This window comes from Vulpes vulpes, chromosome 10, assembly GCF_048418805.1.
Source record: "Vulpes vulpes isolate BD-2025 chromosome 10, VulVul3, whole genome shotgun sequence".
NCBI classification, from domain to species: Eukaryota; Metazoa; Chordata; class Mammalia; order Carnivora; family Canidae; genus Vulpes; species Vulpes vulpes.
The window spans coordinates 12,465,214-12,753,571 of record NC_132789.1 but is presented as its reverse complement, the minus strand read 5'-3'; positions in this window follow the sequence as shown (position 1 = coordinate 12,753,571).

Sequence of the window (288,358 nt, the reverse complement as noted above, 5' to 3'; positions counted from 1 at the left end):
AAAAAAAAAAAAAAAGTGGAGGTTGTTCCCATCCCCTACAGCCAGTGCCACCTATATATTAATGAAGGCTGCAAGTCATTGCCAGCCCCATGTGGCCTCAGCATGAGAGGGGAATCTACTGACTTACTACTCTACAAAGTCCAGGGTAGATAGATCTTCACACGCAGCTGCGTCCAGAGATCAAAGCACAGTCAGCTTCTGTTTCTCTTACGGTCCCCATGGCGTCTTCAGAATTGGGTTCTTCTTAGGCAGGTTCACCCTCCTGGCCTTAAAGATGACCCCAAGGGACCTCCAAACTCACCTCCTACCAAAGGAAAGAAGACTCCTTGCTTCCTGATCAACGCAAGGCCCTGGCTTGACTCTGATTGGCTGGCTTGGGTCCTGAGCAGCCTGGTCCACTGGGCGGGGACGGGTGGGGAAGCTGCGCTCTTATTGTCCAGGTCTGGGTCACATGCCCATCAGGCCAGCTGGGGAGGGCCGGTGGAATCAACCCATCCAAATCACCTGGACTGAAAGAAGGAGCATAGAAATTAGCTGGGGTTACCTGGAAATGGAGTCGCATGTTGCCAAGACCTGTAGATGCTGATCACGGACATCCCAGAGGCTGTAACTTTTGGTTACACTCTGGTGTGTGCACTTGTGAACTTTTTCTTTATGTGGATATCTTTTTTAATTCCTATCTAATGTGTGTGCCTATCTACATATGATAATAATCTATGCATGTGTACATTTACACATATATTCCCCAAACGGGAAACTTGTCTTATTCATTGAACAAATGTATAGTTATATCATGGCCATCTTGGTACGTTTGGGCAAATTGTGTTAATTTAAATAAGATTTTTAAAACTCAAAGAATCTTTGAGCTCATTTGGCCAAAGTGCCTCCATTTAACAGATGGAGAAACTAAGGTCCCTAGGAGAAAGAATCTTGTTCAAGGGCATACAGTAAATGACTCTATTCTGCCCCTGAAGCCGCGTGACTGTCTTCCTCTTTAAGCTACTTTCTAGTGACTTCCATAAGCTCTGGGCAGTTGGGGTCCATAAGGGAGCCTCACACAAGAAGTATCGAGTGCAGGAGAGGAGAAAAGCTGAGTTTTTCTTTAAAGAGAGTTTTTTGAGTGTCTGTGCCTTGCCTTAGTGGACTTTTATTGCATACTGAGAGTTGGATCTAGCTGGTATTCTGGGGATGGTAAATATTGGGCAAGAGAGTCTTTGATGAGCCTGGAAGTAAATGATAATTACTGGTAAGCTCACGGTAAGAAAAAAATCTGTGTGTGTGTGTGTGTGTGTGTGTGTGTGTGTGTATCTCCAAACTGATTTAACTGTGGGGGATGAGTAATCAGGCACACAAGTCTATAAAGAGCTTCTTTAAAGAGTCTATAAAGAACTTCCCTAACTAGGAGTTCACTGCCCTGAATTTTATTAATGGAAGAAGGGCTCATTATACCATTAGTTGTATGTGGCCATTTAAATTAAAATTAATTAGAATTAAAAATTCACTTTCTCAGTTCCACTAGCCTCATTTCCAGTGATCAGCAGCCACATGTGGGAGGTGGAGACCATGGTAAACAGCACAGATATGGAGCTTTTTTCTCTGATCACAGAAAGGGCTGTGGGGCAGTGTTGCCGTAGGTCAGTATTTCGTAAAATAGCATCTGCCTCTCCACTTGCATCTGAACCATCTAGTAAGAGGGCGCTTGGTGAAAGGAAGATTCCTGGGCTCCACGCCAGGCAGATTGCACCAGAAGTTATTTGGAGGTGGGCTGGGAATCTGTATTTTGAAAAAATACATCTCCCTGATGTTTTGAATGTACATTTAAGTCTGAGAAGCACAAGAAAGACAGAAAAGGATAAAGACACTGGGGGTAACAAGAAGTAGGCTAAAAGTGCTTGACGGGACCCATTGCCTGTTACAGAATAATCAGGGATGACAGTCAATTGGTCTACAAGGCAATGGATGATTCATATCTGAGGTCATCACTCCATTGTCAGGGAAGCTTTCAAGGACACACTCATTATGAAAAGTTCCTTTGTAGGATCTGCTAGGTGGGCTCAGGGGAGATAGCATCATGAAGTTGCAAAGGAGGACCCAATCAATGGTGTATGCCCTTTCCCTCCAAAGTTTCCATGCAACCTGTCACTGTTGTGCATGCTTTTCTTTCCTCGTGTCTAACAATGAAAACTGCCTCACACTGAATCCCCAGGGTTGTATATAAATTTTGTATGTGCAGTTCCTTGGTGTCACTTTTATTTCCTTTTCAAGTTATAGCACGAAACACTACTTTATAAAATATTCTGTAGCAATGATCCCTTAGATGTTCTCCATGGGATTTGATCCGAAGGAGAAACCGTCTTTCTAGCGGTGTTGGGTTTATCCACCCATCAGCTCATTGCCCCTGCTCTACCCATTCTTCCTCCTCTCACACCATTCCTCTCCGGGGTGGTTGTTTGCTCCTCTCAGTTGCTGGAACTCATCCCATTCTTTGCACATTCTGTTCCCTCAGCCTGGAACAGTCTTCTCCCATCCATGGGAGAGGAGGCTTCTCATGGCCACTCTCATCATCTCGCAGGCGTCTCTGCAGATAACTTGTCTTCAGAGAAGTTTTCCCCACCAGCTCATCTAGGTAGGGTTTCCCCTACCTCCTTGTTTCCTGTCCCTGAGCCTGGCTCTCACTTTTGTTGCTTTGGGAATAAGAAAAAGGTGAATTTTAAGAGACACAGAGATCGATTTACAACAATGAAGGCAGAGAGGGAGGTAGAACAGCAAGTGGACAGAAGCAGAAAAGAGAGGAAGACAAAGCCAGGGAGAGAGCACAGAAACAGAATGAGCAACAGGGGGCACGAAGAGATGGAAAGTTAGAGAACCCCCCAACACCTACTAGAGAGGGCCAAAGGTGAATGTGGCACCCTGCTTGGTTTTCTGAAAGGTACTGCTCCTCTGAAAGTTCGACTTTTTATGATTTACAGGAAAATGAAATGTAAGTCCTCGCGACTGATGGACGAACTGGCTTCGCCTGGAGCTGGGCTTTCCGAGAGGGTAGCTGCTCAGCCCGGGAGGCTGCTCAGATCAAAGGGACGTGTGTCTTAAATGCAAATAAAACACCAGGCTAGATTTTGAAGATTTAGGGGTGGGGGGAAGAAACTGTAACATAGCTCATTGATAACTTTTACATTGATTACATGTTGAAAGTGATAGCATTGAGGGCATATTGAATTAAGTAAAATCAAAATTAACCTTCCTTCTTTCCTTCCTTCTCTCTCTCTTTCTTTCTCTCTCTTGCTTTCTTTTTTTTTAATGTGGCTACTAGAAAATTTAAAATAATGGATGTGGTCTGTGTTGCTTTTCTGTTGGCTAGTGCTATCCTAGATCCTCGCCCTGTTCAGGTCCCATGACTGTGGCTGGACATTTATGCACAAGACAGGGAAAAAGACAGAGCAAGTGTCCCTCTCTTCTCTCTGGAGTGAAGCCTCTATTCGTCCCCCTGTCCCTTCCCTACGTCTTCTGTGGTCGTAGGAGCCCCATCTGTGGCTCGTCTCAGTTTGCACATTAAGTGGCAGTGTGTACAAAGCCCCTTTGAGGCCACCCTTCCTGTCACCCAGCCCGGGGCCTTGGGCGTGCACTATTGAGGGCTGGGCAGCCTTTTCTTGGAAGCGCTGAGCTGCCTCTTGGAACAGCCACTCACCAGGTGATTCTTTGCGGCTCCCAGTTCCTAAGAACTTCTTTCGAAAGCAGAAATGTTTCAAGTGAGTTTGGACAGACGAGTGTATTTACTGGAACAAATATTTTGCTCTTTGTCATCCCTCGATTATATCTGGCTCCACTTTTCTCTCTGAACTGAGGCAAGAGAGAAAGAGTTCATTTAAAGCTTGAAAATATTCATCTCCTCTTTCATTCTGGCCCTGTCTTCCTCTCAACAGCAATGTTCGTGCTTGACTCAGAGCCTGCTTCTTCCACTTGTGCACACTTTCTCTCCTTGGTTTGTTTTCCAGAACAATTTCGCTTCCCTTTGGCCTGTGTTCGACTCTGGTTTCTATAAATCAGTCTATCTTATGATAATGATGATGATGATGATGATGATGATGATGATGATATGGCATGGGGAAGTACTTTCACATAACTTGATCATTTGATGGGTATATGGGATCTTTGAGGTGGGGTTGGGAAAAAGCTTTGTGTGCAGTCACCATAGAATGAATGCTACTCTGGAGTATATTCAGTGTGAAGAGCTTTTCCAACTTCATGTCACTTAATATGTCCCACAGCTTCATCAAGCAGATGCCATCCCCTCAGAACAAACTGAGGCTCAGAGCAATGAAATATCTCCCCCCCCCCAACTGTCTTGCAGCTAGCCAGTGATGGAGCACAGATTTGGGTCTAGGTCTCTGGACTCTAAAGTCTGTGCTTTTTGAACTTGGCCACAGCAACTTCTTGCAAGATACATCCATGAAGGCAAGAGATACAAAAGAAAAAATGAATTATTGGGACTTCATCAAGATAAGAAGCTTCTACACAGCAAAAGAAACAGTCAACAAAACTAAAATGCAAATGACCTCTCAGATAAAGGGCCAGTATCCAAGATCTATAAAGAACTTATTAAACTCAACAGCAAAGAAACAAACAATCCAATCATGAAATGGGCAAAAGACATGAACAGAAATCTCACAGAGGAAGACATAAACATGGCCAACAAGCACATGAGAACATGCTCCGCATCACTGGCCATCGGGGAAATACAAATCCAAACCACAATGAGATACCACCTCACACCAGAGAGAATGGGGAAAATTAACAAGGCAGGAAACAACAAATGTTGGAGAGGATGCAGAGAAAGGGGACCCTCTTGCACTGTTGGTGGGAATGTGAACTGGTGCAGCCACTCTGGAAAGCTGTGTGGAGGTTCCTCAAAGAGTTAAAAATAGATCTGCCCTACGACCCAGCAATTGCACTGCTGGGGATTTACCCCAAAGATAAAGATACAGATGCAGTGAAACTCCAGGACACCTGCACCCCGATGTTTCTAGCAGCAATGTCCACAATAGTAAAACTGTGGAAGGAGCCTTCGTGTCCATCGAAAGATGAATGGATAAAGAAGCTGTGGTCTATGTATACAATGGAGTATTACTCAGCCATTAGAAACGACAAATACCCCCTATTTGCTTCGATGTGGATGGACCTGGAGGGAATTTTGCTGAGTGAAATAAGTCAATCAGAAAAGGACAAACATTATATAGTCTCGTTCTTTTGGGGAATATAAAAATTAGTGAAAGGGAATAAAGGGAAATGAGAGAAAATGAGTGAAAATATCAGTGAGGGTGACAAAACATGAGAGATATCTAACTCTGGGAAATGAACAAGGGGTAGTGGAAGGGGAGGTGGGCGGGGGTTTGGGGTGACTGGGTGATGGGCATGAGGGGGGCACTTGGTGGGATGAGCACTGGGTGTTATGCTATATGTTGGCAAATTGAACTCCAATAAAAATTTTTTAAAAAAATAAAGTAAATAATTTAAATATGAAAAATAAATAAATAAAGTCTGTGCTTTTAACAATTCATACCAGGACCACAAGTAAGGACACGGTAGCACAAAGAGATTAAGACTTGTAATTGTTCAGGTTCAGGTGTTAGCAAACCCAACTGAAATTGGATTTCACACAAAAGGAAATGCAATGTAACTGAAAGCTTGACAATGTGGGGGAGGGGGTTCAGGCAAGTGTTGATCTAGGAGCTCAGTGTTTTTAAAGAATGTGATCTTACCGTTTTAAATTTCTCAGTCACTCAGCAAACACTCATTAGTACTGACTGCTAACCCAGCACTGTGCTAGATTCTGGATATGGATAAGATCTGGTCCCAGCCAGGGAGGCCTCGGCTCCTAAAGAGTCTGATAGTTAGAACAAAATCCCAATAGAGCTTGGTATCTGTTCTCTCTCTCTCTCTCCCTCCCTGTTTTAGATACTTTAACACTACATTACAGATACAGTTGAGTGTTCTGGTGAACCCCTCCATCCTTCCCTAATATGTAGAAGAGATATAAATGGACCTACTCTGGATGCACTGTGTTTAGAAGCTTGTAATCTTATTCATTAGGCCCCTACCAAGTGTTCAGGGTCCCTTCTGCGCTAATGTGGTGGTTTTTGAGGAATTCCATGTGGTTTTCTGTGGTCTATAGCAAAATTTTAAAACTAGTTTTTTAATTATTAACTTTTTTATTAGACTATAACGTACATGCAGAAGAAATGCACATATCATAAAGCAGGATTCAGCGAATTTTCACAAAACAATCCTTGGAAACAATACCCAGATCAAGAAATAGAACATTCCAGTCCCTTCCCTGGTCTTGACCATGCCAACAAGAATGGTGTGTCCTGCTTTCAACACCATAGATTACTTTCGCTTGTTTTCTACTGTATCCAAATAGAATCATATAGTGTGTACTCTACTGGGCATAGCATCTTGAATTCGATATTATGTTTGCAAGACTTCTGCTTTAGTTTTCATGGCAGTTTAATAGTTCATTTTATGACTATCCCATAATTCATTTAATTGATCTTGTATTGTTAGAAGTAATTAGGCTGTTTGTAACTTTTGCTTCAATGTTTTCTTTTTCTTTTTGTTTTATTTATTGGGAATCAATGCATTTGCCCAAAGCAATGATAGAGTATTGATTAGACTATATAGCTTGGAAGCTTGGAAGCAACAGAACCAACCCTGGCTTGCTCCAGGCAGTGGTGGGTTCATCAGAGATGCTCAGAGAACTGAAAAGAAAGCTGAGGAGTCAGGCCAGAAGACGTGGTGGGCAGTCATGCAATCCTACCAGGTAGTATCTGGCAATAAACAGCGACAATCCACCAAAGGGAAATTGGAGTGGGAAGAGGCTGGATGTTCAAAAACCAATGTCCCTTCTAGTGCACCTTTTAACTCTGCAGGAACCTAGGGTTGAAAGAGATGTTTTGGGGGAAGAAAGTTCCTCCCAGTAGCCTGGAAACACCATATGGACTGGCTTACCAATTTCTAAGACTGCCCCTGGGTTGTCTTACTGTGGCATATTCCAGGATGGAGATATTGGGTAGGCAGGATTTCTCAAATTTTCTTCTCCAGGAACTCCATGTGTATCACAGGAGTGTGACTGGAATCTCGGATGGGCCTGAGGGTACTGTTTTCTATTTGTCTTCAAAACCTTGGGCTTTATTTTTAAAATATGTGTGAGCTTTGCATTCCACTCCATGTGTATCCATGTTTGTACAGCATAAGAATAACTATGTCCTCTAAATTCTCAAACAAGTGGATACTATAGGACCCTGTTACTCAAAGTGTGGTATGTGCACCAGCAGCCTGAGCATCACTTAGGGCCTCTGAGAAGCTCAGAGTCTCAGCATTTTAACACAATCCCTAGTTGATTCACGCGCTTATGAAAGTTTGAGTAGCACCGCATTATGATTCATTCATTCATTCTTTCACTCAGCAAACATAGATAAGATGCCCATCAGATTTATCGCTCAGCTTAATGCTTGGAGGAAAGGATGATGGTGACAGAAATGATGATGATAAGTGAACACTTAAATAGCCAAGTGTTGGCATGCCTGGGTGGCACAGTCGGTTAAGCGTCCAACTCTTGGTTTCAGCTCAAATTGTGATCTCAGGTTGTGAGATCAAGCCCTGCGTTAGGCTCCCCACTCAGTGCAGAGTCTGCTTGAGATTCTTTCTCCCTCTCGCCCTTACCCTGCTTACACAGACTCTTTCTAAAATAAATAAATAAGTCTTAAAAAGTAGTAAGACGTTATTCTAAGCTCCTTATATGTGTTCGCTCATCTAACCATCATCATGAACAGTCCTAGGAGACAAATTCCACCATATTCTCCATTTTACAGATAAGGAAACTGAGGCAGGGAAAATTGGTTAACTTACCCAAGATGATGCATCAGAGCTTAGATTCAAACCCATGAAGCCCAGCTCTGGAGTTCTTGTCTTTCATCATTATGTTCTAGATAAGACAGGGATCTACCCTAGAAGACCATGGCCACTGCCATTGCAGGGTTACTTTTCCCTACAAAATTTCTAGGATCTTCTATCTAAAATACATATCCTATTCTAAGCTTCGCACATCTAATTGTTTTTCTTCAGTGATTTGTTGGGGACCCAGCTAGGCATTGCTCTGTGGATTCATTCTCTGAGGATGATGATAGCCCACCCTCAACCACTCACACCTCTGCTTTTCTACACAAGTTCCTTCTGCCTGAAGATCCCAGGTCTCCCTCTATCTCTGATCCCTTGATGGGACCTCTTGTGACTTTATGCTCATCCTCATTGCACTGTGTTTTTCTCTTTGGGTCCTCTCATTCTTCTCCTCTTGCCTGGCACTTACTACATCTTTTCAAATACCACCCAAGTCTGTAAACCTCTTGTTAACTTACATGCACATGCACACGTCCATGTTCACTCATATGTACATGCAGATGCATGTGCACCTCTAATTCATTCATAGCATCCTACTTACTCACATACTTACACTATTGACACACACACATAACACACATCCATCTATCCAATACACATTCACTGACATACCACTCATTCACATACACACTCAAACACGTATAGAAACACACAACCCTATACACTTTCCTTGATAAATTCACTCAAACACAGATTTGTACACTCACACACACCAGCAGATTCTCTATCATAGACACATATCGGGGCCTTGTTGGCTGCCATTCATAAAGAACTTTGCAATGATGTCAGAGAGGAAAAGTTCAAATGAAAATCAGATCCGGTAATTACAGGATTTTCTACACGCACATTTTTTTTTTCCAGGGCTGGACTTGAAAATGAAAGAGGCCCAGGAGATGAGAGCCTTTCCTGGGGGTTGGGAAGTAAGTAAAAAAACCACATTTAAGGGAGTGAGAAAAACTCCCTAAACTGTTCTTAAGAAATGCTTGATGAAGAAGAGAACTGGAGACATAACTTTGTTGTCAACCATTAGGTTTGATGTTTGCGTCGTCGAGTGGTGACATTTTGTGGGTTTTTCAAGGACAAAGCCAAAGTCTTTCCCTTTTAAGGCCCTGTTTCATCTAGGGCAAAACTCTGAATATCATCCAGATCAATTCCTTTTTGCAAACATCTCAAGTATCTAATATGTACTGAACATTGGATAAGCGACTTGGGGTACACAGATAACTAAGGGATGTCTACAATGGTAGGGGAAATAGGTAAGTATAAGCCAGATGAACTAGTTGCAAAGGGGTTGAAAACTAGCTGAAGCTAGTAAGGGTGTCTGGCTTCAAACACTGCTGGATCCAGGAACTCAGAGAGATAGTTATCACATAATCACACTAAAGGGGTGACACTCTCAGATGTGATCACTTGGGCTGCAGGATGGGGAATAGACTGGGACAAGAGTAGAAGCTGGAAGGCCAGTTTCAAAGGGAGGCCACTACAGTGGTCCAGGGAGAAACACATGGTGGCTTGAGCTAGGTGTGAAGCTAGAAATAAGTGAATGGATGTGGGAAACAGAGATGAGAAAAAGTGCAAACACTTGGTAGTGAAGGATGGCAGGTGCAGGGGTAAGGAATAGGGAGGTACCAAGAGTAATTTGTAAGTTCCTGACTACCCATCTGGCTAGCTGGCTGAGATAGATTATTTCTCTTACCTTAGCCAAGAGAGATGGGTATAAAAATTCTGAATTAGAAATCACAGTCTTTTCTTTTTCTTCACTGTTGTAATATAACTGACAAATAAAAATGTAATATATTTAAAGCATACAATGTGATGATTTGATACATGGACACATTGTGAAAGGATCCCCACTACTGAGTTAATAAGCACATTCATCACCTCATGTATTTGTCCCCCCCCTTTTTTTGTGGTGAGAACTCTTAAGTTCTACTCTCTTAGTAAATTTCAATTATACAACAGAGCATTATCAAATATAGTCACTGTGTCATATGTTAAATCCTCAGAACTGATTCATCTCATAACTGAAAGTTTGTAACTTTTTAGCCAGTGTCTCTATTTTCCCCACCCCAAACCCTGGCAACCACCATTTTATCCAATATGGGTTCAACTGTTTTTAATTAAAAAGATTTTTTTTTAGATTCTGCATATTAAGTGAGATCATGCAGTACTTGTCTTTGTCTGGATTCTTTCACTTAGCAGAATGCTTTCCAGGTTCATCCATGTGACTGTAAATGGCAGGATTTTCTTCTTTTCTAAGGCTGAATGATATTTTATTTTAGGTATACACCACATTTTATTTATCCATTCACCCATTGATGTGCATTTAGGTTGTTTTCATGTCTCGGCCATTGTGAATAATGTTGCAATGAACACAGGACATTGGATATCTCTTTGGGAGAGTGACTTCATTTTCTTCCTATATATATGCAGAAGCAGGATTGCTGGATTGTAGGGTGGTTCTATTTTTAATTTTTTGAAGAAACTCCATATTATTTTCCACAGTGGCTGCACCAGTTTGGTCTCCCACCAACAGCACCCCAAGGTCCTCTTTTTTCCACATCCTTACCAACTCGTGTTATTTTCTGTTTCTTGATAACAGCCATCCTAACAGGTGTGATGTGATATCTCATTGTGGTTTTGATTTTCATTTCCCTAATGATGAGTGATATGGAGTACCTTTTCATATATCTAATGGTCATTTGTATGTCTTCTTTGGGAAAAAAATTGTCTATTCCAGTCCATTTTGTAATTGGGTTTTTTATTGATTAACTAATTAGTTCTTATTTTTGCTACCAAGTTGTAGGAGTTCCTTGTATATTTTGGATATTATCCAATAAGTGGTTGGCAAATATTTTCTCCCATTATGTAAGTTGTTTTTTCATTTTGTTGGTTATTTCTAAGTGTCCATCCAACCAGGAAGTGTATAATCTCTACATCAGGGGGGCAGTTTTGTTTTATTTTTTCAGGAAATCCCCACAGGAGTCATGAGAGTCAAGGATGAGGGAAATTATGCTAACAGAGTGGTATTAGTCATAGTAGCAACGGTAACAGTGGGAGACATCATATAGCTGCTAGGAGCACAGGATCTACATACAGCCAGCCTACTTACTTGCATTCAAGTCTCAGTACAGTCTCTTACTAGGTAGTTGACCTTGGGCAAATGACTCTCCTCTCCTGTTGCTTTGCTTCCTCATCTTTAAAATGGGGTGGAGTTGCCAATCTCAGAGAATTGTCCCAAAGATTAAATGAGACAATACATGCAAAATGTCTAAACTCACATGTACATATAGTAAGCACTCAATAAAGATGAGTTATAGTCATTATTATCATGTACACCTTTCTCACAGATGATGTGGTGTGGTGATAGTGGAGGTCACCCTAGCTGCTCATTTTTCTTGACCTTGATATGAAAGACTTTTGCATTTCCCTGCCGCTTGGAATTAGGAATAACCATGGCCAAATGATTTACTTTGGCCACAACATGTAAGTAGAAATGATGTGTCACTTCTCAGTGGAAGTTTTATTTTATATATTATTATTTCTAAGTATGTATGTATGTATATATGTATGTATGTATGTATGTATTTATTTATTTATTTGAGAGAAAGAGTAAGTAGAAGAAGGGAGAGGGACAAGCAGACTCCGAACTGAGCAAGGAGCCCTATATGGGGCTTGATCCCACGACACTGAGATCATGACCTGACCCAGAATCAAGAGTTGGATGCTTAATCAACTGGGTCACCCAGGAACTCCTAGGTGGAAGTTTAAAGCCAGTATGCAATTTATCACATCTATCATCCTCTCTGACATGGTGACCTGCAAGATTCTGGATGCTGGCTACTTTGTCAGTCCGGTACCAGAGTGAGAACATAAGGAACAGAGTCCTCAGCTGACCTGTGATAAAAATATCCTGTGAATGGAAAATAAAGCTTGGCTGTTTTAAGGTCCTGAAACTGGGGCCTGTTTGTTACTGCAGCAAAATCCATCCTATCTTGACTGACACAATGATGGGCACTAGAAACTAAACCATAGGAACCTTTGTTCTTCAAATAAATATTTCAGAGGTTCATACCTCCATCACATTTTACAATGATCCTATTATATAGGTCCAAATAAAGATGAGGGGGTAAACTTCCCTAGCTTTTGGAAAGAAATTCTACTTAGCTTTGAAATACTCTGAAGTGGATTCTTACTGAAAAAAAAAAAAAAACTGGGCTTGATGGAAAGTGCACAGCTTTCATATATAATGAAAATGGAAGTGGGTATCACAGCATATGTGAAAAGGAAATCTATGAAAACCACAGAATGTTTTAAGAGGTTAAAGGTAAAAGCAAATGGGCTTATTATGTATCAGTTAAATAAACGTGGGCTTCTTGAACCAGAATGGGAGAAGATCTGGTCATCATCCAACTTTTCAGAGATATATTTAAAATATGACATTAGGTGCATGTGGAAGTTTTGCTTCTGTCACCATCCTAAACATAATGTCTAAGAGCAGAGACTTACTTAGAGACCAGACCGAGAAACAGAGTTTTAAATGTCTCAGAAAATTGAAATCAAACCCAGGATTCCAGGAGGGTTTGTGGATCTTAAAAAACTAGGGATTTAATCCTAATCACGATCTATGAGGTCTTTCTTCCCTCTCAATTTCAGAAATGTACTTAATGCTGCACATATTTACTACAGGCCTTGGAGATGATGTCTTTTGGGCATGAGACACTCCCAATCCTCTTTCTTGACAGAAAGTATTTTGGGGTGTGTGATTAACATAGGAATTAATTTCTAGGCTTTTGTGGCTTGGTTGCTGATGTCATCTGGTAACAGTGGAACAGATTCACAGTCTGCCGGGCATTCATGTAGGCTTGGCTGTGTTTTGCATGCCATGTCAGTGGGAATATGATTTCCTGGAGTACATGTATGCAGAGCCATGGTATTAAGTGACCATAATAGTAAAGAGCCCTGCTTTGGCAAGGGACACTTTGATTAATAAAGGCTTACATATCCTGTCTCTGTAACTAGATTCTTAGGGTAGAAGCCACGCAATTTTTGTGAGAAGGCAGATCTGAGTTTAAATCCTGTTTTTACCACTTCCTAGCGAGGTGAACTTTAACCTCATGAGTGTCAGCTTCCTCATATGCAAAGTGAAGAAGATGATGAAACCAATCTCCTGAGGTTTCTTGTCGGGATTCAAATCCCTTAGCTCAGTTTCTGATAAATAATAAGAGGACAATATAACATATATTTACATTCTGTATCCACCGTAGGGAGATGCAAAGAGCCTTGCAACACAAGTCCCAGCTTCAAACCCAAGTTTGGTCGCTGATTAGCTTGGAGGGGTCACTCCAGTCTTACCTTGGTGGTCTGTAAAAATGTGCTTTGTGACACCAGTCTTTCGTCTGTCCCTGCTTGGGTTTGTGGTATAATGTGATCATCTAGGTGATATCCTAAATATTTATCAATCCGTGTAGCATGGGGATGGAACAACTGGAACAGATGTTGGACAGATGCTGGCTCGAGCAAGTAGGATGGCCACTCTGAATATCTGCCCTGGGTGAAGGCATTCTGTAAAACATGAGACATGGCCCAGATGCAAAGGATCCATCCCCATTGTAGTTAATCCATGGGTAAAGTGAAGATGGACATGGTTTCTACAAATAATAGATATCTCGTAATATGGGCACCTCAGAAAGGGCTGAGTCAATCAAGACTCTCAGTGGAAAGCAACAGAATTCTGACTCAGTAGGATAAAGTGAAAAGGAACTTGTAAGCTTAACTTACTGGAAAAAAAAAATCAGTTGGTAGATTTGAATTTAGGTGTGGCTGCATCCAAAGGCTCAAATGATAGATTAGAAGCTTAGTTTTATACTATTTACTCTTCATTCCTTCTTCTCTTTGCATGGGCTCCAACCTTGGGTAGGTTTTCCCTTCATATTACCCTGACAAGATGGCACCAACACTGCCAGGTTCATATACTATTCTCCTAGCTTGAAGTACACCAGAAAGGGAGCTCCTCTTTTCCCAATAGACCCAAGACCTAGAATTACTTCCTTTACTGCCTATCAATTGTCACTTGCCCATCTCTGAACCAATCACTATCTATTGGGATGCATGGCTTTGCTTGGCAGTGTCTGCTTCACATGTGTACTGCAGAGGTGAGGGTCTTTAACCACATGGACTGGGGGGAGAGGTACATTCCCATTGAAGGGACAAGTGGATACCAATCAAGCTAAGCAACAGCTGTCCATTACCATGGTGTAATGCAAAGGAGGTAGGGAACTACAAGATTGTATTGTCCTTTTCAGTCTTGGCCATTCCCCGTTCATCATGCATCCATGGCCCTCAGATTAAAACAAAGACTGTTGTGTCTGAATTCCTTCCTCTAAGAATTCAGCTAGTCTACAAGGCTCTGCTTCCATTCATTAATACATGAGAACATGGATTTGTCATCCCACTTCCGTCTTGACCACAGAGGACAGCCTGGAGAAGACGCTTCAGGGTCGGGCATTGGTGGGATGTGGTGGCTGATGTCATATGGGTTTGACATGCTCTTTAAGACTGTATTTGCAAAGCTTTGGAATCATAAAGGAAAGGAAAAACCACAACGTGATCATCCAGGCATTTCTTTCTTGCCTCTTATTTTTCCTCAAAGCTGTGGTACTTCGAGGGAAATTTAATCCTTATGTTTCTGTTTAATTTGTAGTATACTTAGGTCATCAAAATGGAGCCTATAAAGAGCCATTTGATGTCCAGGAAGAATTATGAGCTTGTATATAAGCATCTTAAAATGTGTGTGTGCTCACGCATGTGTGTGTGAGTGAATGTGTGTATGTACGTTAGCGCTTGAGATTTACCCCTTCAAAGCTCTGTGTTCCATTAGGTACGAACTCATCAGAAAATCAAGTTCAAGCCTCAAAGGTAGATAGAAAGATGTATAGAGAGACTTTACTTCTTTTCTTTTTCAGAACTACATAAAGAATAATAGAAGCATTATGCATGCTTCCTTAGGCCAGACAATCAAAGGTTGGGTGTCACTTCCAATGACTATTTTGGGTAGAGTTTCTAGATTCATTGTCTGTATTTTCTCATCTCCCACTCTTAACTCTCTCCAGTCCAGCTTATATTCCCACTTTTCCACCCATGCCCATCTCCATACTGTCCTTGAACAACTCCATGACATTGCTGAGTAAAATGGGTATGCCCATCATACTTGACCATCCAATGGATAGTTTTCTTTCTCAGGTGATGTGACCTCTCAGAACATGAACAAATGCACTTCTCTCTTGATACAGTTCCTCATTTGGTTTGAATAATTTCATGATTTCCCACTAAACTCCTGATTTACCTGACCTCTCTGCCCACTGCTCCTCCATCACCCTTGCCTTATCCTCCTCCTCAACACTGCCTTTAGATATTGGAGGTCCTCTGGCCTCAGTCCCTATATTCTCTCCTGAGGTGACTTCATCCACTCCCGTGGATTCAAAGCCATCTCTGTATTAGTGGTTCCTAAATTTATATTTGTCTCCCAGGCAGCCGCTTTGAGATCCAGGGAATATAACCAGATGGCTCTACACATGTCCACATGGGTATCTCAAAGGCACAAGAGCCATAGCACATTTAGGATTGAAGTCATCACCTTCGATCCTGATCCTCTCAGTCAGTTTGTTCCTTGGTGTTCTTGCCTTCATGGAAGACACATTTTAGAATCTTATTCTTTTGTCTGTCTTTTATCGCCACCTTAGTCCTAATTACCACCATTTACCACCAGCACCATTACCACCATTTCATGTCCAGGGTGTCCCATTCTCATGCTTTCTCTTTAGGTATGGTGGTCTTTTAAAGCACTAATGACGGTCTTTTAAAGCACTAATGAGCACATGGGTGGCTCAGTGGTTGGTTGAGCCTTCAGCTCAGGGCATGGTCCTGGAGTGCCAGGATTGAGTCCCACATCAGGCTCCTCTCAAGGGCCCTACTTCTCCCTCTGCCTATGTCTCGGTCTCTCTCTCTCTCTGTGTCTCTCATGAACAAATGAATAAAATCTTAAAAAAAAAAAGTAAAGCACTAATGACATCTTGACATGCCGTCTCTCATGGAAGATCTGTCAATGGTTTCCCATTGTGCTTAGGACAAAAATGAAGATCCTTCACAGTGTTTACCCTGTCCCCTTTTTTTCCTGGGCTGCAGTCATTCTGGGTTCTTTTTCTTAAAATTGCCATCCTCTTCCTACAATGGGCATTTTGTACGTGCTGTTCCACCTGTCTAGAATCCTCCTCCCCTCCCCCCGCCATGTACTTAGGTAACTCCTAGTCATCATTCTGACCTTATTGTAAGGGTCACCACTCTGGGGAAATGTCCCTTTACCTTATGTCCTAGGGCAGATGACTCTGTTTTCTGTATCCATAAAATTGTGTTCCTTTCCCTTTGAACATTTATCTTGGCTTACAATTATATTTTAATATATATGTATGAAATATGTTATCTCATATAGTACACTTGTATTTGAGGTATTAGATCATATCTTGATTTACTATTACATATAGAGAACATATTTTCATATATAACATATATATGTTAATATTTCTCATTAGACTTCGAGAACAGAAATCATGCTTGTCTTAATAGTCATTATATTTTCAGTATAGCACATTTTGGGACACATAATAGGTATTTCAAATTAGTTGAGGTTCATCAGTCTGGTGGCTTTGAAAATGCACCACTCAGATCTCCTGCTATGGGACATATTGGCTGATGGCCCCAGTTACCTTCCCTCTGAATCCATCACCACATTTGCATAGAGATCATGCTTCCTCTGGACTGCCTCAGCCAGTAACAGCCCTTTCAAGGGAAAGTGATGAAAGTCTATTCCTGTGGAATGTGTGACTCCTCTAATAGGAGGTTTGAGGACTTGTAATTGGCCTGGCCAAAATATATTGGAAATGAGCTGCAGTCCAAGACTCTTCTTATCTCATTCTGCTCCCTTTGTTCTCTCTTTGTTTCCATGGGTGCGAGACCTGCATCATGGTCTGAAGAATCACTGATTTTTCCTGCTCCCTCTCCTTCCTTTTTCAGACATTTCCCTAGTAAATCTCTTGCAGGTCTACTCTTATTATAGTGTCTACATTTTTGGAGGACCCAAATGAACACAGCTCGTACCAAGGGTGATCCAAGAAAGCAAATGGTAAGACGAGGATTTGGATTGGTCCTCTCACAGCCTAGAAGACAAAGAGGACTCCCTCTCAAGAGGGATGTGAGTCACCGATAGTCCTTGATGCAAGGTGGCAGTCCAATTGCTGAAGATTTCACCTGTGGTGACCAATATACCAGTGGAGGAGACATCATTGGAGATTTGAAAGATATGGAGGGGCAATGCTTTCTACAACAGTGGAGTTGGGTGGTTACTGAGTTACACTGATGCTCTGAAAAGGAATAATGAGAATCTGACTGTCAGTAACAAACAGTTGAAGGCTAAGTGTGAGAGTCAAGGAGTCCTTTTGGTACCTTACAAGGAGGATTGTATTTCCTGCAGTGTTTGAGAAAACCTAACCAGATATCAGACTAAGATTCTGGTAGAGTAGCAGAGCCCCATAAAGGTTTCAGTGCTCAGCTGTGGCAAATCTTTTCCAATAATACCAGGGTCACCACTGGGAAGATCTAGGTTTCTGACATATGGGAGAGAGACATCGAGATGGATGTCCCTGAATATTTAGGCTCTCTAGACTTTGAATCCCCAGAGCTTGAAGAGTTGGCTGGCCCCTTTTTAGGAAGTGCCTGAAATTCCTCCAGGCTGGAAGATGCAGACATCTTGCCCTTGCATGATGTCTGCCACTGTCTCCTTCCCTAAACTTCTTCAAAATGGAGATGAAGCTGGGACCCTTATTTCACCTGCTCAGCTACTATGGGCAGGTCTCGGGGCTCAGAGGCCTGCGGGAATAGATGCCCCATCCCCACCTGAGCAGTGTTACTCACCTACCTCCTCTCCTGAATGACAGGTCAATAGTGAGGGTTCAGACCCAGCATAGCCTGGGGAGAATAATGAAGGAAGAACTCAAGCTTGGTTATGGGTAAGTAGGTGAGAAAACAAAGAACTGGAAAGATTAGGTGATGTGTCAAAATCATCAAAAGGTGTGTTAGAGTTGACTTTTACTTAAATATAATATAAATCACAAAGACAGCTCTTCCTTTTACCTGGTTAGTTGCAGTGCTAAAGAGTAACTCAGAGTATATAATACCAGCTGTCCTGGTCATCACTGTCATCATTACCAAGTCATGTTTGGCACTAGAATGCTAACTTACCTATTGAAAGAGCAGTCTGTATCAAGCCCTGTGATAAGCATTGGAACTGGCTTCATGCTTACAACAGCCCTGTGGGTTGTATGTGAATACTCTCTCCAGCTTCAGAAATGGAAATTGGGGATTAGAGACAAAGCATTTGCCCAACCCCACCGTGTTGACAGGCAGCAGAACGAAGATGAAACTGAAAGTCTGCCACTGGGGGTTGGAATTCTTGCCCGTGATGCTACTTCTATGAACAGACTGGAATTCTAATAAGCCCACAATATTTCAGATACTCTGTTTTTAAATTAAACCTAGCAGGAGAAAAATGACCGAATACTTTTCCCACTCCACAAATACAAACATAGCCAAGTACCTGTCAAACATTGGAAGTGTAGCCCGAACAGCCTCCCCAGCCCTCTGGTTTGAAGGGATGGGCCTGCCAATACTCCCATTGGTTTAGTTGGAGAAACTGAGTCTCAGGCCCCTTGAGGAGCCTGTGGGTGTTGTTGGGGCCATCACTCAGGCCTGAGGCGTCTCTGTCAGGGTTTTTATTGAGCAGAGCTGCCTGCCGCCATATGCATTTAAATAATGAACAAGGATCAATACCTGTCTCTGTTCTTGTCCACATTCCCTTGATGATGGCTCAAGAACAGGAGGCCAGATTCACCACGAAACTTCAGCCTGCAGTGGAAGCTCATTATAGCCTTGCTGGAGCTAAATTTTCCTCATTGAGAACCACGAGAGGCATTAAAAGGGATGATAGGAGAGGTCAGAGGGAATTCACCGGGATCTAAATCTTGAATGCCACTGAGCTAATGCGGCTAGTTTCCATAAACAGACATCCATCCATCAACAAATGTTTATTCAATAGTCAACATCAACCCAGCTATGAGGCAGGATAGCCCAGTAGTTAAAGCGTGCTCTGGATCTAGGCAGATCTGAGGTCAAATTCCATTTCTGCCATTTACTAGCTGTGGGAATTTGGGCAGGTCCTTTTGCTTCCATCTTTTCTCCTCTCTCTTCGTTCTTCACAAATTTATGTAGGTATAGCCCAGAAAAAGTAGTGTTTATAGTGCATTAATGTTCAGTGATTACATTATATATATGTAATATATATATCACATTTGTGTGTGTGCGTGTGTGTGTGTAACCACTATTCAGATCAGGAGATAGCACCCCACAATATTCCCTCATGCTGCTTCCAGATCTATTCTCCCACCAAGAGGCAATCATTACCCTGACTTCCATCTTCCATTGGTTAGTCCTTGAAATTCTCGTACACGGCACTACACAGAATAGACTCTTCTAGATGTGGTTCATTTCACTCAGTACAATATCTGTGAGCTTCATCTGTGTTGCTGTGCGTGTGTAGCAATAGTTTATCTCCTATTTCGACAGGCTATTCCATTGTATGAATATAGCACCACGTACTCATTCATTCTTCTGTTGATACGTGTTTGTAAATAAACATGTTAGGAACATTTCTGTGCTTTTCTCGTGACATGTGCTGTCACTTCTCCTGGGGACATAGTGAGGAGGGGAGTGGATAGGCCATTTTGCTTCTGTGTTTGGAGCTTCAGTTTCCTTATTTAATCTGCTTAGATTAAATGAGGTACGTGGCCTAACGTATATTAATCACTCCGTAATTGTAAGAATTATTCTCATTACGAGTTTTCATATGACAAGCTTGGAGAATCCTCTTTTGACCTAACTGCTTCTCAGAAACAGTGAGAATTCTTTGATCCAGGACCCAGAGTGACTGTGACGTTGGCTTGAGCAGCCAGGTGTTTGTGTGGGTTCTGCATGGAAAGTTGAGGTATGGCCCTCACTTCCCACCTGCCCAAGGCCACAGTGGCTTCCTCCCACCCATACTCACTAAGGGAGCACTTCTTCACCATTGACTTTATTTCATCAGACCACAGAGAGAGCCAATGCTTTGCTACCTCCCTTCAGCCAGCTCGGGCAACAGACCGTGGTCTCCAAAGATGAGTTCTTTTTGTAGCTTTGTTTTCTTTTTTGAAATCGCTGTCCTAAAACAATACCTAGATTAGCCAAGTGAGATTCTAAAAGAATCAAGACACTGATGCCAAAGGAATTTGGAGTGTCCTCTTGGCCTCAACAGCTAAGAACAGGGCACGTGAGAGTCCCCAGGACCTTCCCTCCCCGCCGGGCCATGGCCATGCCCTTGAGTCTACATGAGCAGAAACTCGGGCAGACCTAAACGGATTGTGGTTGGAGCCAGAAGACAGCCTCGGAGATGTAATAAATCAAGGACGATTGTAAAGGTGCTTTGTGTTCTAGGATGTTGAAACATCTCTCTCTGCCTAATGGAACCTTCCCCGAGGCGCTATTAACTGTAGGCATAGGTTAACATGAAGAACCACTCTCTGCCCCATCCCCTTTTTCTTCTGCAAATAATGGGATAATATTTCATCTCCAAAAATAGCCTGTTGGGCTTGGAACATGTTCCCTTTCCCTCCTAGGGCTCCACGGGATTATTGGATTATGAAGCAAAGGGTTTTTTCAGGCTTGTTGGCATGGCTACCTGGTGTCAGAGGACAGAATGCCAACGTTAGCTGAAGTGCATGGACTCTCTCAGCTTTAATAGTATCAGACACCAAAGTTCCAGGCACTGTGCTGGGTGCGTTTGTGGTCTCAACTTAACCTTACAATGACCTTATTATAAAACAAAGTCTCCCTTTCCCCTTTTCACTTTGACATAAAGAAACAAGTGGGTCATCACCCTAGACCATGCAGTAGGAAGAAGGTAGGTGAGAATTCCACAGGCCATGCCTTCAATCGGGAAAATACATCTTTGGCAAATGGTGGTTACCATGGCTGAAGTTTAAATTTGGGATTCCTGAGATTTCCCACTGACATCTACTTACTTTCCTAAAAGGAACTATATGGTGCCCCTTCCATCTAAGCCAATGTCTGACAAGATCGAAACTTGGTAGCTGTGGCCAAACTAACCTTCACCCAGCACTCCGCAAAATAAAATGGTGCTCCCCCAGCCTGCTTTGTGTGTTCCTTCCCAGATGAAGAGTTGACCTCTTCTCCTGAATTCCCACTTGATGGTAGAGATCTATTGCTTTGACCATCCTGCCTTCTGGACAGCCCTTCTCTGCTCCGTGCAGGAGCAGGAAATACGACAGCTTTTAGTACCAAAAAGGTATTTACACACTGTTTTAGTAATATTGTATCTATTTATAAAATGGACTTCTCCAAAAGCAAATTAAAGTAGGTTCCTCAGGTGACCCAAAATGAAAACCATTATTTCCATGTTTCGTTAAATCAAACTACAGAATGCAATTAAAAATATTTTACATTAAAATCTTGGCTTTGTATGTCTTTTAGAAGGTTAATACCTGGGGATGGAAATTACTAGTGATTTCTGGTTTTGTTTTTATTTCTCAAACCATTAGACCATGCAATACATATAAAAATAGAATTATAAACACATTTATGTCCAGAAGTCACTCTATTCCACAGTATATTAGAACACATTGACATTTTCCATATCATATTCTTTTATCTTAAAATTTTACGGTATATTAAGCTCATAAAAGACTTCAAAGACTCCTTCCCTATTCGGCCTGGCTATTTAGGGCATCTCTATCCCCTTGGATGTGGTGGATTGACTCAGGGCAAACATGTGAGTCCTTTGCTGAGATTGGGGGAATGCTGGGATGCAGTGGGTTTCCCTTCTTTAGAAATTATGAGCTTCTCTAGGAATAATCTAAGCCTGGTGTTGTTAAGAGCCATCTTTTGTTTTATGTCAATTAGACCCAGAAGAAATGGGAAAGCAATGGAGGAGGAAAGAAGATACGAGAGATGGAGACAGAGAGACAGAGATAGAAAAAGACAGAGAGGAATCTAAGGAAATATTCTAATAGAACTTTGGGTTCAGCTAGGCCTAAAGCTTCTCTCTTGGTTATCTGGGGCACCCACAGGGATGTGCCGCTCAAGTCTCTCCTCTGTGAGTATCAAGTTGGAAGCCTCAAACGTGTGCAACTTAGGATCCTTTGTCCTTCAGAAGTATCTACTCCTTCAGAGTAGATCTCCTGACTGCCTGACCCTGTCTTGGCTTCTGTTTTCTGTAGGAACAGGGCAAAACACACCACCCAGTACATTCCATTTTTGCTTAAGCTCATTTGAATTGGCTCTCTGTCATTTGCAACCCAAAGAATCCTATTACAGAAGTGGGATTGAGTATGTAAAGCTGCTTGGGAAGCCATAGGTCCTGCAGAGCTATTGGTTACACTTACTATTATTCTCGAGATGATTGTCTACGAGAGTTATATGACAAGAAGTTAAGAGTAACTCCTCTACAGGGGGGCTTGTGCCTCCCTAGGAAAGTCTAGAGGGTGGAAAAGCCATGGAGGGTAGTGAGATGGTGGATGGGGCTCAACACACAGTTCAGTATTTCCTGGGACCATCTAGACGGTTGATGTTTAAATCCAAGTCTCTCATCCTGTGTCCATCCTGGAGTTGAAATCCTAGTTTTTTTGGTAATTGGTGCTTGGATAGCTCTCAGGCACTGGTGGTGCTTGGAGAGCTCTCAGCCACTGGGAATTCTACTGGTCTAAAGGGGCAGCGTATCATTCTTCCCCAGCCCTGTATTTTTCCCCTATGTAATGTTCCTTAGCTTAAGGAATGCCCTACAGTGAATCCAGTAGTTTAGGACAAAAATCTGGGAATCATTCTTGGTTCCTTCCTCTCCTCCCTCCCTCCCCATTCCATCAATCGCAATTTCCCCTTTATGAAAAGACTCATTACCTTCTTTCCTGCCCCCTAAGTAAGGCACAGAGCGCATTAGCCTCTGCCTGCCCCGTGGAAGTTACTCCCAAACATTAACTGTTCATTTCCATTCCCATTACCCCCAAATCTGGCATCATCTAGACTTTCATAAGTCAATAATCAGCTTTTAAAAAATTACTAAGAGATTGTTTGTTTTAATGAAATTCAGAAGGTGGCTTATCCCCCCATGTTCTCTCAGGAAGAGACCCCCCTTCCTCTCTTACCCAGAACAAAAGGAACAACGCTTGGAGAGAAATCAACTTCACATGCCCGAGCACTGCTTCGTCAACCTTGGAAGGTCACAAACAATGTAATTCTAAAACTCACCAGGAGACTGGCATTGGGTCACCAACTGAGTCTTTTGCCAAATTAAGTAGGATTTTATTTTGTCTTATTTTATTTATTAAAAAGATTTAATTTGTTTATTCATGAGAGACAGAGAGAGGCAGAGACACAGGCAGAGGGAGAAGCAGGCTCCCTGCAGGGAGCCCGATGTGGGACTTGATCCCAGGACCCGGAGTTCACACCCTGAGCCAAAGGCAGATGGTCAACCACTGAGCCACCCAGGTGCCCCTTAAGTAGGATTTTCAACACCGCTGTCTGCAAGAGCTAGCTGCCTGCAAGCTGTAAATGTGCACCTTGGTCAAAATGGTGACTGTAAAGTTTCAGTCCTGAGGTCGAGTTGCTTTGGTAGAAAGATCCGTCCAGACTTTCAGCCCTCTTCTACCCCCATCACAGTCCAGCTTGGTGCCGCACGGGTCGCTTAACCTCTTGTGCCCTCTGTCCTTTCCCTTTTGCATCCTCCTTCCTGGCGGCTGTGTTTCCCTCCCTTTCTCTGCTTTTGGCATCAGAAAGGTTTCCTCCCACCCTCTCCTCTGATTGTCCAGGAAATAGAAGCCTGTCGTCCAGAGGCCAAGGATCAGTGGACCCGGGGCACCTGACACCCTTTTGCTGGCAGAAGAAGGAGAGGAAAGGCTGGCAAGCACTGGCCACCCAGGGCCCGTGCAAAAGAGGCAATCTTTTCAAAACAGTAGGTATAGAAAAAACAGGATCTTTAGAATAAAGGACAATCCTGGGTATTGACTCCATTCTCCTGAACAACTAGTGACATTTCCTTTCCTTTTCAGTTTGTCATCGGCTGGTGCAAGCCTAGGGGTCCTCTAGTTAGCTTCCTCCAGGTGATTTTTGCCTCTCTTTCCAGGCACCCCGAACCCCCAGCGAACAAAACCCTTCCAAAGCCACTGAATGACCTTCCTCTTTGTGGGAGGCAGGGAGGCAAGTGGCTCAGACTCGGTCTGTCTCCCCTTCTTGTTCCATCACTCATCTGTACTGGAGCTCCAGAGGAGCCCTTGGTCATAGGAGGATCCCCACCATGTGTATAGGAACCGTGTAGGGAAATGAGAAGTCCACTTCTCTGAGGGGTTTCCTGACCCAAAGACAGAACACAGATCTCAAAGATATGACAAGAAACAGGACTGAGTCACTTGAATCTGTTTGGACTTGTCAGCTCACCGGAGTTACACTGTGACTTCAGTCCTCCACTGCCCCCCCAAACCTCTTCTGCCACCTTCTTCCTGGGACAGCCGATCATGCCCTAATGCACAGCATCTTTTTACATTTTTTAATTTATTTTTTTACAATAAAAATGACATCTTCATTTTAAGCTCCCTGGACTTCTTCTTTTCTCTGGAAGGAGCTACTACCCTGCTGACTCTGAGATGGTGAGCTGCCACCTTGCATCTAGTAAAAGTGTTCGGTGTGTGTGTGGAGAGAATAAGGCTCTGCGGTGACCTGGGGTTTCATAACGTGATAATATACTTCTTGAGATCCTAATGGTGGTGGCCACTGTACGTGGATGATTGTAGTTCACCCCTATGACAAACATGAAGGCAGGCAGCATTAGCCATATGTTACAGGTAAGGACACTGAGGATCACAGAGGTTCAGGTTCGTTCCCAGGGGCACTCAGCTGATAAGTGGTAGAGCCAGGTCCAAACCCGTGGTCCAAGACCCATGTGCTTCCTGCAGACATCACGATGTGATTGCTCTTCCGAGCAATGTCTGTTACCTCTTCTTGTCTAACTTACATGTGGTTGGACTAAGACTCGGGCCCAGATGACGTAAAAGAAGGTGTACAGTGGAGGGGTGGGGAAACTTCTTACTTCGGTGGGGGGTTACATATGGGGTCACGCTTTGAGTTTCATCCCCATGACATTTGCTTATGGATCCAACCATCCTTCTTCTCAACTAAACTCTTCCTCGTCTCCAGAATTTAGAGTTTGTTCAGATAAGGCCTTCAGGGCTGCTGGTTGGTGATGGTGGTGGTAGTATCAGTTGTACCCACATTGTCCCCATTTCACAGATGAGAAAACTGAGGCACACGGGGTTTGCCCAGGTGGTGAGGGCAAGATGCAGGATTTGTATTTGAGATGCAGGGAAGATGCTGAATCTGTGTGCGTCAGCAAGGCTCGGAGTGATGAGAAGGCTGTAGAGAGAGCATTGGCGGTATCAGGGGTGCCGCTGGTGGGGGATTTTCCCTGCTTCCAAAGGTTGCCCTTGACCACGTGTCTGGGGGCGGTGGCGATTCTGGGGCCAACGCCATCACCCCAGCAGGGATGTTTATAGAGGGGGATGTCTCCTCCCCTCCCAGGAGGGTGTGCTCCTTACACCCTTTGGGCTCCAAGAACCCAGTTCCAAATGTATCAGCAACTTCAGAAAGAAAAACAAAAACAGCTCAAGCTCAGTCTCTTAGGAAACAACAACAAGAAAAAAAGGCAACAAGAAACCTCTCCCATCCATCTGTAACCAAATATATTTTGTGCTTGGTTTCCTTGGGCGGCCTTCTCTTAACAGCTTCTAATTCACAGAGACACAAAACATAAAACAATTTAAGGCATTGGCACACTCAACTCGGCAAGGCGGTTTATTCCCAGGGGAGCGTTTTTGGCAGGGGCCTTCCGACGTCGGCTTAGCTGGAGGCTGGGAGGCTCACGGGACGAAGGAAGGAAGGTGTTTTGCTTGTGCTGTTCCCCGCGTGCCAAGCTGAGAGGTATTTGAGCTAAGTGGCTGACCTGATCATTATCCAGTGGGTAATTACAGCCAGTTGTGGAGGAAGGGCCGTGCAGAGCCCCAAACGGCCTCCACGCCAGCTGGGAAGAGCCTCACCGGGGATGGATTTATGGCTGGTGGTGCAGAGTGGGACGTGGGCTTCGGCTTGGGCGTCGGGGAGGGCGGCAGCTTCTCCCTCCTTCTCTGCCTCTCTCTCTCTCTCCCTTTAATCTCGACTTCAGAAGGGAAGGAGTTGGTCATTAATTCATTTGGATTTGGAATCTGGGCTTTTTCATGTGAGAGAGGCAGGAACCACGAGGATTCTGTGTCAAGTATACGGTGTTCAGTTAATATTTACTGAGTGAAACGAGTGCATCCATAAACGAGTGTTAATATACTAGAAGCCAATATTTACTGAACGCTTCCGGTGTGCCAAAGCCCCATTAGAAATCCTTTGCTTGTATTGTGCAATGGATTCCCATTATTACCCAGGTTTTACAGATAAGGAAACCGAGGCAGAGAGGTGGGTGATTTACCTAAGGTCACACAGCTGGAGGGTCGGAGTGGGTTTTCAGGCCTACGAAGCCAACCACACGCTGTATTCTGGAGGGATGGATGGATGGATGGATGGATGGAAGCCCTACATCGGAATAATAGGTGACTTTGGTTGAAATTCAAGTCCGTTCCACCTGTTTTCAGTGGACAAGGGAAGCTTCTAAAGGAGCCTAGGTTTAAGCAGCGAGTTTGTGGCAAAACCAGGTTTTCTGACATATCTGCCAAAGCGCCTGCAACCTCTCCCTTGTGCCTTCAAAAAGCCTCTAAGCCTTAGACGACTGAATTTTCACCAGGCTTGGGTACCCAGAGGGAAGCAGAGACACAGACCTGACCCCAAGGAGGTGGCCAAGCATCCCTGTTGGCCCAGGACTGAGAAGTTTCCCAGAGCGTGCTTAAACTGGGAGGAGGGCACGTGGGCACCTGGGCCGAGTTGGCCCCCGCCGCATTTGTGTTACGAAAATTCTGACAAATATGTAATGCCTATCTGAGCCCGTGTAATGTAAAGCCTTTCAGGAATGCCACCCAATGCAGGGGGCGGGGGCTGGGCTCTGGCGTCAGACAGCCGTGGTGTGGGATCTTACCTGCGCCACCGCCTTAGCAGCAAGTTGCCTTGGGCACGTTACTGGCCTCTCTGAACCTCAGTGTCGTCTTCTATAAAGTAGGGATGACACTTAAATCTACTTCAGGGGGTTGTGGTGAGGTTGGAATGGGACAGTGAGATATAAGGTAAGCCACTCTGCAAGTGTGCTCTATACTGTCGAAGGTACCCTAAGGACACACAGAATTGGGCCCGTAACGGGCTCTCACCACGTAATTCTAGCTACAGGTCATGGCAGGCTCTAAAGCAACGCTCAGCTGGCTGCCAGCTCATCTTCCCTACCAGGCATGCTTTTCTGTGTCCCTCCCCAGGCTTGCAGACTCAAAGGCACACAGGGCCAGGCATGAACTGAACCCGCTACGCCCGGATTCTCCCCCTGTGGTGTCAGCACAACAACCCCATGGAGGAGTGATTGATGATTCTTATCCCCAGTTTTCAGATAAATAAACTGAGACCCAGGAAGGTAGAGAGAGACCTGCCCAAGGTCAGTCACGTAATAAGTGGGAGAGGCAAGATCTGAACCCGGGCAGCAGTCTGGCTCTGGGCCCTTGAGCACGAGACTGCTCGCCGTTTCCTGACTGCCTTGAATCCCATTAAACTCATTCCCTCTTATTTTGCATTTCAGTTTTTCCCCGCTGTTTTCCAGTTTTTACAATTTTATTTTACAGCTCCTGAAACAACACCGGGTGAATGTCCTTTGGGCTAAACCAGGGTTTCTCAACCTTGGCACCCTGGACATTTTGGGGTGGGCGAGGCTTTGTTGTGGTGGCTTGTATGGAGGCCCGGTGCTGTGCACTGAGGATGGTGAGCAGCATCCCTGGCTCCCACCCACTAGGTGCCAATAGCACCCTCTCCCCATGAGCTGTGACTACCCAATTTATCTCCAGACCTCACCAAAGGTCCCTTGGGTGGGAGGCGCAAAATTGCTCCCAACTGAGAACCATTGATCCACACCTTCGTATTTTGATGTGATCATCTCCTGGGTCCCAGTGTGTGTGCTATTATTTTTTTTTTTTAAGATTCTTGATACATAAGGCCAAACTGTCTTCCCCAAAGATGTGCCAGTTTATAAGACTGCCTGCCGTGCTCAAGAATGCTGTTCCTGATGTGTGTACCAATGACCAGTACTACCCAGTGCATTCTTAGGGAATCCCTGAGAAGTACTTACAGGTTTCTGGGTCTGCAAGAATGGAGAAGTGCTAGTAGATGACCCAGAGCCACCACTCCAAGTAGGGGAATCTGAGGCCAGAAGGGGCAGTGCCTTGCCGCAGGTCACACAGGGGATGAGCCGTCCAGCTGGGGTCCTTGAGCGTTGGTGAAGAGCACCTGGTACCCGTAAGCTGGCATCCTGGGCAATGGCCTCAATCATTCCAAATTAGATCGCTTCCTTGAGGCAAATGTTATTTCCAGGATTTTCCTCCCAGGTGGTGTGCGATTCCATAAAAAAATTTTTTTTATTGTGCTGGCTGTGGATAAAGGCAGTGCTTTGGTGGTGAGGCAGGGAGTGATGTATTCTGGGGAGTTGAGGAGCCGGTAAAAGTTTATGGGCTTGCAGCCTGCCACGGACCGGGTTTATTGTCCTTTGTAAATTCTCTGCCATTTTTCCCCTTTGAAGTCAGGAGCAATGGAGTCCGTGGCCTAATTGATACAGGATGGGAAGAGGCTGGGGATGCTCACAAGAGATAGGGCCGGCATGTTCCCGCAACTGCCCGCTGTTCGGTTCATGAGCTCCTCAGAGGGGATGATCTGTGGACCCAGCTCCACTTAGAATAAGCCCAAGTGCCTCCCGAGGACCTTCATGCCCCGGCCTGCACTAGCTCTTGGGCTTCGTCTCCCACCTCTCCTCTTGGGCTCAACATGCTGCAGCCATGAAGGCCATCTCTCCTTGCCTTGCCTGTATCTGTTGCCACAGGGCCTTTGCATCTGCTGTTTCCCTCTGCCTGGGACTCCCTTTCTCAAGTTCTTTTAACAGCTAACTCCTTTGATTTTGTAAGGCTTCTGCTCATCTACCACCACCTCCTTGCTTTAAGGAGAGTCTCCCCTGCTCTGGTCACAATTTATTGTATGGAGTTAATCCGTCTCCTTTTTTACACTCATTATGTGAAATGTCCTTATGTGTTTACTTGTGCATGACCTGGTCTCTCTACCGAGGACGGGGACCTTGCCTGTCTGGTTTGCAGACTTACTTCTGGTAGCTGGAACAATGAGCATAGAAAAACTACTCATTCAGGAGGGAGCACCTCCTGTAAGACTGGGAGAGACATGATCAAAGCAAGGAAATAACATATGGGCACATACAATACCCGCAAGGAAGCAAATACAGGTGGTGTTGGATGCGAGAGATGCTATGACCATTCTGCGGGGGGCCGTGGGGGCCCTGGGAGATTTTCCTGTAGGAGGTGGTGTTTGAACTGGACCTTCAAGAATGCAGAGAGTTTACATGAATGGGAAGGAGTGGGTGAAGCATTTCACTCAGTGGGAAAGGCTGAGGTTTGCTCTGGAGATGGACACACAACCGTCTGGTCAAGGAGACAGTAGCGGTAGATGACATGCAACATTACGTGTATGTGTGTGTGTGTTGGATGGATTTTGGGACTTGAGTCTCACGTGAGGATTTGCATGGTGCATGACATGGGGCTTAAGCCATGAGATATCTGGACTTAGATGCAGCTGAGGTTTAAATCTGGGTGCTTGGCCAAGTTACTTAGCCTTGCTGGGGCTCAACTTTCCTCATCTTGAAAATGGGGCTCCATCATATATAATACCGCATAGAGGTTCTATAAGGATTCAATGAGTAGTACACGTAAAATGCTTAGGAATGGGATGAATAGGGCCAAAAAATGTTAGTGATCATAATTAACGTCAATAATATCACCTAAATTAATAAGGCATTTTAACTGCCATTACTGTAAATACAGGTCTATTGGCTTCTCATTTCACAGATGGGAAAACTGAGGGCAAAAGTCACCAGTGGATTGCTCAATGTCCCAAATTTGTTCAACGGCAGGGATCTGAACCTCTCTGCCCCTCCCCTTCTCCCTGTCTCCATCTGGACTCTTGTGCCCACAGCTCCAGATCTTGCCTCTCATGGAGTTCTGTCCATAGTCATGGGACGGCCATCCCCAGGCAACATTTGACCACTTCACCTTGCTCAGACACTCCTCAGGTTGGAAGGTGACCTGTGACTTTTTTTTATCACTCTCGGCAATGCCCCAACCTCCTCCATTCTTTTAGGAGATTTTGGTAGTGACTTTGCATTCCTTTTGTGCTACTTTGTGGCCCAGCACTGGGCCCTTCCCATCCCTTGTAGGATGCAGATGCTGCTTGTCACTCCCCATGACCTGGATCCATTCGACCTTCCCAGCTCATCTCTTGCCACGCCCAAGATGCGACCCTCCATGCACTTCACCCCCTCTCACCTCTGCACCTTTGCTCACGCCCTGCTCAGGGACTAGGTAACCCCTCCCTGCTCTTTGCCTGGCCACTACCACTCTTGAAGACTCAGCCCCACGCAGGGCAGGGCTTACTTCTCTCCTCAGGCTTCCTCAGCACAGGGCTCATGCACTCCACTCATATCATGGAACCAAGAGTCTTTCTCTGAGCCCCGGGTGGGGACCAGACCTTATTTGTCTATTTTGGAATCCTCTATGCTTAGCCTTGTATCTGTTCCAGAGTAGGAACTCAGGTAGTTTGTAAACAAGTGAATGAATGAACACGTGAATAAATTGAGGATAATATCCCCAAACCCATTCAAAGACCATGAGCTTGGAAAAAAAATCAAGATCTGTGCCTAGCTCTGGGTTTGCTGAGCCTCAGCAGCACGTGGCACATTCACTCAAGGTGGACCTGGCTTCCAGGAGAGGCTAATAACAAAAGGACTCCCAAGATAACCCAGAACAAGGAGGTCCTCCAAAGGCTCCTTTGTTCTCTCTTGTGTGCATAGGAGGTGCCCCATCAATGTCTGTTGAGTGAGTTACTAAATGTAGGCATGGATGAGGGCAGCCATACGTTATAACTGTGGGGTCCCCGAGTCAAGAGACTGGTTTGTGGTCCATCTAGCGTGCCCAGCTTCAGGAAAGCGCTCGGTATGCAGGGGGCCCTTGGATTCCGGGAGTCAGGGAAACTTCCATCAGCCCCTGCACCCATCAACCCACACCCGTAGCCCGAGCATCATAGAGAACACAACTGCCCTTCATACTCCACAGTCGGGGTTTTCTCTGCCTTTGCAAAGTTCTTTTCACTCCTGTGGTCTGAAGCCAGTTCCTTAACATTGTGTAAACATGGTTTGGTGCGGTTTGAAAATGTATTTTAAAAATGTCACTAATTACCCCATGGCCTGTAACCACTCTTTCAGGGCCGTAATTGGCCTGTCATGTAAATACCTAATTAGGGGTCTTGGAAAATGGGGCGGATGGGAGGACCTGGCCTCCCGAGGCCCCCTGGCTGCTTCTCCCTCTCTGGGCCCCGGGGGAGACACTGGGGTCCCCTGCATCAGTGGCCGGAGGAGGAGGGAGGCACTCGGGCTGCAGCAGGGGCCGGTGCGCTGTGGCCCCCTGGCCGGGGCTGGGGCCGGCTCGCATCCGCACGCAGGGAATTCTCAAGCTACCAAGCTTAATGGGAACCAACTGCCCCAACCCCTCCTCCACCCTCCATGCCCAGGGAATGTGCTCATTTCAACTCAAATGACTCACAGATGTGTCTCTGGCTCCCCACTTTCCTTTTCTCCCCAAATAGCGCGGCTTGCAGTGGATCTGCCCTTACCGTAAGAACATCTACGTCTGAGTCGGGCAGACCAGGGGAGGCTGGCAAACTCGCAGGTGAACCCATTTCAAGGATTCAACACAACGTGCCCCACACACCACACGTTCTTCCTTCTTGACGCCTCAAAGGACAAGGGATGATGTTTTGTTTGCTCCGGATAAAAACAGCTTTTCATCCCAGACAAGATTTTGGGCACCAACTTTTATCTGCCTCCTTGGAGATTTCTTTTTTATGACTTCCCATCTGTGTGCAAAGGGCAGAAGTATATCGATTGCATCTGGTCAGACAGTAGCCATTATTTCAGAGATGTGGCAGGAAAATGAGCAATGTCCACGTCCCTTGAGCTTGTTCGGCTTCAAAGCTTTTCCCCGTAACCAGACCCCTGGCTGGATGGTGGGGTGATCTTCAGGAGCTTGGGGGTTGCCTAGGCCTGTGAAGGGCCGGGCGCCGCGGATCCCAGCCGTGCTGATGCGAGCAACAGATGCTCTGCGTCATCTCTTCGAGGTCATTCTCTGTGCACTTGAGATGATTTGCTGTTCCTTGTCCTTGTCTGTTCTTTGGGAGGCCAGAGCAGGGGCCTGGGTGACAGCAAGAAGTGGTCAGGTCCCAGATTAGAAGATGCTCCTTGGTTGTAAGGTAAGGGGGTGGGTACCAGTTACCAAGTGTCCACCAAGTGCCTACCAAGTGCCCATATAATGTGGAGGTTTACGGGGCGGGAAGGCGAGCAAGCATTAAATGACAGACCTGCCTCTACTGAGCTTCGCGAGCTTAGTCCAGCCTTTTGTCCTTCCCAGCCACAGTGTTCTTATCTAGAAAATGGGTATGGTAATGGACTAGCAAGGGAGTTGGTAGAGGGATGGAATGAGACCAGGGTCTAGTTCCAAGCAGAGCCCTCCACGAGTGGTCCTGATGACTTACTGGTCTGTCTTCTCATCTGTAAAATGGGGAAACAGCATCGACTTCATTGGATTGAGGGAAGTTTAAATAATTTATGTGTGTAAAGCACTTAGCACAGTGCCTGACAAACTCTTAGGGGTCAATATATTTCATCATTACTTTGGCAACTCATGGTTTACTATTACCTTCTTCTCACTTAAATATTTTCTCCATTAGCAGGCTTGGAAATTGTTGCACAGGGGAATTAAGTGACTTGCTCAAGGTGATGCAGCCAGGAAACAGCAGAGCCGGAACTGGACTCCAGGTACACGTGATTCTGAGTCAGCAGCCCCTGCTTGGCCCTGTCCTCCCGCCTGTGTTCACTCAGGAGGGGCTGAGGCTGTGGGCAAGCCATGGTCACAAGGAACCTTCCTGGGCCTCAGTCGCAAGAAAAGAGGCAAATGCCTAAGGAAAGAGCACAATTCCTGGAAATATTAAGCGTGTGAAGATTTTGTGTGGCCAGGAGGGTGATGGGGTGATGTATATACAAGGGCAGGGAGGAAGGAGACATGTGGGAAAAGGACACGTATTTTTGTTTATTGCACTGAAAAGAAGCCAAAATGATGAATTCATGCTTTTGATATTTTCATTTCTTTTGGTGGGCATTTCTTTTGCTTCCATGACGATAAAACAATTTATGAAGGTAAGTGACGTGTCAACGCTTTTCATCATAGTGCCAATAAAGAACACCTAGTGGATTATCTTTCCTTGGATGTCTTTAAAAGAGGCTTTTCTCATGGTGGGGCAATACTAGTTGTTCAGTAAATGATGACTCGATCGAGTGTGCTATTTTATAATCATCAAATTAGCACATAATTTTAACAAAAATTTGGAAATTGAGAAAAATAGAAGAGTTCTTTAGAAATGACTCACTCACAGTTCTCATTCCCAAACATAACTCTTAACATTTTAGTGTGTTTTCATTTGAGTGTTTTTCTTTAATAGTTTTTTAAAAAAAGCCCACATGACTTTAATGATACTATAAAGGTAATATTGCCTCCTGCCTTTTCCTGTAGTATGTTTAACATGGCCCTTTCTGTATCATTGTGTAGGTTTTTCTGAACCAATGTGTAGGAACTCATCGAAGGTGGGATGCACCGAAGCTGATAATTTCTCCAGGCCTGATACTTTCCCCAACAACGTGGCAATGAATGTCTTTTTTTTTTTTTTTTTTGCATGTTTTTTCCTTTCTTCCCTTCCCCTCTTTTTTTTTTTTCTTAATGCTTGGAATTCTCTTTGGATGAATTCTTAGAAGAAAAACACCAAGCTCAAGCTGTGAACATTTAAAGCCTGAATAGGTATTGCCAATTTCCCCCCCGGGGAGATTCCATGTGCCATCCTGAAGTCCCTCACATTTTTCAGTTTCATAACCATGGGGACAGCATAGAGACAGCATATAGTCATCTGTCACTCGTTGAGCAACATCCATTGACCGCTCACTTCGTGCAAGGTCTTGCTGGTGTTTCTCAAGGCTTCACCCTTGGGTCTTCCCAGCTCTGAGTCAGAAGTCACAATGAATCAAAGATGTGACCACCCTCACATGGTCAACTTTTCTCTGGGAACTGGCCCTCCAACTGTTTGTGGGAGTGCCCAGGGGTGGTCCAGCATTTTCAGGAAGGCCATCCTGATGTGTTAGAGCACCCAGCTTTTGTGGGACAAAAGCAGCAAATGCTCATTGTCTGAGCTCCTTGGAGCAAATACTTAAGTGTCCCAGTAAGCATTAAAGCACTCCACCTCCTCCCTACCACTTCTCTCGGACAAAGCTTTTATATGGAGCATGAGCACCCATAAATAACAGACCAACCTATAAATAAATACAGCTGGGAGCCTACAAAAGCCCTTGACAAATGCTGTTTATTTAATTTCTCAAGTGTGGTCCATTTGAGATCCAATTGGAAAGGCCCGCTAAGCTTTTAAAAGGCCAGCTTATGTGCTTAATCTAGATTCCCCTTTGAGGGGCCATCCTGCCATCTCCCCCACACCTGCTTAGCTCAATAAAGCAGCACGGCTATCTACAGGGGCAGGGATCTGGGACAAAGATGTGTTTTCCGGGTCCTCCCCAAAGAGGGGACTCAACTCTGGACAGGTCAAAGTCACTCTATCATTATTACTCTTGCTGTAATCTAGCCAGTCCGATCCTTCCTCATTATTCATTTACTAGGTGGGAAGGTCCTTAACTGCCTCCAGAGGAGTGAAAAAAACCAGTGGTAAGAGCAATGTTGAGCCAGTGTGGGCCTCTTGCTACGAAGTGTCTAAATCATTATTTTATAGGCAAGTAAACAGGGCGGCACATCTCAGAAGAACATGATGGGCATCCAGATGGCCACACTTGCCCATCTCCTTCCTGCCCCAGGACTTTTGTTCATGTTCTTCCTTCTGTGTGAGATGCCCTTCTCCTCATCCTCATCTGACTCACTTGATTCATCCTTCAATAAGCAGCGAGTATGCCACTTCTTCTGAGAAGCCTTCCCTGCCTTATATAGGTCTTCCCACCCAAAGAAACAGATGGCCAGTTTCCTTGTCATACATTTTTACAGCATTCTGTGCCTTTCTTATAATTCAGCCCACCATTTCAATTAAATTATTCATTGTACAGTGTTTGCTGATCACCTGTCTTGCTCACTCAACTATCATCTCCCACCTGCTACTCCCAAATCTGAGCCATCATCATGTTGCACCTGAGCAAATGCAGAAGGTTCCTTAGGGCTCTTGGCACTCCTTGGCCTCTGCCCCTCAAGTCTCTGCTTACTGCAGCAGCCAGAGGATCCTTTGAAAACATAAGCCACACTGTGTCCCTCCTCTGCTCAGAACCTCCCAGAGGCTTTTGTCTCACCCTTGCCATGGCCTGTCAGGCTCTACAAGATCTGGCTCCCATGACCTCTTTGACATCATTTCTGATCACTCTCCTCTTGCTCACTTTGTTTCAGCCACACTGGTCTCTCTGAGGTTCTAGAAGAGTTCAAGCACAGTCTGGCTCCTCTCAAAAAGTAGCTGTGGGGCTTTCTTCCTCATTGTCAAATTCCTACTCAAATAGCATCTTATCTAAGAGGCCTTCCTGGTCACTGGTCACTACACCCATCCTGGGGAACTGTTTGCTCCCATGTACCACACCTCACATGTCCTACATTTTGGTCTTTGGCAAAGCAAGAGGGCCAAGCTCATTGCTCTATCCTTACTGCTAGACCAGTCCCTGACACATAGTAGGCAGTCCATTAAAAGATTTAGCATAAATGAATGTCATATAACAATGAAGCTCCTCACACATGCTTGGACAACTGAATTCTTGAGACGGGCCTTTTTGATCTTGTACAGGATTTATTAGTAGATGTCTGTGCATCTTGTCTTTTTATTTTTCTGGGCAAAGCTTCTACAGTGAAGGTCTTAGAGATTTCTGGTGGAGTATGGCTAGGAGACAGGGAGGTGCTCCCCAGAAAACACCTAAGATGGGGAGAAGAATGGAATCATCTGGGAAAAATGGAGCCAATATGAGCAGTGCTCACATCTGTCTGGGCAAATAGCTGGGGATGCTGCTGCAGATCAACTCGTCATGAGGCTCTGTGGTACATGGGCTTGTCTGTCAGCTGCTGGAAGAAAAGTGTAGAGCAGAGCCAGCCAATGGTGAGCTCAGCTCAGATTGCACTAAAGTATTGAGTCTTAACCATCATCAGATTTCATCAGGGATTCTTTTATTACATTCTTTGAGGGGAGAGGCTTTGTTTGCCTACATGAAAAAGTTCCAGCTTGGTATTTATCCTAGGAGGCAGGACAGGGCAATAGAGAGAGTGTGACTCTGAATTCAGATGGCCCTTGCTACTTGACGGGATGAGCACTGGGTGTTATTCTGTATGTTGGCAAATTGAACACCAATAAAAAATAAATTTATTATTAAATTAATAAAAAACAGATGGCCCTTGGTTCGAATCCTGACTTTATCACTCAGTAGCTATTTCCATGACCTTTGTTGGGCAAGTCACTTTATCCCTTTGAGTTTTATTTTCCCCAAAAGACGTACTTCTGTCCAAGGATCCGCTTACCTCCTGGACTTCATCTGGAACTTCTCTCAGTTACTGTGCTCCAGCCACATCGGCTTCCTTTTTATTCCTTGAGGTTGTCCTGCCTCAGGACCTTTGCAGTTGTCCTTCTTCATGCTAGAATGTTCTGCTCCCAGTCCTGCACAGCTGATTCTTTATCATTATTGAGATCTCAGGTGAAGTGTCACCTCCTCAGAGAGGTCCTCCCTAGCCACTTCATCAAAAGTTGCCTCTGGACAACTAATAATAAGCTGTTATGTTTTCATTGTAGCTTTTAACACCATCTAAAAAGATTTTATATGTATTTACTCACTTATTTACTGTCTGTCTCTTACCGTGCACAAAAATTAAGTTCCACATGAATAGATACTTGCTTTTGTTTCACTGCTGTGTCTTTAGCACTTTGAACAGTGCCTGGCACACAGTAGGTACTCAACAAATATTTGCTGGAAGACTGCATGACTCGTTTATTATAAGGAAGAACTGGGTTGTGGAAGCATAATTGTAGAAACGACCGCAATTCTCTACCCTTCTTTATCCTTTGCAGTGATTTCACAGCTCCTTCTATCCAAAGGTGGAGTTACTTGCCTTACCCTTGAATCTAACTGGGCTTGGGACTTAAGACCCATAAATGCTGTAGATACAGCAGCATGCCTGCTGCAGGTCTAGGCTTCAAGAGGTCTTGTAGGCTTCCAGTTTAACTCTTGGAACACTGACCTCGCTATGAGTCATGCGGTCCAGTCACCCCTGTTACCCTAACAGCCAATCAAGAGCCAAGCTTGTAAGTGAGGTCAGTGATGGTAGCAGCCCCTAGCCAACCTACCAGCTGTGCACAGACAAAGGGGGAGAACCAGCAGAGATCAGGCAAACTTGGCCCAGATCAGCAGCTCCAACCAGCTAAGATATAGAGTCACAAAAAGCCACTGAGTTTCGGAGATGTTTGTTATGCAGCAATAGCTAGCTGATGCCTGGCACGCTGTAGATGCTCTATAAATGGTAGTTATTCATCGATGTGGGAGATATGCACTCCTTGGTACACAAGGGGGCCTTTTCTATTTGGGGAGTCATACGTTTACAGTAATATGTGTAACCTTATGTTGACCAGGAGGTGTGCATCCCCCTAGGCCCTGAGCAGCCTGTTCCTGCTATTAGCAAGTATCCCTCCAGTCTTGCACTTGGTCCCTTGACCTTAAGGTCAGAAGAGCGATTGAGGAGCCTTATACAGATCTGGCTCTTTGTTTGACCTGAATAATACATGCATTTTCCTGTTTCTATGATGTTTTTAGGCCTCTGATTTATGGCGATGAACATGCCCCTGTGTTTGCCCTGGCTTTTGTTAATGACCTATCATGAATTATCCACAGAAGAAATGTTAAAGGAGCTAATTAGGCATTAACCTTACATTATAGATCAACCACACAATTGGATCCTTCACAGCTATGATTTTGACAGCACAAAGCATTAAGTATTGATGGTCCCAGGAAGGGCCAAGAGGGTGAAGGGTGGTGGGGGGAGCAAAATCCAGGGCGAGAGGGCCACAGTGAATATGCTTCCATGCAAGCCTGCCGCTGGGAGGGGAAATCAGTGGCATGCAGTGAACTGCCTGGGGTTTGAACCCTAATGTATCTGCTTATTAACTGTGTGATCTCATAAAACAAGGAATGATAACAATTCTCTCACAGAGTTTTGAGGAGTAAGTGAGACACCATGTCATAAGGCCTGCCATATACTTAGCCCTCAAAAAATATTCTTTCCCATCCCTCTCCTTTTGGAAAATTTGTCTTTTAGAGCTCAGAACCAAAGATTAGTCACTCTACTTCCTGCGCCCCTTTGTGAAGACAAGCCATGTTTAATTCCTGGTAGAATCAAGTTAGCACCTGATCACAAGTGATGCACAGATTAGCAGAGTCAAGTTGGATAAAATCCTTTTAGTAAGTAGCTCGGTGACCCTGGACAATAATGACATTATGTATAGATAATATACATATTTATTATATAAAAATAATATATACAATATATATTTATTATAGGAAATAATATTATATATTTATTATATATAATATATTTATTATAGAAAAAATACATTTATTATATAAAATAATATATGTCTTTGTTATATACATATTTATTACATATGAACAATATATCATATGTTTATTACATATATATATATTTATTACATACAAACAATACATAGCATATTTTATGCATAAATAAAATAAAATATATATATTTATTACATATACATAATATAAAATATAAAATTATTACAGATAACTAATATATATTTGTCATATATATTTAGTATTATATAAATAATATATATTTATTATATATGATATAGATATTATTTTATAGCTTATAGAATATATTCTTCTCCAAGTCACTTACTTTTTCTGGGACACCGTTCCCAGTTATAAGATGCATATATATGGGTTGTGGCTGGTCTGCCTACATGCCCTTCTAAGGAAAACTATCCTGGCCTGAGTCTTCACACTGTAGGTGGCCACGTTGTGCATCACACGACCACGCTCCCTTCAGTCGCCCTACCATTACTGATTGGATGAAAACTGGGCACCTGACCAAGGACAGTCAATCAGTAAGCTTGCCCATGAGCAGGCTTGGGCCTGAATCAGCCAAGTTATGCCTTAGGAATTTGAACTAGTGGCACCAAGTGTGGGGAAGGGAGAGGGTGAGAGGGACCCTGGGGCACACGGAAGCCAGTTGGTGCAACCTAGTGAAGGACAGAAAGGTTACAAGGCTGAGGGCGATGAAGCAGATTGGGAGTGGGCATGGTGGGGGGCAGAATGGGGAGGGAGAGAGGGAGAAGGAGACAGGAGGAGGAGGAAGAGGAAGGAAGAGAGGGATAAAAGAGGAAGGGGATGGATGGGAGAGGTGACAGGAATTGAGAAACTGCTTTGGGTCCTAAGAGATTCTGCTTCCATTTCTTTTTTTTTTTTTTAAATAATAAATTTATTTTTTATTGGTGTTCAATTTGCCAACATACAGAATAACACCCAGTGCTCATCCCATCAAGTGCCCCCCTCAGTGCCCATCACCCATTCACCCCCACTCCCCCGCCCTCCTCCCCTTCCACCACCCCTAGTCATTTCCCAGAGTTAGGAGTCTTCATGTTCTGTCTCCCTTCCTGATATTTCCTACCCATTTCTTCTCCCTTCCCTTCTATTCCCTTTCACTATTATTTATATTCCCCAAATGAATTAGAACATGTAATGTTTGTCCTTCTCCGATTGACTTATTTCACTCAGCTTAATACCCTCCAGTTCCATCCAAGTCGAAGCAAATGGTGGGTCTTTGTCATTTCTAATGGCTGAGTAATATTCCATTGTAGCCATAAACCACATCTTCTTTATCCAGTCATCTTTCGATGGACACCGAGGCTCCTTCCACAGTTTGGCTATTGTGGACATTGCTGCTAGAAACATTGGGGTGCAGGTGTCCTGGCGTTTCATTGCATCTGTATGTTTGGGGTAAATCCCCAGCAGTGCAATTGCTGGGTCATAGGGCCGATCTATTTTTAACTCTTTGAGGATCCTCCACAGTTTTCCAGAGTGGCTGCACCAGTTCACATTCCCACCAACAGTGCAAGAGGGTTCCCTTTTCTCCGCATCCTCTCCAACATTTGTGGTTTCCTGCCTTGTTAATTTTCCCCATTCTCACTGGTGTGAGGTGGTATCTCATTGTGGTTTTGATTTGTATTTCCCTGATGGCAAGTGATGTAGAGCATTTTCTCATGTGCTTGTTGGCCATGTCCATGTCTTCCTCTGTGAGATTTCTGTTCATGTCTTTTGCCCATTTCATGATTGGATTGTTTCTTTGATGTTGAGTTTAATAAGTTCTTTATAGATCTTGGAAACTAGCCCTTTATCTGATACGTCATTTGCAAATATCTGCTCCCATTCTGTAGGTTGTCTTGTAGTTTTGTTGACTGTATCCTTTGCTGTGCAAAAGCTTCTTATCTTGATGAAGTCCCAATAGTTCATTTTTGCTTTTGTTTCTTCTGCCTTCATGGATGTATCTTGCAAGAAGTTACTGTGGCCGAGTTCCAAAAGGGTGTTGCCTGTGTTCTCCTCTAGGATTTTGATGGATTCTTGTCTCACATTTAGATCTTTCAGCCATTTTGAGTTTATCTTTGTGTGTGGTGTCAGAGAATGGTCTAGTTTCCTACTTCTGCATGTGGCTGTCCAATGTTCCCAGCACCATTTATTGAAGAGACTGTCTTTCTTCCAGTGGAGAGTCTTTCCTCCTTTATCGAATAGTAGTTGACCATAAAGTTGAGGATCCACTTCTGGATTCTCTATTCTGTTCCATTGATCTATGTGTCTGTTTTTGTGCCAGTACCACACTATTTTGATGACCACAGCTCTGCTTCCATTTCTAGCCGCTGTATATCCTCACCTTCTTTTCTGTTTTAAGCTGCTATGACAGGACTCAGTACAGCAATTTTCTAAGTCAGAGTATTGCACTTTCTGTGCTCTGCACTGTGTCTCTTTGGCATGCCCTGAAGACCAAGAGGGCACGTACAATTTCATTGAAAATAAGTGGATTGATCTACTTATTTTCCAACAGGACTGGGTCTTCTGACCCCCCAGTCCTGATGGAAGTTAACCATGAACTCATGCCTTTTGCTTGCTAGCCTCATGGAGGAGCAGTCCAGTATTGGACGGGAGCTGGGTGGATTGCCCCATGGTGAATGGTGGACTCCACAGATGTACGAAGCTCCCCACCCCCTTGAGAGTGGATGCCAGACCACATCACGTGGGGCCAGGTGTGCTTGTAAGATAAGCATCTACAAAGGCCCCTGGCCATTGCACCAGTGAAGATGATGCATGTTAACCATTTTTAAGGCTACCATTCAGTGGTATTATGTATGTTCACTTTTGTGCAGCCCTCACCAGCACCTATCTCTAGAAAGTTTTCATGGTCCAAGCTGGAACTCCGTGCCCATACCCCCTTCCCTGTCTATGATTTACTATAAGGAATTGGCTCACATAATCTTGGGAGCTGAGAGGTCTTGCAAACTGCTGTTGGCCAGTTGGAGGACAGGAGAACTGGCTGTGTGGTTCCACATAGGGGCCAAAGGCCTGAGGACCAGGAGGGCTGTGAGTTCTAGTCCGAGCAGGAGAAAGCTATCCCCACATAATGGTCAGATACAGAACCAACCTCCCTTTCCTCTGTCGTTTTGTTCTATGCAGGTCATGATGTTTTCAAGGTCCATCATACAAAATAACATGTCAGCAGGCTGAATCACATTCCATGGTATGGAGAGACCACATTTTGTTTATTCACTCATCTGTCGATGAACATTTGGGTTGTTTGCATTGTTCACTGCCCAGGCAGAAGAAATACTAAAGTCTGAAATCAGGGCCTGTTTTGGGGGAGGTCAGAGCATGCAGTGGCTTCAAGCTACCCGTTGCCTCCAGGAACGCCTCACTCTGTGGCTTCCTGCCGTGGAGAGCATGTTAGGGTCCAAAAAGCTGCGGCTGGAACTTCACCTTCTCCACTATCTTGACATTCAGATCCCAGTGTCTTCCAACTGGAAGGGCTGTCCTTGAAGCCATCTGAGCAGATCTGATCTTCCACTCTTGCTTCAGTCTTCCTCTCCTTTCTCTAGCATCCCCTTTCATTAGAGAGATTTCTCAGAGAAAATTGCTTCTTTTTTTTTCTTTTTTTGGAGGGTGGGGGGACTTGCTTCTGAAGGGGAGTCCCTCCCAGTAGATCAGAGGAGGACAAAATCCTGGGCTTTCATGCCTTCAACAAAGGTTGGGACTTCTCCAGATGGGAAGGCCTCTGCTTTCTGCATCCCAGGTGGGGGAATCTGAGCCCATTTAAATTTTCAAGGAGGAGAGTGTGGTCCCATCCGTGTGACTCACCTGACAAACACTTCCTGAGCACCTACCATGTGTGTCTTAGCGTTCTTGTGTCTGTGGGTGTAGCGATGTCCATTTGTTGCCCTCGTAGCACTCAGAGAGTTGAAGGAATGAGAGAGACAAGTCAAATGACTGACTCTTCAGCAGGGCTTGTGTTGTGATGGTGAGAGGCATGGGGTGTTATGCGAGCAGATAAAAGACACATGAAATGCAGGGAGGGCTTCCTGGAGGAAAGGGTGTGACCTACAAGAAATGTTCAAGGACACAAAAAATGTAGCCCAAGAAATAGAGAAGGCACGCCAGGTGGAAGAAACAGAAAGTGCAAAGGATCTGAAACAAAAACAGGGCTTTTTGGGAACTGCAGGCAATTCAGCATTGCTGGGGAGGGGAGTCGGTGAGGGACAGGGGATGTGGGAGACAGAGCTGAGAAGGTGAGCAGGGGTCAGGTAGGAAGGCTCCTCTAGGCTGTGTTAAGGAGTTTGGGTTTGATCTCAAGACCATGGGAGCTACGGAGAGACATTTGGCTGAAGAGGGAGTGACACAGTCAGATTTGCTTTTGGAAGGTTCCCCTCAGCTGCCACAGAGCGCAGCCTCTGCCTGGCTGGACTGGAGAACGGCGGAGGCTGGGACACCATCAGAAGCTAAAACCAGTCCCATATTCAGCAGCCTGTCATCAGCAACAGAGGTGGGCTCCATCAGCACATTGAACCTCTGCTAAACACCAACGGTGACCCAGCATGGTGCTGAGCCACCCACTTGGATGACAGGAATCAGCCCCAAGATGGCTGGGCCTGAGGAAGGGCCTCCCCCATGGAGACGTGATGACCAAGGAGGAGAGAAAATAGATTTGAAGATGTAGGCTCGGGGAGGGGGTGGTTCCCTGGAGAGGATGGGAGAGAAAGGTAGAAAGGTCAGCCGGGGCTTCAGCTTGGCATGAAGATTTATAACCTCCCGGCTCTGGCTCTGGCCCCCTCCCCATGCCCGCCCCCTTTCTCTTTCTGGCGGCATGTTCTAGAGACACACATTATCTCTATTAATACCAGCCATAAGGTCATTACTCAGGCACCAACTTTTCCTCCAGCATAAATATTTATACAGGACTGACCTGTGACTGCTGCGTTTTTGTTTTATTTGATTCCTGCCGCCTTTTGTGTCTTGCTAGTCTGTCGGCTAACGTGTTTAGCTCCTCTGTCTGGAAGCTTCGGAGCCAGCCAAGTCTCTGGGAATGGAAAAGGGGGGTGGTGGGTGGGGGGAGGCGAGAAGGAGGAGAAGGAGGAGGAGGAGGAGGAGGAGGCAGGCGGGTACCACTTGTCAGGGACACCAGCGAAAACCCAGCTGGGTGGATGTGAGGATGTCTTGGTGGGCTGTTTAGCCACAGGCTGGCAAAGCCCTAAAAGAAAGGGTTCTTTCCTCCCTCATTCCTGTGATAACCTCTGCATCCCCCCAAAACCCCAGGTCAGAAGCAGACTTCCCATGAAACCATCAAAGTGAATGCATCAAAACCCCTGCATCTGTAAGACCCTTTTCTCTGTTTCCCAGGGATCCCGATGGGGATCTAGCAAAATGTCCCGAGGGTCATGGATTCTTATAATATTTGCAACAGCCAGGCCTTTCCGTGGGCTTCCTCTTACAAGTCCGCCCAACTGAATGAGCTACAGGTTCCCCCAACCTAGACCTGCTTTCTGTTTGTGGTGATGACACGTGGTTCTTCTGCTGGGAGTAAATTCCTATGTAAATATTGTTTAAAAGAATCATAGTAATAGTAATATCAGCAACAACCATAATAGCAACTATTACTCTCAGAGTGGGTATTGCACGCCAGGCTCTCACTGAATTCTCACGATGACCTTGACACAGGCATTATTATCCCTAAGACATGGATGAAGAGTTGGGGGGCTTAGGGAGGTGAAATGTTTAGCCCAGTGTCCCACAGTTAGTAAGTGGGGGACCTACGAACTTGACTCCACTTTACTCTAACCCTCTTAAAGTGGGACTCATTGGAATAATATAGAGCATGCCTCCTAGGCACCAGGCATTGGATATTTATTTATTTCACACTGGATATCTAACTATCTTGCAAGGTGGGAGGGGACACTGGCTCCATCCTGCAAAGGAGAAAGCAGAGGCACAGGGAGGGAAGTGATGTTGCTAAATCTACAGCAGATACACTGCAAGACAAACTCCCACACCCGCTGTGGCTGACTCTTCCCCAGCTCCATCGTCACGACTCTGCTGCAAACAGTGGCTGGCCAGGAATGTCCCCTAACACAGAGTTCTGTTTGGTAGTTCAGTGAAGGGTGATGCTTTCTCCTCTTTCTTGTGTGCTGTTTTGACAATCTTATAAAGGAAATTTCATGCATTTCGTAAAGAAAAAATGGAGATTCCAGAGAATTCTTTCTTTCTCTCTGCGAGTGGACTGGCCATGAGGCCAACAGGACAGCCACGTGTCAGAGTGCGATGGGCACTGGTGAAATTGCAGTGTGAGATGTCTGGGCAAGAACAGAGGATGGGTCTCTCTGCTCCCAGATTTCCATCCACTTCAGCAGCCTGCCCTGTGGCCAAGACCTCATCCTTCAATGACTGCCAAGACCTGTTAAACCATGGCAACTTCTTTTAAGGCCAGAGATGTGTGGGTTCCACTCTTGATGAGCCCTCAGCACCTAGCATAGTTCATGGTACTGAGTAGGTGCTTAGTAAATATTCATTGTATAAATGAATGAGGGAATAAATGACCTTTCACCAAGGACCACCTCTCAGAAGCATGTGAATGTTGATGAAAGTCCCAAAAATCAGAAATGTCCTTAAAGACCTAAGGGGCCAGGGTACACTTCAAAGGATACTAATGCAGTGCACAGTGGGAGAGATCTGGGAATTTGGGTTTGGACAAATGGCTATCCCCCTCAATAACCAGCTGTGAGACTTTGGGAAGTCGTTCCTTCCCTCTGAGCCTGTGTCTTCCCATCTGGAGAAATTAGGGGCTATCTGTAAGGGTTCTCAGTGGGGAGGCTGGGTGATGCCATGAACGGCGAAACACTATAATTGGAACAATAGCCAGACTTCCTGGGCTCAGGTCACTGCTTCCTCAGGACCAGTTGTGTGATCAGACTGCAAGTGACTCAACCTTTCTCCATCTGGGGAATGGGAAAAGTCATGGTACCTAACTCACCGAGATTCTGCAAGGATTAAATTAGGTGACACATATCAAATGTAAAGATCTTAGAGCAATGCGGCAGGAAGTACATGAGCTAAATGCATGTTGTATATGATGATTACTTGCATCTATGAGTAGGGAGATATTGCATTCATATTGTGTCCATGAGAGTAATCATACTAGTGAGGTGTTTATAATATGTAAGGCATTATTTCTTTTGCTCCTTGCAAAATTCTGTAAGAAATTTATCTTTACTTTCATCTGTTGCATTTTGCAGATGCCGTAAAAGAACCTAAGCCACTTGACTAAAGTGGCATAGCATCTTCATAAGGGGGCAGATATCAACCTAAGTTTGACATCAAAGTCTGGTTACATATTCAGAATTCATCAAGGCAAGTAATTCAGTGGGTGAAGGAAACCTGGCCTAAGATAAGAGATAAGCAACTGCAGGTGTGTTGGTCAAGCATGATTTTAGCTGGGTTACATCGTCTTTTAAATTTATACAGGTTCTCAAACTTGGCCGCCATTTGAATCATGTAAGGATTTTTTTTTTTTAAATAGTAACGTGGAGCATCATCCCCAGAGAATGTAACATAATTGATGTAGGGATTGGCACCTGAGGGCAGGAATTTAATAAATTCCCCAGTTGATCCTAATGTGTAGCCAAGATTGAAAGACAATATTCAAGAGCATTGAGTGAGCCAAAAAATACCCTACAAAAAACAAAAAACATGCTAGGTGCCATATTCTGCTAAGGAATCACCAATCTGCAATTTTACATAAAGACACAATCTCTTTGCCTGAGATGAATCAACCCACCTAGCCATTCATCCACCCATCATCTACCCACCTACACACCTACCTACCCATTTACCCTCCTAGATAGCCATGCTCTCATTAATCTATCCTTCCATCTGTCAATCCATCCATCCACCAATCTCTCCATCCCCCTTCCATCCATCCATCCACCCATCTACCCCTCCATCCACCCATTCTCCAACTCCCCTTCCACCATCATCCATCCATCCATCCATCCATCCTTACAGTAATCCATTCATTCATCTGCCTATCTACCAACCCACCCATTCATCTACTTAGCCACCAACTCACCTATATGTTTGCCCATCTACCTGCTCACTCATCCATCTTTCCTCTATTTATCCTCCCTCCCTCCGTTTCTCCTTCCTTCCTCCCTCCCCTCCATTCCTTCCCTCTTTAATTCGGCCTCTTCTCGCCCCAGACCACAGCCTGGGCTGACCCTCAGAGCAGTTTTTCTTGCAGCGTAAATAGCCTCTTCCTCTCCTCTTCTAAATGTTTCTCTTCCACGACTAAGGTGCTAGTGAACTTCTTGGAGGTGCCTGGGCGGAAGTGAGCCAGAGAAAGAAAAGAAATCTGTTTCTGGTTTTCCCTGGATGACCTTTCTTTCCCGAGGAAGTCTCTTATAAACACTTTCAGCACGGCGGATGCCAAGACTTTTGAATGGCTCCTCCAAGTCGAAAGGCAATCTCAAGTGCATACCTGGTGTGCGATGATCTGGATCCAGAGGGAGATTTAAGTGAGGCACAGACCGTGCAACCCAGGGCCAGCCCCAGGGGCTTCCTCCTCTCCCATAGCTGACAGTGCAAGGGCAGGATCCCAAAGGCTGTTCCTGAGCTTCTGACATGACTTTCTCCTTCAAGAGTCTGTCCCCACCTGAACTTCTACAGCAGAGTTTGTTACCCTTGGCACTACTGCTACTTTGGCCCAGATAATTCTTTGTTGGGGGGACTGTCTTGAGCATTGTAGGATGTTTAGCAGCACCCCTGATCTGTCCCCTGTATACATCAGCAGCACCCTACCCTCCTTCTCAAGTTGTGACACCCAAAAATATCTTCAGACATGATCAGCTTTCTTTTGGAGGGAAAATTGCCCCTGGCTGAGATCCACTGTTTTAAACCAAGCTCATGGTCATTGGCAGGATGTCACCCCCTGGGACGTTCTCTTTCTTTGTGAATGATAATTAATTATAATAATAGTTTCCAAAATCATTAGACATGTTGTCCTTTCTGGTAATAACAGTAACAATGTAGTAATAATAGCAATGATGCTGTTGATGATACTAATGGCACTCACTGTGTGCTGGGCCTTGCATTTATATCAAACAGTGGTTCTCATCCATGTTGTAGATCATAATCACCCAGAGTTTTAAAATTCACAATGTCCATGGGCCACCTGGATAGCTCAGTCAGTTGAGTATCTGATTCTTGGTTTCTGCTCAGGTCATGATTTCACGGGTTGTGGGATCAAGCCCCTCATTGGGCTCGGTGCTCAGAGTCTGCTTGGGATTCTTTCTGTCTTCTTCTCTCTACTCCTCTGCCCCCTCCTCACTTTCTCTCTCTCTCTTAAATGAATAAATCTTAAAAAAAATAATAAAATAAAATGTACAGTGCCCTGGAACACCTTCAATTATATGAGGATCTCTGGGAGTGGGGGTGGTGGCATTAGTATTTTTAGGGCTCCTGAGGGGATTCCAAAGTATAGCCATGCTATAGAACCTCTAGTCCAGGTTTGCCTGAGACATTTACTGTTTACACCTGCTGTCCTAGAACAAATGTAACATTTACTTCTCAGTGTGCCCTGGTTTGGACAATAGATTATGCAGTCACCCATCCTGTATCTTAGAAATCTTACCAATTCTTACAGCTAGGTAGAGTCATTATCCCCAGATACACCTGTGGAGAGCTGAGACCCGTGGAGATGAAATTGTTGGCTCAAGGTTGCACAACTTGTAAATGGTGGAGTTAGGATTTGAACCCAAATCCAGTCCTACCTCAGAACTGGGCCTACTGAACCCTGTGCTCTACTGTCTCTTACACCAGCCTCCCTGGAGGGGTTCCTATGTATATTAAGCAGATGAGTCTTTATGAAGAGTTGGTCTGTGAGGAGGGCTATTTTTCCTGTATAATGACAACATTCTCATTTTTCAAGATCCTAAAGGGTCTTTGAGATAAGCATGTGCATATTTTTTCCTTCCTGGAATGTTCGTTTTTGTTGTTGGTTTTTGGCGTGTGAAAGCCACACACTTTTTTTCAATTGGTGGGAGCTTGGCTGTGCTGTGGTAACAATTCCCAAACCTTGGTGGGTTTAAAAACAAACCAAGAAAAAATAGTTTTATTTCTCTTTTATACAACCTGTCCATCTTGGATCAGCAGGTGGGGCTCTGCTTGTCATGGTCATTCTGTGTGGGACCCTGGCTGACAGAGCAGATGATCCCAGACACAACTGGTCTCACACTGGACATTTCAATGCTGCCGCTCAGGAGTGACACCTGCCACTGTGCTCACAACACGTTGGCCAGAACTGGTCATATGGCCTTACCAAAGCATAAGAGGCCAGAAAATAAAATCTTGCTATATGCACCTTGCAGTTAGAGAGCTAGGAACACAAGGTAGACAGCAGAGACGACAACCACCTACATGTTTATCGAAGAAAATTTGGAAAATGCAGAAAACCTCAAACAAGATTAAATGCCTGCTATAGATGGAATGTTTGTGTGCCCCCTAAAATTCCTATGTTGACACCTAACCCTCAAGGTGATGGCATTTGGAAGTGGAGCCTCTGGAAGGTGATTAAGTCACGAGGCTGGAGGCTTTGTGATGAGACTGGTGTCCTCATAAAAGACCCTTCAACAAGCTCCCTTGCCTGCTTCTGCCATGTGAGGGCACAGCAAGCAGATAGTCATCTATGAACCAGGAAGTGGGCTCTCGCCAGACACAGAATCTTCTGGCACCTTGATCTTGGTATTCCAGCTTCCAGAACTTTGAGAAATAAATATCTGTTGCATAAGCCGCCCAGTCCATGATATTTTGTTACAGCCACCTTAGATAACACCCAATTCCACCTCCCACAGGATAGTCACTATTACATTTTTAACATTTTGCTTTGGATCCTTTCTGTTTGTCTCTCTTTGGAGACATATACACATACACAGAGCGGAATTAAGATTATTCTGTACACGCCGCTTTTCTCATTTAGCGACATAATTCTCCTATAGTTTCTCTGATCCTGAAATAGTTTTCAATACATGATCTTCGGAATTGAAAAATATTCCATTGCAAGACTATCCCTAACTTGATTTAATTGGTTTTCCATTGTTGGATTTTAAGCCATTCCTGGTTTTCCTGTAATTGTGTAATGATCACTTTACACATAAATCTCTGTGTGTCTCTGATTATTTCCTCAGGTTAAAGTTTCAGGAGAGGAATTCATTACCTGATTAATAGAAATATTTTGGATAAATGTGATAAATTACTTCCATGAGGTTATACCAGCTTATGCTTCCACAAGTAGGCCATGAGAATGCCCTTCTCCCTGCCTCTCCCCAGTGTTAGCCAATACCATGTCTTTATACATTTTGCTAACCTTGAGAAGGAAATAAGTTCTGTCTCTATTTTCTTTGCATTTCTTTATTTGCTAGAGAGGCCAAACGTTTTTTTTTAAATATGCTTACTAGCTTTTTGTAGTTTTGCTTTTATAAATTGGTTATTGATGTACTTTTCTGATTTTTCCATTAGAGCGTCTACCTTTTTGATTAATTTACAAGACTTCATTATACATTAACCATTAAAAGTTAAGCCTTTGCTCTCATAACTTAGAAATATTTTCCTTCTATTTTGTCAGTTGTCACCCCCCTCCAGATGTTTTTATTTTTGTGGGTGATTCAATGGGTTTTGATTTCTTCATGAAGTCACATCCATTAATTTTCTGCATTATTGTTCCTGCCACTACCTTTATGCTTGTGAAGGTCTTCTCCATTCATTGATTGGAGACTTGTTCATATTTAGATTCTTCACATAACCTGTTTAATCTCTTTAGCTGCAGGTTAAGTGACCCTGCACAAGTCACTTAACCTCTCTGTGCCTCAGTTTCCTCCTCTCTAATTTGGGAATATAATAGTACCTGTTTGTAAGGTGAGTGACACAGTTGAGTCAATTCATATAATGCTTAGTGCTTGGTGCAAAGAAAGCCTATACATGTGCTGGCTTTCTATTAAGGGTATTATTATTTTTTCCCAGTAGTATAACCAAATAAGTAATCGAGTATCCTAACAACATTTGTCGAACCATCTGGCTTTCTGATTTGTTTATTGATTTGTCTATTTTTTTTTATATTAGTACTACAGTTTATATTTTTGTAGCTTTAAACTGCTCTTTAACATGTGATGGTATAAGCACTCACATGCCCAGCTCCTAGCTTGGCTTCAAATCCCTTGGCTATTTTTATCCTATTATTTATGTATTTTTGTGGGTAAGTATGGTTTTTACCACATTGACAAAAAATCCAAAGAATTGGTGAGGTTGAGAGCTGTTGATGAGTCCTTGCTCCACGGTGGCAGAAACAAAAGCTGGGAAAAACATCGATATATTTGTTTTGTTTTGTTTTGTTTTTTTTCATAAATTTATTTTTCATTGGTGTTCAATTTGCCAACATATAGAATAACACCCAGTGCTCATCCATCAAGTGCCCCCCTCAGTGCCCGTCACCCAGTCACCCCCACCCCCTGCCCACCTCCCTTTCTACCACCCCTAGTTCGTTTCCCAGAGTTAGGAGTCTCTCATGTTCTGTCTCCCTTTCTGATATTTCCCACTCATTTTTTCTCCTTTCCTCTTTATTCCCTTTCACTATTTTTTATATTCCCCAATGAATGAGACCATATAATGTTTGTCTTTTTCCTATTGACTTATTTCACTCAGCATAATACCCTCCAGTTCCATCCATGTTGAAGCAAATGGTGGGTATTTGTCGTTTCTAATGGCTGAGGAATATTCCATTGTATACATAGACCACAGCTTCTTTATCCAGTCATCTTTCAATGGCCACAGTTTAGCTATTGTGGCCATTGCTGCTAGAAACATCGGGGTGCAGGTGTCCCAGCGTTTCATCGCATCTGAATCTTTGGGGTAAATCCCCAGCAGTGCAATTACTGGGTCATAGGGCAGGTCTATTTTTAACTCTTTGAGGAACCTCCACACAGTTTTCCAGAGTGGCTGCACCAGTTCCCATTCCCACCAACAGTGCAAGAGGGTTCCCCTTTCTCCGCATCCTCTCCAGCATTTGTTGTTTCCTGTCTTGTTAATTTTCCCCATTCTCACTGGTGTGAGGTGGTATCTCATTGTGTGTTTTTTTTTTATTTTGATGAATTCCTAATACTTTATTTTTGCTTTTGTTTCCTTTGCCTCGGGAGACGTAAGTAGAAAGAATTTGCTACGGCTGCCATCAAAGAGGTTGCGTTCTCCTCTAGGATTTTTATGGCTTGGGTCTCACATTTAGAGCTTTGATACATTATTTATTTTTTTACGTATTTTTTTTTATAGTGCTGCTGCTTAAAAAAATTTTTTTTTGTAAATTTATTTTTTATTGGTGTTCAATTTGCCAACATATAGAAATGAGTGGGAAATATCAGAAAGGGAGACAGAACATGAGAGACTCCTAACTCTGGGAAACAAACTAGGGGTGGGGGAAGGAGAGGTGGGCGGGGGAGGGGGATGACTTGGGTGACGGGCACTGAGGGGGGCACTTGATGGGATGAACATCGATATTTTGGAAGAAGTCCTGCAAACTTTGGAGTTGTTCAGAACCCAGAGTGTAAAGATTGCCAGCAAATTTAAGAATGGCTTCTGGCCTCTCCTTGAGAATGAAAGATGCCAGGCAGTGAAGAAATTTATAAATGTCACCTGATCTAGATTCTTGAAGGACCAGCACATGCTCATATGATTTCCTTGCCACCAGTGGAGTTCAAACCCTCCCATTGTATGTGAGTCCCTGCCTCTGGAAGGATATGAAATGTAGCAGCTTGATCATACCTCCTCCTTGGCAGGAACTATTTTTGAATGAGAGGAGTCTGATGTGGGAAAAATTTGGTTTGAAGGCCAGCAGAGTGGGTTCTAGGCTTCGGTCTGGCCTTCACCTCTGGGCTAGCTTGGATAAACTGAGTTTAGACAGTTTAGTTTAGACAGTTTAGGTCTCTAGACCTCACTGTCTCCATCTGTGATATGGCGAGTTGGTTGATTCATGTGCAGTGAACTCTTCTGAGCCAGATAGTTCATGCCAGTGTGTGAAGTGGGTCCGGGTGGTAACATCCTGAGGAGAAATGATAACTGGGAGGACCAGTTAGAGGCCCTTGCCCCTCTAAAGGGTGCAGTCTTCACTCAGCTTCCACAAATTGTTGCCAGGCAGGAATGCTGGCCTGACGTTACCAGAGCTCCTTATTTTTCAAGAGAAGAGAGAAATAAAGAGTTTTATGTAAAAACCTGATTTTTGAATGTCTGCAATTAATTCAAATTTCTTACAAGCATGACATAGGCCAAACAAAGCAGTCCTGCGAGCCAATAGTGATCTCTAATCTAGTTCATCTGCAGGCTCTCTCTCTCTAGCCCCCAGTGCTGTGATTCTCTGCTTACAGGAATACCCATGGGTTCCAGAGCCCTGTCCTGGCAAGCCCAGGAGGGTAGACTGGGGAGGAGGGAGAGCCTCAGTATAGGACAAACCGGGGCTCACTACTTTGGAGTTAGACAAGATCCACTGGCAGAAGAAAACCCAAGGGGGTTGGTCCACAAGTATCTGATGGTTCATTTTTTCCTTTCTGGCTGAGCTGCTGGGTTTCAGGTAGCAGGCTTGATTTTTATGTGCAAAGCTTAAGCTCACTAGTCAGCCTTGGCTCCATGGTGCCCCATAAATCATAGGCTGTTCTTATTATAAATAAAATCCAGCCGATGCTAGAGGTGCTAAGGAAACATGGCATGGGAGAAAGCGAGACTTGAAAGTCACTGGAGACCTGTCTTGCACCCGTGAGCAAATGGTTTGAGAGTCCAGCATTTTCCATGGGAATGCAGGTTTATGTTTGTTTCCACCCATCATGTACTTAGGAGTGCTCACTATGTGCCAAGCACTGTGTGGACGCTGAGGATACAAGAGGGCATAGGACAGACACCTTCCTGCCATCCTGGAATTGAGTCTATGGGAAAGGAAGGTGGCTGGGAGATAAACAATCCCTCAAAGCATGAGAAAGACAGGAACAGAGCAGAGCTTGTGGGGGAAATCTGTGGGAGCAGTCAAAGAATTATCCCCATGAGGACTGATACTTAAGTTCTCACAAGAAGGACATGCAGAAAGCCAGCCATGCAAGGAGCCGGCACGCAAGAGCCAGAGCCCAGCCAAGGACAATGTATCCAGGATGGGAGTTCCAGTGTTGAAGAACCAGTGACGTGGCTAACCAACTTGTGTGTTCATATTCCCATCTGGAAAGTGAGAGGTTCTGTTCTGGACAGTCTCTTAGGCCCTTGGAGCTCGGCAAACACACAACTCTTTGGTGACACGCTGAGATTGAGTTGGACGAAGACATTTCCACAACACCTGTTTGACCTTTGTTAGTCCGAATAACAATTTAAAGAGCAATTGTGGAAGCAGTGGAGGGTGGAACAATACTTTCCACCTGCTGGTGTCATCTCAGGTGGTGCGGACACTGTCTGCTAAATGCGCCTCAAGAGTTGGCACCAGGTGAGAAGACTTCCTCTTCCTACTGGTGAGTTGAGAAGGGGCTGTACATGCCAAACACATGTACCCTTCAATTACACAACAAATGTTTATTAAGTCCCAAGCACTGGCTTAGACACTGGGGAGGCAGTTAAAGGGGGGGGGGGGGGTTCTAGGCTGATAGCTCACACGAATGATGGAGAAAATGAGGGTGGCAAGGAGTGAGATGATAGAATGAAATAGTGTGTGTATGCTTGAGAGAGACAGAGCAGGAGGGAGAGAGGGGGACAGGCAGAGACGGAGAGAGAAATGAGGAGAGAGAGAGAGAAGAGAGAGAAAGCAAACCAAGGATGATACCTGAGGTTGTGTTGCCACAAATGACCACCTTGAGAGGCTGATTTCTGTGGAGAGACCTGACATCAGTCATGTGAGCCCAAGGGAAGAGCATTCTAGGCATGGGGGAAGTAGCAGGTGCAAAGGCCCTGAGGTGGAAATGAGCTTGGCATGGTCAGGGAGGAAAGGCAGTGGAGTGTTGAAGCTTAGTGAGCAAGGGAGAAGTTGGCAAGGGGTCAGGGCCACAGTAGGGAGGGTCTTTTCTTTCTAAGCACAGAGACAACTTCCTGAGAGGTGTTAAGGAGGGGAGCGACATGCCCTGATTGATGTCTTACGAGACAATGTTGACTGCTGTGGGGAGTGAAGGGGCAGGAGCAGAAGCAGAGGGAGCCTGTTGAAGTCATCAGGGCAGGAGATGATGGTGGCTCGCTGGCAGTGGAGACGGGGTAAGGGGTCATGTCCAGGACATCCTTTGGGAATAAAGCTGACACAATCTGCTGATGGATTGGCTACGGGTAAGCGGGGAAGCTGGTGAATCAAATATTACCCCTATATGTCTGGCTATGTATTTGTATTTATTTATATACACATTACTTCTATTTAGTTCCCACAAATATAAATATATGTTTATCTATATACATATATAAACACATACATATGCATATACATAGGCAAATGTATATTTACATATATATTTACATTCATTCCCCATAAATATATACATTATTTCTATTGAATCCCCACAACCCAGCCCTAGAGGTGGATATTATCATCCCTATGGCTAGGGAAACTGAGGCATCTCTAAAGGTCAGAACTGGAGCTCAGTTCCAGGTCTGCTTGCCCTTAGAGGCAATTTGGAATCCTCTCTACTTGATTTCCTCTCTCCTCTTCCTGTTGCTCTGTTCCTTCCCCAGGGAACCGGCTTGCCACCCAGGATCCAGCCCTTTCCCCTTGCTTTGGGTGAGAGAGCTAGTTGATGCAGCTCAGTCGGGTAACCCCTGAAATGTCGGATCCTGTCAGCTCTCCTGAGGCAGAGATCAGCGGGGCAGAAAGTGCCTCTGGAACCCGCTCTGGGAAGTGTGTCTCACCAACCCTTTGAATGCTACCCGGGATCTCTGCACCCCCTGCCCCTCCGATGGCTTCTAGCTTTCCACTGGTGACAGCTTCGATGATCTCCTGTGACAGGGGGAATATGCAGCCACAGGGATGCAGCTCCATGCCCAGGAAATGTCACCTCCAATCCATGTCACACAGGAGAGCGAAGCAATTAAAGAGCCAGCCAATTCTTGCAGCTCTGGCTCCAGGCAAACTGTGGGGGTCAGAGAGGGAGATGGGGAAGAAGGCGAAGGAAGGGTCGGCAGCAGGGAGGGGGTGCAAGCAGGGCAAGTTAGGGGAAGGTGTCCACGATCTGGCACAGAGTGGGTACACAGTAAGTGTTTGTTGAGTGAATAAATGCAGGTTGGAGTAGATGCTGCGGTGTGCCACCCAGGTCCAGCCCTTCAGAACTACTGGGATCCTGGCTCTGGCTCTGGAGATAGTCCATGTGTCTGGCTCACAGCTGAGCCCCTCAGTAGGACCTGCCTTTGGCTGAAAAGAGCTTCTTGCCTACTCTCAGGGGGGCATCTCTACCCCCTGACTGAGCCACGTGGGTAGAGGAAAGGCCCAGTCCCATTGTATTGATTTGAAACAGCTCTGCAGAGCCATCCTGGCTCCCCAGCTCCCTGGAGGGCAACAATGAGACCTTTGTTGTAATGCATGGCAGCCCGCACTCCCCCTCTGTGCAATACTTGCCCCCACCCTGCCCTGGCAGGTGTTGTTCCTATGAGCAGGCCCCAGGGACCCCTCTGCGTGCCCATCTCTGCCTCGGAGAACCCCAATCTAAGTCAAATACCAATAAGAGATAACAATCATCAGTGCATGGCTGTTCAAGGTTCACTTCTCCCTTCCCAGGTTAAACCCTGGGCTTGCCTTTGTTATGGAGAATCTGGGTAATGGACAAAATGGGCTGGGGGAAAAGTTGGGAAAGAGTCACAGAGGCTTCTATGTCTCCAGAACAAAAATCTGGAGTTTAGGGAGTGGAAGAAGCCAGAAAACCTGTAAAGGTGGAGTTTCAGGGATTAATGTTTAAGAAGGGGAAAGAGAGAGAGGATATTTCCAGGGTATAGATAACCTCTGAATGGAGGGTCCTGAGACAGGTGGGGATGAGAATAGAATTTTGAAGATGTTTACTGAACATTTATAATGCACAATCGTCTCCTCTGTTGGAGTTTGATGAAGGAGTGAATAGAGATGCACAACACGTTTACCTGGTTTTCGGACTCCAGAGACTGGGCTCCATGGGAGACAGGCCTTCTCTGGGTTACCAGGACAGAATGGAAAGGGTGTTCATGGCAGTCAGAGAAAGAGCATATTTATGAATTAGCAGGAGGGATAGGAAAACAGAAGAGGAAACCCCCCCATGGCTTGGGAAAGAGTTGAACAGGAGCAAAGAAAAATAGGATGAAATCAGAGCAAGAAAGATAGGTTCATCCAGGATCAGGTAAGTCAACTGGATTCATAGCACTCAATATCCATCCTATCCTTGAAGTTGCTCTTCCTGCAGCCCTCTGTGAGCATAGGCTGCTCCTTAGACAGGGGTAGGCTCCTTATCAGTTGGAGGTGGTGTTTTAATTAGATATGGTATAGTGGCTACAACACAGAGCAATCTCCTAGCGACCCAAGAGAACCAAAAAGTTTTTGCTCTTAAGATGAGAACTAACGGGCATCCCGGGTGGCTCAGTGATTTATTGCCACCTTCGGCTCGGGGCCTGATCCTGGAGACCCAGGATCGAGTCCCACGTCAGGCTCCCTGTGTGGAGCCTGCTTCTCCCTTTGCCTATGTCTCTGCCTCTCTCAATCTCTCTCTCTCTCTCTCTCTCTCTCTCTCTCTCTGTGTCTCATGAATAAATAAATAAAATCTAAAAAAAAAAAAAAGATGAGAACTAAGCATAAGTAGTCCATTTGGTACGATTATCTCACAGTGATGGAGTCTCCGTCCCAAATTCCTTCTAGCTTATTTCTCTGTATTAACCTTTGGGAACCAATGTGACTATTCCAGTTCCTGCCATAAAATTTGCATTTTGTTCAATGGGGTGGGAGAAAGGGGACATGGAAGATGGAGTCATCCATTTAAGGATAAGATCCATTGCTCCTGTTGACTTCCTATTGGACAGAACTTAGTCACATGGTCATAGATTAGAGTCAAGGGAAATCGAAAAATAGTCTTAGGTGCCATGTGGCCAGTTAGACTTTATGGATTCTTTTACTCAAGGAAGAGTGGAGGGATGGTAATTGGGGGGTAACTGGCAGTCTCTGACACAGATGGGTATCCGATGGTGACCCAAGCATAGGCCAGCCAGGGCTGATGAAGTGGCTCATTACAGACTAAGTTTGGAGGGAAACACCAGGAAAGAGTGGACTCTTGAGGAAGAGGAATGGAGTAGGCAGATTCTGAGTGGGGAAGAGGCAGAGAATGGTCAGCTCTTGAGCTGTGAAATCCATCTCAGTTCTCAGTTCTGAATTTAAATGTTGTTATGCATCAGTTAGGAAGCTTTTGGCTGGGAAGAACAGAAAATTCAGATTGAAACAGACAATAATTAAAGTATATAGTATGTTGTGGGGGTCCAGAGGTAGGGTGGATTCAGGCATGGATTAGTTCAATGAACTAACTGTCCATGGACAGTTCAATGATGTCTCTAATGTCTCTACTGATGCAAAAACTTGGGGTCATTCTTCACTCTTTCATCTTCATCTGTGGCTTCATCCTTAGGCTGACTGGCTCTACTTGTTATCACAACACGGTAAACAACAGCTTTGAGTCAACAGGCTTCCTTGATCCTACCTGGTGGTAGTAGACATTGAGAGGGGAGAAACTGCTCTATGCTCAGGCACAAAATGCTCCTTCCAGTCAGTTAGATTGGACCAGTTTAGATAACATTCTCTCCCTGGATAATAGAAGATGCTTATTAACTTAGACTCAGCAGCTTCCATATCTGGAGATGGAGATGGAGTGGCTACTTGGCTAAAATCAGAGTTCTGTTAGGTTTCTGTTGGGAACTGTAAAGTTTCCATTCATCTTACAATAAACTCCCATCTCCTTAAGATGGCCTGAGAGTGCTTTATCCATAAAACTCAGAATGCTTAATTAATGCACCAGTAAAAGAGTCAAAGGCAAGATGCTCCAAAAGAGTTGAAGGCAGAAAGGGGAAAGAAAAGGATAGAAGGAAAGACATGGCCATACCTGCCAGTGAGCTTCCAAAATATTGAGGGAAGAAGCTGTTGCCAGAGACCTCCAAGGCCATTCAAGACAATTTGTGTGATGGAGAGAAGACACATGGGAAGCCACTTAAGAATACCTTAGGCAACTTACAAATTAGACATGAAGAGGGGCAGTTAGAGAACTACTACTCTGTGTGGCCAGAGAGACCATGAGTAGGGCAATAACACACCATATAGGGTAAGAGCATCCAGTTGATGCCCCAGTTGATGGCTACATTCAGGATGACATACAAGTGTCATCCTAAGAGCCAGTGTGATTTGCAGTGGCCCTTGGAGCAAACTTTGTGAAGGATCCAGAATTCTGATGAGTGACATCTTTGAACTACTTAGTCATATTCCAGAATTTTTTTTCTTAGCTTTACTCTCTGTCTTTGAAGAACTATTCCTTGGGAGTTTGGATGTCACTTCCCTTTTGTATGACTCTTTCCGGAGATGACCTGAGTATTTTCCTGGTCCTATTCTCTAAGAAGCACTGTGTCAAAAGGACAGAGGATGGTCTTTCTGAGTTAGGGTAATCCCAGGGTTTTAGGTAAGCTCAGGGTAAACATCAGGTTTCTCACTCAGTTTTGTTATGTGTGAAATAAAGAGAATAATGTCTACTTGAGATGTGTGATCCAAGGATCAGATTTAATAGATACAATGGATCCAGGATAGCACTTACTCTGCATTTTGGGGGAAATCTTGAAAAGTGTCTTGCCCTGGTTGCTCCAGTCCTCAAGATCACAGACTACCTTTTGTTCTTATGATTTCATTCATTCATCTCCTCATCCACAATGCCAACTTACAGTACAGCTTTGCTGGGGAATAAATTTGTCCTCATCTTGGACATTCAGATGCAAGTCCAAAGGCACTCTTCCTGCATGCTTGAGTTTAATTTTGCTCTTTGTTTGAGTTCCTTTCAGCCAGGTTCTGGGGACTTTATATGATTTTCTTTTATTTTTTTAAAGATATTTATTTATTTATTTATTTATTTATTTATTTATTTATTTATTTATTTATTTATTTATGAAAGTGAGAGAGAGAGCACAAGCAGAGGGGAGGAGTAGAAGGAGAGGGAGAAGGAGAAGCAGATGCCTCGCTAAGCAGAGAGCCCGATGTGGGGTTCCATCCCAGGACCCCGCAAATCATGACCTGATCTGAAGGCGGACACTTAACCGACTGAGCCACCCAGATGCACTATGATTTTCTTTTAAAGTGGTGCACATTTGGACATGATAAATGGAATCATGGTATTTCAAGGGCAGATCTAGGTGTTGACACTAAAAGTAACCCAAAGTGAAAGTGAAATTAAACTCAGGAGTGTCAAGAAGGGTGTCTTAGCATCTCCATCTGAATATTAGAATGAGGAGAATTAAAAAAAATTATTTTTATATCAAGCAATAGCTGTCAAAGAGTATATAGAAAGCAGAGAGAGAGAGGAAGGGGGTCATTTGAAATTCTCAGATTTTATGTCCTCATCTGGATTCTCCTGCTGAGAAGCAGGCTGGACACTCAGACCTGGAAACCCATGCCAGACATCTAAGTCCTAGAAGTCCACTTCTGATGGTATTTGGCAACATTGGGCCTCTTTGGGCCAAGGGTTTAGTGCCAAGAGTAATTGTGATTTACGCCCCTAACCCCTTTGGGTGCAAAATGGTTTTGATTAGATGCATACCATGTTTATTAAGCCTTGCACAAAGCAGGCTGGGGGCTTGACTGGTCTGCCATAAAAGGGAGGGAGATTTACACGGCTCCCTGCAGGATTCATTTAATCTCTTGGGGATTTACTGACCTTCAATTAGAACTGTTAAGTACTGTTTACACGGTCCCTAATTCATACAAGACCGATGTAAGTTTGAATTTTGCTTTCATTAAGGACCTATGAATCAAGGAAATAAAAATAAAAAGTCTTTGCCAAGCAAGATGTGATTTGGTTAAAAACAAAAACAAAAAAACTGAAAGCAAAAAGCCACTGGGAGTTGAAAGCCTTACTTTGCCATAATTTAGGAGTAACCTGATACTAAAAAGTTGATCTATTATTAGGATGGATTTAAAAAGAAAAAACAAACAAACAAACACCTGATCTGAGATTATTTGCATGAGGATTAGCTTTGCAGTTTTAAGATTCTTTCTTACAGAGAGTTGGGACAAGACAGATCCCTTGATTGTTTTTGGTTGTTCAAAAATCAGGATTCCCTTCTATTTACTAGAAGGAAGAGTGCAATTCATCCCATGTAGGAATCCATTGTACACACAGAAATTGCCTTTTAGCTATGTCTTTGAACTACAGAACATGGACTCCCATCGGGTTTATAGAGGATACCAGGGCTACACAAAACTATGAAACATCATCCCTGTATTATTTAAGGATTTGAGGGGAAAATATAGTATAAAAGATATTGGAAAAGAAGAAAAAAATATATTGGAAAAAAAAAAACATTACAGTGTTGGATGAGAAGTTCCAAATCCAAATGCCCACAGGGAATAAGCAGGTGGGAAAATGAGTTAAATAGCCTCGGTGGGCACTAGTTGAGGAGCCTATTTCCATCTAAAGACACCCATAGCTTGGCAACAGGCTCAGTAAATACTGTTGCATGAATTGCTAGATGTTCACTGTTTCTCCTGGTGTTGGGACTTCTTTCCAAGGAGAACCCTATACAGAACATTCAGAGCCACAGCCTCACCCTAGGAGAAGTGATTTTATTTTATTATTCTTAAAGATTTTTATTTATTTAAGTAATCTCTACAGTCCACTGTGGAGCTCGAACTCTTAACCCTGACATCAAGAGTCACATGCTCTTCTGACTGAGCCAACCAGGAGCTCCCAGGAGAAGTGATTTTAAATCCTTTGACACATTATAGGCATTGCTTCCAATTTCTGCTGGGGAAACAGAACCCTTAGGCTGTGATGGCCTACAGTTGTACAAAACAAATTCGACACTAGGATAGCACGATAATTGCCGTGATCACAGTCAACAATGATCTTGTCCACGTCCCCGAATGCTTCCGACTATCCTGTGTGCTGTTTGACAGATGGGGAAACTGAGGCTCAGCAAGGTGAAGTCATCTGCTCAAGAAGTAGCAAATGAAGTCTTCCACTCAATCTCAGAGCGCAGAGCCTATGTACTTGGCCCTCACATGATGTCACACAGAACCTAGGATGGAATTCTGGTGCTTCTCTTTATTATGTAATTTGGTCTTCATCTAGAGTAGAAACTGGGCATAGATCTCTACACCGCCATGTTGACTTCGATCCATTGGTGTCTTTTCCTGTGGAATATTCCCTGAAAGATGAGGAGCTTGGGGCCAGTAGTGGAGGAGGGGTCTGATGAATCACAATGACTTTTTCTTCCTCCCGAGACCTACTGGTGAAGCTGAGAAGTGAGATGCCTTTTCCCACTGTACAGAGAATAGAAGAATTTCAATGTCAGATGAAAGAATGAGTTGGATCATCACCCACTTTGGTGACCTGGTGATGAATTCAGCTCTTGCCTAGATAAATTGCAGAGGGTATTTGATGGAGGAACTCTCACACCTTTACCCTTAGTGGCTTAAAGTCTCTGTCTTAGGTTGGGTTTTTCCAGAAGTAACTACGATTTGAGGACAGATTGTTTAATTGGGAAGCGATTCCCAGGAAACCCTGGTAGGGAAATAAGGAAATGAGAAGAGTGTGTTAATAAGAAAGTTACAGCCCTGAGGTAGGGTTGCCAGATAAAAGACATCTAGTTACATATGAATGTCAGAAAAACAACTCATTTTTTAGTGTATGTATGTCCCATAGTACATGGAACATCCCTATACTATTATTCATTGCCTATCTAAAATTGAAAGCTAACTGGGCTCACTATATTTTTATTTCTTGTGTCCAGCAGCTTTACACTAGGAGCTTCTAGGAGATGATGTGGAGCACACTTCAGAGCTGTCCCACGTGAAAAGCAGGGAAGCACAGTTGTTTACCCTTTATCTTACATTTGTCATTGGTTGAGGTCTACTCCGGGTTCATCAGCTCCTTAGCACTTCTGGTCTGTTCTGTACAAAGCTGGACTCATTCCCTCAGGTAGAGAAAGCCCTAGACAGGAAGACACACCTAGGACTAGGGTGAGGGGAGCAAGGTGCCTAGGCTATAAAATTTCAGGAGCCCCTCATTCTGAGGGACGTGCAAAGACATAGTCAGCCTCATTTCCTGCCTGCTGGCCTGGCCCTGGCTTGCAGGAAGAGGTCTCTGGCAAGTGTGGAAACCCCAAGCAGTGAGGGGATGGGGGCAAAGCACCAAGAAATCTGCTCTAGTCTGTAAGGATGACAAGATAGAGGATGCTAGGTAGGAAATCTTGTTGTCTTCCCTGAGTTTTAAAGATTTTCCTTTAGCGTGAGGTCCTCCAAACTTACAAAGACCTGCCTGTTTTAGACATGAGAAAGAATTTACTCTGGCCACTGGGTACCTTGGTCCCTCTATGACTTGCTTATGTGTCCTTCTTTCATGTTCCCTTTTAATGGCCCAGTTACTGAGCACATCACATCTTTTGTGTAATAATCGTGTAATAATCATCTAATCCAGGAAGCTGGACTAGTAGCTTTCTGTGGCTGCCATTTTTTTTTTCTTGGAAGAGATGATACAGGTGATATCAGTCTGAACAGTCAGGAGAAGGAGATGAGGAAGGGGGGCTGACCCAACTTCGGTGAGCACAGACTCTCCCCATCTGCCCTGTATGGTTGTTGCAGTGTGGTGCGGGGAGGCGAGAAATACGACCTTTGCTCCACTTACATCTTTCTCCTACCCTTATGTTCACAGACTGATGTGTACTATCTTCTTGGTTCTGGATGCTATGCCTGGTGATTTTATCCACAGAGGTATATGTGGGGGCAGTCTGTTTTAGGCGACTGAAGGTTTTAATTCTCAGGAGAAGGTATGGTTTTCCTTGGGTAGGCTTTCTAACTTGCTATGCTGTCAACAGATTTTTCAACAGATAAGGGTTCTCTTATCTCTTAGACATCTTTGCTTACTTACATTTCTTTATATATATGGCATAGTGGTTTTGAGCATGAACTTGAGACTTAGAACTGGGTGTGAATTTGACTCCCAACAACTGTCAGGTCTGAGACCTGGAAATCAGGCAGATTACATAACCTTTGTGTACTCAAGTTCCCTGCCTTTGGAGTGGGGATGAGAATGATATTTATGGTATAGAGTTCTATAAGAGTCAAGATAGGCAATATCATACTCTAATAATTACCAGTCTCTAAATCTCAATGGACTTAGATATCAAACAACAAAGCTTATTTTTTAATTCATGCTACATGTTCTTTGCACATCGTCTGCTATCATCCTCATCCTTGGACCAAGAGTAATAACCCAAGAACATTTACAAAAACATAAGATATTTCGAGATAAGTTGGAATAATGAGTTGGGTCAACACCTACTTTGCTGATCGGATAGTTTAAATAATTCTAAATGGGATTTGCAAGATCAAATGGATTACTATTGCTGTTTCAGAGTAGGTAATCCCCCAAACAACTGGAATTTGATTACCAGAAGATGGGGAGGGGGGCAGCAGGGAAGTGATGTCAGGAAGCACTGATAGGAAAGTGACAAAATGAGAAGGACGGGAAGGCAGCCAGTATAGGGTATAGGATATGTTAGTGGACAAGTGTGGGTAACTGGGGCTCAATCCCAATGGTGACCAAGGTCTTACCAACTGGAGTGGCACTTCTCCTGGTGGCGCGGGGAAGATTGTTTGCATTTGGGTCATGCACTGGCAATTAAATGCTCCAGCCAGGCAGGAATAGGTATAATTTTCTCCCATACTCAATTGGCCAGAATTAGTGACATAGCTCAACCCAAGTGCAAGATACCTGGGAAGTGCAATTGCCCTAATAGGAGAAGAACCAGGCATATTATTGAACAGCATTTATCTATCACAGGTCATATGGGATTCAATGAAATAATATTTGTAAAGCATATGTATAGAAACTAACTGGCAGACAGTGAATGCAAGATAAATGTTGGTTGTTCTTTTGATTATGATGCCCTGCTAGATTATGAGCAATTTAAGGGAAAGGACGTTGTCTTACTTTTGACTCTAGTGACATTTATTGTTGACTAGTGTTCCACGTGCTAGGCACTTTGCCAAATAGCATCCCCGCAGCAACCCCATGAAGTAGGTAACTACTGTTTTCAATCCTATTTTACAGATGGGGAAACCAATTCTGCATGGAATTAAGTCAACCTGCTCAGGCTCCTCTAGCAAGTAAGTGGCAGTGAGAGAATTTAAGCCCAGGCCAATGCCTGTGCATTTGGCATCATACATTTGTACTTCCTGTCTTTGTACTCCAGCCTTAACACCAAACTCTAGACAGAGTGGGGCTCCATGAGTATTTGCTGAATTGACTGGAGTAACTTTTTCTGACCTTGCAAGTGCATCAAAGACCTTCTACCTCCTCCTTCCTCTTGCATGCATTCTCCTCCAAAATGGCCACGTGTCCCATTGTTTTACACTGTTGACCAACACAACCTCCTCTTGCCATCTAATTACTGTATGTAATTCTGAGATTTGTCATCTCTCATCACCTTCCCTTTCTCTCCTCTTCTCTTCCTGGCCAAATCCAGAGATTTCTCTGATGCCCTAGAGTTTCAAGGCAGGATATATCTGTGGGTACCATGACTACTCTTCATGTAAAAGGTGGGTGGAACATTGCAGAAATTTCCAAGGGTATGAGAATAATCTCCTTAAAAGTTTTAAGCACTTACTGTCACCTAAAATTGATACTCTTTTAGGGTTTTAATCTTTTTCCTATTCTGGTCATTTTAAAAAAAGAAATGGAATTTCATTTAGGGGTCCCTCTGGGAATCTGACAACTTCTCCTTCCTTTTATTCAGTTAAAGGCTGAAAATATCAGCCGGCTCTTATCTGATTCCTTGTCTACTAACATTATGTTCTGAGGAAAGCCCCCTCCTGCTCTGCAATTTTTTTTTAACTTTTTTTTTTTTTTTTAGTGGTGGTGGGTCATGGTAGACAAATAAAAATCATTCTGAGGTTATCTGGGACCTGCCATTCCACACAATAGCAATAAGAAGGTTTTCCAAATTTAAAACTCTGATGGAGGAAGTGGGTTACAATAGGAGCAACCTTTGACCCTGATCACTCATAATGGTTTCCTGGATTCAGGGATATTATGGGCTGGGGCCAAGGGTTTCAGCAGAGAGAACACAAGATGTGTTAAACTTAGAACACAATGTGCGAGTTCCGGGTGGGGCTGTCAGAGGGACATCTTTCTTTCTTTCCGGTGAAAATGATTCCTTTTCCAAACAAGGACCTGGCTGTTTCTTGTGGTCTGGCCAGTGTCTGTGTATTTTTGTTCTGCTGCTGGTTTGAAGAGGAATTTTGAGATATCAATGAATCTGAAAGTCTTCACCCTAGGGACCATTTCTAGGCATTCTTTATCCTCTAAATATCTATTAAATGACTGCTATGTGCCAGATACTGTTCTAGAGGTCAAGATCTAGCAATAAAGGGAAAAAAAAAAAAAACGCCCCAAAGCCCTGTCATTGTGAAGCTTCATTCTGTGGCACAGTTCTTCAACCTCAGGGCTACTGACATTTCGAGCTGGAGAATTTGCTGTGGTAGGGGCTGTTCTGTGCATTGTAGGGTGTTCAGCAGCATCTCTGACCTCAACCCACTAGAAGGCAGGAGCACCCCTCCCCAATCATGACAACCTAAAAAATATCTCCAGATGTTGCTAAATGTCTAGCGGGTTATCTAACCAACCAAGTCACTCATGGTTGATAACCACTGTTTTATAGGAGGGAGACAAACCGTATACCGTGAAGTAATAAATAGGTAACAAAGAAATATAATATGTCAGAGGTCAATAAAGACAGGAGGGTTGAGTCTCAGCAATGGGGTGGGGATTCAAGATTGTTATAATTTAAATGATGTAGTTGGGGAAGTCCTTCTGAAGAATGTGACATTTGACAGAGACTTGAGGGAAGCAATGAAGTGAGCCACATGGCCACGGAGGGAACAGCCAGTGGGAATGCCCTGAGCCTGCACAGTAGCCTCAGAATCACCAAAGGCATCTGTGGAGGAGCGACAGGAGAGTGCTCAGAGTGGAGGCAGAGAGATCAAAGGAGGGCATGTCCAGGCTATGCAGTACGGGGCCTCTGTAGCCACTGTCAAGGCTTTGCCTTTCTCTAAGAGGAAGGGAAAAAGCATAGTTCAATTTTAAACAGAGGCATGAAATGATCTTTTTTTTCTTTTTTCTTCTTTCTTTCTTTCTTTCTTTCTTTCTTTCTTTCTTTCTTTCTTTCTTTCTAAAAGAACTACTCTAGCTGCTGCTGGGTTGCAAACAGACTATGAGGGATAAGGAAAGAAGTAGGATCATAGAAAGTCAAACTTTGACTCTGGGCAACTTAAAGAAGAGTGTCTCAGTCCAGGCCTGGCTAGACACCTGTAAGCTTCTACAGACACCATCTTCCCTTCCATTAAAGACGCGTACACAGTGGTGGTTGTAGCTGCCTGACCTGGTAGACCATGTTGGAAAGACTGGAGACTGAATTTGCCTTATTTTCTCTGTCACCTTTTCTTGTTAGACTCTGTCCAGGGTAATGTCTTGATTTTTATTTTATTTTATTTTATTTTATTATTTATTTTATTTTTTATTAGTGTTCAATTTGCCAACATATAGAATAACACCCAGTGCTCATCCCAACAAGTGCCCCCCTCAGTGCCTGTCACCCAGTCACCCCCACCCCCCGCCCACCTCCCTTTCTACCACCCCTTGTTCGTTTCCTAGAGTTGGGGGTCTCTCATGTTCTGTCTCTCTTTCTGATATTTCCCACTGATTGATTTTCATTTTAGAAACAGTATATGGTAGGTGGAAGATCAAAGGCCCGGGTAATTATAATAATTAGTAATGTGTGATAGAAATAATAAGTTAACAGCTACCAGGCTCTCGTTATTTGCCAGAGGCTGCACTATCCTCCTCTTGTGCATTATGTCCTTGAATTCTGGCTTCTGCAGAGGGTACCCAGCTTCTGCGGAGGGTACCCATCTTATTTCTCCCACAATCCAGGTGAGGACACTGAGGCTCAGAGTTCTGGAGTGACTTCTTCAAATTGCAGAGCCTCAAACCTCATTAACTGAGAGGTGTCTGAGAGGACTATGCAGCCAACTGATAGGGAAGGTGGAAACTTCATGATTGCCTGGGGTCCCATCTCCGTGTTCAAAACTGCCCCTTCCATGTTCTGGGACTCATCATGGGATGTTTGAGAGGAGTGAGCTGTGGGTAGAGGGCAGCTTAGAGCTAACCCTCACCTTTAGTGGATGGGAGCATGGAGTTAATAGCTCAGGCTCTGTCATCTACAGACCCAGGTTCAAATCCCAACTCTACCCACTTAGGATTCTGTGATCTGGGTCAGTTACTTCACCTCCCTAAACTTCAATTTCCTCATCTCCAACACTGGAATAATAATGGCATCATTGCTGTTGGTGTCCTGTCCATGTCTCCTCACCCCCTCCTACCCTATCCAAGCCACTTATGGCTCAGTTCCAAATATACTGATGTTCATCCCTCTGTCCAAGGGCTTTCTCTGACTGCTGACCTGTGGTCAGCTCAGGAGGGGGCAGATCAGATGTGCCAGGTAGTAATATCCTCAGGAGTAGCCTCAACCAATAAATAATGTATGTGATGGATAAAGATTCTACTCCCTCATGTGTTCTCACAGCCCCTCAGGAGTCCGCAGCTTGACTGTGTCCCAGTAACCCTCAGCATTGACCATTGAACCTTTATTTCTTCTTTCTTTTCTGTCTCTTCCTCCCTCCTCATGCTTCCTTGGATCACCTCCCAAATAAACTATTTGTATCCAAATCTCAGGATCTATTTGCAGGGCGGGGGCAAAGGGGGTGCAAACCAGACATCCTTAAGATTGTTGTGATGGTTATGAGAAAGTGAATGTAAAGTATTTAGCATACTGTCAGATATACAGTAAACATTGAAAAATGGCAGCTATGACAATGTTGATGAGGGTCATGATGACGATGATGAACGTAATGATGATGATGATAATGATGGAGACAATGAAGATGATGATGAGGAGGAGAAGGAAGGAGAAGAAAAGGAAGAGGAAGAGAAGAGAGATAAAGAGAGGAGGAGAAGAAGGGGGGTATGTGGAGGGAAAGGAGGAGGAGAAAGAGAAAGAGGAGGGGATGATGACCATGAAAAAAATAAGGCCTAAAAGGAAGAGGCAAGTGGAGAATAGTGGATTGAATGGACATGGGAACCTAGAGCAGCTGCCCAGCCAGATCCACAATGGAGTCACTCCCTGTCCACATTTTCTCTTACCACCTGAGTTCATGGAGATTCCTACCCACGGTCAATGTTCTCTGGGAAAGAACCTGTCCCCTGTTCCTCCTGAACAGTTGACACTCAGTGAGTCAGTGAGCTGTAGCCAAGCACCAATCCTGTATAAGATGTGGTAGGAGGGACAGAAATGGTAAAATGTGGTCTGAGCTACTTCTTCTTCATGGGGAAAGCCAAGTCTTCTGTTCACAAAGGTTCTTCTTGCCATCTCACTCTTGGACGTCATCTCGGATCCTGCCACTGGACAAGTGGACACACAGCCTTGGGACCTGTGTGAGTGTATTGTTTTGAGACAGTTGTTCAGCTTCCTGTGTGTGGTAGCTTATTTCCCGTCACACTCATTTGCTTCAGAAATCCCTGTTCTTGCATGAAAAATCATAGAAGTTTCCAAGTCAACAAATGCCGTTATGTGTTTCACCTGTAGAAGAGTTGTTGAATTCATCTACAAAGTTATGTTGGCCAGTAGTAAGGGGATTGAAGTTAAATCTTGAAGGGTGAATGGAGAAATGTTGGCATTTGGTGGATGAGCTCTAGAAGGGTCAGAGCTGGGAGGCACGTAGGCAGCTATCTCTTCCAACTCTCCTTCATTTTACAGTAGCAAAATCAAGACACAGAGAGGTTACATTAGCACATGATGCCACACAGCTAAAAGATAATGCAGCCCAGAATAAAACTCATTGCTCTGCATTCCCACTCCATTGTTTTTCTTGCTCTATTATTATCCACCTCTTATAAATCAAGTTGCCAGAAATGCACTAGGAGCATCATCTGGTCAAGGACAAATCTTTTTGTGAAGTGAGCAATAGCTTCCTCGTTCAGCATTTTCATCGGTCTTGATTTTCATCTGTCAAGTTAAAAAAAAATCAGAACAACTCTATGATTTAAAATAATGAAGCTATAAAGAATTTCTATTCAACCTCAATGTCACAGAAGCATGAAAAGCTACATGTTGAAATGAATGGTGGATTTTTCACTCTAAATAAAATGTAATTCACCTAATTGATTTGGTTGAATCTATGCCTTCTGAAGCTTTGTGTTTTCCAATAAAATGGCCAAGCCTGCTGAGCTATATCTAGAGGAAGGAAAGCCAGAAAGAAGAGAGAGGCCCTAGGGAAAAGAGAGAAAAAAAATCAGGGCATAAATATATCAACACTCTCTTCTTTAAGACAGTAGAGAGAGCTCACAGAGAATTAGAGAAAACCACCTTTTTGGCACCCACTTGCACCTCAAAATTATTCATTTAGGTTTGTTTATTTATATCTTATTTTATTCCTCCAGAAAGAAGGAAGAAAAACAATGCCCTTCAGATAGGATTATTAATACACAGCATTTATTGATCATTATCATGTGCCAAGAACTGCATAAACATGATCCTATTCAACTTATCACAGTTGCCCCAGGAGGCAAGTATTCTTATTCTCATTTGTAGTGAGTTAAGGCATGGCCCCCTAAGAGGTAGTCTACCTGGAACCTGTACATGTGAGCTTATTTGGAAAAAGAGTCTTGCAGATATAATTAAGGTAGGAGATCTTGACATAAGATCATCTTGAATTATCTGGGTAGGCCCTATATCTAATGACAAAGGGCCCTTCATAAGAAGAGAACAGACATGGGGGTGAAGGTCATGAGGAGGAGGCAGAGATTCAAGTGATGTGTCTACAGCCAAAGGACTCCAAGGATTGGTGGCAGTCACCAGAAGCTAGGAGGAAGGCATGAGCACCTTCTCCTTCAGAGCCTCCAGAAGGAACACTCCCACTGATACCTTGATTTAGGGCTCAATCCTCTGGGATGCAGAGAGAATAGATTTCTCTTCCTTTAGGCTACTCAGTTTGTGAAATCTGTTCCAGCAGCCCTAGAGAATGAATATACCATTTTATAGGTTAAGGTTCCAAGGCCTAGAAAGTTCAAGTCATTTATGTATCCATACAGTCCAAAGTGCTATAGTCGGATTAAAATGTGCAGATCATAGCTGATCCCAATAGCAGGCCGGATTTTAAAAACAGCTTAAAATGGATAAAGAGATGCATGAAAAGCATTACCCTAATGTTAATGGTAACTATCTTAGGATGCTGGGTGGGGCAGTGTCATGTAACTCTTGCTTTCTTTATCGTTCTTTTATATACTGCCTAAGTTTTCTATAATAAACAATATTGAATAATTGGAAGAAAAAAATTAAAGGGATTTTCCCTGAGGACAATGTACAACAACGTAGAGTGTTAACTGAAGGTTGCCTACAAACTTGTTGATAGGTGGTAAATAATTACTACAATTACATCAGTCTGTCCTTACCTTGGCCTCCTGAAGTAGGTACTGCTGTTTCCCCATTTTACAGATGAAAATCTTGAGTCTCAGAGTTAGAAAGTACTGGGCCATTGTATTTAAGTCTCCACTAAAGAGGATATACCCTTATCCTCACCATCCCTTTGGTCCTTCCTTAAGTCTAAATTACAAGGCATTTAGAAGCACACATTTTTGTTTTTCCTTAGACTAGTCAACATCCAAGTCTTCAAAGTCCAAGCCCACATCATGGAGGGACAGAAGAAGCTTTCTTTTTTCCTTTTTTTCTCCAATCCATTCACTCTGAGTGGAAAATCTGATAGTTCTCTGGTGTTAAAGACTCTAATCTGAGTGTAAAGAGAGAAGAGCAAACATGAGATCCTAATTCTACTCTTTTGAGGAAACCTAGAGGAAGCCTTGCTCTCTTAAGCTCACAAAAGAATGTGGATATTTTTCACAGGCAGGTTTAAAGCTGTGGTAAGCAATTTAAACCTATAATTTGAGTCTTGGGGGCTTGGGACTGGCTTTCCTACATTCTACGTTTTAGCGGAGACTATAGAAGACTGACTCTCTTATTTTTTTTTTTAATTCAAGTTGTCCTTTTTCAGTCCCATTGAGAACTCTGAGAACTCTAGAGCACAAACTATAGAAAATTGGATTGGATCACACCTTAGCCTTGACCACTCACTGTCTGAAATGGCACTCAATGCCCAGCACTTGACCATGTGCTATCTAGGCATTGGCTCAGGACAAACCTGAGCAGTGAGCATTATCATCTTCATTTTCCAGGTGAGGGAACTGAATCTTAATTGGTCAGGGAGCTTGAATGTGGCAGTATCTGGGACTGAGCCAGAAATATCTGTCCTCAGGCTGCTGTCCCCTCTGTGGAGCTGTCTCTTCATCCCTGTACATTCAGAACCATGTGAAGATGACTTAGAACCTCACAGATTAAATGTTCCTCCTCGACATCCAGGAGATCTGGATGTCAGAATCTGCATTATGCCCAAAGGCATCGCAAATGTTCTGGAAAAAACATAATTTAAGGAAAGTAACTAACAGTCAAAGCCCAGACCAGGTACTTACTGGACCACAGTCTACTCCTCACAACAGTGTGATCCCAAAGAGTATTTTCCCCTCCTTGGGCCTATTTTTGCACTAATACATAAAGGCATTGTTGTAGGATTGCCTGGGATATCTCTGAAAGGTTATAAATTCTAAGATTTAGCTTTGACTTCTAAATCCGAATCTCCTGGGGAGAGCTTCTTAATCATTTAATTAATTAATCATTTATGAATTAATTAATTTAGCAGATACTTATTGCTATTTATTGGACATATGGCTGCTGGGGATGAAATGATGTATTTGTCAGGGTTCCATCAGGAAACAGAAGAATCAACTCTGGTTAGGGTACTTTAAGGAGTTTCATAAAGGTGTTCAGACTAGGATGTAGGCAGGATATTAGAGAAGCATAAAGGGACAGTGTGGGACCTGCAAGCTAGCAACACGGGTTTTTCCAACCTGTAGACCTGAAGGAATGGGCGAATGTTACGCATATCATCTGAATTTGAGGGAGATAGCTTTGAGGAAGGACCTCCTTAGGAGAGCTGGGACCTTTATTGAGAAAAGATTTCCCAAATGAATGGGAAAAATCAGAGAGGGTGACAGGACATGAGAGACTCTTTGCTCTGGGAGACGAACAAGGGGGTAGTGGAAGGAGAGGTGAGCGGGGGGATGGGGTTACTGGGTGATGGGTACTGAGGGGGGCACTTGATGGGATGAGCACTGGGTGTTATACTATATGTTGGCAAATCTAATTCCAATAAAAATATACAAAAATAAGTCAATAAATAAACTTTCACTTCACTTCAAAAAAAAAAGAGAAAAGATTTCCCTAACTTCATCACTGTTGATCGTTGATATTCAGAGTTAGATCCTTCTGTGTTGGAGGGAGGTTTCTATGCACTGTAGGATTCTTTGCATTAACAGGATCCCTGGCCTCTATACCTGGAAGGCCTACAGCACCCTCCAGACTTTGCCAAATGTCCTTTGGGGCTAATATCGCCCCCAGTTCAGAACCACTAGTCTAGAGAGACAGCCAGCTTGTAGTGACCTCCTGGAGTAGAGATGACACTCTAATGTCTCACTTCCCTTTCCTTTCAGTCTCCTACTAGGGTTTCCCACTGGCCAAAACTCAACCAGAAGCCAGAAAGTGAGGAGGGATGCTGATGTATTCCAACAAGGTGGTTCTGAGCTGACAGTAGGACATAGAATGGTGGGTAGCAGGTGGAAAGGGGTAAACAGAAACACAGCACAAGTAGTCAATATGACGGGTAAGACCTTCTCTAGGAGCTCACAGTCTGATGGAGATGGGGCTAGAAGAGGAAGCAGACAATAAACAAGTACATATACAAGGTAATTTCTGAGCATGATGAGGAATATGTAGACAAATGAAAAAAAAAACCAACAGTGTAACAGTGAATGGCTGAGTTCTTTGAACATGTGAACATTTAGTGAAGACCTGAATGATATTATGGGGCCAGTCCAATAAATATTGGAGGGGGAATACTCCTGGCAAAGGGAATAGCATGTGCAAAGGCCCTCAGGTCTGTGTTCATTCATTTGTGTGCTTGTTTTTCCAGTACTTTATTGGGGTGTAATTTACATATAGTAAAATATTCAAATAGTAGATGTACTGATTAATGACTTTTTGTAAATGTATTCAGTCCCATAACCATCATCCAGATTAAAATGTAGAATATTTCCATTTCCCCAGAAAATTCCTCAAATTGGGGTCCCCCTATCCTACCACTGTTCTATTGACTTCCATTGCCATAGATTGGTGTTGTCTGTCCTTGAGTTTCATATAAATGGAGTCCTCCAGTGTCTGCTTTCCTGTGCCTGGCTTCTTTCACTCACCATTTGGTCTATGTGATCCACTCATGTCGCATGTATTGGGAGTTCATTTCTTTCGTTACTGAATAGTACTCCACTGTATGGACATACCACGGTGTGTTTATCCATTCTTCTGCTGAGGGATACTTGGGTTGGTCCCAGTTTGGCGCTGTTATGAATAAAGTTGCTATGAACATTTGCTTGTAAACCTTTTTGGGGACAAATGTATTCATTTCTCTTGAACGCAATTTGAGGCCTCTAGGAGAGATGTGTCTTTCCTAGAAATTACCCATTTTCTGTTAGATTCTGACATGAAGCCAGGCTGGTAAACCACAGGAATGAAGGACTTCCAATGCCCCCATCTAGCCTGGAAATCCTAGCATTCGCCTCAATTTCCCCTGATCACTGCCAGCCTCAGCAAACACGTTAGGTCTTTTTCTTGGTTTATCATTATCTCCCGAATACCGTGCTCTCCCAAGACAGCTGTACTTGTGCTGGGTACCTGGGCAACCTTTCCCTGCCCGGCCCAGCCTCCCGCCTCCTCCGGGGGCGTGTGTGTTAAATCATGGCACAGCGGCTAATTCTTTGCAGCTTGCAGGTTGCTGCCTCCTTTTGAGCAGACAGGAGGGCGCCCTGACACAGTTAAAGATCACAAGCTTTGATAACCTGGCTTTCTGATTTATGATAGTCCAGGTCTCCGTGTTCCCCTAATGAGGGGAACTCAGAGTGTCAACCTGTTTATTAAATGCTCAGAACCATGTGTGAGCCGGGCCGAGGTAAGAAGTCAATCATATTTTCATTTATTCTGTCTGTCTCCCTCCTGTTCATTCAGCCCTCTCTCCTTGAGACTGTCAGCCTGCCAAATTCCTTCTTTTCATCTCTAGAGGGGAGGACTTGAGGACAGATCATTTGCGGAGACGGTCGGGGTCCGCAGTGTTTGCACTTTCCTACTGATTTCCTAGGTGTTTGGAAGTTAATGATACTCAACACCTCATGATTCTTTCCTATATGTCAAACAAAAGCATGAAAGGGAAAGTGGCCAGAGGCGAGAGGCAGGGGCACAGGGTGGGGGACGTGGCGGGGGTGGGGACAGAAGCACATCTGTAGCTTTCTCTTCGCGTTACCCCAACCCTACAGAGACTGGTGTCAATGCCAATGCAAGATGGATTAATATTCCTGAAGTTGTCGGGGGCTAATTCATCTCCTTTAATTCTCTTTGAAAAATTTTTTTAAGGAAAGGACAAATCAAAATAACGGATGGTCCAGCTGCTTTAGTATGTACTTCTTCTCACCCTGTTCCCCTTTGCAACTTGGTCAGTGTCATTTCCTTAATCTCCGGAGATCCTACTCTGATTCCTTTCAAGTGGCATCAGCTTCGTCTCTTAGATTTGGTCTTCTGGATATGGCATAAATATCTCTGCCTTTCAGAGGCCCCCCGGCTGGATTCTGTCCTTGGACGTGTGGGGGAGGAGGCTGAGCAGGCCATGTAGAGTTTCCCCGGGGGGAAGAGCTCTAGACAGCCCAGTCTGGAGACCCCTGAAGACTTTAGAACATCACAGTTGACAGGGGAACTTGGTGCTTTTTAAGCGCTCCTCAGTCGAGGTGCTGGTTTTTATTGTTATTCTGTATGTGCACTTTCATGATAAATGGCCTTGTCCATTAAAATACCCCTTGTCCCATTTAAGAAAAATCTTAGGAAGAAAATAATAATAATAATAATAATAATAATAATAATAATAATAAATAGCCTTAGGAAGAAGTTCAGGAATCTGTTCTTCTCATTTCTATTTAATTCTTGCATCCTGTATCTTGCCCAGTGCCCGGATTAGAATAGAAGCTACATAGATGTTTGTTAAATGAATGAACAAGTGGATGGATGATTGAACAGAATAACCCGATTGTTCACTGCACAATTTTTAACTTAAGTTTGGTCTTGATTTGTTTTCATATAAAGAACATAAATATCGTCTGGCCAGTGGCAATGTGAAATAGATGAATACCTGTGGCAGAGACTAGTGGTCTTCCAGCATGTCCATTCGCTCTGCCTTCTTTAGTAACAGAAGTTCCATGTTTAGCTGGGGACTGGATCTCTGAAATAAAGGTTCCATTTCCCAGCCTCCTTTACATCAAAGTGTGGTAATGAGGGCTCTGGCCATTGAGATTTTAGAGGTAATATTGTAAGAATAATGTCCTTAAAAGACAGCTGGGACAAACCCTCTGCCTCTTCTTCCCTTCCTCCTTCAGTGTGGGTGGGATGTGGACATAGGGATGGAGCTCAAGCAGCCATCTCGGACTATGAGGTGGGAAGCCAAGAAAAGTAAAGCAGTGAGAGAAAAGTAGCTTGGGTCCCTGTGGATTGTAAAACTGCCATATCAGTCTGGACTGTTTGCCTCTGGACTAAATTATGTGACAAAGCAAATTTCTAGCTTGCTTAAGCCATATTTTGTGTTTTTCATCACATGTAACTAGACCTAGGTCCAAAGGATTTAACATGTTTTGAGGATCTGGAGCTTCACTCATTGAAGATAGTCAGCTGCTACGGGTTAAAATATCTTAAAGATAAGACACCTAAAATGCAATGGCGACAGGAAAAAAATGGCCCATAGTCTGCTTATTGAGAAACAAAGATAGTTATCAATTAAAGTCTTGGATAGAACAGAAATGGTTGACATTATTTTCTGAAAAATATATCGAAGAGCAACAATAAATGTTATAAGACCCAATTCTAGGGTGAACAGATAAGCAAGTAATTTTTAGGGGATGTACCAGGACCAGGCTAAGCACGAAGCACCCAGCACAGAGCTTGGCATGATGCAGTGATTGTCAAATATCAGTTTCCTCCATTCCAATCTCCCAAACCTTCAGCACCTGCAGCTTTGCAAAGCAAGCGGAAACCAGGTCTGGCAGGGCTTATTGTGTAAGGCTGACGTGTTGGGATGCTTTTCTGAAGCCAATAGAAAGACACAAAGAAGGCTTGCAATTTTAATTTTAGATGATGTACATTTAGAAAGGTCTCTGGCCATTAGGCCTCTGTTGCAACTACTCGACTCAGTCATTGCTGTGTGAAAGCCACCGTAGACCATATGCAAATGAATGGACGTGACTGTGTCCCAATAAAACTTATTTATGGGAAGTGGTGGTAGATTGGATTGGCCCACTGGTTATTGTTTGCTGACCCCCGGTCTAGGTAATTACATGAATAGTAAAAACAGCATGTAACAAGTAGGACAAGTGCAAGGTGCTATGAAACGCAGACCATTTAGGAAGGTGCTCAGAAGAGGAGTCCCCTGAGGAAGTGGCATTTATTTACTGCTGTGATGTGAGTCAGTGCTAACCTGACCAATAGGAGTTGTAGGGCATTCCAACTCCAGGGAGGAGAGGGCACTCGACCCAAGGAGCCGAACATGGTCCTCGCGGCTACAGCAGGAAGAACTGGAGAGCTCCTGAGGCAGGTGGGGACAGACAGTCCTGGACTCAGAGGCCATTTATGAACACTGGGCCTGGCGGAGCAGTGGTGCTAAGAGGCGGAGAGTGCATCTCTGGGGCTGCATTTGCATCTTGAGATAGAATCCAGGGCAGGGCACTGATGAAGGGAGAAGTAGGAAGAGTGGCTTCTGGCTGGCGCTCTTTGCTTCCTCCCACAGACACCCTGAAGCAGGAGGCAGCTGACTGCTGGACAAGAAGGCTGTCAGTTTCTGATGGATCAAGGGAGCCAGGAGGACAACGTCGTTCCTGGTCTCTGGGATGGAGCTCTACAAACCTCACCAGAGGCCCCTCTGCAGGGGGCAGACCACTTCCACCAGTCCTGAGGCTTCTCTCTATTTTAAGATGGAAATAAATCCTGCCCTTGGAGAGCTAGCCCTTTGATGCTTGGTTTAAGGCAGAGAAGAATGTATAAGCTACCCATCTCTTTCCTTAGCTACTCCTCCACCCCATCATTTTTGTGGAGTCAAGATTTGGTCCAGAAATGTAAGATATCCTGGTTAACTTTGGTCTCACTCGTTTGTTCAAGCCACTTGGGAGAAGAAAGAGTGTATAGGATTCTGGAATTCTGTGTCTTTCCCTCCTCTTCTGCTTAATCAGGAGGCTGCAGTTGTCTCCTATAGTAAAATTATCTTGCACTGTTGGGGTGTGGTTTCCCAGCCTCCCAGGAAGGGTTGGCCAGAGGAAGGGTTCCGAGACAATGGGAGAGATGGAGAAGGGGAACATCTGGGGTATTTCTATCCCATCGCTGCTTCCACAGCATCTCCTGCAGCTGCTGCCTCTCCTTCCTGCTCCGAGAGTGCTCCTTCCTCTACTGTCTCATCCCCACGGGCAGCCCTTTCCAGGGCTCTCCCACCTCCCGAGTGTACCAGCTTCTGGCTCTGGCAAAGCTACCTCCTCTCGCTGTGCCTCCATCCGAGGAGAGTGAGAGCATCTTGTTCTCACCAGCTCTGGTTTGCTTCTCAGTCCCTCCATCCTCTGGGCAGTCAGTTCCCTCAATCAAACTCCTTCTGCTTAAAAGACCTTTCGTGGTTTCTGCTTTCTGATTGGACTCTGACAAATGCATATAACATCTCCCAATTAAAAGGAGCTCTCTGTCCCCTGGTTTCATTCTTATTTTTATATGCACAGCCTCAGGGAGGACAGTGGGTCCTATTACATCCTGCAAACAATGAAAAAAGAGGGAAAAATGTATCGCCCGAAGTCCTGGATGAAGGCCACATGTTTCAGGGGAGCCAAGGGCACCATTTTTTGAATCCCAGCTTCACAGAATATCTGAAGGCAGGCTTCAGGAACACAGGTCACTTCTCTGAGCCTCAATTTCTAGTCTCTGAAGTGTTGCTATATAAAGCACTTAGCATGGTCTGATGTGTAGTAGAAGCTCATCAGATGTTAGCAATGACAGTAGAAACTCTCTACCATCCTCTGGCTAATTGATCCAACAAATAGCTGGCTTTCCCTGCTATCTGCGAACATAGCGTTCTGCAAGACTCCTTGCAGTTAGTTCACAGGTCTGACGTGCCTACACGTTCCTGCCTTCGTCACCAGAGGCACGTATTTACTCAGCTTTAGTCATGCTGAGTCCCAGACCTGTTCGACTTAGTTATACATCTTCTTAAAAGAAGACGCTAATGATGCTTCAGCTTCAGGATCCCTCACCATACAGATACCTTCCAGGGCCCCGAGAGGGATGCTATCAATGTGTTTGGAAGGTCATGATTTCTTTTTTAAATGTTTTAAATTAGGAAACTGGATTTTTTTGAGAGCAATTTTAGGTTTACAGCAAAGTTGAGCAGGAGTACAGAGAGTTCCCATAGACCCCACGCCCCGCTCCCCACACATACAGGGTCTCCTCCACTATCAACAGTCGACGAACTTACATTGATGCGTCATTATCACCCAAAGTCTATAGTTTACATTTCGGTTCACCCTTGGTGTTGTCATTCTATGGGTTCGGGCAATCGCGTGATGTATGGGCAATCGTGTGAGGTGTAGCCATGTAGAAGAGCTTCCCTGCCCTAAAAATCCTCTGTGCTTCCAATTCATCTTCTCTTCCCTTATCACGCTCCCCCCCATAACCACTGATCTGTTTACTGTTTCCATAGTGTTGCCTTTTTCAGAATGTCCTGTAGTTGGAATCCCACGGCCTTCTCCGATTGGCTCCTTTCACTTAATAATAAGCATTCGAGATTCTTCCATATATTTTCATGCCTTGATAGCTCATTTTGTTTTATTTTTTTTTAATTTTATTTATTTATGATAGTCACAGAGAGAGAGAGAGAGAGAGACATAGGCAGAGGGAGAGGGAGAAGCAGGCTCCATGCACCGGGAGCCCGACGTGGGATTCGATCCCGGGTCTCCAGGATCGCGCTCTGGGCCAAAGGCAGGCGCCAAACCGCTGCGCCACCCAGGGATCCCGATAGCTCATTTTGTTTTAGTGCTGGATGATATTTATTATCTGGATGTACCACTGTTTATTTATCCATTCACCTACTGGAGAATATATCGGCTGCTTCCAAGTTTGGGCAACTATGAACAAAGCTGCTACAAATATCCATATGCAGGGTTTTTTATGGACAAAAGGTTTGAACTCCTTTGGGTGAATACCAAAGAGCACAATCACTGCATTGTATGGTAAGAGCATATTTAGCCTTGTAAGAGACCCTCCAAACTGTCTTCCAAAGTGGCTGTTCCATTTTTCGTTCCCACCAGCCATGGATGAGTTCCTGTTGCTCCACATTCTCCGCAGCATTTGGTGTTAGTGTTTTGGACTTTGGCCATTCTAATAAGTATGCAGTGGTACCTCATTGTTGCTTTAACTTGCAATTCCCTATTGACATATGCGGTTGAATGTCTTTTTAAATGCTTGTTTGCCATCTGGGCATCTTCTTCGATGAGGTATCTTTCGTTCATTTTTTAATCTGGTTGCTCACTTTCTTATTGTTGAGTTTTTGTTTGTTTGTTGTTGCTGCTATTGTTTTTGGAGGTGGAAGGGGTAGGGGCAGAGGGATAGGGAGAGAGAATATTAGGCAGGCTCCACATCCAATGCAGGGCTCAATCTCATAACCCCGAGATCACACTCAGGGCTGTGAGCATCTGGCTGGCTGGGGTATCTGTGGTGGTGTGGACAGGTTACCTCAGCTTGATGGGTTTGCTATTGCTTCTTTGTGGAGATGCCAGGCCCAGGTTCAAAGATCAGAGGGTAACTGGGCAGAGCCTCCTTCCTCTCTCCCTCTCCTGGGCACTAGGGCCCCGAGCAGGTCTGTCTGGAGAACCCACTGTTTTCCTTTTGGAGACTTTGACTATGATTACCCATATAGACTGGCATTCCAGCTGCCTTGCATCAAACCCCCAGCTCTTTCAAATCTCCAGTTAAAGCCTGAGCCCCAATAAAAGTTGGTTTGGGACAGGGGAGCCACACCTTCTGCATAGGCATGGGAGGCTGTAATGAGGCCCTGCCAGAAGGTCCAGACTTGGGCTGGAGCCTGATGCTGTATCCCCTGCTCCGAGGACACATGAGAGTGAGGTGTGTGTGTTAGCTGAGACCCAGAGCCTCAGAACAGCAGAGATCAGGAGCCAACCATGCTGCCACGGGAGCCAGCAGGGGATGTCTTTACTGGTCCATTCACAAGAGACAAAATTCCTCACGAGGAGGAGCATGGATGCAGACATCATGGAGAAGCTACATTTTAAAGGCTTTAGTGGAAAAGATAAAGAGTTAAAGAACTAGAGGCAGCTTCCTTGTAATGTATGTCAATTAGACACAATTCCTTGCACATGGAGAGGATACACAGATATTTGGGAAATAAATGAAGGAATGGAGTATGGCCTTCCTTTTCGATGCTTTTCTGGAACTGACAGTCTGATTGCTTATATAATATATCCTGTAGTGGGCAAGGCTGGCAGCTGACCACAGAATGGGAAGGATGATTCAGATTCCGAACACTTCCCAAAGGCTGCTCTTTCTCTGCTCCCAAGCTCCCGTTTTGCAGAATCTTTAGAGCAGGGCTTGAAACTCCCAGACCTCCAGGGGCCAGAGGGTGTTACAGGCGCGAAGTGGACAGGGACAGGGCGTGGAGGGGACTTTGATGATCTGAAGGGCCCCTGTCCCCTCCGAAGGGGACAGCCACTGCCCAGGTCCACAAACTGTTGTCGGGCAGGGTGTTAGTTCCATGTTGTCAGATCTTGTGGCTTTTGTAGAGCTACCAGAAGTCCACATTATTTGGTGTGAAATCTGCTACTTTTGAAAATAGAGGTGACGAATTCAATTGTTTTAAAGCATGGTATGGTCAAAGCAAAACCCCCCACTTGAGGGCCACATCCAGATCTCAGGATGTCAGTTAGTAACCTTGGATTTAACATTTGTTTTCATCCACTCATCATCACCTATTGGTGGGGAGACATGCTCAGCCTGGTTCAGGAGGGTGAGGAGGACTTGGTAAGTGGGCAAGAGCAGGGCAAACCCAGCATGCCGGGCATGGAGGGCTGAAAAAGCGTGTTGCACTTGGGAAAACCGAAGGTAAGAGGGCATTGGCTGAGACCTCGGGAGTGGTTTGTGCGTGTCTTGGGGTTGGGGACGGGTGGGTGATGTGATGCAAGCTTCTGGAGGGGTGTCAGCTGGGGTGGTGGCATTGTTGCAAAGGAGCCATTTTCACACTTATATTTTTTTATTTTTATTTATTTATTTATTGCATTTTTTATTGGAATTCAATTTGCCAACATATAGTATAACACCCAGTGCTCATCCCATCAAGTGCCCTCCTCAGTGCCTGTCACCCAGTCACCCCATTCCCTTGTCCGCCTCCCCTTCCACTACCCCTTGTTCGTTTCCCAGAGTTAGGAGTCTCTCATTTTTACACTTAATTACCAACCAGGTGAAGAGTCAGTTGATTTCACTAATAACCCCTGGAGCCTGTCCTAAAACATGAAGCCAGATGGGGCTTCCTTAAGATCTGCTTCTGGAGCCAGACTCCCTGGGTTCAAATCTCCATTTATGAGCTGCATGGCCTGAAACTACTTATCCTCTCATGCCTCAGTTTCCTTGTCTATAAAATGGAAACAATCATCGCATACTGGATTTGAGGAGTTCATTCATGTCACAGGCAAGCGAGCACTCTGCCAATGTTCCCCCTTTCTATTATGACGCCCCCCTACCCTTCACTGTTACCTAGACAGCCAGACACGATCATCCGTGATGTCTGGTACTGGCCCTGGGAAACCACGGGCCGTGAATCAGGGGTTTAAAAGCTCTTTTCCAGAGCTGAAGATTCTGATTTCTTTGCTGTGCACAGAGGAAATAAAGCTCTGCTCTTCTAAATGGACTGGGAGGAGTATGAAATTACGACTAAGTCGGTTTGGAGCTTTTGTGCAGGGCTTTCACGAAGGATCAACCATTAATCATGCGCAATTACTCTGACCTTGGGTGAACTGCAGGCTCTTGAACATGGACGATTTCACTCCCCGGGGTCTGGAGATACAAAGACGTCTGCTCACCATCCAAGCCCGGAGAACCAGGTCCGTGGCCTCAGGCCCAGCATGTCTGTGGCCTCTCCCCCTCTTCCCAGGGTCTGCTTTCAGACCCAGGCACCCGCCCAGAGGGAGCGGGCCGAGGCAAGTGTGTGACTTTGGGCAGGTGGTTTATCCTCTCTCGTGGCCTCCGTGTTTTCATTTTCAAATTGGGGTGAATAATGTCTGTCTCATCGGTTTATTGTGTGCACAAACAGACGTTAAGGGTGGCATTAATGTGACTATCCCACTGGGTAAGAGGACTCCACAGTCTCAGGGTGCTGATGTCACTTGTGCTCAGTGGCTGCTCCGTCCGGGATCTGACACACAATCAGAGCTCAACGGATGATTGCTGCTCTTGTCCCTGCCCAAGGATTAGCCATTCTTGGCAGCCCCGTCTCACCCAGGAACCCAGGGCAGAAACCTTCAGACCACAACAGGATAGAGTGCAGGATTTTGATTGATGGGTTTATTTCCTTCTTCCTCCCCCCATCCTCCCTCCCTCTCTGCCTTCCTTTATCTCTCTCTTCCTCCCTTCCTCTCCCATACCTGGACTCCTGATGAACACCTGCTTCAAGCCACGCACTGCGCCTGAACACAGTGTAACACAAGAGTGTATCTGCCTTCACGACACACCACAGTGAGGCACACACACTAGGCACTTATATGTTGTCTGTCTCTTCTCTTGTGGGAATCATCACCCAACTGATTAATCTGCCAAAAGTCCTTCATGTTTCGATTCTTATTTATTTATTTGAGAGAGAGAATGAGAGAGTGTACCAGTGAGGTTGGGGGGGGGGGTGGCAGTGGTGGTGGTGGTGGTGGGAGGAGGAGGAGGAGAGAGAGAATCCTACTTCTCACTGAGCATGGATGGAGCCTGTCTCGGGCTCGATCCCACAACTCCAAGATCATGACCCGAGCTGAAATCAAGAGTCAGATGTTCAACCAACTGAGTCTCCCAGATGCCCCTCAATTCTTATTTTTTACAAGATAAAATGAAGCATTTTCTCCTGCTAAAGTATATTATACATGGCCACATTGGAAAATTGTACCACACAGAAAAGCATTGAGAAGAATATAATAACCGTTAATGCCACTGCCACTAAATTAAGCCACCATTCACATTTTGCTGAATTCCCTTTCAGTCTTTTCCTATGCATAGCTACATATTTATTTTGTGTAGTTGAACTCATACTGGGTATATATTCATGTATTATGTTTTTAGTTTTTAATTTTGTTTACACTTTATTCATTGATTCACGAGAGACACAGAAAGAGAGGCAGAGACAAAGGCAGAGGGAGAAGCAGGCTTCCTGTGAAGAGCCTGATGCGGGACTCGATCCCAACACCGCAGGATCACTACCTGAGCCAAAGGCAGATGCTCAGACACTGAGCCACCCAGGTGCCCTGTATTATGTTTTTTTAAAAAACAAATGTATTTTCTCATTAAACAAAAGCAATGTTCCATTAAATATTCATGTCTTCATTCATTTGATCAACAAATATTTTTGGAGCATTTACTATGTGCCACTTGCTTGCTCTAGATGCTAGGTACATAACAGTGAACAAGGTGAACCAAAACACCTGCCTGCTCAGATCTTACATACTAGTTCAGGGAAATAGTACACAAAATAAATACATAAACTATGGATGTATGAGATGGTAATAAATACCACAAAGAAAAATAAAGCTGGAAAAAGGTGTGTGTGTGTGTGTGTGTGTGTGTGTGTGTGTTGTTTCAGTTTTGAATACGATAGTTGGATAAGCCTTACCTAAGTAAGCCTTACCTTACTGAGAAAATGACATGTGGGCCAAGAACCTGAAGGAGGTGAGCAAAAAGAACATCCAGACAGAGGGAACCCCAATTGCAAAGGTCCTGGGGTGGATGTATGTGGGTACATTTGAAGAACTTTGTGGATGCCACTGTGACAGAAAGAGAATGAGCAAGGGTGCCCTCTGTTGGTACCCTACCAGATCCCCTGGGATCCCTTTTGCTAGTTCATTATGCCTGTCTCCCAGCTGTCCTGTGTTTTGCCATTAATGTCTCATATTTTCAGCCTTCAGAGAATTGCTTTTGGGTGACTGGAACCACCTTACCTGAAGGTGCCATGAGTTTATGTTCCTTTCTAGAGTTGTGTTCCCACAGTCAGTGACTGGCTTGTCCTAGGGTATGAAAGCTAAGCCTTCTTGTTCTCAAGGTGGAACAATTCTGAGATGCAGTTAACACTTTAGAGCTGCCTAGGAGATCAAGCTGAAGTTTGGCTTCACCAGAAACCACATGCTTGGTTGGCTTCTTCCACTTTCCTGTCTTGCTTCTCTCGGCCTGGCATAGGTTTCTCTGGAGAACATTCTTGATAAATGACTTGCATCCAAATCCTTGTCTCAGGCTCTGCTTCTGTGGAATCTTAGCTGACCTAAGACAAGGCCATTCTGTCCTGTGTATACTCAACCAGTGTGAGTCTATGTGTTCATATGATGGTGACATGCTACGTATTTGGTTCTTTATTCCATATACTTGCCTGGATATTGGTGTGCTCTGATACAACATTGACACATGCCGCTGATTTCTAACTTCATATGGCACCCAACACTAGAATGATATTCTTCCTAAATGCGGAGAGTACACGTTGATGCATTAGACGATGTGAGTTTGAACCCTGGTTTCTCTACGTTGCTAACTCTACCCTAAGCAGTTCCATAACCTCTTTGAGCCTCACCTTTTTCACTTGTGAAATGGGGACAAAAGTAACGCAGATCCCAAGTCAGGTTTATGAAAAGCTTTCATATGTGAACAGTTATTATTTGCCACTAATATGGCAGTTGGAGGTCATAATTGAAGAGTATTGATCTGCATTTCTACAGATCCCCAAGATATGGTCCCACATGGGCTCCGTGGCCCTTCTAACTTCATCCATGAAGAATCTCTTTCCAATTCATGAGTTTTGCCAGAAATTCAGGTTTGGGGTAACTCAGCCATCCTTATTCAATGGCTTCAGGTGCAACATTACCACCAGGTGGTAGTGTGGTCATATGTCCTAAGCAAGGCAATTTGTCCCCTTTCTTCCAAAGCTACTATAAGAGTTTTGTGCTGGATCCCATGCCATACATTCTGCTGTCTGTGAAAACATAATGAAATAATGTAGAATTCTCCAATGAAAGCCGTATACTTGCCAAGATATTTTTTAACATGCATTTGTAGAGTGACTTAGAAAAACTGTTGGAACAACTGCAATCAGATTCTCTTGAAGCAAAAGCAATACAAATCTCAACCAGGTGGCAAATTATGGAATAAAAAGATTAAAAAGATGTTTCCCCAGATGAATTTTGAGGAAGGTTTGGTGTGGGAAATGAATGGAATCCAGAATGTTGAGTCCTTACTGAAGCAGGAATGTGTCACTTGTCATTCTTGAAATTCCATTCCATGTAGAATCTGGCCTATAATAGGTGCTCAATAAATGTTAATGGACTCAGTCAACCAATTGGTCAACTCATGCATCCATGAATGAATGATTAAGGACAGTAATGGTGGAAAGAATTTTCTCTACAGCATGAGTATAAAGAAATTCATCTGAAATAGATATGTGCTTTAGCTTTGGGGGAAATTGGAGTAGATTAAACAAGCAATGTAAATGTGGTTGAGGTACCCAAAGATCTATGAACTTCCTGCTATAGCTGAGCTAGTTGAGGAGGGAAATTGTTTGGACAATTCTACTGAGTCTGTGAGGGTCTTGCCAGGCCCCTGAATAAAATCAATCTCCATTCCACCATGGTGTTGAGGAGGGCAGAAGATATTGAAGTCATGATTTCCATTCCATCAAGGTATCAGTTTCCCTTGGCCAGTCCACATGATCCACTCCATGACCTATCCATTCAATGATGTATCATTTCAGTGACCTTGCTTAGGCAGATCCACAACTCTCCTAATTCCTTATAGTAAGTCAGACACCAGGCCAGGTCACATCACTAAAGTCTCTGGGATAACCCTAGCAAGATGAAATGAAAAGGCACCAAGAACAGAAGGATGATTTGTCTCATCTTGTTATGTTAATCTTGGCTTTAAGCACCCTTAGGCTGTCTTTCTGCCTAATTTCTGGCTACTGGTAAAGCAGGAATCAACATTTTCCCACAAACTGGAAGTATTCTCAAATACATCTAGGCTGGCTGGAGTTGAGATTCCAGGACTAAGGCTAGGAACTTGTCTCTCTCAAGTTTATATTAGCTAGGGATGCAAATGACTGCACATGGTAGGAAACCTGACTCTGGTGGCCTAAACCACCCATATAACAAGAGGTCTGTTAGTAGGTGGTTCTTGGCATTGGCTCAATAAGCCAAAAGGATTCTCTTGGAGTTGCTGTGATTCTCTCGGACTTTCCTCATGGTCTTAAGACGTTAGCTTCCTATATTCCCAGAAAGGGAAGAAGAAAGGAGATACAAGCAATGGCATGACAAAAAGACCGAGCTCCATCCATATAAGAGATACCCAAAGACAACAGCCACTAGTTGCTAGGGACTTACATGCCAGGCACTATGCTAGGCATTTTCCATTTGTTGATTTAAAGAATTCTCACAATGACTCCTTGCAGTAGCTACTATTAAATCAGTCCCATCTTACAGATGGAGAAACCAAAGCTCAGCATTGTCGAGAGACTTGTGTAGCTAAAGAGAGGCATATTTGGGATTTGAACTTACGCAGCTATGTACTTAGCTGCCGTGGGCATGTGCTCAGTTGGGTTCATTTGAGTTTGCCCTCTCTTCTTTAAGGGGCAGCCAGAGATTTCTCTCTGTCTTAATCACGGACATGCCTGGGGTCCCTATACCCCGCCCCACTCTCAGGGTCTGCTGATGCTATTCTTCTGGGCCGGCAGTAAAATGACATTTATGGGGATTTTTCCCTTTGAAGTGAGAGTGTTTGCGCACTTCACTTTAAAGCAAGGGAAAAAACAAGAGCTCAAGCAGATAAATAACGGCAGCCTTGGAGAAAGGACATGACGTCTGCGGATGCACAGTTTCCATTTTGTCATAGAAGAGTCATCTTATATGAAAAGATCTCTATCTCCTTTCAAGTGGTTCTCTTTATTAACTCCTTTTCCCGCTTCTGTTCTTTTTAATTATGAAGAAGCTGGCTAATTGTTTTCTCTCTCTTTTCTTCCTTCCTTCTTTTTCTAGCCCTCCTTTTAAGTTAATTTTTCTTTCCTCTTCCCTGAATTTGAAGTTGGAGGACATTCTTTCCAATTTTTGGGTTACAGTATTTATGCTGAAGATTTCAAATGAGATAGGATTTTGGAATACTGGTGCTGCTACTTACTAACTGTTTGACCTTGGGTGAGTGGCAACTTCTCTGAATTTCAGTTTGTTCCTCTATAAATTTGGTGTATTAATGTCTATCTCCTAGGTTCTTGAGGGAGAGAATGAGTCACTCTAGAATGCTGAATTTAATTAGAAAAGGAAGCATGTTGTGCCAACCCTCTCTGGTGAAGCTAAGAATATCATTGATTCTTCCTAAGATTTTGATATATTTACTTATATAGTATGGATATTTTATCATATAAATTCATCATTCATCTGCCCATCCTCTATCCATCCACCCATCACCAGTCCATTGATCCATTCATCCACCCATCATCCATCCCACCCATTATCCATCCATTCATCCATCCATCCATCCATCCATCCATCTTTCATCCACCCATTATCCATCTACCCATCCATTCACACATTATCCATCATCCATCCATCCATTCAGTAGCTCCTGATCAGTTGTTTATATTCAAGTGGATTAAAGAGACAATAAACAAAATATGTAACACGTTAAATTGTAGTAAGTGCTAAAGGGGAAATAAAAAAGATAAGGAAGTGATATATAAATGTTGGGGTAGAAATGGGGTGGCAATATTAAATAGGACCATCAGAGAAGATCTCCCTAAAAAACGGAGATTCAGGGGATCCCTGGGTGGCGCAGCGGTTTAGCGCCTGCCTTTGGCTCAGGGCGCGATCCTGGAGACCCGGGATCGAATCCCACGTCAGCTTCCCGGTGCATGGAGCCTGCTTCTCCCTCTGTCTGTGTCTCTGCCTCTCTCTCTCTCTGTGACTATCATAAAAAAAAAAAAAAAAAAAAAAAGCGGAGATTCAAGCAAAGACCTAAGGGAGTGAGGAATCCTTAAGGATATCTGACAGAAGGGCATTCTAGACAAAGGAATAACAAGTACAAAGTCCTCGAGGCAAGAATGTGCCTGGAGGGTTCAAGGAGCAAGATGGGGCCAGTGTGGCTGGAGCAGAGGGAGAGAGAGAAGTATGAGACAAGGTCTGAGATATGAAGTATTGGGTCATAATAAACACTTGGCTTTTACTATGAGTTTGATGGGAACAACTAGAAGGATTGAGGTAGAAAATGACAGGATTTTGTTTTAGCAGAATAAATCTGGCCTCTCTGTTGAGAATAGAACAGAAGGGAAACACAGATGGGAACACAGATGGGAACACAGAAATGTAGCTTGAAGGGACTGAAACAGTCTGAGGGAAAGTGGTGGTAACTTTCCCAGATGACAGCAGTGAAAGGGATAAATTATATATTTTGGACATATAGCAGCTAGATAGATCCATGGATGCATAAGTAGAATGAATGTGGTGGATGAATGATAGATTGAGGAAGGGTGGATGGATGGATAGTTGGATGGATGATTGACAGATGGATGGACAGACATGTTAATAGGTAGTACAGATGGTATTTTTGTGTTTTTTCTTTGCCACATTTCTTTGTTTACATTTCTAGTAATTTGAAAGTACCTCGCACATGGTAGGTCCTCAGAAATGTTGAATGAACTTGTGTGTGTGTGTGTGTGCGTGTGTGTGTGTAACAGGCACTATCACACAATGCTGAAGTGAAGGGCAATTTTATAATATGCATCAGTCTTTACAATATGTATCTGCTTGGTGACAACAGTACTAGTCTTTCAAATGTATCCTAAGAAAATTTTCATGGATGTTGTCTAACAATTAACTTTAAATATATTCATTCATACATGATTTATCATAGAAAAAAAAGCCAACAAAAGAACTAGAAAATAACTGAAATGTCCAGCAATTGGGAAGTGGTTAAATAAATTAAAGGACTCCATATGTTGGCATTGGTACAATGCTGTAGAAGTCTACTGTGGACATAGAATGTCCCCATCCGATTAAAGAGTTCATAAATGTATGGCAAGATACATAGAAGACAAGGCAAGAAAATATCAATAGTAATTTATCTTGGGGACTATGTGTCCTTTTAATCTTTTTTGTGTTGTTTTAAATTTTTCTATAAAAAACACCTATGTAGGCTTTGTAATTTTGAAAGTGAAGTTTTCAAAAAAGAAAGTTGAAATAACTTTTTAAAGTGATGTCGGGTAAATGAGGGCCAGGCTAGATCTACCAAGTGATCATAATAAACACTGTAATCATAATAGATCCTGAAGGCCAAAGGATTTGCATTTCACTAGCTTCCCATCCTGCCAACTACAGTATGCGTTTTTCCTGCTTATTCATATATGCGCCTCCCAAGGTTAATGTGAAGGAGATAGTGAAGGTAATTCATGGAGCTCACTTACTCTGACAACTTTGGGGGCAGGGGCTAGGGGAGGAAGAGAAAACACACTCTGCTTATCTGATCATAAATAAACTCATAAACTCAGGTTGGGGTTTCCATGGATATAGTTCACCCTACGGCCATATCAGTCTTCACTAGGCTAGTGCAGACTCAAGAAGACCTTGCAGCAATAAATGGTCCCTAGTGGAGTGGAAAGTGGAGATGGGGATGGTGTTGGGCAGGGACTTGGCAAATGTACTCTCTAAAAGGCCAGATAGTAAATATTTTAGATTTTGCAGATCCTGAGTTCTCTGACACCACAGCTCAGCTTTGTTGCTGCAGTGAAAGCAGTCATAGACAATATGTAAATGAATGGGAGAGGCTGAGTTTCAATCAAACTTTACCTACAGACACTGAAATTTGAATTTCATATAATTTTCACATGCCACAAAACATTCTTCTGCTCCCCGCCCCCCCATCATTTAAAAAGTAAAATATTCTTAACTTGTGGACTGTATGAAAGTAGGAGGTGGGGACTCCTGGGTGGCTCCTGCCTTGGGCTCTGGAGGTGATCCCAGGTCTGGGGATGGAGTCCCTCAACAGGCTCTTTGCGCGGAGCCTGCTCCTCCCTCTGCCCGTGTCTCTGCCTCTCTCTCTCTGTATCTCTCCTGAATAAATAAAATCTTTAGAAAGTAGGTGGTGGACTGCACTGGATCCATGGGCCAAGTTTGTTGACCTCTGGTGTAAAGAATAAGACAGAGATTTATACTATCAGAGTTATTATTTTTAATGATGTGGAAATACTGAGTTTTTTCACTTAAATAACTATATGCTTTTGATAACACAGAGTACCAGATGCCATGAAAATGTATATTTTTCTGATGCACGATATGTAATTTTAAAACTGGCTAGGATGCTGTGTCAGATCAATTGATAACTGCAATGTATAAAACATATGAAACTAATTCCAGGAAATACCTGATATTTATGTCCTTGGGTCTGAATTTCTGAGCTCTCTGTGTTTAGGGATGGAATTTGGTTTATTCAAGAAGTAGCAGGTTATATATCTTGATGGCTACATTAGCTCAATATTTCCTTCCCTTTCTAGAGCAGGTAAGCCTTACAGACTGTTTTAGTTTACAGCAATTACATTTGCTTATCGCTATGAAACAGAATTTCATTTGAAGCCAGTTATTAATGTCTAAAATGCACTTCCAGGAAATAATTTTGAACGTTTTATTTATTAAAAAGAACTCGATGTTTGTTCAAAGGCATTGATGTAATTTATGAAGTTCGATATTAGATATTTTATGAGGTATTATAAAAATGCCATTTTCTGAGACTTCCAACTGCCTAATTGTACCGTGTTACGTTCAATGTCAGAATAAGGCGCTACTTTGTATTTGGTTTTTATGCCACGAATCAGTACATTTATTAAAGATGCTAACAAACAAACAAACAAACAAAAAACCCCTTCCACTTTCCCCAACCACAAATTCTTCTGATTTGTGAATTTATTTTTTAGGAAACATCTTCAAAAGTGTGCTGATGAAGCCACTTTAAACACTTTTAATGGCTCACCTTTATGGAAAAAGAGGAAATTTGGGAATTTGGGAACCTATGAAAAGTCTGGGACATACACCACTATAACAGACCCTGCCAGTGCCCCCACCAATATCCCCTCAACACTCATTATTCCTGTACATTCTTCTGGTGCCAACTTTAAGCACCAAGATTCTCCACTTGGGGGCTTTCTTTTGGCTACAGTGAGTAGAGGGTACAAATGTTGGAGTGTTAATGCCCCAGAAGCAGTCCTCTACTGATGTTGGGTGGATGTTGAAGAGGAAGGCCCCAGCATCTTTACCCCTCAAGGAGCACAGCTGAAGTATGTTCTGTCTCCTAGAGCTCCCTATAGGACTGAGCTCCCACTTGGCCCTTGGGGTAGCTGTTTCATAATGCAATGCATCAGTTATCCATTGCTGCATAACAAATTATCCCAAAACTTAATGGCTTAAAGCAGCAAATGCCTACTATTTCACTGTTGCTGTGGGGCAAGATTTCAGACATGGCTTAGTTGGGTGGATCTGGAGATACCTTGCAAGAGAACTTGGGTTCTCTTACAAGGGTGCAATCAAATTGTTGGCCAAGGCTGTGGTTATCTGAAGCTTGACTGGAGCTGGAGGGTCTGCTGCCAAGCTCGTTCCCATGGCTGTTGGCAGGAGGGCTCAGCTGCTCACCAGTCAGTCCTTTCTATAGGACAGTTTAAGTGTCTCCTGACATGATTGTCGGATTCCCTAGAGCGAGACATCCAAGAGAGTTGGAGACCAAGCTAGGAGTGGACGTGCCTTTTATGAATTAGTCTCAGAAGTTGGACACCATCACTTTTGTTTCACTCTCTTCTTTAGAAGTGAGACACTATCTCCTGTCCACACTCAAGGGGAGGGGAATTAGGCTTTACTCTTTTAAACTGATTTCTTTCCCTTTGCTCTCACATCCCAGAATCCCCTCCCTGCTAAACTGTCCTTATCGTGGGGTCTGCTTTGGGGAAGCCTAACCAGAGACAGCTAAGAGCACCTCCACCCCAGTATCAACCACATTTATTGAGTTCCTCCTGTGTGCCAGGCACTGGATAAGTCATTTTTAAAAAATGTATTTATTTTTCATGGTAATAAGGCATCTTTGTTATTATTTTATAAGTCAGACTCACAAAGATTAAGTAAGTTGTTACTCAAGGCATTCAGTTAGCAAGTGTCAAAGCCTGGCTTTTATGCAATTAGTCAATCAACGGTCAATCCTTGTTCTGGGTACAACACATAAAATAGTGAATGACCACAGATAAAATACATTGTACAGATATTATTCCTGCCCTCCAGGTACTTACAGTCTGGAGGAAGAGGTGATAAATAACATCACAAACCACGACAAGTGATCTCTTGAAAGACAAGGACTGAGTCTCTAAGACAGGCTGTCAAATTTACTTCAGTTAGGGGGTCCTCGGGGACTTCCTGGAGGTGGTGACATTTTTCTGATGCCTAAGGGATGGCAAGAAGCTGACGGTTGAAGAGTGATGGGAAAAGCATTCCAGGAAGAAGAACCACATGTTCCCTTAAATCCAGACTCTGCAGCCTCCTGTATGGCCCAGCTGAGGACTACTGGGTCCAGGAGATCAATCTCTAGGAGAAGCTGACAGCCCAGGACAGTCTCTGAGGCTGACCGGCAATGGTCCTTCCCACATCTCATTGTACCACCTGTTCCTGGGGCCAGGATACATGTCCCATGACCCACAGTGACATCTTTGACGGAAAAGGTAATTTGGGGTTGGACCATGAGCTACTCTGAGGGTAGAAGCTGCCTTGGAGAAGCAAAGAGCTGTTCCCCTATTGCAGGTCCTAGACACTGATTGTGTCCTAATTGTCCTTCTAGGCACTGTCACTGATGCATACCCTGGGTCGTCCTTGTAACTTCCCTCGAGGAAAGTTCCTATGTGCCTCTTTCCCAGAGGAAGAAGAGCAGGTCAGAGAGCTTACATTGCTTGACCAATGTCACACCAGAGGTATCAGCTATTGACTCTGAAGCATCTGCCATTTCTGCCATGTAGCCTGATGCTCTTCCTAGAATACAATGGTCCATAGAAAGCCATTTGTCCTTCCTTCCAGCCTGGGACATTCTGTCCCCTGTATTAGTCAGGGTAGACTAGGAGATAAAGCAACAACAACTCCAGAATGTCTGTGGCTTGACTCAGAACAAATGTTTCTTGTTCATTTTGATGAGGGTCCCGAGAGAGAGGGGTTTCTAAGGGCCAGTAGGTTTGGAAGTAGCACACTTCACATCTGCTCAGGTTCCTGCACCCAAATTTAATCAGCTGCAAGGGAAGCTGGGACATGGGATCGAGTTGGGTACCTGGCAGGAAGAGCCAAGTGGATTTCGGGAGAAGCCAGCCAGTCTCTGCTGCGTCTTCTAATCATCCCCCAAAGAAATGGCGAATGACTGAACACAACCTTCTTTACCAAAGTGCTTTTCCATGTTCTGCCTCATTTCAGTTGTAAACCATTTTGAGACTAAAACAGAAGCAAATGCATATGGCACTGGTCATGGCCATTCTGGTAACTTACTTAAATCTCCCAGCAGCTCTCTTAAGGGGGTATCATTGTGATGTATGGTTTATTTTTTTATTTTTACTATTTTTTTTAAAGATTTTATTTATTATTCATGAGAGAGAGGCAGAGACAAAGGCAGAGGGAGAAGCAGGCTCCCTGTGGGGAGCCCGATGCAGGGACCGGATCCCAGGACGCCGGGATCACGACCTGAGCCAAAGGCAGACACTCAACCACTGAGCCACCCAGAGGCCCCGGGATCTGTGGTTTAGAGACCAGGAAAGGGAGGCCCAGAGAGGTCTGAGCAGTGCTCAGTCACACAGCCTGCCTGTGGAGGAGTGAGGATTCCATCCTGGCTGCCGGGCTCCACACCCTGCTTTCCCCCACAACATTGTGCTGCCTGCGAAAGGCAGATGATGCCATCATCACCATTTTGCAGACAAGAGGTGCAGAGAGTCTGAATTTCTGGCTGCTGGTCTGGCTCAGAGTTTGGATTTGAACCCAGGTCCCGTGTCCTTCCTAAGGCGAGACTGGAGGGTGACGCCCAGGACATCACTGACCTTGTTTTGATCCTCCTTGAGCAGAGTGAATGTAGCTCTGCTGTCCAGTGTGATAAAAATCTCGGAAGCCCGCTGGAGCTGCAGGAGGCTCTTCCCAGGCCCCCCTCTTCCCTTTCCTAATGAGCCCAGAGACGCCGGCAGGACGGCGGGCGGCAGCCAATGGACAATTAGCGGAGAGGGCTGTCCCGCATGGGCTGGGCCCTGCATCAGGGCCCTAAGTGTCTGCTTATTAAATCACAGCTCGCCTGGAGCCGCTGCGGCCCCCCTCCTCCCGCCCCCGGGACGCCGGACACAGCCCTTGGCCAGGCGGCCCCTGGGATGCAGCTCGGCTCGGCCCACAGCATCCGGGGAAAACACAGGCAGAGAAAGACAGGAAGACATTCCGGCCCAGCACAAAGGCCAGGCGTCAGCGGCAGGGCGGGCGGGCACATTCCTCTGCTCAACAATGAAGGGGATCACGAGCACCTCCTGTGTCGGGCAGCTGGCCGTGGAGCCTTCCACCTCCCTGGGCCTCAGTTTCTCTGTACGCCAGGGATGGTGCTGCCAGGATCTGACCCACCGGCATTAAAGGAAACGGTGCCCTTGAAGGCCTTAGCACGTGGGGGTCAGGGCCCCCACCGATGCCAGCAGCTGCTGGTTAAAATGCAGATTCCTGGGCCGAGAGCCATACGCACAGAATTGGGGGCGAGAGACAAGGAATCTGCATCTGTGGGTTCTACAGCTAGGCCGGATGCAGAGCAAACTTGGAAAATCAATGCTCTCGAACAAGAGTCTGCTTGCTTTTCCCCTAAAAGTCCAAATAGTTGAGATTTTCAGCTTTGTCAGGCACACAACTCACACTTGGCTGGTGCGGTGAGAAAGCAGCCAGGGACAGCGTGCCGTTGATCGAGCCAGGCTGCATTCCAATAAAAATTTATTTAGGAATAGTAAATTTCAGATTTCATATCATTTTCACATATTACAAGATACTCCTCCTTTTAGGGACGCCTGGGTGTTTCTGTGGTAGAGCGTCTGCTTTGGGCTCAGGTCGTGGTCCAAGGGTCCTGGATCCCAGGACCCTGCTGCTTCTCCCTCTGTCTCTCTGCCTCTGTCTGTGTCTCTCATGAATAGATAAATAAAATCATTAAAAAAAAAAAGAAATATATTTTTTCTTTTTTTAACATTTCTCAAGCATTTTAAAATATCAAAATTATTCTTAGTTCACGGGTCATAGACAAATAGGCAGTGAGCCAGATTTGGCCTGAGGGCCGGTTTGCAGCTCCCTACTCCAGAATAGAGCTGTCGCTTACAAATCTAATGTAAGCCACCTCGGTAATTCTGAAGTTTTTAGTGGCCTCATTTGAAAACAAAGTAAGAAATAAAAATAAAAAATAAAATAAAAAATAAAAAATAGGAATAAAAAGCCAAATGGAATGAACCTTGTGATATATCTTATGTAACCCATAGTATGCAATATACTATGCTTTTCACAGATAATGAATATAAAAGTATTAATGAGATATTTTACTTTTGGGGGGGAGGGGACCAAGTCTGCTGTGTATGTTACACTTAGGACACCTCTCTATCTGGACTAGCACATTCCAACCAGTCCATAGCCCCGAGAGCTAGTGGACCCCGTGCTGGACCTCTCGGCTCTAAATAATGAGGTCTCTGTTGTCAGGCAAGACTGTGTGTGGTGCCTTGACCGGCCTCCTGCTTCACAGAAGAGACGAACTGAAGCCCAAGGAGGAAAAGTGGCTTATCTGAGATCACACAGAAAGTCAGTTTACACGACGTGTTTGCGGTGCTTTTCCAGAGGTCAAGGCAGAGACAAAGGATCCTCTGAGATGCACCTGCTAGGATCCAGGGGCGGTGGGGAACTCCCAGTAACTCTAGGAGGGCATAAGCCACTGGGTCACACATTACAGACAGGGGGACTGGGGCTCAGAGAGGTGGGCTCACTCACCCAAAATCATTCAGCTGGTTAAGTGGCAGGGGGTGGCTTCGAACCAGGGAGGGCCCACTGCCTGCACCAACCCACCCTGCTGTATTGCCTACTTGGGAAAGGTGGGACATGGCACTTAGAGCGAGCATTTATCAAGCAACTACTACATTCCAGACATGGTGCTGCATCATTATCCATGAGAAGTGTAGGAAGCCCAGCCCATGCCATGGAAGCCCTTCAGGCTCCTTCTGGTTGCTGTCACTTGCCCTCCATGCTGCCTCCCCTTCCTGCCAGGAACATCCTGGCTCATGTGACCTCACTTCAGTGCCCTTCTGCCAATGACCCATGAGTTCAGTATCCATGCTGACAATGCCCCAGCACCACTGCTCAGTTCCCTGGCTTCCTCTGCTACAGGGACATCATCCCCCATGCTGCAAGAGGCTGGAGAACAGATTACCCTCCATCATGTGGGTCCAATCAGTTGAAAGGTCATAAGAGCAAAAACAGGTTTCTTTCTAGAGAAGAAAAATCCTGATTAGAGACTATAGCTGCTGCCTGAGTTCCAGCCTGCCTTGTGGGTTTCAGATTTTTCAGCTCCACCACTGGTTCCTTAAAAAATAAGTCCCCTGTTGGTTTGGTTTCTCTGGAGAGCCCTGACTCATGCAATAACCTCCCCCCACCCCCCACCCCATTACTCTCTTGTCCTGACCATCACCTCTAGAGAGCTGACTTCTCCATCAGGGAGCCCAGTGGTCCTGCTACTTTGCCCAGACCCTCTCGTCCCCCACTGTCTCTGTCTGCATCCTTCTCTGATCAATTCCGAACTCCATCAACCTGCTCTAGCTTTCTCTGTACCACCCAGACTCACTGAACAATCTGGATCTCAACTAAGGTGTTTTGTTTAGTGTCTATTTCTCCCATTAGATGGCAAAGTCCTATCTAGGTGGGGATATGGTTTCATTCCCAGGCTAGAGTAGCACTGGCACAGAGCAGACAATCCACAAAAATCATTGAATGAACTAAAGAATGCATTAGCTCATCGAAACCTCTCATTTCCCTTATGAGGTGGGCACTATTATTAATCCCCATTTTATAGATCAGAAAACTGAGGCTCAGAGACATGAAAGCTGTTTGTCCAAGACTCTAGTGACAGGAGGTGGCCCGAGCAGGTTCACCATGCTGTCAGCCTGCCATGCCTGCTGTGGATGGTGGGAAGCAGTGGTCCACTCCAGTCCAGAAGAAGCAGCTGGCCACACCAAAGTGACAGCTGAGGCCACAGTCAAGTGCTGTGGCTCATGGCTGTGTGACCTTGGCCAAGTACTCGCTTTGCTAAGCTTCAGATTTCTCAGCTGAACAATGATGATCATTGCATCTAATTCACCAATTTCTAATTTTACTCAGCGGCTTCCTTAAAGCCACATTCCAGACTCCCCTCTCCTGAGATTCCTTTTTCCTCGTCCTTTCCAGTCCTGGCCCCCTTTGGGTCATGAACACCCTCCCTCTGGGCCCTGCTTAATGCCCCGTCTGCCTCTAGCTAAAAGGCCACAGGTGGGGAATGACTCCTGTATCCCTGGTCACCTTACCATCCCCTGTCGCCTTGTAGACATCAAGTCCTGGAGCCCTCCCAGCTTGATCCCAATACCCCAGGATCACTACCTGAGCCAAAGGCAGATGCTCAGACACTAGAACCCTAGCTCTGCCTTCTACTAGCTAGTATGGCCTTGGGTAGACAGCACGATCCCTCTGAGCTGGTTTTCTCTTCTGTCACATGTGGGTGAAAATGCTGCTTCCCTTATGAGGAGGATAATGTGAGATCGTGTCTGTGGCATAAAATACTTTAGTGCTCTCTCTGGGCATCCATGTGGACTACATTTCCCAGCCTCCCTTGCACATAGGATCATGTGATAGAGTTCTGGCCAATGGAAGGGGGGCTTGCCTCCTGCATAGTCCTCCACCTGTTGTCTTCCCTCACCTGTCAGCTAGATACAAAAACCTAGGGATTCGGAAGCCCTGGAGGTGTGATCTCAGTGTGATTCCCTGGACCAGCAGCACCAATATCTCAGGGGAACTTGTTAGAGATGCAAATTTGGGGCCCTCCCTCTGGACCTACTGAGTCAGAAACTCTGTCGGTGGAGTAAGCGGTATGTGTTTTTAAAAACTTTGCCGGGGATTCTGATGCACACTCATATTGGTAGAACCCCCGCCCTGGAAGACAGCAAAGGAACGAGTAAGAGGGAGTCTGGGTCCCTGATGAAGCAGAGCACACCCCTGCTGACCTACCCTTAAGTCACTGAGTTTGGGGGTTGCTTGTTACAGCAGCTGGCCTGCCCTGACCAATATGGTTTTTTCCTAATAACTTGCTTAGACCAGGTACTAAAAAGCAGGGGCCTATTATTACAGTGGTTATCACAGCTCTTCCGTCCTGGCTCAAGGGTTCAGGATGGGAGTTCCAGGGGAACCCTGAAAGGCTAAGCCTCCAGGGCCAGGATGGAGCAAGAAGCCATACAGCGGAGTCACTGCAAGTTGGCAAGTTAGACACTTTATAATTGGAAATGCACTGCTGCCTGTGTAGCAGAGGCTGGGGGCAGTGGTGGAGGGCTGGTGCCCACGGTGACCTCCCCAGGCAAGGTGGCAGGAAGCCGGAGACAGGCATCAGCCCGGCATCCTCCAATTAGCCGCCATCCCTGACCCCATCGGGGCGGGAGGAAGTGCTGGCGCTTTCCGGCACTCAGGCCCACCTGCCTGGAGGGCTGGCAGGCTCGGCAGCTGGGTGGTAGCACCTGAAGGGCCCGGCCTAACAGGGCCCCCCTTATTCCTGGGATCTGCAAAGGGTTAGTGGGTTGGGGGCCAGGCGGCAGGGAGGAAGTGTCAGGGAGCAATCACATGGGGTCAGGCTGACCTCTCGGCCCAGCCTCGGGGGCAGACATGCCATGTGGGGCCAGGCCGGAGCTTGTTTTCTTGGAGTCCCGGGGAAGGAAGTGCTCTAGCAGTTGGAAATTGCCCACTTCCCAGGAGCTCTGGTCAATCCGTCTGGGCTGTTAGAGGGAGGATGCAGAGTCCCTGTGGCTGCCTGTCTCTGGGCAGGGGTGGGGGACGGAGGGCGGAGGGCGTTAGCTGGCTCTGCTGTCCCTGACATTGCTCCTGGACACCGAGGAGGGTCTGTGTGCATGTCCCCTCTGGCCAACAGCATGGAACACATGTACTGACTGTGCGCTGGTGCCTGGATGATGCTACACACTCAGGACATCAGTTTCCCCATTTCACAGATGAACGGATGGATGCACAGTGAGGAGGAGTCCCCTCCCAGGTTCCCACCTGCCCAGGTGAGATGGCAAGGCTGAGATTTGAGCCGGGGAGGCAGACTCTGCACTCTTTCTGTTTTAATTGTGGTAAAATACACAAAATGTAAAAATTGCTCTTGACCATTTTAAAGCATACAGTTCAGCAGCAGTAAGGAGATTCACAGTACTGTACAGCCATCATCACCATGCGTTTCCAGAACTTTCCCATCTTCCCAACTAAAAGTATCCCCATTAAATACTATCATTTGTTTAATTTTTTTTTTTTATTTATTCAGGAGAAACACAGAGAGAGGCAGAGGCATGGGTAGAGGGAGAAGCAGGCTCCCTGCAGGGAGCCCGATGCAGGACTGGATCCCAGGACCTGAGATCACACCTTGAGCCAAAGGCAAATACTCAACCACTGGACCACCCAGGCACTCTGCCATTAAACACTAAGTCCCCATTTTCCCAGACCCTGGCATTCACACTTCTATTTCTGTCTCTGTGACTCTAACTCCTTTGGGGACCTCATACAAACGAAGTCATATAGTATTTGCTCTTTGATGACTGGCTTCTTTCACTTACCATCATGTCCTCGAGGTCCATTCATGCTGTAGTGTGTGACAGGGTTTCCTTCCTTTCTAAGGCTGAATTTTATATATATACATATATATATGAATATTTATATTTATATATATTTATATATACCACATTTTGTTTACCCATCCATCTGTGGATGAACACTTGCTTGGGGTTTCTACCTTTTGGCTATTGTGAATTGGGCTACTATGAACATGGGTGTGCAAATACCTGTCTGAGTCCCTGCTTTCAATTCTTTGAGGCATATACCTAGGAGTGGAAATGCTGGGTAATATGGTTGAGTTTTTAGCTTCTATATTTAAGTTTTATTTATTTTACTTATTATTTTTTTAATATTCTATTTTTAGGAAATATCTATACCCACTATGAGGCTCAAACTCACAACCCTCAGAGTTAGTTGCATGCTCTACCAACTGAGTGAGCCAGGGGCCCCTAAATTCTATGTTTAATGTCTTTGAGGAATGATCACCTCCTTTTATGGGGGAGGAAGTAGGCCCACGGATGAGAATGTTGCCTAAGTTTGGAAGTGGGATGGGATGGGGGAAAAGGTCAGGAAAGCTGGGATCTGAGTCTTGGTCTTCTCACTCCTAGCCCAGTGCTGGATCTGACCTGAGGTTGGAGTGAATTTTTGGGTGATAGGCTATTTGGAGGGGGTGCAGGGGACCAGCTCAAGGAACAATCTGAGGGAAGGGCATTCCAGGCAGGGGGAGGGGAAGGACTGCACAAAGTCCCAGAGTACCAGTAAGTCTGCCCTGCTTGAAAGTTAGAAAGGGGCGGTCTGGTGCACGATAAACAAGGGATGATGCCAGTGAGGGGGTGGGGGCAGGAGTTCATGGGATGGGGAGTCATACTCTACGACCCAGCAAGTGCAGTTCTAGGTATTTATCCAAAGGATATAAATGTGATGATTAAAAGGGCACCTGCACCCCAGCATTTATAGCAGCAATGTCCACAATAGGCAAACTATGCAAAGAGCCCAGATGTCCATCAACAGAGGAATGGGTAAAGAACATGTGGTAGGTATATATGATGGAATATTACTTGGATATCAAAAAGAATGAAATGTTGCCATTTGGAATGACGTGGATGGAGTTGGAGTATATTATGCTAAGCAAAATAAATCAGAGAAAGATAAATACCTTATGATTTTACTCCTAGGTGGAATTTAAGAAGCAAAACAGATGAACACAGAGGAAGGGAAGGAAAAATAAAATAAGATGAAAACAGAGAGGGAAACCAACCATGAGAGACTTTGAACTCTAGGAAACAAACCGAGGGTGGCTGGAGGGGAGGTGGGTGAGGGGCTGGGGTAACTGGGTGATGGGCATGTGGTGGGATGAGCACTGGGTGTTATATAAGACTGATGAATCACTAAATTCGACCCCTGAAACTAAGAATATGCTATATATTAACTAAGTTGAATTTAAATTTTAAAAAGTGTATTTTAAAAAGACTATTTTAAGCTGAAATGTGCTCTGAATAGATTGACCCTCTGAAGTCACTCTGCCCGGTGTAGGGACAATGCAGTCTCCACTTGTGGTCTGGTGCACCCACCTCCAGTTGGGGAAACAGGGTTGGGGTCAGGAGACTGCTGCCAGCAGCCAGGTGAGAGGGTGTGGGTTCCCACTGGAGACAGTGAGGTGAGATGCAGCAAAACAAGCAGCGTGAGGGTCCTTAGGAATCCCCCTGTTCAGAATGGAGTGACAGACCCGACAGGAGAAGGGGAAGAAAAGCAAGGAATTCGAGTAGTCTTGCTCATAAATTCATCCAAGAAATAATCATGGAGCCCTGCGTCTCCTAGGACTCTGGGATAAAGATACCCCTTTTCAATGTTGCACGGTTTGACACGGAAATTAAGAAGGGTCACAATTCACTAAAGAAGGCAAAGCAGAAGGTGAAAGTTGTAATCAACGAGTTTTATCAAAGTGTCCTGAAAACTAGTGATTTTAAAAAACCCTGAAAAACTATTTTGGTGCGTTTCATTCTGATGCCCGAAATAGAACCCAGGATTTGACCCATACTTCCTGCTGTGTGACCTCAGACAAGTCACTACACTTCTCTGAGCCTGTTTCCTCATTTGTTATTGAGGCAATAATGCCTTCTTCTTGGAAGAGTTGTGGGAAGTGAGAAAAATGTATGCCCCTGCGTGCCCCAAAGGGTGAAACATGTATCTGGGTAACTTAAAATTACATATATATATAAATTTATATAACAATAAATATAAATATAGATTCTATAACTATATAATTATAAACATACAATAAATATATGATAATATATAATCATATTTTATATAATATATGTATATTTTATTTATATTATATATTTATATTTTATATATTTACATACTTATATAAAGTTATACATAAATAAATATATAACAACATATAACAATGAATATGTATAGTTAGTTGTATCAGTAAATGCATATATATGGTAACAATAATTTATACATATATGTTTATATTAATGTATTTCATTTTAGATAAAAAAAGAAAACTAGCACTGAGATTTCCTAGAAGCTGTGGCTTGAAGTGAGGGTAGGGGGAAAAGCTGAGCTGACTCATGGTGCAGGTGGGGCCACGGCCAGCCCAGGGATGCAAGGTGTGCGGCCCACCTGGGTCCACAGTGGGTGCTGCAGAAACGCTGGCTCATGGATGTCTTGGGACAAAGCGCCAGCAGAGGAACTCTGGCTGCTTTTCAGCCATCTCCACCCTCTGTCCCCCTGCCCTCCCCTCCTCTCCCCTCCCCTCCCTTCACTCCCCTCCCCTCCATTTAGCCTTTACTAGTTTATGAAGACGGCTCTGGCCCCATCAGGGCTCCGGGCAGGTCCCCGAAGAAGCTTAAACGCGATGAATATTTCATGGGCCTGACTGACAGCTGCCGAGGACCTGTTGTGGGTCTGGCGCCCACATCTAGTTAAGGCAGGGGCAGGCGGAGGGGAGGGCAGGCCAGCCTCTAGACTCCGCATTGATCCCTGGGCCCAATCTGCCCTGATGAGACGCTCCGCTCCCAGCTCCCAGCCAAAGGCAGCGAGTAATGGGCTTTAAGAGGCCCGGGGACCCGTGGCAGCCTGGCCACCCAGCCCCCCTGGGGCGCGCGGAGGCTCCACCAGGCCCCGGGAGACCCATTTGGCCGTCTCCAGCTGTGGCCCCCTCCGGCCTGGCGGTGCCAGCGCCGTCATCCTAACGAGCCGAGACTCCGTGTTTCTGACGCCTCCGGCTCAGCTCATCACCCCATTAAGGCCTGACGCCAACCCGCCTTCGCCAGGGGACCCAGACGACAGGGTGGCCAGGCGCCTGCCATCCTGGAGAGTCCGCGGAGTGGGTGCAGACCTCAGGTAGCCCCCGGAGATGGCTCGGACACGGTGGAATGGTCCCTTCCATCGGCTCCTTGGGCCGGGAGGCCGCGGGAAACAGGCCTCCCAGTGAGGCTGCCACAGGGACTTCTTGCCCTCGTACCCAGCTGTCTAGATCCACAGCTGGCTGGGCTACTCACCCTACTTTTCTTCAGCAGAGATGACTGGTATTGAGATCGCCCCCAGGATCTCACTCTGGCCGGGAGAAGGCATGTGTTTACTCCAGGCTCACCCAAGAAGCCACAACACTAAGGAGCAAGCAGGTGCATCGCGCAGAGGCTTAAGAGCGCCGCCCGGGGTATCCGTGTCCCAGGGGCGCTGTAACAATGACCCCACATTGGTGGCTTAACACCATACACATTTATTGTCTTCCAGTCCCGGAGGATAAGAAATCCAAAATGGGTCACACTGGACTAAAATCAAGATATTCGCAGGACTGTGTCCCTGCTGGAGGCTCAAGGGAGAGAATCGGTTTCCCTGCCTCTTCCAGCTTCTGGAGGCCGCCCACACCCCTGGCTTGTGGCCGGTTGCTCCATCCTCAAGGCCGGCAGCAAGGCATCTTCACGTCGTCCCGACCCTGCTTCTGAAGTCACACCTCCTCAAACTTTTTAAAGGACCCATGTGATTGTAAGAGGGATAATCCAGGACAGTCTCCCCTGTCTCAAAGCCCTTTGCCTTGGAACAGGTTTCAGGGATTAGGACGGGGGCAGTTTTGGGTGGGCACGATTCTTGCCCATTTCACATGGCCTTGAACCAGCTCTGTCCACTCACCGGCTCTGTGACTTGGGGCAAGAACTTCACCTCTTTGAGATTTGTTCAGCTTCCTCTGCCAACGGGGGCCCATATGAGGTGGCATCTTGGATCAGTGGCAGATGAAACAGTCCTTTGGAAGAAATCTGGCATTTGTAGGTGGCTTGCCCCTCAGTGAACATTTATTACTTGGTTGAGTGTTGGTAACTCAGCTGATCAAGGCAGCCCGTCTCTGCCCTGGCAGGGGAGGTTCTGGTTTATAGTCTGATTAAGTGAGCTTTCTAATTTTTAAATTTTAGTCATGGAAACTCTTGTCCATAGCAGTCTTGTCTATAAAAGTCAGCAGATTTTATGGGTGTTGCTCAGTATGAAGGGCAAATAGGGGACCTGGTGGCCTGGAATTGCCCCCAACCCCACCCCTCTGACCCCCCCCCCCGCAAGCCCTCGGTCACACTCAGTTTGAAAGTATAGGTCTAGGGCACCCTGGGTGGCTCAGCGGCTGAGCATCTGCCTATGGCTCAGGGTGTGATCCCAGGGTCCTGGGATCGAGTCCCACACTGGGCTCCCCACAAGGAGCCTGCTTCTCTCGCTGCCTGTGTCTCTGCTTCTCTCTCTCTGTGTCTCTCATGAATAAATAAATAAAATGTTAAAAAAAAAAAAAGATGTAGAGAGGAGGCTCAGCTTTCTTGACTATAAAATGGGTAGAATACAGTCCATCTTGCAGGATTGTTGAGAGGGAGTCAGGAATCATCCTTGTAGAGTGCTGGGCAGAGCATCAGAGCATAATGCCTGGGAGTGGGCACCCTGGAGCCTCTTCCAGGACTTGACCTTCTGATCTAATCCCAGCTCTGCCTTTTATGAGCTTTCCTCAGGCCTGGAATGAATAGATGGGCTGTGGGTGCTTATAGGCTGTGTCCAGTGAGCCAAAAACCTATGTTTTTCTTCTCAAAACTCTAGCTAGGCTTGTTTTAAAGTCCCTGAAAGCCTGCCTCCTCTAGAAGCCACCCTAGCTTCATGCCATGGCACGATGGATGCCAAACCTCACATCCATGAACCTGGGACCAAGGAGCAGGTCTTGGGTTCAACAGTAAGAGGGGACAGGGTTTTCTCTCACTCAGTCCTGGAAGAGGGATATGAATGCAGATGAGCACCGCGGTCCTCCTCCATCCCCACCTCAGAGAGGTCCTTGAGTCACCAGCTTCCAGGTTGGGCAAGGGAAATGCCCTTGGACAGAGAGCCTGGGTGCCTGCGTGCAAATCTCTGCTCTGGACTCCCTTGGCTGTGTGTCATTGGCAAAATAGCCTCCCCTCTCTGAGCCTGAGTTTCCTGGTTACAGTAGGTCATGAAGATTCTCTGAGATAATGATTGTAAGGACTTAATTGAGGGTCTGGCCTCCATGCTATACATTCAATAATGATAAGCCATTACACTTATTATTACTAGCCAGCAATTAATTTTATTATTAGCCATCAAGCAGAGAGGGCATAAAAGATAAAACGGCTCTCACCTGTGCTCAGTGCTAAAGTGATACCAGACTTTCTTTTCATTGATGCTTTGCAGGTAAAGAGCAAACGTACCAAGTTGTGTAGAGGGGAGAGAACTCCCAGCTTTTGCATCTCTGACTCTCCTAGAATCTTCTGAATTTTCCAACTGGAGACTTTCTTAAGCAGGTATAAAAGGAGAAAGCAGGGGCAGCCCCCGTGGCTCAGCGGTTTAGCGCTGCCTTCAGCCCGGGGTGTGCCTGTGTCTCTGCCTCCCTCTCTCTCTCTGTGTCTGTCATGAATAAATAAATAAAATCTTAAAAAAAAAAAAAAGGAGAAAGCAGGGTCAAAGCCCCAGACCTACTGTTCTGGCCAGACCCCAGTCCAAGGCTTCTCTGTTGTGGATGGCAGCCAGTGACAGTTCGTGGATGCCTGTCCTCTAGTGTTAAGCTTCAGCCTGTACTCAGGTGACTGTTGACAACGGTGGGTAACTCCCAGGCATCAGAAAATAGTGAAGAAGGAAAAGAGGAAAATAAAGAACGGGCAGCTTGTAAGTTACTGGGATAATATCAACTATTTAAGGTTAATTTGTGTTTTTAACAGTCGATTGCTGTGCCATTAACTCACAACAGCAATCTTGGGGGCAAGCCAGCACACTCCAGCAGACTAGCTTGGATAGCCAGTCAGTGCTGGGTGTGCAAAGTAGACTCAGGTTGTGGACTGATTGCACGCTGGCATTGCTTGCCCAGGGTGCTGGGAGCTGGGGGCTGGGGGAGATGGTGCCTGAGGAGTCGGGCATTTCAGTAAGTGGGTGTTTATGGCTGGGCTCTTGGAATAAATGATTCACAGAGAGGGCAGGAGTGGTGAGGTTGCTGGATCTTGCCAACCTGAAATCTCAGCAACCTGGTCTACCCTGGGATCCTGGGTGCCCAGGGGTGGGGAGGATGGGAGAAGCCTGCTGGGATAGCATGTGGTGGCAACTACATTTCTCTGTTACACTCATAAATGTGGACCTTGGATCCACTGCCTATTCTCTGTGGACTTTATCTTCCTCAATGTTAAAATGGCATAATGGCCAGTAGATAGTAAGCATCATAAACAGAGTTTCCATGTCTTTGTATTCACTAGCTATGGTGGTTAGTCTCCAAGATGCTCCACAAAGACGGGCCATCTTTGGTATTTCTGTCCTTTGTGGAGTTCATTCCCATAAAGAATAGGGCTGACCTGGATCACCAATAGGATATTGTGCAAATGACATCGGTGGCTACAGAGCATGGGTCATGGGAAATGCCACTTTGTCCTCTCTTGGCTCACTTGCTCTCAGGGGAGTTAGCTGCCATATCATAAGGGCACTCAAGCAGGCCTGCGGAGAGGTTCACCTGTGAGGTGGCCTTGTGCCATCGGCTGGGACCAACTTGCCAACCGTGGGAGTGGTGACGCTGTAAGCCAATCATCCGGCTCCGGTCAAACTCTCTGATGACTGTAGCCCCCACTGACATCTTGACTGCAACCTCAGGAAAGATCCTGAGCCAGAGTTATTTAGCTGAGCCACTCATGGGAGCCTCATCCACAGAGATTGTGTAAGAAAATAGAAGGATTATAGTAAGCCACCAAGTCTTGGGGTTATCCGTTATGCACCACCAGACAACTCATTCACTGACAGAGTATTGTGAGCTCTCAGCCTCGTGTCTGCCACATGGTGGACATCTAAAAATGGCTGTTTGTGAATATGATAGTACTTCATAAAGTTGCTTTGCTGGCTGAATGAGATAATTCATGGAAGTCCTTAACATAGGGCCTGGCACAGAGCAAGAGTCCAATAAATAAGTACTATTGGCATCGTTGTCAACTTCATCATTACCAACATTATTAGTCCATGTTGGTTTAGGGTTAGAAGTGGGAATGGGACTCCAAAGAGCAGTGTCTGAGGAGGAAAAATAAAGGGAGAAGCAGAAAATGAGAGTTGATGAAATAAAAGGAGAAAGATTGATAAAGAAGAGAGTAAACTTGGGCAGTCCGGGTGGCTCAGCGGTTTAGCGTCTGCCTTCAGCCCAGGGTGTGATCCTGGAGACCCGGGATCGAGTCCCATGTCGGGTTCCCTGCATGGAGCCTGCTTCTCCCTCTGCCTGTGTCTCTGCCTCTCTCTCTCTCTCTCTTTCATGAATAAATAAATAAAATCTTAAAAAAAAAAATAAGAGAGTAAACTTGACCTGGCCCTTAGAGTGAGGATCCTGCATCCACATCCTGCCACTGCCCTAATAACTGTGAGTCAGTGAGCAAGTCCCATTGCTTCTAGACTTGGGTTTCATTACCCAAGTGGAATTGGGTAAGTGGAATTGCTATCCTCTGCCCACCTTCCTGGGGTAGTGTGGTAGAAAGAAGAGGTAGGGATGTCAGGTCCTGGTTCTGACTTTGCCCTTACTTGGTGAGGCAAGTCACATCCCCCTTGAAACCTATTTAGCACATTGTTAAATAAGGATTTGGGTTATATAAGCAAGGGGTGGGATGGGGCTCCTTCCATCTCTGGTGTCCAATGGCAGACTGGTTTTTGCACATGGCATTCCTGGGGGGACCCAATGACATGGCTTTGTTTGGACAGAGGGACGTTAGAGAGGAAATAGGCAGTAAGAGGTCTTAACATAATGTGAGGGTTCCCCTTCCCGGTCTAAAGTCCCTACAGGTGCTCTGAGACCCCCATATTGGAAGCCAGGCAGGGGGACATATTCCCCCAGAAACGTTCTGTTGGCTTGTTGCATATGGCTTCTGTTGGCTCGCTGAATATGACCAGATTCAGTTTCAGTTTATGAGTTCCTGCACTATACTGGTCATTAAAGATCTAGCTTTTCTGCCAAGAAAGGGAACTTTTATAGGGATTTTCTCTTCTCTCCATTTCTCTCTGGCTTTTCTATCCTTTGCTAGTGTTGCCAGCTTTACACATGTAGAATTCACCAACTCGAGCATTGGCTGTTGAGCATCTACTCTGTGCTGGACTCTGGGAATTTCATGGTGACCAGAAAGGGCACAACCAATGGTCTGAAGCCTTGTAGGAAAGGGTTTTCAGGTATCATGAGTGTCGAAAATGGTGATATTATGGCAGTGACCATCAGGGGATCTGAAGGTTGAGAGTCAGAGAAAGTCTTCCAGGGGAGGAAGTGTTGAAGATCCAGGCTCTGGCATTTGGAGCAGAGTCGATGTGCCAAGGGCAGCTTCCCCCCAGGCACTCACTCCTACAGTGATTGATAGTGCAGGACAGGAGAGCATTATGGCAGATCCTCAAGGAGCTTGGGTGAAGTGCCTCTGGTCCCCAAAAATTCAAGGTCACAGAGTCTTACTGATGGCTCAGTGAGAGTCTGGACTACTTTAGATGCTAAAGACATAAATCCCCTCAAATTGAATTGGGCACCAAAGGGGATTTATTGACACACGGATCTGGGAGTACTGACATGGGGCTGACTTCAAAGCTGCAAGTCTCCATGATGCTCACGTTCTCACTCTCTCCCTGTCCTCCCTACCTCCAGGCTTAGCTTTTTCTGTGTTCACCCTGTTCTGTCCATCAGAAGATGGACATTCTTCTGGTCCATGGACTTTGTAACCAAGAAGAGAAGAGAGTGATTACAAGCAGTCCCAGGCTTCATACCTCCCGGCCTACTTGGCCAAAGTGCCCACAAAATCCCAGGGAAAGTCAGGGCCATCATCTAATCATGGGCCAGGGGTGGTAGCACCATGAGAGCCACTTGGAGTGAGTGAGGAGGAGCCCCAAAGAAAAGGGAGCACTTTTGCCAGAGTATTAGGGGAAAGGATGCCGGACTGACAAAACCACCACTGTCTCTTCCACCTGAACCACCGTGTTTAATACTTGCTCTCGTAATAAGACTTGGCTGAGGAACATGAGCACTTCGATGCTCTCCAAAATATCAAAATTCCCGGTGACCTGGCTGGGTTGTCATTGTTGTGTTGGAAGCGCGTGTGTGTTTGTTTTTTGCTTAAGAAAGATGTTCTAAAGAGGAAAATGGCTTCTTTTTTTTTTTAAATTGAGGTGCAATTGACATACACATGACATGAGTTTCAGGGGTACACATAATGATCCCATATTTGTACGTCTTGCAAAATGATCAGCACACTAAATCGCATTAACGTCTGTTACCACACTTTGTTATGATGTTTTCTTTTGTGGAAAATTCTTAAGCTGGGTGATGGTTTTGTGGGTGCTTCTCCAGCCATAATGCACATACTGCTTATCAAGGTGACCCATTAAAATGCAGATTCTGATTCAGCAGGCCTGGGGTAGGACCTACAAGTTTGCACTTCTAACAAGCTCCCAGGTAATGCTGACTTTGCCAGCCCCTTGGACTGTATTCTGCGCAGCAAGGCTCTATATTAATCTATATTAACTTGGGGGCTGGGGAGGAGGAGCAGAAGGCAATAGGACTGTTTTAACAGAATCAAATCAATATATAATCTCAGATTTGATAAAAAAAAAAAAAAGAAAAAGAAAATCTAGAGATCATTTTCCTCTCTAGAAGCTTTGGCCCAGTTTCCAATGAGCAGCAGATACTGTGTCTGCCCGACTGTGCCAAGGCCTTGGCCGCTTTCATGGGCATCCAGTCTGTTGACTGCATGGATGGGTCTGAGGGCAGGGACAGTGAAGCGGCAATCAGGGGGCCCCAGGAAAGAGTTAAAGCCGTGGCAGGCTGAGTGCCACAGTCCCAGGCAAATGCAGATGGAGGTGACCCGGTTCTCAGGGTTAATACTATTTTGTTTTCCGGGACTATGTGTTCTATCAGGTTAGTGCAGGCAGAGGTCATGGGGGTTGGCGCCCCCCTCAGCCACCCCCTTCTCTCCCCTCTCCCCTGTCTCCTCATTTGCAGCCTCGCTGCCTCGTTTAATCGGATGACCCCCGACACTGAGCTTTCCTTGGGACATTCCTGCCAGCGCCTTCAGCGGGGCAGCAGCGGGCTGGCTCTCTGGCAGCCCTTGGAGGGAGGTGCAGAGGTGCAGCTGAGAGGCACTGGCTATCTGGGCTGCGGTTTCTCTGCACACAAGCAAATCAAGAAAAGAGTCCTTTGTCTTACTTTCCTTTTTTTTTCCCCCTTCTTTATCCTCTCTGTCTTTTTTCTTGTTTAAGATGTGTTTCCTTTCTCTTCCTTCTCGCCGTACTCATTTCCCCCTTTGTGTTTTCCTTATTCCTGTGTGCGTGGATTCTTTCTTTTCCTCTCTTTTTATTCTCTTCATCCTTTATTTATAAAACTTCTGTCTCATGGAACTGGGCTTTAAATCAGGCTTCAAATCCCAGCTCTGCCCCTGGGCAAATTAGAACCTGACTCTGGGAGTTCAAGACTCAGTTTCCTCATCATGAAGCCAGGTTAATCATCCCAACCTTTGGACTCCCAGTTAACAGTTAACCTGAATGTACATCTAAAGCCTAGGATCTCGTATACTGTGGGTGCCCTATAAATGTTCATTTTTCCATGTCCTTAAGACCTTTCTCTTCCTTTTCTTCCTTCAGCTGTGTTTCTTTTATAAACTTCCTTTTACATTTCTGGAAGATTCTTTATAGGTGGAAGACTTCTATACAGAGAGCATGGTGGTATGATGACAAAGACCTGGGCCTGCTACTTTATAGCTGTGTTACCTTGGGCAGGTTACTGAAATTCTCTAAACTTTACCTCCCTCTTCTGCAAAATGAGGGGAAGAGTTCTTTCCCCTATGACAGTGGGGAAAATTAAATGAGATGATATGGACTCATTGTCTACCATGGAGCCTGAAAGCCACTGCCTAGTTTTCCTCCCACTGCTTACTCCTAGGCTGTATTTCCATTACACAGAACAGTGAACAAGTGGACTGTTTAGCTTGTTGGTATTAATCCCTCTGATGAGTGTTTCTTCACCCATCTATCCATCTACCTACCCACCTATCCAGTCACTGTCCATCCATTCATCCACCATCCACCTGTTCATTCATCCATGCATCATCCACCCATCCATCTGTCTATCCATCCACCCACCTACCCATCTACTCATTCATCACCCAGCTTTCCACTCACCCATCCATCATCCATCTGCTCATCCATCCCTCCATTTATGCTTGTAACATCCATCTGTCCATCCATCCACCTACTTACCCATCTACTCATCAATCACCCAGTTCTCCATCCATCCATCCATCCATCCATCCATCCATCCATCCATCCACCATCTATCCACCAAGCCATCTCTCTAGCCAGCCATCTATCCATGCAGGCATGCATCCAAACACCCAACCATCCATCCATTTATTCAGAATGGTTACATAATAAAATAATATTGACCTAGAGCATGCCTCATCATAAAATTCGACTTGACATTTCAGAATTGGAGGGAAGAAATTTTTAAAAACCCCAATAACACCAACATGATTTTGGAGCCGTGAGGCCCTTCTTTCCAGTCTTCTCATGGAGCAGGTGGGGGAAGATGGATGGTACTTTGACCTTGAGGACAGGACACATGAGATTAGGTAGTTTGGTGGTCTTGAAATCTGCTTCCATGGAATCCAGAGGTTCCATGCTTATGCCAAAGGGGTCACTAATGGGGTGGCTGCCCCTTCAGATGGAGCTGCTCTCCATCTTATCTGCCTCTTATATTGGTCTCTATTTAAGACTTAATTTAAGAAAAATTGAAGAGTTTAAGAAGCATTCAATGGCAGGGTCGCCAGCTGGTTCAGAGACTTGGTTGGCGTCGTTCTGATTTGCTGCAGGGGTTGGAAAGTGTTTGGCACACATGTGGCTGTCATTCTTTCTGCATGCCCCTGCTCCCTTTAACTTATCTGTTGTATGCTCTACCCTCCCTTTCTTTTCAATTCCAACTCTGCTCTGTCCTATAGTTTTATTAAAACAGGAGTGTGTGGGGCTGGGGTCAGGAGTCTAAGTACCTGCCTTAGGCACTATTCCTTATACAACAAAAATATTAAATATTTTTTCCTCCTTAGTTAAAGGATAAAAAAGAAAAAAGAAAAAAAAAGTGTTCAGCTGTTAAGCACAGTTTTTTTTTTTTAAAGCACTTGGAAAGCCACACATTTTAGATACTAAAGAAAACTTCAGAAAGAGCTGTCTTCTATCTTAACCACTGAAGAAAAGGGTAATCCCTCACTCATACAGATGTTGGGGGGTTTTCACTGTAAACAAGGCAGCATGCTCACAATTATACAGATGAACTCGTTTAATGCAATAACAACTTTGTGGAATTGGTACTATTATTATCCCCATTTTTTAGGTGAAAAAGCTGAGGCTCAAAGACACCAAGGCACTCGCCCAAGGTCATACAGAAGTCAGAGCCATGGAGCTCCCAACTCAGGAATTATTACCAAAATGCAACCTACCTGCAATGGAAGGCCACTTCCCTGGTATATGGTGGCCAAAGGGACATCGAAGAAGGAACGCCAATAGGGTCTGTGTTCTCGTCTTCTCCTCCGTCAGTTCTGTATCTCCTCTTTCAGATTTTATAAGCAGCAGCAGAGGGGATTATGGGGCTGAAACACTCAAGAACCTAAAGTGACTGATTCTTGGATTTAGAAGGAACGGAGGCTACTGCTTGAGCAACAGAGTCTCTCAGAGCCCGAGGATTCCCTGAGATTCTTCAGAGGCTTCCACTGCACATGATCAGAAGCCATCACTTCCACCCGGATGGGAAGCAGAGCTGGCTGCATGTCAAGGGCTGGCCAGGCACTAATTGCATGACCCTGTGGAAGCAACTTTCCTTCCTGGAGACTCTGCTGCTTCATCTCTAAGAGGGAATGGAAATAATGCCTAAGTCACAAGGTTACTTTGAGAGTTCAGGAGGAAAATGCATCTGGAATGTTAGGTGGACATGCAGTGACCACCCCGGAATATCAGGTGTCATCATCACAGTCATCACTCTTTGTGGCTCCATAGGAGGGTCTGCATGACCAGTTCACACTGATGCTAAAGCCAGAGACCTAGTTCTAGTACTAGGGTAGAACTTGTAGGAATAGTAGTATTGTACTGTTTATTTCAAGGATAGATGTGAGTGCAGATCTTTTTGGGTTGGCTTTTAGTTATGAAATCATGCCACTAGTACCGATATCAATGATCCTGATTGTCTATTGAGCACTAATCAGGTATGGGTTCTTGACCTAATGCTTTGCATGATCTCTTTGCAAACTCCCTCTGCGTAAGGCACTATTTTATCCCCATTTTACAGATGATGAAACTTGAGGCAGTCCATCAACGATGATTTTTGGAGTGCCTACTGGCTGTTGTCTGCTGTTTCAGGTATTTTGGGTCCACGAGTGACAAATATAGAGCTTCCACAGTGAGCTGAGTTCTGTTTGGCGGATGGATAGATACAGATTAGGAACACATAGTCCAATGAGGTCATTCTCAGCACTGGTAAATGCTGGAGGAGAAGGATAGGATAATAAGACAGAGGGTAGATGGTTGAGGTCAGGGAGAGAGGTGTCTCTAGGAGATGACTGGGTCAAATTGAATGACAAGAAAGAGGCAATTGGAGATAAACGCATCCTAGGCAGAAGGAGCTACACACACCAAGGCCCTGGGGCAGGCACAGGGTGAACAGAGGTGGATTAAGAGATTTATATCCCACAAATGTGAGCCCATGGCTGGCCCCACAACCAACATCCTGAACCATCCTATTTTCCTGCCTCCCCAGATACTCCAACCACTGGCAAAGGCTGCAGTTGAACTCTGACCCTGCTGGGTATTTGCAGGGAAGAATTCACTGGAGCTGTCATTTTCTAGGAAGCAAGCACAACCCTAAGGATGCTTGTCTCAAGAGAGAGCTGCAAAACCAGGCCTCAGCTCTTGCTTGGCCTCAGCTCTTGCTTGGCCACAGACTGAAACTCCAATGAGAGATCACGGTCATGTCCACTCTAAAGTGAGGTCACCCCAACCTGAGTGGTTGCTAAATGCCATGCTGGGCCTCACTCATCAAGAATTCCAAGCATGAGCTGTGCATCGCTTGTGGTATGTGCATCACTTATATTCAAGCTGTGCCTCTCTTATGTGGGGAGAAGAGACTCCATAAACCAGGGCTTCCTAATCTTCAGCCTGCGTCTGAAGGTGCTGGGGATTGTGTGAAAATGTGGATCTGATTCAGTAGGTCTGGGTCTCAGGTTCTGCATGACTAAGAAACACCCAGGTGAGCCCAGCTGCTGCTCCCTGGAGCACATGTCAAATACCAAGAATATGTGACACTGAATATTCCAGCACAAAGAAAGAAGATGATAAGGCCACTGCTTATAGAGTGTCTACTACTCACCGAGTGTCATTTCATTTTGCCCTTGCAACCCCACTGTGAGGTAGGCATTGATTGTCATTATCCCCGCTTTACAGATGAGGACGCTGAGGCATGGACAGCTTATGTGTGTGGCCCAATGGTACAGCACCAACGAGAGGTGGAACCCAGCTAACTTCAAAATGCACTTCACCACTCCCTCTTTTATTCCCCTGCCTCTTCCACCTCAAAGATGGAGTTTGGAAATGGGTCAGAAGCTGCTCTCCACAGTTGGATGGCACAATCGGAATAGTAGCCTGGCCCGTCTTAAGCAGATGCACACCAGGAACTTTCAGGCTCACCTGTCAGGTGGGAATGTTTCCGGGCATTAGTCAAAGACTAAACTTCTAATCCTGTAGGGAGGCACTCAGCATTGTCTTTGGAGGGATTTTGAGTGCCAAGGGGGATGGTCTGTGTCTTTTGGGATTCCTAAAGCTCTCAGCTAACCCACTTCTCCAAACACATCTGAACCCCATGGTCTGCATGAATGAGAAGAAATAATTTTGGAACAACATGGCCTGTCCGTCTTTGTGTTACCTTCTATTGGTCCAGCCTTGGGTTGGCCCAGTGATGGTTCAGACCAGCAGGGCCCCCGCCAGCTAGTGAAGACAGCCCAGGTGGTGAAATGAGTAACTCTGGTAAAGGACAGGGGGATAAGTACAGGGTCTCCCAGAACACAGATGGGAACCCCTAACCTAGTCCTAGAGGGGCTCATGGACACGCAACCTCCTCCCAGCTCTGGGCTGGAGCATGCCCACCTTCCCACTTATCCGCTCAGCCCCTCTCCATCAGCTGCCGCCTGGTCCTGGGTCAGCACTTGTCGCCAAATCTTTCTCACTTTCTCAAGGCAGCAAACACTAATAAAATATCCACAGAGGAGGCCCCCTCGGCCTCCCCAGCAAAGGGCACAGCTTGCAACCCAGAAAGACACAGCTTGCAGGCAACTCAGAGGCAAGAAGGATTCCCCTGTCCTGCTCCTTCCTCGTGGACCGACTGCGGCCTCCCCCCCACCTTCCTCCCTCCTCCCCTGCTCTCCCCCGCCCCCCAGGAGAGCGGAGGAACTTGGCAAGCCATCTCGTCGCCAATCAATCTGTGGTGTAACAATTAGCACTTAGGCAGCACTCTTGCTAAACACACGCTTAGAAAACACTTAAAAAAAAAAAAAAAAAGGAAGAAGAGTCATCAGGGGTAGGAGCCGGAGCAGCACCGTGGGGGGGATGTCAGGGAGCGGAGCCAGGAGGAGGCCTGCGGAGGAAACGGATCAATGCGCTGCAGAATGGAAGGCATCTAATACCCTATTATTGACGAGGCCAAAGCACTTTGAAGCGTGTTTCCACCGTGAGCAATTAGTCTGCGAGACCGCAGGAGTTAAGCTCCCACTGCCAGCCCCCGCCTGCCCTGCCTCCCCGCGAGCGCTTGGATGACACTCTCATTTGGTCGCGAGCCCCCGCACCGGTGGCGCCAGCCTGCAGCCCTAATGGGGCCGGGCCGAGGCAGGCCAAGTGCTCCAGGCTCCCCGAAGGCCCCCGCCCCCCGCGCCCCGCGCCCCGCGCCCGCCCCGTAACAGAATCCAGTCGGCGCGCAGTCTGTCTGCGCCCCGCGAGCTGCCCAAATTGATTGTAATGGTTTTATCGCGCGCAGAGACCCGGCTGTTTTCTCGCCTCCGCTGTCGGCTCGCATAAACGCGGCGGCGGGAGCAAGCGGGTCCTCCTCCGGAGCGGTGGATCGGATGAAAGGCAACTTTTGTTCGTGCGCAGCAGCTCACAGCCCGCCCCCCTCCGCCTGTCTCCAGGCCCGTCCAGGCTGTCGTGTGTCTGTGCGTCCGTCTCCTGGCCTCTGGGGCTGGTGCACACCGGGGACCCCCCCTCCCCTGTCCCCGGGGAGCCCTGCAGCAAACAGCGGGGGGCATGGGGGAGAGGGGGGTCTCCGCTTCCCCGCAGCCAGTTCTGGGTTCCTCTCTAAGTGCTTAGGGAAGAGGGTTCCAGCAGGGGTTGGGGACAGAGAGGAGTTCGCCAAGGCGACAGTCCTGGTCAGTACTAACCACCAAGAAGAGGCTGGTGACGCCCAGCTAGCACCCCTGAGCGCTTGGCGGGACCCTGCCACCCTGCGTGGGCGCCTAAGTGGTGGGACATTTCTTTAAATCCTCAGGGCAGCCCGGTGAGGCAGGCACCAACGCCCCCATTTTACAGACAGAGAAACTGAGGCATAGAGCGGTGATGAGACTTGGACAAGGTTACACAGTAAGCTGGACGAGTGTGGGAAAGTGGAACCCGGCCCAGCTAAAGCTTCATCCGGTCCGTTCTCTATACTTGGAGTGGCCTCCCCGACTTTGGTGGAGGGGAAAGATCCTGATGTAATAGGTCATTCGAAGCACTGGGTAGTCCCCAACCTGCCACCTGGGAAAATGCACACGCAGGCACCACGGAGAGGAGGATTCCTTGCTGTGGTCTGGGCACGGGGGGTGCAGCAGGAGTGGGGTAGAGCCTGTTCTTAACTTCTTCTCCTTCTCCTTCTCCTTCTTTCTCCTTCTCCTCCTCCTCTTCCTCCTCCTCCTCCTTCTTCTTTTTGCTTCGGGAACTCTTCTCTGGGCAAAATCATTAAAACATGTTTGCGGGCAGCCCGGGTGGCTCAGCGGTTTAGCTCCGCCTTCAGCCCAGGGCCTGATCCTGGAAACCCAGGATCGAGTCCCATGTCAGGCTCCACACAGGAGGCTGTGTCTCTGCCTCTCTCTGTCTCTCATGAATAAATAAATAAAATCTTTTTTAAAAAGTCTGTTTGCAGTAACAGTTTTATGGTCACATCAGAGAATGATCTTGTGTCTTGGAGGAAGGACCAAGCTAAAGCGATTGGGTGCCAAAGCTTTGGGAGTAGCTGTGGATTTCACTGCGGAGGACCGCCCTTAACTTCATTAGGACAAATAACCCAAACGGGAGGTGACCATGGAACTCGGTGTCTTCTGGGCTTCTTTACAACACTTGTCCTTAAAAACAACAGGAACCTGCAGTTCTTTCCACTGAGCCAGCAGATATGTAAAATTTTCTGTTTTTAAACATTTCTTTCCTCCTCTTCTCCCATCTCTTGCCCTGCTGGTTCCATCCTCATTTCATATTTCCCGTTCTCCGGCTACCATGCATTTCCACACCGAGTTTGGAGTGAGGTCAGCTGTCTTTGGTACACCCGGCACAGGTAGGAGGAACTGTGGGGAATAGCTCAAAACAAAGTCATAATCCCTAACCTCCGAGGTGTGACCTCTGCTTTTCACGAGCAAGCACCATGGTTCCCATTAGCCCCTCAGCATTGGGGGGGGGGGGGGGTTCCTGCCTACATTTTGGATGAAATCTTTGAAGCCAGCCACAAGCTGAAGGGATGATAGGAAGACCCTCAGGGGGCCCAACCCCAAAGAAAAGAAGATATGGCCAAGGTCAGAATGGAGATGTGAACAGGAGATGGGATGGGAGGAAAAAAGCCAGGGCTCCTGCCCTACCTGTGAGCAGGACCCAGGTCTGAAGTGGCAGGTGGCAAAGAGCAGTTCCCTTTCTCCAAGAGGAAAGCGGGAAGGACAGACCTGAACCGTCCAGGTGCTCTACATTTCCAGCCTGGAAGGATTCAGAGTCTGGTCCACCATGAGAGCATGCGCACTGGAGGCGTGGGAATGGACGTGTGCACCTGCCAAGCGAAGGCTCATGAGGTGGGTTTCTCTTGCTCGAGTCGGTTAAGGTGTCACTCTAAGAGCGGTGCTGGGAGCAGAGTGTCTCGGGAACAGTGCTGGGTGGGGCGCGAGTGAAGAATACTGGCGGAGAGGCTTGGGTGGGCTGCGTGCCTGCGTCTCCAACCCATCTCCCCTTTAACAGTCGAAACACTGTGGGCAGGGAGTTCTATCTGAACCAAACAGGACCCAGAGACTGGCTGAAGTGATGAGTTCGTGACCTCTTTCCATGGGCAGGAACTGACTCATGGGCACGTGGCTGTTTCCTAGAGCTGCCGCAGCATAAATAACACAGGTTCATTCTCTCGCAGTTCTGGAAGGTAGAAGTCCCAAATCATGGTGTCAACAGGGCCATGCTCTCTCTGGAGGCTCTCCCTCTAGGGGAGGATCTGTTCCATGCCTTTCCCTTGGTGTTTCGGGTTGCCACCAATCAGCTTGCAGGCGCTTTACTCCACTCTCTGCCCCTCTTTTCACATGACATTCACCGGTGGGTCTTCACCTTGTCTTCCTTTGTGCAAGGCCATTTCTGGGATTTTTTTTTCTCCTCTTCCTAAAAGGAGACCAATCATATAGGATTGAGTCCACCCTGATGACCTCCTCTTAAGTTGATGACATCTGCAAACGTATTTCCAAACAAGACCATATTCACAGGTATAGGGCTTCGGGCTATCTTTGGGGTGGGGGTGGGGGAACACTATTCAACTCATAAAAGTGTGGGAGAAAGAAGTCCATCATGGAAGGGGTGTATGCATTGTACCGGATAAGGAGTGAAGCAGATCTAAAGTGCCCTGCAGCACATCCCATTGACCTATCTCTGCAAGCTTAGACTCAAGTTGACAGCATCCTGCTCAGGCAAGTGCCACATCCTCTATGAAGCTGCAGGGACTGCTCAGGACAGGAATACAAGTAGCCCAAAAGCCAAGGGAAGAGTGAATGTCCATGAGGGCAAAACCCTCAACCAGAGGGAGGGCCCGTTGAGGGAGGAGGATAAATGTCTTACCTTGGTCCTCTGAAGGGACACTTCTGGAATTCATTCTATATACTTCTCAGAAATTGCAGTGGAATTGAAATCCCATTGCTTATAGCAGCTACCTCAGTGATACACTTGTTGTGACTTCTTCTTTTTCCTTCTCTTACTCTTTCCACTCCTTTGAACCTGAGTCCTGGGATCACCTTGACCTTCTCCACCAGGACTTGGCTCCCATCCTGCCCCCATCACCAATTAAACTACCTGTTTCCCAGTCCTTGTCTTGGGCTCAACTTCTCATGGATTTCAAACTAAGAGAGGTCTGGGCCCTGGAGACAATGTAGATCATTAATTTCCCGATCCAGGGACTAGCTCTGCCTCCTTAAGCGATGATGGTAATAAAAAACATTTTCCATGTGCTTCATCTGCTTTAATCCTACTGTAGTGGGTTGAACTGTGCTGGGGCTGGGGCTGGGGCATATCCACAAAGACATATCCACATTCTAGCTTCTTCTTTTTTTTTAAGATTTTATTTTATTTTATTCTTTTTATTCATGAGAGAGACAGAGACATAGGCAGAGGGAGAAGCAGGCTCCATGTAGGAAGCCCGATGTGGGACTCAATCCTAGGACTCAGGATCACGCCCTAATCCAAAGGCAGACGCTCAACTGCTGAGCCACCCAGGTGTCCCCACATTCTAGCTTCTGAAATCTCTAAATACAGTATTATTTGGAAAGAGGGTCTTTGCGGATAGAACTAAGTTAAGGGTCTGAGATGAGAGCGTAGTGTTTTATCAGCAGAGTGAATACAGGTGCCATTCATTGTGACAAAACAAGACACAGAGGGGAGAAGCACACACAGAGGAGGAGGTGATGTGAAGGTGAGGCAGAGAATGAAGCGAAGTGTGCATAAACCAAGAAATGCCAAGGATTGCTGGAACCCACCCAACTGGAGGAGAGAGGCACGGATCTCCCTAACAGCTCTTGGAAGGAACCAACCCTTGATCTCAGATGTCTGGCCTCCAGAACTGTGGCAGGATCAGTTTCTGTTGTTTGAAGCCACCCTATTTGTGGTAGTTTGTGACAATAGCCCTAGGAAACAAATTCTATAAGTTAGTTATTGCCATATTAATATTCCACATGCGAAACAGAGGTTCAGAGAGCTTGATTCACATGGCTGGTGGAGAGTAAAATCTGGATTTAAATCCAGCTCTGTAGAGCTCAAAATCCTTCCCTTAGACATTATTTAACATCTTCCTCAGAGAAGTTACTGCATTTCCTCTGTGTTTTAGGGAGACTCATGAGGCCCAAGTAGTTCTGTTTTAGGGCCCAGGTGACAAAGGGCATGGAGAGGGAAGATCATGAATAAATTTGGCAAATGAAGCTTCCCCCCTGGGTACTCTGAGCTGTGACTGAGGAAGACAATGGAGTAGGGGGTAGGGGGTAAGAGGCTTTGCAATTTTCGAAGGTAAGGGCCAGAACCTTGGGAGTATTTAAGTTAATGTGACCCTCATTAAGCTCTGGAGGCCAAGAGAACTGGGAGGCTTAGAATTATTTTTGGCAGCCAATATGGCGCGTCTTTGCTGTACAGAGGTCTCCTGCAAGTCAGATTTCAGAGGGAAAGTTCACCAAGGGAGTGGGGAGGGCTGGACAGTGAGGTAAGCTTCCATGTGACCAGAGGCCCGGAAGGAAGCAGGCACAGGTTGGAATTAGGACTTGGAAACAGTGTAATTTCTGCTTCTTGTGGATAGTCACTTGGCTCTGTGGAATAGTGACTGTGCAGTCATGTGGCCCACGGCCAAGCCAGCTGGGCTCCCGGGGCAGAGACTCTCCACTACATCTTAAGAATAGGCTGTGCAAGAATAAAGGGGATTGAGTAGTTAGAGGAAAAAGTTTAGATTAGCTGAAAGGAAAGTCTTTCACAATGTCCATGTGAGTCCGTTGGAAAATCCGGCTTCTAAGTGGAAAGGCAAGGCCCCAGTCCCCAAATGATAGGCTCCGTTAGTTAGTTAATGGATCCATTAAGTGAGTTCTATGTCCCTAGTATGGTGCCTGCAGCAAGAGTGTTCCCAAATAAGAAAAATAGCATGGTTTTGTTTTTGTTTTTGTTTTTGTTTTGTGGGGGGTGGTGGGGGAGTTGCATAAGGTTGCATTATCAAGAACAGAATGATGTTGTCAAACTCTACCTTCCAGGGAAGATGAGAAGGTGGCAAGAAGGTGAACAAATCGGTTGCAAAGGAGAGACGCATCAGATTCACTGAAGCCCTTGTTGTCAAACAGACAACACATGTTATCTCTCCCTCCACCACCCTTGGCAGACATCACTATCACGCTACTCTTTCCATTAGAGTCATGTTAGGGTCTTGTTTCTGAAGACGTTGAACGAGGCAGGCACTAGCAGAGGTGGTATGAGAGATGAAATCACCTGACCCTCCAGCCCTTAGGTCATGAGGGTTTGTTTTAGAGAAGCACAGGGAAGTGTGAAACAGGCAGTGGAGAAGCCATAGACACGTTTGTACCTCAGTGCTTCTAAGACCAGGGTATGGAGCAAGCCTCCTGGAGAAGTAGACCAATGGTTCATTTCCATTCTGGTCCGGCAATCATTCTAGCTGTTTCCTCTGCATCTCTGATTCATACTAAGAGGAGGGGGGAGAGATAGAGAGAGAGAGAGAGAATCCAATTGTCACCAACCAATATGGTGCGCCTTTATAGGGCAGATGGTCTCTAGGACGACTTACAGATGACTGACTCCTCTTATGAACAGCCTTTTCTGAACTGCTTTTAGCTCAAATGGCAATTCTTAAATTTGATGGTCTGCAAACTTTCTGCAAAGCGTAAGATAGTAAATATGTTATACTTTGTGGGCCTTGCAGTCTCTGTCACAGTGATTCACCTCTGTCATTGGAATGCAAAAGCATTAGTAGATACCACATATACAAACGAGTGCTGTTGTGTTTCAATAAAACTTTATTTGCAAAGCCAAGAGCCTGGAGCCAATAGTTTCCAACCCTGTTTTAACTGCTCAGTTGCGGCCAGGCAGCAGGATCAGAGAGCACAATAATGACATCCTTATGCAGAAAAAACTCCTTCTCTGGAGTTGAGCATTGAGTATTTTTATGAATTCTCTGGGGTTGAGCTGAGGTCAGTAGTTGCTGTTCTGCTTCTCACGCACAGGTTCTAAGAGATCTGGTGGTTTTCAGTGAACCAAATTACATTTCTCTTTGATTATTATTTTTTTTTTCTGGAGTGCTCTTCCTATGCCACGTCCTTTTTGTGTATATAATAGGGATGGAAAGGATGTGACATGCCCACTGTGATCCCCATTGCCTCACCCGTGGCAGACATCAGTAATCGATCACTCTCCACCGAATCCATGCCTGCCCCAGAATCCTTCTCAACCTAAAGCAGTTACAACCAATCCCTGGGAGGTGGCCCTCAAATTGAAACATGTTTGCTGTGGCAGGAAGAAAGAGAGCAGAAACATAAAATGTTTTGGGAATAGACAAGTCCAAAATGGCATTCAGACTCGGAGTCCCAACTCCTCCACGTCCTTGGGCTGAAATTTCTACTTTAACAGACTTCTAGGAGACAAACTTGGGGTAAAGTAAAAAAAAAAAAAAAAAAAAAAAAAAAATCTTGCTGAGTTGCTCAGTGTTTTCCCGGTTTTGGCAGATGTTCTCACTCCTGTCATTTTTCAGGGGTCCCCGAAGCTGGGCTCCAGCTGCTTCCTGGGGGACCCTTTGGGTACAAGCTGGCAAATCTTTCCAGCTGAGGCTGGCAGGAACATGTCAGCATAGACATTTGTGACCCGTCCCCAAGCCCCAGAGTCTGAAGCCAGAGCCGGGATAGATTCAGTGCTCCCACGCGTCGGGCCCAGAGCCCGGGTGGGCAGCCCCCGCTGGCTTTTCCCTGCCGCCGGGGCCCACCGAGTGGAAACGGCACCCTGCGGGAACAGTGCTCTTAATGCTTCCCCTCCGGTCACCACCTTCCCGCTCACATTGCTGAGAGGAGGAGAAATCGGCTTTTAACACCATCCAGTGACCCTCTGTAAGCACCTTCTCCTGCATTTGATCTAACAAGGTGGGGACAGGTCAGTTCTGGCCTTGGAAGAGTGAAAGCCTTGTCAACAGGCGGTTCGAGCCGCGTGGGAACGGGGGTAATCGGAGGCCCGGCTGGCCAGGGCAGCCAGAGAGCTCACCTGGAAAATATTTCAGGAGAAGCTGTCACAGGCATTCTGAGTGCCGACAAGATGTGTCGGGGAAATCCACCGAGTGCTTTTAGGAAGCAGTCATTTTCTCGCGCAAAATCTTGCTGGCTTTCTAGTTAGGGGCCCAGAGGGAGCTGGCTGGCATTGAAGAACGAGCCAGAAGAATTGGAGCGGCAACTGGGGGGGCGGTGTTGGGGGGATGTGTGGAAATGGCATCTCTGGGGCTGGTGCAAGATCTTACCCGATTTGCTTTGCTCTCATTCCCTCCTCCCTGACTTTGCTGATGCACGTAGCAAACGATTTGGCATCTGTGTCCCCAATTTGCAAAGATGCGGCTTCGATCCATGCTTCTTGGGATTGAGCCCTAGACCCACTACTTACTCGCTGGGTGACATCGAGCAGGTTACTCAACCTCTCTGTGTCTTAGTTTCTTCATCTAGTAAAATGATAAGAATACTAGTGCATCACTAATCAGGTTCTTGTGAGAGATAGAAGAGTTAGTTCCAGGCCAGGGCTTAGAACACAGGATGAACACCGTGGGATCCACTTGGATTATCCCTTCGTTCCAAAGTCAAGCTTATTAATGTGTGACTTATATCCAGTGAAATACACCGTTTCATTGATGCCTCCACTGATGAGTTTGATAAGTTCCAACAGGTATTTATTTATTACTTTTAAGGATTTTATCTTTTTATTCACGAGAGACACGTACACAGAGAGGCAGAGACACAGGCAGAGGGCGAAGCAGGCTCCATGCAGGGAGCCCGATGTGGGACTTGACCCCAGGACCCCAGGATCACGACCTGAGCCGAAGGCAGATGCTCAACCGCTGCGCCACCCAACAGGGACTTATGAGGCTATGACTACTGTAATCAAGATACACAACACTTCCATCCCTCCCCTCCAAAGTCCCTTTATGCTTCCTCCTCTACCTGGAGTCCCAAGCCTCCCTAGCAACCCCTGATCTGATTTCTGTCCCTGGAGTTTTACTTTTTCCAGAAGGTCATATAAAGGAAATCATTCTACATGGAGCCCGAAGGGCTCAGTATCTTTCACTGTGCATAAGACTTTTGAGGCTCGCCCGTGTTGCTGTGGGTGCCAGCACTGTGCTCCTGTTCATGGCTGAGTAGTATTCTGTTGAAGGGATGTTCCACACTTCGTTTTTCCCTCCATCATGTGATGGACGTTTGGGCTGTTTCCAGTTTGGGATAATTATGAATGAGGCTGCTGTGAACATTCGCATGCAAGTCTTTGTGTGGACATCCGTTTTATTTCTCTTGAGTTACCTAAGAGTTGCATTGTGAGCTAACTTGATGAAAGTACATTTAACTGCCTAAGGAACGGCTGGACTCTTTCCCAAAGTGGCTGTGCCATTTTGCATTCTGATCAGTAGTGTGTGGAGTTCCCGCTGCTCCCCCACCACAGCTGGATATTACCAACTTCTTTTTGTTTTCCTTTTTAATTTGGCCTTGCTAATAAGTATGAAATGACTTTCTTGGCATTTTTGACATGAATTTCCCAATGACGTGACAATGAGCATCCCTTCCTGTTTCCTGTGCTCCTTTGGCAAACATATCTCTTCTTTGGTGAGCTTTGGTTTTTTTTTTTTTTTATGAGTGAGGACAGCCAACCACTCTTCTCCAACGTCACTTTTGTTTGTTTGGAATCATTCAGTTTCGAGTGTCTGATGAACCTACATAATGGAAGGGTCTAGGTTGGTAGTGGCTTCATGTGCTTCAACCGCTTTCCGTCTGTGGGTCCTGGGTCCTGAGGTGTCGACTTCATCACTGGGCTCCTGGCAGCTCCTGGCAGCTTGGGAGGCTCTTGTCCTTGAGGAAAGATGGTCTCAATGCCCCAGGAAACTCAAGCCCACCTACTTTCCTTCTAGCTTTCCCAGCCAGGAGTTTCTGTAGCTGATTAGGCCACCTGGCTATGGAAGAGCCAACCACTGTGGGCATGGAGACTGGCTGGCTAATACCTAGGTTATATGCCCATCCTTAGTGGAGGGGGCCTATGCTGGCTTCACAGACTGAAGGTGGAGGACAACTGGATCCAGTGGCTCCATTAGGCCTGGGCATGTAGGGCTGAGTCCTATACTTCAGAAGAGTCTGCCCTGCTGCTCTTCTTGGTTTATGCCCCTTCCCTCAGGAAGAAATGTCCATGAAGTCAAGGGAGGTGCTTTGTTCTGGGCATCTAGAACTCCTAAATTCCATGGTCTAATGGCTCCATGTCTTCCTCTAGGGTCTGCTCAAACCCTCTCCTGTGCTCCTGGAGCAGATCTGAGGTGTGGTTGGTAAGGGGTGGTGGGTGTTGATGGAGTTTGGATGTATAATCTAGGATGTCTACATGTGTGCATTTTGAGGCCTTGGGCTGTGGGAGGTGGGGGGAAGACCCAGTGGAGGTGTCCTAGACCACCAGAGAGTCTAAGGAAGTTTGACAAGGCCATAGGAAAGTCCTCAAGCCAAATTTGACTGTCACTGGACTCCCACACCTCCTGAGAATGGACCTGCCAGAGCATCTCTGCCATTTGCAGTCATTGGTTGGGGATAGTCCTGGGAAATGTGGCCTCCCAGCAGGTGCAGAGTTGGATGTCAGAACACAGTGCTGGGATCCTCAGTCATTTCATTGCTTGTAGTTGGAGGTCTTCAAGATGCATGCTCATGGCCTCTGAGCCCTGAGACCCAGGCCTTAGGGGTGGGCCTGCCCTGATCCCCAAAGAAACGGCAGTTACTAGAAAAGTGAGGAGCAGCTACTGGGGAGTCCTTCAAAGACCACGGGGGAGCTAGGACATTGAGGATGACAAAACCGGCACACTCTTGCCCTTGGTAGTGTTGCCCTGCTTCCCTCGCCCAGGCACATCAGAACCACCAATCGCTGGGGCACCCGGATAGCCTAGTTGGTTGAGCATCTGACTCTTGGTTTCAGCTCAGGTCATGATCTCAGGGTTGTGAGATGGAACCCTGCCTGGGGCTCCACTGGGCATGGAGCCTGCTTAAGATTCTCTCTCCCTCTCCCTCTGCCCCTTCCCCTATCTTCCTCTGTCTTTCTCTTTCTTTCAAATAAATAAATAAATAAAATCTTAAATTAAAAAAATAAAAGAACTACCAATCACCTTGATTGATGAAACAAGGACAATGGGCTCTAGTCTCTGGTCTTCTCTCTGGTGGGGGAGGTCTGAATAAGCTCTTACCCTCGCTGGCCTATAACCCACCGGGGAAACTTGTTAAAATGCAGGTTCTGACTCCTCAGGTCTGAGGTGAGGGCCACGGCACTCCTACCTTAGCTCCCAGGGCATATACACCCTGTCGATGCCTGGACCAGGCCTAGAGCCCCCAGAGAACAGGATGGGTGCCCGATAGAAGGTAGTGACAATAACCACCATTTTTTCCCCAGAAGAGGGCTGTGTAGATCTTTCGCTCAGTCTCCCCTGGAGACTCCCCAACCGGGTCATTTCTGCAGAGCTGTTGCCAGCTCAGGAACAATGAAGTGACACAAGGCAGTGGCGCAGGAGGAGGCTGATGGCCGACACGTGCTTCCCTCAGCAGGTGTGGGGAGAGCGGGACCAGCTGAAGGGGAAACCTCTAATTGGCGAGGGAAGTCACTCGGCTTAAACAGGATGCAGGCAGAAGGCCCCATCCAGGCTCCACTGTGGCCTTGGGGTTGTGGCCACAAGGAGCCAAGTAAAGTGGTGTCAGGAGGTCAAGCCTTTCCTTAGGGCTGAGCAGCTGCCACTGGACTTCCCATTACAGGAGGGTGTCCGCTGACATGAAGGGATCCCTCTTGAAAGACGCATGTGCATTCAATCCTGTTTAAACAGCACCTGCCCCTGGACTGTTAATCTATTAGATTTTTAAAATTCTCTATTAGTTTCTTAGGCCTGCTGAAAAAAGTGCCAGAAGTTGGTGACTTCAAACAGTGGATACTTACTCTCTCATAGTTCTGCAGGTCAGGAGCATGAAACCAGTATCCTTGGGTCTAAGTCAAGGCGTCAGGGGGGCCTCCTCTGGCGGCTCCAGGGAGAATCCATTCCTTGCTTCTTCCAGCTTCCGGAGGCTGCTTGGTTTGCGTCAGCATCCCTCCTGGCCTTCAGGGCCAGCATGTTCAAAGCTCTCTGCTCCATCTCCACGTCATTTCCTCCTCTCTGTGTGTAAAATCTACCTTTCTGCCTATTACAATTGATGTATTTAGAACCCACCTAGATCATCCAGGGATAATCTCCCCATCTCAAGGTTCTTAACTTAATCCTATACTTAAAGACTCCTCTTTTTTCCTTATAAGGGAACCTTACAGGTGCCAGGGATGAAGATGTGGTTGTCTTCGGAAGGGGGCCGTTCCACTGCCAGCCACATTATCTGTCTCTCCCCCTCAGGATATAAATGCTCTGAAGTTAGGGACTTTATCCAACTTGTTTGAAATTCTGGCTGTGGTGCGTATAGACAGTTCCTAGCTAGCATACCATAGGGGCTTGGTAAATGTGCGTCGAAAGAATGAATCAGTGAATGAATTTGTAAGCTCAAGGGATAGGGGCTTGTGATTTAAAGAAAGCTTGCCCAGAGTCCTTTGTGAAGGGCTGTTTGATAATCTGGATAATTGCCTTCAACTCAGGCTCTGAAAAAAAGGAAGCTTTTCAGCATTATAGTCTCTTTCCTTTTTTTTTTTTTTTTAAGAGTTTTTAAAATGTATTTATTTGAGAGACAGTGAATGAGGGAGAGAGCACGAGCAGGGGAGAGGGCAGAGGGAGAAGCAGACTCTCTGCCGAGCAGGGAGCCCGATGCAGGGCTTGATTCCAGGACAGGGAGATCATGATCTGAGCCAAAGGCAGACACTTAACTGACTGAGCCACCTGGGCATCCCAGCATCACAGCTTCTGAGTGCCATGCTCTATCCCTGTGAGGCTCGGGATGTTGTCCTTGGGAAAAGAAGCAAAGAATTGGCAATGAACCTTGTTAGTTTGTTTGTTTCAACCAAGTAAAAATAAAGTCCCTTAGCTAATGTCACAGTCCCTGTACTTTTTCAGACCTAAAATTCATTGAAACTGTCCAAGCACTGAGACACCTGGGTGGCTCAAGTGGTTAAGCATTTACCTGCCTTCTTCACTCAGGTCATGATCAACTCAAGTCTTAGGTGACTTAAATAAACAATGCTTTATTTTCCTTATATAGCACAAAGTCCGGGAGGAAATGGCACTGGAATTAGCTTAGCAGCTCCAGTATTCCGCTGTGATATGCTTAGCATGATTAATGCCTCATGGAGACAGGATAGCTGCTGGGCCTCCAGGCATTATACCTGCCTTCCAGGCTAAAAGGGGAGTAAAGGGACAAAAAGGTCTTAACTAGCCACACTTGTCCCTGTTTTCATCAGGAAAGGAACTCTTGAGCAGGTAACTGTTTAAATCCCATTGGCCAGGATGGAGTCCTGGAGCCAGCAGGGAATACTGTAGAATAAAGTATTATTTTTTTTAATTATAAAATTATAACTGTATATAAAGTCCAATGAAATGGGGGGGTTGGGAATAAGTCTTAAGAATGAATGAAAAAAGGAAGGAAGTGGGGGGATGCTTGAGTGACTGTCAGTTAAGTGTATGACTCTTGATTTCAGCTCAGATCATGATCTCAGGATCCTGAGATCAAGCCGCACATTGGGCTCTATATTGAGTGTAGAGCCTGCTTAAGATTCTCTCTCCCTCTCCCTCTGTCCCTCCACCCCATGCCCAAAGCTCCACTTTCTCTTAAAAAATAAAAGAAGAAGAAGAAGAAGAAGAAGAAGAAGAAGAAGAAGAAGAAGAAGAAGAAGAAGAAGAAGAAGAAGAAGAAGAATGGGGCAGCCCAGGTGGCTCAGTGGTTTAGGACCGCTTTCATCCCAGGGCCTGATCCTGGGGACCTGGGATCAAGTCCCACGTCGGGCTCCCTGCATGGAGCCTGCTTCTCCCTCTGCCTGTGTCTCTGCCTCTCTCTCTCTCTCTGTCTCTCATGCATAAATAAATAACATTTAAAAAAAAAAAATAAAAAAAGAAGAAGGAATTGGAAATCATCTTGGGGAAGAATGAATGAGCCATTTGGCCACTGAATAAGCCCCTAATGCACGTGATCGGCACAGCAGTTTGCCACGATCCGTTTGTGTCTTCCTGAGGCCCACAAAAATAATGTGGATCCTGGAGCAATTAAGGTCATCGGACCTTAGCAACAGAGGATATGAGCATTGTATGATGTTTGATCTTAGTATGTGCATGTGCTCGCTCATATTAAATGAGCTCCTCTTTAGGGGTGTGTCCTTCTTAAACCTGGACAAGAAAGTCTTACTTTGGTGCATACTGGTCTCTTGAAGGTGCCATCGGGCATGTCCGCAAAGAAATAAGGGAGATATTGGGCTATCGGGTGTCTCTCAAGTACAAGGAGGCAGTGCTCGGGGGTCCCTGTCTTGCTTTCAATCTTAATTAGTTCTCTTTTGTCCTTGCCCCAGCCTGCAGTTAGACAGTGTTTTCCCCGTGAGCCTTGAATCCTTGCAAAGGCAGGATGGAAGTTCAACTGGATTGAATTGAGACATCTCTGCCCACCAGCTCCTTCTCCCAGGCCCTTGGGGATGGATGTTTAGCCAAGACCTTGTCCAACGGGGGCATCTTGGTCCAACAGCCTTCTGTTGGAGGCCCTTGGGGATGAAAGTCTGAGCACTTGTCCAGAAGTGGAAACAGGGAAGTGTGACCTTGGCCAAGTTACTTGACTTCTCTGAGCCTCGGTTTTCTCCTCTGCATGGCTTGCTCTGAAATTCAAGCGAGACAATGCATCTGAAGCATCTACAATAGTGCCTGGCACCCTATCAGCGTGAATAAAAGCAGGGCTCCTCTTCCTCCTTCATCTTATAATTACTACAATTTTGATGCTCTTAGTTGGAAAACCACGGTTCGGGTATATGATCAGTGTGGCTAATTCTATAGTTACAGATGTGTCGTGTGTAAAATGGACGATGGTAGAGCTTCCCGGGATTGTGGGGAGTTAGAAATATGGGCCAAACAGAGCCTGTTGGTGCAGAGAAGATACACATGCAGGATGAATGAGGGAATATTCAAGCCAGACTGAGCAGGAAGGTGGGATTCAGGATGAGCCCCGGGCATCTGGGGCTCTGGCTGGTGCAGGTGCTGGGGAGTCCCCAGCCTGAGCTGGGCCAGAGGACAGGCATCAGAGGCTGTGTTCTGGGGAGGAGCAGGTGTCTCATACGCTTGCCCTTCCCCTGGTGAGCCCAGGGCTCTGAGATCGGATCTTACAGCAGGGTAGCATGCCCACCCCCAGGACCCATGGGGGCCCTGGTTCAGGAAGGTCAAGCCTGCATGAGCTCCAGTCTGAAATTCCTACCCTGGTTTCATTGCTTGCTCTGCCTGTTGGGCTTCGCACTTTCAGAATCTGAGATCTTCCTCTCTTCGTGGGGAGCAGCAAGCATCTATAACATGGTAAGGCTACTGATTACTAAATCATGTCTTACAGGGTTATCAGTGCTCTGCCCTTCTATGAACCCCACTGAACCCCTTACTCCAGCCCTATGAAGCTGATACTTCATATTATCAGCTTCCTTTGACTAATGAAGAAACTAATGAAGGCACAGAGAAACTAAGTGATACCACTAGTGTTATCAATTCAGGCAGGAGGGTACGAGAGGCCCAAACCTCCACTACTTGATTCTTTGATAAGTAATTGCACAAATAATTTATGGTCAGCAAAATGGGACACTTTCTCAGAAAGAAATGTACCGGAGGACCCAAAGTTCCCTGTTGGGGGCAGGGGTAGAAAGGGAGGCAGTTTTACGCTGACAATGTTGTCCTCCAGGCACTCACTCATGTCCTTGCGTGTCTGGTTGTGATGCTCCATTTTTTCATGGGGCAACGTTGAGGCTTGGAGGTAGGTGGGGAGCAGCTCCTTTATTGCACGATTTCTGTGGCTGTGAGGTTTGGAAGGCCGCAGTCTGATAAATGGTCAGAAGGGGCCAGGTGTGGCTTCCTGGGTGCCTCGCTGGCTGGTGTGAAGAAGCTCTCTTAAGCCAGAGTTTCATTAATTTTAGGAACGCCGCTGGAGGAGACGAAAAGTGTGTCCGTACCAGGAAACCACACAGAAGTGGCCACAACCTCCCTTCGCGGGGCAGCCCGTTGCAATCAGGCCAGGGGGAGAGGAGCGTTCTCCCCCAGACCTCTGGCCCTTTGCATTCCCGCGAGTGTGCAAGCCTGCTGGTGTCTGCAGGTGCATGGCCTGGGCAGAGCGCCTTGCAGAGCTCCCCCCCACCAGCACCCCGCCGGCCACCGTCACATCTGCAGGAGGCCACGCTTCCCCCGGGCTGCTTCCAGCCTGTGACTGTGTGCTGCAGGGACACTAAGGAAGGCCCATTTCTGGGCGGCGCACAGGACTGCTCCAGGAGCCAGCTCTGGCTCGAGAAACCCACGCACCTCGTGGAAGCTTCCACAGACTGCACGGGAGTCCAGCGATCCACCTACCCAGCCTTCCCTCCTCCCCTCCAACTCAGGATCAGACTTGATTTCTATCTGACCAGCTCTCAGCCTCTTGGGCTCCCTCCTGGTTTTCTTTCACGGATCTTACCCCTAAAATAAAAATATCCCCAGTGCGATTGCTCTCTTCTTGGTCACATGCGTCTTGGAGGACCAGAGCTGACCCAGCCAATTAAGATAAACAGTGTCCCGGTTGGAGGCTGCTTTCTCTCTGCTCCTAACTGACTGTGAAGCAAATAGGAACCTTGAACGACTTCCCCAAAAGTCCACACTTAACACTTGTAGCAAGAGCAGTTGATGAACAGTGACATTTGTCAGGCTGAAGGCCGTATATCCAGCTCATGAGTGGTTTATCCAAAAGGATTTTATTTTTCTTTTAAAGATTTTATTTGGGCAGCCCGGCTGGCTCAGCGGTTTAGTGCCGCCTTCCATCCAGGGCGTGATCCTGGAGACCCGGAATCGAGTCCCGCATCGGGCTCCCTGCATGGAGCCTGCTTCTCCCTCTGCCTGTGTCTCTCCCTCTTTGTCTCTCTTGATTAAATAAATAAAAAAACCTTTAAAAAATAAAAAAATAAAGAATTTATTTATTTGAGAGAGGGGGAGCACATGCAGGAGGAAGGGCAGAGGCAGAGGGAGAAGTGGACTCTTCACTGAGCAGGGAGCCTGACGGAACTTGATCCCAGGACTTTTTAAACACTCGAGTCTTTTTGCAGGGTTCCTCCACCAGGTTTGGGTTTTGGCTGCTGGTTCAAGGATGCTGGCTACCATCGTTGCTGGCCGAGTGAGTGACTTGGACAAATCACTTACCCTGCAAAACCCCAGGCTCTTCATTTATAACACAGGGCAAATAAAAGTTCCTCCTCAAAAGGTGGCTGCCAGGGGTCCATGATGTAGTTCATGTGAAGGCTGGCTGGGTGCCCGGCTGTAGTAGGTGCTCTGCAAATGTTGCAATGACCATTATTAAAATGGTCACCTTCCTTCCATCTCTTCTCCAAATGACCCAAAAAGTAAGCCTTCTCCCCTCCATTTAACAGATGAAAATGCTGAGGCTTGGACAAGTGGAGATGTGCCCCACCGGCACCAGCAGACACTGGGACACCGAGGTGCGGACTCCCTGTTCTTATAGATCACGCTACCTCCCTACCTATTGTCGCTGGCTGTCCTGCCCTCCACCCGTGTAAGACGGCTCAATAGCTTGGAGGCTTGATCAACAAATTCTAGTGGAGTCACTTTCAGCATGTGGCTTTCCGTTTCTTTAGGGGGAGGCCATGAACGAACATATGGCTTTCCCATTAGGGTCCCCGTGACTGCAGTCGAGCAGAACGCCTGGAACAGCAGAGGAGCTCAGCAGAGGTTGACAAATGAAGGGCTCCTTCTTCAAAACCAAGTTCGACTCTCCTCCCTAGGAAGACTACATCTCCAGTGTCCTCCACCCATGGCAGCCATGCCCACTGCACAGACTTTGCAAGGCGGAACATTCCATGCAGACCAAAGTCTTGCATCCGGTCCCCACGTTATCTCCAGTGCCTGGCACAGAGTGAGCATCACGTGCTGAATCACGTGCTGAATGGCTCAGTGACCGACCACCTTTCGCATTGGGTCATCGATGAGGAGCTCTGGGGGGCCGATTCCAAGCTCGTATGCAAGTCACATCTCCCCCTGCTAGACTGCTGGCTCCCAAGGGCAGGCCCTGCTTTGCTGGTATTTGCCCATGCTTCCACCTGGCCAGGTGCACACAGGGGCTTGGCGCATGCCCAGTTCCTGCTGAGACCAGATGCCGACACAAGGGGACCCCGTGGCAGGTCTGGGGGGTAGGTGCGGGGTTGGGGAGTCTGCTGAAAGTGGGCAGGGGGAGGCCAGTGCTCCCAGCAGATGTCCACTCCTGCCCCAGATCTGCTGGCTCTTTTGGATTCCAGCTTGCACTTGACGAGGGCTTTCTGGGATTAGCTCCTGAGTGATCAGAAAGCACTTCGAGATATAAAGCACTGCGTAAAGACCCAAATAATCCCCAGTAATTTCCCAGAGAATTAACTTGTTCCTAAGGCTATTGCACTGTCCCTGCCCAGGTAGCTTGGCTCCCAAGCTGAGTAATCACGGAGTCAGCAGGTGTGAGGTCAGAAAGGAACCTGGGAAAGACTCTGGTCCTGGAGCCTCATTGCAGGGCAAGGGGAGACTAAGGCACAGAGAAGGAGAGGCCTGTTGAAACACGTACCCCGCAGCCAATATTGAACCTAAAGTGAAAAACCCAAACGTGTGCCTGGGAAGGCCTCTATTCTGTGTTTTAAAGTTTCAGGCTTCAAATAAGATTTCCAAATCAGTGTGCGCAGAGTCATGTAACCCTACAGGACATAGGCTCTGGGGTGGGAAAGGGCTGTGTCTGTCACTTTCCGGCTGGTGATTTTGGATAAATACTTTACTCCTTTCAGGCTCGGTTTTCCACATCTGTGAAATGGGTTGAGGTGTGAATGGAGCTGAACTTACTGAATACACTTCTATAAGGACTAAGTGGAACGATGTTAGTAAAGTGCTGAGGGCATGTGCAATACCCTATTAAATAACTAGTAAAGAGCTCTTATGATGGTGACCACCCTCTCCTGCCCCTCCTCACACTGTCATCTCCCACTGTCTTCTCCTTTGAGGTGGGTCTCATATCTGTCCTCTGGCTGCTCGGGTCCCAGACCCTGGAATCCTCTGGCTTCTCTCATTCTCTCCCATTTTACAGTTGAAATCTAGGACATCCTATCAGCTTTACCTTAAAAATATATCCAGAACCAAATCTGGGGTTGAAAAATGTATAGCCCCTGCTGAATTTTTGTTTTGTTTTGTTTTTTTGTTTTTTGTTTTTTGGGGGATTTTTTGGTATGTTACAGACTAAGACTGGTTTTCCATTTTTTTTAATGGCCGAGGAAGAAAATATTAGTTCATGACACAAGACAATTAGACAAAACTCAAATTTCAGTTGTCCATGATGTTTTATCAGCACACAGTCATGCCCCTTCGTTCACATAGCGACTGTGGCTGACCTTGTGCTGTAAGGGGCAGAGACCATAAGGCCCACAGAGCCTGAAATGTTTGGCATCTGGCCCTTTCCAGAAAACATTTGCCAACCACTGGGGTAGACCCTACATGGGTCTCCTTGTATTCTTGTTTTCTTCCCTATTGTCTGCTTTCTGAGGGATCCTTTTAATGCTTTCGCTCTTTTGCTCATAGCCCTTTAGTGCAGCGCTCAGAGCCACTGAGAGTAAAATCCAAGGTCCTCATATTGGCCAAATAGGCCCTAATATAACCCACCTTCTACTATCCCCCTTTACTTTGCTTCATGCTCTTTGAGCATGACAAAAACACTTCTGCCACAGGGCCTTTGCACTGGCTGTTTCCCTGGAAAGCTGTCCCTAGTTACCCACAGGGCTCACTCTCTCCCCTCCTTCAAGTCTGCTCGAATCTCACCATCTCAGCAGGACATCTTCCAATGCTCATTTAATTTTGTCCCTTGATCACTCCTTTTGGCCCCGCTGACCCCTCTTACCATGCTCTATTTTTTTTTCCTTTCCTACTGCACTTATCGTCTACTTATGAACTAGCTAATTTACTAATCCTTTTTATTTACTATTTATTGACTGTCTCCTTTCATTAAAATGTGAGGTCCCTGAAGGCTGACATTTTTGTGGGGGTTTGTTCACTCCTGTGTCCCCAGTCCCAGATAGGCTGGCTTCATGGAGGCACAGCTGTGTGGTTGCATAGAGTCCCTGTGCTCAGAAGACCTCCTGCTCGGGAGGACCCTCACTTGGCTTTAATGCTCCGTCACCATCATTTTGAAGTTCTCAATAATTTTTGAATGATGAGTCTCATGTTTGCATTTTGCACAGAGCCCTGCCAAGTAGCTGGTCCTGGCTACAGAAGCACGCCAGGTCCACAGTGAGCCCTCCGCGAATATTTGTTAAGTGAAGGAATGAATGAATGAATGATCCCCAGCACCATGATTTAGCTCCATGCGTCTCTCCTGCGTCTCTGGACGCTGCAGCCTCCACCCTGCGCCTCCCTCATTCCTGCCCTTTGAAGGAGTGTGTATTGATGTAAGTGGACAAGGAGAGGAGTCAGTCCCAGATCAGGGAGCCAAGGAGAAGATCACCTGCAGCCCAGAGAAGACACAATTACTCCAGCAACCGTCCACCGACCGACCGCAGCTCGGAGCCTCCACTTAATGTAATTGAGTGTGAAGGCCGGCTGGAGACACAGGCGCCCCCGCCGCCCCCTCTCCATAATATAGACACTATTGGTTGCTAATTGGCGCCAGTGGGCTGGTGCTAATTGTCCTAATGCACTCGGCTTGATGGAGGACGAGGCTGCCCAGGCCGGGGGCGGGGGGCTCCTTGGGAAATGGTGGGGGTGCTGGGCGCCCAGCAGCAGCAGACACTGCCATGCTGCTCATAAAAGTTGGAAACAGGCTTTAATTTTGCATCAAATATTTAAGCAGGTTTGGGGTGGGTATTGATGGGGAGGTGGACCATTGAGCTTTGCTTGCGGTAACCCGCAGGGGCCCCGGGGGGGAATAGGCCCCCTGCCATCCTTATCAATGGGTTATCCAGATGGCTGTGTCCCCAGCATTGTGTAATTAATTGTGTGAATTTCTAATGATCCTTTTAGCCCCCCCGCCCCCCCCCCCTGCAGCCCCCTCCCGCCCCCTCTTGTTCTAGCTGTTTCTGAAAAGTGTGCTTCAGGGATGTGACTTGGTGCCATCCACGGAGGGAGGCAGCATTGGACAGAGGGAAATGCAGATGGTGCAAGAGGGGTGGGTACTGGGGCAGAAGCTGGGTTGGCTTTGATCTCACTGTGTGGTCTCAGCAAACTCCTCACCTCTCTGGACCTGTTTCCCTAATGAATGACGGTCGGGCTGGAGAGTGTTAATACTGCACATCTTCTCTGATAGAACCCACCATCTTTTAGGGAGTGTGCATGTGTGTGTGTGTGTGTTTGTGTGTGTGTGTATACATACACGCATATACACACACACACCTATAGACAAATGTACACACATATATTTATATGCATGCATATACATTTATATACATATAGTACATATGTGTATTTACATTTTAAAATTTGCAACTAAGTCTATTTTAGTGTGTATTAGGGGAAATATATTAATATTATATATTATTCTACACCCATAGCATATATGTGATAATTACACAAACATGCGGTGTGCTGGCAAATGTTTAATAATCCACTCTCCAGGGGAAGAAAAGCCCTCACCTGGAGCATTTGCCAATGTCCAGGGTGTAAATACCACTCCCATGATTGACCTCAAGTTGCCGAGAGGTCCCCAAACCCAGAGTTGGGAAGAAATGTGCCACAGCATACTATTATCAAGTATTTCCATCCCATAGATACAACAGGTGAAAATCATCTCAGGAATAGAGATGATAATAAAATGTAGAGGGTAATGAGGAAAGGATGAATTCTGAGTATTTATTACCTTTGTCTTTAAAATAACTCAATTGCAAGCTAATATAATTTAATTTTTCACCACGGCTGTGTGTAGCAACTGGCTTGCAGCATTGCTGAAAATTGAACAGTGGCTCTCGTGAGCCTTGCGTCCACTCCAGCATGCTATGGTGTGTGTGTGTGTGTGTGTGTGTGTGTGTGTGCAGGCTTGCACACCACTTATGAACCCCATGATTTCTCAGATGGAATTGCACAGGACTAAACTGAGTTAAATGAGAATTCCATTTAAAATCAACTAAAGGGGCACCTGGGCAGCCCAGTCAGTTAAGCATCTGTCTCTCGATTTCGACTCAGGTCCTGATCTCAGGGTCATGAGATCAAGACCCACGTCAGGCTCTGTACTGGGTGTGGAGCCTGCTTGAGATTCTCTCTCTCCCTCTGCCTCACCTGGTTCACACTCTCTATCTCTCTAATAAAAAAAAAAAAAGTTAAAATCAACGTGAAACAGTATGAAATGAATACGGCCCAAGTGATACACATAGAGGGCCAGGGTCATGGGGTTGGTACTCACATGCCCACAACCTGACCAGGGGCACCAACTTCCTTCCTGCTGTCTGCGGCACAGTTAGCTAGCGATTGTTCAAGGGGGGAAGTGGCTAAGGTGGTCAGGATTCGCTGCCCTCTCTCTTGCTTGCTGGAAGGCATGGCATGGCCATGTCATGCTTTCTCCTTTTACCATGGACTTCATTCTTTGTCTTCCTCTTCCCAAACCTACGGTGCCCACTCGGATGCCAGTGTCTACATGGTTCTTGATCTCCCATTTCTAGCCTTTCCCTCTGATTCTCAGCCTTTTCTACCCACTCCTTTCCCCGGCCCTTGCTGCATTGCCGACACCCCTGTAGACTACCTGGTCCTACCTCCTGCATGCTCAGGGGCAAAAGAGTGAGGTGGGTATAATACTGGGAGCAGGAAACAGGCTCAGGACCAGTCTGTACAAGATGATGGTTTTGCATCTGAGGTGCATCCACGGTGCCTTTCTTTTCTCCCCAGACAGATCATCTCAATGTGCTGTGCTTTAGATTTGTTTTATGAGGCTGGTTATTGCTGGTTTTCAGTTATAAATATGGTTTTGTGATTGCAAACTCAAATTCCCCCCACCCAGGGTGGGGACAGACAGATACCATAAATGCAGGAGGCAGGTCATCTGGGGACCCATGGCCAAGTGGGAAGTCTACACCACCCCCAAAGGGGCTGTCAGTAACCCACCAGCCAACAGGTGCTGTGAATAGTTGGAATTCCCTGTAGAAGGTGAAGAAAGCTGATTTGAACACAGACTTTCTTAGGCTTAAAATCATGGTAAGTACCAGACCCAGCAAGTTCCATGGGCTGCACATGGCCTCTGAAAATCTTTGAAAAGAGGAAAAAGTGTAAAGATAACAACAAAGCCTCCTCAGCAACCAGAGACAGCATTTTGGTGTTTGGATCAAGTTGTCCAGAAAATTTTTGTCCTTTTTTTTTTTTTCCAACCTTCCAATGTGCTTTTCAAATTTCTTCATTAGCATTATTTTTAGTGATGCCGTACCATGGATCCCATGGCTACAGCAAAATGGTTGCTGGGGGTTAAAGATGGCCCCAAATCCGTATATACACCGTCCATCAAGAGATGAGCCCTGTGGCCCAATGCCTGCACCGAGGCATGCTGTTCTGTGATTTTGATTGGTAGGTGAAGACAGAAGTAATTCTGGGCCTAGTTCCTGGCCCAAACCTTAAGAAACCACAGGTTCTACTTTCTATCCCTTGGAACATGGGCTTTTGGAGATTTTGAGGCACCACTGGGGAAGCCAGCCTACCCTGGGGTTGCCACATTGAGGACGCCAGCTCAAAAGTCACAGCTGAGCTTTCTGAGTCCACCAGCAGAGACCCAGCCCTGCGAAGCAGAGAGATGGGCAACCCCATCCAACCCCGCCTACATGGCCAGTGTATCAGCAAAATAAAGAATTGTGGCCTGTTTAAGTCACGAAGTTACAGGATTTTCTTTTTAAACACCCACACAGAGATCATCAGAACTCCGCCTTAATTAGCAATCTCATTGTTTTTCATTCTTAACTTTTGAACTTAAAACCACAATGAATACTGTGGGGTCAGTCAGCTTCACTCCCTTTCAGAGGATTTGCTTAGGTGAGGTTTCCTGTAGCAAGCATCGCTGGATCAAGGAGTCTGGACGTTGTTCCAGGCAATGTCCTCTGTTTGCCCAAATTACTCTCTCCAAAGGGGATGGGAATTTACAACTCCCATGAGACCTGAACAGGAGCCCCCACCCCTTGGGGCACTTTGATGTATTTTGTCATTAGTTATGTGGGTGTAGATCATTCCGATCTGCAGAGGGAACAAGAGCTATTGGAGTAGGGGGAGAGCCTTAGGATCTCTGGTCCTCTGACCAGACAGATGTCAAGGGAACGTAAAAATTCATTCCTCATTGAAAATTTACCATCATTGACACTGAGCTACAGCTGCCCCCTTTCCTATAGCCATAACTTTCTAAGTTCCTCTCTTCAATAAACAAGAGCTCAGTGCTTGATCCTGGTGCATTTCTCCTTCATTAATTCATAAATTTGGGTACGTTTCGTTATCTCACATTTTTGTTGTTGTTATTGTTGAAGTAATCATAATGAAAAATAATGTGAAGCACAGCCAACAGCCTGGCTGGGCCATCTGATGCAAATGTAGGCATGATGAATGTCTGTGCTATAAGGAGCCAGGCTTTGACCGACGTGGCCTGGGACACCAGTGCCCAGACTAGCTGGGGCCAGGAAGCTTGGCCAGGAAGCTGTGGCCCAGGAGGATGTGACCCAAAGATTAATGGCAACAAAATGTTATGAAAGAAAAATAAGGATTTTGCATCCTTCATGAGCAGAAGAACCAGTTTACAAGTGGAGCCTGGAGAGAAGAAAGTTTTGATCCAGTCCTAGGATGTGTCTATGCAATTAGTGGGACCGGATTGGCTTATTTCTATATTACCATTACTACTACTACTACTACTACTACTACTACTAGCACTGCTACTGTTAATTTGAAAAATAGAGATACCATTTGTTGAGCATTTTCCCAATGCCAGGCACAGAAACCAGCCCAGCACCATCTCACTTATTCCCTGGAGGAGTCTAGAAAGGAGACTTCATTGTGATACCCATTTTACAGATGAGGAAACAGCCTCAGAGTCGTAAACAGAGTCACCCACGTGTTGAAGTGAGTTTCCTAACCCTGGCTGACGTGGGGTGATATGGGTGGCAGGGTGAGATTTCCCTCCTTCCTTATTGCATTCCCTTGCTCTTCTTTTCTTCCCCACCTTGTTCCCACACAGAAGGAAGTGTTTGTTAACACAGAGAGAAGAGGTAGAGAGTCTGTTAGCAAAATCACACATCAGGGTTACCCAGTAGGAGGCGGGTGCAGTACCAGCTGCCTAATTTGTAGGGTGGAGGTCCCGGGAGGTGGGACTGCACGAGAGCCCAGGATGGGAATCTCAGGGTGTGCTCCACTGTCCGACCGAATTCACTTCCTTAGATCATTCAATTCAACATAGACCCCACGACCCTGAACCTCAAGCAGGGGGCCCTGTGTGACCACGAAGCTGGCCCAGGCTGGGTGATATTAACCAAAGAAAGTTGTTGGGACCCCTGGGTGGCTCAAGGGTGAGCATCTGCCTTCAGCTCAGGTTGTGATCCTGGGGTCCGGGGATCGAGTCCCACATCAGGCTCCCTACGTGGAGCCTGCTTCTCCCTCTGCCTGTGTCTCTGCCTCTTTCTGTGTGTCTCCCATGAATAAATACATAAAATCTTTAAAAAAAAGAAGAGAAAATTGTTAATACATATCCTCTAGGATCTCAATCTTAATATTCATCCTCCATGGAAGATTTTCCCTTTGTGTGAAGTTCTGTACTTTCGAAATGGCCCGCGGATAAGGCTGTAAGGAAAGGGTTGCCTGATGTGAAGTGCAAGACATTCTAATTTTAAAATTAATGGGATGCCTGGATGGTTCAGTGGTTGGGCGCATGCCTTTGGTTCAGGTTGTGATCCCAGGATCTAAGATTGAGTCCCGCATCGGGCTCCCTGCTTCTCCCTCTGCCTGTAGCTCTGCCTCTCTCTCAGTCTGTGTGTCTCATGAATGAATAAATAAATAAGTCTTTAAAAAAATTAATAATACTGTTAATAACAGGTAACATTTATTGAGCATGTACTCTTTGCCAGATGTTGTTTTAAGGGTCTTACAACACTAGGTGGTATTATTATTAACCCATTTCTGGATATGGACACTGAGGTAGGGAGAGGCTAAGAAATTTGACACCCAGGACAGTCTGGGTGGCTTGGCAGTTTAGAGCTGCCTTAGGCCCAGGGCCTGATCTTGGAGACCTGGGATCGAGTCCCTCATCGGGCTCCCTGCATTGAGTTTGCTTCTCCCTTTGCCTGTGTCTCTGCCTCTCTCTCTGTTTCTCGAATAAATAAATAAAATCTTAAAAAAAAAAAAAAAGAAAGAAAGAAAGAAATTTGACGCCCAGCTCAGACAGCTGGTGAGTAGTTGAGCTGTGTGTGGTCAAACCACGGCTCCAGAGCACAGGTTCCCCCATGGGGGCTCCCTCAGCGTTTGTTGAAGGACTGAATGATGACCTTCATCAAGGCTGCAATCGAATCAGCATGGGAGGTGGAGAAAGGCCTAATGCACTGCCAGCACGGCCCGGTTATTAAGGAGCGCTGAGCCAGGCAGGGTTCTCTGTCTTGGGATTCCGGGAGAAGAGTGAGACAATGAGATGTTTTGATGGGCTGAACATCCTGATTCCCATTGTTCAGGAGTAGAATGTGTGCCGGAAAGGAACAGCATCACCTCCTAGTCCCTTATAACCGTACAAGGGCCACAAATAGCAGAGGGAGGAGGGAGGAAGCCAGGGGAACTTTCCTTGGGCTCTGGAGGTTAATACCGACGGCCGGAGCCCGTGACAGGATTGAGTGGGCGGCACAGATGCCTCCTTGCCCGCAGGATATCTGGGCGCCTGGGATAGGAGCTGACAGCAGCTGGTGTGACCTGAGTGTGACACAGGCTCCCCTTCCCCTTGCCTCGGAAGATGCTCAGATTAATCCTTTCTTAACACACCTTCCTGCCTGAGCGTTTCCCATAGGCCTCCCTCTGGAGTAACCTATTATTATCTTACAGTGATGGGGGCGACCAGATGAGCTAACCACCGCTGAGCTTTTGCCCCATGTCCAGCCTCACCCGCAGGGCCTCTGAAACATGAAGATAAAGAAGATTCCACTATTCGCATTTTATAGATAAGAAAGACCAAACTGGGGCACCTGGGTGGTTCAGTGGTTGAGTGTCTGCCTTCAGCTCAGGGCGTGACCCGGGGTCCTGGGATCAAGTCCCTCATCGGGCTCCCCACAGGGAGCCTGCTTCTCCCTCTGCCTATGTCTCTGCTTCTCTCTCTGTGTCTCTCATGAATAAATAACCCACGTAGGGAGCCTGATGTGGGACTCGATCCCAGGACCCCAGGATCACGACCTGAGCTGAAGGCAGATGCTCACCCTTGAGCCACCCAGGGGTCCCAACAACTTTCTTTAGTTCTTCTCTCTTTAAAAGAAGGAAGGAAGGAAGGAAGGAAGGAAGGAAGGAAGGAAGGAAGGAAGGAAGGAAGACCAAACTATAGAGACCTATGGGTAATACCTATCAAGGGCTGGACTTGAACCTGGGTCTTGACTCTAAAACTCATGTGTGTAACAGTTACGTCATGGGGCTCCCATAGCAGCCTCCTTTGCTGCCTTTGCTGCCTACTCATCTCCTTTGCTGCCTACTCATGACTTGTGTGATCATCTCAACTGGTTGTCCTGGTCTGAGGATGTTTCTAGGACACACAGCTTTTGGTACTAAAATTGGGACCATCCTGAGCCAGATTAGGACTGTTGGTCACTCAGCTCCTTTTGGTCTCTCTCCCTCCACAGTAAAATGATCCTGGCCCAGCTCTTGGTTTTCTGTCCCCACAGAAAGCTCTCCTCACCTTGCACCATCGCCATGAACCTGATGCCCTCAGCAGGATCACCAGCCCATCCTTCCCCCCAGGCATCCCAGCCCTGGGCTTCAAAGGCTTAGCTGGGGTACACATGGGGAAGGTGAAGCTCATGGGGGAGAAGAAGCCAAAACTTCTTTTTTGAGAAGGTGAAAACGTACCGTTTTACTTCAAAACCCCTAATTCCTGCTGGCATAGAAATAAATCACAGAGAAACTTTGTTTGCTGGTCACTGCTTGAATCTCGGAATATGATTCCATGCTGTGCAACTGATCAAAAATGCTACTTACTAATCCATGTTAGCCCATCAAAATATAATTCTACGTCATTGGTAAAAATGAGTCAAACGCACAAAAGCAGATCTTTACTTGGTGGTCACAACGAAGGTCAAAGTCTATACTTGAAAGCTACAGTTCACGTTGATCCTTCTATCCAGGCAGAGCAATGAAGGGTGGTTATGGAATCCCCTAAGGAGAATAAAGGTGGCCAGCCCCAAAGAAGAGGCAACAGTGTGGCGTGCTCACTAGGAGCTGGTGTGCGGCCCGCTGTTTCAGCAAAGGTAGGCAAGCCCAAATTGCTCATCGCTTCACGTGTTTATTTACCTGAACCAGTGGTATGCTTTCCCTCTGAAGGATCTTGCCAACCCTTGCATTTCACCGCACTGAGTAAAATGGAAAGAATAAAAAAAAAAAATTATTGCAAAGATCTCTAAAATTATCACATTTTCCAGAAGAAACGTTTTCTTTAATACATCCTGAATCACTGATTTTTTTCATCTATCCCTACTGAACTCCTCGGTGTTCAGGTTGCCCATATTTCTTCTTTCATTCTAGTCCTTGAAAGTCTGTGCCTGACCTTTGTGTGTCCATGTCTGGTTTGGCTCCAACAGCTTCATCAGATTCTCAAATGGTCTAGCTCCATGTCTCCCCATGAAAGGATCCCACACCCCAGCCTTAGAGGCCCTAAACCGTTCAGCATTTCTCCTTCAGTTTCCTCCAGGAGGAACCTAGTCCCATCTTCCCTGTCCTAGGAAATCTCCACTTCCTCTTTGAGGCCTTCACTCAGTTTGGGTCAAACACTGCATTCCAAGCTCTGGCCAGGGACGGGGAATATAATGGTACAGATAACAGACACGGGTCCCAACCATTTGATCAAGCAAGTTTAGTTGCCATCAGCCATTTCAGACATGAGCTTCAGAGAGGTTAAGTCACTTGGCTTGAACACATAGCCAGAAAGTGCCAGAGCTAAGATTGGGCCCAACATGAATGCTGAGCTGCTTCGACTTTTCTTCCTTATGGCACCCAGTTGAACATTATGAACATTCTAGTTACTCCATAAATATTTGTGGAGTGTCTAATATTACCTGTTTAGAAGAGGGCATTTGGGAGAAGACAGATGGGAATAATCTCTGTTTATTGCATAATGACCGGAGCTGTGTGGGTGGCTTACATTTCTCGCTTCATCCTCTAAGCAAACATAGGAGGTGTTACTGTCTGAACTTAATGGATGGAGAATATGGGTCAGAGAGGTGAAGCTACCTGTCCAAGACCACACAGCCCTTCCACGGCAGAGCTGGGATAAGAACTGCCAGGCCCCTCTGCCTGTATGCTGCTAGAATTTCCTGGTTTCTGCAGGATGAACTGAAGCCTGAGAATCCACTCCGTTCTTGGCTATCTCAAAGCTGGGAGGAGCCAGAGAAAACAGAGGGTCTCTTTGTTCTATCTCAGAGGCAAATAACATGGAGTTCCCAAATTTGGGCCAATAAAGACGAATTTGCTATGGCCACTTTAGAGGAGGTGCGGTGGCTTGTCTGGGTCAGGGAGGCAGCGGGTGTGAGCCCCTGGAATGGCTAAGAAGGAGCCCAATTACTGCTCTATGGTGGAGTCACACTATTTTGGAAGGCCGGCAGGCACTGAGAGGAAACAAGGGTAGGAGCATTACAAATTCATTACAGAAACTAACTGCTTCCATTTGTGCGTGTGGCTGAGGGCTCAGTCATCAAGTGAAGTGCATAATTCCTTGGTGCATAACTCTGCCCTCTGGAAGCCAGGCCCTGGCCAGGCCACACCTTGTGGGACCAGAGAGGCAAATTGCTTCAGTCTAAGGGTCTTGATGGGGATGGTGATGCTTGCAGCGGTGCTGGGAGTCGTGGCCTCCCTGCCTTTGAAGCAAGCATGTCTTACCTGGAATCCCTGATGCCCCGGGAAGCTCTGTTTTGTGCCACATCACCCCCCTCTTGTTATTAGGAGAGGGCCCCAGGCACCCTGATTCCTCCAGTGGCCGGCAACAGTGGCCAGTGATTGGTTTATCTGACTTGAACGGGTGAGTACATCAATCTGATTCCCATTTGGACAAATTGGATTTGGGAAAGTGAGACACTGGGCCAGAGGAGCTTTGAGTGATGTGTTGGAAGACCAGGAAGTAGATGCTAGAACAGGCTGGCTATTTTAGGTCACTCGCAACTGATGTTATGAAGAAGTTGACATCAGTGTAGAAGAAAAAAAAATGGCAGAGACACAGAGAGAAGCTGAGATGCCATGATCCAGATGTAAGGGAGAGAGTGCAAAAAAAGGTACTCAGTGGGTTCCTGGTACTACTTTCTTTCAAAGAATTCCCTTTTCTTCAAAATCACTTGAGTGAATCTCTGTGTCAACCAATGGAAATTTAAGAAAATGGCGGCCATCATTTTTTAGCATAAGGATCTCAGCCCTTTGCCCATAGGGGCCAGGAAAATATTGTAAATGCTAGAGGCAGATGGGGCATAGAAGAAACAGAGACAACATGTCCTGGGTAAGGAGAAACCCTTACTGAATTCAGGACAATATTTGCCACAGGAGGACGTGCCCCATCACCACTACCATCCCCCCAACCACGATGCTGGAAATTTGGATTTTTCTGTCAACTCTCTAATATTTCAATATTGATAACAAAGAAATGTGGAGAAGGCCAAACAAGCACACATGCAGGTTTACCTCACCCTGTGACTCAGTCTTTGCTATCTTTGCTATATATTCTAGAATCTTCTTTAGAGTTGAGTGGCATTCAGCATGAAGTGGATAGATCTGTGAGCTACCCACAGGCGTTCAGTTACTGAAGAAGCAAAAGCCACTGGTTATAAAGTGTTTTGCCCTGAAACTGGTATTATGGTGATTTCTCCTCCCACTGAATTGTTTTTAATTCAGAACTCTGTGGTTTTAGAAATGTCGCTCACACATGGTGAATAGGATCCTTATGGAGTTGAAATAAAAATCAAACCAAGCGTCTTAGAACGACTCACAGGAGCGCAGTCTGGAATCTCATATTAGATGTACTGGTCTGTAAAGTAGAGTGTTGTGAACGCTGCTCCCTCCCCACCACCATTAAACTTATTTTGCTTATTACTAGTTGATTTTTTTTCTCTAATAATTTATAACCTTACTAATCTGAATCTGAAAGCATCAAAACGAATTTCCTTCTGAATGCTTTCCTTTTTACAGATTTCTTTTTCATAACTTCCCTTTTTCCGGATCTAATTTAATTAGATTTTGCTTTATTTCCTTGATTCTGCTATTTTTTCCCCCCTCAGAGACCAAAAATTTCATATTGTAGTTTATTTGCTTACTGAGATGCCAGGGTGATGAAGTGAAATGGACCGTCTCGTGTGTAGAGGCAATCTGCTTTTTTTTAAGCAAAATTATTTAGTAATTAAGATAAATGTTTATCAGATATCTTCCTTCTGAGAGCAGTTCTAGGCTGAGAGTTTGGGAACCAGTTCTGAGACTTGGGTTTTTGCATTGGTTGTCAATGAAACGTGTTCAACTCCATCTGTCTTATTCTTCTTATTTGTAAAATGAGAGTAATGATGCCCATCGTGGTTCTCATGAAAATGAAAAAGGAGAAGGAAGGAGAAGAGGTATTTAAGCTCAGTGGAAATAGCAGATCTGAGCCAATATTATAACCCTGCAAATTAAAAGCATGGCTTCTGAACACTTAGGATGCCGTATCTGCATGATACAGAGTTATGTATTAGGCAGGAGGGAAAAATTCAGCTCAACATGGAGAGAGGAAGCCTTTCTGTGGCTTTCATTCATTCAGGAAATATTTACATCCCATCTTCTATAGGCCAGTCTTTTTGTGGATGCAGGGGATCCACAGTGAGTTATGGCAACCATGGTACCTACCCTCAGGGAGCTTATTGTCTGTTATGATTGGTGCTATAATGAAGGAAATTAGGGAGGGCTTCCTGGAGATGGCATCATCTCATGTAAGACCTGAGAATGAATTGGCGTTTGGTGTAATGGATTGACATTGGCAGGACTGGGAAACGCAATCAGGAGTTGGATATAATACCTTGGCAGTTGCACAGAAATAAAAAAGTCTATGAGTTTTCTCGGCAACCTCCTGCAGCATGAACAAAATACCCCAAAATATAACAGCTTAAAACAACAAGCATTTATTTTGTCGGGATCTTTGGATCAGTAATCAGATTTGCATTTTGGAAAGATGCATCTTGAGAAATAGATTAGAGGGAGGTAATTCTTGTTGCTGGAACATCTCTGTAGTTGTCCAAGCAAGCAAGATGGCAGCCTCAAATGGGGACAGGGTGGAAAGGATGGAGAGAAGTGGAGGAATTCCACGGATATTTAGGAAATTGAATAAACTTGTTGAATGAAAGTAAGAAGAGTAAATGAGGGAGAAGAAGGAGTCAAGCATTCTGAGTTGGATGGTTGGATATAAGGTGGTACCATTTCCCCAGAGACCAATTGAGCAGGGGTGAATCTAGGCAAGGAGATGATGATGGGGCTGGTTTGGGGCATGCTAAATTTGAAGGGCCTGTGTCATATCCAGTAGAGATGGCCAGGGGGTAGTTGCTCATTGGTCTTCAGGGAAGGAGGGCGATCTGGGTTGGATAAAGATTGGAGAGTCACCAACATCTGGCAATTAATTGAACCCATGGGACTGGATGAGGTCTCCCAAGGAGGAGGCTGGCTTGCCTCAAAGAAGACAGGTCGAGATGCCCTGCATAGGCACAGGGCCCTGAAATAGGAACACATGAGACATGATGCCAAGATGCTGTGTGGATCAGCCACCATATCACTTGTTGGAAGACGGGCATTAAACTCCATGGCTCTCAGGCATTTTCTTTGTTATGAGCCTTTGTGGCTTACTGGGGTGCTTTGTTTTCTGATTTATCCCATTACTGATGATTTACAGATGGTGAGCAGCCTGAGAATTCTGTTTTTCTTGGTCCCATTTTCCTTTCTGTTCTCTGAACCTGTGGCTAGAAATCAGGGGAATGGGAGGACATGGGTGGGTTGTTGAGGGGGGGGGTGGCTGGTTCATTTGCTATTTGAAGCTTGTAGTTTATTCTGGACCTAACATACAACTTTTTCAGGTTATTGAACACTCCTTCACTTTGATCTCTGAAGGGTATAAGGAGCTGGAGGATGAAGACCACTGTTTCCTTCTACTTGAACTTGAGAAGCAGTAGAACATAATGATTAAAAGCATGAATCCTAGAGCCACACCAAGTGGGTTAAGATACCAATATAACCATTTACCAGCTCTGTGACCTTGGAAAAATTGCCTAGTATCTGTGTGATAGTCTCTTCATCTGTAAAATGGCTGATAGAGTTTGTTTCAAAGCATCATTATAAGTGAAGGAAACACTTAGAACAGTGGCTGGCACATGCAAATTGCCATATAAGAGTTTTCTAAGTAAAAATAGACCAAGTGCAGTCATGGCCATCTTGGAACCATGCAAAGCAGAGACTTTCTGAACTGTCACCGACTGCTTACTTACATGGTTCCAGTAAACTACAATCTCCTTGAAGGCAAGGACCATGTCTTTTTTTGGTTCTATGTCATCAACAGCCAGCCCAGAAGGTGGCATGGAATTGGTGCCTAAGAAATATTCAATGAATGAATAAGCAAGTTAAACTCCTCGCTGAGAATCTGAAATGTCGTGACACATGTATGGAGGTAAGACCCAAGACCAGAAATCAGGATACCTGGGCTTCTACTAACCATTATACTATTTAGGGCTAATCCTTTTGCTAGGATTTTTTGCTAATCCTTTTGCTCTGGGGCCTTAGTTTTTCCATCTGTTAAGTGGATGGAAAGAGTCAGGTTGGCTTGTGCTTCCTCCCAAAATGTTTCTCAGAACAGTTGTCTTGAAAGATGCTTTTCAGAAAAAGATTCTGTGCCCAGACTTGCTTAGAGAACATGGACACTAAAGGCTCTGAGAAGTCCCGTAATTTAAAAAAAAAAAGCCCAAAACATGATTCATTTTATTCATGATAGAATTTCTCATCCCTTTGCTCCCTAACTTTACCCCATTTTAATCCAATGCAGTGGTTGTTTCTCAGAACACATTTTTGGGCATGCTAATGCTTTTCAGTTTCAGCATTTTATGATTCTGGAAATCGATGGAGGTACCATGTCTTAGGCTGACCTGTGGGCAGAAACATGTCTCAGTGTAGGTTGACCAGAGAAGCATCTTCCTTACACCCCAGAGAATGAGGGTATGTTGCAGATGCACACACAACAGCCAGCCCTTCCCTGGAGCTCTGCTGACAGCACAGGGGCCTGGCACACACGTCACACATATGCACAACGCCCTGCACTTCCCCTTCCCATCTCAGACATTACTTTCCAATTTAAAACATGTACTTGTGCACCTCCGTGCTTGCATCATGGACTGCAGATGACATCCGCCACTACCTCGGATACAGTTGAATATCTGGGGGCAGACCATTGAAGAGAAGTCTAAGGTGTTTTACTCTTTTGATGTTCTCCAGGATAGGCTGATGGACCAAGATTGCTGGTTGATAGTGCATTGTTTTATCCTGTCTCCAAGGAAGGGAACTAGATGCATTTGTGGGAGCACAGCCTGCCCGGAGAAATGTGGGTCAACGTACATATTAACTTTTCCAACGGGTCCATATGGGTCTCGTGTGTGTGCATAGAATGTTCCACATTTTGGTTGTATTTTCTGTGTGTGCATGTGTGAATCCACACGTCGGCCTGCGATTCTTTGATCCTTTAACTTACTTTTGAGCTCTGAAGATGCAGATTTTTTTCCATGATAAATTCTTACCAGATTTTTCCAACATGCCCATCATCACATGGACACAAGTTGGCTAAGTCACAAGATCTCCTTGAAGATACACAGCCAGAAACAAAAGCCAGCGTAGAAATAAAATTCCCTGGCAAAAGACCCACTTTTACCATGAGGGTGGCTTTGCAAGTCAAGTGGATTGGAGGAGAAAGATTTCTTAAAAGGAGGTGGGGGGCAGCGAAGGAGCAGAATTCACTAAGGGAAGTGTCGATGGCAAGACTTGGGATGGAGGGTGAGTGGAAACAGCCTGAGAAATAGACCAGTCACCAGGAGATCGACTCAAACAACTGGATGAAAAAGTCAATAGCCACAGAGCCTTCCCCACCTTGGTTAGACATCAACTGGCAAAATGTAGATTCACAAGGTCCACTCAGGACTTGCTGGCTGGTGTTCAGGGCTGGACCCAGGAATCTGTACTTTTATCACGTTCCTCCCCCGTGACTTTGGAAAGTCAGCCTGAAATCATAATAGGATGAGTCTAAGGTATCTGTGCTGGGAGGACAATCCAGTTAGAGTCTTCTGAGTAGAATTCAAGGCTTCTCCCCACCTCCTGTCCCTTAATCAAAATCCGTGGCAAGAAATGCTATTCCATCCCTGGGAGGAATTTGGATGTGATCTGTGATATTCGAGGACATTATGATTAGGTTTCATTTTGTGGGGTTGGATCTTCAGGGCAGAGGATCCTGGCAGATTTCTCCTATCTCTTAGGCCTTTTGCTCTAGGTAACACAGAACTGCTGCTTCTTGTCTTAGAAACTGCTCCCTGCCCCTAAGTGTTTGGTTGTAGGTGAGACAATACGGCATGAAGGACAGCTGGCTTCAACATTGACTTTGGCCAGAGGCTATTTAGACTGCACCAAGCTTAGAAGAGAAGCTTTCCACGTGGTGTCACGCAGCCCAGGGGACTCTCATGCTCTGCCTTGGGATTTGGCAACAAAGCCTTAATTAATAACATAATGCTGTCTTGATTTCCATTTGTCTGGCATTGTCGTTTGATGACACCCCCCTTTGCAAAGAGGTAACTGTGAGGATTTTGGTATTTCTAGTTCCCTGTCCAGAATGCTTTCTAAATTTACCCCGGTCTACCAAGACTTTTAAATTTTATTTATTTATTTATTTATTTATTTATTTATTTATTTATTTGAGGGAGAGAGAGAGAGAGACGGTGTGTGCTGTGTGTGTGTACAAGCAAGGGGAGGAGCAGAGGGACAAGCAGACTCCCCACTGAGCATGGAGCCTGACTTGAGGCTTGATCCCAGGACTTTGAGATCATGACCTGAGTTGAAGTCAGATGCTGCCAGTGCCCCTCTACCCAGATTTTTAAAGCAAGTATCCATTAATTGGAGGAAAGAGGGAAGCAACATTTATTTATTGGAAGACTTTTTATGTGTCAGACAGTAACAATCACCTCTCCTGATCCCCATAACCATCCTAAAGGATTGGCGTTTTGACCCCTTTTATAGAGAGGGGATCTGAAAGATTAGTGACTTTCCTTTCTTGGAAGGTAAGTAAATGGCTGAGGAGGGATCAAGCCCAGACCTGGGCATCCTACATACATATTCCTTCTTAGACACCACCCATTTTCTTGAGGGCATTTCAGTCCTGGCATCCCCATGTTGGCACCCTGCAGAGTGTAAAGGGAGATGAAAAAAGGGACACATTGTGAGCCTTCTGAAATATTTCCACGGCTCTTACAGCACCTTTGGCAAGGGACCGTGCCCCATCCCTAACTCACCAGTGTCTGAAAGTTGGATTAACCAAACCACAAACTGACTCATGAACTCTGGCCCTTGAGGAATTATTGCGAGGGTGGAACAATGAGAGTATTTTGGGTTTTCATCGGGTGTTGTACCTTACACCACAGTGTCACCTGGTATTGACACAATGTTTTCTTGTCATCCATTGGGAAACACGTTTGCCATGGACTGGCATTTCGGGTGAGAACTGGGTGGCGCTTGAGGATGTGGATGTAGCAGGGGTTTTGCTGGGTATGGGTGTGGGCAAACAGAGTAACCACAGTGCAATTTTGAGTGTGTCCAAGTTCAAAAGGAACTACTGTATTGTTGCCTTTCTAGTTCTTCCTCCTCCAGGTTGCTCCCAGGATATGAGAAATGCCTTTCAGTTTCTCTGTTTCCCTGTTAGGTTGGTTGTTTAGGAATTTCTCACGTAGTAATAGGACTTTTTCTTGGAAGTGGGATGGAAGGAGGTGGGAATCTCCCTGCCTTTGGTAGTGTTGCTTTGACCACTTCCACAAAGACCAGCAGTCCATGGTGTGAGTCACGTGGAACCATTTTGGTGGAGTGGATCTTGGCTTCTGGAATGCTGTCCAACAGAACTTTCTGTGGTGATGGAAAGGTTCTGTTATCTGCAATATCCAATATTGTAGCCACTGGTCCAAATGTCACTACTGAATACTCAAAATGTGGCTATTGTAACTGGGGAACTGGATTTTTGATCTTAAGTGCTCTAAATTTAAAGAGTCCTTCGTGGCTAGTGGCTGCTCCGTTGGGCAGAACAGCCCAATAGTCGGTCAATTTCAAGAGTCCTAAGTCTACCACTTCATAACTGTGTGACCTTAGGAAAGCTGCTTCACCATTCTGACTCACTGTTTTCCATCAGTAAATGAGGATAAAAATGGTACCTATCTCATAATTGTTGATGTGAAGCAAGGTAACGTCTTGGGATACTTACCATGGTGCCTGCTACCTAAGGTTGCAATACATGTTAAGAGACCAAAATCTGAGCCAGGGACCGTGTTGGTGAAGGTATAAGATGCTCTTTGTTGTCTCTTCAACAGCCACTGTGCCCATTCTACCTTGGAAATAGAGCTCTACTGTTTTCCGTGAATCACTTGGTCAGTCATGTGCTTCACAGGGACATGGGTCCCTCCCCAGCTCCTGTTCTTCAAGAAGGTGGGTCCCTGAATCATGTCTGTTCTATGCCAATCATATTGGCTGCTCCTTGATTTCTAGTGATTGTTTTAGGTGGTGTCATATGATGTGCCTGTGACCAATAAGAAACCAAGGGAAATCTGATGAGCAGTTGCTGAGATTTTTTTTGTTATTATTATTTAAGAGACAGAGAGCAAGTGAGAGCATGAGCACAAGTAGAGAGATAGATAGAGAGAGAGAAGCAAACCCCCCACTGAGCAAGGGGCCTGATGTGGGGCTCGCTCCCAGGATCCCAGGATCATGAGCTGAACTGAAGGCAGATCTGTAACAGACTGACCCACCCAGGCACCGCTCCTGAGATGTTTTTATCTGACTCTTGAAAATGGATACAAGGAACGGATGTTCCTTTTTCCATATCCAGAAACTGTTTTCCATAATGCTTGGACCTGAGCAATCTTTCGGGGCCACGTTCAGCAGCCTAAGAGGACAAGCCAACCCTCAGAGAATGATGGAACACAGACAGAAGGAATCTGAGTTCCTGATGATGTGACTGGACTTCTTCCCACTCCTATTCTTCCTCAATATCCTCTTACCTATGCCAACTCTTGGTTTCAATCCCTGACTTTGAGCCAGAGTTCCAATACTGATTGGATTTTTCCAATTGTGACCTAGATTGTTTTGCACAATTTTTGTCTTTGGGTCATCCCATGGCCTTCTGATTCCCCCAGTCTTGGGCAAGGAAGCCAACTACATCTCTCTGAACTCCAGCCCAAGAGAAGCCCTAAGGAGCAAAACTCTGCTACTCCACAGCTACTTCCACATACACTCCCTTTCCAGGTATGGTAGAAGGTGGCTTACCACCTTTGGTCCAGCACCGAGCGTCTCAGGAGGGAGGCCTTGGCAATGGATACCAGACTTTCCAAAGCAAGCCCAGAGCTGGAAGGGAGAAACTAATGGGTGTGTTTGATCCTTTTCTCTTTCATTTTGCCCCCACCCCCGAGGACAGTCACTAGCACTAGCTCAGCACCTACTACATGCTGGTTAAAAATAAAATAATATCTTTAAACACATCATCTCCTTTAAACCACACAGCCTCACTAGGGTGGGTGTTCTCAAGATCCTCATTTTACAAGTAGAGGAAACGAGATTTCAAAAGTTCAGAGAACACTTCCAAGGTTCCATGGGTAAGAAGGTCGCAGGTACAGTTTTCCCATCAGTCTGGCTCAGCCCTCATGCTGAAAATCACTGTAGTATGCCATCTCAAAGCCTCCCTTGTTCCTTGGAAGGTTCCAGAATAGTGTGTTAAATATTGTTCTAGTTACCACCCCCCCCCCCACAAAGTTAAACCAGTAATAATGTTTTGAGGCCAAAGAAGAAAGTTACTTTCTATCTAGCTCAGCTTTACCCAAATTGTGGTCCTGCTACTTCAACTCCTGCATCTCTCTCCTAGATTTTCCCTTCATTTCTCACCAAATGACAGTTCTGGAAGTCATTGTGCTTGGAACTTCCCCAGGTGCCAGGGCTGTTGGTGTTGGTGGCGGCAGTAGCTTGTGTGTTGCTGGCCCCTTGGAGGCAGCCAGTGGCCAGATCAGCTTCTCTGCCTTCTGCCAGAGGAGATGCAGGTTTTGAGAAGAAGAAAAAGTCTCTAAATGGCCAAAGCCTAGCTGAGTTTGGAGCCCTATAGCATGGTACACTCGTGGTCAGGTAAGTCTTTTTGATCAGGCTGCAAAGAAGGGGCTTGAGATAAGCAGTAGGAACCTCCTTCTCTCGAGGGGCCCTAGGAGCCAAGATCCTGTGTGTATGTGAGTGCAGGAGGTGAGGTGAAGAAGCAGCAATTCCTGGGAGAAATGGATTTCTCATGAGAGCGGTGTCGTCCATGACTATTTACCTACAAGGTGGTTTAGCTCGTATCTCTGTCTCTCTCCACATCCCAAATGTTCATACATACTCAAGCGTTCACATTCCCTTTAGTCCCCAGTCATGCCATTTGCTATCAGTTAGAAGCATTTTACTCAAAGGGGAACACACAAGGTGGTTCACTCCAGGAGGTGGGGATACGTGGGGGCCATCATCAAAGTCTATCAACCACAGCTGGCAGGTGTCTTGAGCACCATCTCATGTCTCGCCTGCCAGCCTTCATTAGGGCAGATACTAGGTTTTATTTACTACTGTGCTTTTCATTCATGGCACCTGGTGTGGAGAAGGTGCTCTCAACATGGCCTCTGTGCTGTTCCTTTCACTGCTCCTTCTCATCTCCCCCTCCCCTTACACTTGACATGGCAACATTCAGTGTGGGAGGGAGAGAAGATCTTTTTATGAGATACTTTCCTGATTCAATCAGAATCAGCTTTGGAGTCACTGTGTGGGTTCTGTGGGATCCTTGTTACTGCTGCTCCTTCCATTAAGCAAGAGATGAGTGTGGAAAACATCTCCCCACCCCGCCATCCGGTTCCTCGGACTATAAGTTACTGAATTATCCCCTAATGCAGTTGATGAACTTCCCTAAATATCTAGCTCTTGCCTACCGAGCAGTGGGCACAGTAGTACCCAAAAGACTCCTCTTGTTGAAGTATAATTTTGCATATGGAGTTAGTGGGAGGGGACCCCAGTCCTAAAACCCCAATAATCTAGGAGCGCATATTTTCCATTACACCTTTCATTAAATCTCTCTATTTGTGTATTAGAATAAAACAGCCTTGGATATCTATTAAATAAGTACAAAAGATCATAACCTAATGCTGCAACACAATTTCTCCTAGTACCTCGAGGGGGAAATAATTTATTATTATTTTGTTTCATAGCTCATAAAATGGGGAAAGGATTTGATACGCAGAATAGAACTAAATTGTTACCAAAGTGGCCAATTTTCACAATGTTTAAAACTACACCACTTTCTCTATAAGGGTTCCAATATCCTTTGACACTTTGGAAAGATTCTGGGGAATGTCACCGAGTCTGGCCTGGGCTCTGGCCTCTCTCCGAGTTTCCCTACAGAGTTTCCAACGCATCTGGGCCCAGGAGGGAATTGTCACGCTACCACCTGGAGTCAGGCCGCAAACACATACTCTCGTGGTTTTGTGACCTATAATTGCTCCTCCAGGAAATCATCTCATCTCAGCTCAGGTACCAAGCTTCGGTGAATCCCCTCTCAGAGTCCCAAACAAGAAATTTGGTTTTGGTGAGCAAGTTGAGCCAATTTCTAGGAGCTGGTAGGGGAGAAACAGGGACGTCTAGTAGGCAGCAGCAGTAGGTAACATTTAAGGAATACGTTGTAAATGCCTGTTTCAGCTGCTTTTATACCTAATGGCTCTTTGAATTCTTATGACAGCCCAGTGATGTAGGAAACATTGTTAATCCTATTTTGTAGATGGTGAAACTGAAGCTTGGGTCCCAGTCCACGCTCTAAACCTTGACGCAGTACTGCTTCTCTAGAAAACTCTCAAACACTTGGCATTCATTCTTGTTACATGGATATTTTTTTTAAGAATGTGGCAAATTCACATCCAGATGAGAGAGAGACAATCAAGTGAGATAATTTCTTCAGACTCACGGTGGATCTGTAATCTTTACCCTGGGTTTTCCACTGTATTTGACAGATGATTTTTTTTTAAGATTTTATTTATTTATTCACAAGACACACACACACAGAGAGAGAGAGAGAGAGAGAGAGAGGCAGAGACACAGGCAGAGGGAGAAGCAGGCTCCATGCAGGGAGCCCAATGTGGGACTCTACCCAGGGTCTCCAGGATCACGCCCTGGGCTGAAGGCCGCGCTAAACCGCTGAACCACCTGGGCTGCCTGATAGATGATTTTCTACTGAGTTTGATGCACTGAGTGGGAAAAAAAAAAAGAGCTCCATACTAAGTTAAGTTTGGGAGAGTCTCAGAATCTTGGACCAAAGGCTCTGAGAAAGTTTTCAGGAAGGGAATTTGTTTAATCTTATTTAGAGAAATGTTTCTCAAACTTGGTTGAGCGTGGAATCCTTTGGCTTAGCAGCCTACCTGTTGCCTTGGTCTTCTGTGGCCAGAAGATCAGGGTTCCTCGGAACATGTTCTGGGAAACATGGCTGTGTCTATATGTGAAGGGAATCATGCCTCTTCGGGGCAGGCATTAGATTCTCACCCTTACAGGATCTTTCAGAATGATGATGGATTTCATCAACCCCGAAGCTAAGGTTGATTCAAAGAACAGTAATAGTAAAAGCAGCCCCCCTTAAGCCTGGTTGGGACGTTCTCACAATGGTGCTGTGATCAAGGCTCTTCCTGCCAGGACCCGTTCCTTCCCCCTCTCCCTCCAGAGAACTCTGACCTGTATCTAGGTATGAAAGTCCTCCTGCCTGCTCCTGCTCCTTCCCCTTTATCCTTCACATACATTTCCCTCAATAAATTACTTGCACGATCGAGCCCCATCTTTGGGTCTACTTTCCAGAGGAGCCTAACACAGAAGCCAAAATATCCTTGGCTTCTGCTGCCATGTCAGAGCCTGATGGCCATGCTCCAGGTTGAGATCCTGCTTCAATGGTCTAGAGCAGGAGGTGGCCAACTCTAGTCCTTGGGCCAAATCCGGCCTGCTGCCTCACTTTGCAAATAAAATTTTATTGGCACACAGCCAGCCCCTTCCTCGTATGTGTTGTCTATGGCTGCTCCCATGCTGCAATGGAAGAAGGGAAGAGTCTGAACAGAGACTGTGTGGCCCGAAAGCTTAAAATATCTACTGTCTGGCCTTTTATTCAAAAAGTTTGCCATTATGTGGTCTAGCATAAACATCGGATGGTATTTCAGTGAACAGCGTGTCACCTGTTCTTGGTGTCTGTCAATCCCTCGAAGACACAAAGGATCTGAGAATTAGGCTGATAATTCAGTAGACAAATTATTATTGAGTGCCTCAGTGATATTCAAGGCACCAGAACAGATGGATTCATTGGTTCAAATCTAACCTGATCCTGGTAACCAGCCAAATCTCCCCTAACCTCTCCAGCCCTGAAAAACAATCTCCATGAGCTGTACAATCCTCTACCTCCATGCTCTCCAGGCACTCATTCTAATCTTGAATGGGTTTGTTTTGCTGGCCCAAGCTTGGCCCAATAATTCGGAATATAAGAGGCTGGCCAACCCAGGCGTCTGCAACCTTGAGGAGCTTCAGAAGGAGAGAAATCTGGTTCTCATTAGCACCTCAGCACCTGCCCTTGCAGGCTGCAGGCAGCTCATGGGGCCAGGCCACTCTTGCAAGAGACCTACTCAGACTAAGTTGCTTCAGCTAGTGGAGACCTTGCTGTCCATTGGAGATGGTGCTCTTGGACCCCTGAGACTTTGGCCATGGTGGGTGTGGAGCACTGGTGAAGGTGGGGGTTGGATGAGAGGGGTGATGGGTTTTGGGGGCTGGCAGGGCCACAGGCCATACTGATGACACATTCAACCTTTGAGCAAATCACATTGTGCCAAGTCACCAGGCAGTGACACATGTGGAAAGATGTTTTTGTTTTACTCTTTACTTTGTAATTTCTATAACCATGTAGCAAGGGAGATGTTATGATCACCATTTTGCAGAGGAGAAGATGGAGATTCAGAGGTGTGAGCCCTCAGCAGCTTGGTGCAGAGCTGCCACGGGTTATGGGATAGAAGCCCATTTTACCCACCACTGTGTGCCTCCTCAGATGATTGCAAGGTTCCAGAGTTTCTCTCTTTCACCTTCTTGCTTGAGTCACGAGGAACCATGAATGCTGAAATAATCTCCAAACCAAAGAGCCGAATGCCACAATAATAATAATAGTGACCAAAAAAAAAAAAAAGGAATGACAATAATAGCTAGCCTACTGTTTGAGGTCTTAGCATGCACCAAATTCTGTGCCGAGCTCCCTCCCTGCATTTCTCACTTCATTCTCAGGCCATCCCAAGGAAGTGGCCATCCATATTATTTTACATGAGGAAACAGCGGTTTTAAGAAGTTAGGGGGCCAACCCAGGGTCTCAGGACTTGCAGATGGCAGACCTGGGACTGGCCCCAGGTGTGTTTGATGCTGGAGCCAGAGCACGCCAACCACACTGGATACTGCCTTTCTCCAGAATGCCTCTTCTTTGTTCCCCTCCCTCGTTAGAATGTTGAGCCACCTTATGGCAATCCGTTATTTCCTCCACTCCAAATCCCTTCTCCTACTGCTCATGACCACGTCCATGTTCTTTGCCCTCGGCATAGATGCCAAATGGGCATGTGTCTCTGTGGGCATTTGCCTGTTCTGTTTTTGGAGTATTCTGTGCTCCGCATGCCTTTGCGGGGGGGGGGGGTGTTAGAAAGAAGAGTGGAGGAAGCAGGGGGTCCCTGGGGAGCAGAGAAGGGGATGTTATTAACTACAGGCTTTTCTAGGGGAGCCCGTGTTAACTATTATGAGCCGGCAGGTCAAGTGCCCCAAGACTGGCACATCTGGTCAGCAGCTCAGCTCGTTGCTTGCAATTTGTGGCTGGGATTTTTTTCTCCCCTTGCACGGAAAAGCAATATGATCGCTGAATAGAGTCTTACAGGACAAATGATAGAATAGCACACACAACTGTGACAAACGGAGGCACGACCTTTCTTGGACACCTTGCACGCAGAGAGGGGATATTGAATTTGTCGTCACCTTCTGCAGAGTTCTGCTTGTCCTGCTGGCTGGAGGAAGAAGGGTCGGAGTCGGACTTGCAACCTCCATGTTCTGCCTCCATGGGGAGGCAGGGTTTCCTGGCTACAGATCAGGCTGTCGGGTCAGAAAGATCCTAGGTTGCCAGCTCCTTCATCGTGCGTTCTCGAGCAGGCAGCTTTGTGTCTCCAGGCCCTGGTTTAGCAAGGGGTGAGTGGGGGAAGGTAATGGCAGGATAGCCGAGAAGTTTGAATGAGGCCCAGGAGATAAAGAGGGTACAATTTCGGCACGTAGTAGGCCGTCAAAAATGATAGTGGATGGTCCTGTGGTTGTAAATTTTGGAGTGAGAACCTAGTTTTATTCGCATCCCCTGGGACCTTTCCCTGCTCATCCCAGTCCTGCAAGAAGGTTTTCCACAAATCAAAGATTTACTACTTGCAGAATTTTATTTTATTTTAAAGATTTTTTATTTATTTGTTTGAGAGAGAGTGTATGTGAATGAGAGCATGAGCTGGGGTGGGGGGCAGAGGGAGACAGAGAAGCAGACTCCCCGCTGAGCGGGGTGCTCGATGGGGGGGGCTCCATCCCAGGACCCCGAGATCATAACCTGACCAGAAGGCAGGAACTTAACTGAGGGAGCCACCCAGGGGCCCCTATTTAGATTTTAAATAAACGGAGATGTTTTGACAAGCCTAAAAATCATCGAATAGTCATTATTAGGAAAAAGTAGAAATTGCAAGAGATTTTTAAGGGTAAAATAAAAAGCCTATATGATCCAATCCTTGCACAGTGCACTTGTTGATGTATTTCTTTCCTTGTTTTTTTTTTTTTTTTTTTTTTTTTTTTTTTATTTCTTTCCTTGTTGATGTATTTCCTTCCATGCCTTCCTCCAGTGTATGGTCAGCAAACATGTTCTCTAAGGGGCCATCCAGATCTGCTTTACAGCCATCTGCCATCTCTGTTGCCACTGCTCAGCTCTGGTGTTGTGATAGGAAAGCAGCCACTGAGACTACCTAAAGAAATGAGCGTGGCTGTGTCCCAATAGAATATGATTGTGGAACCCTGACATCTGAATTTCACAGAATTTTCGCATGCTGTGAAGCCTTTTTCTTTCTTTTTTTTTTTTTCTCTCTTGATCATTAAAGAAATGTTAAAAAATAAAAAGCAAGAAAGCATTCTTAGCTCCCAGGCTAGTTGAAAAGAGTCAGTGACCCGGATATTGCCTATGGGCTGGCAGTTTACCAGTCCCGGAAACTGTGCCTAAATATTTGCATGCATTGACTTGTACATTATAAATTTAAATTCTAAGTATTTGAACATTTCTGATTCCTGCTGATTACAATTGTATGTATAAAAATCTTCCCTTGCTACTAAATCTTTGAAAAACCTGATTTTTGATGGCTGCTCAGTAGTCCAATATAAGGTTTAGGATCTATTTTTAACAGTTGCCTTTGGTTTTGGTAAGTTGTCTCCCTTCCTTTGGCTGTTATGGACAATGCTGTGGTAAAATATAATCCGTATCTTCTAAATGAAAAAAGATTCAGTTACAAATCCTGAAGAATTCTCTAGCGCTGTCTCTGTCTAAGATCCAAAGCAATCCTTGCCTGTAGACCGCTGGTCTGGCTACGTCTTTCTTCCTGGGGAGACTGGGTGAATTTTAGGATAACTCTGGGACATGCAGGTGGATATGTGGGTTGCTCAGGTCCCCCTAGCAAATACCTTGACCTTGAATCCCAGCTCCCTGCTCTCTGACCCAGGGGTCCTACATAAGCAAAGTCACCACCAGATGCCATGGGAGGAATCTGGGCTCTGTAGAGGCTGAGAAATTTCCTGCAAGCTGGTGGTGACATCAGGATGTGAGCACTCAATACCTAAATTTCTGGGGAACATCGGCCAAGTACCTCGAATGGGGAAGTTTTACTAATAGAATATGAGGAAGAGGGGTGATGGCAAGGGTCCCCCTCTTCTGACACATGCACACACATAAAAGGCAAGAGGAAAAATATATATATACTCTGGCCCATCCAGTCTGTGCCGATTTCCTCTGCTGGGATTTAGCTTAATTCAACCTTTTGGCTTGTTTGCCGTGTTTGCCAATTTCCTCCTTTCCCAGAAACAAATCGAGATGTCTCTTGAACTCATGTACACTCGCACTTCGCTCACCTCTCCGTCTAACATTTTCCATATGTGTGCTAACCTAGCGGGACGCCGGCTCCCCTGTTCCCAAGATATCCGATGCCTGGGTAATGTTCTCGAGTGTTTAAACCTCAGCAGAATGAAAAGTCTCTCTCTTTTCCTTCTGCCCTTTCATAAACGGGGGCATTTCTTGGGAGTCTCATTTCCTTTGCGTGGGAGTCCAATTCTTCCGTTATTAGGGCACGCAGATTGCCAACAGCTCGTTTCGGGGCCTCTGAAATCACTGTGTTTGCACCGTGAGGAGTGAGAAAGACGAACAGAACATGAGGAGACCCTGTTAATCGACATAAATCGGGGGTTGACGATTCCAGCTATTTGAATGTTTATGACCGAAAGAAACACTGGAGGTGGTTTACCGGTTTACAGATTGGGAAACTGAGGCCCCAGGTTCTCACATGGCTTGCCCGAGGTCACGCAGCTTGTGGGGGACATTTAACAGACATTCTGAGTCGCCAGGAGAAAAGCTAACCTCGGTCCACCCCTTGAGAGGGCCAGTGAGAAGTGAATTAAATTCACCCCTAGACTCTTGGCATTAATGTGAATAGCTATAGGCCTACCCCTGATTATTTATAATTTCTTAGCTGTCGCTTACCAGCTTGATGCTTCCTGTCATGAGCAGCTTATGGGGAAAACTATATGCACATGTATCTATATCTATGTCTATCTCTATATTAGCATCTCTGACACATACTTACTTAAAGACAATAAGTAAAGAGTGAGTTAAAATCAGTGGGCATAATTGTATGACATTTGGAATTAAAAACAAACTATTGTTACATTATTTATTGAACTGGGCAACAGTGAATTAAATATTTACATTATTAAAAGTCCCACTCTCATCGTCTTTCACAGGCATGATGCATTTATTTGGAAAATAATAATACCGATAATAAAGCTGAGAGCTCATCCTTGCTGGATTCCGCCCCCCACAGACCCCAGGAATCTGAGGATCAGTTTCTCAATCTGCAGAGTGTGCATCATTGATATGGAGCCCCGTTTTCTTTCCACCTGTCAAGGATTTTCTCTGCACGTGGGGTCCTGTTATTTTGTGAATAGGCTGGAGTGTCTCTAGATGAATCTGTTCCTGGACAGAGAGTCATCCGTTCTTTCATTTAATTATTAGTCAACAAATATTTATTGGCCATCTAGTATGTGCTGGTCATTGGGCAAGATGGGACAGAAGCTGTGGCACTCACACTTGTCTACATTTCTGATTAAGTCTTAATTGGAAGTCATCTGTCCTCTCCTGAGTCAGGCCAATGACCCCAAATGAGGTTTAGAAGATGTGGTCATGGTAGCTGGTCTGTTCATCACCACGGTAAGGGAGAGCTACGCACCACAGTGTCCAAACCAATGACAAAATCTATAATTCTTGCCTTTCTTCAGCCATCCTTGGATTATCCCCCAAGCAACCCCCTCATGGGCCTTGGGATAGGGAAGTGACTTCACTTAGGCTCCCATTCCCAGGTGAAGGCCCTTGTTCTCTTATTCCCATGTTTCACTGTCTGTGTTCTCAAAACCAAGACAAGCACAGTTGAGCCCACCCCCTGTTCTCATGGAGGATACAAGCTGGTGGGGGCATCAGCCATACTTCCAGGCATCACTGTGGCTCACTCTCTGTACCTTCCCCCTGGGATGCTGGGGCTAGGACTCTGCAAACCTCATTTCTGCTTTGCCAGTGACCTGCACTTGGGCTCTGCTAACTCCATAGGGAGACAGGCTGGAAGTCTGGAGGAGGTGAGGGACCTGCTCCTTCCTGTCCACTTGTACTTCCTGTGGGCATCCCCCAGCACTGTGGTTCCCCTGCAGCAGCAGGGCCTCTCTTAGTGACAGCTAAGTCCTGTTAGTATTTTGCTGGTAGTTGTAGCACCAGCTTCATCACATCCCCATTGGGGACACCAGTTGGTAGGGCTCCTTGCCAGAGGTCAGAGAACCAGCTCCGTGGGACCCTTCTCTGGGCTCAGAGTCATCAGCCAAGTGTTAGCTCCATCGCAGATCTCTCCTCTGAGCTTCTAAACTCTAATAATGCTGGCATCTTCCCTTAACTCCCCAGTCCTAGGGTGGCGGCATTTCCCTGTGGTTGCTATTACCAAGATAACTTTGTGTCATCTTCCCAGTTACCAGGTTGGTAATTTTTTTATACTACACTCTTCTTGTTAAAATAACTGGTGATTTTTGTCTTCCGATTGAACTCTGATTGACAGAGCTGGTAGTCATATAATCCCACTTATATATAATTATCAATGGTGGTTGTGCCATTAAGGAAAGATTCAGGGGGCCATAGAGCATACATGGAGAATGTGGGGGTCAGGGAAAGCATCTGTAAAGAACGAGAGTGGGTGGGAGTTAGTAGAGGAAGGCAGGGAACAGTGTTCTGAGTCAGGTAACAGCTTGGCCAAGAGCAGAAAGAGAATGAGGCGCATTAGCTTTTCTGGTCAGTGGCTCAGGTCAGTGAGCATGAGGTTGGTGAGTCTGGGATGGGAAGTGGGGAGGGCAGTGGGACCTGTGTCCAGAGAGGAAGGCAGGCCCCAGAGCATGGGATGGCATGCCGGCCAAGTTATCATTAGGCTTTAGGAAGGGAAATGTGTAAGAACCAAGGGCTCCAGGCATGGTCCTCTCTGCACTGAGAGGCAGTATAGCATGATGGTTGACTCCAGCCCAGGGCTAAAGCCAAGTAGATAAAGTATGAGTCATGCAATTTACAATTTTTCACTAACCACATGAGAAAAAAAAATAAGAGGGACCAGGATGAATGAACTTTAGTGATGTATTTTATGGAACCCAAGGTATCCAGAGTACTCTCATTTTAACACTTCATCTGAAAACCAATGGATGAGAACCTTTACATTCCCTTTTCCATATGTAGCCTTTGAAATCACGTACATGTTTTACACCCACAGCACATCTCAACGGGACTTGCTGCACTTCACGCACATAGCTGCCATACTGGATGGGCACAACTCTAGAACAAGACCATCTAGGGTCAGATTCCAGCTCTGCCACTAATTAGCTGCTTCCCCGAATTCCTGCAGCACTCTGTTTTTTCCTCTTTGAAGGGGAAACAGCAATAGGTCCCACTTAATAGCATGACAAGGAGAGTTGGATAAGTCAATATACTTAAAGGGCCCAAGACATACAGTAATAATTATGTAATCATAATGATTTTGAAACAACCCTTACCCAGAACAAGGCATAAAACCGATTAGAAGGGCCAGGAGTAGGAAGACCAGTTAGACATTTGTTGCTGGCATCTTTTTAGTAAATGGGATGAGGGGACTTGCAAAACTGAGCCTTGGGTCTCCTGACATCCCAGGTCCCCTAGGGTTCACAAGCTCTTAGGAGAGATCATTCTAAAATCTGGAGTCTACTTCTATCTCTGTCTCAGCCATTTGGGGGGACATTTTGGGCAGACCCTGAAGCTCATAAAAAGGGGAAAAACATTAACATTCCTTATTCTGGAACTAAGAGTGGGAGGAAGTGTTCTTGACCCACAGAAAAGTGGTGGAGGGCTAGTCCAGTTCAATCAAACAAACACGGTTGTATAAATTGGGAGCAGGTTGCCAACAGCCAGCCTAAATGCGGCCAAGCTGACTTGCTGCTGTGGGTGCCAGATTGGCTCCTCTGTTGGACAGAGTAGGGCAGTGGCACCAATCCCCCTTCCTTCTAACCCAGGGCCACACGCGCACACACACCGTGAGCCCAGGCCTGGGAACTTAATGAAAACATGGAATTCACTGGGATTCGGAAAGAAAATAAACTCTCTCTCCTCTTGACCCCATCTGGACTCCCTCCTCCCACCCTAGAGGTGGTAATTACTGAAGGCTTAACACCTCTCCTGTATCTTTATATACCCAGGCCTGCGTGGGAGATGACAAAAGCATTCTCAACATACCACAGAGCACATTTGCCCTCAGGGTCCGGCAGGATGGAGGAAGTTCCTTACTCTTTCTTGGCTAACTGAAAGGGTGTAGATGAGGGCAGGCTACCTGGGGACAGCGCCATGGGGTCAAGACTTCTCCCTATTCAATCCACATCATTTAGGGGTGGGGGAGCTCAGGCCTAGGTCAGGCTTCTTAGGAAAAGGGAGGTAGGTTTTTATATTTAAGTCCCCCAAATGTAAAGCTGGTAGTGGCTTCTCTTGCTCTTAGGATGAAGTTACTTTTAGAGTTCTTTGCTGCCCCCTTAGGCACCATCAGCCACCCCATTTTGTTCTGGGCTACTGCCACACATACCTTCTTTCCATATCATGGGCCTCAGGACCTTTGCATGTGCTATTCTGTACATCTTGACTCTGTTCTCTTTCCCTTCTCTCCTGAACTTCACCTCTCTACCTTAAGTCTCAGTTCAAATGTCACCACTTTCATAAAAATTTTAAATAACCTTACCAATATGGACTAGTGAAATAAATTATGGTACAAGCAGACAATGGAACATAATGCAGTTTTATAAAAGAATGAGAAGCACTTTCCATAGGAACAGGGAATAGTTTCTAAGAAAAAAGAAAGAAAGAAAAAGAAAGAAAGAAGGAAGGAAGGAAGGAAGGAAGGAAGGAAGGAAGGAAGGAAGGAGAAAAGAAAGGAAAATTAAAGGAAAAAAGGATAGAATATTGTGAATATAGTCTACTATTTATGTAAAAACAGAAAAAAATATATATATATAATGCATGTGTGCATTTGGTAGTATATGTATACCTGAAAGCCCTTTTATTTTTACAGTATATTGAGTGATGAAGCAGGTTACAAAATGTTTACCAAATGTTATCCCTTTTTTTTTTAAAAAAAAGATCATATCTGTGTATTCTCACATGGAATCAGACTGGACAGATAGGCAACAAAAGTATCAGATTGCGGTGCCCTATCAGGTGGTCTCTTTTTCCTTCATTTGTACTTTTTGATTTTTTTCTGCCATGAACATATTACTTTGATAATCTGAAAACTAAACCAAGACACAGAGGCAATGGGAGGCAAGGCAGCCGAGAGGTCAAATGCACAGCTTCCAAGGCCTGTAGTATCAGCCTAAATCCTCCGTTGCTGCTCACTGGCTGTATGACCGTGGGCACGTGACTTAACCTCTTTGCACTTCTGTTCCCTCATCAGTAAAACGGATGTGATCATAGAATGTAGCTCCCAAGGATGTTGTGAGGACTTAATGAATGTGTGTGTGTGTGTATGTGTGTGTGTGTGTGTATAAAAACACGTGTTAAGTACCATAATAATGTTGCCTATTTTTGTTATTTTTTAAAATATTGGAATATGCAAGTGTGTTACCTACTTAAAATATATAAAATCTAAAATCCACTAAATTTGGGGCACCTGGATGGCTCCGTGGTTGAACACCTGCCTTTGGCTCAGGGCGTGATCCTGGGGTCCTGGGATCGAGTCCCACATCAGGCCCCCCGCATGGAGCCTGCTTCTCCCTCTGCCTGTGTCTCTGCCTCTCTCTGTGTGTCTCTAATGAATAAATAAATAAAATCTTTAAAAAATAAAATAAAATAAAATCGACTGAACTTTAAAATGCACATTAACATGGTGAAAATGCATATGTGTGTATATATGTATGTATGATTCTATGTAAATTTATATTATTTTCTACATATATTTTTTATAATAATATTTCACATACATTTTTTAAACTGCTTTATCTCTTAATATTTTCAAACTATAAAAGGGTTTTCAGGTATTCTGGCTCCTTCCTTGGAGGCAATTGGTGTCCACTGTGAAATAGTCTATGTGGATACTACCAAACACACACCCACATGCACACACACACACACACACACCATTCGTCTCCTTTCCTTTGATATGGTCCCCAGTGGAAATATCCACTCCCCAAAGCATGTAATGTCAACTGCTCTCGCATGGTGCTATAGAAACCATGGGCACAGATGGTGGCCTGCCCCTGAACACCCCAGACAGCCTGGAGCTGTGAAACGTCAGGTGCCAAGAGCAAGTGCTCTAAATTCACCAGTGTAGCTGATGCTGTTCGATCAGTTACCGTGGCGAAGGACATGGAAGATTCTGGACAAGTCTATCCTGGCATCCTCCACAGAGCCCCGGCCCTCGCCCGAGCGCACACTGACTCGGTGTGACAAGTGGCTGAGCAGCTTTGATTAATTAAATATTTCACCTCGAATTTGCAAAACATCATCTCCAGCAAGTCCATGTAACGCCAGTAACGCTGGGCTAATTAGCTTAGCAGGTCCTCCGGCTGGTGTACTGATGTCTGTGTAACTCATAGGCAGAAAATGCTGGTTTTGGAAGGGAAGCGGAGGGTTTGGGATTTGGCTGGCATGCCATTTTGTAGGCACTAAGTGAAAGATGTGCTCCCAGGCATCTTGAAAATATAGGAACTACGTATGGGGAGGGAGGGCTTAGTATGTGCTAAGTATTTTCCAAGCCTTACCATCTCATTTAATCCCATACATAAGGCAGCAATTAGGACTTTTTAGTTGCAAGGCCTAGAAAACTCAACTCTGGTAGGCTTGTGCCAAAAAAAGCATAATTTCAAATTATGTACTTGTCAATTATTATTGGCTTCCGGAATTGAAAAGTCCAGGGGTAGGCTAGATTTAGGAATGACTGGATCCCAGACCCAGTTGTCCTCAGGGCCTGGCTTATTCCATCTCTCCTGCATTGGTGCTTTTCTCATACGTCTATCTTCAAGGTCACCGGACGGCTGCAACAAATCCCATCCTTACTTCCTCCCAGCTTTGAACCCCAGAGAGGCAGAGCAAGAGCCTCTTTCAGGAGCCAGAACCTCATCATACCCCATTGTGTCTTAGAGAGAGGGTTGTGTGTCCATTTCCAAGCCTATCACTGTGGCCAGAGGGATGTGTTGTGCTGATGGTTTAAGCTAATCAGGGCCCATTCTTGCAGCCAGGGTGTGGAGCAGGGTCACCCCCGCCTAACCACATGGGTGAGAACGGAAAGAGCTATTTCCCAATGAAAGTCAGAGCGCTGCTTTTCAGAGGGGTGGATGGCTATTGACAACAGATGTCTACCACAGAGAGGTATTACGGAAAGCCCCGCGTTAAAGTTGAGAAAACGAAGACACCGGAAGGTTAAATTACTCGTCCAAAATAATGTTATGGGTGTCCGCATTGATTATCAGTTGGCCTTGCTTAGAAGTCTGTGCCCTTGACAATGACCTCACACTGCCTTGCCGTCTGACCCCACTGCAATGGCCATCTGTGTCATCACCTAATCCCCATCTTTTTGATTCATCATGTTCTCATCCAAACGCCTTGATCTTTTGCTTTATACAAAGTTTATTGTTTTTAAGCAGCCAGGAAAACCTTTAGGAAGCATGTACGCTAGGACTCATGTACGTTTTCTGAGTGTTTCAAACTCATTTTGTTTACATGATAAAGTACGTGATCAACCCGTAATGATAATGGTGCGCTGCCATCAAACACATCAAGCACATGACGATAAAGTTATCCTGCGCCAGGCACTATGTTAGGTGTGCCTACATTTATTTTATTTTTTTTTAAAGGTTTTATTTATTTATTGATGAGAGACACAGAAAGAGAGAGAGAGGCAGAGACACAGGCAGAGGGAGAAGCAGCCTCCATGCAGGGAGCCCGACGTGGGACTCGAACCCGGGTCTCCAGGATCACACCCTGGGCTGAAGGCGGCGCTAAACCGCTGAGCCACTGGGGCTGCCCTGTGCCTACATTTAATACTCAGAACATCTCCATAATGGAGCTACAACTATTGTGCCAGGTGAGCTGTAACGCAGTGGAAGAAACAGAGGTCCAGAGAGGTTAAGCAACTTGCCCAAGGTCACGCAGCTGGAAAATAGCAGGGCGGAGATTCAAAGGCAGTCAGTCCAACACTAGGCCTCCAGGAAATATTGCACCAGGTTCACGATTTCACTGGCACGGTTGTTGGGGATGAAGCTAAGTGTAGGGGCGAAGAGGTTTACAGAAACACAAAAATAAATCTTAGTCCTGAGGCTGGTGCTGTGAGAAAGGCTCAGGGGAGGCACCAAGGAAGGGCAAGTAGATTCCGATTCACAAATCCCTCCAGTGGGAATGGTGGTGCAGACCGCCCCCCCCGCCCCGCCGCCCACAGCGTGGGGTACGAGCCCTATTTGCAGACTAGCAGAAGAATCCATTTGGAATATATATTCCCAGTCTTCCCCCACTGTGATTCCCTGGCTTCCGGCTAAGGGCCCTGGCAGGCAGGTCTGTATTCATCGACCGTCCTCTAAACCTAGATGCTTACCCAAGATATGCCAATCAGAGTTCCCTCCGTGATCACTTAGGGCTGAGAGACAGGAATTAAAAGACACACACACACACACACACACACACACACACACACACACTCACATGCATACTGACTCATTCTCTTTCAGCGGTTGGCCCAAAGACCTGTAAAGCTGGGCACTGTGGGGTGGCCCTGACTCAGGAGAGGTACCCAGGGTCTGTTTGTGGTTAAGGGCAGAGGAATAAAAGCAGCCTGCAGAGAGTCCCTGAGGCACCACGGGGTCCCCGAGGGCCTTTCTGTCCTGTTCTTCCCCTCCTGCGAGCTGAGGTGCACCCCCATCTTAAGGCCCTGGAAGACTTCCTTAGCCCTCTAGAATTTCTTCTGCCTGGGGACCCTCCACCAGATTTCCATCCCTTACGAGCCAATGACTCCGACCTGCCTGCCTGGCTCGGCCTTCAGTGCCCAGTTTCTCTGCCCAGAGTAGGGTCAGGTGTACGGGACGAAGGGGGGTTCAGGGGAATCCCTTCAGGGCAGACTTTCTCCCTGGCCCTCAGACTCAGCCGGCACTGTGGTTTCAGACAGCAGCCCCCGGGAGCCCTTACCCAGGGGGCCAGGTGAACCAAGGCGGATTTCTTCCCGCAGCCTGAGGTCAGAGAAACCCAGGACAGCAATTTCCCTCTGTCAGCAGCCCGATTGATCATTTTCTCAGGCTGCCCGAGCAACTCCGATTCCCGAGCCTCAGATGTTCGCCTTGGAAACCTGTCTCTCCTCCCGGATGCCCTGGGGTCTTGTTAAACCCCTGTCTTCAGCTCGAGAAGTCAATGTTCAGCCTCAGAAATGGCCCCATTTCACCATCCATCTGGGGCTGGGGGGCGAGGGGGGTGGGCAATATTAAAATCCCTGGTGTGGCCACCGGAGTCTTGCTGTCTCTCTTTAGGGTTGATAGTTAAAAATTCATGGTTAGTTTCAAAGGAGAAAAAATGCTTAAACTGCTTTCCTATTTGCAAACGTTCCCTTTTTTGATTCAAAATCAAACTTTTGTCTAGACAGGCGAGGGCTTTTTGCTGACATCTCTTGCCAGCTCAGAAACCTTGAGGTTTTCCAAATGCAACACCCCCGCCCCTTCCTGGCGGCCAGTCTCCAGCACCAGGTTCCCAAACACATCCTCTGGGCGGCTCAGAGCAGGCCTAACTGGGTGGAGAAGCCCACAGTGGACATTGGCAGGTTCTTCCTTTGGCTCACCCATCTTCCTTGACAAGTTATCTGCACTGGCAGCTACGTTAACTCTCTGGCACAGCCAAGCTTTATTGCAGTATCTGAAGCAGCTATAAAAGGCCGCCCTCAACACCCCATAGTGGCTGCTACTTTTCCTTCTTCCCGCCTTCCAAGTCATTGGTGTTCACTGTAGAAAAATTCGTAATTGGATAAACACTGAAGAAAATCATTACCCTGTCTCATAACCTTACCCTTCTAAAAGTTTCCTTTTTCTCTCTTTCTCTCTCTACACCCACATGAATATTCAACCTATATACGTATCTCATAGATTATCCCAAACCTTGGTGGCTTGAGCGATGCAGATTTATTAAGTCACAGTTCTGTTTCTGCGGGCTACGCGGCATTCAGGAGCAGATTGTCTGAGCGGCTGCGGTCCTGAGTCTCTCACAGAGCTGCAGTCTCATCCGAAGGCGTGACTGGGCCTGGAGGGTGCACTACCAAGATGGCGCACCCACTTGGCTGTCAGGTTGGTGCCGGACATTGGCAGGAGACCTCAGTTTCTCACTGGTGGACCTTTCTTGCTGTAGGGTGCTTCTTCCAAAGTGAGTGATCCAAGACAGAACAAAGCAGAAGCGGCAGTGATGTTTTTGACTTACGCTTGAAGTCATGCTTTGTCATTCCTGCCGTATTCTACTGGTCATGCAGACCAACCCTGATGCAATATGGAAGAAAACCATCCACAGGTGAGGAGGCAAGGAGTATGAGAGACCATGTTGGTGGCAGGCTACCGTAATATAAGCATATAATACCATACGATTTTTTAAAATTCATATTGTAGTATATATACTTACTTATCAGCCTTGTGAGCATGTCACCTTGGAGTAGACCCTGCAGATCACCTTGAAGCAGCAAAGCCTTTAGATGAGATGACAGTCCCAACAACATTTGACTGCAACTTCATGAGAAATTCTGAGCCAGAACTGGCCAGCCAAGCCACTCTCAAATTCCCACCCTACAGAAATTCTAAGTTCATAAATTGTTCTTGTTTTAAGCTGCTAAGTTTCCATGGCTTGCTGTTTTCAGAATCAGTGTATTGTGATCATCTTTGACCATGAATATGTGCAATTTTATAGCATCATTTTAGTGGGTCCTTAGGGGAGTGGTTGGAAATGTGGGGGGTGGTCAGGGCATTTTAAGTGATTCCAATAACTAGTTGAGACTCAAGAGTTGGGTGGGAGTGGTTAAGATAGCTGTGAGGTATTATTGCTGCCTGCCCCTCCCACCCCATGTTTCTAGTTCTCTTTTTTTAGACCATATGAGGGGTTAATTCTCCTGCTCACCTGTAGTGAATGATGAGCATATGACATATTTGGCCAGTGAAATGTCGGAGGAAGAGACAAATACCACTTCCAAGTGAAAGCATTTATTTAATTGCCAGCGTTCAGCTTTTGTTGTTTTAGGCCACTGAGATGAAAGAGGTTTTGTTACCGTAGCACAATGTGGTTTACCTGACTAACACGGGTCCAGGACAGAAGAAGAGCTAGGTCTCCTCCAAGGTTGGACCAGGACCCATCTTCTCTCAGATACATTCCTGAAGCTTCCTTTGCTCTGCTCTGCATCTCAGGAGATGGCCCCTGAAAGCTGTAGTTATCAGGTTTTCCCATCACTTTGTTTCTGCTGGTGGGACTCATGGTGTATTGGAAGGCACAAGAGAAGATCATGGTATGTATTCTCCATTTTCGGCTCAAGCAGCAACCCAAGCAGAGATTGCATCTTCTCTTTGTCTTCAGTGCCCACTGTGGTTCCAGCTTCCACCAGGAGACCTCAATGGTGGGCTATGATAACATTGCCTCTTCTTCTGGTCCTCCAGCCTAGGGATGGTGGTAACTTGCTATTGCTAATCTCTGCTTTCCTCATCATCTTCCTTGGCTTCTCAGACTTTCCATCCCTTGAGTAACCAAATCCCTGCATCAAAGACCCTCAGTTTCAGTCCACGATTGCACCCTGACTGATACTGAAGGCCAACTCTGTGCTGGGGCCTGTGGACATATTCAAAATGAAACAGCAAAGAATGATCCAGATCTAGGTCTTCCCCATGGACCTACACTTTGATGCAGAAGATGGATTTGCAGGGTAACTGGTCTGAGAAGGGGCATTACAGAAACCTGAGGGCTCTAGCTCAGTCTTGGAGGTATGGGAAGGCCTTCTTAAGTGAGGAACATTTTTATGCTGAGATCTGGAGGATAAACAGGAGTTGGGTTTGGGGGAAGTTTGTGGCATTCCCAAGCTGGGAGGCAGGGGCTGGTGCCTTTGCCAACTACCATTAGTGGCATCAGCTAGCAGGGCGGGGTCGGGTTGTTCCTTGCCCTCCCTGTTTCTTGGCACTTCTGTTCATTTTGCTTCCAGTGATTGATCGCTAGTTGCACTCAATGTGGGTGATCTGGATCCAGCCACAGACATTTCTGAACACCAGTTGGCTCTGCAGCTAAAGTGGCTACAACCCCAGAAGGATGTCATAATCACGTTGGGTTCTTGGCTCCTTTGAGAAAATGCCTAGGGAATCTGGGGGATACTGGCCAGGGAGCTTCCACGCATCCATCTTCTATTTCCTCACATGTGTCCTGAGTACCTGCTCAGAGCCCACATTGGGGTGGGAGGTGGACATCCAATCAATTAAGATATTCTCCCTTTTTTGAGGAGATTCTGTAACCTGATGGGGAGAGAGCAACCATGGAGAAAATACTTGGAATATATTTTGCAAAACCTGTAAAGAATGAAGCAGAGATTGTGACTGACTGTAACTCATGAGAAAAGGTTTCCCAGAGGAAGTAACATGGAATTGGGTATTGAGGGACGAGTAGGAGTTTGCCAGATAGAGGATGATGATGTATTCCAGGCGATGGAAATAACATATACAAAGATACAGAACTGAGAATAATAATTTTTTTTAAAGATTTATTTATTTATTTATTTATTTATTTATTTATTTATTTATGATAGACATAGAGAGAGAGAGAGGCAGAGGCACAGGAGGAGGGAGAAGCAGGCTCCACGCCGGGAGCCCGATGCGGGACTCGATCCCGGGACTCCAGGATCGCGCCCTGGGCCAAAGGCAGGCGCTAAACCGCTGCGCCACCCAGGGATCCCCGAGAATAATAATTTAAAAAGCATTAAGCATGTTATATACAGAGACTTGTGAACAGAAGCAGAAGGTACTCAAAATATAGGCTGGGAGCGTATGAGGAGAAGGTACAGGGGTGGGTAAGATAGGGCCAGATCACAAATGGCCCGAAGTAGCAGCCTAGAGAATTTGGATCCAGATATTTTTAGAGTTTAGAATAGGAAACTACCACATCCAGTCCATATTTTAGAAAGACCAATATAGCTGTTTTGCACAAAAAGGATTCATTTATCTATTCAGCAAGTATATATATTGAGTGTCTATGTCAGGCATTCTGCTAGGTGCTGGGAATAGCTGCAAACAAGACAAATAAGCATCCTATCATTTTTGGGTTTTGATTCTATTGTTCTAGTGTAGGAGACAGATAATAAATACTATAATTTGTATTTTATATATCTTACAGACTCCACATTATATATAATTTACATACAAATGTAATAACACATAATAGTTATATATTTATATACTATTTATATAATAATATATAAAATACGTAAATATATAGAAATTTTAGTGGTGGTGGTGGTGTGCTAAGTGCTATGAAGGAAAATGAACAAGGCAATGTGGTAGTGACCTGCTGGGGCTATTTAGATAATCCAGAGCTGGCCCAGGTGATCTGGGGACAGGGAGGGAATCCCAGGAAGACGTTCCTTTGAGATAAAGTTACCATCCACAGGAAGAAATGGGACTGAATGGGGCCAGACTGGAATCAGTGAGTTGAGTTACATCTGGAGATGGGAAGGTTTAGGAGGCAGGGGAAGGTGATGCACTCAGTGGTGCACCTATACAGTTTAGACCATCTATGACAGAGACACGCTGTGTTTGCCTAATCCTGGTTTGTTTTTTTCCGGGCCACATAACCGACTATGTTTTCCAACTTCCTTGCAGGTAGGTGGGATCAGGTGACTGAGTTCTGTCCAACGGGATATAGGCAACAGTGCCCTGCGTCCCTTCTAGGTCTGACCTCTCAAACCTCCCAACCAATCTTCCATGCCTCCCTGGTGGTCACCTGCTAGCCAGAGGCAGAGTCCAACAAAGGACCTGGATGCCCTGCAACAAACTTTCTCAGCTACTGATATTGTGGAACAAATAATTCTAGTTGCAGGAGACTGTCCTCTGTAGGGAAGGATATTGGCTACCATTCCTGGCCTCTACCGTCTAGATGCCAGTTGTCCTTGCCCCCACCCAAAATATCTCTAAATACTGCCAAAAGTCCCTGTATGTGACCCTCTGCCCTAGAAGATGAGGCCTAAGCTGTCTGGGTCCCTGAATGACAGTGTGGAGCAGAGCTCACCCCACTGATTCATGCTGACCCCGACAAAAATGAGAAATCAACCTTTCCCGTGTCAAGACACAGAGATCTGGGGGTTGTTTGTTACAGCAGCTTACCCGATCCTCATACACTGTTCACATCTGGAGTTCATCTAGGTCTGGGCTAGAGTTACAGACTTTGGAATTATCATCCATCAAAGCTGCGAAAAAGCTGGAGACGGCCAAGAACGAGTGAGATGAGAGTGGGAGTGAATGCTTAGGAACAGGACATTTTAAGATCTGGACAAAGAAGGTGGAGGGATCCCCAAGGAGGCTGATGGTGGGAGGTCAGAAGACAGCTGGGAGGAGCTGGTGCCACAGATGCTGATGGAAAAAAAATCGGGAGCCCAGCAGTGACGGTGGGTAAGAGAGATGTGTTTGGGTTGCTGGCTAGTAGGTGAGTGTTAAATCTAGAGATGCAAGATTCAGGGCAAATAAATAACCATCAACACGGAACAAAGACATTAAAAGGTCAGGCAGCTGGTTCCAGTCTTGGCACATTCCTTGGTTCTGAGGCAAGTCTCTCTGCTTTCTGAACTTTGTATCTTTTTCCATTAGAGACTGTCATTTCCAGCTCTGCAGGATAAATGAAGCAAAATCTATATAAGGCTTTAATCTGGCTCCCACCCCCTTTCTGCCCAACCCTGGCCCCCAAAGAAAGGTGTTGTATAAATAAGAAATACTGTCATTACAATGTGCTCAACAAGTGTTTGATAAGGATCAGAGGAAGGCTGGGACCCTTCACGGCCACGACAGTGGGGGCTGGCCTGATTCTATCTTTGTGTTTCAAGAGAGGTTCGTAAAGGAAGCCATGTGGCAGAGGCTTGCTGGGATGGTTTTAAAAATGAAGGAAATTCCCCATTTCCTGGTTGTAAGAAAATATGGGTGGAACAAGCCTTAAATGAGCTGATCAAGGCTCTGACTTTGATGGCAGATGAATGACAATGATCTCCAAGGCAGGAACACAATGTAATGAACTCACCCTGCTTTTCCATGAAAAACAAGATCCCTGAAGGGGCCCTGAGCTGGAAAACAAAGAGTCCGGCTTCCAAGGGCTCTCAGAGGAAGGCCTTGGGGGTGTTCCCAGCTGTGGCCAGTGGGAAACCAAGACGTGTGGGTGCGTGGGCTCCTGAGCCCAAATGGCCGGTCCACACGAGGTTTTGTGGTGGCCCCCATGCTGCTGCCGCTGACTTTAGCAAACACTGAAGGAGGAAAGCCTGCTCTGTGTCTGGCTGGAGCAGAATCTGGCTCTGTCACTAGAGAGATTAGGAGAAAATTCAAAAATCCAATGCAACAGTCAGAACACCCGATTCCTCTACTGCTTCCCTACTTCTGTTTTCCCAGAAGTATTTATTGAGCACTTACTATGTGCCAGGCGCTGCTGGGCCATGAGATGATGATGAACGTGGCACTATGGGTCTGCCTTCCAGGACGCCAGCGGCTAGCTGGGAAGAGAGCATTATATGAGCCACGTGATAGAGCGTGTTGAGGGCCATGATGACGGAAGCATGGAGAACTCTAAGTGCTCACTGTAGAAGCACGGGAGGGGAGTAGGAAGAGAGGGTTAGGCCATAATGAAGTGGGCATGAATCAGGATTGACCCCATACAGAAGTCAGGTTTCAGCAACAGAGGAGAGGGTGATGCATAAGCTGGGTTTTGAAGGGTGAAGAGGAGTTGCCAAGTAGGTAGGATGAGTAAAGGGTGTTCCAGGCAGAATGAACAATAGGGCAAAAGCATGGAGCCTTGAAAGAGTGCACAGGTTGTGGCCACTACAAATAATTCAGACTCTGGGGCAAGAAAGTTCAAGAAGCAATGGGAATAACAAGCTGGGAATTAGAAAAGGGTCAGAACATGAAGGGTTCTTTAGATCAAACGTACAGTTTGTCCCAAAGGCAATAGGGAGCCACTTGAAGGACCATGAGTGAAGAAGTGATGTGACCTGGCTTGCATTTTGGCAGAAGCACTCTGGCCCCTAAGTAGAGGACAGCCTGGAAGAGTAAGACAAGACGGGAGAGATGGGTCCAGAGATGGCATCCCAAACACCCCCGGGGGAGGGATGGGTGGCTGGAAATGCAGAGTGAGGGTCTGAGTCCCTGCTGACATCTAGCCTCACCTGGAGGCTGGTGGCAGAGACCTGGGATAACTGGATTCCAGTTTCTACACATTAAAATATGCAGGTTGAGCCAGGGGGCCAGAACCCGGGCCTTGGGGTTACTGGAAGTCTGAGATTAGACCTGGGTGAGAAGCAAATCTGCTATCCAGGTTCTCTGGTGAGCACTAAGGCTTTGGACACACATGGGAGCAGATGGGGTGGGGTGGGGTGGTAGGAGCTGTGAGCCTGCTCCTTTCACACCGAGGAGTAACTAATTTAAAGAGAAAATTAGCCTACAGTCCAAAGTGTCACCTCAAGGGGTAGAAGCAAAGCATGTTGGGTAGGGGCCCAAGTCTGGATGATAAAAAGATCCAACTTGTGTCTTTCAGTAGTTGCAGGCTTTGGGGAGCCTCAGTTTTCCTCATCTGAAGAGTGGGCACACGTATGGCATGTAGGAAGTACCCCTTCCATATTTCCCACTATTCTTAAGATGCATGTGGTGCTGAAAAACGAGTCCTTTGGCTTTTCTTTTTTTATTTTAATATTTTATTTATTCATTCATGAGAGACACACAGAGAGAGGCAGAGCCACAGGCAGAGGGAGAAGCAGGCTCTCTGTGGGGAGCCCGATGTGGGACTCAATCCCGAGAGCCTGGGATCATGACCTGAGCCAAGGCTGATGCTCAACCACTAAGCTACCCAGGTGCCCTGGCTTTTCTTTTCTTTTTTTTTTTTTTTTTAATTTCTTTGTATTACACTTCTCCATCTTTGCACATCACCTGTTCTTTTTCTTACCAAGTGTCACTGTCAAGCAGACTGTCGGGATGCCTGGGCACCTTCCCCTGTTCACAGAGTGAGCCATGGAGTTCAGTTGGAGCCTTGGCAATCTGTGTCAGCCAAAGTTTTCTGGAGAAACAAAACCTCTGTGTGTGTGTGTGTGTGTGTGTGTGCATGTGTGTGTGTTAAAGGATTTATTTGAAGGTGTTGGCTCACAGGGTCATAAGCTGGCAAGTTCATCATCTGTAGGAGAGGCTCACAGGCTGGAAACGTTCAGGCAGAAGTTAACACTGCAGGCTTGGGGCAGAATTTAATACAATGGAGTAGAAAGGATGGTGGAATTTGGAAAAGGAACTGAGGGGCCATGACCAGCACCCTACTTCGCCCACCAGAAAGGTGTCCATACATGCACCAGAGATGCCCAAGGTATTCCCAGCAGCATATGACTTGAAATGGCTCAAGTCCCCGTCTCCAGCACAATGAGACATTAGAAATATATATAACTGTGGAATACTGTATAGCCATGAACATGAAGTGCTGCCCCACAGAACCACTTGGATGAATCCCACACACACAATAGGGGAAGCATGCAGACACACAAGAATGAAGCCCTATGATTCCGTTTATTTAACTTTCAAAGGTACTAACTAAACTCTGGAGAAGGAGTCCAAATAGGAGCCACCTTTGGGAAGGGATGACGACCAGGAGGGTGGGGACGGGCAAGGCTTTGGGGCCACCTGCCGTGGTCTATGCTGCCATCCTGATGGTGGTTACAGGGCTATGTTCACTTTGTCAAAACTGTCGTAATGGTTAAATATGTTTATTGTTAGTATATTTTATTTCAATCATAAGTTCATACAAAGAATATGTTACCTTGGCAGGCAAAACGCATCTGGGGACCACATAACGGCCCCCAGTCTGGTGGTTTGAAAATGATTTGTCATTTTTCCTCACTGTTATCTATATGGCTTCTTGTTCCTCCTCAATTTGTACAGGAAAGGACACGTCTACTTTACAGATGAAGCTTGGGGTGACTGGATGACTTTCCTAGGTGTCACTCAAAAGCCATCATCAGTGGGGGGCTAAGTGTGCTATTCCTGTAGTGTCAGTGTTTCTCTTCACCAGGCTTCTGTTCTGATTCCCATTTGAATATTTGGTCCATTACGATCGAGATCTATTACAAAAATACCTGGACGAGGCGAGCAGTTTGATCAGTTTGTATTTTTCCTTCCCTGAATCAGGGTTTCTTAACCTCATCACTCTTGATATTTTGGGCTTGGCAGTTCTTTGCGGAGAGGACTGTAGGTGTTACGCACTATTCCTGGTCTCTCCCCCCAGATGCCTGTAGCACTCTCACCCCCAGCAGGGACAGAAGTATCTCCAGATCCTGCCCAGTGTCCCCCAGGTGAGAGCCACATCTTAGAAAGCAAGCTCTTAGAGCCTCTGAACAAAGCTTTATTCATCTCTGTATCTGGGAACACAGTAGGTATTTAACTGTTAGGTATATAAAAAGAAAATGTCTGTATGTGGTATGGACATAGTCTCTGGAAAGCTGGAGTAGATGCCTCATCTGTAGATGCATGTAGCTGGGTCCATGCATGTAGCTGGATCCATGCAGAGTGGCTAAGTTATTACACATCTCTGAACCTTAGGCTCCTCTTTGGTAAAAAGTTAAAAATGTCTATCTCTCGTCAGGATATGAGTTGAGTGCACAAAGCCCATGAATCACTGTTTATGTATTAATAAGCAATAACTTTTCTTTTTTAAAGATTTATTTATTTATTTGGGAGAGGGAAAGCAAGGACATGGAGGAGGAGCAGAAGGAGAAGCAGACTCCCCACTGAGCCTGGAGCCCAATGCGGGGGCTCGATCCCATGACCCTGAGATCATGACCTGAGCAGAAACCAAGAGTGAGACGCTCAACCCACTGTGCCACCCAGATGCCCCAGCAATAGCTCTTCTTATTTGGTGAAACTGAAGTGGGATTCTTGTCCCAAACAAAGGTATCCGTCTAATGCAGAGAAAGAGTGTACATGGCATCATTTGGCTCACTGATGTCTTGAGGGCAGACGTTTCTGCCTCATATAGCAGAAGAAGGAACTGAGGTCCAGACATTTCAGGGAATCAACCAGGTCAGGAACTCACCCTGTGCATGTGTGGTGTTCCTCCTCCCTCCTCTGAACCTAACTGAGCACATATGGGGACATACTGGAGGTAGATCCTAAGGTGGCCTGGCAGGAGGAGACTGACCCTGACAGCTGTGTCAGGGGTGTGTGGTTGTGAAGTGACATCTGTTGTGTATGCACACCCAACTCCCAACCCTGCCTTCTTCGGGTGATAGCACCCTGATACTCCCCAGCCCCACTTTCCATCTTTGATGTTCAAGGGAGATGGACTTTGTGCCTATTTCAGATTTGGCCAATCAGCACATTCCATCCCCTGTGATAGGACCCCAGCGATAGGCTCAGGGATGGTCATGTGACCCGACGTGGTCCACTGGAAACCCAGTATCCCTGGGAACCCTCCTCCTCTGGGAAAGGACCGCTCTCTTTTTCACTGGAGTTGCCCAACTGGCCAAACACCTGGTGGGAGCTGCCAGTGGGCATCTTGCCACCACGAAGGATGGGCCTGCCTAGGAATGAAGCCAACACAAGCAGGGCCGAGGGATGGCGAGGGGCTGGCTTCAGCCAGTCTCCGTTGGTTTCTCTGTCTGGACTAGGGAGTATCTGTCTGCGTGTGCCACCTCCCACATCAGCACCCTGCTGGGTGACAGGAAGGGAGTACGGATGCTGGCAGAAGTGTGTCATTCTTGGTTTCCCGCCACTGCCACTTTTCCCGCCTGGTAAGGACCCTGGCAAAAATGACCTGAACTCATCAGATACTACAGGTCATTAGAAGGTGAACCTCACACCCCACCTCCCATTTTTGTCTCCCAGATCTCAATTTTTCCTTCCAAAATGTGGGTACGCCTGCGAGGCTTGGCCGTTTCAGCTGGGCAGTATGCTAATTTCATTAATTACTTGTCTGTATCTGCTCTTGACCTTCATGCAAACTGCAATCTTTTAATAGTGAGGTGATAGCATCAGGTGCTTGATATGCAGTGAGCATCATGCTAATGCTTTGCCACTGTCCTTAACTCCCTGAATTCTCGGGCACTCACCCTGTGAGGATGATGCACTGTGTGTGTCCCCCCTCCCCCCTCCCCCCTACTTATGTACATGAGGGTTGCTAGCCTGGGAAGGAAGGGCTTGGCCAAAGTCACATGGGCGGTCACCTAGGGATGAGCCGGGACTAGAGTCTTCATGAGGCCTTGCTTCCAAATTGGCACAGTGTCACCATTTCCAGGTGGTTGACTTTCCATTCGGTCTTCACTTGGTTTCTGAGCCGGTGTCTTTATCCCATTTGACAGATGCAGAAACTAAGGTTCTTCATCAGGAGGCAAGGAACTTACTAGAGGGAGGAGGGGGGGAGAGGAGGAGGAAGGGGGGGAGGCGATAACTGATATCCTGCTGGGAACCCTTAACTAGGTCACAGTTACATACGTTGTAGCAGAGGGTGGCGTGAATACCGTGTCCGTCTTCCAGTTGGATGCCGCAGCCCATTCTCGTAAGCGCCGTCCTATGCCATCTTTCCAGAAATAGGATCTGAAGCCTCCTGAGGCTCCCAGACCACACACACTATCCCATTATTTTGAAAGAAACCCAGTAAGGGGAGGGCCGCCGGAGAATGTGTCCCCGTCCCAACTCCATTGTTCCGCACTTGGCAGCCCCCTCGGGTTCAGGTAAATAGAAGTGATTCTGTCATTGTTTGTCCTCAGTCCTAATGACTTTCGTCTTTGTGTCTTAGGAGCCAGACCTCAACCCTGGGAAGCTGGCTGGGGGCCTGAGAGGCACCAGCCCCCTCTGTGAACAATGGCCTTTGTTCTTCACACTTTCCCTATCAAAGCCTCGCAGCAGGGATGGCCTTCAGAGGCATTGGACCCTGTGATAATTCCCGTGCCAGAGCTTGGGGGGGGGGGGACAGGAAAGGAGGGGTCAGGTGGAACTTTGACCCAGTTAAACAACTCTGGGGTCCTCTGTCCTCCTGGCTTGGGAAGAATGCACCCTATGAATAGCTTGGGGTGATTAGCTCATCACGTCTTGTGTGAATTGTTCGCCTGTTATCTTCCGGGGAGTAAGAGGTCTGGAAATGACATTGGTGACCAGAACTACCAATAACAAGGGCCGCCGTCCTGGTGATGACGTCCTGGTGATGGTGTGCTCACTACATTCTGGGCGCTCTCAGGTACTGCAGAGATGCTAACGCGACTCTCACAACCATCCTGGAAGGGAATAATGATACCTTAGATCCGAGGAATTAGTCTGCCTCTGTTTTCCGAAGGGCAAAAAGAGACTCAGGGGAGTGAATAACTTGTCACAGGTCACAGAGCTGGGTCTGGGTGAGCCCATGCTCTTAACCACGAGGCTCCGGTGGGTCTTGGTGAGGAGGGACAGAGCAGAGGCATCGAAGGCAGACATGCCCGGGCTCTGTTCTTAGCCAAACCATGTGAACTTGGGGTGGGGGGCTCTAATCTTTGAGCCTTTTTTCCCTCTCATCTGTACAATGGGGTGCCCTCATGCTCCCAACCAACCAAGGTCCCTGCAGGAGGTACGATCTACCCTGAGTGGTTCAAACCACTAGAGTGTAGTCAAGGGGTGGCTCATGGAGAGGTGGGCAGGGTTCAGTGAACAGACAAGGGTCCTGAGGCTCCCTTCATAAGCTGAACAAGCAAGACATAGGAAAAGGGGTTTCAGGAGCCCAGTTAGGGCTGGGGTGTTGCTGGATGAGCCTCCGAGCAGGAGCTGCAGTTGGGGAGGGACATACATATCACTGCTGGGGATGCAGTCCCAGAGTAAGGGAGGAAACGGGAGAAATACCCCAGCCCCTCTTTCCTTTTACCCCTCCATCTCCTGGGGGTGATGATCCCAAGCAGGAGCCAGGGCACAAGGCATCCTGGGAGATGTAGTCCACTGGGATAGGGATCAGCTTCTGTGGCACAGAGCAGGACAGAGGGGGCTAGCAAGGAGGGGAAGAGAGCAAATGGAGATTAACCAGGGGCCTGTCTCCCAGGGTTTTTGGGAAAAGGCCAGGTGACTTAGGTAAAGCCCCGGGTCTGCGCTGGGCATGTGACAGATCCATTCAGCTTTCCTACTGGATGAGGGATGGGGTGCTTGTTAGTGCTTCAAGGTGTCCTCTCTTCACAAGAAGCCAAACAGCATCGTGGAAATGGGCCTGGATTCTGGAGCCAGACAGCTTAGATCCAAGTCCTGCTCTCCTGCCTACTAGTTACAGTGACCCCAGGGAATCTATTTAAATCACCTGTAGTACAAGTAGGATTTACATCTCGCAAGAGTTTGGGAAGGATTGAATGAGTTAAACAGGAGAAGCTCTTAGAAGAAACGCCTGGGTGCTGGTTGGTTCTCAGTAAATGTTGGCTCCTGTTGTATTTCTAGATGCTTACTTTCAAGAAGGGCTGTCAGACAAATCAACTAAGCACAGAGTGATGTGTTTTCTCAGTCTAAAAAGTAGATATTGATTGGGGAGCAGAGACGGGAAGCCTGTTTCAATCGAGTAGGTCAAGGAAGGCCTCTCTGAGGAGGTGACATTTAAGCTGAGACTGGGAGGATGAGTAAGAAGCTTCCAGGCCTGGAGAGGAATGGTCTAGGCAGCAGGAAGAGCACGTGCAAAGGCCCTGCAGCAGGAACAACTTAGGATGTTCAAAGAACAGCAAGAAGACCGTGGAACTGGGGTAGAGATTAGAAGTTGAGTTCAGAGAGGTGCCAGGGGCCATGAAGGCCAGCATAAGAAAACTGGGTTTTCTTTTGAAGAGAGGGGAAGCTCCTAGAAAGGTATTATGCTGAGAAGGGACATGACGTTATATCTTAGTCTGGCTCTTCTGAGACGCAGATACCAAGATGGATTACGTGCGCTAGGGTTTAAATAAGCCAAGTGTCTGTTGGAGAGTAGACAGAGAGCAAGCCAGAACAGGCAGGCTGGGCCCTTGGTCAGCCATGCAGATCTGAACCTGAGTGAGGACACAGGGACAGAAGGTCGGCTGGCCACATCCCCTACTGCCGAGCCATAGGGAAGATCTTGGAAAGCCACGAGGAGGCCTCGAGCCATCAGAGGGATTTCATTTCTCCGGGAACAGACCTGCCTTAGTGCCTGGTAATCTTCAGACATTGGCCGAGCTGTGGCTCCCAGGAACCACGGCCTTCTAGCCGATGCAGGGAGCCTTGCAGGGCCTGGAAACTGAGCCCCTCGGTCTTCTGCACCCCGTAGCTGTTGGTCTGTGAGCCCCGTTCTTACGTTGCCCCATCCAGCTTGGGTTTTGGACCTGCATTAGGTTATGCCAAGAAGATTGGCCAGGGAGGTGGGCCAGAGGCGTCTGATGACCCCCGAATGCTCCAGCTCCGAGGCCCAGGCACGGGGTGGGGGGACGTGCAGGAGACCCCAGATGGAACTTGGTGGGAGGCCAGACAGAAGTGTGCGCCTCCCAGTGAGTCAGGCCCTGCCCGGCTCCGTCGCTGCCCGGCCCGGCCCAGCCAGCCTCTGACACCCCCTAAATCCCCTGTCTCCCCAGAGGAAGTCAGGCCTGTAGCCCAGCTTCCTGCTATTATGCCATTTTTACAGCCTGGACTTGATTTAGGTGTTACGCTCTTGCTAAGAATATGCCCTGACACTTGAAAGGAACCTTTATTATTGTCCTAATTTGTGAAGAATTAGTTGTTACTTTTTTTTCCCCTTTCCCTTCTCCCCTTTCTTCTCTGCAGGGTCAGGCTGGAGCCGTGTTATTGTTGTTAAATTTAGATCGGGAACTATATTGGGCCTGGCCTGGTGTCCCCATGCTTTCACTTCTTCTAACAGGAAGGCAGGCCCCAGCTGGGGAGTTTCAGAGAGAGCCAAGAAGCTGTTCTGAAGCCCTCAGGGAAATGCGTTTGGGTGGAAACCACTAGAGGTGCGGAGGAGGGACCGGATTCAAACAGCATCTTGGCGTGGTGGTTGCACTGAGAGTCTTTTTCCCCCCTGACCTTCTGGGTACCCTAGTGAGCCCGGCCTGCCATTGTGGCGGGTTAGAGCCAGCCAAGTGGGAACTGTACCATGTGGGTTCCAGTCTCGGCTCTGCCACTTTCTAGCTGTGTGGTTTGGGACGGGCAGTATGTACTCAGCTTCCTTTTTGCTTTACTTTCCCCATCTGTAAAATGGGCGTGACGACGGTGCCGACCCACTGAGGCTGGTGGTGGGTTAAATGGGTGAGTGCATGCACAGTGGCTGTGTGTTAGCTCTTCTTGGTACATCAGGGGTCCCCAGCTGACAGGGCTTCTGAGTCTGCTGTGAATGTGTAAGAAAGGACCCCAGAGTCCGTCACCTTCTAGATCTCTTACTCATTTTCCTTGTCTCCTAAAAGAGGGATAATATTTATGCCTATAACCCGTAAGATTGAAGGTTAAATGAGATAGAGCCCAGCACACAGTACGTGCTGATACATATTAGCTTAGTTTTATTATTTTCTATTAGAAGGATCCCAATAAATCTTTAGGTCTGCAGCGCCTAGGTGGCTCAGTTGGTTAAACGTCCAACTCTTGGTTTGGGCTCAGGTCGTGATCTCAGGGTCATGAGATCGAGTCCTGTGTCGGGCTCCACGCTCAGTGCAGAGTCTGCTTGAAGAGTCTCCCTCTCCCTCTGCCCCTCCACCCACTTGTGCTCATGCACTCTCTCTCTCTCTCTCAAATAAATAAATAAATCTTCGAAAAAAAGATCCTTAGTTCTGCTGCCACTTATCAAAAGGCTTCCTTGCCATTTCTCCAACATACCAGACCCACTCCCTGCCTCTGTGGCTCTCTTTTTTTTTTAAGATTTATTTTTATTTATTTATGATAGACACAGAGAGAGAGAGAGAGGCAGAGACACAGGCGGAGGGAGAAGCAGGCTCCATGTCAGGAGCCCAACGTGGAACTTGATCCCGGGACTCCAGGATTGCGCCCTGGGCCAAAGGCAGGCGCGAAACTGCTGAGCCACCCAGGGGTCCCCCCTCTGTGGTTCTCTTTGCCAGAACCCCTCTCCCTGTTAGATACCCACATGACTTACTTCCTTAATGTCTGAAATTACCATAAGTTGCCCTCTCTGACTATCTACTTAAGATTGCATTGCTCCACTGCCTACAACAGACTCTGCTCCCATCTGATTTTTCTGCATGGCTTTCATTGACATTTGGATACATCTGGTTTACCATAGGTCGTTAAGTCACCTTGCTGATTCCCGCCTCCCTCACCTAGGATGTGGGCTCCCAAGGGCAGAGATTTTGATGGTTAGGTTTATGTTGTGTCCTCAGTAATGACATGCAGCAAGCTTTCAGCAAATATTTGTTGAATGAATAAATGAATGAATGAAAAGTGAAGAATCTATGTAAGGAAGGACAGGTCTGCTTCTCCCATTGCCTTTGCCTTAGGGAGCTCCTACAAAGTTACTGATCCTTCTCCAGTTGAAAAAACTAATAGCCCAGGGAGGTAGACACTCCTCTGAAGGTCACACAGCTAACAGTAGCACACTCTTAAGTCGTGCTCACTACGAGGCAAGGACTGTACTAGACCATGCATTGTTTTTAGGAGAGATGTATTCGTTTCCTGGGCTACAGTGAAGAAGTGCTATAAACTGGTGGCTAAGAAAACTAAAATGTATTGTCATAGTTCTAGAGGCTAGAAGCCCGAGACTGAGGTGTCTGCAGGGCCATGCTCCCTTCGAGGGCACTAGGGGAGAATCTTCTCCAGGCTTCTTTTTAAGTTTCTTATTCAGTCTTCACACAGCATTCTCTTTTGTCCAAAGTCCCCCTTTTTATAAGGATGTCACTCCTAGTGGACTAGGGGTCCAGCTACTCCAGAATGACCTCATTTGAATGAATTACATCTGCAGCAAGCTTATTTCCAAATCAGTTCGCATTCTCAGGTATCGGGAGTTAGGACTCTGACATATGAACTTTGGGAGGACATCATTCAAGGCGTAACAAGAAGACACAGGCACCTTGTCATGAAGTTTTCTGCCTGAAGTGAACACACCTGGTAAGTGATAAGGCTGGGATTTGAACCCGGGGTAGTCTGACTCCGTAGCCCCTTCCGTGAACCATACATTGAAGGTAGCAGGGACCCTGAATACTCAGAATGGGCCTGACTGCCGTGTGTTTGCTCCACACTGACCTAGAGGGAGACGCTGGTCAAGAGGATTGAAGGAGGAGAATAATGGAGGGACAGTCAGGTGGCTGATGTCCAGAGGCTTGGCTGTTCTTCGGCACATGGATGAAAGGAAAGGAGGAAAGGGTTTCCCTTGAGGAGGCAGTGAAGAGGGGTGCAGAGTTGACAGAGATTGGCAGGCGATGCTTCCCCTCCCCTGTTTTATGACCCTCTCCCGCTTCCCTGCCTGCCTCATCCACCTGAACAGACAGCAGGAGCCAGCTGTCCTCAGAGGGCAGGACAGAGCTGAAGGAGGCTGCTGAGAAGTGCAGAAAAATGGTTCCTTCGAGAACTTTATAGATTTCCCCTGCACGGAAAGACCTTCCTACTCCCTCTGGAGAGTGGGGGTGAGGCCCAAGCAGAGATATAAATATCACTCACACTTTTTTATAATTCAGGAGCCTGTCAGTCACTAAGGATGCTGAGGCAAGAAGCTCTGGTATGGTTGTGGCAGGTGCGGAGGGCCGTCAGGAGAGGTGGAGAAAAGCCCTCCTGTAATACTGACTCCCTGGCCACCCAGCTTCGGGACCAGTGCTGATGCCACAGGGAACTTGGGACATGGCCTGCTACCCCCTGACCATCCTGGCCGAGGGCAGCATGAAGTCAGGCTAGTGGCTAACCCAGGCACTCCAGATTCAGTTGATATGTGATGCTCATCTAGATTTTTAAAAGAGATGTTATTTGTTTATTCATGAGAGACACAGAGAAAGAGGCAGAGACATAGACAGTGGGAGAAGCAGGCTCCCTGTGGGGAGCCTCAATCCCAGGACCCCAGGATCATGACTTGAGCCAAAGGCAGATGCTCAACCACTGAGCCACCCAGGCGTCCTACACATTTAGCTTTTAATGAGCATTTGCTATAGTTGAGATACTGCTCTCCTGAATTAGCACATTTAATCCTCATCCTCCCCAAGAAGTAGGTGTGATTAGTCCCCTATTACAGATGAAGAAACTAAGGCTTAAGGAGAAGCAGCAAAGTCAGGATTTGAACCCAGCTTGTCCGACCACAAAGCCCATGCAGTTCACCATATGCAAGTCCTCTTTCTAAAGGTAGCAAACTGCCAGTTCACTTCCCTGTCCCCTTGACCTCTCCAAAGAGTTTTTCTGTAAATAGAAGCCCAAAGCCCCCTCCCAGCACAGATGTGACTTGGATTTCATGCATGCTTACCTTCTCTGTCTGCAGCCACCGGCCCAGACAGGTCTCATCTTCTTTTGCCCTTAATGGACAACCACTGTAGCCTCTTGATGGTTGCACAGAGCACCAGGATGACCTTTAAAAAAAAAAGATCTGGAAAATGCCCCCCAAAATTATAGACAGAATTACCAAGTGATCCAGCGATGCCACTTCTGGGGATATGCCCCCAAGAATTGGGGATATACCCCCAAGAATTGGAAGCAGAGTGTTGAGCTGATATATGCAAACTCATGTTTCTAGTTACATCATTTGCCATGGCCAAAAGGTGGAGACGACCCAAGTGTCCATATACAGATGAATAGTTAAGCAAAATGTGGTCTATCCACATGATGGAATATTACTCCGCCTTTATAAAGGAGGGGAATCCTGCCATATGCTACAGCATTGGCGAAGCTTGAGAACATTATGCGAAGTGAAATGAACCGGTCATAAAAAGATGAATGCTGTCTGATTCTACTCATCGGTAGTACCTAGAGTAGTCAAAATCATCATCGAGACAGAAAGTAGAAAGGTGGTTGCCAGGTGCTGGAGGGGAGGAGGAAATAAGGAGTCATTTCTCAATGGATACAGTTTCAGTTTTGCAAGATGAAAAATCCTAGAACTGGAAGGTGTTGATGGTTGCACGGCAACCTGAGCCTGCGAGTGTTGCTGAATGGTCCATTTTATAAAAGCTTTTTATTTATTTGAGAGAGAGTGAAAGCTGGTGAGTGGGGCGAGGGACAGAGGGAGAGAGTTTCAAGCCGACTCCCTGCTGAGCAGAAAGCCCGACGCAGGGCTTGATCCCATGACCCATGAGATCATGACATGAGCTGAAACCAAGAGTCAGAAGCTCAACTGACTGAGCCCTCCAGGCGCCCCAAGTTGTACATTTAAGGTGGTCAATTTTACATGACATGCATTTTACCACAATTACAAAGAATAACTTATTTTATTTTTTAAAAGACTTTATTCATTTATTTTTGAGAGAGAGAGAGAGAGAGGCGCAGAGACACAGGGAGAGGGAGAAGCTGGCTCCACATAGGGAGCCCGACGTGGGACTCAATCCCGGGTCTCCAGGATCACACCCTGGGCTGAAGGCAGCGCCAAACCACTGGGCCATCAGGGCTGCCCAACAAAGAATAATTAAAAACAAAAACAAAAACAAAACAAAAAAAACCTCCACCTCTGCTGCTTAAAATCATCAATGGCACCCATCACTTTAAGATTAAAATAAATATCTTCCTCTTAGTCTCCAAGATCCAGGTGGCCTCTGCCTACCTCTCTCAGCTCATCTCTTAAGGTAAGGAGGTGAGATTTTGTAACATTCCAGAGCCCGAAATGAAGATGAGAATCTGGTTTTGATCATCATGGGGCCCCTGTAGTGCTTGAGACTCATTTCATTGTTCACACCCTTCTATCATCCTCTCCTCATGAGGGCGGTCAGATCCTGGAACTTCCTTCTACGCAGATGAAATAAAGCAGTGGGATGGGACATCACTTCCGTGATGACGTTGCATACATCAGAACTTCTCTCTGCTGATGGACACTCCTCCTCACTGGTTTTGAGGAAGCCTGCAGCCATGGTGGGAAAGCCCAAGTGGCAAGGAACTGGGGCAGCCCTTGACTGACATGAAGCAGGAAATGGGGTTTGAGGCTCCTGGTTCAACAGGATGCAAGGAACTGAATTCTTCCAGCAACCACACTAACTAGGAGTGTGTCCTTCTCCAGTTGAGTTTCAGAGGAGACCTCAGCTCCAGCTGACACTTTGCATCCTGAAGCAGATGATCCACCTACACGGGGACTAGATTCCTGGTCCACAGACCTTGTGACAATGTGTTACACAGCACTAGCTAAAGACAGTGCTGCTTCTGTGGATCCAACCGCATGTAACACAATAACATATTATGGTGTTAAAATAGACCTAACAAAATGAATTATTCTTTAAGTCCACAGTTCAATGGTGAATACATTTACATTGTTATGCAACTATCACCACCATCATCCTCACTGCCCTTTTCATGGTGTAAATCTGAAGCCCTGTCCCCATCAAACACTAACTCCCCATTCCCACCTCCCTCCAACCCTGGCAACTGCCACTCTACTCTCTGGGTCAATGACTTTGACTACTGTATACTTCATGCAAGTGGAATCCTACAGTACTTGTCTTTTAGTGACTGGCTGATTTCACTTCCCCTGATGTCCTCAAGGCTCATGCGTGTTATAGCGTAGTGCAGAATTTCCCTTCCTTTTTAAGGCCGAGTAATACTCCATTATGTGGATGGACCACATTTCGCGTATCCATTCATCTGCTGATGGGCACTTGGTTTGCTTCTGTGTTCTTGCTGCTGTGAATAATGTTGCTGTGAACACAGGTGTGTTGATCATGCAGCTCATCCTGAGAAGTCTCTATGTCTGAAGTCATTCATTCATTCACCCATCTGTTTGCTCATTCAGCAATTCATTTAGTCCTTGTCAGGCCAGCTTTGTTTCTTATTCTTGGAGTGACCTCAGCCAGGTGCTGTAACCTCTCCGGACATCAGTTGGCTCTTGTACCATGGGAGGTAGCAAGGACCCATCTGTGTGCAATGGAGCAAGTGCTCAGTGCCTGGGCCCCCCACACTACCTGTCATTACAGGGAGGAGCAGGGCTCATCTCTACCTCTAGCACACTCCTCTGTCACTTCCCAGATGTGACAGAACTCCCTGCTCCAAGGACGTGGCCTGAGCATCTACAGGAACAAAAAGCCTGCTGATACCTCATCAGCCTACGGGCCACATGTCCTTCTTCAAGGAAAGGCTTGAGGCCAGACATCTTCTGATGGCCAGGCTCTGTGCCATCTCGACCCCCAGAGAGTGGCCCAGCAAGTCAAAGAACGAGACCAAGTCAGAGATGCTCAGCATTGATGAAGCAGAGGTGGGTGGCCAGGGATGTTCACCTTCCCGCAGAGCAGGGAGGAGGAAAAGGCATCCTTATCGCTACCCTTCCCAGCACAGCCCAACTCCTTGGAGTAAGGGCACAGACCCCAGAGCCAGACTGCCATGAACCCCAGCTGTGAGACCATTATCACTCTTCCTCTCCTCTCTCTGGCTCTCTGTCTGTCCTCTGTCTCTGAATGTTTGGGTAACTGCACAGCCTGGTATTGCTTTCCTCACCTGTGAGTCTGTGATACCTGAACAGCTGGGGACTCCTTCTGTGTGTATATCTGCCTGGATGTCTGTGCACCTCTCCCTGCCTATGTAGCATGATAGATACTTGTGCCCCTGGTAGCTGGTGTGTTCTCTTCGGGCCCCTGGGGGTCTGTGTGTATCTGTGCATGTGGAGGTACTGGTTTCCTCTGCGTGTGTGCGCATGCGTAGTGTCTCTGTATACCTGGATGGCTCAAGGTTCTGAGTGAGTATACTTGGGTATTTATCTAAGTGTCTGTGTTTCTAGCTTTTCCTTTGGATGCTTGCATTTCTCTGTGCATTTGCACCTGCTTGTCTGTGTGCACCTACACACAGCCTCTAAAGGATGTGATACTGGTGTATATATGCCAAGTTATATATTTTTCCCTCTCTTCCTCTTCCAAGAAGGTAGGATTTCCCACCATTGCACATCTTTGGACTTGTCCAGATGATGCCCACAGATTAAACCTTTGCTGTCACTTTTTTTTTAAAGATATTATTTATTTATTCATGAGAAACACACAGACAGAGGCAGAGGGAGAAGGAGGCTCCCTATGGGAAGCCCAATGCGGGACTCGATTCAGGCACCCCAGGATCACAACCTGAGCCAAAAGTGGAAGCTCAACCACTAAGCCACCAAGGCACCCCAAACCTTTGTGATCTAAACCACAGCTTGGCAAACTTTTCCTGAAAGGGTCTGTTGGTAAATATTTTAGGCTTTGCAAGCCACACAATCTCTGTCACACATACTTATCTCTGCCTTTGTAAAGTCCAAGCAACCATACACAGCATGTAAACAAATGAGCGTGAGGGTACTCTAATAAAACTTGATTTGTGGACACCAAAATTGGGATTTCATAGAATTTTCATGTATCCTGAAATCTTCTTTTTTTATTGTTTACAACCATTTAAAGAGGTAAAAACTATTTCTAGCTCATGAGCCACACGAAAATAGGTGGTGAGCTGGATCTGGCCCATGAGCGATAGCTCGCAGACACATCAGACTGGCTCCCTTCCTGAGGTCTCTGCCTGGCTGGGAACAGTTGTGTGTCAGGGGCGATTGGGTTAGCACATTGACCTCTGGGACTTTCCAGGGGAGCCTGGGGACCAGCCTTGGATCACTGAAGGCTGGGATCCCCAATTACTGAGGGTTTATTGAGGGTCCCCTTGGGTGGGCTTTGAGGTAGAAATCTTGGTAGCCAAAGACCTTGTGTTGAGAGTTGAATGGGGGGAGACACCTGCACCGGAGTCCCAGCACTGCCACCTACCAGCCTCATAACTTTGTGCAGGTGACCTCTCTGAGGCTCACTTTCCCCATCTGTAAAAGGGGCTATTAATTGGCCCTTCTTCCTGGGCCATTGTGCAACCTCAAAGACATGAGGAGCACCCACATTGCACAACTCCCGCAGAGTAGGAACTGCTCAGGAACTTTGGCCCTGTTGATGGTGATCCCTGACTACAGTGAACCCTTGAAGAGGGGAAGAAAGGTTTCTGCCATGGTGGTCTGTGCCCCTGTGATTGTGCTTTGCGGCCCTTCTCAGGCTCTTACCTAGAAATGTAACCCCTGGTATTTCTCTTAGATTCCTCAGATAAAAATTCAGATAATCACTACCTTTGTCCTTTTAATTAGACATTCCAGTGGCTGTTGTTTAAATAATAGAGCAATTATCTGTTGGAAATACTGGCCTCTGGGTTTGCATATCCCCACTTCTCCATGGTGGCAGATAGGGGCATCTCTCTGCTTCCCTGCCCCATTCCCCAGGGATGAGAGGCAGGAAAGTCCCTTAGGGAACGTGGAGAGGGCCTTTTGGGGGAAGATGCAGGCAGGTTGGGGAAAGAACTGAACCTGCAAGCCTGCCCCACAGCCCTGAGGAAAAGCCTGTTCCTGGGACCATGGCTTTCTCTTGATGGTCCTTTTATCTGCCATCGCAGACTGTAGCGTTTCCCACACCACTGTGTGTGACATCATCTCCACTTCACTTGTAGCTTTTTACTTTTTTACTGTTACTTGGGCAAACAAATGGACTTCTCCGAGCCTCAGTTTTCTCATCGGTTCAATGGGTCCAATAAGAACTTGGAGAATCCATTTTGCCCAAATCTTTCCCCAAATCTTCTTCCACATATTCCTCCATTGTGTCACTATCTTGCTCAATAGCTTTCAATGGCTCCCTCCTACCATGGGAGTCAAGTCTAAGTATCTTGCCCCTCCTATCTATACCACCTGCTCTTTCCAGACTTTCCCCCCCTCTCAGTGGCCCACCACATCACTTGCACCCAACCTGACATCTATAAAGGAGGAACTGTGAGATGGCATACTCAGAGGGCTACCCCCAGGAGTCAATAAAACATCCCACGTTAAGAGCAGAGTGCAGCCGCCTACTACACGGGACACTTGCACTGAGCTGTTATTACTGTTGCTATAGCTGAAATCCTGCTCTCCCTTTATCAAGCACCACTCCCCCAGCTACTCAAGCTCCAGGGTCTGTATCATGTGTCTTCCATGTGTCCGAAGCTCCATCTAGCAACCATGCAGCATGTACATTTTGCTTCTGACCACCATGGTTCCAGCCCCTGAAACCCTCATTAAAATGCCTTGTTCTTGGTTGTTACATCTTTGTGTGACCCCGGGGCCACTGTTGTGATCCAGAAGCTGTGTGGCAAGTTCCTGAATTCCACTGCAGAGAGCAGCCCCTTGAGCAGGAAGGTCATTGTCGGGGTCCTCAGAAGAGAAAGCTGGGATATATGCTAGCTTTGCCAGATGCTGGAGAAGAAAGGGACGAAGGGAACGTAGTCTAGGAAGCGTAGTGGTTCTTCTCATGAGTGCTCAGCTTTACACTCTGCAGAGCGCAGTTCTATTCAGATCACATTCCTCAGCTGAGACTCTAGCACGACTCTGAAGCCAGTTCCACTAATCACTCCTGTCAGTGGGCAAACCGTGGCCCAGAAAGGTTAAGTGAATGACCTAGGCTCACACGGCAAGTGAGTAGCAGAGATGAGGCTTGAACTGAAATCGTCATCACTCAAACACAAACACTTTCAAATAGTTGGACTTGGACTTCCTGCAGCAGGAACCCCACTTTTGAGCTGAGCACGTGGCCATCTGGCATAGACGACTACATTGTCCAACTTCCTGTGTGGCCAGATGTGGTAACCAGACTGCTCTGGCCAATGAAATAAAAGCAGAGCTGATGTGTGGGACTCTTAGGAAGACTGCTTAAAGGGAGGTGACCCAGCTAGGGGAAGACTGGTTTGTCCTGTATGCCATCTTTCCTCCTTCTTTGAGGGCTGCAACTTGAATGTGATGGCTGGAGCTCCAGCAGTCATTTTGAACCATGAAGCAACCATGAGACTTAAAAGTAGAGCCAAAAAATAATATAAATAAATAAATAAATAAATAAATAAATAAATAAATAAAGCCCTGGGTTCCTGATGTCACCATTCCCCTGCCACGTCAGCTTTGAACTGCTCCTTCTAAGTGTGGTTAGATGCTAGAGAAATTAACTTCTACCTTGTTGAAGCCACTGTCATGTTGGTTTTCTGTTACCCCAGCCTTCTTCCCTCTGTACTCGCTCTGATTCAGGGTCTCTTCATGTGTTCTTGTGGCACTCTGTATGGCCCCTTCATAACACTCATCACTTTGTTATCTCATCCATACTTCCAATAGCATGCAGCTCCATGAGGGCAGGGACTGTGCCCCCTTTACTTGTTGTCATTCCCTACCATGTGACAGAGGGTGAGGCTTGAGGGGGGACTCCCTGATGATTAGTTCCAGAATGAGCAAGTATTCCTTGTTCTGAGCCCCACCAGCAGGCCCCAGTCAGTTAACACAGGGAAAGAGCTCCATACTTTTTCCTTTTGGCCTCATACACTAATATTTCCTCTCATTAGTGGGTTCCCTCTGTCTGCAAAAGCCAGGACTATCAGGATGAACCAGCGCCCTGGGAAGAACCAAGAAGACATATGTTTTCCTTTGTCCTCAAGTCTGTATCATGTGTCTTCTAAAGATACATCTAAGACAGAGAGTCCAAAGGGAGTGACTTCCTTCTCTGATGTGCTTCCTGTTGACCATTAAGGAACAAGATACACTTCAGGGTAAGAGAGTGTAGACAGAGGAGTTGGGGCTTCCAGAGCTCATCCCTTCGGCATCACCACCAAGGCACAGTACTGGAAGTCAGTATAACCCAGTCTTGTTCCCTAGATCTGCCACTCCGACCTGTATGACCAGAGGAATTGTGTGGACCTCTGTGAGCCTCAGTTTTGTCATCTGCAAAATGGGAACAGTTCTAGTTCCTAGTGCAAATGTTTGTGGAGGGGATTAAATGATGGGACTTGAGCATAGGTTGTGGCACAGCATAAAATCCCCTAAACATGGACTGTCTTCATGTTTATATTTACTAGAATCCATTTAGAAAGGCTTGCTGCTGGAACTGTTTTATAACTCTGATCCCATTCTGGGGTTTCTGAAACCTTCCAGATGGGCTGAAAATTGACTGTGATGGATGATGGCGCCGAATTGGGAAGAAATAATTCATTCTCTCCCAGCCATACAGATGATGTACAATGTAAAGTGCTCCTGTCTAGCCTCGCTGCCCCTCCCCCACTAAACTCTTATTCTCTTAGCAGGTGTTCATTATTCCCTTGCCACACATCCATACAAGCAGGTCTGGCTTTATCAAAGGGCAGGGAGGGTTTGATGTTTGGGCTGGGGTGTGCATACAAGAGTCTTTTAACAGACAGACCGGCTTTCAGAGTGGCCTATGGATGGCAAAGGGCTAATCCTTTTACCAGGTTCCAAGTTGAAAGGACTCTGATGTCGGTTTGGTGAGGGACCTCAAAATCCATTATTTGCTTTGCAGATCTTTTTGTTTCTCACTGGTCCCCTCCTGCATGCCTGCATTTTGTTCAGAATCAAATCCAAGTGAAATGAATCTCTAGAGTGTTGTTAAGGCATGGGCATAGAATAAAGCGACGGGCACTTTGGCTTCTCTGAGACTGCAGATCTTCAGCTGTGCAGATTAGCCAACGGGAAATGGTGGTATCCAACTGAGGTCGCCAAGAGAAAGTTGCATCTAACAAACATGGCTGTACCTAATGGTTATCTGGTGCTGGCCATTGGAAGCCTGCCATACTTAATGAGGAAGTATGGGCTGGTCATCCCAGCCAAATAAGCTGATAATTTTTTTTTAATTGAGGTGAATTCACATACCATAAATTGAACCATTTTAAAGTATACAGTTCAGAAGTATTTGTAATTCAGGGGCAATTCACGATGTACAATCTCCATCGCTATCTAGTTACAAGACATGTCATTACCCCAAAAGAAAACATGTGTCCATTAACCACTCATTCCCATTTCCTCCTTCCCCCAGGCCTCGGTAACCACCAATCTGCTTCCTATCTCTAAGGATTTATCTGTTCCAGACATTGCATGTAAATGGAATCATGCTATAAACAGCCTTTTGTAACAGGTGTCTATCACTGACATAATGTTTTCCAGGTTCATCCAAGTTGTAAGACATGTATTAGAATTTCATTCCTTTTTATGGATGCATAATATTCCGTTTGCATGGACATACCACATTTGTTTATCCATTTGTCCATTCACGGACATGTGAGTTGTTTTCACCTTTTGGTTATTGTGAACAATGAGGCTGCAAACATTGATATACAGGCATTTGTCTGAGTCTGTTTGAGTTTTCTGGGGTATGTCCATAGGGTCGAATTGCTAGCTCACGTGAAAATTCTGTGTTTAACCTTTGGAGCAATCAGAAGACTTGTGTTTGTGCGGTGTGAGACACTCCTCAGAAAACCCTGAGAGGGGATCCCTGGGTGGCGCAGCGGTTTAGCACCTGCCTTTGGCCCAGGGCGCGATCCTGGAGACCGGGGATCGAATCCCACGTCAGGCTCCCGGGGCATGGAGCCTGCTTCTCCTCTGCCTGTGTCTCTGCCTCTCTCTCTCTCTCTCTCTATGACTATCATAAATTTAAAAAAAAAAAAAAAAAAAAAAAAGAAACCCTGAGAACTCAGTACACAGATAACTAAGCCAAAAAAAGTTAGAGTTATTGTTATTATGATCTTGGATTCCACAGGTGCTAGAGAAAACTTTACACTGGATGTTCAGAGTTTCCCATTCTGCACAAAGCACTTTATTTACCTCATTCTCCCATAATATCCCTAGCAGTTGGTTTTGGGTCGAGAGCAAGAAATCTGTGCTAATTCTCCTGGGGAATCTGTAGGTCTGATGGGACACCCTACACGTGATTGCATCTGTTGCTATACCAAGCAGGCATTTGAGCAGATCTTGTGTGCACAAAGTCAGTAGGAGCCTGGCGCTTTCTGGCTCTATGCTGGCTGGCAAAGTTATCAGTGAGTGGCTCTTTACAGGCTAGGCAAGCCACCTGCCTGGAACATCAAAATCGTCACCTCTAATTGTTGAGCCATGGGCTAACTTCCTGATCTGGAAGGGTTTTCTCAGCCAGAAACTGGCAAACTGTCATGTAAGCTGAGATTAGAAGAAAGCAAACCAAATTTTTCAGGGATGAAGGTCCTAGGAAGGGGCAAGGTGAATGTCTGGGGGTTTCTCTATCTTCCCCCATTTTTTTCTCCTTAACCTCCCATGAGACCATAAGATCCTTAAAGGCGCAGACTATGCTTTCACTGTTTTTATTGCCAGTTATAAGCACACAGCAGGTGCTCAATAAATGCATAATGAATAATAGAATGCATGCATTAGTGGCTTTTTCTTATGTCCTTGAAGGCCTTGAATAAGTGAAATAACAATATAAAATACAAAGCACATCCATTTCTATCAGGAAGAAGTTCCGGGTAGCCCTGTGTTCCAAGCTCCTACTATACACTGTGCAAATACTCCAAGCACTTGGGACATTTCCACCTGCTGTTCCTACTACCTGGATGCTCTTCTCACAGGTATGGTGCATATTCTTATTTCCTTCACATCTCTGCTCAGATACCAAGTCAACATGGAGGTTTTTCCTGATCACCGGTAGTAAACAGCATTCTCTTTAACTGGTTAATATTTGGCACATCCAAAAGAATTCATGTAGCTTCTATCTAAATCCTGAAGGCCCGGGATCCCTGGGTGGCGCAGCGGTTTGGCGCCTGCCTTTGGCCCAGGGCGTGATCCTGGAGATCCGGGATCGAATCCCACATCGGGCTTCCGGTCCATGGAGCCTGCTTCTCCCTCTGCCTGTGTCTCTGCCTCTCTCTTTCTCTCTCTGTGTGACTATCATAAATAAATAAATAAATAAATAAATAAATAATAAAATAAATCCTGAAGGCCCAATAATACAAGAAACGCCTGTGTGCTCACCACTCAGGAGCTACAACACAGCTGTCTGTGCTGATCCTGCCTCTGGTCTCCACCCTGAAGCCATCCTCCTCCTCTCTGACCCCCATTTCACGGTGGTGGATTTTCACCCTTTGCCCATATGTATGTATTATGTAGCATTTATCACCACCTGACACATCTCTGTTTGTTTGTGTGTTTGCTATCTCTCTTCCCCCCAAATCTAAAGCTCCAATGAGCCATGAAAATCACCTGTTCAGTTCTTTAGTGTATCCACATAATAAGCTCTAAATAAATATTTACTGAATGAATGAAGGTTGGTTGTGCAAATCCTTTCTTATCCATGACGGCCATTCAAGGGTAGGGGGCAAGAGAGAGATGTACCTTGCCTTTTCTCTAAATCCTAAGCTCCTTGAAGAAACGCATCATATCTGATGACAGAACACTGACTTTGGGAGACAGACCCAGCTCAGCAAAGACTGGGTCCCTTGGTCACCATGCGACATTGGGTAGATAGGTCCATTTGGACTCCTTCCTTTGTAGAATGAGAGAAATGACAGCATCTACCAAATGAAGGCCACGTGACCAGTGCTCAATAAGCAATAACCAGTTTTTATACCGAAGTCCTTCCCCAGAAATAGTATTTCTGCTCTATGAAGGGGTGTTTGGGTAGCCCTGTGGCTCAGTACTGCTGTAATTCTCTTCTGTAGGGAAGTAAGAACTCTCTAGACAGGGTCTGACCCCCCTACCTCCCAGGCCTGCAGCCCCACCTGCACCCCTTCCCTGGCCTCTTGGTGGGTGTTCTACATAACTTTTCACAGTTCCGGGGCTTCCCCTGCTCCCAAGTGTCTGTGTATATTCTGTACCTTTTCCCACAATACCTTCAACTTCCAGGTCAGCTCTGCCCTACATCTATACCCACTGTCTGCTTGGATATTCCTTCTTCATCCTTCAAGACTCAAGCTTGTACCACTGGGAGCAATTTCTTCTTGCTGTGCCCAGACTGGGTTAGGCATCTCTTCTGAGCTTCCCTTATCCTCCCCAATCCAATCACCCCCATCCTGCTGCATTGTATTTATTGCTTCACAATTCCCTTCCTGCCATGGGCATCTTGTCTCTGGGACCTCCCTTTATCTCCACCTCTCAGACTCCAGACCACAAAGGCTTCCCAAGCAATGAGGAGAGGGAATGAATGATCATATACCTTCTGCTTCATGTCATCACACATTGAGGATGTTGATGGGGATCCCAAGACAGGGTGATTTTTCCCAGCCTTTTCATGAATAACATTTGTTCTTTCTGAGCAGCAGGTTTGGTTTTGTGAGAATACTGGGAGCTACATGACTTCTAGGTTTGCTGTTTTCATATTGGCTGCCAGGACCACCTGACAAGTGACCAATTACCAGCCAAGGGGCTTTGGTGTCTGCCTCCACTTTTGCTCTCAACTTCAGTGGCCTTGTCCACCTTCAGAGGAAAGTCTCCTGAAGTAGTTTTACCTTTGGTTATTTTTGTTGCATTTTATATGTCATTGGAAGTGGCCCCAAGACCTTCCTAGGATAAAGCAAAGAATGAGCTAATCGTCTGTGTTAGTTCTTTTTGCTGCAGTAACAAATGACCACAACTTGGGTAGCTTAAAATAACACAAATGTACTCTCTTACGGTTTTAGAGGTCAGAAGTCCAAGATGGGTCCCATCGGGGCTCAAATCAAGATATCAGGAGAGCTGTGCCCCTTCTGGAGGCTCAGGGGGGCATCTATGGGTTCCTTGTCATCTCCAACTTCTGGAGGCCGCCTGAAAACCTCAGCTTGCGGCCCTGAGCCACTCTGCCTCCCACATCCAGTCTCACATCTCCTTCTGATTCTGACCCTCTAGCATATCTCTTATAAGGTCCCTAATGATTACATTTAGGGCCCATCTGGAAAATCCAGAATAATCTCCTCGTCCCAAAATCTTTAATCTCACCTGCAAAGTCTCTTCTGCTATATTAGGTCCTATATTCAAGGGTCCTCGGGGGTGCCAGGAGTTAGGGTTCTGACATCCCTGTGGGGTGGTATTTTGCCTGCCTCATCATCCAAACAACCACCCAGCTAATAACTTATTTCTAATATGAACATGGTACTGCATGGTAATCTGGGATTCTTACCAGGTAGCGTAGTAATTGGTTTTAAAGACTTGTTCATAGGACCGGTCATCAAAACTGAGCTGAAAACTTGACTTTTGAAGTTCAGTCTTGCCGGGGAAATTGGAGAGTAATTCTAAAGGAACTGAAGCAGTAAGTCTGTCCTGAGACCATGCTCCCTCCCCTCTTCTTCTGTTTGTTTTACCAGGAGGCGCCTGGGGGCCCTTAAGTAATCCCCTCACCCCAAGATCAAAACCTGTGAAGTTTCCCAAACATGCCCTGCAGCTGACACCTCTGCTGGTGATTTCGAAGCATTGCTGACACCCAGTTTTAATTAACCAGCAGAAGAAGTGTTGTCTTGGCAGAGAGTCTAAGACATTTTGAAATAAGTTCTTGATAATTCAGCTCCCAAGGGAAAGCCCAGCTTGCCTTTCTGGTTTGCCGTGTTTAGACCTCCTTTTGATGACTCTGTACAAGTCTGACCTTCATGGGTATTGTCAGCCAGGGCGCTCTGAACAATTGGCCCTTCTCCTTTGGGGTTGTGATCTCCTTCATGTTAATGCTCCCCGGGTCGCCCCTGGCAACCCTCCTTCCCTTCCCTGACTAGACTTACTTGCTCTGTTGAATCCAGTCACTCCAATCGATCATGCAGATATATCTGGATGTTGCAATCAGATTCCAGGCCCCGGTGGGAGCATATAGCCTTATGTGTCATCTCTGTTCCTGTAGGGCTAATTCCAGACACTGCTGTGATGGAGAAATCTGATGGTCCTTTCCAAAAACAAAAAAGCTTAAGAACTCTATGTTGCTCTTAGAAGATCGCACTTTTCTGACAGAGCCTGGTTTGAATCTCTTGCTTCACTTCTTGGCTATATAATTTCTGAAAGGTACCTGAACTGGCTAAATTTCAGTTCCCTTATCTAGGGGTACAGTGGGGGCACGGGAGAGCATGCACACACACATACACACATGTGCGTGCATGACACACAGGACAAATTTCCATTATAGCAAAAATGCATTCTTGAAACTTGGTATCTCCTACACATCTTGAAGTATATACAGAGAAGAATGAGTGGGCATGGAGAAAAATTATTCTGAAATAATTGGGTTATGCTACTATTTATCAGCTGAGCATTAGAACTTAGCTTTTCTCTGCCTCAGTTTACCCATCAGTAAAATGGCCATAACAATGTTACCTTCAGAGTGGGTTGGGAGTTTGAATTAATTCATGCTTGGATAAGCCATTGTTATCTTTATTATCATTCTACAAGATGGAGCTAATCATTAAAGATCAAAGGACTAGGTGATAGAAAGAGTTTAATAAATGTCGACTATCATTATCATGGCCAATCATTCTTTGCATTTGGGGCTGGATTTAAGAATATGGTAACCTGCTAGTGTGGGAGATTGATACAGAAGATGTACATTTGCTAGAGTGGTGGAAATGCTCAGAAGAGACCAGAGGAACAAGAGTTTTCGTGTAGGTGGAAACCAACTGATGCAAAGTGCTTTAGGACAATGATTGAGGAGCCTCATCCCTGTGTCAGAATGTCTGTGCTGCAGAAGATAAATGATACAAGTAATTAAAGAAAAACTGAGCTGATATGAACATTTTGCCTTTTAGCTCATCATAAGCTAGTTGTGCTTTTCGTTGGTCAATATTTACCTCCTGCATTGAGAAATGAGAGTCAATACTTACTTCCTATTGTTAGTACATCTATTTTCTGTACACTACACGTAAGCGGCCTATACACACAGGCACCAATACATTAATAGCTATATCAATAGAAAATCAACAATAATCATTTATTTTTAATGGCCATCACCACTGAAACACCAACAGTGCAATATGCTCAAGACAAAGAGGAACACTTAGCATGATAGATGTCTGTGGATAATTGATTTAGGTTAACAACTTCCTTTCCTAATGGTGCTAATTGCGTTAATCAACGGGCTGATTTCATCAGAGGCTTTCAGAGGCCCATCCTGGAGGTTGCCAGCTTTTGCTCTGGCTGGTGAGTTAGTTCCCCAGGTGCAGACACCCATGCTCGATTTATAATCATCAGCAGAACTGTTTTAGTGATGACTTGTAGTCCAACCAGTTAACCCATTCAGCAGCCCATGGTCCTGCTATAATAATTGGACCTGGTTAATGGGGTAGATGAGATCTGGCACAGTGCATAGTTGGCAGTGGTGCCAGCGGTGTTGTTCCGTGCTTTCGAGAATTTTGTTTTGTTTTTGTTTTTTTTCCTTTAAGATGGCCCTCCATTACCGGTGTGGGCATTCACTCATCTTGGCTCTGTGTGGTTCTGGTGGACAATCTATTCCACACCAGTAGACACTCTCTAGGAAGTTTAGATCTTGAAAGGCAGGATTCAAAGACTGGGAAAAAAATATACTTAGAACACATTAATGTCAGTAAAGGTATCTAGACAAACCTGTCCACCACGTAGGTACCTGCTCTCGAGGCCCTCAGGAAATTCCTAGTTCTTGAACATTCCCTTCAATACTCTTGTGTTCTCCCATATTCTTTCCACAGAGTCCTTTTTAGCTTATGTTACTCAGAGTCAGCTTGCTTAAATAGTCTTCCCTGGTTCAGTTGTCAAACTGGCTTCCCAGTTCCAGTTGATTGGTAGTGGCTACATGGAGTGCTGTGTTAAGAAAGAGTCAGAGGATTCATCCAAGAACTGTGGAAATAGTATAATGCTCAATTAGCTATAACTGCAAAGGAGATGTGTGGAGGATTAGAAAAGGGGTAGAATATTGCTAGTGTCAAATATACGCCAAGGGCCTAAAGACATAGAGCACAGTGTTTAAGGGATAGGGACCCCAGAGCCAATATGCCTGAGTTCACATCCTGGTTCTCCCGCTTCCTACCTGTGTGATCTTGGACAAGTCACTTAACCCCTTTGCCTTAGTTTCCTCTACCCTACATTGAGGATAACAGTACTCCTTCCTCTAGGGTTGCTATGATAATGAAGTAGGTTAATAACAAGTAAGGGACTTAAAACGATAATTGGGGCATGGTAGGGAATAAATAAAATGTTGTTTGGTGCTACTATGTTGTGTCATTGTTATATTTGGGCCATAGATATGAGACATCTGAGCAGTGAATAAATGCCTGGATTCATAAAATGACAGATAAGTTACTGTTTTGAGGTAAAACAATCAATTCTAGAACATTCTGCAATTCTACAACAGTCTGTGACTTTTGCCATCATTTTCCTGATTTAATTCTTTGAAGTTATCTCTCTACTAGTTGCCTCTGTGCAATTTGGGTCCAATTTCCCTTTTCTCAGTTTTCTATCTCTAGTGTAAAATCACATGATTAGATTCTCCTGTTCCCACCTCCCCACTGCTGCATTTAAGCCAATATTCCTTCTTGATAACTTATCTATATTTTTCTTTAAATAGGTCATTTAAAAAATATTTACTTCTAGCTGATTCCTTTTGCCCCTTACTAATTGTTGTTGTTGTTGTGATAACCCATTTCAGTCTTCTTTCTAGAGCAAAGGCGGTAAAGGATTTAATGAAACGACCTCGGAAGAGCTTCATTTGCTTAATTCTTGATAGGGTGCTTGTTTAACAAATTTTAATCCCAATCCAGGAAATACACTATAGAGGCATCGAATACATATAGTATATAGTATCTATCTGTCTATTACTTATTAGTCCCCTTTTCATGACAACAGCTAATGTTTATTTCTCTGCTCTTCTTTTGCCAACCACTGTGCTGACCACTTTACATATATTTTCTCACTGGAACATCTCAAAAACCTAAGAGGTTTTTGAAAGAAATGCCCTTTCCCTGCCCCCTACCCCCATCTCATGTAAGGAAACTGAGGTACAGAGCAGTGCAGTCACCCCACTGCTAACTGTGGACAGAGCTGTAATTTGGCCCCTGGACTCCTTGATGGAGAAAGAAAGAAAATAAAAGCCATTTGAAATTCAACTGTCTTTGAAGTTGAAGAATTTGTATTTTGACCCACGGTGTTAATAATAACCATGGCCAGCAATTGCTGAGTGCCTAGTAGGCACCTGGCACCATGCCAAATGCTCCTTAGCATCACCTCATTTAATCCACAGAGTGACTATGGAAGGTAGGTTCTGTTGTCCCCATTTTACACATATAGAAGCAGAAACTTCAAGTCTCTTTTTGGGGCTCCCAGAACTAATACTCTGACCAGAGATAAGAATTTGGGTGCAAGGACAGGTTTCTTTGGGAGGTGATCCCGATCCACGGGGTGGGGAGTGGGGAGATAAAAGAGAAGACAGAATATGCAGTGAGGCAGGTGGCCTCTGTGGGCAACAGGGCTCCATCCCTCGGCCCTCCCCAGGACACGGAGAGGTGGCGTGGGGCACACACCACAGATAAGGAGCCACCCATCATCGGTCATTGATTAGGGCCGTGTGGGGAATGTAATTCAGACCACTTCATGTCAGAGTCCAGACCACTTCGTGTCAGAGTCCAGACAGAGTCCAGTCCATCAGGCTGAGTTCAGGTGCTGAGATGTAGAAATCTCACTGCTTGCTCTGAAAGTGTGGAGGCCGTGGACAGGTGGGGAGGGCTTATAGTATCTGCTGCGCTCGGAGTGGTTGACTTCCTTACCCAAAGTCACACAGCACCTGCTGCTCCAAGGTTAAAAAGCCAAGCCTCTGATTGTTTGAATAATCCTAGGGAAGAGTCATAGACTTCTTCTCCCCTTGCCTTACTTGTTTTTCTACCCATTATCTCCCCTCCACCCAACCCGGGTCAAATCTGTGGTCCCTGACAGCTCCAGGAGTCCATGAAGGCGCAGCTTCCTGGAAGCTGATCGTAAGACACAGCTGCATTACCATGTTTTCCTTTTCCCAGTTTGAGGGACTTTGTCTGAGACACTGGCTCCTACTGACTTCTGATTCAAAAGTGATCATGACGTTGTTGCCTCCCTTCTAAAGACTAGGCCATTACTATTAGTAAGAGTATTGATTTTTAAAAATGAGCCTGTTACTGAACCTATGTAATAACTATTGAACGTTCCATGTTTAAATATTTACTCTGCACCATCCCAGCCTGTTGGTCCTTCCTTGTTTCTGACGTTGGTTGTGTTGTTCCTTCTCAGAACTTCTATCTTTGCAGCTCCCTTAATGGAAAACTTCAAACATTACGATTTTCATGGGTATGTATAGGGAACTGGGTTCAGCAAAGATGATATTCATGCATAACAGAGATTTATGGAATCTGGGTGCCTGGTATACCTAACTCTTGTGGGGTAAACTTGGTACCCTATTTCACCCATGGTGCTCATTCGTTCACCCCATCCAGTACACAGTGTTGAGAAGGCCTGTGTAGAGAAGGCAACTATGTATTTGGTTTGTCTTATGATCCATCATTTTAAATATTTCTTCCCATCCAGCTTTAAAGATGTATAAGAGTTTCTCAAAAATTTGGGGAGGGGGGTCAGAGATTCCTTTGAGAATGTGGTAGAAGGCGATGAGCTCTCCCATGTGACTACATCCCTTTGTCTTCCTTTTTAGGCCTGGGGATTTTGGGGGATGTAGGTCAAGAATTCAGGAAAATTATTTCTGGAAGCTTTGTCACTTTGTTTACTGAACTTCTAATAGAGGATTATTTTTCTTCCCATTTGTTTTCTAAAACTTGAGCAGGGTAAAGGATATTCTTTAGCTGAATGTTATAGCTACTTAGGAGTTTATATTCTAAGTGCCAACTCTTTGCGCTACCCAGCTGTTTATATATTTACTTCACGTGGACCGTAAAATTCCCACTGCCCATTTGTAAGAGAACGGCCTTACTTTATAGTCATAGGACAAACACAGTGATTCTATCTCTCTTGTTATTTTGTTGAACATTTCTCTACAAAGGTGAGAAATGATCCGTATTTCTCTGATACAGGCCTTGCTCTGATATATTAATTAATCACCATAAACCCTGCCAAGCCCAGTGCATTGGTTTATAGGGAACTAACTTTATTTATTGGAAGGCAGTTTGGTGTCTAAGATCCTGATTTGTTTTTAAATGTAAAATTAAAAAATGTTTAATGTCTATCTCTTTCTGATGCAAGATATAGTATATGTAAATGGTGGGAAGCATATTAAATTATTTTTTTAAGGATTTATTTTATTTATTTATTCATGAGAGACACACACACACAGAGAGAGAGAGAGAGAGAGAGAGAAGCACAGGCACAGGCAGAGGGAGAAGCAGGCTCCATGCAGGGAGCCCAATGTGGAACTCGATCCCGGGTCTCCAGGATCACACCCTGGGCTGCAGGCAGCACTAACCGCTGAGCCATCGGGGCTGCCCGCATATTAAATTATATACTCATAATATTTTATCACATGTACACACATTTATTAGCTTTTATTTATTAGACATTTATTATGTATTCTCATGTTATTTCTTTTAATTCTTACAACAGCCCTATGAAGTAGGCATTTCTGTGAGCCCCATTTTTCAGAAGAGCAAAAGTTAAGAGTATCGATTTTCCTAAAGCAAGTCAAGTTGAAAGTGGGGAAGTCAGGAGTTCATCAAAAAGTCCCTGACCCCAAAGCTCATTTGTTGAGCCACAGTGCTATGGCCATCACCCAGAAGCAGCTTTTGCTGACATTTTTAGTGTATTTTTTAGACTATTTTTTAATAACTTATTTAAATTTTACTTTGTATTCTGCCTTTTTCTCCTTAATTGCTCCCTAATTGTTACTTAACCATTCATTCTCCTATTAATGGAGTTTTAGGATATTTCCAGTTTCTTTTTAAGTAACACTATAAGGGACATCTTTAAGTAGGAATATTGTAGGGACTGATTTTGAAAATCAGATGGTGGTTTCGAGTTTCTTTTTTTTTTTCTTTCTTTCCTTCTCTTTTTGGTAAGTCTTAGGGAAGTAAATATAACTTTCAGATAAAGATGAGTCTTTGAATTTAACCTTCTCTCTCTCCTAAACCAATTTCTCAGAAACACTTGACTTACTCTCTTTTCTCTGCCTAAGTAGGCTTTCATTTCCTTTTCAACAACTCGGGTGATATTTTATTTTTAAAAATATTTTATTGATTTATTGATGAGAGAGAGAGACAGAGAGAGAGAGAGGCAGAGACAAAGGCAGAGAGAAAAGCAGGCTCCCTACCAGGAGCCTGATATGGGACTTGATCCCAGGATCCCAGGATCATTACCTGAGCCAAAGGCAGACCCTCAACCACTGAACCACCCAGGTGCCCTTCAAATGATATTTTATCTTTATTTTATTTATTTTATTTATTTTACTTTTATTTTTATTATTTTTATTTTTTTATTGGAGTTCAATTTGCCAACATATAGCATAACACCCAGTGCTCATCCCATCAAGTGCCCCCCTCAGTGCCCGTCACCCAGTCACCCCACCCCTCGCCCACCTCCCCTTCCACCACCCCTTGTTCATTTCTCAGAGTTAGGAGTCTCTCATGTTCTGTCTCCCTTTCTGGTATTTCCCACTCATTTTTTCTCCTTTCCCCTCTATTCCTTTTCACTATTTTTTATATTCCCCAAATGAATGAGACCATATAATGTTTGTCCTTCTCCGATTGACTTATTTCACTCAGCATAATTCCCTCCAGTTCCATCCACGTTGAAGCAAATGATGGGTATTTGTTGTTTTTAATGGCTGAGTAATATTCCATTGCATACATATACCACATCTTCTTTATCCATTCATCTTTCGATGGACACCGAGGCTCCTTCCACAGTTTGGCTACTGTGGACATTGCTGTTATAAACATTGGGGTGCAGGTGTCTCAGCGTTTCACTACATCTGTATCTTTGGGGTAAATCCCCAGCAGTGCAATTGCTGGGTTGTAGGGCAGGTCTATTTTTAACTCTTTGAGGAACCTCCACACAGTTTTCCAGAGTGGCTGTACCAGCTCACATTCCCACCAACAGTGCAAGAGGGTTCCCCTTTCTCCACATCCTCTCCAACATCAAATGATATCTTAAACACATTTGAAGTGTAGGCAATCTCACATCATCTATCTGCAGAGAATCAATGAGCAGATTATCCTCAGAAGCAGAAAACCTAAACATATTTGATGACTGGCTTTGGAATGTGTTATACAAAATCAGAATAGCAGTTTTCTCTTGTGAACTGGTTTTAGCTAATGATGAAATGATTTTTCATTCTCCAAGTATTTGCTGACCCCAAATGGGTGACGAATCAGAGAGCTATTTGCCATGCAGCAGATCAAGCCCATGTCAGGATTTGTTTGAAACCCCACTTGTGCTTGGCTACCATCACATAGCTTGTGACGGTATATTTTGGCTTCTTGTTACCTTGTCCTTACCCTCCACTGGATCAGGAATTCTGGAAGTCATGAATATATATCTAGACACCATAGGATCTCCAGGGCCTTACAATAATATTTGGCATTTGATTGGCATTCAGGAGACTGTGTTGAAAGGAAGCCCACAGGTGAGAAAACTAGCCACAGACAGTCTTGCAAATAAACACGGGGGAAATGACTCTGGTCATAGGAATCATGATAGGCTGGATGCCTTTTGAACTCATTTTTCCCAGTGTCATAAGGGAGGACTTTTAAGACCCACAGGACTTATGGGAAATGACTCTGACGTGGCCCCTGAGGTCAAGATGAGAACCTTTGACTGACAAGGCTGAGGTGAGTCCAGTTGTGCTTTTAGGTCACTCTACTCTGTACACAAATTCTAGGCCCACTCGGACCAGGTGGATTCCAGCCTGATTTGGGAGATCCCTGCCTAGTTAAAAACACAAGGGCCCCCTGCCTGACTGTAAGATGAGCTGTGCGATGCTAAGCAGGAAAGGTCAGACAAGCTGTCTCCTGCCCCTTCTCCCACTGTTATCTTTTTCCTTCTCTCTGAAGCCCGCCATGGAACGTCACAGGTCAGACAGGATGGTCTGGATTAAACCCTTCACCTGCTAGGAGGGGACACAGTTGGATGGCCTCTTGCTGCTCTGAGAGCATCACTTCATGCTACTTCATGTGTCTCCAAGGTCTGTCTTTATTCCTGGATTGGTCTTTACCTTCTGTACCTTCACAGGCTGTGGAGGCCAAGAATTAATTTACGATGCTGTGAAATGTGCTGGGTCTTATCAAAGGATTACAGGTTAATACTCTCCTGCCTCACCTCCCTTACCTTTGGTCCTGGAGGCTGTGTTTACAGTACGGGTTTGGACCTGAGGGAGGGGGCTAAGTGACAAGAAAAGCAATTAAAGGCTTCCAGTTGCCTGCTGACCTGTTTGAAGCAGGTAAGACTTGCCCAGGTGTGGACAGAGGGCCCCTTCACCCCCAGCCCTATCTCTGCAGGGACATAAATTCACAGTTAATAAAGATAAGGCCCAGAGAAATGCCGTGAGCTAGGACTGCATTGGCTGCCCAGCTGATCAAAGCCGACTGTGACTAATTCTCTCGGTGGGAAATATCGAGGGTCAGCGAAGGTTGGTGTCACGGGGCTGCTGAGGAAAAGCCATGCAAGGTAGAAATGGCTTTGAACCTTGCCTGTCACTTAATGGCCACGGGATCTTGGGCAAGTGTCTTTCCTTCTTCAAGTCTTAACCTGCTGAGCTTCCATTTCCTCCCTCCCAGGGCTCTCTGGAGAATGAACGACAATCATGTATGAAAACTAACTGGCATCGTGCCCTGCTCCGTGTTCAACAGTTGTGAATTCCCTGTCTCTCCATTCTTCCCTTTGAACGTGACCTTGGACGGTGAATAGGTCTGGTGGGTTTATATTCATGGATTCGTTCTTTTTCGGGTATATTGAACACTTCCTAAGGGCCAGAATCCAGGCTTGGCATAGATGGTGCGACAGAAAAATAGTAGATGTAAAAGCTGCCCTGACATCCAAAGAGGAAAAGAGTTGTTAAGAAGACTTAGGGCTCATACATATTGAACACCTACGACAGATGCTGCCTTTCTTATATTTGCTTACTGAATCCTCATGACAATTCTCTGACGTAGGCACTATTATTGTCTCATTTTATGGGTGGGGAAACTGAGGCACAGGGTCATTAAATAACCGCACCCCCCCCCCACCATGCCACAACTCATATCATGGTGGAGATTTACAAGCTCACTGCTGTGTGGGAAATCGCAGATGCACACGGGAGGACCGTTGTCACCTAGCGGCCTTTGGAAGTTTCCCCGTTTGGATTCGGTCGATTTGGATGTCTACACCCTCACTAATCCAAAGTGAGTGGTCCGTGGACCAGCAGCACTGATGTTGCCTGGGATCTGGCTAGAATTGCAGCATCTCAGGCTCCACCCCAGACCTGCCAAATCAATCTTACCTGACAAGGCCCCGGGGAATCCGCGCGCCCACTGGAATTTGAGAAATGTTTGTTATATGCACAAATTATCCTTTCAACAGCATAATTAGAATAGCAACTAGAGAGGACCCACTTAACCTAACCCGGTTAGTGCCATTATGTAACTTTGAAGCAATTGGGTTGGAGGAACCTGCAAGATCCTTGCAGGACAGAAGCCTGGGCATCCCTACCCGGGTCTGGCCCTCGTTCCTTTGGACTCCCCCAGGATCCTCCCACCGACTGCCGGGTCTTCCCTAAAGTAGTCGGTGGGGCTCAAAACCTTTTTTGGCATAGAATCTCCTGAGATGCTTCTCAAGCACGAAGATTTGGGGTCCAACTCACTGGGATGCCTGTTCCACTGGTGTGGGGCAGAGCCTAGGACTCCGTATATTTACTCAGCGCCCCTACTGGATTCTGATGCCAAGGGTTTGGCAAACACTGATGCAGAGCCCTATGTCTTTCTGTTGCATGCCTGAGCAGAGATGTTGACCTACTGAACACACTCTGTTGTAGGTATAGGTAAGGTTAGGGTCAGTTCCTAGTGTAACTCTGCCTCATTTTTTTCTACCCTCAAGGAAGCACCCCAAATGCAGTTGAGAGTCATGTCATTACATTTCAACCATAGAGCTTTTAGAACATTATATAAAGGATCATTCAATTCAGTAGAAAACTCTCCAGTGGTTTCCCATTCATTTGTACTAGAATCCAGCACTCCTTGCTGTGGCCTGTAAGACCTTATATGATCTGTCCCTAATTCCCTCTTTGACCTCATTCTCTAGCAACCTCTCTGGGTTGTGTCAGTGCTAGCCTAACAGACCACCTTGTTATTCCTCAGACCTACCAAACCAATTCCTACCATAGGATATCCATAGGATCTCCCCCAGGGTTTTGAAGGCCCATCTCAGTTCAATTGGCACCCCCTCGGAAGCCTCCTCTTTATCATCTTCATAGCCCTCATCATTATCAGCAATGACGTAAGGCATTCAATTGTTGGCTTTGTTACCATGTGTCTCTCCATCTGGCCTTTCCACATCTGGATAATTCCCATTGGCACCCCCAAGACAGGGAAGAGAGCCCAGCACATAGGAGCTACTCAATGAATATTTGTTGGTTGAATGAATAAATGTAAGAACCTTGAGCATGTTTCTGCAAGGGGAGCTCACATATCTCAGAGGGCTGAGATGGGAGAGCAGCCCAACCTTACCCATTGGATTCGTTTCTGGTTGTTCCTGCCAGCACTGAACACAAGGCAATGACTTGAAATGACACAAGTCTACTCTCTTATGGTTCTGGAGATGAGAATGTCCAGAACTGAGGTGTCTGCAGGGCTGCATTCCTTCTGCAGGCACTGGTGACAATCTAATTCCTTGCCTCTTCCAGTTTCAGAGGCTGCGCAAGCTCCTGGGCTCGAGGCCCCCTTCCATTCTCCAAAGGCAGCAATGGCATCACTCAGACCTTTGCTTATCAGCATATCTCTGAGTCGGACTCTCCTGTTTCCCTCTTATAAGGATCTTGTGATTACAGTGGGCTCACCCGGATAATCCATGATAGTCTCCCCATCGAAAGGTCTTTTAATCACATCTATACAATTCCTTCTGCCATGAAAGGTAACACATACATAGTTTCTAGGGATTCTGGGGATTAGGGTGTGGACATCTGTGAGGGGAGCCATTATTCTCACTTCTGCATCACTTTTACCCCTCCCCCCCCCAAGATGACTCAGGTGATCTCAGGGCTGGCGTCTACTGTCTAGATCCACTATTGCTCACCCAACCCCAGGCCTCTCTCTCCCTCTGGGTTCCATCCATTTAATTTCCTCCAAGCTGTCTTCTTTCCTCCTACGCCGCCTTTCTTGGTACTTTGGATTCTCAGGCAGTTCATGTTGGACACATATTTGTTTTCATCATTAATTTTATTTTTCTTAGGACAGGGATCCCCAGCTTTTAGGATATCAGTATTCATCATTGTCCATTTTTGATTTGCCACCTTAACGCTTGTAGATACTACAAGTGCAATAGGATGCACAATATTTCTTTCTGAAAGAGCCTAAATAATTTTTTTTCAGAGAAGTGTTGCTCACATAACTTCTGCACCACTCATGTGGACATGGCAATACTCTCAGGAGGGTCAGCAAACCAGATCAGGGTCTTGGAACTTCAGAGAGTAAGCACAAAATCAATTCTTCATAGCCATTACCTGACTAGATTGTTCCTTTTGTCCCCAGCTTCTAAGATGCATCCCAGAAGGAAACAGGAAGTGGCTTGAGAAAATAACCCCAACTCAAGGTCCTGTGAATGGCACATCCCAATACCAGGAAGCAGCAAGCTGACTTATGAGAACCATGTCTCGGTGGGAACCATTTTTCGTGGTGTCCAATGGGGCAAACTAGAGTCAACAAACAGATTAGAGCTAAGTACTGACACTAAGAACTTGCTCTCAATACCTACAGTTCCAAAGTTCTAGAACCTTTCCTACCTCAGGCGGAGGCTTTTGAAAGGCCAGGTGGGATTCGTGGAGAGGAGGTTAATCCTTATTGCTCTCAGGTCATCTCTCCTCAGATCTCTTCATAATTCGTGAGATACCTGGCTCCTGAGGACGGTGTCAAAGAGGGTGTGGCGCCTGCTCCAGGCGTCCTGTCTCTTGCTCATGGTGCTATTATGCTCTGATTAGTATTAATAATTGATTTATACAGCACCTTTTACAATCCTGCAAGTGCTCTCTACAATTGGCCCCTGTGTGGACACACGCATCACTTCATTTCACCCTCACATGATAAGCTGCCACCTCATGGGGTGGGAGGTGGCGGCAGGCGCCAGTCACCCTGGTGGCGCCAATGATTTGACAAGGAGACAGTTTGATGCAGGAAGTACGGCAGTGTCTTATCTCCTCTGGCTGGGGTGGGGGAGTGGGTGGAGGTGATTCTGAGCCTGTTATTAATTAGTGGAAGGATTCAACCCCCAAGAAGTCCAGGTGAGGGAAGTATCTTTCTGGCCACGGCATAGGTCTGAGTTACCCAATGATATAGACGAGAAAAAAACCTGAGGTGCTGATGGAATATAAGAAAGACATGGGAGAGATGGAGAAAAGCCAAGGCACTCGGGACTCATATTAGCATTTTGGATGGGGCTACTCGCCTTGGTTTCCTCTGCTAGGGCAAAGGAGAAGATGGAGGTGGTTTGCCAAGACCCAGGCCATTGGCCGCCATAATTTGTGAAGCTTGAGATGCTCACGTTATGTTTTGAGGCATGCTAAGTTAGTGTTTGGAGGGAGCTGAGGCCTTGCAGGGCCTCTGTGCATGATCATTTTGATGTAATTCTGCCTGCATGAATTCATTTAAGATCTTTGACTACTTGTATTTTGTAAGAATCTCAGCAGCATGTATCTGAAGAACATGGGTTCTGGAATAAGTCAATTTTCTGCGGATCCCTATGAATACGGGTTCTAAGACTTCCTCATTAGGTGATTGTGGGAAAGTCACAGAACCTCCTTGAACTTCAGGTTTTTTCATCTGGAAAATAAGGATACTAAGAGTCTCCACCTCAGAGTGCTGAAGCACAGTGCCTGGCAAATGGTAAGGGCTCTGTAAAGATAAGCTATTGATTATTTTATCTTCATGATGGTCATCAACGTGTTTCTCATCTTCCTCAAATAGTGCTGTCCTAGGAGCAATGACACATCTTGGTCAATCAAAAAAGAACCCAGTTTCCCAGAAGAGAGGCATGAGGCACACACAGGGAGTTCTATGGTTGTTTAGACACTGGTGCCGTGCACTCCAGGCGGTCAGTGGGGAAGACACAGTCTCACCCAGGGGCAAAGGTCAAGTGTAAGAGTGAGTCAGATCTCTTGGGTGGCCAAGCAGAAAAACCCAGAGACCAAGAATAAAGTAAGTCAGGCAATGGGGTGTGGACGGAGATGAGACAAGAATGAGGACTTGTATAGAAACGTCAAGGTCGGGATTTTCCGAATCTCTTCTACCCGACGCCAGTCCACTGGTTCACGCTCCATGAGCCAAGGGCACCATGGCCAAGTATGTAGGGAGACTGCAGCATATGCTTCCTCTCTCTGGGGGAGCCACCAAGTTTATCCATGTAGCAAAAGCTCTGAGGAGTCCTGCAGTGAAGAAGTCCGTTGAATTCAGTTTATCTCAGTATTTCCCAAACCTATTTAGCTCTTGAACTCCTCCTTTTATCGGATTTGATTTCAGAAAATAACACATACTTTCTCTGAAGATGCTTTGGGAAAGATTTAAACCAACACAAGTTGGAAGAATTGTGTCCTCCAAGGTTGAAAAAATGTTAAAAAAAGATTTTGTATCTAATCTCTGTGTTGTTTGCAATGCATTCTACCTGAATGTCATTAAAAAAAAAAAAAAAAAAACTTGTGCCTGGAGGCTTTGGCATGTGATTTTTGTAGCTGTTTAATTTAATTTAATTATTTTTCAAGATTTTATTTATTTATTCATGAGATACACAGAGAGAGAGGCAGAGGTACAGGCAGAGGTAGAAGCAGGCTCCCTGTGTGGAGCCTGATGTGGGACTCCATCCCGGGACTCCGGGATCATAACCTGAGCCAAAGGCAGAGACTCAACCACTGAGCCACCCAGGTGCTGTTTTAAGTGGCTTACTTGAATGATGAGAAGGAATGAGAAACACCAGTGTTCCCGTTGAGTGCTAATGTCAGTGCCGTTCATGACAGTCTCTACAACAGTGACAACTGTCAATCATGGCTACCATTTATGAAGTCCTGTCTAAATGCCCTTCCCCACACTAAGTAGGGGTCATACATGATCTATGCAGTCCTCTAAAGAGGACACTGAGGCTGAGAGGGGTTGGTAGTTTACCCAAGGTCATATCACTAGAAAGTAGCCAAGCCAACATTTGAATCCAGGATCAACCCTCAGAACAAGATAAGGGCTATCATCTTGCACACCACCCACCTCACCCCTGGACATGCTGGCCTTTCTTTCCCATTTACTTCCAAATCTTCCTGGAGAGACCCTGGGATCACATCTACTGTCAGGGGCCAGGGCTGCCCTGTGCAATTGGAAGCTGAGGCCTGAATCCTTAAAAATCATCTCAGTCCTTCTGCTTAGAAGCCTGCCAAGTTGCTGAAAGCCCTGCATGGCTCAGGTACCACCTTGGGTGGATGGAGGCAGGTCTCACACTCCCCTGCTCTGTCACATGGGACCTTGTCCTCTGCACATCAGACCCAGCTGTGCATTGTCCGGGGGTTGCTTTTGTTTTCAGAGGCTCACACAGTGCACACACTTGGAGACTTGACATGTGCATGCACGTGCTATATTGTATGTGAAGGCCCCAGTTGGGGACTGGCTCTTCCAGTTTGCCTGGGACTATCCTGGTTTTAGCACTGGAAGTTCTACATCCTGGGAAATGCCCCAGGCCATGTCACCCTGAAAAGGTCCTGTGGCCCATGTAGGGATTGACAGGTAAGACCTGTCTAATGGCATGAGGCCTCAAAAGCAACTAGCACCACAGGAAAATGCAGTGCAAGGGAGCAAGGCCATTTTGACTATTGAAAGACAACAGAAATAGTTCTCAGTGGGGAGAAAGAAGAAGAAGAAGAAGAAGAAGAAGAAGAAGAAGAAGAAGAAGAAGAAGAAGAAGAAGAGGAGGAGGAGGAAGAAGAAGAAGAAGAAGATCTCAACAAAGCTTCTTTATTTAATCCAGCACTTTATTGATCAAAAAAAGTGCTTTTAAAATAATACCCTCCTACTCCACCACTACTCACTAGACTAATCAATAAAAACAGCTATCACCTGAGAGTGTTTACCAGGCTCCTTGTTGGGCCCTTGGCATAGAGCCCTTCACTGAACCCAAGAGGTAGGAACTACTTTTATTTTTTTAAAGATGTTATTTATTCATGAGAGACACAGAGAGAGAGACAGAGACAGAGACACAGGCAGAGGGAGAAGCAAGCTCCATGCAGGGAGCCCGACGTGGGACTCAATCCCAGGACCCCAGGATCATGCCCTGAGCCAAAGGCAGACGTTCAACCACTGAGCCATCCAGGTGTCCCTAGGAGCTACTTTTATGCACAGTTTGACAGATAAGGAAACTGAGTCTCAGGTGAGTTGTGTGCCTTGCCCAAGTTAACAGGAGATGCCTGCTGCAGTCAGTTTAGACTCAGGTGACCTAAGAGCAGGCCCGGGCACCACCTACATAGCCATCCTGTCCTCTGTGCTGGTGAGTGTCTTGAGAAATGGAATTCTTTGGCTCCTTGTCATGCCAGAGCACCGGCTTCCTGGGGGTATTCCCTTGTTCACTAGTGTTTCCTCAGAGTACCTGGCACAGGGGCCTTTAGTATAGTTGTTGCTCAATTAATGTTTGCTAAAATGGACTGAAGTGAAAAAAATCTGTATGTTCTCTGCACCTAGGTAAAAACATTCTGCAGAGAGCCTGCTGCTCAAATGGGCCGTTTATTTATTCACTAGAATGAAAGCTATTTTAACAATACCTGTCTCCCTATTGGTTTATAAGCTTTAATATTATAACACACACATATATTATACATAGAGGAATATAAACTCTCATATATATTGTAATTTATATATATATATATATATATATATATATATATATATATATACATGGACACACTCATACTGTCTTATTCACTGCTGCACCTGGATGCTGGCAGAGGGCCTAGCATACAGTAGGAGCTCCATAGATAGTCATTGAATGAAAGAATAAATAAATATAGGCTGTCCAACAAGGAAACACTGAGGAGAGAGAGCGGTGTGGCTCATAAGGAAAGTTCTCCACCCACTTTTATTTTTTATTAATTTATTTTTCATTTTTCTAAGATCGATTTATTTATTTTAGAGAGAGCGCATGAGCAGGGGAGGGGCAGAGGGAGAGGGAGAGAGAGAGGGAGAAGCAGACTTCCTGCTGAGCACAGAACCCAACATGCAGGGCTTGATCCCAGGGCCCTGAGATCATGATCTAAACTGAAACCAAGAATTGGGCGCTCACCCAAAAGAGCCACCCAGGCGCCCCCCTCCATCTACTTTTAAACCAATAGATGGGTCTTGTCTGAGTCCAGTAATTTCAGCATCCAGGGTCAGGCTGACTCAGCTCTGAGGTTATTATCTCTCCGTTCTTGTTTCCTCCTTTTCTTTAAGCCAGAATCACCATTAACCTCTCCAATTGGAGCCACTGGGGAAATGGCAGCTGACAGGCTCGTGGGGCTGCAGGGCTGAGTCACAGGGAATAGCTGTAGATGAAGAAGCCATCAAGTGATAATAGCAAATACGTGTACATACTTTACTATGTGTTGTCATGCCATTGAAATGTTATATATGATTAACCTAATTATACTCCATAACAACTCTATATGGTTGGTAACATTTCAGACCCAATCAACAGATAAGAAAATGAAGGTACAAAAGTTTACATAACTTGCCCAAGGTCACAGAGCTTGTGTATCTGGCTTGACTCCGTGGTCGTAAGCCCAGCAAGGCATTTCCCACTACCTGCAAAATAAAGGATAAAGAGTATGGGCATTTCCATAACACTTACTGTGTGGTATTTATTGTGTCAGGGAATAAGGACCCACAAGGATATTAACATTAAATAACAAAAATGTGTATCAAATATTAATAACAATATTATAATTAATTATGTTAATAGGGTATATCATAGTAGTGATGATAACAGTTAAAATGATACAATGGTAAGGATTATTTCATTAATTAATATAATGAATACGAATAACACCATTGATATTTTATAAAATATTAATAATAATCAATACTCATAGTCACCACGATAGGGTGTTTGCTATGTGGACATTTATATGTTTTTATAAGATGCTTTTTACTTCTTTTTTATTGTGTTTATTTATTAAGTATTTATTTGAGAGAGGGAGTGAGTGAGCAAGAGAGAGAGAGCAAGAGCTGGGGGAAAGGCAGAGGGAGAGGGAGAAGCAGGTTCCCTACTAAACAGGGAGCCCAATGTGGGGCTTGATCGCGGGGCCTGGGCATCATGACCTGAGCCGAAGGCAGATGCTTCACCGACTGAGCCACCCAGGCACCCCTACAAGATGCTTTTTAATGTAAACATCTTATTTCTAATGTTTTCCAACATTAGCTTTACTGATGCATAATTAAACAAAATTGTAAGGTATTTAAAGTGTACATCATAGAGATTTGATAATATTTGTATACAGCGTTGAAAGGTTCCTCAACTAGCTGATTAACACATCCAACCTCTCACAGATTTACCTTTGCTTTTTGGTGAGAACATAAACGTTCTACTCTCTTAGCAAATTTCGATTGTACAACACAGCGCTGTCAGCTGTAGTCACCACGTTTTGCAATCGATCTTCTGAGCTTATTAGTCTTATAGCTGAACGTTTGTAGCTTTTTACCAACTTCTCCCTGTGTCCTCCGCATTCCAACCCCTGGCAAGGCAACCCCCACTCTCTCTTTACGTGAGTTTGACCTTTTTTAAAAAAAATAATAATAATTTATTAATTTAAAAAAATTAATTAAAATTTAATTAATTTATTAAAGATTCCACATATGCAGGATGTGGAATCTTTTTCCACGATGCAGTATTTGTCTTCCTCTCCCTGGCTTATTTCACTTAGCGTAGTGTCCTCAAGTCCCATCCATGCTGACACGGTGGCAGGCTTTCCTTCTTTCTCAGGGCTGGATAAAATCCCAGGGGGACGAATATTTTGAGCTTGATCAGGGAACATCGCCCGTCCCGCTTGATCCCTGCTTTTCTTTGGCAGAGGCATCTTATTCGTGGAGAACATTGTTGTGGTTACTGGTTCACAAATACGTGTCCTCTACAGGATGACAAGTTTTCTGCGGACACGCTGCCTCTTTAGGGTGCGCTGAGCCCGGACATCTGGGTCAGTCAACTCTGGTGAATGCAACGAAAGAGGTTTCACAGGCAACCTAGGTGGAGGCAGAGCTGCAAAATCCTGCACCCAGAAACCACGCAGAAGGAGCATTTACCCCTCTTTGTACCCTTACCACCCCATCGGGCGTTTGGTGACCGTCACATGATCACATAGTAAGCCTGCTGGCCATCAATCTCCACGGAGGTGGGTGCCCCCGGGATGTGACAACTCACGGAGATCATCGTCAGACCCACTTTAGCTTTTCTTTCTAAATTCCCAGACTTTGTCATGTTGAGTCGTCTCCAGAACCTTCCCAAGGGGGATTTTCCTTGCTCTTGTAAACTGGAGATTTATGTCCTGCATGTGGACTTCTCCCAGCTTAGCTGGTTCTCAGCTGTGGGTGTTTTCCTTCAGGGGGACGTGTGGGAAGCAGAGGACGTTGGAGAAACTGCTTTGTAGTGAGATTCTTGGACTAGTTCTTACCTGTGAGCGGTAATTTGCAAGGGAACGTGGTGTAGGGGCAAAGATGTTGGTTTCAGGAATCAGAAAAACATGCGGGTTTGTCTCTTGAAGCCCTATGACTTGGGGCAAGTCATCTGCCCCTGTCTGTACCTCCCTCATGTCCTTATCTACCAACTAGGAATGATGGTATCTAGCTTGTAGGACAGAAGGGAGTCATTATTATGCATTGCCTTCTCTTTGAATCCTGTTCTTTGTCCTTGTGGCTCTGCCTCGCCCCCACCACCACCTTTGCACCATCACCATTATTTCCATCCACGGTGGACACTGGTTACAGACCCATCCCTCCTTCCAAGCTGTTCCAATTTTTTTTGACTCTACCTTGCTCCTTTCACCCGCTTGCTTTATGCCCTCCCTAACTCGTGTCTCCTTTCGAATCTGTTTTTCTTTTAAATCTCAAGCCGTGTCTCCTTTGGAAAGAAAAATCTCACTTTGTAACTGCGGACATTAGTGGGCTTAATTAAAAACCAGTGAGTTGAATTGATCCAGCTGTTAGAGCCAGAACTTCTGCTGGAGAACAGATCATGATGTATGTTTTGACCACTTTTCCCCCCTCTGCTTGGCATGACTTTGATGGTTGAAATAATGTGAAACCACAGTGTGTGTCACTGAATGTCAGCCATAAATGGCTCTTGTTGATTCACACTTAATAGCTTTCAACAAAAGCAGTTAGAAAAAGAACATCAAACAAGCCAAGCAAATGCAGAAGAAAAGAAGTGGTTGGTAGGAAATCAGAAAGTGTGGACTGGGGGCACCTGGATGGTTGAGCGTCTGCCTTTGGCTCAGGTCGTGATCTCGGGGTCCTGGGATCGAGTTCCGCATCGCACTCTTTGCGGGGAGTCTGCTTCTCCCTCTGCCTGTCTCTCTCTCTCTCTCATAAATAAATAAAATCTTTAAAAAAAGAAAGAAAGAGAGGACTAAAAATGACCACAATTTGATAAGTAAACTTAAGAGACTATTTGAGACACAAACATATTTTATACTTGATCTTAGCTAAAAAGGTTGAGAGCCAATCAAACAAACACATTTTAAAAGGGTAAGGTATTGAGAAGTTTAAAGAAAAAAAAATGCAAGGAAACATAAATATTCCAAGTTAGCAATGAAGCATATGACATTATGAAGGGGATATTTAAAGTTACAAGAGAGTGCCGTATGTAACTCTAGATCATGGTTTCTCAACCTCAGCTCGGCACTACTGGCATGTGGGCTACAGAATCCTTTGTGGCGGGGCCATCCTGTGCATTGTAAGATGCTGAACCATGTTCCTGGTCTCTACCATTCTATCATCTCTACTAGACTCCAGTAACACCTCACCAATGAAACATGGCTCCAGGAATTGTTAAATGTCCCCTATGGGCACCTCCCCCCCACCGAGTTAAGAACCTCTGTTCTATATTAATCACTTTGAAAAATCTCAGTGACATGGAGGATATTCTAGGGGAATATTAATGAGCATACTGAAAAATTAATAAAAGTGTGACTGTGTGTGTATATATCTCTATACATGTATAAACACCAGGGAAAACATTTGCAAAGTTGTCAACACATTATCTCTAAAAAACAAAATCCTAGGTCAAACCTTTATCGGTGAGTCATATCCCATGCTCGAGAGATAACAATTTATCACCCTCTAGGCACTGCCAGGGTCTGAGTGGTTTCCTGGGACATGCGACTTTCAGTACTACAACCTGGAGAATCTCAGCAAACCAGGACAAGTTGGTCATTCTAACACTTTCTCATGCGTAATGGGAGAAAGTAAGCCAATTCAGCAGTAAAATGAGAACTTATAGGCCACACCCACTTATGAATATAAATGAGAACATTGTAAACGAGACATTTATGCTGAGGAATGTGATACACAAAAGTAGTGTTTTTCTTTACTTGGTTAAGAAGCTTTGTTCACATAAAGTCATAGTGAGGTCTTAATTTGTGGCAACAAAGATGGTACAGGCAGCCCCTCCTTCTGGGTCTCTCTCTAAATCTCCCATATCCCCTTCTTCTTCCTCTCCTTTCTTAAACCCACTCCCACATATTCCCTGAGAGGCTCCATGAATCCCTGCCCCCCAACCCGTGCCCTCTAGGGCACAGTTAGGAATCCTACAATAGAAGAATAAGCACCATGGTGAAGTAGAGTCTACATCCAAAATAGAAGATGATCCAACAGGATTATTTTGACATAGATCAAAAAGGTATTTGAAAACTCAAGATCTATGTGATTTAAACCGAGAACAACAACCAAGCCTTCATTAAACTAGAAGTATGTTCCTCTAACATAATGATTACTATCTTTTTCAGATCACTAGCAACAGCATTCATGGTGGAGGACTTCCCGTTAAAGTCGAGAATGAGGAGTTCTATGACAATCCTTAATTTAATAATTTTTAAGAAGTTCTAGCCAATGCAATAAAGCGGGGGGGGGGGGAGGGAAACCAGATGAAATGATAATAAACTAGAAAGAGAAGAATAAAAATATAAGTATTTGCAGATGATCTGATTGAATCAAAGGAAAATTTTTAAGAGAGTTTAAAAATGAACCAAACTCTTCTCTGATTTTTAAAATAAATCTAATAAAATTCCAAGAAACACTTTTAAAGGAACTCATTAAAATTGGGTGAAAATGATATTCAAGTTAAAATTAAGTGAGAGTAGCCACACATTTTTATCTGAAAAGTAAGGGAGGAATTGCACTACCAAGTTTAAAGCACATTACCAAGCTATAATAACTCAACCAATATGGGACTAATGCAATATAGACATCTAGATACATGGAATTGAATATAAAATCCCATTAATACTTCCACGCATAGATAAGGATATAACCCATGATAAGAGTGGGAGTTCAAATCAATGGACAAATGATATTAGGTGAAACATGGTACTATGACACTTGATAAACTCTGACAAAATAAAGTCAAACTCTTAACCTTATGCCATGTGACAAAGTTAATGCAATTAGATTGAGTCACCTGTAAACAGTGAGACTATAAAATAATTAGAAAGAGACACAGATGAACTTTTATCTGAATCCTATGTGGAAGAGCCTTTTTTAATCATAAAAGGAAAGGGCGAAGCTACAAGTGATATATTAAACCAAATAAAAATGAGAATCAAAAAACCCCCTTACAAATCCAAAGGAAGCTGACTCTAGAAGAATATGCATACATTATGAAGTAAAACAATTATTGGTTTAAATACAGAACATTTATTAATAAAAAGATAATAAATTAATAAGAGGATAAGTGTATGCACAGAACAAAACAGGCTGGGAATATGCAACAATCAGCTTCCAAAGAAGAACTCTAAATGGTGAATTAAGCTACAAGAAGGTATTTGGTAGCATTATAATAAAAATCAATGTAGGTTAAAACAACAAGAAACTATGTTTTGCCTATCAAAGGAGAAAAAAATGTATAGCGACAATTATTGAGGTGGTGGGGAATACAAGTAGCCAGAGATGTCAACAAGAAGTATATATGAATACGATCATAACAATATGATAGAGAAAAAGGAAATTAGCTCTTCAACAGTAGTGATACTATACAAGGGAGAATTATGCATAGTGATTAAAACCATGACCTCAAAGAATAGGAGGAAATAGAAATATTAATGATAGATAAACTAAAAAAAAATGTTCTAAAAGAATCTATAGCGCGTATCACTCGCCAAAAATCATATGCATGCAGGCACACACACACACACACACACACAAGCACACACACCAGGAAAAAGTATAAAGGTGGATAAATCAGTGGTTCTCTGATTGGTGACTTATTTTCTTCTTTGCACATTTCTGCATTTCCCAAATTATTATGCTATTTCTTTAACGATAAGAACGTATATTAAATATTTAAAAATTATTTTAATATATCTGATCAGGAAGCTGTCCTTTGAACTGAGTTCTTCATTTTTAATACATCAGCATCTACTCATTTTCTTTCAGGACTTGTTCAACCTGTAGATCAGGAATAGACAACATTCAATGGGATGATGAGGGTTCCAGAAGGTTCCCAAATAATCCCATGATGCTTTCCCTACGGAGGCTTGGCAGGGTATGTGAGATTGATCAGTTTGAATTAAGTAATGCCCTTTCCTTTCCTCCTCAAATTTAGATACTTCTGGATGAGTCAACAGTGCCTGAGCACTCATAGGTGATCAATAAATGTTGATTGACTTGATTTGAATTGAAGGTAGAGACACTGTGAATAATTTTGTTCATTATACCAGTGTTTCTTCCCCAAAGAACACTAGTGACACAGAGATGGCTGCAAGATTTGTCTCACAGGTGTGACTGATTTTATTTCTGAAGTTACTACAGAATGGGGATGTAAAGAATAAGAGGACGTAGAGTGTTCAGTATAAAGGCAGGGCTACTGAAAAGTCGGTAAAAAATGGAATGTAAAATGGAGAAAACACATTTCTCTAAACGTGCAGTTGACCCTCAAACAACATGGGTTTGAACTGCTCGGGTTTGAACAGCATGGGTTCATTTTTATGCAGAATTTTTTTTTATAAATCCAACACAGGACTGTAAACGTATTTTATCTTTCTTATGATTTTCTTAGTATCATTTTCTTTCCTCTCGCTTACTTTATTGCAAGAATGCAGTATAGACTACAGATAACATACAGAATACATATGAATCGACTGTTTATGTTATTGGTAAGGTCAACAGTAGGCTGTATTCATAGTTCAGTTTTGGGGGAGTCAAAAGTTATTTTCAACCATGTATGGGGGGGTCGGTGTCCCAAAACCCAACATTATTGAAGATCTGTATTTATTTTCAGATCCATCATTACAGTAGCCATAGTCTTGGAAGATAGACTCTTGACTGGCTGTTGGTCTAAGTAAGGCGTTCACTCACTCACTTTTCACTTTAAGTCACCCATGAGCCATGGGGGTCAGCCTCCAGTCCCCTGTCACCAGTATTAACACACAGACAACCAAAAAGTAATTCCCCAGTGGCTCAAGTTTTAACTTGTACTACCTGGACACTGCGAAACTGACATAAATCTATAGGACCATGGGCTTTTTACCTTTTTCCTGTTCTCCCTTCTTGTGATTCTGTAGAATAGAACCTGAAGTCTCAGTAGGGCGACAGGTGACAATGGTAAGGAAGATAAACCAAATAGTAAACCAGAATCCTCCGTAGTATATAGGAAGAAGGACAGCTACCTACCAGGTGTTAAACACCACTGGAGGCACTTCCATCCCTTCTTATGTAATTCTCCCACCCATGATACAAGTAAGATAATATCTTCCCCATTTTGCAGATGAGGGAATAGAAGCTAATGTTAGACAGGTCTCTAAACTTGAACATGAACTTGGATAATTTTGCATTACGATGAACATGCTTCCCACTCAGCTTGGTTCAATCCCATCTCCCGGTTGTTGCCTGGGTATAATTATTAATTGTGGTTCCTTGTACTTCTAAAGGTGTTCCTGTTCAGATGATAAATTACTCTGTCACCCATGGAAATGCTGTTGGCTTCAAATAACAAGGAGTCAAGACTCAGGAGGTTTAGACACTAAGGGCTTTATAATCTGACAGATCAAGAAGTGCCGTGAAGATGGTTATAGGGTTGAGGAACTCAGAAGCTCAGAGAGTTGTTTCCTTCTGTCTTTTCCCATGCCAGCCTTTCTAATTGGTTCGTCCCATCAATTCTGCTGTTCCAGGCATCGCTTTCTCAAACACCATGCTAAAGGCAGAACATGGTCCATTTCTTTTGGTATCTCCTCAAAAGGACAAAGAAGCCTTTTCAAGTAGCTCTTAGGAGATGTCTGGTCATGGAGTCACATGATCTGTCCTCAATCAATCACTGGCAGGGGGTGGAAGTGGGGGTTACATGATTAGCTTTGAGCAATTAGGATTTTCCCAAGCTACAGAGTAGTCCAGCAGAGGATGAAAGAAAACCTGGGGCCTTCTAGAATGGAGGAAGTGGAAAGTAGCTATGGCTACTATAGCAGGTGGCTGCTCTAACTAGTGGGTAGAAAGAGGCCAGCCATGGGCAGCCCCGGTGGCTCAGTGGTTTAGCGCTGCTTGCAGCCCGGGGTGCGATCCTGGAGACCCGTGATCGAGTCCCACTTTGGCTCCCTGCATGGAGCCTGTTTCTCCCTCTGCCTGTGTCTCTGCCTCTCTGTGTCTCTATGAATAAATAAATAAAATCTTTAAAAAAAAAAAAGAAAGAAAGAAAGAAAGAGGCCAGCCAGTCTGAAGGACTATACACTGCTATTCCCACTATGCCAGCCTCCCTCCAAAGAGGTTATGCCCTCCAAAGAGGTTATGCCTGCAGGCCAGAGGCGGGAGTAGGAGGTTTCTGTTGGAAGAAAACCCAAACCCATAGCAATAACAATGCTATACATCCTCTGGGATCCTACGAAGGCATTTGGGAAAGGTTTAACCTGGTGTTGGGGTGAATTCTAAGGAACAGGGGGAGTTTGCTCTGTAGCCACAGGCAGGGACAATGACAGGCATTCCAGGTAGAGGGAGCCGCATGTGCACATGGCCAGGGAGGGGAAAGAACATAGTGTGTTCAGGAAACTGCATGTAACCCCATGGCAGGTGAGGTTCCGCTGTGGTGATGATGGGAAATGAGGTTAGAGGAGTGAGCAGGGCCGTGTCCCAAAGTGTAGGCATAACACTCTGGGAGGATAATTTTTTCTTAGGGAGTCATTGATAGGTTTTAAACTTGGAAGTAGTCTTGCTATTGTTGCTCTAAGGAAATCCACTAGCAGGGAGTAAAGACTTCCAGGGCAGATATTTTTATTTTTATTCAAGAATCTAGAAGTTGCAGCTGGTGTGTTGTAGAGAGGTTACTTAGGGCCAGGAGTGAGTTGCACAGCTCTGAAAATACTGTCTCTTGATATTGTTCCTTGTTCTGGAAGAAATCCATCTCTTTGCTCCCTGATGCCTTGTGGCCAAACCTGCTCTATGCTCACCAACATTTGGGGCTCAAGCTATACTACTTTTCCAGGTGTGTCCAGGAGAGTCCGACAAGACCGTGTGACAAAGCTTATGGCCATTCACTGGTGGGCATTAGTGATACACTCAACTTGAAGGCCTGACCCCTAAAAACCTCTCACACCATTCTTTGTGCTCTTTTGCCATCCACCTGCCAAATGAAGAAGACTCCAGCGGCACAGGGAAGGGCAGAGCTATCAAATGGAAGGAGCCTGGATCTCTGAATGACCATGTGGCACAGAGCCCTCTGCTGCCTTTCTTTGTTTTTAGTGTTATAGAGAATCTGTCGAAGAGGGGATAGGAAGAGTAAGCACCTAGCCTATCCATTAACATGGAGGTTGCTATAATAGTGCTTTTTGACATCACTACTGTAAGTAAGGACCAGACCGAGGGCAGTAGGTTTCAGGAGGAGAGGGCATTGCGGGCTCAGTGTGGGGGATGACATGAGCAAGACTGTGGAGGTCAGTATGATAAGAGGAGCTTCCAGAAACAGCAGGCAATAGGAGTAGTTGGGGGAAGGGTATATGGGGGGGGGGGGGGGATGGGACGGGGAGAGGGAAGGAACGGGTGGGAGGGACAGATGAACAATGCCAGGTGGGAGAAATGACAAGCTCTGTTTATAGCCCGATGACCACGTCTGCCCAGAGTGAGCTTGGATCATTCCAGTTGCCATCGGGCGGGCACAGTTCCCTGCAGCACACTGGCGCCTAATCATATCTCGCATGCTATTTCCAAGAAGCTCAAAGGGCTTTCTGGAAGTTATCTGTTGGCTTGTCCCAACGGCCCTGCGTTATCATTCCCATCTCACAGATGGAAAGACAGCACACTGAGTGGTGAGCCTACTTACCTAAGGTCAGAGCGTGACTCAGTGACCCCCGTGTAATCAGATTCCAGGTTTTTTGATCCCCAGGCCCCTGCTGCGGCTCCTCTAGGCTAGCTTTGGGACGCCAGGCAGGCGGCATCTCTTTTTCCTCAAAAAAGAGCCACTGAACACCCAGATGCCTCATGTAATTTAGTTATTAGTCAGCTCCTGATCTTTAGCAATAGAAACTTTGGTTTATACACAAGAACAGGAGCGGTGCTGGTTGACATTCTATACTTCCGTTCCTAGAATGTATTAGAAAAATGTTTGAGCAAACAGAAGAGTCGATAGAACTTTAGTCAATATCTGTCTACCCAGCAGTTAGATTCTGCAATTATCACTTTGCTTTATTTTGTTATTAGTGGAACCATTTCTGCAATGCAAAAAGGTGAAGTTCTCTTCAGTGATGGTCACAGTAAGTGATGCTATTAAAAATCTCTCTTAAATATCTGGGAATGATAAGAAAACAATTTCTAAAAATATTTAAACCTTTCAGCTCCTCACCGGTATAGACCGTAGTATTTGCTACCAGTGAACAGCAGATTGCAAGAGTCTTTTCACATTGAAAATATATCCTAGCATGAGACTTTAAAATAAAATATAGCATTTCACTGGATTTATCTATTTAAACAAGAGAGAGAGAGAGAAGAGTCCCTTCCCATAGATTAAAAAATAGGCACAAAACCAAACAAAGGTTTGGGACAGGGAGTGTGGCCTGTCACTCTGGAATAAACGTTTATTCTAGGTCATTCCTATGGGATGTTTGTGTGAGGTCAGGATATAGAAACTGCCTGGCCAGAGACTTGAAGGAGCCAAAGAAATCTTTTGATCTTGTTTTAGAGATAAGGTCCAGAAAGGGCAAGCGACTTGCCTGAGGTCACACAGTAAAGGCCTCTTAGTGACAGCATTAGAATCAGTAACTTAGGATACTGGAGCTGAGCTGGAAAAAAGCCCACAGATGGCCACAACATTCTGTCCTTATCACTTTGCTCCCCATTCACACCATCCTGGAGGCTCCAAAGAACACTTTCTTTACTTACTGGAGGTGTGCTTAAAACAATAGACTCCTAACTCTGGGAAAAGAACTAGGGGTGGTGGAAGGGGAGGTGGGCGGGGGGTGGGGGTGACTGGGTGACAGGCACTGAGGTGGGCATTTGACGGGATGAGCACTGGGTGTTATTCTATATGTTGGCAAATTGAACACCAATAAAAAATTAAAAAAATGGTTTTAGGTGAAAGCCAAAAACAAAACAAAACAAAAAAACAATAGGCATCAGTTGTTGACTGTTGCCACCAAAATAGGTAACAGAAATGTCCCTTTTTGGGAGTCTGGGGGAGGTGGCGGTGGGGGGGGACAAGTTGGTTGGCCCCCAATTGGCCTCCTGCAGCAGATTCTCTGTTGCTTAATGAATATGCTTTGGGTATGGCCTTCTGTGCCCAGGGGATTGGCCCTGGATCCAGGTCCTGAGCTCCGCATGCGTGCATGGGCCGCTCGCTGTTAACCTGGATGCACCACTTGATCAGATAAATGAATACAGAAGTAAAACCCATGTCCCTGGTCTTCTCTCTGCCGCTTCTGACTTAGCCAAAGGCAGAGAAGCTAGGGGCCCGCTGGGTCCATGCTCGCCTCTCCTGGGAGGCAGGGGACCCTTCCTTCAGGGCAGACCTCTGGGGCCAGGATCCATTCTGAGAAATCCAGCCTCCTCGCGGGGTAACCTGCCAGCGGCCTCCAAGCTCCTGGCAGAGGCCCCCGCTGCAGGGAGGAAGCTGCAGAAACTCGGGTCCCTGCTCTATCAGTTTGTCATCTCTGGCCCGTGCAACCCCGAGAGACCTTAATCTCTTGGGCGTCAGCGGGGATTCTGTCTCCAGCACTAAACTCATTTACGGGAGAGGGGGGTGCATATTAATAATGAAGATAACGGCAGGGCCCAGGCTGCGATATTCCCTGACCTGCCCCCAGGCGGGCCTTAATGACTGTTTGTGAAGTGCGCAGAGAGCCTCAGATGAAAGGAGCCCAGGTGAGCACGGCCAGGCCCGCTGATGTCAGGACACCTGCTGAGCCCGCTCCAGGGGTACAGCTGGTCCTGCCCCGCTGGCTGGGGGGACCCAGCTCCAGCAGGCAGGCAGGCAGGCAGGCAGGCCGTGGTGCAACGGAGAGAGACGCGCGCACCCAGATAGGGACTCACGGTGAGGACAGAGACAGAAACCGGAGACGGTGGGAGCCAGAGAGGGGAGCGTGGGCAGAAAGGGCTGGGAGGGACCCCAAGGGAAGGAGGCAGGAGGGAGGAAGAGACGGGGACACGCGCAGGCACGCACAGGCGGGAGCAGGCCGGCAGGGCCCCCGCAGGGCGCACGGGCAGGAGCGCGCGGCGCGGGGACCGGGACGGGGACCAGGAGCCCCGGGGCCCCGCCCTGCCCCTTCCCCGCGCCCCCTCCCCGCGTCTTATCAGCGGCGCGCGGGCGGGCGGCCTTGGGCGCGAGGCGGCGGCGGCGGGGCCTTATTGCAGGTGCGCTGGCGCCGCCGAGTCTGCGGAGGCCGCTGCGGGGCCGGCCGGGCGGGTGGTGGCGGCGGCAGGCACGGCGCGCAGGGGCGCGGGGGCGCGGGGGCACGGCCTCGCCAACGCACGCGGGGCGCTCGCACCCCGGCCCCGGCCCGCCCGACTGGCACCTGCTCTGCACACCGCCGCCCCCGGGTGGCAGGCGCGAGCCCCCACCCACAGCCTTGGGGGTGGGGGTGGGGGTGGGGGTGCGCGGGCGCTGCGCCGGGGACTTGCGTCTTCCCCACGCTGCTGCTTTGGAACAGCCGTAGTTTGCAGATCAATAAAAACTAACATTTTGCAGAGATGCTGTTGTTCGCACAATCTGTACGCCCAAACCTTTCTTTTCATTTGCTCTGCTGAAGTCAGCCGAGCCCGAGCCGGGAAGGGAGCAGGGCCTCCCAGACCTTGCGTCGCCCTGCCACGTCTTCCTCTCTCTGCGCCTCAGTGTCCTCTTCCCTGAAATGAGGGAGGGCAGGTGTCTTCACAGAAGGTTAGAGGGGTGCGAAGATGTAATGCGCCCAGGGCGCACAGGCCCAGAGATGTCGTTAATAAGCCACTCTAAGGCTTCACTGTCCTTCTCCCAGCCCCCCCGCTGGGATGCTGGAGCAGAGGGGCTACACACCTTAGGGAGCCAGCCTGACCTGGTAGCGATATCGGCTACCATCTTTCAGAGGTGTGCGTGTGTGTTGGTGCGCATGCACGTGTGTGCATGACCTTGGGCCAAGTTACCCCACTTAGCTGGCCCTGGAGGGGCCTCCTCTTTCCTCCTCTGGAACACAGCAATAGTATCAGTGGCTCCCCAGGAGTTATCCTGAATATTAAGTAGGTACCACGGGGCAGAGGGGAGGGGGAGCTGGGCCAGAGAGTCTCCTGCTGACCCACCCCAGGTTCCAGCACGGTGGTCACACTGTCCCGGGACTGTCCACAGCTGATCACTGGGCATTGGAAGAGGGACTCGAGCCTTCCCCAGAGTACAGTCTGCTATAGTCTGAATGCTCACCTCCTTCTCCCTGCCCCCTGGATCCTTTACACGCATCCCTAGATAAATCTTTTGACTGATTCCATCTGGTTGTCTCCTTCCCAGAAGACTAAACTGAGTCTAAATGAATTAACCTGTAGGAGATTCACATACAAAGCCCGCCAATAAGCATTAGGTGCTGTTACTATTATGGCCATTTTATTTGCATTCCCGCTGTCAGCATCTGACTGTCCTGAGCAACGCAGCTCTTTCTTCCTTTCTGTCCCATTCTCTATTCTGCAAATACTTCCAGACCCTCCTAGGTGCCGGACTCCAAACTTCACGCTGAGTCTGCAGAGCTCAGATGAAGCCTCTGCCTGCGCAGAGCTAGTGCTCAGCCCGGGAGACAGAGAAGAAACAAGATATTTCAATGCAGAAAAAAAAAAAAAAAAAAAGATATTTCAATGCAGGGTAGTAAGAGTGTGGATGGAGGAAGGGGACTGTTAATGACAGCAACAAAGCAAGGGTGCTTAACTTACCCTGCAGGGGTGGGAGGGAGGAGCGATCAGGGAAGGCTCCACAGAGGAAGTGACATCTGTGTTAAGTCATAAAAAACAAATGGAGTTATTTGGGTAACCCAGAAGAGTCTATTTTACTCAAATGAGTTAGGCAGATGAAACCAGTCCTACAGGAGGACCGGGAGGGATTCTGGTTTTTTCCCTGTCTGGGAGTAGGGGAGAATATTTGTGCAAAGGGCGACTTGGATTTATTACCCTAGAGTAAGTAGGAGGGCAGGATCGCCTAGTGGTGGTGATGGCTGGGTGGTCCCAGAGCTGCGCATGTCAGAAAAGCGAGTGAGGGGCCAAAGGTGGGCATTCCCCATCTAACAGCGGGTAGGAGATACCAGCCTAGTGGACCCAAATATCTGATTTTTTTTTTTAGAGGAACTGAATATTTTAATGTGAAATTTCCCATTTTTCTTTATCTTCACTACTCACTAACAAAAAGCATTAAGTACAAAACCAACAAGCACTGGTTAGATTAAACACACGGGGGGAGGGGTCCCAGATTTGGCCCTGGGACAGCCAGTTTGAGACCTCTGGGAAGTATACCGGCAGAGAGGAAGACACAGTCGCCGCATTAACAGGATCTCAGATGGCCAACTGGCATGACAGCACTTTATTCCTCTAGGCCTGACAAGGCCTCCGATCATCCAGTCTGCCTTAAGTGTGAGCTCTGAGCATTTCAGAATTTAGTACTGAACTTTGCCACTTCTCTGAAAGTCAGCCCCTCCTGAGACAGCCCTGCGCAATGGCCATTAGAATTCACAGTCCCTACTAAATAAAAAATGGTGGAATAAAAAACAAAAACAAAAGCACAGTTCATACAGGGAGCCCCAGAGGGGCCAGAGGCTGCAAACATCCAGGTCTGACCTCTTCCCTTCAGCTCTCTCCGTCTCCTAGAAGGCGGAAGGATGCAGAACCTTCTAGAATCCGAGGCTTTGCTCCCATGTCTCCCTCACTAAAATGATGGCTCTCTTTCCTTAATCCTTTCTTGGGGCTGCTCCATCTTTTCCAGTTTTCATCATCATTAGGATTGGGGCACGCTGACCCACACGCCGAAACGAAGCAAATCAAATAAAATATAAAGAGACCTGTCAAAGTCCTTTCAAGACAGCCAAGGGGGAAGTTCCCCCAAATTAAGGCAGCGCCCGTGAGCACAGAGTCAGAGAGAAAACCTTTTAGCTGAAACCAAGAACATTCCCGGGCGAGGTATTTCATTATAATAATGGCTTATCTTGGATGAACAATTTAGGAGAAAGGTTAGCGGCTGAATACAGTTCTTACTCTAAGAATGCCAGGAGGCTGTAACGGCAACCTGCACATTCTTCAATTCGAAGCAGGGAGTTTGATTCAATACATGGAGCTTTTAGATTTATTTCCCTGGGTTTGAGGCCTGTGCCTTGTAGGTGATCTTTGTTTTCAAACTTCCGAAGAAGGCTTGGCTGTTGAACTCTGATAGGACTCTAATTACCTCCAACCAGCCATTAGTTAATTGCTCTTGGGAGAGGTGAGAAGCTCCAGGGCAGGCCCCTGAGGATCCTCAGGGTATCTACTAGCAGTGGGATCAAGACAGTGGGATGGGACAAGACACAAGTCTCCGGGCCCTTCTGAACTCAGAATCCTGACTGCATGTCCCCGTGAGAGAGGAGTCCATCCACTAGAAAGGGGATGTGCCATGGCTGTGTGGCTCTGGAGGTGGCATCAACAGTGACAAGTCTTGACAATGCTTGACTAACATGGGGTGAAGGAGCCTCCATTCACATACACATGCAAGGACTATCTATTGAGGACCTAGTACGTGCCCCTGAGGGTATGGCAGCGGGCAAGACATGGTTGATGCTCTCCTGGGGCTGACACTTCCCTGGCAGCTGGCCATTACAAAAATACTGTAGGATAGGATGTGTTTTCATTTCCTGGGGCTGCTGCAAGCTGGGGGGCTTAAGACAACAGAAATTTATTCCCTTTAAGTTCTGGAGGCCGAAATCCTCAATTAAGGTCGGGCCATCCTCTGTCCGAAGCCTGGACTCTTCTTGAATTCTTAACTCTCCCAGCTTCTGGAGATGGTGGATCATCCTTGGCTGTATCACTTCGAGCCCTGCCTCTGTTGTCACATGACTGTTCTACCTGTGTGTCTCTTCTCATCTTTTTGTAAGGACATCAGTCACATTGGATCAGGGCCTTCCTTATGGCCTCATCTTGGTTACATCGGCAAAGACCGTATTTCCAGATTAGGTCACATTCACAGGCATCTGGACTTAGGGCTTCAACATATCTTTTTTAGGAGATGTAATTCAACCCATAGCAGGGCATAATGGGGGCGCAGATCTGGTCTTGACGGGGACAGAGGTTGGTGGCTCAGGGAGGTTATAAGTCTTCTCTGAAAAGCTGAATAATAAAAAATGTGTAGAATGTGACATTTGTCTTTGAGGAGTGAGAAAATGTAGTTGGGAAGAGTTTGAATAGAGTGATAAAGGCAACTCAAGGGGCTCCTGGGTAGCTCAGTGGGTTAAGCCTCTGCCTATGGCTCGAGTCATGATTCCAGGGTTCTGGGATCCAGCCCCACATCAGGCTCCCTGTTCAGTGGGGAACCTACTTCTCTCTCTCCCTCAGCCTCTGCCTCTGCCTCTGTTTGTGCTCTCTCTTTCTCAAATAAATAAATAAATAAATAAATAAAATCTTTAAAAAGAAATAAAATAAAAGGCAACTCAAAAACCAGGAGAAGGCCCAGTGATTAATTCCAAGGTCTTCATAACATGTGTTAACATCCTCACAACTGAGCCTCCTTCTCCATCAGACCAGACAAATTAACTGGATGTACTTTTCTTTATCCTTAAGAACTTGCTTTGTGCTAGATTTATGCCTGGCATTGTACGCAGGCCCCAGCCAGGTAAAGAAATTGAAATCAAATCCAGGTAGAAAGAATAAAATCAAATGGACAGTTCTCTTCGATTGTCTTCAGTGAGATGACGGAAGGTGATCAGATAAACACAAGAGATGGATCCACCAAGGGGATAAGTGGTCAGGCTTTGGAACACAGAGAAATGGGTCTGAGTTGTGTGTCTGTTACTTTTGGGCTTATGTGAGCTTGGGGCTGGGTCAGGCAACCTGTGGATGCCTTCGCTTCCTATCACCAAAATGAGATACTAATCCTTGTCTTTTGAGCTGGTCATCTGGAATAGGTGAGTTAGTGCTGGCAAAAGACCAAGTGCTGTGTTGGATCATAGGAAGTGCCCATTAGATGGTGCTTATGGTCAAGACTTAGCCAGGCAACAAGGGAGATAAAGTATTTGCATATAAAAAATTAGATGCTGAAAGATTGAAGTCCAATATCAAGGGGAGGGATAGGAGAGATGTTACCGAGGGTAACTAATTGGCCACTGAACCATACTTGGCACAAGAAAGAGACGGGGCTTGTGAGGGGAGATTTGTGGGTGAGATAGCTTGTAGGGTCAAGAGAGCACAATGGAGGTATTCCTTGCAGAGATAATGGGGTAAACGGAGGCACAGAGTAATCAAGTTTTGAGTGTGTTTTTAAAATAACGAATAGAGCAGGTTAATTGGAAGGCAGATGGCTCACTTGAAAGAGGAGATCCTGGCCCATTAATTGAAACAGGAATTTGGGGCCCAAAATGCTTTTAAAATACATTCATGAGTTCTCTGATACTTCTCCTATCAAGACGTTGGTGTTCATTCCACTGGGTTAAGAATGGGTGATCCTGGTGATTGGCCATAGAACTGATGCTGTGTGTGTTCTGAGGCTAAGTCATAAAGGGAGATGCAACTTCCGTCTGACTTTCTCCTTTCGGACATTCACCTTTGGAGCTCTGGGTGTGTTCCAAAGCTTCCAGGCTGGAGGGAACGTGTGGAGACCTCAAAACAGGGAGAGATGCCCAAGGAGCCTGAGCTGATAGAGTTTTCCCAGCCCCAGTGCCACATGCATGAATGAAGAAACCTTCAGGATGACTCCAGCTGCAGCCACCATCTGCCTTCCATGACTTGGGACAGTCTGTGCACAAACCGTCCTGCTGAGCCCAGGCGCCTCCTAGAGAGAGAAGGATAGACTGAGAGTTGTTTTGTTTCATTAAGTTTGAGGTGATTTGCTCTGTAGCAATAGATAACTAGAGCAGGACTGGACTGGGAAAGTCAGCTGCATGGCTAGGGGGTTAAAACTGTGGCCAGTGGGAGCCATGGAAGATGTCTGAGTTGTAGTGTGATCAAAGGGGCACTTTAGGAAGATTAATCTGGAGGCCTCGGCCAGGTAACAAGTGGAATAAGGAGAAATGGGTAGGAGACACCTGTTAAGAGGGGAAGGGTGAATCCTTTGTCTGTTTTCTTCCTCTTGTGTGGCCTACAATCTGTGCCCAGGTGTTGGTGACTCGGCCGGGACATCTGTCTACAGGTGGAGCCCTGCTTGCTACAGGGGAAGGAGATTCACGCTGCCCAAGAACAGATGACAAGGAGAACACTGAGGTGGAGGGATTCGAGGAGACGTTGTGTGAGGTCCCCAGGCCTATCTCTACCCCTCTCCGGCTGCTGCGGCTCTGGGGGCGTGGGTGTTAGTGTCTTGAATGAGCTTAGGGTTTGAAGCTAAGCCTTGGGAAAGTCTTAAGTGTGTAATTTACCACGTGAATCACCTGGTAGAGCATTAACATAAAATTTATAGCCCGGGGTGGCAATTAGTGTAATTAAACAGCTTAAGATGCTTTGGAGTTAGAGGCACCTCTGTACACTTTGGAGACAGAGCAAATAGGCAAACTGGCAGATAAGCCGGGGGAAACCCGGAAGGGTCAAAGGCCTTCACAGGTAATTCACAGGCTAGATTCCTACAGAACAGCCACAGCATGTCCACGGTCCTTCTCAAAAATGTCGATTCTTTCGGGGTGCGGGGTGGGGGGGGTGCCCTGATGTCTTGGACTGTCCCCTCAAAAGCTACAACATTTGGCAGAAGCCAATCAAAGGCATCGGCTAGAGTAGTGTTCTCTCTAAGCGTGGTCCAGTTTCACTTGCAGGACTCACCTGGGGACAGGTCTCCCAGATGCAGATTCAAAGGCACCACCCCAGATGGGCCTGGGGACTGGTCTTTTTAACCAGCAACGGTGCGCTTGCCCTCTCTGAAAGTTTGAGAAATCCAATCAAGCATCCTGGAGGAAACTTCTTGGTTTTCTATCCGAGTTTGCACACGAAGAGTTGTTTGCTTTTTTTTTTTCCTCCTTTTTTAATAATTACAATAGTAACACACATTTCCTGTTACCAGTTAGGAAAATCTGGTCTGCTTTAACTAAGTAATTAAAGATGGAAGATTCACGCAGAATGATTCATGTGCAAATGTTCACTAGGGCGTTTCCTACTTACCAATCTACATCTCGGGATGGGGCCTAGCAGCTAGGTTAGTGAAAGGAGACAGGGAAAAAACACTTCTAGCTTTGCCTAAGTGGCCTTCCCCAGGACCCAGGACTACTGCCACTTGTGAGGATCCAGCCTAACTCCTTGTCTAAGCTCCTGGGACATGCCAGGCTGGAGCAGCAAGGGTGAATGGGGGAAAAGAGCCTGCCCAGAATGTTTTGGGCGATAGCCGGAAGCTCAGCATGTTCACCCTTCAACAATTATTTAGTTGAGCGCCCACTGGGTGCTAGGCATTTCCTAGACACTGGGGATGCCACAGTCAACAGCCCTTGCGACTCCCTACACTTCTGGATTCTGGTTGGGCGAGAGATGTACATGTTTTCCACCTGACCCAGGGACCGTTGGTTGTAAGAAGGATGCAAAGCCATAGTCATTCATCTTTCCTGGGAAAACCTTCCCCTTATCAAGGGCCTTCTTTTGACCTTGGACACAACTCAGGAGATGCGGATCCAGGCTTTTGAGGATCCTACACACTTTATGAAGCAGAGGTCCGCAGACTATGGCCTCGGGGGTGACCTGAGGCCCTCACCTGTTTGGCTGGCACACAGCCCTGCTCATTCCTTCCCCTGCGGTCTGCGGCTACTTTTGTGCTCTAGCAGCAGCACTACTACAACAAACCTGGATATATGTACTCTCCGGCCCTTTGCAGAAAGTTTGTCACCTCTGGGGTAGAGACCCTCACTGGGCCCAGATCTGGAGATCTGCTGGGTCCCCTGTGGTTGGGTGACAGCTGGAATCATCTGTTCATGCTGGCCTTCTGGAATTCAGGGAGAACAGAGGCCTCTCCTGTGCACTCCGGCGTGCATCTAGCAGGCTGGGTGGTGTTTTCTGGACTTGTTGAGGTCAGAGGATGGCTCCATCAGAGGTCACACACCTTCTCTGCCCTGTGGACTTCCCTTTGGGCCCCCAGGGGGATGTCTGGACTCCTGCCTTAATCCACCAACAAGCCCTGGGTGGGAATTGAAGCCTTGTTTTTTCTTTTTCTTTTTTTTTTTTTTAAGCTGATCTGCAGATAACGCAGAAGGACAGCTGCCCTTGGAGCCAGGGTTGATAGAGATCAAGCAGCAGTTGTCTGGGAGGCCCAAGGTAGGGCCATAAAATGTGTCGACAAGACTCCCAGGTCAGCGGCTGGCCGGATCCTTCCTTCTCCCTCTCCCCAGGGTTCCTCCCCTTGGGGGGCTGTAATGACAGGTAGCAGGGAGGCTGAAAGGCCCTTAATCCCCAGATACACTGGACAGATTTATGCTCCTTGGGGCCTTTGCTCTGATGCCGCAGTCAGTTGGCTGGCAGCACAAGAAGCCCCAATCCTTGGTGTGCTCTGGATCCTGGGAGGTTGCTGATACTTTGTGAAGGCCTCCAGCTTCCATGGGGATGAGCAAATGACCCCAGAGCTGAGCTTCCAACAGTTTTCTGAGCTCCTGATTCCAAAGGCTCTGGCCAAGGACATGGAGAGGGGAAGGGAGCCAGGAAGACCATGGGCTGGAGTCTAAATCCCTCTGTCCTTGGAAACTGGCTAGCCTTGGGTCAGGGGCACTTGGTTCCTCTTTAGATCTGTTTTCTTATCTATAAAACAACGTAAGAGAGTGACCGAGAGGATTGAACTAAATGCCATATGCTGGCAGCCCCATTGTAGGAACCCAGTAAAGGTGTTCATTCTGTTGTACGCTCTTCTGTTCTGAAACCTTACATGGCTCCCTGTTGCCAGCCCGATCAAAGCTGGGGAGGAGATGCAGCCAGTGAAGAATGGACAGAGAGGACAGTGTACAGACCAGTGAGGGGAAGAAGGGTAGGAGTTTCGGCCAGGCCAAGTCAAGAGGCCCTTCCAAGAGAATTTGGTTCTGATGAAAAAAAAAAACCTAAAAAACAAAAAAATCAGAGATGTCTGGGTGGTGCACTTAGGTGTCCAACTCTTGGTTTTGGCTTAGGTCATATCTCAGGGTGGTAAAATCAAGCCCGGGTTGGGCTTTGTGCTCAGCATGGAGTCTGCTTGAGATTCTCCTTCTGTCTCTCCCCACTTCTTAAGTAAATAAATAAAATCTTAAAACACACACACACACACACACACACACACAAATAACCCAAACAATCAAATGCAGAGGCTTTAGGCAGAGGAGGGAGTCAAATCTTGCATCAGTTTAAGATGATGGCTCTGGCTGCTTCAAGGAAAATCCCGGCACACCCTTCTTGAAAGCACTTGGTGGATGCCTTTGTCTGTGTGACCTTCCACGGAGCCTGAGTTTTCAGAGAGTAGAGGTCTGAAAGGATTGGGAAGCGAGAGAAAAGCCTGTTGGTATTGAGAGCTCCCAAGGTCAAGTCAAGAGCCCCTGGTCCTTGCCTGGTGCTGCATAAAAGCCCAGCTATTTTCCAGGAAAGAAAGGCGGTGGGCACAGGTGCTCTGGCCTTGCCCATGTCCCTCAGGCTGGTTCCAGCTGTCAGGGCTGCCTCGGCCCAGGGAGAGTGAAGCCTGCGGTGTGGGCAGGGACGGAGACAGTGCTGTGTTCTCTGAGTGCTTTGGAGTCCGCCAGACTTCACTTCGAACTGTGGCTCTGCCACTTCCGAGCGAGGAGGCCTCTCAGCCACTGAGTCTTGATTTTCTCACCTGTGAAATGGGAATAAGAACAATGCTGACTTCACAGCGTGGATCTGAGCATCAAGGGAGGGACACCATATAACACAGGAGCACACCACACTTACTCAACCACTGGTACATGCTGCGGTAGTCTTTCTTGGCTACAAAGCTACTGGCCCACTATTATTATTATTATTATTATTATTATTATTATTATTTGAGAAATTTGGAAAATGATGTAGAAAGATGATTAGGGACACCTGGGTGGCTCAGTGGCTGAGCATTTGCCTTGGGCTCGTGATCCCAGGGTCCTGGGATTGAGTTCCACATTGGGCTTCCCCACAGGGAGCCTGCTTCTCCCTTTGCCTTTGTCTCTGCCTCTCTCTGTGTGTCTCTCAGTAATAAATAAATAAATAAAATCTTAAAAAAAAAAGATGATTATAACTCTTGGTAATTCCAACGTCCCGAATTTGAAGAAGTTTTAGTAACTATAATCTTAAATGTTTGCGTGTAAAGTCTCACAAGCCTTGAAAATCTGGGCAACAACAGGAGATCAGATATTATACTTAGATTGAATTTGAATTCCTGGATTCCCAGCTTCCTAGCTGTGTGACTTTGGGCATTCCACTGCACTCCTCCCACTCTGTTTCTTCATCGTTAAGATGGCACTTCCTTCCTTCAGAACACCGACTGATGATATTAAGAAGAAACTGAATTGAAAATAGGTTTTAAATAGTTTTAGTGCTCAATGTCTTTTATTCTCATTCTTTGAGCAATGCTCATTCACATGTGGTACAGGAGGTGATCAGAAGATACGTTGTAAGTTTTAACGAGGGCTTCTATAGGCTGAGTGTCTGGCATGAGCCCCACCTGACACGCTATAAGTTTCAGGCCTGTGATCCTTTCCCTGGCAAGGACTCAGCCAGGAGAACTCCCACGGTGCCTTGGCTCTGACGTCAACCTGTTCTCCCATTGACGCCTAATCCTCCTTAAAAACTGGGCTATCTTTCCAGAAAGGGAAAGGCCCTTTACCCTGAGTCACGGGGCAGCCAGGATGTCAGCATTGTCCCCTGGAGCCAGTGGACCTGCGAGAGGAACCGGTCCCTGGCTCAGAGCCTGGAGCGCTGCCTGGGAGGATGTGTCAGCCTGGGTGCCCAGGTCTGGCCAGGGGGGAGCTCCTCTCTGCAGTCCTGGCACCAAGAACGATCCCCTGGGGTCACTGGCAGGCTGGCTCATTGGGGGAAGACCTTCCTTCTGGTCTCCCTGCACCATCTTCACATCTCCCATCCCGACACCAAGGGAGGTTTGGAAAACCAAGACAGGATTGTGTCACTCCCCATTCAACCTTGTAGTAGCTTTGGTGGATCCTGGAATAAAATTCAAACTCCAAAAAAAAAAAAAAAACCAAAAAACAAAACTCAAACTCCTACCATGGCTCACACAACACAAGGCCACAGAGTATAGCACTCCAGAAGCTTCTACTGCCCTGCCTTCCACATATTCTTGGCCAGAGGTCGGGGATGGAGTCTCCAAGATCTGACACAGAGCTGGGCATGTTACGGGCACCCAGGAAATATTTGTTGCATATATGAATGAGAGAATGCATGAGTGAATGAGCAACCAGCTGGGACTGGAGAGAACCGGTCTGTCGCCTTCATTGCCCTTATTGTGCTCTCACTGGGCATGCCATTCAACTTGCTCCTGTTTCTGGTCCCTGCATTCAAATTGGCTTAATAAGTTGTCCCTCTAGCCTGGTCTTTGTGAAAGGGCATGGACTACTGTGGATGGAGGTGAGCTGAGCTCCTTGCAGAAGAGAGGACATACCTCCTTGACCTCAGATAGTATTATTTTCAAGTATTACCCTGATAATATCTGTTATCCCACCAAGCCTAGGAGAAGCCCTGGATAAAGCTTTTGTGCTGTGAATAGCAAAGCAATAGTCTCATGGATCTTAATCTCTTATCTATGACTTTATTTTGGAAAACTGCACTGGCTCCTGGCTCCACCCTTTCCCCCCAGTCCAAGCTAATGCCTTCAACAAAGATCCCTGGAAGGGGAAATAGGATTGAGTTCGTCCTAGCCAGGATCCTTCCCCCTCCCCAGGGTGGGTGGAGGGACTAGTGGGTCCCACCCCCCATTCAATCTTGTACTATCAGCTCCCCACACACCCTTAAGAATCACCAAGTAATGTTTAAAACAATGGGAGTTTGAAGAGGGAAAAAAAAAAAAAACCAACAATAGATTTGGGGCTCTTCCCCTAAGCCAGTTGCAACACTGTTGACATTTGGGACTGGTCTTTGTGATGGAGGGCTGTCCAGTGGCTGTAGGATGTTTCGGAGGATACCTTTGTTTCACAATGGCAAACACTGGCATTTAGAGATGGATTGGGGGAGGGCATAGCTCAGGACTTTTATCTGTGTCAGTAATTTCGGGAAGATTAAACCTTGGGCTAATAACATGGGTCCTGAAGTCTAGCTACAAGTTCTTCACAAGCCAGCTGAGTGGCCTTGGATAAGTCAGTAGACCTCTCTGAGTGCTATTGTCCCGATGGATAAGTGAGATATCTATTGACCGACTCATTCACTTGCATGGGTTCACCATCTAAAACCTAGTCATTGTGTATCTATTATGTAAATGGGCCATGCAATGATTTAATTCTCAGGACTACTTTATAAAGTTCTCTCTCCGACCCCACTCCCTAAACATACATACCCCCCACTCCTGGTTTCCCTGCTGTACCTCTAACACATTGGGCACACTCCCACCTCAGGGCTTTTGGAGGTGCTATTGCCTTTGCCTGGAACACGTTCCACCAGGTATCTTCATGGTTTGCTCTCACCTCTCCCTTGGATCTTCTCTCAAACATCACCTTCTCAGTGAGGCCTTTCGGGATCATTCTATCAATGCCCTCCCCCATGCACGCATGTGTGCGCACACATACACGCACACACTTCCGTCTCCCTTCTTTGTTTTTTCCCCTATTTGGCTTGCTATGCAGTTTTCCTATTTATCACTTTTGGGATCAGTCATCTTGCACAAGAGTGAGGGTGGAATCTGTGTCTGTTTGTTCATTTTTGTTTGTTTGTTTGTTTGTACTGATCTATCTCCAGTGCCTAGAACAATGCCCAGCCCAGAGTTAGTGCTCAAAAAATAACTGAATAAGCAACAGGATGAATGAATGAAAACAATTGTTATGATGCCTTGTTTTCCAGAAACTGAGCTTCAGAAAGGTTAAATGATGTGCCACAGCCAGTAAAAAGCAGAGTCAAAACGGAGTCCTGTCCTGCCGGCGCCAGGAGCCAAATGGCCCTTTGGAGGTAACCGCCCCTCTGCCTGGCCAGGAAGGAAGGCGGGACTTCCACACGTCATTATCCGTGGAATGAACCGATTATGACTATGATTATGTAAGAGCGCTGAGGACAGGTACACAGGCTCACAGAGATTTCATCAGGAGCTGACTCAGATATTTAGGGTCCATCTTAAGATCTCTTTACCTTTTTTTAACAAATAAAGGGAAAAAACCCTGTCTTCCCTACAGGATGCCTGTATCTGGGGTCATTTCAGATTTGGGTTTCAACAGAAGTCCAAGCAAGGAAGGGAAAAACATCACCGACAGCATTATGTTTATCCTCATTGTTTCAAACCCAGCCAGTTGATTGTTTTGTTTTGGTTTGGTTTTTTTTTTTTTTGACTTTCTGAAAAACAACAATATCCATCTGCCACCCCTTGCTGGCCCCTCCAAAAGAAAACTGCTGTCAGTAGGACTTGGGAAGGCATCGCTTGCTCTTGTGGACTCACATATGCACTGGGTAAAGTTCGGCAACTGTATGGCACAATGGCTGGTTCCTGGTGGCAGTGTGTGTGTGTGCATGTGTGTGCATTGGTGGAGCTGGGGCAGTTGCCAACCGAGGGCCCCTGCCTTGTTTCTTGAATGCTTCCCTGCTGACGGGAGTGACATGTTGGGTTCTGGTGCATGAGGAAGGAGGCTCCAAGGGCCAGGATGCTCACAGCTCTCGATGGCATCACCATAGCTGACACACTCACTCTGCTTTCCCCACTGTGGGCTCCGCATGCCCCATGCCTGATGGCACCTGCAAGGACACCTGGCAAAGGGGAGCTCGCTGTGAAGGTTCACTGTCATTACTGTGAGGGGCCAGGCTGAGGGCAACCCCCAAACCCCAGAGCATACCATGCGTGTGTTGCAAGTGGAACAAATAAATGAAAACACATGCCCACACACGAGAACCTGTACCAATGTGTGCCGCAACACTGTTCGTAACAGCCCAAAAGTGCAAGCAACCTCCATGGTCTTCAGTAGATGAATGGATAAATTCAGTGTGGTACATCCACATAACAGGATATATTCAGCCCTAAAAAAAAAAAAAAATGAAGTAGTAATTTGTGCTACAACATGGGTGAGCCTTGCAAATATTCCTCTAGGAGAAAGAAATCAGTCAGAAAAGACCACATAGTATTTGATTCCATTCATTTTTAACACCCAGAACAAGGAAATGTATGCAGATGAAAAAATGTCTTAGTGGTTGCTTCACACTAGGAGGAGGGCTGGGGGCTTAAGAGGTGATGGCTGGGGCACCTGGGTGGCTCAGGGGTTGACCCCAGGGTCAGGGTGTGACCACAGGGTCCTGGGATCGAGTCCTGCTTCAAGCTCCTTGCAGAGAGCCTGCTTTTCCCTCTGCCTATGTCTCTATCTCTCTCTGTGTGTCTCTCATGAATCAATAAATAAAATGTTTAAAAAAAAAAAGTGATGGCTAATGGGTATAGAGTTCCTTTCTGAAGTGACAAAGAGCTTCTAAAATTGTCTGTGGTGATGGTTGCTCACATCTGTGAATATATGAAAACCCACAGAATTGTATATTTTAAATGGATGAATTATATGGTATATGAATTATACCTCCATAAAGCTCTTATAAAAATCATCATTCAGTATTTATGTTCTAAGAAACCAAATCAGAAGGGTTTTTTGGGCACTGCTGTTAAATATAAGAAAGAATTTCTTGACTCTTGAGGAAGACGATGCTGATAATGGCAATATATCCCAAAATATACCCCTATTGCTGCTATAACAAGTTTTTTTTTATTTTTTTATTTTTTTATTTTTTGCTGCTATAACGAGTTACTGCAACCTTAGTTGCTTAATAGAAGATACACTAGTTATCGTACAGTTTTCTGGTCTGAAATCTGAGACCAGTTTCACTGTGCTCAAATCAATGTGTCTGCAGGTCTGTGCTCATTTTGGAGGTTCCGGAGAAGACTCCATTTACTTGCCTCTTCCCAGCTTCTAGAGTCCACCTGGGCTCAGGACCACCACGAGCATCTTGGCATCACTCTGACCTCCACTTCCATCCACAAACCTCCTTCCCTGACTCTGACCCTCTTTCCTTCCTCTTTAAGGACCTAGTGATACATGGGCCCACCTGAGCAATCCAGGACTATCTCCCTCCTCTCAAGATTCTAAACTTAATCCCATCTGCAAAGTCCCGTTGACCATGTCAGGTAACATGTTTATAGGTTCCAGGGATGTGAGCGTCTTGTAGGGGGCTGTTATTCTATTCCCTAAAGGTGTTAGAGTTGCCATTCCTTTAAAAAGTAATTGGTCTTTCACCTGTCGCTGTGACAAGATAGATTTTTAGAGGTCCCTTCTGGGCGGCTTCTGATGAATTCTTTATGTTTCTGTCTTTGTTTATTTGTATTCCTGCTCCTTCCATTGGAATGGATGGGTGATTAGGGTGAGGGGCTTGGGCTTTCAGGTAAAGGTATTTAAGCCTTGGCTGTGCTACTTACTTGCTGTAAGAATGTGGGAGAATTACTGAACCTCTTTATGCCTCAAGTTCCTAATCATCAAAATGAGGATTATAATATCCAGCTCATAAAGCCAATGTGCAGTGTAAGCAATGACCCAGGCACACAGGAGTGATCTATTAAAAGCTATTGTCATAGACATCTTTTCTTCCATTCTCACTTCTGTCTCTTTACTTTCTATCATGGGAGCCTGCACACCCTACTGAAATATCTGTTATCTTGTCTTTCACTACACAGTAAGCTCCTTAAAGGAATAAACAACGGTCTTCTGTCTCTGAGGGCCTTGCAAAAAAGCAGATGGATGGGTAGATCAATGGAAGGGTATAGGTATGAATAGATGAATGGATATTTGGATGGATGCATGGATGGATAAGTGTGTGGATGGGTGTATGCATATTTGAATGGATCGATGGATGGGTGGAAGTTTGGATGATTGGGTGAATGGATGGATGGACACACGATGTATGTATGTAAGTATTTGTGTGAATGGTGCATGTATGCGTGCATGGATACAGGGATAAACTGATGAATGGGTTGCTTAAGGGATGGATGATGGAAACATGCACACATGTATAGATGGATGGATGGATGTCTGGAGAGTTTTATGGGTGAATGGGCGATCATTCAAGCAACCGCATTCTGGCATTTAGAACAGTCTGAATTTTAAATCGTTGTCACCGATCTTTTCTCTTTTCCCTGAACCCAAGCATGGGAAAAGAACATACTGGACCAATCTATTCTGTGTCCCATAAAAGGAGGGGTGTGGCACCATATTAAATGGATATGGACCAATACCACAGCAGAAATGTTCCCTATAATCGTCTCTAAATGCCTTCTCAATATGGTATCCTAAAGGCTAATTCAAAGCTTGACTCAACATCTTTAGCACAATGATAAGACCAGAAGGGATCCCAGATACCCCCTTATTTTTCAGATGTGGAACTCAAAACCCAGAGAAGGGAAAGGACTTGCCCCAGGTCATACAGCAGAAGAGTGCATATCTGAAAGGAGAACTCAGGCACCCAGACCAGGGCTTCTGCTACAAAGTGCCACCTGGCTTCATGTGTCCTGTCAAACCTCCCTGTCCCGATTGCCTGTCTCAGCTGATCTCAGGGACCATCCCCCTAAGTAAAGACCTTCTCTCTCTCTCTCTCTCTCTGGCTCTGAAACCCACAGGTCCCAAGAGCCAACTCAGCTTGTTCATCTCGTGTGGGACAGTCATTAACTTAGCTGCCAACACCTGGCCCGCGGAACAGTTGCAAGGATTCAGAGAGACAAGGAATTTGCCTTATGTGGGTAGATTCTGAAGATGCCCTCTGGGGTTTCAGCATTGAATACCTTCCTCTTGTCTCCTGATTTCTAAAGGGAAATCTTTCTTCTCTTTCTCTTTCATTAGCGGAATAAAAGGGAGGAAGACAGACACACAGAGGGAGTTTGCCCTAGTTACTCAACAAAGGCACACCACAAAGATTGTGTTTATTCATCCCTGAGGCCATGGGGGCCTTATTAGTCTTCCTGTAATCTTCAGAGTGGTTGGCAGTGGTGAACTTGAGGCCCTTCCTGCTCTGTTGTATCCTCCCGCCCTCCCTCCACCTCCCACCTTGGCTTCTGAGCTACCCAGGGAACCCAGGTGAGTGGATGTTGGGCACCCCTGTTGCAGTGGCTTTGCAAACCAGCCCCACCTACCTCTGGATTTCTGAAATTTTCAGTCTTGAAAGAATCTAGATGCATGGGACATGTGGGTGGCTCAGCAGTTGAGCATCTGCCTCTGGCTTACGTCGTGATCTTGGGGTCCCGGGATCGAGTCCCGTGTTGTGCTCCCTGCAGAGAGCCTGCTTCTTCCTCTGCCTATGTCTCTGCCCCTTTCTCTATGTCTCTCATGAATAAATAAATAAAATCTTAAAAAAAAAAAAAAGGAATCTGAGAGCTTGTGGGAGGAGCCCTCTTAACCTGCGCGACTCACCTAGCCCCAAGACCCTGGATGGTAGCGACAACAGCATCAGTAATAACAGCTACTGCACACCAGAGCTGACCACGTGCCAGTCACTGCTTAACTCAGGCCTGCGACAGCTCTATGGTGGGTATACATTTGATGGATTGAGATACTGAGGCACGGAGAAGGCCACCCAGCTTGGGTCCCAGCACTGTATTTCGTTACTGCATTACACCTGGCACCTTACCAAACACTTCAATCCTCTTTAAGGCCTAAGCAGGTAGGTACTATGTTTAACCCTATTCATAGAGATGATGAGGATACTAGGAACAAGAGCTTGAGTCACTTGCCCAAGGACACACAGCTGGTAACTGGCAGAGCTTTATATTGTCTCCACTTGGCAGTGACTTTTGTAAACTACACTTTATGGAATTACAAAGTCATAAGTATTTGGGGCTAGATGGTGCTGTAAGGAGTATCTAGCTACAATATTATAGGTCTGGAAACAAGACTCAGAGAGGCAAACGGACTCACCAAATATTATAGAGTTGCTTAGCGGCAGACTTCCTGGCGAAGTTGTAGAATTATTATTATATTTTAAATATTTGGATTATTATAATATTATTTACATTATTATTATGAATTACTGTAGCATTATTGATATTTAGATAATAATAGTTATAATTGCATATATTTTAAAATATTTTGAATTATTATTATTATTATTATTATTTTAAGAATTGCAATAGACCTTGGGGAATTTTTGTAAATGCATAGTGTGCAAATCAGATTGTGAAGTCATTAAAATAATAACTACTTGTTAAGCAGACTGGCAGGGGTATTTGAGAGTGCCACATATGCACATACACACTCAACACACACACAACACACACCTGCACACACCTGCACCTCTTTCCCTTGGGTAGTGCTCTCAGGTTTTAATGTGTGTGGGGGTGTGTATACATTTGTTGCTTTTTGCCCCTTGAATGGCACTCGAAGGGGAGGTGGTCAAGGAGATCTGTGTCCTGGGGAAAATCAACTTTACCACTTCCTGAATTCCAGTTTCCTGCGAAGAAGTGTGGCTTGGACAAGGAGAGGGAAGTTGTTGAGAAAGGGACTTTGAAGCTGATCTATGGGGTGGGCTCAGAGTGGAGGCAGCACAGAGAAATGAATAAGCCGGTTTTACCTGGGAAAACCTGGGGGAATGGCATCTCCGTTTTGCAGCCAAGATGCAGCAAACCCCCAAGGCTCTGCAAGCTCTCGTGCTGGGGCTGGTAGAAACAGCACAGGATATGTGGAAGGCAAAAAATAAAATGCCAAAGCTCCTCCAGATGTCGTTGACCCTAACCTCATATTGAAGAGCCAGAAACTGATTGCATTTCATCTTAATGATCTTCCAGAACAAGATTTATTAATCTGAGATTTTTAGGAGGTACAGGCACAGGATGTTATACAGAGCATTGAAGCACGCAGGGAGGAACGTGTCCCCTTATCTGTACTTCCTCATTTCTTTGGGATGGCCGGAGCAGGTCGCAAATCCTGGTTTGGTACTCTTTACCCCCTCCAACCCTGGCTAAGCTCTCTTAAATGGCAAGAGGGCTCCACTCAAGCCCTGAGCCCTTCCAGAGTCATCTAATGAAAATTTAGCAATGGTGGAGTGGGGTTTGTGTTTAATTTTAAGGTGACTTTCTCTTTGGAGTGAAGGACCCTGGATTTCCAAGGACTGCAGTAACACAAAGCTACCTTTTGAAATAGATGTGCTTGACAACGAAGTGAGTTGCCAAGAAGAACATCATTACGCATTGTAGTGCTGGCATAATATGTGGCTATCGCAAAAATCGTGAAGAGGTTAAGGAATAACTCTTGTTTTGATAAATATCATTCCTGATGAGAAAGGGAGAGATAGCAGACAGGGGGAGCATGGGGAAGGAGTACCTTTCCCTGGTTCACGTGTAGGTGCCACACCTGTTGGCTCTGGGCCTGAAAGCTGGCAGTGGTTGAGTGGTGCAAGACAGGTGCAGCTCGCTGCTCTAACAAATAACCCCCAGACTTCAGGGGCTTCCCCCAGCAGAGGTTTGTCCTCATCATACTAAAGGTTAGTCAGATGTTCCTCACTGATAAGGTGTCTCCATGTGGTCATTTAGAGACCCAAGATCCCACTGTCTGGCGACTATGCCCTCCTCTAGGACCTTTGTGTCTCCATTTAGCTGGCAGGTGGTCATCATGGGAGGTTTTTACAGGCCAGGCCTGGACATGCACTTATCACTTGTGTCACATCCAGTTGGCCACAACTCTGCCACATGACTACACCTTACTGCACGGGAATCTGGGAAATACAGTCTAGTCATTCACTGGGGAGGAAAAGGAAGTGGGTTGGGTGAGCAGCTAATCCGTTTCTGCCCAAGATGGTTAGTGCCCTCAACTTATTTATTCAATATTCACTCAACATTTGTTTCTTCATTCAATATTTCAGTAGTTATTCATTCAGTATTTGTTGAGCACCTATCAGATGCTGAGCATTTGGGCTTCTCAATTTAATTAAGTAAAGTGATGGTTGTGGAGATCATTTATGAGATATGTCTGAAACGTTAATTGCACATACTGAGTTTTCAGTTCAGTGGAGTGGTGACTCCACTCTTTTCATGCGATGAGAGATAATTTGTGGGATAATGTGTGAAAAATGAATTGTACATATCATAGTACATTGAAATTATCTTTTCAGAAATAATCGCTCATCTTCAGTGGAGACTTTTGAGGACAAAGGCCATGTCTTAGACACTATTATTCCCAAATACCTAGCACTTAGCCAGGCACATGAATGCTTTGTGGAGAAGAACATAGAAAAGAAGTTTCTAGAAACAGTGACTATATCTGATGTGTATTGGACTAACAGCCAAGATCCTCACCCACACCATTGCCTGACTAGCTAAGAATAGACCCCTAAGACTAAAAGGAAGGATGCCCTTGGCTTAGTTCCCCCATCTCATGTTGCCATGGGGACATGCTATGTGGCAGCCACAGGTCAGAAGAGGCTGGGGACCCTGGAAGTTCTGCAGGGCCTCCTACCAATGAGCCCTGGTATCCCTTCTTTCATCCAAGGCACAGATGTTCTTTCATCTGAGGCACAGGTGGTTTCTTCTTACTGAGATCTACATGAACTTGCCTGTTGAACTCATCCATAGGCGAATTACTCCAAAATGTGGGGTTCAGAATACCTCGGGAGAGTGGTGAGTATGGTTAGCTCTTCCTAAGATATGTGTACACTCTGCCACTCTCTTTCTTAATTCAATCATTTATTCACCTAACATGTATTAAATATCAGTTCAGCACTCCCAAATTATATGCAGTCTTTGAGAAAATTGTGTCTTTGGACATCCACTTTTGGGATGGTCTGCACGTCTTGGCATTCCTCCTCCATGAACCTCAATGTACCACGCCTACAACCACTCATCATTTCCCAGGACATTTTTCTCCTCCTCTTCATGTGATTCCCATAGATAATATCACTTTGTAAAACATGTGTCTGTAAACATATATCCTGGAGTACTTTCTCACGTCATTGACCTTATTTTTAAGTATCTTTTTTAATATTTCCATAGTCATTTGGCTCTTTGTCAAAGATTTCTAAGTAGGGAAGGGCATCATCAAATTATATATATATAATATATATATATATTATAATATATATATAAATATATATATATTTTCACTTTAGAATGCTGATTCTGGAGCAGGATGGGGCGGGGGGGGGGGCGGGATGAGGACAAGCAAGTGGGATTAAAAGAAAAACAGGAGGCTGGTGGACTCATCTGCAAAAGGGCTCAGACCTAAGTGAGGCATCTGGGTGTACTGGCTGTGGGTGTAGGCCCTGGCACGAGACTGTCTGCATTTGTGAAGGTTTGTAGACTCACTGGCCATACAGCTTCAGGCAGGTGCTAGAAAGAATCTCCCCCAGCCTCCGTTTTCTCATCTCTGAAATAGGTCTAGGGTGGTACTAACATCACAGAGCTGTTTGCCGGCTGAATGAGATCATTCGTGTGAAATACTCCATGGAACGTTTTCTACATGATAATTCATAGAATTCAAAAATATTTATGATTATAATTCATATAAAGCCACTCCTAAGAGTACCTGGCATGTGGTAAGCACTCTGTTAGACTTAGCCTCTATCCTTAGGGCTCTGGTGGCGGGACAGATGAGGATTGATGTGAGGATGGCAGTGGGGTATCACAGTGATTTTGTGTGTCCGGTTGAGAGATTTTTTAAATTTATTATTTATTCATGAAAGACACACAGAGAGAGGCAGAGGGAAAAGCAGGCTCCCTGCGGGGAGCCTGATGCAGGGCTCAATCCTAGGACCCTGGGATCACATCCTGAGCCGAAGACAGATGCTCAACCACTGAGCCACCCAGGCATCCCTCTACTGCCTGTTTTTATCTGACCAACATCTACTTGCATTTTCAATTTCAGTTCAAATGTCACTTCCTCACTTCCTTCTGGAAGCCTCCCTTGAAACTCAGATACTTTCGGAATTCCCTCTTTTATACAAGCAGTACTCTATGGACTTCTCCTTCACCATTTGCAATTTCAGATTTATTTGTGTGAGTCTTAGCTTGACAGCTCTCTTCCTTAGGCAACTAAATGCTCCATGAAGGCAGGGCCTAGGGGACTTTGGGTTCACCATGTGGCCACCTGGTCGACAGGGCTGCTCAACAATGACCAGTTTTCTCTTCTCTATGACCATTGAACTAGAGAAGACCTCTTTCTTTGACACATTTTTTTTTTTTGCCCCCCACCCCAAATGCATTCATAGGTTCTGATATTTAGGATTTCCCATTATGAGGACACCGAACTGGAGAAGAGATGGCATTGCCTACCCTTTCAGTCACAAGTTGAAATATATCTTTAAAAATGGCTCTGGTGAAAGGCACACCTGATCTCAAATCTTCATTCTTTTGCTTGCTAGCTGTGTGATCTTAGGCAAGCCACGTTCCTTCTCTGAGCTGCAGCCCTCTCTTCTGAACATTGTTCCCTACCTCTTAGGAGCATAATATCTGACGCATAGTAAATACTCAATGAATACTGCTTGCTTGTCGGTTCTCAGACACAACCACATCGCTGTCTTTCAGGAACAGCAGTGAGAGACAAGCCTCAGACAAACATACTGGTTTAATCGCCTCCCCGTCCTGGCTGCTGACCTCTCCAGGGCCAAGGCTTGTTTGCCTTGGAAGATGTGCTGATGGTTCCCAAGGTGGTTTGTTTGACTGATGGCCTTTGAGGGCTGGGACTAGGGGATCCGGAGACCCAGAGGCTCCTGGTCAGGTCACAGGGGCTTGACAGACAAGCTGGGACAGAAGCTTGGGGGTGCATTGATCCAAAGAGGAGTGACTGCTTAATCTCTGTTGCTTTTGGAAAGATGGTTCTATGTGTCACTTAGGGAGACAGGGGAGGCCTTCTAAGTCCTTATCGATGGTTTGAGCACTTAAACATGCTGGACAGAAGAAAGTATATTCATGACAGTGGCTTTAGACAGTGATTCATGAGCCCAACAGGGTTCCTGGTATGGTGTCCCCTCTGTTCCAGATGTGGGAGGGTAGACAGTGGTAATGGGGCTTCCCACGGTGCATCTGGCCCTGAGAGGCATGCAATCTGTTCCTTCTTATTCATCACCTTCATTAACTACTATCTGTTGGACTCCCACAGTGCACTCAGCACCAAGACAACATGCAGGTGCAGCTGAGCTCACCTATCACATTGGTGTGCCCCTCATGAGCAAAGTGCAAATTGAATTATGATATTGAATGCACGTAGGGAGCTTATTAAAAGGAGTCTTATACTCTGGTTTCTCTTCAGATCATATAAATCTTTCGCCTTTTAAAAGGAGTCTTATGGGGGAATTATGTTGCTAAGTAGTCATCTTTATACTTTGTCAATTTTATAAATTTGGTGATTGCTCATCATCCATCTATCCATCCACCATCCATCTTTTCTCTTATTCACTTATTCATGCAGGTACTCCTTTAGGTGTTCATGTATCATCTGTTGGCTTGTTCATTTATTCACAGAGCCAGCCAGCCATTTGTCCATTCTAACATATTTTGTGTAACTACCCATCTACCCATCTATCTCTCCACCTTTCTATCCATGCAGGCAGCCAGCCATGCATTCATCCATCCATCCATCCATCCATCCATCCATCCATTTATCCAGCATCCCCTCTGTCTGTCCAGTCACACAGCATCCACTCAGTCATTCACTGATTTTCTTCTCTATTATTTAATTAATTATCCCTTCAGTGGACTTTGGCTGAGTACTTGCTCTGTGCTTAGTCTTACTCGGGGCACTGGAAAGATAAGAGCACGTGGTCTCCAGGCAGAGCAAATATATCACTAGATAATCACCACCCAGCAAGACAGGTAGAAATTAGGGTTTTTTAAGGCTGGTGATCACTTTATACCTAGTCAATGTCCCTGAAGTCCTAATATCCTGAGTGTCCTAGGATAGGTTTGTCTGCTTTTTTTTTTTTTTTTCCTCTCTTTCTCACTATGAGAATGCTCTGATGGTGGTATGTGTACCACATGTGATTTCAGGACAGGTAGCACAAGTACCCATGGAGACATGACTATTGGAGAATAGGCTGTGAGTAATAAAGAGTTCACATAGTCTCCACATTTTGCCTGGCACCAGACAGGCCACTTCCTCCTCAAACTTGCCCTCATCCGGGCGGTGGTGTCCTGATACTGCCGGTAGGTACTCAGACACTAGATCTTTCATGCTGCTCCTGGCCCCGTGAGCTCCATCTTCTCCACATCCTCACCGGTAGACCCGGGGCAGGAATCCCTGCACCCGAAAATGGCCTTGGCTGTGCATTGCTCTGAGATGTGCCCAAACAGCTCCTAGAAGCCCTGCTATTGACGGTGAAGGAGGTGGATGTTTTTAATGCCCAGGGTGGGATGTCACAGACGGCTGCTCCCACATTATTGGGGATCCACTCAGCAAAAATTGCTGCTGTTCTTATTGGGGGTGTTAAGTATCTGCTTATGCACGTCCTTCAAGGACATGCTGTCCCTGACCTTGGCAGCCCAGTTGGGTAGCCAGTGTGGCAAAGGTCCCAGGTGATCATTGTGTTGTGGGCACCCACAATCTGTGGGAGGAGATGGGGTACCATCAGGGCCTGGCACTGATGACCGCTCTGGCTGGCTGGGTATGGAGGGGTGAAGCTGGGCATGAAGCGCAGGTGGGAGAGGGGGACCACGTTGACAGCCAGCTTGCCTAGATCAGCATGGCACAGACAGGTGGTGACCCTGCTCACTATGGCTGATACCAGGAGGCTGAGGTCCCCTGGGTAGGTGTGGTCTGCCTTAGGGTTCTGAAGCAGACATCACCGAGGGCTGTCTTATCAATGCAATAGGTTTTGTCCGTGTTTCCTACAAGTTGGTGGACCAGGTTCCTTTACTTTTAAGGAGAAATGGATGCAGTATGTACAACTGAGGCAAGATGGCAAGTTAACCTTTCACTTCACAATCTTCAGCTCCTTTTACCCTGTCCTTTGGGTTCTAACTAGTTCCCTTTTCTTGCAACCTGACTTCTAGAAATCAGCTCAGAAACCACCCACATATCCAACCACAGAATACTGTTCAAATGGGTCATGGCACATGCGAACAGTAGGGTACCTGCAACTTTTGGAAAGCAAAAGGCAGACGTTTATGGGCTGTTAATGGAAAAGAATTCGAGATATATGTTTAAATACAGAAAACGAAGCTGCTGATCAGTGTGTCTGGCACACTGACCTCGTGAGGGTGTGAGATGCACAGATATCACCACGGCTCCCCTCTAGCCATGGCAGCTCATTCTTTTGTCTGGGACTGCAAAGAGAAACTTTCTAGAAGAAGCAGGGCCTGACGCTTCTCTTCACCATTGCATCCCCCAAACCTAGAACAGTCAGGCCCATAGTGGGCATTCAATAAGTATTGGTTGAGCAAATGAATGGCCTCATGATAAAAACAACAGATTGTCCTTATTTACATAGGGGCACACAATGAAAGGTTTTCGGGGCAGACTTTTGGCTCCTATTTTATTACGCAAAACACACGAAACTTAGAGTTTAAAAAACGAAGTAAAATGAATATATATCCCTCAAAGCGTCCAGCCCTCCCCTTCCACCCCCGCTCTCCAGGAAGGGATGACCCATTTGGGGTAACAGGTCTCTGCTTATCCGAATTGGTTTTCATGTCCAGCTGGGGAAGGAGGCCTTCTGCATTTCAAGCTTCCCCTGTCCCATGGGGGACATGCCAGACCCATGGGCGAAAACAAACATCCACTTGTGTGTGTGTGTGTGTGTGTGTGTGTGTGTGTGTGTGTTCCAGCCCAGGCGCTCCGGTCTGTAAAACCCTGTAAAACCCGGGGCCCCCTTTCTGGGGTTAGGAGCCTACATTAGGGAGCTGTTGACAGTGCCCCCCGCCCCCCGTCGGCCCCGCCCGGGCCTGACCTCTTGCACAATGCCAGGGACAGCTCAGCAGCTTAGAAAAAGGAAGAAAACAAACAGAAAAGTCGGCGGAGTCTGTTTGCTCTGAAGAAACTCACGGAGGGTGTTTGACAGTCAGTAAACCCTCGCCTGGCTCTGGTTTTCAGCCTGACACGGAGGCGGGAGGCAAGGGCAGGGGAGCAGGTGTGGGGAGGCGGGCAAGACAGGGACAGGTGGGGCCGGCGATGGGGCAGGAGAAAGGGCGCTGCTGGGTGAGGGGCAGATCCTTCAAGGATCACAGCAAGGCAGGTTGTCAGGTGCATTGGGGACCTTTGATGGGGCCGGTTTGGGCCCCCTCTGTGAGCCGTTGGGGCCCAGGGACTAGCCTTGAGAGCCTACTACGTGTCCAGCACACGGAGTGCGTGAGGACCAGCAGGCTGGCACCGAGGGGCAGCAAGGGGGCCAAGGGCAGGTGGGAGGCGGTGAGGTCCTGCAGGACAGCTGAAGACGCGCCGTGCAGGGCCTGCAGGCTGTGGTACGAGTGGCCCCCTGGAGGGTTCCGGGGCAAGAGTGCCATATGGTGTCTCGCCAGGACAGCTGTGCTTCCCCCTGAGGCATCCTCAGGGCTGGAAGTGGAGGCACAGACACTGCTGTGGTGTGAAGCAGGGTCTCAGGGCAGCGCTCCAGGGGTATAGCCTGCGATCCTCATGGTGGGCCTCAGGCTGTGGCAGCAGGACAATGGGATTGGTGGCCTGGAACACTAGGAGCACCATGGGACATTCTAATGGAGACCCAAAGTAGGTCCATCCTTTCACCGCCAGGGTCCAAGCACCTCTGAGGCTCTGTAGTTCCTTGTAGCCAAGATCACTGCCCTGTGGATGTCAGAATCTGGCATATCTACCTGAAGCTCTGCCCCAATCCCTAGTGTGTCTGGTCCATAGTTTTGCTCATTTGTAAAATGAGTGGAATAGGACCTAACCCCAGGGTAGTTGTAAGGAGTAAAGAGACCACTAAAGTGCTCGGTGCGGGCCATTATCTATAAGCTCAGTCACATGACCTGTGCTTTCCCCAGAAGCATAACAGGACCATCAGCTATGTACACATTTTGTTGCAAAAAAAAAAAAAAAATTGCCTTCACGTATAATGAGGCTTCGGTTTGTTTGGGTTTGTCACGGCTGTCCTCTATGCATCTTTCTTTTGAGTTCTGGGAGTTGCCTGAAGGCTGGGATTCCAGTGGAAGGCACTAGAACTGTTGTCGACAGGTGGATTCAAGAGTTTCATGAAATCATTTCAGATTCTTTTTATTTTTTAAAGATTGTATTTATTTATTCATGAGAGACATACAGAGAAGGGCAGAGACAGGCAGAGGGAGAAGCAGGCTCCTTGGCAGGGAGCCCAACACAGGACTCCATCCCAGAACTCTGGGATCACGCTCTGAGCTGAAGGCCGATGCCCAACTGCTGAGCCACCCAGGGATCCCTCATTTCAGATTCTTGTGTTCAGTTCCTCTAATGCTATGAGTCACTATATTCCACTCAGTTTGTAAGAAAGTGGAGGAAAAAACCCCACCACGGTCAAAACACGATCACCAATACTAATAACAACAGCACCAACACCAGCAGCAGCAGCAGTAATGCCACCACTAATCATCACCACCATTGCTATCATCACCTCCACCATCATCACTATCATCTCCCCCACCTCCACCTTCACCATCACTATCATCTCCCCCACCTCCACCTTCACCATCACTATCATCTTCACCACCTCCACCACCAGCATCACACCTACACTATCATCATTAACTCCACCACCACCTTTACTCCTCCACCATCACCAGCATCTCACCCTCTCCACCACCACCATCATGACCATCATTATCACCACCATCACCATCATCATCACCTCCACTATCACCTCCACCACCACCATCACCATTGTCAATTCTGCTTCCACTATCACCATCACCACTTCTGCTTCCACCACCCTCAGTTCCATCACCATCAGCACCTCCACCATCACCATCACCACCATGTCCACCCACCACCACCATCACCATCACCACCACCACCACCATCATCACTCCATCATCACCTCCACCCCCACCATCACCATCATCACCAACTCCACTATCACCTCCACCGTCACCACTGCCATTACCACCACCACCACCACCATCACCATCACCACCTCCATGTCCACTGTATCCACCACCACTGTCACCATCATCACCATAATCACCATCACCACCACCACCACCACCATCATTATTAGCTCTATTATCACCATCACCACCTTCACGTCCATTATCATCACCACCTCCACCACCACCACCACCACCATCATCACCACCACCATCATCTCCACCACCCCCAACAGCAAAATTACCACCAATAATTACAACATAGAAAAACAGAAAACCTTACTTTTTCTGTCTCTGAAGATAACTCTTAACCATATGGAAGGCACCATGCTAGGTGGTAGGGAAATAAGAGTGAGTAGCACATGGTCTCTGACCTCAAGGGTCTCATCATCAAGAATATAAAGCTAAAATAGATGCTCTGAAACAGGTAAAGTCTTAGTAGTGTCCAATTGGAGAGACAATACACATCTAATTAGGATGTGGCTAGATGACCATGAGCCATTTTGATGGAAGAGATAGAATTTGAGAAGAACCCTAAAAGGGATGTCCAATCTTGTCAAATCCTGTCAACCCTTGACCAGGAATGGCAAATGGGATGTTCCTACTCCATTTCCTCTGCCAATGGTAGAGGTCTACAATCCACCACAGCAGACTAGCGGAGCCTGCAGGGGGCTCTAGAATCCACCTCAATGTAGGGCTCCTAGCAACCCAAACACCTTCAAGGAGATAGAGTTGGCTCTCAGGATAAACCCTGTCTGCTTGCCCCAGGGTAGAAGACAAATGCCTCAGGGCAGATACCTATCTTGTTAACTATTCTATCCCCAAGGCTGGGCCATGGACCTGAATCAGCCATGGCTTTGAATATCATTGAATGAATGAATGAATGGGGAGAAGATGATATTCAACATGGAAAGGATGGGATGAGCAGAGGCCGGGAAATAAGACATTGCAGTGTGTAGCCTGGCAACAGCCCATAGGATGTAAAAATGAATGAAGAGGGCAAATAGACCCTATTATTGATGCCCTTGAATGCACCCACTGAAGTCATTTGAGAAGGAAAATAGCATAATGTGAACTGGTCATATAACCTCGATAGAGGCAGCATAATAGTCCAGTGACAGATGGTAAAAGTAGACTAGAGATGCTAATAATAATAGTTAATTTTTCCGTTCTCTTATTGTGTTGGGGGCTGGTGTTTTTTAAAATCCTCACAGTAATCTTTTAAACTAGGCCCTGTGGAAATAGCCATTGAACAGATAAGGAAACTGAGGCATGATGAAAAGTGTTACTCCTCTGGAGTCCAGCATACAGTAACTGCTAACATGCATCCGAATGGGTTAAATCTATTTCTGAATGAAATCGAGCAAATCTCCCCCCCCCCCCCACACCATCCCACAATATTTTAGCTAAATTTTCTTTATTTCCAGTTAGAACCAAAGGATTCGTTTCTGTAGCAGTGGGGGGCAAGAAACTCATCTTTTATGAGCCTGATGGCAGCTGTTTTTCCTCCCACCCAGCTGTCTTTTCCTGAAATAGGATAGGGAAAGAATTAGAAATGTTCACAGAGAGCAGGGTGCTCACCCTGGAGCTGGAGAGCTGAGTTTGAATCCCGGTGCACCCGTCTGGCTCTGGGTGACCCCAACAGCCTACTTTGCCACTCCACCTGTCAGTGCAGACATTCCCCGCTCTACTCTGCTTCCTGTGAGCATGGTGAAGAGCAGGGAGTCTGTCTGCAAAGGTGGAAACACTTTGTCTGATGTACACATACACAGAGGCTGTGGTCTATTTGTCCTTTGTGGCAAGAGCCATGTATCTAGTGACATAGTCTTTCTATAACCATTATGATGATTTCCTATTTGACTTCTGAACTCAGCCGGCAAGTAGTTTACCTGGAAACCTCTGATCCTCACTTCGGATCCTCTGGCCTCGCCGACCTCGGATTCCAGCCACTGCTAGATGGCCACTTCTTTGCAGGGTCTGACCACATTCCACACAGGTGCAATGTGCAGGGCTTCACCTCAGGCCTGCTCTGTTGTACCTCTCACTTCAGGCTGCAAGTCTGTCCTTCTGATGTCAGAGTGTTGGGAATGCAGTGGAGAACGCATAATCCTGGGAATGGTGAGAATTTTTCACCTGTTGGGATGGTCCTCTGCTCAATGAGGGATGCAGGCTCAAGAAGAAATCTACCTCCACCACAAAGATGGGCTCAAGGTCCATTTCAGGTGGTTTCTCAGACACAATTGCTGCCTCATGGTGGCCCGCTCTAAGGCAGCACATTCTTGAGTTGGTTCTTGCCTTCGAGTGCTCCCTGGGATCACACTTGCTGTCCACGTACTAGTGCATACATCTTGATCTTTGTTTTGTGGGGATCCCAGGCTTACGAAGAGTTGAATCTAGAATTTGGAAGTTGGATTATCCTCACTGCCACTCCTACATGTATTCTCTGCTAAAGGGCCTCGCCCAGTGTCTCACACATAATGGGTGCCCAATAAATACTTAGGAGTGCATGAAAAAATTAATGAGATGCTGGTATCTCAAGATCATAGCACAAGACAAATTGGATTTATAGACCTAAATGGCAAAGTATAGTGGTTTCAGGTCAAGAATGCAAGGATTTAAATACCCGCTCTGCAACACGATAGCTGTTCTCTTCTGTAAGTTATGGGTTTCTTTATACCTTGGTCTCCTTGTCTGTAAAATGGAGCAAATAGTTTGTCACACATAGGAGGATTTAATGATGTTCTCTATGTAAAGTACTTGGCACACAATAATTAATCAATGAAACTATTATTCTTAGTGATAGGAGTAGTACAGATATTACATGAGAAAGAATGCAGTAAAATCAGTAGGATAGGATTCAAAAGGCATTCGAGTGATTTGGGACACATCACTGAATGCTGCTCCTATCCCTCTTTTTTTTTTTTTTTCTTTATATAGGGATCATAACTTTTAATCCATCCACATTTTCTGTGTTCATTTGGAGAGTACTTTACAAAGTATGAATGAACAGTTGTAGAGATGGAAGGGACTTTGTCTCCTCCGCGATATTGAAGGCGGATGGTGCCATCCAGAAAACATGTCTGATGGCCGAAGAAAGGTCTCCGTGGAGGAAAGATGGAAATTCATCCATCATTTCCGAAAGGTGATCTCCTTAGCCAGCATGGTGTGAGCACCCGCTGAGATGTAAATCCCCGGGACATGTGAAGGGAAAGCAGGTTCCTGGAGTCCTGAAAGGTGAAACCAGCTCCATATTTCACATGTGGCTTAAACCCATTATGGCTGATGAAAACAGGATTTTTAAAGGACATGTTTCTTTCACCCTTCCACCTCATTCAATGGACCTTTGGCCAAGAGCTGGAGGTGTTGTGTGCAGCCAAAGAATGTTTGGTATTTCCTGTGATGTTACTGGACTGAAACATAGGAGAGATTTCTTCTGACCTCATCTGTAGAGTAGAGGTCATCACACTCCTCCTTTGATCACATGTTATCAGCTTGGAACATGCCAAACACCTCTCTCGCTTCATTGCATTGTGTTGTGTTGTGTGCATTGTATTTTTAACTCTTTGTTCCATGCCCCATTCTTGTCTCCCTCTCCACTAAAGGCATCTAAAGGCATTCATGTTCATATGTCTGAATATGCCCTTAAATATTTTCCCTTTAAAAACATATAGTAAGTTTCTGTGCCTGAGTTCATTTTACATAAGAGTCAGTGAGCTAAAAAAAATCTAATTTTGTTAATTTTTTTTTTTTTTACTCAACGCCATGTGGTAAAAACTCTCCTTGTTGCCATATGAACATATTAAGATATATGTGTCTATGTCACGTGCATGTGTATTTGTTTCTAAATGCATAGGGCTCTATAGTGCACCTGCCCCACATTTTCTGTATCTTTCCCCTAGAGCTGGGCACCTAGATTGCCAAAAGTCCCCCTAGATTGCTTCCAGTTCTCTCCCACAACTGGCACCATAAAGATCTGTTGGATCTTAATATACGTCTTATTGAAATCAGGATAGATTCTATTCAATTTATGTTGAAACAAAGATGTCAAAGCCACTTGGTGGGTAACTTTGCCCAAGCCCCTTGCTCTCCATGGTTATATATTTCTTTTCATTTGTATAAAGAGGAGCTTTGGATGAGAAAATCTCTAAGGGTTCCCTGCATTTAGATTCCACTACTCATTTTTAAGCCAGCTGTGTTTATCAAACAAACGGAAGGAAAGTTGGACAAAATATGGTAGTCCATCATCCAAATATTTGGAAGTAGCCAGATGTTTAGCATCTTGTAGACACCCCCTAGGAGGCTTTTGCCAGTGTTCTGAGGTGGCTTTCTCAGGAGTATTTGTGTTCTTTTAGTTTTCCAAGAATTCTATTCCTCTTTCTCTCAGAGTGTTAATGTAGATTCAGGCTTTCAGGGATCCTGCAGTCTTTTAGGAAGACTTCAATTTTGTTCAATGTAGGACTGGCATGTCTATCTATCTATCTATCTATCTATCTATCTATCTATCTATCATCTATATATATATATATCTCTCTCATCTATTTGTCTATCAATCTATCATCCACATATCATTTGTCTACCTATCATATCTATCATTTATTTACTTATTTATTTATATATTTATGGGAGGGGCTTCAATATCTGTGGGGTTATTGAGAACATTGACTTCAAAACCAAATAACATGTTTCTGACAGATATGTGTTCAAGTGACTAGCTGTTTGGGCCGGAAACCACTTCTTGATTCTTAAGTTTTCTTATCTACATATTACAAAATACTGGCTTATTATGAAGATCAAATGAGACCAAGTGTAGAAAGAACTTAGCTTGGGACTTGGCACAGAATAAATCCTGCAGTAGTTTATACATACACACACAAAAAGCCCACAAATATTTTGATACTCTTCTCATGGGGAAATGTCATCTATGATTCTCCCAGCTGAATCTGGTTGGGCTTGTGACTGCCTTGACCATGAGAGTACAGCAGAAGCGACACTGTGTGACTTCCAGGACTAGGTTCTAAAAGGTAATATAATTATTGCCTTATTCACTGGAATGCTAGTTAGTGGGAAAGAAATCTAATTACCCTGAGTCTGCCATATTGGAGAAGTCACTGGAAGACACCTCGACTAACAGGCCATCTGAACCCAGCCTTCCAGACATCATCACCAAGGTTCCAGACACTTAGACTCTCTAGTCCCAGTGGTTCCAGTCTTCCCAGCTGACGCTAGACATACTGGAGCAGAGACCAGCCATCCACTCTGTGTCCTGTCCCAAGTCTTGACTCATAGAAACCATGAGCATGATAATGCGGTTGTTGTTTTATGCCATTATGTCTGGAGGTAGATTGTGATACAACAGTGACAATGAGAACACCCTCAGCTACTAGTATTATTCTATTCCTTTGAGGTAACACTCAAATATTATGTTTTCTGGGAAGACATCTTATTTGTTAAGGTTCATCAAGGTATAACTGCCAATAACATGGTAAGATATTCTACAGCGTAAATTCTGATACTTTGATCTATGGATACATTGTGAAAAGACCCCCACCATTGAGTTAGTTAACACATCTATCACCTCACATATTTATCCTTTAGGTGTGTGTGTGTGTGTGTGAGAGAGAGAGAGAGAAAGAGAGAGAGAGATCATTTAAGTTCCATTCACTGGAAATTTCAGTAATACAACATGGTGTTATCAACTATGGACACCATGTTATACATTGGAGATCTGATTCATCCAGTGAATCAGATCTGATTCATCTTTTAACTGAAGATGTATACCCTTTTACCAACCTCTGTTTCCCCTAGCCTCAGGCCCTGGCAATCACCATTCCACTCTCTATTTCTATGAGTTTGACCTTTATTTTTTGGTTGTTTAAGACTCCATATACAAGTGATACCATGCAATATTTCCCTTTCTCTGCAAAATTTCCCAAGAAATTTTCCCTTTCTTGTTTATTTTCCTTAACATGATGCCTTTCAGATTCATCCATGTTGTTACAAAGGACAAGATTTCCTTCTTTTTTGAGGCTGACTAATATTCCAGGATATGTACACACATTTTCTTGACCCATTCATCTCTTGACGGGCACTTAGGTTGCTTCCATACATTGACTATTGTGAATAATCCTGCAATGAACATGGAAGTGCAGATATTTCTTCAAGATAATGTTTTTTTGGGGAAGATATATTCTAGCATTGATAGTGTCTGTTACATATTCAGGATTTGCTGTGTGCCTGGTACTGTATGAAGAGCTTGATAGGTATTTTCATTTAATCCCACGACAACATTGTGCCATAGATGCTATGTTACTTATATTTTAGAGATGAGGGAACAGAAGCTTACATACTTCCCTTGAGGTCATGTGGCTAATAAGTGGGTATACTTGCATGTGAACCCTATGCTTTCTGACCCACATAATGAACGTCCATCACATGACCCACCTGGATACTGTAGTTAGAGTGACAGCATTTATTTCTGGTTGTTTGTGAGACAATGACTGTGACACTTGATGGGAAGCTTGACTTCTCCACATCCCCCTCTCTTGCTTCCTCTCCCACTTCCCAAAACTAACCAAGTTTTGCCAGAGAAATAATCTGATATAAACTCTTCCAGAAGTAGCGATGGGGGATGAGTCTTCCCAGAGAAATCCAAGAAAGGAAGCTTTAAGTTTACATCCCTGGGAGGGGAACTCCATTGTAAAGGGGTAATGCAAATGTATGCAATTTCCTAAAATGCCAAAAGCCCCCCAAACTGACAGAGCCCCTTTCCCCCAAATGTAAAGGCATCAGATGCTTTGGTCTGAGCAGGTCCGGAAATGGATGGAAGACCCTGAGGCCGCTTCCCCTGCCCCACCCCCTACCTTAAATCCATAATTTAAGTGAGCATAACCATAAAGCCACTAATAAAAACATCTCCACCAGCACTATTTACCCAGCTGTGCATCTCAGGATCTGCCGCTGACATTTTTAATACTCTCTCATTTCTCTGTCTTCCTCGGGATTCATTTGAAGCCGCCTACAGGGGAGGGTGTTGCTGAGGAAACAAAACCCAGGCCCCCCAGGCCTCTGACGGAAAGGGCTGGAGCATGCTGGGAAAAGACATCCACCTGAGGAACACAAAGGATCCCAGGAGTAGAGGAAGCTGGCCTGAGGCCAACCGGAGGTATCAGAGTGGCTGAGACCGAGGAGGGAGGTCTGATGCAGGGCTTCAGAGCACTCATCCCCCCAATGCTAAGGCAAACAGTGCCTGGGAGGCTTTGGCTGAGGGGAGGGCACTGCCCATTAAAGCAACAGTGGGGGGCCTTCTGATTTTTGTAAACCTTTTTATAAATTGTAGTGTATCTCTAGGGGGAAAAACACCCTGTAAAACTTAAATGTGCAGCTTAATAATATCACAAGGTGAACACCCATCCAACCACACCTAGGCCAAGAAACACAACCTCACCAGCCCCCCAGCAGCGCCTCCCTCCTGCTCCGTGCCAACCACTAGACTTGATCCCTTCCCCAGATGAAATCCCAGTCTTGACTTTTGCCTGATTCTGTTACTGAAATGTATTCCTGGGTGGTTGGTTTCTTTTATGCAAAACTGATTGTGAGTTTTGTCTCTGTTGTGTGTGAAGCTGTTTGTTTATTGTTGGACATCATTCTATTGTACAGATACATTTTGGTTCATTGATTCTAGAGTTCCTTGGGCATTTGGGTTGTTGCCAATTTGGGATTATTACAAGGGATGGCACCATCAATATTCTTCTTGCAGTCTCTTGGTGCATTCATTTCTGTCAGGTATATACCTAGGAGTGGAATTGCTGGATTAAAACATACATATGTCATAGTGTCTTCCAAAGTATTTGAACCAAATTGTAGTCCCACCAGCAATGCCTAAGAGTTCTGGTTGCTCCATATCCTTGCCAACGCTTGGTATCATCTGTCTTTTTAACTTGTAGCCACTCTGGTACATGTGCAGTGGTATCTCACGGTGTTTTTAACTCGTATTTCTATGATTACTGTTGAGGCTGAACACCCTTCCATTTTTATGAAATGCTTGCTCAAGTCTTTGCCCTATTTTCCTATTATGTTCTCTCTCTCTCTCTCTCTCTCTCTCACTGTTTCTGTTTTTTCTTTTACTGACTTGTCAAGCCATCTATATTCTGAAAATGAACCTTCCCTAGGTTATAAGTGTCGCAGATATTTTTTCCACCTGTTACTTACCTTTTCACTCTTAATGATGTCTCTTAATAATCAGAAATATTTAAATTAAATTAATTTTTTTATCCATTTTTTTTAAAAAGTAAGCTCCATGCCCAACATTGGGCTTGAACTCACAACCCTGAGATCAAGAGTCACACACTCTACTGACTGAGCCAGCCAGGAGTCCCTAAATTTTATTTTATTAATCTTTTTCTTTAAGGTTGATTTTTAAAAAGATTTTATTTATTTGAGAGACAGAGACGGAGAGAGTGAGTATGAGCAGGGGAGAAGGGTAGAGGGGGAAGCAGACTTCCCCACTGAGTGGGGAGATGACATGGAACTTGATCCAAGGACCCCAAGATCATTACCAGAGCTTAAGGTAGATGCTTAACTGATTGAGCCACTCTGGTGCCCCCTTTAAGCTTGATTTTTTTTATAGGGCGGTATGTCTCTTGTTTAAGAAATTCTTCCCTGGTTGAGTAAACATTTTTTAAAATTCTCTTACATTTCTTCTAGATACTTGATTCACAGCTAGATGGATAGTCCACCATTTTGTTCTTCTGTTTCCCCCATCATCCAGTCTTCTTCATCAATTCCATATCAGAATCCTCAAATTCCATATCAGATAAGATGTGCACTTTTATCACCAAGAGTGATAGCAGCACCAAAAATATTAGTAACCAAAATGTGTATAGAACTTTGTAACACACACTGCCATCCATTACCTAATTTCATTCTTTCAAATCAACACTTGGAAACTGTCAGAGTGAATAGCATGATGCCCATTTTATTTTATTTTATTTATTTTTTTAATTTATTTTTAAATCTTTATTTATTTATGATAGTCACAGAGAGAGAGAGAGAGGCAGAGACATAGGCATAGGGAGAAGCAGGCTCCATGCACCGGGAGCCCGATGTGGGATTCGATCCCGGGTCTCCAGGATCGTGCCCTGGGCCAAAGGCAGGCGCCAAACCGCTGCGCCACCCAGGGATCCCAGCATGATGCCCATTTTAAAGCTGAAAAGATTGACCCTTAGAGAAAAGTAACTTATCCAAGGTCACACAGCTCATAAATGGTAGAACAGGGAGACTCAAATCCAGATTTGTCTGGCTGTCACATATGTTCTGCTTTTATTACCTCTTTTGGTTAAGTTGTCTTGAGGAAATCAAGCCCCCTCTTACTTATCAGTGGGCCATTAGAGGGTTTATGCTTTGATTTGCTTAGGTAAGGCAGGGTTTCTTTACCCATGGTCTTCTCTCATCCTCTGGGAAGCTGGAGATGATTTATTAGAGGCTGGCTGGTCTTTATGCTAAATAGTATAAGTAGTAGCCTTCACAAATCCTAGTTGCTGCCTCAAAGTATCAGGAAATGCCCTTAGGGTTTAGAAGCTGGGGCCAAAGCAGGTGGATGAACAGCTGGTAGCTGCAAAAGATGGTGCATGATCACAATACTAGGGGATGGACAAAGGAAGTCTCTGGAGGACTGCTTGCTGTTGTTTGGGCTACCAACACCCTCACTTCATCAGGGATAAGTATCTCCTCCCCTTTGATACATTATTCCTTCCTCCTTTCTTGAATGGAAACTGCCCATCCTCCTTCCCCACCATCTTGACTTAGGTGATTAGTGCTGAGTTGGTCACATGACTTATAGAGCCTATGAGAGAGCTTCCCTGGGATTTTTCTCAGCCAGAGCAGGAAAAAAACATCTTGTCCCTATTTGAGTGAATCTGTGAGGAGTAAGGTGTTCTCCACCCCATGGAAGGAACTGGTTTACGGTAGAAGGAAATAGAAATGAAGGCAGAATTTTCAAGTGGTATTTGAGTTTCCTGCTTCCACTTTTTCCTGAGGCTCAGCATTATGCCTGCCTTTCTTGAGTTGGGTGAGCCTCCCAGTAAATTTCCCTTCATGCCTAAGCTAACTTCAGTTGGATTTTCTGTCACTTTCAAGCAACCCTAAAGTCTTGACTGATTAACAGTTTATTTCTGGACAATTAAGAAACATGATGTCATTGATAAACACAAGTTCAGTTAAACCAATCAGATTAAATCCTTGATCTACTGTTTATTTCTGGGCATTCTTTGGAAAGTCATGTAACCTCTCTGTGCCTGAGTTTTCTCCTTAATAAAATAGATTATGATGATGGAACCTGCTCAGAGGGCAAATGGGAAATCTTTGTGGCTCCCCTTTAGTTTGGTTTCAAAGCTAAAACTCCACTTTAAAAAAACACCCTTAACATTAATCATAGTACTTGGGGCACCTGGGTGGCTCAATAGGTTAAGCATCTTCCTTCAGCTCAGATTATGATCTCAGGGTCCTGTGATTCAGCCCTGGGTCCAGCTCCCTGCTCAGTGGGGAGCCTGCTTCTCCTTCTCCTTGTCACTCCCCCTGCTTGTGCTCTCTTTCTCTGTTAAATAAATCAATAAAATCTTTTTAAAAATCATGGTACCTGGCTCATGGGGCTGTTGTGGGGATGATTCAGATGCTGGAGGTAAAGGTCTTAACCTGCTGACTGACACATGGTGCATATTCACATAAGTATTCTGATTATCAAGAACATGTTGGGTCCAAGTCAAGGACAATGATAACTATGAATTTGTAAATGTGCTTTGAATAACCATCTCAATTAGAAATTCCTATCTTGAATTCCATGGGTTTATATCTACTTCATTTGGTAGAATGCATGTGATTTTTATCAGTATTTCCAAGCAGTCAGAAATTTCCTCTCCTTTTACCTCTCATCCGCCCCAAGTTAGGAAATATTACTAAAAGATGATTCCAGAGAAAAACTTCCTAGGAAATCCCCAACCTTTCATCTCATGTTATATTGGCTAATTTAGTTTTCTTCACTGGGTAATGAGTTCCTTAAAAGCATTGGCATAGAGTTGGCTCAAAATTGTTTGTTGATGAATGAATATCAAGTGTTGGGAAGATCTATGTATTCCCCAGTGTCTAGTAAGGCTCTGGCACAGAGGAAATACACATTTACCCTGCAAGGATCTGTGGTTGTGTAGTAACAGACCAGGAAGGGTAGCAAGAGGCCACTCATTCCATGCCCTGTCCCATCTCCTAGCTGAATCCCATTGTCTTGAAGCAGTTCATTTAAATCCAGCCCTTACCTGCTTCTCAAACCCTCTGCTCCATGACATCTGGGATCTATAGCATTTATGCAGCACTTTATGTAAGGATGACTCTGGCTTTCACCTTGACGTATCAGGCTACCTTTTCAATCCATTCCTTTCTCTCCATGCTTCTTAATCACCATCCTTCTTAATTTATTTCTCAACCGACAGATGCCAATATTTACTGAGTGCATATTCCAATGTGCCAGACTCTTCTGAGTATGTGCTTGACTCATTTATTCTCACAAGATAATAAAGCATAATATTCACCAAAGAATATCAGCCCATATCACAGAGGAGAAAATGAGTACATGGTGCTGGGAAAACTGGATAGCCTTGTGCAAAAAAATGAAGTTGAATCCTTATCTTACAGCACACACAATAAAGTCAACTCGAAATGGATTAAAGACTTAAACATAAGCCCCCAAACTGTAAAGGTCCTCAAAGGAAACACAGGAGAAAAGCTTCTTGACATTAGCCTTGGCAATGCTTTCTTGGATATAACACCGAAAGTACAGATGGCAAAAGGAAAAATAGACAAATAGATGACATCAAACTAAGAAAGCTTCTTAGAAACTTAGAAACTAAGAAGCTTCTTGCACAGCAAGGGGAACCATCAACAAAATGAAAAGGCAGCCCACAGAACGGAAGAAAAGACTTGCAAACCATATATTTGATAAAGGGCTCATACCCAGAATGTATAAGGAACTCAACTGAATAAAACAAATAACTCAATTTAAAAATGGGCAGAAGACCTGAAGAGACATTTTTTTTTCCAAAAGAGACTACGAATGGCCAACGAGTATAGGAAAAAGTGTTCAACATCACTAATCATCAGGGCAGTACAAATCAAATATAAGTTGAGATATTATTTCACACCTATTACGATGGCTATTCATAAAAACAAAACAAAACAAATAAAACTCAACCAAACAAAAGATAACAAGTGCTAGTGAGGATGTGGAGAAAAGGGAATCCTCATGCACTATTGGTGGGAATTAAATTGCTGTCTCTATAGAAAACAGTATGGAGTTCCTCAAAAGATTAAAAATAGAACTACCCTATGATCCAGCGACCCTATTTCTGGGTATATATCCAAAGAAACTGAAACCAGGACCTCAAAGAGACATCTGCACTCCCACGTTCACTACAGCTTTACTCACAATAGCCAAGACACAGAAGCAAAGTAAATGTCCATCAATGGTTGAATGGATAAAGAAAATGTGGTCTTTACATACAATGAATATTATTTACTTTACAGAGAAGGAAATCCTGCCATTTGTGTCAGTATGGATGGACCTGGAGGACATTCCACTAAGTGAAATAAGCCAGACGCAGAGAGATAACTACTGTATAACACCACAATCCTAACTAGTCACATCCCGAGGAACAAAGCTGGTGGCTACCAGTAGCTGGGTGGAGAGGGAGACAGGGAGGCATTGGTCAAAGGGTACAAAGTTTCAATAATGCAGAAGGAATAAGCCCTAGACATCCACTGTACTGAGATCCTACAGCTAACAATACAGTACTGAACGCTTAAAAATTTGCTAAGAGTGTAGTAGATCTTATGTTGTGTTCTTACCCAAATAAATAAATAATAAGATGGAGGAAAATAGGGGGAAAAAAAGGTATAAGATTTCTAGCTAAAAATGAATGTAATGACAGGGAAGAGAGAAAAAAATTAACAAGTCTGTTTTAAGTTTCTCATTTAAAAAAAATTAATTTTAGGGATCCCTGGGTGGCGCAGCGGTTTGGCGCCTGCCTTTGGCCCGGGGCCCGATCCTGGAGACCCGGGATCGACTCCCACATCAGGCTCCCTGCATGGAGCCTGCTTCTCTCTCTGCTTCTCTCTCTGCCTGTGTATCTGCCTCTCTCTCTGTCTCTCTGTGTGACTATCATGAATAAATAAAATCTTAAAAAAAAAAAAAAACCTGTTTTTAAAAAAATAAAAAATAAAAAAAAATAAAAAAAAATAATTTTAAATGTAATCTTTAAAAAAATCTATAGTTGAAGTATCTTGTGTGCCTACACAGGATATTTTAAATAAAACTAATAATTTTGTGTTATGTGTGCAGCAATGGATATTTGCATGTATTTTGCCTTTTGTTGCTCTGTGACATTAGCTGCCTAGGCTCTGTGTGCTTTGGAGTTTGCAGGCTCTTTTTAAGGTATTGTTTTCCATAAGCTAGGTTATATTTTAAAAATTTTCTTGTAATTTCAGAGAGAGAGAGAGTATCCTGAGTAACAGGGAAACCTGATTTATGGAGGGGGTCTACAGATCTCCTGCCTAAAACCGAATAGAAATTCACCAGGGGAAGAATAGGGAAAGGGATATCCTAAGTCGAGGGAAGAGCATGTTCAAAGACCCTAAGGCAGGAACGAGTTTAACCGAAGGGCTGTCAAAAGCTCAGTGTGGCTGGAGCGCAGACTCAGGGGCAGTGGGTTGAAGCAATGGTGGTTATATTTGCATGAACCAGAACTGGGCTCCCTTGGACATCTGAGGTTGAATCCTAAGGATCTTGGCAAATCATCGATGTGCTTTAAGCAGCGGTGTGACACGATAAACGCTGCCTCTCTGCCTTCAGCAAAAATATCAGAGCTCGGGGAGGTGGAAGGGGCAGATGATGATCAAAAGTTCAGTTCAGATACATTGGCCTTCCCATGTGCCCATGACCCTTGGCTCTTGGCTTTAGGCTTACAAAGACAGTGAGGAGAATCTGAGTGTGGCTATTTGCCTGAAGGAAGGTCCCTACTTTGTGTGAAAGGGTTGCTGAGGGCAGCCAGAAAATTGGGAAGGAGTCATCTTGAAACTCACATTGTTCTGAAAGGAGCTAGGTCACCCCTAGAGTCCATCATGTTATATCATCTCCTCCCACGGGGAGCTGTGGGCATTTAATATCAGGCATTCAATGTAACAAGAGGCACCTGTTTCTCTTGTTCTTTGGTGGAGTGGGGTAGGTCTGGGTAAAATATTCCAGGTCTCCTCTCCAGGGTCCCATGTTAAATTTTGAGGCCCCCGGACCAAGTGAAGGGAGCAGGCTGAGACTTGGAAGGAAAGCATCTTCATCGCCTGTTGATGTTACTTCCCTCACCCAGCACTTCCTAAACACATACTTGTCATGCTTGCAAAGTGCTCAGTCCTTCACCTCAGTCTATTTCACACTGGTTTTCAAATACACACACACATGCAGCTGTGCTGCCAAGGCATGAAAGCGGCCGTGGAAAATGCCCGAATGATCAGGGGTGGCTGCGTGCCAATAAAACTTTATTTATAAAAATAGGTGGCAATTGAATCTGGCCCATGGGCTGTCTTTGCCAACTCTTATCTCATTTATAACTCAGGGCCCTTGGGCTTCAGGGAATTCAGGGATAGTCAGGCCCCCGAGAGTGTAAAGTAGCTTGACTTTGAGACATCAACACCTCCCAATGAGGAATGTTGGAGGAACCCCCACCCCAAAACACACCCCAGCCTGGTTCCTGTGCCTTTCCTCTGCGCTCCTCAGAGGAGACTTCTATTGGAGGCTGTCATTTTCCGACTGCTTAGTGTTTTCTTCTGGAAATGTGCTGCAGACTGAGCATTCTCTCAGGGTGAGAGTGGGGTTCGCAGGTGCTGGCATTGTAAGTGGAATACACAAAGCGTTCATCCCCCATTGTGAATGACTTGCCTCCTCTGTGGGGCAGGGGTTTTGAGCTCTGGTTCCAGATCTCAGCCGTATGAGGGCTTAAGAAAAATCTGAGTGATAAGATACTTACCTGGAAGGTCCTATCCATACTGGGGACAAGCAACATCCTTATTTTCAGAGCTGGGCCTCTGGGGGCTCACAACCCAAGTGAGGAGGGTTTGGTCATCAATCAGATGAGAGAACATAATTTTTTCCTAATCCTAATCCTTTTTCCTAATACTTTCTATCTGGCCTTTGGGACCATGGGTAAATAGCTCTATTTACTGGAGTTTCTGCTCTTTTTTTCTTTCTTTGAAAGCAAGTTAGTCCTAAACCTGGATGTGTATTTTTTTTTTTTTTTCTCCTTTAGTTCCTAGAAGCCTGGATCTGAGGAGATGTGTTAGGTGAGCTGTCAGGGGGCTGGTGGGAGCATCCATAGCTAATTCTGGCTTTAGCTTCCAGGCTTTAGGCCAGTTTAAGAGAAGCAAAGATCAGCAGGTGGGACACATTCAGCATAGCCAGCAGCTCAGCAGAGAGGAAGGGAGCAGTGGACTTGAATTTGGATGAATCAGGGCCTTGCATAGGCACAGGTAACGGAAGTCACTGCCAACATTTACTGAACGCTTCCAAGGGCTGGACATGGGTCTAAGCAACTGCATCTGTACTATCTCATTTTACCCTCTCAACAGCCCTATGAAGTAGATGCTAACACCAGTCTTAACTTTAGAGATGGTGAAACTAAAGCACAGAGAGGTTGAGTAACAGGTGCAAAGTCACTCAGCTCCGTCAGTGGTAGAGCTGCGATTTGAAGCCCATGTCAGTGCTTTTTTCTTTTGCTTTTTAAAGATTTATTTATTTATTTATTTGACAGAGAGAGAGAGAGAGAGAGAGAGAAAGAAGGGGGAGAAACAGAGGGAGAGGGAGAGAATATCTCAAGCAGACTTTCTGCTGAGCACAGAGCCTGGCACTAGACTTGATCTCACGACCCTGAGATCATGGCTGGAGCTGAAATCAAGAGTTGGTTGCTTAACTGACTGAGCCACCCAGGCATCCCCAAGCCAGTGCTCTTAGCCCCCGGGCTGAAGCTGTCTCACCAGTAACCGCTTTGTGCTTTTCCATCCCCTTGCCTCCTTCTTGCAGGGACTTGGCAACCTCATGCCAACTTCCCTTCAGCTGCACCAGGGAAGGTGCGAGAGCCCATTCCCCTAAAAAGGCAACCACAGTCTGGGTTTGTCCCTCTCTTCCTTAAAAAACAATCCCTGTCCTGTGCCTCCTGAGCTTTACTTTGCTGCATGCCACACAACCTCACCTGATACACCAGATATTCTTTAGGTGAACTCAACTTTCCTCGGTGATGTGGAAGTTTTCTGAAAGCCTCTTTGGGTGAAATCTCTACTCTCTCTTCCTAACTCAATTCCAAAGTGAAGTTGGCCAGAACAGCGACTCAGAGCTAGAAACTACCTCCTCTACAGATAACCTCCAAATGAATAGGTGTGGCTGTGCTCAGACAAAACTGGGAGAGCGCTGCATGTGCTCGTGGGGGGCATAGTTTGATGACCCCAGGTTGAGAGTCATCCTTGGCACTTCCCAGCTGGCCAGTAAACACCTATGAAATGAATGAATGAATCCCCCCAGGCAGAACCAGCTCCTGGAGGACAGTCATGTATCTGTCTCTGCAGAACTCAACACACTTTTTCGTAACATGAATAAGCTATGAGAGCACACACATTTAATGGACAGTTAAGGAAAAGAGTGAATGAATGAATGGATGAATGAATGAGTGAGTGAATCGATGCTCTGCCATCCTGACTGTTGGAGATATTTCCTCTTGGTATTCCGAGGAGAGGCACTTTGCTCCAGTTGTCTTCGTTGTGTAACAAACTATCCCAAAACTTGGTGGCAAAAATCAACCATTTTATTTTGTAACATTCTGTGAGTCAGGGTTTGGATAGAGGACAGTGCAGATAGCTCGGCTTTGCTCCAGGTCATCTGAGGTCTTCGCTGGGCAGAGCTGAATGGCTGGGAGTGGCTGTATAGCTGGAGGCTGGGCTCCTCTGCAAGTGCCTCCACTTGGCACCTTTTGTGGCCTCTCCACGTGGCCCAGGCTTTCTCACAGTCTGGTGGCCTCGGGGCTAGTTGGACCTCTTGCATAGTGTTTCAGGGTTCCAGTGTTAAGTGTCCCAATGGGCATGATGACGGAAGTCATGCTGCTTCTTAAGACCTGACCTCTGGGGCAGCCCAGGGCCAGCCCAGGGCTTGATCCTGGGGTCCTGGGATTGATCCCACATCAGGCTGCCTGCATGGAGCCTGCTTCTCCCTCTGCCTGTGTCTCTGCCTCTCTCTCTCTCTCTCTCTCTCTGCCTCTCTCTCTTTCTCTGTCTCTCATGAATAAATAAATAAAATCTTTTTTTTTTTTTTTTTTTAAGACCTGACTTCTGAAGTCACAGTTTCACTCCTGCCGTACTCTCTCTGTTGGGCTCTGTGGGTTCGGAAGCAGTCATAGCCCCCCAAGATTTGAAGTGGGGGGCGCACTACAGACCCCATTGCCAGATGGGACGGTGGCAAGGCCACACTGTATAAGAGTATATGGGACAGGAGATATTGTCATGGTGTCTTTGGAAAGTATAATCTACCCTGCAGCTGAAAAGCTATCAAGTCAGTTGGTCTATGGGGGAGTTTCTAGCTCTAGAGAAAGATATTTCTCAGCACTCCTGAAATCAAAGTCTTAAGACCACCTCCGGGAGAAGCTATCTGTACTGCAGCCCTGTCCAGTGTGAGATTGTCCCACTGAGACTCACAAGTGGACATAAGATGTAACAGGTAGAATGACGGCTCCCCACATACGCCCACGTCCTAAGCCCTACAACCTGTGACCATGTTACCCTACGTGACATGAGATCCTTCAGAGCTGTGATTATTTTGAGATGAAGAGATAATAAGAGGAGGGCAGGAGTGTCAGAGTCAGTGGAAGGGGATGCGATGACAGAAACGGATTAGAAGCGTTTTCTATTTAAGGACAGCGCAGTTAGTGCAGTTAGTGTTGACCAGGAGGAGGGGGCCACGAGCTGAGGAATGCAGAGCCTGGAAAAGGCAAACGATAGACTCTCCCCACCAGAGCATCCAGAAGGAACACAGCCCTGCTGACACCTTGATTCTTAGTTCAGGAAACCCCATGTTCAGACTTCTGCCTTCTAGAACTCTAAGACAATACACTGTGTTACGTGAATAATTTTGTGGTCCTCTGCCACAGCACATACGAACAAGGACGTAAAAGAAGAGCCTTCAGCTCTTGTGCTGCCTTTCAATCTTGAACTTTCTCCATGCTGATGCCCTTAGAGCTCTGCAGACTGGTGGTTCACCCCCAGACAGCCCTGGAAACTAGTTATAATGGATTCTGAATCTTTACCCAGGACTGTCTTGACATGCAGGAGATAACAGTTCTCATGAGAGAACATTGCTAAGGGCCCCTCTACGTTTTCTTCCAATGCTTCCTCATTGAACTGTTTCAGTCTTGCTCCTCAAAGTGTGGTCCCCAGACCAGCAGCTGAGTCAGGGGTCTGCATCCTCACAAGAACCCCAAGAGATCGGTGTGTAGGTTAAAGTTTGTGATGCATTATTTTAGAGATGGTTATGGCATTGACCCATGTCTCCGAAAGTCCTCAGAGAGAGCATGAAATGGTTGTTTCCTTTTTAAAAATAAAATAAGGGTGGCTCTGAGGGTGAGCCAGCATGCAAACGCAGAATGTATGTCTCCGGTCACAATGCTGGGGGTCTGATTCACGAGGCACGTGAGGCTTATCATTGTCACTTGATGCTGTGTCCAGGCCGAGCAGAAAACAGACACCAGTGTGTTTTCTCCAGCAAATATGTACACAGAGAAGTGTGTGACGTTCCAGGAAAGGAGCCGGAGCAGGGCTCCCTCAAAGGGGAAATGAACAAAGGAATACTCGTGTTTCCTTCAAAATGGGCATAATTTGATTTCTGTCCAGTGTCGCCTGGGTACATTACAGACTCTCAGAAGCTGTTTTTCTTTTTTCTTTTTTTAAGTCACGCAATGTGGAGGCTTCTGTTCAAGTCCTCCCTGAGTCAAACCATACCAGTGCCATGGATCTGGAGTCCGCACGCCTCCAGGAACACACACATGGAGTGTGTAAGAGGAGGGCAGCCGGCGAGAGGATGCGGACAGCCTGGAGATGCTGCAGACCAACACTCACCATGGAGGACCTCGGCGAGATTCTGCTTGGGTTCCAGGGGCAGTGACTGTCCATGTCAGAAATGGATTCAGGCCGAAAGCTCACGAGAGGAGGAATATGTCAGGGAATTGAGCCTGGAATTCTTGGGAATGAGAAGATGCCAGCGTAGAAAAAGGGGAAATCATTCTTTTGTCTCAGGGGGGAGATTGCTTTCGTTTTCCAGTGTCCTGTTTCCTTGGGTGACACTGCAGGCACGTGGGAGATTTGGATCCTCAGAGCTGAGAGCTGAAGAGAGCATCTTCATTAAAGATGTGTGGCAATTGGATGTTTGGGTTGTTCTCATTGGGTTTTCTTTAATTGGGTGAAGACCCTTTTGGGGGCTGTTATTCCACATGGTCTGTAATTATTCAAAGTAATTGAGAGAGGGATGCTTTGATTTAGAATTATTTGAAAAGTGGATTATTTTAAACAATACCCTGCTCACAATCAATGTGGGATTTGACCTAACCGATTACACAACCAACCAAACCAATTGACCACAAAGCCTGGTATGTAAATATGCAAACTCTTCAAGACGCCAGGATTATGAATAAGTTGAAAGACACAGATGAGTGGCAAACAGACTCTTAAGAGTCTATGGCCCTGGGCTGAGGGTTTTACACGCATTTTTCTCCCATGCTGCTCATCACATTCTTACAACATGTGCACTGTTGTGTTCCAGTTTGGCTGACAAGCTGCCCTGCAGTGAGCTGAAGCTCATGTCTCTGGGGTCCCAAAAGCAGTGTGAAGCCTGAAGCTAGGATTTAATGTCAAACCGAATCTGATTTCTAGAGTTTCTCTCCTTGAATTGCCACCACAAACCCTCGGTGTGGTGGTGTTGACCTATTTTCCAGGTAGAGAAACTGAGGATCGATGACCAAGTCACCCAGCTGTTACACAGAAGAATCCAGCTTCCAACTGAGAACTCTCTGATCTCGGTGTTTGACTTTGTCGTGGAATAAAGTTGTCCTCATGAGGAAAGCTCTTTGCACTGATGGAATAGTTCCGTATTTTGATGCTTGATGCCGGTTGCTCAAATGCACACGTGGGATAAAATTTCATGGAACTCTCTGCACACAATACACCCATGCGCATGCACACGCACACGAGTACATGGAAGAATTGGCAAAATCTGAATCGGGTCTGGACTCGAGTTAATCAACACTGCAGTCAATTACCTGTTCTTGACAATATACTATGGTTATGTAAAATATTATTGTTGGGGGAAGCTGAGTGAAGAGTAAGGAACTCTGCACTATTTTGCAACTTCTTAGGAGTCTTTACCATGAAAAAAAAATCATCTTTGAATTCTTTGATGCTTCTCCAGTGGAGAGATGGGATCTCTGTTTCCTCCCATTGAATCTGGAAAGGCTGTCTAATGACTTATAGAGAAAATATAGCAGGAGTGGTGCTGTGCCAGATTTCAGGCTTGAGTTTCAAGAACCCGGAAGCCTGGCTGCCTAGATCTTGCTGCACTAGTTCTGGAAACCCTGAGCTGCTATCCATGGGTCTCCTGAGACTGCCAGGCTGAGAGGCTGTGAGCAGCCATTCCGGTCACCAATCCGGGATGGACCCAGCCTTCCATCCGCCCCTGCTGAAATGCCGGTCATGGATAAGTAAAGCTGACTCAGACCTTCCAGACCATCCCATTCTCCTGATGGCTAACACCGAGTGATTTCCACCAACACCATGCCGGACAAACACCCAGCAGAGCCCTGCTCAAATTCTTGATTCTATGATAACTAGACTTATTGTGGGAGTCATTTTGTAATGTATATAAATGTTGAATCGTTATGATGTACACCTGAAACTGATAAGACAAGGTGTGTTGATTACGCTTCAAAAAAAATCTTGAACCATGAAATCATGAAGCATAAGAAAATAGTTGTTGTTGGAAGTCTCTAAGTTGTGGGCTGTTTGCTATATAGCAACAGAAAACAATATAGACTGTTCTAGACAAAGAAAGGCAGTGCTGATGGAAGGTGTAGAATGAGGTGACATGACATAATAGGCATGTTCCTTCCCCTCTTTTGGTCTCAATAAAACTAACTTCACCTTGAACATCACTTCCTCCAGGAAGCCTTCCCTGATGCTATAGTCTGGATTAGATGCCTCCTTCATGCTCTTCCCCTTCTCCTCCATGGTCACCAGGCATTAGAAGTATCTTGACGACATATTTTGCTTATTTCTCTCTCCTTCCTACCAAATAGCAAATTCCATGAGATCAAGGGAAAATTTTGTCTAAGTCACCACTACTTCACTCTGCCTAGGACATAATCTTCAAATAGGTGGTTATTGAATGAATGAACAAAGAGATGGGTGCCCCCCAGAATCCTACTCAGCTCTGGCCTCCTACAGTTCCTTATCTCTGGAGCTTTGGGGCAGGTGAGAAGTTTCCAGCTGTGTCTCCAGCACCTCACAGAGACCAGTTTTCACTCTGGGACTCCCAAGATCTTAAGTCCACAAATCCATCTGCTGGGCAACAGCTCAGAGGCAGCAGGAGCTGGGGAGGCAGAAAGACAAGAGGTGTGCCCGCCAGTCCCCCACCAAGCTGGCGTCACCCTGGTTTGCTTATTTTCCTGCTCAGCTGCTTTATCCAGAGGAGGGCTATCACCATGGGCTCCTGCCTCCTCAGCCATCACCATGGGAGGTCTCCAGTCCCTCCCAGTGTTTGCCTCTGCAGCTGCCTCTATGCTCATTGAGGCTCTGCCAGGGGGGTGATCTGGCTCCTTCTGGGCTGCCCTTAACAATTCCAATCACAATTACATAACAAATATTTACTGAGCATTACCCTCTGGCAAGGCCCTGAGCTGGACAAAGCATCAACCTCTAGGAGCCGAGGATCTCAATGGGGTTATTATCTGGTGGAAGCTAAGAGATTACAGAAAGAGAACTGAACCCCTGGCCTGTTCCTGAGGAGGTGCAGTGGTGTCCCTGAGCCAGCATTCACAGCCAGTGAGAACCAACTGATAAGTATTTAGGAATTTCATGAGCCAGTTGTCAAACCATCAGTGGCTTGAGATTGGCCATGGTGGGAATATATACGGAAGAAAATTGGCACACACTAGAACTCAGCACCCTGACACCAGCCAGTTTACTCACTCACCACTGGGAAATTCACTTCCCCCTTCTGAGGCTGTTTCCCTATCTAAAAAATGGGGATAAAAATCCTTATTCTGAACGATTTTACCAGTATCGACACGGTATGGTGCTTGGCACATAGCAGGTGCTCAGGAATTACTAGTTCTCTCTCCAGCCCTCTCTCCTCTTCCTGAACTAATATTGAAAATAAACAATGGATTCAGTTTTCCTTTGGCTTTATGGGTTGATGAATAAATGTCACTGAGTAGGAAAGAATACACATTTTAGGATGAAGTGTGGGACTGTTTCCCAGGGGCTGTTCCTCACGCGTTCCCAGGAGAACTCCTAAAAATTTTCAGATCTTCTCCCACACCAGTAGTGATAAGGTGGCAAGGAGGATAAAATCAGGGAGAGATATTGAGGGGGGTCAACATTTGAAAGCCTGGGTAGTTTTCTAAGTTGCCTGGTCTGGGACAAGTATGTGCTCACAATAGTTCTGTTTGGTCTTCCAATCATTCATTCATTCAAAAATGTATTTATTGACCATCCCAATAGGTCAGCTAATCTCTGAGAAAGACTCTGGGTGTGCAGTTATGAACAGATGTTTACCCTGCCCATCTGGAACTTAACAGGTTATTGGTGAAGACCATCATGAAGCAAGTGAGCAAAGAGCATAGGTGTAATTGAAGGGAAATGCAAGTCACTGAGTAGGCATATAAGGGGTGGGGAGCTATCTTAGTTGAAGTTTCAAGGAAGGTTTCTCTAAAGAAGTGACACATAAGCAAAGGTCGGAGGGAAAATGGTTTGTCAGTTGAGGTGAGGAATGTGGCAGACAGACTCTAGGATGGTTCTCATGATCCCTGGACAGGACTGTGACTTTCTCCAATAGCATTAAGGTAAAAGCAACATGATGTCCCTTGTGTTATTATACTGTTTAAGACTGTAACTTCTGTCTTGCAAGTGGATCTTCTTCTTTTGCTGTCTTGGCTTGTGTGTGCAGATGAAAAGATCCATGCTGGAGAGTTCCACGTGATGGGGAGTTGAGAGCAGCCTCCAGCCAACGGCCAGCAAGGAACTGAGGTTCTCTGTCCAATTAGCCTGTGAAGAGCTAAATCTTGTAAATAACCCAATGGGCTTGGAAGTGGGTTCTTTCCTTGGTGAGCTTCCACATGAGACCTCAGACCCAGGGGACAACTTGGTTGTAGCTTTGTGGGAAACCCAAAGCAGAGGAGCCAGCTAAGCCAGACCTAGACCCTTGACCCACTGGGAAATACTAAATGTATTTAGACCTTAAGCCACTAAGGTTGTGATAATTTGTTATGGGGCATAGCTAACTGGTACAAAGAGGGAATAAGAATTTATTCCAGGCAGAGAGAACCATATATGTGAAAGGGGTTGAAATAAAGTCAGTCTGAGCCCTGGAGGAAGGTCAAGCAGGTCATTGTGGCTGGTGTGAACATGACAGCAAGAGTGTGCTGAGAAGTAGAATAGGAAGGTTAGCCCAGGCCATGTCCCACAGGCCCACGGAAGTAATGGAACAGATTCCAGCACTCATCCTCGGGGCTTTGGGGAGTCAGTGAAAATTTTGAAACGTTGAGCTTGACGAAATTTGCTTTTGAAAACACCAGTCTGGCAGCAATGTGGCGAATGGGTTGGAAGCATAGGTAGATGTGGGGAAACCCCCTTGGATGACTGAAGCAAATGCCATGGTTGCTCAAACCCAGAGTTGATGGTTGACTCATAGAGGAGTGGACACTTTTAAGAAATATTTTTGAAGTAGGAGGGCCAAGATTTAATGACAGAGTGGATACAGGGAGAAAGAGAAGTAGAATCATCTGTTGAAATGGAGAAAAAGGTTTATGGTTTGAGTCTTTTAAGGGAGTTAGAACATTCTTTTTTTTTTTTTTTTTTTTTTTTTTTTTTTTTTGAGTTAGAACATTCTTGATCAGTCTGGGAAGATTAAAAACTGAAGTGGAAATCAGTCTTTTGATCCCAGCTTCTGTCTGGGTCGTTTTGACCTCCCTTGGGCAAAGTAGTTTAGGATTTGCCTAGCTTCTGAGCACAATTAACACACTATGTAGAGATTTGATTAGCATGTGAAGAAGGCCTGGCTGCGGAATAAATCTCCATGTCATTTTACTGATGCTAATTATTTCATCTGAAAACATTCAAGAGTGTGACTGTACATTGATCACAGGAAAGTTATTTATGTCCGTGGGGAGTCAAGCCAGAGCTCAAAATGATACAGATTTATTGTGAATGTATGAAGTCATTTAGCATCCCCTTGTAGATTTAGCAGACATGGGTCTTTGCAAGATGTGAGCTAAATGAGCTATTTAGTGATATGGGGGTGTTAATTCATTCTCCCTCCATTCATGCATTCACACTATTTTTTATACTTAATTGTAAGTTACTTGTAAAGGCTTTTATATAATCATCCTAGGACATTGCTTAACTTTTCTGTGCCTTGGTTTCCTCCTGTGTGAAAGCTGGAACTCCACACTTAAAACCCAGCCAACTGGACCCAACTCTTGAAGGAGCCAAGAAATAGTCCCCTACAGAATGCAAGCCTCATGAAGGCAGGAATATGTGTAGGGTTTTTCATGGCTGTGACCCCAATGGCTTAGGAAACTGCCTAGCCCCCTAGTTACTTGCTGAATAAATAAATTACGTTATGTGTACAGCCTTTGACATCTACAAAGCCCTCAGAAATGACAGTCACCTTCTTTCTTTTCTTCTCTGCTCTTCCTCCTCTGCTCCGTTCCCTTCCCTCTCTTTCACCCTTCTCCTCCACTGTCTTTCTTTTGGGTTTGGGAAAAAGAAAGAAAACAGAAAGTAGCTCTCGCTACTGGGCTTCTGACTTGCTGTTGGCTTGTCCAGCATATGTATAATCACATTTACTTCTTTTTATATTATAAAACCAGAGGATCATCATGTTGATGGAAAACTGGTTAAACTCAGCCGTAGAAACCAGGGCTATGGGGGGCCCAGTTCAGTTCTTCCTTTGAAAGGGTATTTATATTTTGGGAGGTGATTCGTGAATATGACAGTTGTTTCTTGTTTCAGATGCTATTTGCCTCAGCTCAGGAAAAATGAGAAGATATCCCTGGGAACTGAAAGGGAATCAGGCTAGACTTTAATTTCATTGTTTCTCAAATAGGATATACACACTTCATTTATCCATCCATTTATCCTTTCATTTATGCATCCACCCATCCATCCATACATCCATCTGTCCATCCATTTATGTAGCCATCTACTCTGCTGGACATTGTGAAGTAGGGAGAATTGTAGGCATATGTGAGGTACTTTCCTCCTTCTCAGAACTGTCCCTCCTCCCACTCTTTCCAAAGCAGTAAACTGAGGCAAGCATGCTGTGCTAGGTGACCTGTGATCCTTATCCTTATCTGATTAGTCCAAGTGTAGTCTATAGGCACAGTTAGCCCAATTCTTCTTTCCTTTTAGGAATTGATCCAAGAGGTATGAGACTAAGGATGAAGTGCCTGTATGGTCACCAGGGTTGCGACCAGAGCCCCATGATTGTTTATGATATGAAGGAGGAGGAGCTAAGAGTCTTTAAACACAGCTGATGGTCAGGGGAAGAGAAATCAAGGTGGCATATACAGCCGAGAGAGAGAGGGCTCTACTTCTGGACTCTACTTCTTCAAATTGGGTTTGTTGAGGTTCTCTTCATTTTTATAAATCCTCTTTTGCTTTAGCTAACTTGTGTGAGTATCTACTTCTGAAAATCCTAATGAAAGACAGAAAAAGTGATTTTAAAAAATCTAGGACATGATTCCTGCCCTCAATGAGCTTACTAGCTAGTACTAATAATGTCAGTAATCACACCACCAGTAACCGGCACTCACTGAATTCATGCTATATAGACCAGGTCCCTTGCCTTATCACATCTGAGCCTCAGAGCCATCTCAAGTGTATAGGATTGTTGCTGCTATAATGTTAATAAAGGAATCTGGGGTGAGGGAGACTCAGCTACTTGCCTGCAGTCACACAGTTAGCAAATGACGGAGTGTGGTGTGGATGTGGGTAGTCTGTTCCGGAGCTCTCTCACTTAGCCAGTATGCTTTACCGAGCACATGGAGAATGAAGGAGGCAGAAAAAGAGAGTAGGAAGTGAGTGGTAAACAAATG